This window comes from Sus scrofa, chromosome 3 (assembly GCF_054392235.1).
Source record: "Sus scrofa isolate SSC_HxYL_T2T_F1_AM1 chromosome 3, Sscrofa_HxYL_maternal_Yorkshire_Landrace_v2.0, whole genome shotgun sequence".
Taxonomy (NCBI): Eukaryota; Metazoa; Chordata; class Mammalia; order Artiodactyla; family Suidae; genus Sus; species Sus scrofa.
Genome location: NC_139385.1, coordinates 79996471 through 80259833, shown reverse-complemented (window position 1 = coordinate 80259833; position 263363 = coordinate 79996471). Strand labels below are relative to the sequence as shown.

At 40.5% G+C, this 263363-nt stretch overlaps 1 protein-coding gene across 1 annotated transcript; it reads right to left on the bottom strand.

The window, feature by feature from the left end:
- Positions 1-68808: 68808 nt before the first annotated feature.
- TACR1 (tachykinin receptor 1) lies at positions 68809-250072 on the bottom strand. The gene is made up of 5 exons (XM_021087317.2): positions 249053-250072; positions 150648-150842; positions 90990-91140; positions 73543-73739; positions 68809-72022 (listed from the first exon to the last, which is right to left on the bottom strand). Exons 1-5 carry the CDS (start codon positions 249439-249441, stop codon positions 71731-71733), a joined length of 1224 nt encoding a protein of 407 aa, XP_020942976.2. The 5' UTR covers positions 249442-250072; the 3' UTR covers positions 68809-71730.
- Between the last annotated feature and the right edge of the window lie 13291 nt (positions 250073-263363).

The following is a 263363-nucleotide window of genomic DNA, read 5'->3' as shown; positions in this document are numbered from 1 at the left end:
TTGAATCATGAGCCGCTGCAGCTGCCAACTCACAACACCCACTGAGCGGAGCTCAGGGTTGAAATCAGCAGTGAGGCACTTGGTGCTCTAGGAAAACTGGAAGACTCGGCATTCAGATAGTTAAATATTTTTAGGAGAAGATTTATGTGTGCAATTCTTCCATCTCCTCATACCTAGAAAAACACTGAAAATCTTCATGGTGATGGATGTCTGCTCCTCATGACTAGTAGTAACCTTCACAAGATCAGCAGCAAACTTCTGTAAAAGCCGTGCACGGCTGCCTGCACCTCCTCCCTCACCTTTATCATATGCACTGATATTATTTCGCACTGCTTCTTTGGAGCAGTATTTCAGAGCTATCTGATCTGAGGTACCGCTGCCCTGGCAATTTTTTTTTTTAAACAAAGGATGTCACAGTCATCAGCGAGTGCAGCCACCTCCAAGGGTGAGCTAGTGAGCTCTGAGGGAACTCAGGAGGGAAACAAAGAATACCTGTCATCTGGCAGCCATCAGACGGCAGCCACTCCTAATAGCAAGCCCTGAGGAAACTCAGGCTGTGAAAACCCAGGATACTGGCCCCAGATAACTGCGATGCATATCAAAGGAATGATTTCAGAGAGCCTAGACCTGAACATCTTCCCATAGAGAAGCTCTAAATCCCTTAACTTGAGATGTCTGGTTTTCTGTTATTAGCAGTCATCTTTTGTCCCTAAGACCTGCCTTTTGTTGCAAAACTCCTATATATCCTGACTACCCCCTCGCCTCCTTGGAGCTGTCTTCTCAGGGTTACTTGATAGTCTGCCTCCCAGGTTTAAGTCCTAATTTTAACTCTCTTTAGGTTGTGCAATTTTTTTTTAAGTCAAGCTATCTTTCGATATAGATATCTACACGTCCATATACTATTTGTGTAAAAATGAATATGTGTGAGTGTGCATATGCGTTTGTGTAGTTAACATTCTATGTGGTAAGCGATAGAAATGAGCCGTGGTTGATTGGAAACAGAAAAGGAAGTTAGTGTCAAGTAGCTTGTAGCATCGAAACAGCGGGCTTGGAAAGTGGGCAGAGGAATGAGAAGGTGGACAACTAGCAGCACAGCCAGATGCCCTCACAGCGCAGGGCTGGTGAGGACACCTCTGCTGTCCTCTGGGCAGGGACTTCTCTGCTTCCCCTCCCTCAACCTCTGTCAGTCCTGCTTGCTGCCGCCGCCACCACTATCTCACCAGCAAAAGCTGCTGCTGCGCTGCCACCAGCCCCACCCCTCCCCTCTTTGCACCATTAATTCTCAGTATAAAGGCTCAGTCAAAGCATCAACCAGAGCTAGTTAGAGGACCGTCTGATGGCTGCTAGATGGCAGGTATTCTTTGTTTCCTTCCTGAGTTCCCTCAGGGCTCACTGGCTCACCCTTGGAGGTGGCTGCACTCGCTGATGACGGTGACACTGATGACTGTGCCATCGGTTAAAAACAAACAAACAAAAAAACCAGCCAGGGTGGTGGTATTTCAGAGCTCGGAAATGCCACTCCAAAGAGGCAGGAGGAAATAATATCAGTGTATATGATAAAGGTGAAGGGGGAGGTGCATGCAGCCAGGCACACCTTTTATTTATTTCATTTTATTTTTTATTTTTTTTATTTTTATTTTTATTTTTTGTCTTTTGGCATTTTTTTGGGCCACTCCTGTGGCATATGGAGGTTCCCAGGCTAGGGGTCCAATTGGAGCTGTAGCCGCCAGCCTACACCAGAGCCACAGCAGCGAGGGATCTGAGCCTCGTCTGCAACCTACACCACAGCTCACGGCAACGCCGGACCCTTAACCCACTGAGCAAGGGCAGGGATCGCACCCACAGCCTCCTGGTTCCTAGCCAGATTCGTTAACCACTGAGCCACGACGGGAACTCCCAGGCACACCTTTTACAAAAGTTTGGGGCTGGTCTCCTGAAAGTTACTATAGTCATGAGGAATAGATGTCAGTCACCATGAAGGATTTTACTGTTTTTTTGGATACAAGGAGATGCAAGGATTGGGCACATAAAATCTTCTCCTACAAATACCTAACTGTCAGAAGAATTGTTCTGGCAGTTTTCCCAGGGCACAGAGTGCCTCACTCTTGATCTCCACCCTGAGCCCTGAAGAGGCTCATGATTTAATCCATGCAGAGCCAGATGGCAAGTGATAGCAAGTGCCAAACGCCAGTGCACACCAGCCAGATGAAGAGATGCATAGGGTGAGCTGTGGGAGGGACCTTAGCCCAGGAGCTTCTGTGCTCACCACTCTGGAAGCTCTCTGAACCTCCTACTGTTGGGATTTTATGGAGGCATCCTTGTATCAGCATGGTCAATTATTTAACTTCGTTTCCAGCTCCTCTCCCCTCCCCAGAGAATAGAGGGCTGGAACCAAAAATACCAAGCATCTAATCATCTAATTATCTTTCTTGTGACCAACCCCTCTCCAGGAGCCAACCAGGAGGCAACTTATTAGAACAAATTTCCTGTCACCCAGGAAATTTCAAGGGATTCAGGAACGCTGTTTCAGAAACTGGGTTCAGGAGTTCCTGTTGTGGCAGAGCGGAAACTAATCTGACTAGGAACCATGAGGTTTCGGGTTTGATCCCTGGCCTCGCTCAGTGGGTTAAGGATCTGGCGTTACCATGAGCTGTGGTGTGGGTCGCAGATGCGGCTTGCATCTGGCATTGCTGTGGCTCTGGCATAGGCCGGCGGCTACAGCTCCGATTCGATCCCTAGCCTGGGAACCTCCATATGCCGAGGGTATGGCCCTAAAAGGAGAAAAAGCCAAAAAAAAAAAAAGAAAAAAAAGAAACTGGGTTCAAAGGCCAAATAATTGGAACAAAATGCCGCTGGTGCTCTTCTAAGGGTCTTAGCAAATTCTGAGGGTTATAGGAGCTCTGTGTCAGGAAGGAGGTGAAGACCAAATATATATTTCATATTATAAATCACAGTAACACAGGCACTTACTTTTTCAGGGCAGTATGTTCTCTGATTCATTACATGTCTGAAAATGTCTTTATTCTAGTCTCACGTTGACTTGATAGTTCGGTTGGGTATAGGCTAGATGCTAGGTTGAAAGTCTTCTACTTTTTGGGGTTCCCATTGTGGCTTGGTGGTAACAAACCCGACTAGTATCCATGAGGATGCAGGTTCAATCCCTGGCCATGAGGTTCAGTGGGTTCAGGATCTGGTGTTGCTGTGAGCTGTGCTATAGGTCACAGACGTGGCTCAGAGCTTGCGTTGCTGTGGCTGTGGCTGTGGCTGTGGCTGTGTCTGTGGCTGTGGCCAGCAGCTGCAGCTTCAATTCGACCCCTAGCCTGCACGTGCGGTTCAATTTGACCCTATGCTGCAACTGTGACTCCAAAAAAACAAAATAAACAACCACAAAAAATTATTCTACTTTTTGTCTTCTGTTTTCCCAGAAAAGAAATCAAAAGTATATCTGGTGGAGAGGGGGGGAAATAATTGACCTTGGCAGGCTAGGGGAAGGAGTGCAGGGGATTTGAATCTCCCTATAAACAGACTTTCAACCAATCTATGTTTTTAGCCCCTTCCCTCATTCCTGCCTCCCTCAGAGCTTTGTTCCTCCGTGTCCTGAGGCTTTTCCAGTTTCTGTAGGAACAAACTCTTCTCATCCTTCTCTCCCTTCATTCAATACAGCACCAGTTCATGGCTTCCTCTGTCTCTGTTCCTCCTATTCTCTCTCTCTTTTCTTTTTTCTTTCTTTTCCTTTTCCTTTTCCTTTTCTTTCTTTCTTTCTTTTTTTTTTTTTTTTGGACTTTTTAGGGCTGCACCTGCAGCATATGGAGGTTCCCAGGCTAGGGGTCGAATCAGAGCTACAGCTGCCGGCCTATACCACAGCCACAGCAACTTGGGATCTGAGCTGCATCTGTGACTGCACCACAGCTCATGGCAATGCTGTCGTTAACCTGCTGAGAGAGGCCAGGGATCAAACCTGTGTCCTCACCAATGCTAGTTAATTTTCACTGAGCCACGATGGGAACTCTCTTCCATTCTCTTTAAATTGTTAGTTTACACTTTTATTACTTCACTGTCTTTTTGGTGGTGTGTCAGTGATTGTGTTTGCTCAGAAGTCTTCCAAGTAAGTGGCTTTAATTTCCGGAACAATACAAAATGTTCTGCTGTCTAGTTGGCCTAAAAGAGTTTTCCTGGTCCATCTTTCATTTTTATTAATTTTTTGTATGAATTTTATAATCAGCCTGCCTAGTCTCACCCCTATTTTATTTATTTTTTTTGCTTTTTAGGGCCGCACCATGGCATTTAGAGGTTCCCAGGCTAGGGGTCTAATCGGAACTACAGCTGCCGGCCTACACCACAGCCACAGCAATGCAGGATCTGAGCTGAGTCTATGACCTACACCACAGCTCATGGCAATGCCGGATCCTTAACCCACTGAGCCAGGCTGGGGATCAAACCCAAAACCTCATAGTTCCTAGTCAGATTCGTTTCAACTGTGCCATGACAGGAACTCCAATTCTATTGTTTAATATAGGGAGAATTGACATCTTTAAAACTGTTGAGTCTTGGAGTTCCCGTTGTGGCTCAGTGGTTAACGAATCTGACTAGGAACCATGAGATTGCGGGTTCGATCCCTGGCCTTGCTCAGCGGGTTAAGGATCCGGCGTTGCCATGAGCTGTGGTGTAGGTTGTAGACTCGGCTCGGATCCTGCATTGCTGTGGCTGTGGCGTAGGCCAGCGGCTCCAGCTCCGATTAGACCCCTAGCCTGGGAACCTCCACATGCCTCAAAAGTGGCCCAAGAAATGGCAAAAAGACAAAAAAAAAAAAAAAAAAAAGTTGAGTCTTTCAAAAACAGAGTGTATTTTTCCATTTGTTCAATTATTCTCTTGTATTCCTCAGTAGAATTTTAAAGTTGACTTGTGCGGATTTTGCCTTCATCTTATATTTTATCTCTTTGGTTGCTTTTTGTAAATGAGATCATTTCTTCTAACATATTTGGTAGCTGTTTGGTGTTTCACTTACCATTGTATCAATGAAGTCTTCTTTGGAATCTTGGGTATACAAATGTCCCTCATATTTTATTTTATTTTTAAATTTAAAAAAATTTTTAGGGGGGACTGCAGGTGCAGAATATGGAAGTTCCCAGGCTAGGGGTAGAATCAGAGCTGCGGCTGCCAGCCTACGCTACAGCCACTGGAGCTCAGGAACCGAGCCATGTCTGCAACCTGCACCATAGCTCACCACAATGCTGAATCCTTAATCCACTGAGCTGGGCCAGGGATCAAACCCACATCCTCATGGATACTGGTCGGGTTCATTTCCACTGAGCCATGACAGGAATTCCCTCCCTCATATTAAAATGTATTAACTAGATTTTTGTTTAATTTTAAAAGTAATATGTGACATTATAAAAATAACTAAAAATTTTGACAGGTATATAATGAAAAGTAAATTTTCTTTTCATCCTGGTCCCCCAGTTAACCCTTGGAGTTTATTATTGTGAATAATTTTTTTTTTTTTTGTCTTTTTGCCTTTTGTAGTGCCGCTGCCGTGGCATATGGAGATTCCCAGGCTAGGGGTCTAGTCGGAGCTGTAGCCACCGGCCCACGCCAGAGCCACAGCAACTCGGGATCTGAGCCACATCTGCAGCCTACACCACAGCTCACAGCAACGCTGGCTCCTTAACCTGCTGAGCAAGGCCAGGGATCGAACCTGCAACCTCATGGTTCCTAGTCAGATTCGATAACCACTGAGCCACGACGGGAACTCCGTGAATGATTTCTTGTTTAATCCTTCTATAACTTTTTTTTTTTTTTTGCTTCTACCTGGATATATATATGTATATGCAATAAGATGTTGAAGTGGTGCCCTTTCTTCCTTTTGAGTGAGGCCCAAAGGCCTGCAAAAGTACTGCAGATGCCTTATACTTACACAGGCTCAACTGCCTTTGTAGCTTGCCCTGAGAGATTGTGAGAGAAGATTGGCTGGAGAAGCAGCCCCCTCCTGGCCAATGAGAGCAGTGAGTGCGGAGGCTGAGAGATTTCTTTGGAGAGTGTTGTCAGTGTGCTTTGTCAAGTGAGTTGCCTGCAAGGCCATCTCCTAGAGAGCTAGACCTTGTTGCATCTGTTTTTAATCTGAAGAAGGTGAAAAGGCTGTTTTGGAATTTTTCACCTGGGGCTTGAGCCAAGAGGTGGCTACCTTAGAACTGAGCTGCATTTTTAGTAGTTGTGGAGCAAAAAGGCATTTTTTGAGGGGGCCAGATGTCAGATCTCTTGGGCTTTGGGTGTAGCCTAGGGTTGCTTGGGGTTCCACTCAGGAGGATTTCCTGATGGGACCACGTGATCCCAACAGAGGGAATGTGTGGGCCTGAGGAAGAGGTTGCCCACAGCCAGACAAGACGCAGCTCCTGGGGAAAGGGAGCCACAGCTATCGGTCCCCATTGGGAGAAGCTCCAAAAGGGGAGGGAAAAAAAGAAAAATCAAATCTTTTTTTTTTTTTTTTAATGAATACAGTTTCATTTTTTGATTTTTTAAATGATTTTTATTTTTTCCATTATAGCTGGTTTACAGTGTTCTGTCAATTTTCTACTGTACAGCAAAGTGACCCAGTCACACATACATACCTTATCCACACAATCAAATCTTATGACAGCTCTCTATAAAACATCTGGCAACTCCACATGTGTTCCATGCAGAGAACCAGGCTCTGTTTTCTCTGCATGGGTCACAGAGGACCACCCTCTCCCTACTGGCCCTCTTCCTCTGCACTCTAGGGTGGGTGGATGGATCAGAAATTTCAGGCAGCAAGAGACTGGGGAAGCTGAGTGGGGAAGAGAACAGCCAGCCTCACTCCACCCCAGCCCCACCCCTGACAGCCCCTGACAGCCCCAAGCTGCAGACAGCAGCTCGACTGACAGAGAGGGAGAGGTGTGACATTGGATGAGTCTGGAGTTTTAGCTCCTACACGGGTTGGACTGTTGCATTACTAAAATGAGGTTGTTCTTATAACTGAATGTGACTGGGGGCTTTTACATTATTTAGGGGTGGCTGAAAAACTATAGGACCTACCAGCTCTTTCATCCAGAGGGGGGAAAACGAACACATCTACAAGCTGAGTTGAAGTTGAATTGGTGAAAGAAGAATGAACTTACTTTTCTCATGGATACTATCCCACCTGATTATGGCTCCATCCAAAAAAACCGAAAAGCAACAAACAAAAAACCCCACCTGTCCCCCAAACCCAATCCTCCAAATAGGGCCATACTCTACCTATGATTCTGTACCTTGCTTTTTACCTAATGACCGATCTTAGAAATGTTTCCTTACCAGCACACTTGTGATCTATTTTTTAAGTCTGTTACGTAGTATTACATTGTATATAAAAACAATGGGTTTTTTTTTTTTTAGCCATTCCTCTATTCATAAACAATGAGGATTTTTCCAATTCTAATCCAAAATCTTTGCTTTTACATACCAAGTGGCAATGAACACCCTTTGTTCAGTTTTTTGCTTGCATGTGGGAGGGTATTTATAAAATACATTTTCGGAAGGAAGAGCGCTGAATTAACCAGTATGTAAATCTTAAATTTATGATCCTCCAAAGAAATTTCCTCAACTTATATTGCTACCAACAGTTTCTTCATAACTGCAGATAATTGCGTATCATCAAATATTTTGATCTTTGCCAGTATCAGAGGTTTAACAAAATAGAACCTTGCCAATTCATAAATTATGAGATTGAGCATTTTTCATGTTTGTAAGTCAATTGTAGTTCTTTGTCTATAAATTGCCTGCTTGTGTCTTTATGGGTTGATGTTAACAGTTGTGTTGTTAGTGCTGTTTTTTGTTTGTTTGTTTGTTTACTTTTTAGGGCCTCACTCTCAGCTTATGGAGGTTCCCAGGCTAGGGGCCAAATCAGAGCTGCGGCTGCCGGCCTACGCCACAGCCACAGCCACAGCAACACCAGATTTGAGCCACATCTGTGACCTACACCACAGTTCATGGCATCACCGGATCCTTAACCCACTGAGTAGGGCCAGAGATCGAACCTGCGTCCTCATGTATACTAGTCAGATTCGCTTCCGCCGAGCCATGATGGGAACTCCCTGCAATGATGAAAAATTTATGACTGCCACCCAAAAAAAAAAAATTTATGACTGCCACCTAATATACCCTAATTTGGGTTGGAGACCACAAATGGGTATTGACTGGTGTAGCTTCACCCATTTTCCAGTAAACCCCATGTATCTTAGAATCTTCTGGCTAGATCTTGACAGCCCAAGCATCCCCTGTGCAGCTGGCTGTGAGGCTGGTTGGTCTTCACGTGTTGGCCTCACAGCGCACATGTGGGACCACTGTAGCCGACTTCTTCCCCAGTCAATTATCTTCCTCATTTTCTACTTGTGTTCCATCTTGAACTCATTTGGACGGACCTTGGGAAAATTGTAGTTTGTAATGTGTAAAACAGAAGCATCAAACAGGAGACTCTTTTAAGGACAAAAGTCATTTGCTCTGATGTCGACGAGGTTATTTGCCAGATTCCTCCAGACCCTACCTTGGTCTCTGTTAAACAGAAATAATAATTAGGATAACAACGATAATATGAATGGAAACAATCCTTACTGCTATCCTGCTAGAAGAATACAAAGAGATAATATATGTAAAATTTTACTTTGAAAAGTTAGAAATGTCGAAGTTAGAAAATTTGGAAAATGTTAAAGTTAGAAAAGTTCAAGGTTTATAGCTATTAAATCCTTGTTTCCCCTTTGGGTAGACCACCAATATGTGCTGCTCATTCTATCCATACCTTTTTGCTTTTTATTTTCTCTTGCTTGTTTCTACTGAACCAAACAGAATGTAGCAGATTAAAAAGTACCTTGGGGAGTTCCCGTCATGGCTTAGTGGTTAACGAATCTGACTAGGAACCACAAGGTTGCAGGTTCGATCCCTGGCCTTGCTCAGCAGGTTAAGGAGCCAGCGTTGCTGTGAGCTGTGGTGTAGGTTGCAGACGTGGTTCGGATCCCGAGTTGCTGTGGATCTGACGTGGGCTGGTGGCTACAGCTCTGATTCGACCCCTAGCCTGGGAACCTCTATATGCTGTGGGAGTGGCCCTAAAAAGCAAAAAAAAAAAAAAAAGTGCCGTGGATTGAATGAGCTTCTGCCTCATGCCATCAAAGTGACTTCCTGTTGTCTTCTTTTGTCTGAGTCACATCAGTATTTCTGGCTTTCTAGCTGATTTGATGAAACCACTTTCAAATTACCCGATAGAATAAACATAAAAAACAAAAAACAGACCCCCAAACCCCACAGTGCCTCATGCATCCTGTTGACCATTTCCTTAAATTACATAAGGGAGGGTATGAATCTGATGACAAGCGTGGCGGTAGTGAACGCATCCACCAAATGTGGACAAGTGACAGAAGATGAGGGTGATTTTAAAGGTTATGGGGGGCTCCAGTGAACTCGTTTTGGAGGAGAGCTTTTTATAGAGATTTTTTTATACAGAATGTCACCAGAATTGCACTTTAAAAGATAAACAGAACATTTTTTAAAAGATATTTTATAGCACAGAGCAAGAATGATTTTAGGTGAGCAGACACTGAGATGCAGAGCAGAAAGAAAGACAATTCTCCATAACATTTATCTTGCTGGACTCTAAGTTCAGTGACAGTTACAAATGACAGCCCTCCTAGGTATTCAATTTTCTGTGGTAATTAAATGAGAAAATATACTTTTGGGAATATTTACACAATAATAATAAAGTAGTGTTCAACTGCAGATGACAAAAACCAGGGCTGATTAAAATATTTTATAAATATAAATTGAATTTGTAAGTTTCATATAAATATTTAAATATTTTCTGTTTATTATTTATCATCGTTTGCTTTTTGGGAACCACAGCATATGGAAGTTCCCAGGCTAGGGGATGAAACAGAGCTACAGCTGCTGGCCTACACCACAGCCACAGCAACGCTAGATCCCAGCCGTGTTTGCAACCCACACCACAGCTCACGGCAACACCAGATCCTTAACCCACTGAGCGAGGCCAGGGATCAAACCTGCAACCTCGGCGTGGGTCCTAGTTGGGTTTGTTAACCGCTGAGCCACGAAGGGAACTCCCAATTTTCTGTTCATTATTGACATTAAAGAGGACCGAAGTGAAGCCGAGAGAGAACAAGGCCATTTAGGTGCTGAAGTTAGGGCCCCAGATGTTTCAGTCCATCATTCTCTCGACTGGGTCTTTGCTTTTTGTTCCAGGAGTTCAGACAGTCTCAGAAACACCAGATCCAAAGGAGACTTATGCATCTGGGCAGCCCATACCCTGTAAGAGTGACGGCCTTGAAGACTGAACCTGCAGAGGGCTGTGGACAGGATGAATGGCAGGTGCAGCCTGTTGCACTGCTGTAGTCCTCGGTCTACCTTTCCTTCATCTACCTGTGGCTTCCTCTGGCTGAGGTCCCTGGCTGGGCCATTTGAAGAGCCCATCTCTTTTACTTCATCTCAAACTTCTTCTTCTTCTTCTTTTTTTTTTTGGTCTTTTTGTCTTTTCTAGAGCCGCTCCCGCGGCATATGGAGATTCCCAGGCTAGGGGTCTAATCGGAGCTGTAGCCCCCAGCCTATGCCAGAGCCACAGCAATGCAGGATCCAAGCCATGTCTGTGACCTATACCACAGCTCACAGCAATGCTGGATCCTTAAACCACTGAGCAAGGCCAGGGATCGAACCCGCAACCTCATGGTTCCCAGTTGGATTTGTTAACCACTGCACCACTATGGGAACTCCTATCTCAAATTTCTGTAGGCAGTGTTGCTTAGCTTCCCCATCAGAATCTACCCTCTGCACCCTATGCCAAGACTTCCAGATAAACACACAGCCTAGGGGAAGATGTTTCCATATATGGAGAAAAAGAAGTGACCCCTGGTATGTTTAGCACTGTGAAATTGATCTGGGGCTCCCCTCTGAGCTTGAGGCCAAGGTTATTGGCAAATCACCTGTACCTGCTCATGGGGTGTTCATCAGGCTTGCCCCCTCTCCTAGTCAAGATGCTGCCAAGGTGCGGGGGTTTCCTGGTTAGTTGAAGGCATTCACTAATTCCTGGATGGGCTTCATGAAAACCATGTTTGGTTTTGTTTTTTTGCCTTTTTGCCGTTTCTTGGGCCGCTCCCACGGCATATGGAGGTTCCCAGGCTAGGGTTGAATCGGAGCTGTAGCTGCTGGCCCACACCAGATCCACTGCAACACGGGATCCAAGCCATGTCTGCGACCTACACCACAGCTCATGGCAACACCGGATCCTTAACCCACTGAGTGAGGCCAGGGATCGAAGCCGCAACCTCATGGTTCCCAGTCGGATTCCTCAACCACTGAGCCACGACGGGAATTTCAAAACTATGGTGTTTCATTCCTTACATTTCACCCAGTCTTCTCTTGTGACCAAGATCCTCAAGAAAGAAAAGGAGGGGTTTGGGTGGTGTTCCGAAGATGCAGAATTCCAGTGGCCCAGCCAGCTGAAAACATAGAGATCTTTACTAATTGGTCAAGGCCAATGCCCATGGCCCAGCATTGGGAGCCATATTACCAAGGGAAAACTTAGGTCTGGCAATCTCTGTCCTGTCACTTCTTCTCTTGGGAGCTGGTCCTGGTAGAGGTGAACCGTCTGGTTTGGGGTGAGAGTTGCTCACTATCTCACTTGCTTCCATCTTTCAGAGTCTACTCTGAGGAGGCCAAAACAGCATAAGCTGGGAGAGCCATGCTGGGTCTCAGGCCAGTCATATGGGCCACAGGTTTTAGTTTCTTGAGTTCAGTCTTTATTATTTATCTGTCTGTATAATATATAGCATATACATATATATTTATTTTTGGATAGTGAGGCTGTGCAAGAGGAGTGGGGAATGCAGGTAGATACGATTATATGTCTTCTGAAGCCAAGGATATCTAACTTAATTTTTTTCCATTTATTTATTTATTTATTTTTAGGGCCGCACCCATAGCATATGGAGGGTCCCAGGCTAGGGGTCGAATCGGAGCTGTAGCCACCGGCCTTTGCCAGAGCCACAGCAACTTGGGATCCGAGCTGCATCTGCAACCTAACCACAGGTCACAGCAACACCGGATCCTTAACCCACTGAGTGAGGCCAGGGATCAAACCCACATCCTCATGGATACTAGTCAGGTTTGTTAAGACTGAGCCGTGACAGGGACTCCCCAATTTTTTTTTTTTTTTTTTTTTTTTGACATGTGGAAGTTCCCGGGCCAGGGACCAGACTTGCCCCACTGCAGAGACCTGAGCCACAGCAGTGACAAGGCTGGATCCCCAACCTGCTGAGCAACCAGGGGCTTCTGGCAGAACATTGTTAATGACTTCTATTTATATGACAGTTCCCTACTAACTGAGTCGTCTCACACCTTTTGCTGTATTTAATTAGAACAATAACTTTGCAAGGTCATGTAAGTGGATAATATTACTATTTTTTCAAGGCCAATTTTTGGCTTAGAGAACTTCAGTCACTTGCCTAAGAGGACCCATTATTTAGTTGGGGGGGGGGGCTGAGTATAGACGTGGTGCTGTGAGAGCTCTTACCCCCACCCATTCCTGCTTTTAACGGGAGTGCCAGGAGTTTACCGTCTGTTGGTCATGCATAGCCTTACTAACTAGCCTCAGCAACGGTTGCTGGTTCTCAAAGTGTGGTCCCCAGCCAGCAGCATCCGCATCACCTGGGAACTTGTTAGAAATACATTCTCAGATTTTGTTCCATACCTGCTGAATTAGATATGCCAGCAGTGTGTTTTAACATGCCTCCAGGTGATTCTAATGCAAGTTTAAGTGTGAGAACCACTGTCACAGGTGATCTAAAAACTACAATTTGAGGAGTTCTTGTCATGCTCAGCGGTAACGAACCTGATTAATACGAGGGGTTTGCAGGTTTGATCCCTGGCTTTGCTCAAGGGGTCAAGGATCTGGCGTTGCTGTGGTCAAGGATCTGGCGTTGCTGTGAGCTGTGTTGTAGGTCACAGACACGGCTCATATCCTGAGTTGCTGTGGCTGTGGTGTAGGCCAGCAGCTACAGCTCAGATTTGACCTGTCGCCTGGGAACTTCCATATGCCCTGAGTGTGGCCCTAAAAAGACAAAAAAAAACAACAACAACAACAACAAAAAAAAACCTACAATTTGAGGATTCTTTTAAATTAAAATAGATGATATGAAACCATAAAAGCTGACTCTAGGGGGAAAAAACATTACTCCTACAGTGTCTAGAAATTAAAGTGTGTTCTTTACTTTTTGAGGATTTTTATTGGGCAGAGTGATGTGGCATAGGGCCGGGATCATTTTGGTATTAAAACTGCGTTTACTTCTTTCTCACTGAGAAAACAGAGATACATTCTAAGCCACAGGGCACATGGGACTCAATTTGCAAAAGTCAAAGTCTCCCAGAGCTGAGGTACACAAAGGGAGAGATTTCTGACAAGGGTTACCGGCAAACAGAGAGGGCCCAATCCTGAGAACTCATGAATCTGCTCTTGAGAACATGCAGTTTCCAAAGAAATTCAGCTGAAAAATGGGAGAGATGCTGGTGTCATGGCATTTCATTCTTTTGAATAGTGTATATATATATGAGAGAGTATATATATACACACACACACGAGAGATGAAGTTATTCTTGTTACCATGACAACCTGGAGAGGCCCAGGCTGGCTAATGATACAATGGAGTTGACAAAGCCTGGCATCCTGATTCTAGATGAAAAAAATGGGGCCGTGGAGGCCTGTGGGTTATGTAGAATGAATATCTATTCTTCCCTTACATTTCTGCCACACCGCCTGATTTTAAAAAATAACCCATTAAATTAAACAGCACACAGAATGACTGTGACTGATGAACATCTATTCGTGCGTTTCCCTGGAAGGCACTTCTCCCGTTTGTCTTGTTTCTATCTATCCTTTGCTGTGTAGCTCCAGACACTTCCTCAGGGAGGGGGTCCTCAGCCACCAGCCCTCAGTGAACCGCTGCACTGAAAAACTCTGTCACGCATTTAGTCCCATTTTTGCAATGGTGTTTTTTTTTTTTTTTTTTTTTTTTTTGTCTTTTTGCCATTTCTTGGACAGCTCCCGCGGCATATGGAGGTTCCCAGGCTAGGGGTCGAATCGGAGCTATAGCCACCAGCCTACGCCAGAGCCACAGCAGCGCGGGATCCGAGCAGCGTCTGCAACCTACAACCTACACCACAGCTCGCGGCAACACCGGATCCTTAACCCACTGAGCAAGGCCAGGGATCGAACCCGCAACCTCATTGTTCCTAGTCGGATTCGTTAACCACTGAGCCATGACAGGAACTCCTGCAATGTTTTTTGTTCGTTTGTTTTTTAAACAACAAACCCTCTCCTTTAGGGGAGGGAAAGACAATAAATGTTACTTTCTTATGCCCGAGAGGTCTAAAAATAGCAAAGCTGTCTATAACAATGTTTCCTCTTTCTTTTACAATAAAAGCAGCTAGCAGTAGGAGTTACAGAAGACGTGGCTCAGTGGTTAATGAATCCAGCTAGGAACCATGAGGTTGCAGGTCTGATCCCTGGCCTTGCTCAGTGGGTTAAGGATCCAGCATTGCAGTGAGCTGTGGTGTAGGTCAAAGACGAGGCTCGGATCCCGAGTCGCTGTGGCTGTGGCTGTGGCTGGCAGCTACAGCTCCGATTCAACCCCTAGCCTGGGAACCTCCATATGCCGAGGGAGCAGCCCTAAAAAAGGCAAAAATACAAAAAAAAAAAAAAAAAAAAAAAAGCTGCTAGCAGTTATTGAATGCTGATTGACTACTACCCCAGAACTAGAGTGTGGTTGAAGACCAGCAGCATCAGCATCACCTGGGAAACTAAAACAATAGAAATTTGAAGGCTGTACCCCAAACCTGGTCAATCAGAAACTCTAGAGAGTGGGGTCCAGGAATCTCTTTATTTATCTTTTATTTATTTATTTTTTATTTATTTTTGAAAATACATTTTATTTTATTTTTTGCTTTTGAGGGCCGCACCCGCCGCATGTGGAAGTTCCTGGGCTGAGGGTTGAATCAGAGCTACAGCTGCCAGCCTTCGCCACAGCCACAGCAATGCCAGATTCGAGCTGCATCTGAGACCTACACCACAGCTCATGGCAGCCCTGGATCCTTAACCCACCAAGTGAGGCCAGGGATAGAACCTGCATCCTCATGGATCCTAGTCAGGTTCGTTAACCACTGAGCCATGAAGGGAACTCCAGGAATCTCTTTTTAATAAGTACCCCCAGGTGACTCTTATACACGCCAAGTTTGAGGAGCACTGTACTAGATGCATCTAAGTGCATCATATTTTCTCTCAATTTTCACAACCACCTAGGAATTAGCATCCTCTGCCTATACATGTGGAGGAACCAAGGCACAGAAAGTATGAGTAAATTGCTCAAGGTCCCTGTGGTGTATTGTTTCCAAAGATGGTGATAACAATCCATTACACTTTTTCAATCTGACTTTGTTGCTTCCATGAAAAGGTGGCACAGAAAGTATGAGTAAATTGCTCAAGGTCCCTGTGGTGTATTGTTTCCAAAGATGGTGATAACAATTCATTACACTTTTTCAATCTGACTTTGTTGCTTCCATGAAAAGGTGGAGTCTCTTTCTCTTTTCCTTAAATTAGACTGGCCTGTGACTTGCTTTGACCAACAGAATACAATGAAAGTGATATGGTGCAACTTCCGATGAAGGCATTAAGAGGCCTTGCGAAGTCTGTTTTCGTTCTCCTAGTACCTTGAGGCCAAAGTCAAGTCCAGACTATTCTGCTGGGGACAGAGGCCACGGGAGATAGAAGCCAGGTAGAGGAGAACCACAGTGTACTAGCTGACAGCCCCACCTAAGCCTCATCCTGTGGGTGAGGCCATCCTGTTAGCCTGGCCTAGTCACTAGCTGAATGCAGCCACCTGCAGGAGCTTTGCTAATGCCACATGGAGCAGAGGCTTGCTTGTTGAGCTTTGTCTGAATTCCCAATATGCAAAATTGTGTGCAATAAAAGAGTGGTATTTTTAAGCCACTGAGGGTTGGGATAGTTTGTTATGGAGCAAGAGGTAATTGCAACAGTCATATAGCTTGTCAACCATAGATCCTGGAGTCCACCCCATGTAGCTTTAGCATTAGGGCTCTCAACTATTGCTCTTTGCTTTGTTTCATGTGCAAAAAAATTAGAATTGCTATTTTGTTAATATGGAACTTTTTTTTTAAAATTTTTTTGTCTTTTCTGTCTTTTTAGGGCCACACCCACGGCATATGGAGGTTCCCAGGCTAGGGGTCTAACTGGAGCTACAGCTGCCAGCCTACGCCATAGTCACAGCAATGCCAGATCCCATCTGCGTCTGTGACCTACACCACAGCTCACAGCAACACTGAATCTTTAACCTACAGAGTGAGGCCAGGGATCAAATGTGAATCCTAGTTGGATTCATTTCTGCCTCTCCACGACAGAAGCTCCAATATATGGGACTTTAAACCCACATTCTGATGCAGAGAATCTGGTAAGTTTCTTTCAGCAAACCAGGTAGCATATATAGCACTCAGTCCCCACTCCCTCCCAAGCTAGGTAATAAGGATAATAATAATAATAATAACTAACACTTACATGGTATTTATCCTGTACCTGTCTAATCATGCTTTGGATATGTTTTAATTTGTTATTTTTTATCTAACTTTTGAAATACCTCCTTAGGTAATCAATTTTTAGCCTTTAATGCAAGTATTTATTTATTTACTTATTCATTTTTATTGAAATATAGTTGATTTATAATGTGTTAGTTTCAGGAGTACAGGAAAGTGATTCAGTTTTATATATATATATAATGTGTATTTATTTATATTATTTTTCAGATTCTTTTCCCTTATAGGTTATGACAAAATATTGAGTATAGTTAATTCCCTGTGCTATAAAGTAGGTCCTTGTTGCTTATCTGTTTCATATATTGTAGTGTGTAAATGTTAATCCCATCCTTCTAATTTATCTCTCCACCCTTTTTCCCTTTTGGTAACCATAAATTTGCTTTCTATGTCTGTGGGTCTATTTCTGTTTTGTAAATAAGTTCATTAGTGTATTTTTTAGATTCCACATATTAGTGATCTCATGTGATATTTTTCTTTCTCTGTCTGGCTTCCTTCACTTAATAGGATAATCTCTAGGCCCATCCATGTTGCTGCATTATCCTATTCTTTTTCATGGCTGAGTGATATTCCATTGCATATATGTACCATATCTTTATCCATTCCTCTGCTGATGGACATTTAGGTTGCTTCCATGTCTTGGCTATTGCCGATAGTGCTGAAATGAACATTGGGGTGCATGTATCTTTTCAAATTATTGTTTTCTCAGAGTTCTCTTTGTGGCTCAGCAGTTAACGAACCTAAGATCCGTGAGGATGTGGGTTCGATCCCTGGACTCACTCAGTGGGTAAGGATCTGGCATTGCCATGATGTGTCATATAAGTCACAGACATGGCTCGGATCTTGCATTACTGTGGTTGTGGCATAGGCTGGCAGCTGTAGCTCCTATTATATCCTGGCAGCTGTAGCTCCTATTATATCCTAGCCTGCGAACTTCCATATGCTATGGGTGTGGCCTTAGAAAAAAAAATCAAATTGTGGTTTTCTCTAGATATATACTCAGGAGTAGGATTGCAGAATCATATGGTGAATCTATTTTTAGTTTTTTAAGGAACCTCCATACTGTACTGCATAGTGGCTGCACCAATTTACATTCCTACCATTTTCTCCATACCCTCTCCAGCATTTATTATTTGTAGACTTTTTGATAATGACTATTCTGACCAGAGTGAGGTATGGTTTTTTTGTTTTTGTTTTTTGTTTTGTTTTGTTTTTTTTTTTTGCCTTGCCCATGGCATGCAGAAATTCCCTGACCAGGGATTGAACCTGTGCCACAGTAGTGACCCCAGCCACAGCAGTGACAATGCTGGATCCTTAACCCCCGTGACACAAGGGGATTCCTCATTGTAGTTTTCATTTGCATTTCTCTAGTAATTAGTGATGTTGAGCATCTTTTCATGTGCTTTTTGACCATCTGTACGTCTTCTTTGAAAATAATACTGTTTAGATCTTTTGCCCATTTTTTATTGGGTTGTTTGTTTCTTTATTGAGCCCAATGAATTTGTATATTTTGGAGATTAATCCCTTATCAGTTGATTTATTTGCAAATATTTTCTCCCATTCTATGGGTTGTCTTTTTGTTTTGTTTATGATTTCCTTTGCTATTCAAAAGATTTTATGTTATTTAGATCCTATTTGTTTATTTTCATTTTTATTTTCATTTCTCCAGGAAGTGGATCCAAATAGATATTGCTGTGATTTATATCAAAGAGTGTTCTACTTATGTTTTCCTCTAGGAGTGTTATAATATCTAGCCTTACATTTAGGTCTTTAATCCATTTTGAGTTTATTTTTGTGTGTAGTGTTAGAAAATGTTCTAATTTCATTCTTTCACATGTAGCCATCTAGTTTTCCCAGCATCACTTACTCAAGAGACTGTCATTTCTCCATTGTATATTGTTGCCTCCCTTGTCATAGATTGATTGACCATAGGTGTGTTGGTTCTTTCTGAGTTTCCCACCCTGTTCCATAGATCTCTATTTTTGTACCAGTGCCATGCTGTTTTGATGACTGTAGCTTTATAGTAGAGTCTGAAGTCAGGCAACATGATTCCTTCAGCTCTGTTTTTCTTTCTCAAGATTGCTTTGGCTATTTGGGGTCTTTTATGTTTCCATACAAATTTAAACATTTTTGTTCCAGTTCTGTGAAAAATGTTATTGGTAATTTGATAGGGATTGCACTGAATCTGTAGATTGCCTTAGGTAGTATTGTCATTTTGAAAATGTTGATTCTTCCAATCCAAGAGCATGGTATATCTTTCCATCTGTTTGTGTCATCTTTAATTTCCTTCATCAGCATCTTACAGTTTTCAGATTACAGGTATTTTGCCTCCTTAGGTAGGTTAGTCCTAGGTATTTTATTCTTTTTGATATAATGATACTAATGCAAGTATTTAAAGCTCTATGTTTTCTTCTATATACTACTTTAGCTGAGGCCTAACTTTTTTTTTTTTGTATTTTCTAGGGCTGCACCCTAGAAAGGTTTCAGGCTAGGGGTCTAATTGGAGCTGTAGCTGCTGGCCTTTGCCAGAGCCACAGCAACATGGGATCCAAGCCATGTCTGAAACCTACACCATAGCTCATGGCAACACCAGATCCTTAACCCACTGAGCAAGACCAGGGATCAAACCTGCAACCTCATGGTTCCTAGTCGGATTTGTTAACCACTGAGCCATGATGAGAACTCCAGCCTAACATTTTTGATATGTTATATTTTAACTATCATTTCACTTAATTAAAATTAAAAAAAATTTTTATAGTCACATGTGTGGAATTTGGAAGTCCTTAGGCTAGAGGCAGAATCAGAGCTGCAGCTGCAGGCCTACACCACAGCCATGGCAACATTGGAGCCACATCTGTGAACTATGCCACAGCTTGCAGCAATGCCAGATCCTTAACCTACTGAGAAAGGCTAGGGATCGAATCTGCATGCTCATGGAGACTACACTGGGTTCTTAACCTGCTGTGCCACAATGGGAACTCATTTTTTGTTGTTGTTTTTGGCTGTCCTGTGACCCATGCTGAAGCTGTGGCAATGCCAGATCCTTAACCCACTGTACTGGGGCTGGGGATTGAACCTGTGTCCCAGTGCTCCAGAGAAGCTGCCAGTCTTGTTACATCACAGTGGGAATGCCTAAAATATTTAATTTTTTTCACAGTTAGAATAATTTCTAATTTACACTGTGGGGTTGTTGTTTTATTTTTGGTTTTTTGCCTAGGAGGTTTATTTTAGAAATGTATTGCTTAATTTAGGATTTTTCTAATTATCTTTAAAAAATTTCTTTATGGTTAGAAGATATATTCTATACGATTTCAAACATTAAAATTGACTTGGACTTATGGCCTAGTAAATTTTCAGTTTTGGCATAATGCTCCATGTATACTTGAAAAAAAATGTACATTCTGCAGTTGTTAGCTGACATCCAAAACTTTGCATGTTGTAGTTGTGGATGGTTATTCCTTTTTTTTTTTTTTTTTTTTGTCTTTTTGCTATTTCTTCGGCCACTCCTGCGGCATATGGAGGTTCCCAGGCTAGGGGTTGAATCGGAGTTGTAGCCACCGGCCTACGCCAGAGCCACAGCAATGCGGGATCTGAGCCGCGTCTACAACCTACACCACAGCTCATGGCAATGCCAGATCCTTAACCCACTGAGTAAGGGCAGGGACCGAACCTGCAACCTCATGGTTCCTAGTCGGATTCGTTAACCACTGTGCCACTACGGGAACTCCCTGGATGGTTATTCCTTAAAGGAATATTTTGGTAAATAGTTCCCTTTATGGGCCACTTAAAACAGAGAAGGATCTGGAGTTCCCATCATGGCTCAGTGGTGAACAAATCCGACTAACATCCATGAGGACATGGGTTCGATCCCTGTGCTTGCTCAGTGGGTTAAGGATGCAGTGTCGCTGTGGGCTGTGGTGTGGGTTGCAGACATGGCTTCAGAACTTTCATAACACGGTGCGCAGCTATAAAGAGAAAAAAGTGAAAAGAATGAGTTGGAGTTCACTAGGTGGATTTAGGGTGGGATGGGAGAAGGGGCATTCCAGGCAGAGGAAGGGCATGTGTGAATATATGAAGTCTTGAGGTAGCCTGGCAGGCTCAAGGCAGCTCAATGTGATTGACTTGCAGGCTGAAGGGTGGGAACAGTGTGAATGAGAGATGGGGCAGTTCCCACAGAGATAGATGTGCCATATATATATAAAAAAACACTTTTAACCAGGTGTCTGGTGCTGGAAGTCAGCAAATTATTTTCAGTAGAGAAGTGACTTGATAAGATCTATGTTTTAAAAATCCATCTTGGCACAATGTGGGAAATGGACTGGAAAGGGATGAGGCAGAAAGATGAGTGATAATGCTGTTTCATCATTGAGGCAAGAGATGTCTAGTGAGCATGCCGAGGCAGTGGCACAGGGCTGGGCAGGAAGGGATGGAGGAGAGATAAAGGCTTTTTTGCTTGCTATGTAAATTCCATGACATGCTCTTTCAGACCCAGAGAGTGTTTGTTTGTTCATTGGGTTTGTTTGTTTGTTTGTTTTTTAGTTCTTTATATTAGCAGTTTTTACATTTTTATTTTATTAAAAATTTTTTTTTTGTTTTGTTTTTTTTTGTCTTTTCCAGGGCCACACCCGTGGCATATGGAGGTTCCCAGGCTAGGGGTCTAATTGGAGCTGTAGCCGCCAGCCTACGCCAGAGCCACAGCAACGCAGGATCCAAACCATGTCTGCAACCTACACCACAGCTCACTGCAATGCCAGATCCTTAACCCACTGAGCAAGGCCAGGGATCGAACCTGCAACCTCATGGTTCCTAGTTGGATCCATTAACCACTAAGCCACTATGGGAACGCCTACATTTTTATTTAGATATTCCCTTTTTCTTATTCTACCATCTTTAAAGGCCTGTGTTCTGATAACTGTTTCTCTCGCAAATGATGTTGGCTGTCTTTTCTCATTGGATTTTCTTCCCGAGTTCTACAAAGACCTCCTCAGCACCCACCTCTTGATCTTTGATCATGACAGTTCTCAAGGGAAGGCTCAAAATTTACTTACACTCGGAGTTCCCGTCGTGGCGCAGTGGTTAACGAATCCGACTAGGAACCATGAGGTTGCAGGTTCGGTCCCTGCCCTTGCTCAGTGGGTTAAGGATCCGGTGTTGCCGTGAGCTGTGGTGTAGGTTGCAGACGCGGCTCCGATCCAGCGTTGCTGTGGCTCTGGCGTAGGCTGGTGGCTGCAGCTCCAATTCGGCCCCTAGCCTGGGAACCTCCATATGCCGCGGGAGTGGCCCAAGAAATAGCAAAAAAAAAAAAAGAAAAAAAAAATTTACTTACACTCGTGATTCATAGGATCCTGCGGGTCAGAATCCTCCTCCAGAGACAGATTATGTCCAGCACCAGCATCAGATCCAGGGAATTGCTGGAAAAATACTGTTAGCTGTTTTCATGTTTCTCTAAGAGGAAATCTATGATCATAAATCAAGTTCTCTATTATGTAGAGTTGATGACGAGCCCTTGGGAAGTTTAGCTTAGAGAGAAAAGTATAACTCCTGAAGTCGTATTCCAGAAAATACTTGGAAAGTTATAAGCCTCACTTTTTGTCTCTTTAGAGAGAGGAAGAGAAAGGATTAATTAAAATATTACAGAAAAGCCTTTTATGCTGTCTACACCTGGATGAAAGCTGTTCAGAATGATTAACAGTGACCTCCTTCCTCTAAGCACCTGGGTGATGCGCTCTCTCTGGCCTTCATCTGTTAACTATTTGTAGGTACACTCAGATGTGAAGAGTTTGAACTGGGACTAATTTGTTCTATGAGTTTCCTACTGCTGCTATAACAAACTACTGCAAAGTTATTAAACTTAAAATAGCACCAACTTATTATCTTACAGTTCTGGAGGTCGGAAGTCTGAAATGAATCCTTAAGGGGCTAAAATCAAAGTATCAGCAGGACAGTGGTCCTTCTGGAGGTCCCCAGACTGTAGCCTTTTCTTTTTCTTTTTTCTTTTTCTTTTTTTTTTTTTGTCTTTTTGCCTGCTCTAGGGCCGCTCCTGAGGCACATGGAGGTTCCCAGGCTAGAGGTCCAATCAGAGCTGTAGCCACCGGCCCACGCCAGAACCACAGCAGTGCGGGATCTGAGCCTCGTCTGCAACCCACACCACAGCTCACAGCCACTCCAGATCCTTAACCCACTGAGCAAGGCCAGGGATTGAACCTGCAACCCCTAGTTGGATTCATCAACCACTTAGCCACGACGGGAACTCCTGCAGCCTTTTCTAACTTCTAGAGGTTGCCCACTTTCTTCAGATCCTAGCCAAACCATTCTGCCCTCTGCTTTTAGCATCCTATCTCCTTCTCTGCTTTTGACCCTCTGGCCTTCCTCTTCTAAGGACCTTTATAATTATATCAGATCCATCTGGATAATGTCAGATAATCTCCCCATCTCAAGATCCTTGACTTCATCATGTCTGCAAAGTCCTTTTTGTCAACTAAAATAACACTTCATAGGCTCTAAGGACCAGACAGCTTGGACACCTTTAGTAGGGGGTGTTATTCTGCCTACCACACTGGATGCAAACCAGAGGACCTGGTCTGAAACAGGTGGCTTGGGAATCCACCTACAGATGCACATACAATGAAAGACATAATGGACAATGGGAATTATCTTACCTTCTAATGTCACTGAGGTTTGTCTCAAAAAAGCCCAGTTTTCGTTCATAGCAATTAATAAAATTTGAGGTTGTATAAGTAATGGCTGTTTCCTGTCTGTCTTCGTTGTCTTCATCACTTAACTCTAAAGGCAGAAATGTGTCTATCGTGTTTATCCCTGTGTTGCTCATGCCTGGATGTGGCATACAGCATGGGTAGTCTACCACCAGTTGCTTCACTTCTTCCTTAGTGATTCAATTTCAGTTTTGTTTCCAGAGTACTCTGCTGCCCCCAAGGGACAAATCATGGCTGTCCAAGCCAATGAGGTAATCCCATTTTTTTCCTTTGCCGGTGATTGGTCTGCAGATGACCATGTGACCTAGTTCTGATCTTCTGGGAAGATCTCCTCACTTAGTGAATACAACAATCCCATGAGGGGCAAAATGTTGCTTGCCTCTGATCCTTTCCTTCCTCCTTAGTGTGTTATCATATGTCTTACTCTGCTCAGGCTACCACAACAAATATGCCGTAACTGGGTGACTTCAACAACAAATATTTACTTCTTATAGTTCTGAAGGCTGGGAGGTCCAAGATCTAGTGCTGGCCAGTTTAGTTCTTCCTGATTTGTAGATGGGAGGGAGAGAAAGATCATTTCTCTGATGTCATTTCTTATTAGGCACTAATCCCATTCATGATCTAATTACTTCCCCACCTCCAAACACCATCATATTGGGGATTCAGCTTCAACATGTGAATTTTGGATCAACACAAATACTCAGTCCATAGCATCTCATACATCGTATAGCATCATATACAAGTCTATGATACTCGGAGCTGTGGAAACCATCTTGAAACCATGAGGGGTGATATAGCTGACTCCCTGAGGGTAGCAGAGGAAAGAGATGGGAAGAGCCTGCACTTTTGCTGGTGTAGTGAGCCTCTGCACCAGTCCTGGCACTGTCTGTGTCCAGACTTCTGGTCCTGTGAAATAATTACATGTCTTTATCATTTAAGCCCCCATCAGCCAGGGATTTTGTTACTTGCAGCTAAATGTGCTTGAACTGATATACTTGCACAGAGTCTGGGACCCGGTCGGAATGTTTAATGAATAAATACTTCACTTGACAAACATGCCCTCACCATAACCCCAGAATTCCCCCCCCAAAGAGGATTTACTCTACAAACAGCCACTCTAAGCCTCTGCCTTCCAGAAAGAAGTCTCCCGAGGACTAGAGATAACCGAGAAAATCTCTGTTGTTTTGACTTTCACCACAAGGAAGAGAATGATTCCATTATGGTGACTTGGATCCTTTAAAGCAAATTATCCTATTTAAATGCCAATCGCTCCATCCCAATTGATTAATTTTCTCTTCCCAGTCCTACTGGAGTGTTCACCAGCTGGGAGCTGTGTGCCATCTGCAGACTTAACCAACAGGCAGAGTTGCTCTAACCTAGAAAGAGACGGGGAGGCAACTTGTATGGGAAATGCCTCAAACCTTCCTCTTGCAACTATAGAATTGAGGAGACTGGAGGACACCTATGCATCACAGAAACAAGAGAGGAGGTTCTGGGTCTCCCATGGGACTTCAGAAGGGACAGAGTGCTTGTAAGGCTTGTCTGAGGCAGGGATGGGTGGCTCAGAGTGCTGGCCGGCAAGATTCATACCTATAATTACCTCTGTTGACCTGGGTCCCAACAAAAGTGTCACCCCTCCTTGGGCCATTGCATGTAGTGCTTTTCCTTTGGCGCACTCAGGAAATTACTTGCTTCTGACCTATGCCCCCAAGTTAAGGCCAGGACCAGACTACCCAAGGTAGTCTAACTATAAGGTTAATGTGTGGGATGGTTCATCTATATGGAAGATAAAAACTTCCAGGAAGATTACCATAAAATGAATAATAATATTAGCTAAATTTATTAGGCACTCTGGTTTAAGAAATCTTCTAAGCATTTCACATGCATTAACTCATTTAACCTCTACCACTTTTATGACATAGGTCCTACTATTTCATCCTCATTATATGGGTGAAGACATTAAGCAGAGAGTGGTGCGGTAGCCCGTCTAGTCACAGAGCCAGTCACTGAGGTGGTGCTTGAGCTGCATACTGGCTGGTAGAGCCCATACTCCTAAGCACTGTTCTGTACCGGGGTGTGGGGAAAGTTATGAGCCAAAGGCCAAAGAAGGGATGTAGGCAGAGATGAGAAGAAAGAACCAGGCTAATCAGCCAGATTAGCAGATGTGAGAAGATCACCTCATTGCCTCTCACCCAAAGGAAGATGCTGTAAGTGTTACAGGATGCAGGGGTTTTGTATGAAGATGGTGAAAAAATGGTGTGGACTCAAGAATAGGGCACTAGGCCAATATTCATCCACCTTCAGGCTGCATCTATCTGGGAGGGTAGTAAGACGGCAGAAGCAGTAGGTACAGACTGGGAAGGGTGACTTGAGGACCCACTGCTGCAGGTAGAACTGGATTTTCCTCAGGGGGGACCTGAGTCTCCAGATGTCTCCAGCTCCAAGGAAGAGATGCTCATAAATTTCTTCTTGGTCGTAGCAGTCCGGGTCAAATCAGGTAATATAAACTATACAGTAGGTTAAATAGAAGGAGTTTAATATAAGAATTACCAACTATGATAAAAGGGTCACTATAAGGAAATTATATGGTAACTTAAGGCTGAGGGAGAGTTCAGGAAAAAGGATAACTTGGAAGGACTTCAGACCTCATTGAAGAAGGTGTGATTCAACCTAACTGATGGTATAAAGGTTTGCTGATTTGTCTTAGTCTGAAGCTGGTCTGGAGTTGTCAGGTGAGCAATAGAATACCTCTCAAATGCAGTGGTAGGAGCAGGCAATCAGCAGGTAATGGCAAGGGAAAGCAGTGGGAGTCTGGACACTGATGAGTAGGAAGTTTGCAGAGCATGTGGGCTGCATGGGATTTGCAAAAGGAGTGGCAGCGGTTTGTGGATATAGATGCATCCTAATTACAACATCAACGAATTTAATTTAGTCAGAAATTTAGAGGCAGCTTAACCAGATGATTTTGGCTTAGGATCTCTCATACATTTGCAGTCAGGATTTTGGTGGGGTTGCAGTCTTCTGAAGGCTTGGCTGGAGCTGGAGGATTGGCCTTCAAGATGGCTCACTCACATAGCTGTTGGCAAAAGGCCTCAGCTCCTCTCTGGCTGTTGGTATGGGGATTCAGTTCTTTGCCATATGAGCTTCCCCATGGGCTGCTTGAGTGTCCTCACAATATGGCAACTATATTCCCCCAGAAGGAGCAACCCAAGAGATTGACCAGATGAAAGCCACAGTATCTTTTATGACCTAATCTCAGAAATGACATATCCCTTCTGTTTAATTCTATTAGTTCGAAGTGAGTCACTAAGTCAATTTCATGTTCAAGGGGAGCAGAATTAGGTTCTGCTTTATCAAGGGAGTACCAAAGGTTTATGAACATATTTTGAAATCACCATAGGAAAGGTTTGTGAGTATTCCATTGGTCAACTCAACCTCACCAACATTACCTAGCCTTGCATTATTTAGAAAGTACTGTACCCAAGATACTGCTCACACAGGTGTTTCAGTAGTAAGATGCCATGGTATATACCACTGTGGCAGCAGGAAAGAAGAGATCAAGTGGAGCCAGACCTCCCTCACCAGGGTACCAAGTGGTGATTGTCCTTCTGGGCTCTCTGGAGAACCTGCACACATGCACCCATTGTTGGCACTGACAATGAACCATCTGCTGCTCAAAAGCCTTATATGGCCATAGTTAGCCAGAGAAATAGTAAGAGCCAACAGGCAGAGAAGTCCAACCACTGCCAAGACACAGTTAAAAAACGGAAACGGGCATGACTGAAGGAAATAATGGGAAAAGAGTGGTTCCTTAAGAAAATTAGTTACAAAATATTTGTAGATGTGGCTACATGCATGTTTACGAATGAATTGCAAGCCAAATGAAATTAAAAACGCATTTACAGAGTTCCCATCGTGGCTCAGTGGTTAACGAATCTGACTAGGAACCATGAGGTTGTGGGCTCGATCCCTGGCCTTGCTCAGTGGGTTAACGATCCGGTGTTGCTGTGAGCTGTGGTGTAGGTCACAGACACGGCTCAGATCCCGAGTTGCTGTGGCTCTGGCATAGGCCGGTGGCTGCAGCTCCGATTCAACCCCTAGCCTGGGAACCTCCATATGCCACGGGAGCGGCCCTAGAAAAGGCAAAAAGAAAAAAAGACAAAAAAAAAAAAAAAAAAGCACTTACAACAAATGTTAGGAAACAAGTTAGCTTTTATTATATCTTAATTTCTTCGGAAGGAAAAGATAATTATCCCCAATATAAAATGGGCAAAAGACATGTTTGGGAAGGACTTAAAATGGGGGTACTTAGATGTGATTGAGGTGACTTGTAATCACTCAGACAATTTCCCTTGGCCAAGATTCTCCTGCTTCTTCTGGATAGTACTTTAGCCGTTCTTAACACCTTACCTTTCCGTATTTACGGAGAAAATAGGGCCTGTGACTTAGAATGCTTGTAAGAATAGAATTTTATTTTCCCCCTATGAAATATTTGGCATTTATGGAATGTACTCCTCAGCTGTAATATTTTACGACAAATGGGTAAGAGCGGCGAATCTTGTGCTGTTTATAAATGAGGTGAATGTCACAGGGGGTCAACAGGACCCCAAGGAGAGAAGCTTTGACCATGAAAGGGGATTCCTGGGATCAACAGCTCTGAAGTAGGAGGGGGCATGGCAATTGTATTTTGGCATGCCTCCTTTAGGCTCTTTTGATGGTGTTCCTTCCATGTGTTATGCAGTTGTTAAGTGACAGAAAGAGGGGAGACCTGGAGTTTCCATCTTGGCTCAGGGGTTAAAGACCCATTGAGGTTAAAGACCCATGGTTGTCTCTGTGAGGATGCAGGTTTGATCCCTTGGCCTTGCTCAGTGGGTTAAGGATCTGGGGTGGGTGTGGTGTGGGTCACAGAGGCTGCTTGGATCCCAGGTCGCTATGGCCGTGGGTAGGCCCTAGCTACAGCTCCAATTTGACCGCTGTCCTGGGAACTTCCGCAAGCCACAGGTACTGCCAATAAAAATAAAAAGAAGGGAGGAAGAAAGGAAGGAAGAAAAAGTAAGAAAGACAGAAACAAGTTAGACTTGGAGGGGGCTGTGAACTGAGGCGCAAACTTGTACATATACATCAAAGTAAACACAATTCTGAGTCCGCATACTGCTGGATGAGAAGGAAATTGAATCTCATCAATATTGGGGCTTTTTCCTTTACTTTTTCTTTGCCCCGGAATGCTATAAAGGTTCCAGGGGCTTTGTGCAAAATCAACTATTTAAGGAGGACTCCAGGTCTTTGGTGGCTATGGACTGCTGCCTTCTCTCCCTCCCTCTTTCCTTCTTTGTCTCTCTTCCTTTTAATGAGAAGGATAAATGGGTAAGAAAAGGCAAAACTAATAAGAAACATTTATTAGGAAAACACTGTAACACACATGTTTTGAGGGTTTCTCATAGTCTACATTTCCTAGAGAGCAGGAGCCCTGAAGGAAAAGCTTATGGCCTGATACTTTGTTCCAAACCAGTGCTGTCTTAGAACTAGCTTGTGCTATTTCGCAAGAGCTCAGTGTTTAATTTTCAGGGATTTTTGCAAAATGCTGCTATCATTAAAACTTAAATTATGTAAATTTCCAATGAAAGAAATTATATGAAAAGCAAAAGTAATGAATAACCCAACCATTGCGTCTTGATTATTTGTTTATATTTTCCTATTTTCTATGCTCTGGAGGTTATTTGTGCTTTGAATGTGGCAGAAATACCAAATCATGGTGTGTTACTGCACAGCTCTTTCCAACTCCACTTCCAGTAACATTATGTTAGCAGCTTGGAAGCAGCCCTGGTGGGAGTATTTACATCATGGAAATAGAAATATCATCAGGGCTTGACTTGTCTTTCTGATATGTCTTTGTAGTTTCACCTTCATATTATTCATTATAAATGAAACCATCAGCCGATATTTATCTTGGGACTACCCTAGGAGAGCCAGTTGTTGAATATTCACCTGCCCACCACTGGTCAAGCCCAGGGAACTGGGAGTGAGGGCAAGAGGGGAGGGAAGGGAAGGAGGCAGCTCAACTACAAGGACATGGGGGTGTGTACCCCAAGAATCGCAACAGGGTTTTGAACAGCTATCTGCAAGCCCATGTTCACTGCAGCCCATGTTCACTGCAGCACTATTCACAATATCCAAGAGGTGGAAGCAAATGTCCAGATGAATGAATAAAGAAACTGGGATATATACATACAATGAAATATTATTCAGCCTTAAAAAGAAGAAAATCCTGTCTTATGCTACAACATGGATGAATCATAAGGACATTATGCTGAGTAAATAAGCCTGGCACTGTGAAAAGAAAATAAAAATGGATTCAGTATGGCTAAGAGGGTTTTCTAAAATAAAGCCAGGAGGCCAATGAGGAAGTGGGACCCATGCAAGTCTCAGGATAGAATCTAACCTTTAGACCAATTATTATCTTATTGCAGGCAGGCATCCAGAACATCTGCCAGGAACACAAGACACCTACCAAACTCTTACCCTGAAATAACTCTCGATTCCTTAAGAACTAATATTTCCTAACTTGCCTCAGAGTCAATCATGGCTCTCTTCAGAGAAGTGTTAACAACCTTGTGTCTTTTATCTATATAAGCCCCTGATTCTTTTTTTTTTTTTTTTTTTTTTTTTGTCTTGTTAGGGCTGCACCCATGGCATGTAGAGATTCCCAGGCTAGGGGATAAATCAGAGCTGCAGCTGCCAGTGTATGCCACAGCCACAGCAATGCCAGATTTGAGCCGCCTCTGCAACCTACACCACAGCTCATGGCAACGCCGGATCCTTAACCCACTGAGCGAGGTCAGGGATTGACATGCATACTAGTCATGTTCTTTACTGCTGAGCTGCAATGGGAACTCCTAAGCCCCTGATTCTTTGTCTTCCCCAGAGCACTAGGTTTTCACCAAATCTGTGTCTCTCAAATTGCAGTTCCTGAGAATGCCAAATAAAGCTCTTGTTCTTTGCAGCATTGATACTGAGCATTGCTGGACATCACAAACAGGCAAATACTGCATGATTCCACTTATATGAGCTATCGAAAGTAGTCACTGCTAGAAATGATAAATGGAATAGTGGTGGCCGGGGACTGGGGAGAGTGGAAAAGGGTGGAGTGTCAATGTTGCAAGTTGGAAAAATTCTGTAGCTCTGTTGCACAACGTACTGTACTGTACAATTAAATATAGTGGCTATGGTAAATTTTATGGTATGTATTTTTTTTTTTTTGGTCTTTTTGCCCTTTGAGGGTCTCTCCCACATCACATGGAGGTTCCCAGTCTAGGGGTCTAATCGGAGCTGTAGCCACCGGCCTACGCCAGAGCCACAGCAACTTGGGATCCGAGCTGCGTTTGTGACCTACACTACAGCTCACAGCAACGCCGGATCCTTAACTCACTGAGCAAGGCCAGGGATCGAACCTGCAACCTCATGGTTCCTAGTCGGATTCGTTAACCACTGAGCTACGACAGGAACTCCTATGTATTTTTTTTTTTTAACCACTCTTCTTAAAAGAGAAAAAAATGTTACGTAGCTGGTTTCAGAGTCAGCTAATTGCTTGGTTTCACAGGATATCTTCAGAGTTTCCAAAAATTTCATCTGAGAGGAAAAGAGAAAATTAATTCTCTCCCAGCTACAACCTCCAGTTTGTTTCCCAGGGATCAGTTACACCCAGGGCACTATACTTCTAGCTTCTGCTACCTGGCCTCTGCAGGCAGCTGGCTGGTTTGCTGGGGCAGAATCTCTTTTTATTTGTTCTGTGTGGGGAGATTTCATAATCTGTGGCATTGGTGGCAGCAGCAGTGACCTGGCTCCACAATCACAAGCTGACTCTAGGGCCAGAAAACAAGGCATGTGAACAGATATGAATAGTGCAAAAACTGAGCCTGCACCGTGTTCCTGTGCCCTCTAAATTCAAGCTGAAATCAGGAGTTCCTTTGTGGTTCAGCAGGTTAAGAATCTGGCGTTGTCTCTTCTGTGGCTTTGGTTACAGCCGTGGCTTGATCCCTGTCCCAAGAACTTCGGCATGCCGCAGGTGCAGCCAAAAATAAATAAATAAATAAATAAATACAAGGTGAAATCAGGAAGGAGTTATATGGGGACACAGTTGTTTGTCACCAGAAATGAGGAGGAAGACATAGAATTGCAAATTGATATGTGAAGGTTTTGGTTGAGAAAGCCACTCATCAAAAAAGCAGACAGGGAGTTCCCGTCGTGGAGCAGTGGTTAACGAATCCGACTAGGAACCATGAGGTTGCAGGTTCGGTCCCTGCCCTTGCTCAGTGGGTTAACGATCCGGCGTTGCCGTGAGCTGTGGTGTAGGTTGCAGACGCGGCTCGGATCCCGAGTTGCTGTGGCTCTGGCGTAGGCTGGTGGCTACAGCTCCGATTGGACCCCTAGCCTGGGAACCTCCCTATGCCGCAGAAGCGGCCCAAAGAAATAGCAAAAAGACAAAAAAAAAAAAAAAAAAAAAAAAAAAAAGCAGACAGGTGACAAGGACCTAGGTAAAATATTTTCTGCAGAGGAAAAGTATCTTGCTGCTATCTCCTTGGAGGTCTACACAGCAAAATATGTAAAGGCCAGTACTATCCGTGACTATTCTACTGTGGCTGTAGAAAGCAGCTTATAAAACTCAACTAATGAATGGAAGAGAACTACATTTATTCAAAGGGCATGGTTATTGAGGGGAACACATTTCAATTTTCAAAATAACACTTTGGAAAGTAAATTCATCAGAGTAAAAGCTAGCTGGAAGCTAGATTTTACTATTCTCCACTCATGGGAAATTGGCAATGAAAAATAGGGTCGAATCCCTTTTATTTATATTGCATTTGCATCGTGCTTTGGAGAACGGATTGCCACACTAATTAAGCTGAGCAAATTCTTGCGAGAACAACTTGCTTTTATTAGCAAACACTTACTAATCAAAAGGCTTTCCCTACATTTCATCAGTTGTTACAACTACTCCCTGGGTGTAGCAGTTTTTATTTCCCTCCCTATTTAGAAGTGAGGAAATTGACTTAAGGTCATCTAGGTGAGCTAGAGCTAGGAGAAATGATGGGTTTTTTTAATTTAATTTTATTAGAGTATAGTTGATTTACATTGTTGTGTCAATTTCTACTGTACAGCATGGTGACCCAGTCATGTGTGTGTCTGTGTGTGTATATATGTATAGTGTGTGTATATATGTATATACAGATATATGTATACACACACATATTCTTTCTCTCATACTATTTTCCATCATGTTCTATCCCAAGAGATTGGATAGTTACCTGTGCTATACAGTAGACCCTTATTGCTTATCCATTCTAAATATAATAGTTTGCATCTACCAATCCCAAACTCCTTATCCATCCCATTTCCTCCCCCTCCCCCTTGGCAACCAAAAGCCTATTCTCTATGTCTGTGAGTATGTCTCTACTTTGTAGATAGGTTCATCTGTGGCATATTTTAGATTCCATATATAAGTGATATAATATGGTATTTGTCTTTCTCTTTCTGACTTACTTCACTTAGTATGAGAATCTCTAATCACATCAATGTTGCTGGATGCAAATGGCATTATTTCATTCTTTTTTATGGCTGAGTAGTATTCCATTGTATATATATAAACACAATATCTTCTTAATCCATTCATCTTTCGATGGGCATTTATGTATGATTTTTTTTCTTAACAGTGGCTTAGGGTCTTGAAACAGTAGGAGTCCCTAGAAGAGTGAAGCAATTATTAAGATGACAAAATTGTCATGAAGGTACAATTTGTCTCCTTTGCCTTTCTTACTCCTCTGTCCCCCTTAACCCCCTGAAACAACAACCTCAAAGAAATCTCTGTTGTGCCCTAACTGAAGAGGGCACCTCCTCATCCCTGGCTTCCAAGCAGCTTTTCCCCTTCTGGGCAGCATCCATGGGCTCAGGCTTCTCTCTTTCTTGGTTGCATTTGAGAGGGTGGTTCTCTCGTGACGAGACTATAGTAGGTCATAGTCTCGTCTAGACTAGAAAGAAATCCCCTTTAAAGTTTTATGTGTCCCAGAAAACAAATTAGTCCATAAGTAACTCAAGACACTGGTATCAAGCCTGGGTGAGACGTTTATGGCTGGTGGAAGGGAAGGAAATCCACTGCCCCTGTGGCAGCTGTAAGGATACTCCTCATGCCCTCGCTGTCACCCTCATCATATCCCATCACACTTACCACTTGTTGGTCTGACTTGTGACTGCCAGGATCCACATAACCTCTTCTGTGGGCTTTTCTTGTGCCAGCTGCAGGTCAGTAGTAGCCTGGATGTTTAGCAGCCTTCCATCAACTAATGGGAGCTACTGTATGTATAAAGACTGAAGCTCCTCACCTCTGACATGCATGCTCTACCCTGAACTCCAGGGTTCCATAGCAGAATCAAGCTCCAGTGGACCATCGTGGGAACTTGCTTGATGATGCTCCTTTCATTGGCTTCCTTCCTTCCTTGGCTCATTTCCCATCCCCATAGTGCTGTTTCTTGGGATTGCTTCCTAAACAAACTACTTGCCTGGGGATTCTTGCCTCAGGGCTGGCTTCTGAAATACCCCAAATGAAGACAGCCTCTAAAATCATAAGACAAATTTGGACTGAATATAGGGCCAATTTTTATTTCCAGAAGAGATCTTGAAGATGGTATATTCATTTCACCTGAGCTCTTTTTTGCCTATTTTATGATTTTGATTTGCCATTAGCTGAAAGGAATCTACATGTTTGGGTTCTTCATACCTCATTATTTTTCTTTCTTTCTTTCTTTCTTTTTTTGTTTTTGTTTTTGTTTTTGTCTTTTCTAGGGTTGCACCCACGGCATATGGAGGCTCCCAGGCTAGGGGTCTAATTGGATCTGGACCACAGCAACGCCGGATCTGAGCCACATCTGCGACCTACACCACAGCTCACTGCAACACCAGATCCTTAAGCCACTGAGCGAAGCCAGGGATCAAACCCGCAACCTCATGGTTCCTAGTTGGATTCATTTCCGATGCACCATGATAGGAACTCCTTTATTATTATTATTATTATTTTGAACACCTCATTATTTTTCAAAGTTGTTTCCAAAGCTGAAAATTCTTTATTTCCATCGACATTACCTTTTCTGATATTAAATTTAATTAATGAATTTCATTCTATAAGAGAAGCAATCAGCCTGAAATTTAATAGGTTAATCTTTTCCCTCTATCCTTTCTCTAACAATGGGAACATTTTAGCATTTGACTAAAACCCATACATTTTGATATGTAGATGAAAATAAATGAAGTAAGGACCTAAATTATGAAATTAGAAAAGATAACGGCAAAGTATATTCAAGGAAAGCAAGAGGAAAACAGAGTAAAGATAAAAGCAGAAGTTAATGAACTAAAGCCTACAGAAAGTACAGAACTGATAAATCAGAGAAGATCCTTAATAGAAAATCAAACATAGGAGTTCCTGTTGTGGTTCAGCGATAACGAACCAACTAGTATCCAGGGCCCCCGTTCAGTGGGTTAGGGATCTGGCATTGCCATGAGCTGCAGGTGCAGCTTGGATCCTGCGTTGCTATGGCCGAGGCTTAGGCCAGCAGCTGGAGCTCCAATTTGACCCCTAGCCTCAGAACTTCCAAATGCTGGGGGTGTGGCCCTAAAAAGAGCGAAAAAACCAAAAACCAAAAACTAAACAAAAACAATTATATGAACTTCTGGGAGGTCTATTCAAGGAAAAAGAAAACACAGAGAGTTAAGTATTATGTTACATCATATAATAGTTCTAAGATGCTTTTTTAATCACAGCCATTTTTCAACATTGTTTAGAATCTGTTGTCCAGAATCACCCTAACTTCAATCTATGAATTCAGGTTTTAGAAGCAATGATGACTGTAGAATTTCTACGTAGGAAAGGCTATGAGAACATACCCATGTGGGATGGGGATATTGGAGACTGGGACTGCCATTTTCCTGATGTATATCAATGGATGTTTTCTGGGTACTAGATATATTAGCAATGCAAGGTTAAATACGTTTAACTAAGTTTCTTAACCATATGTCATTTCACATCCCTCAACACCAAAGTGTAAGTTGGGAACCTATGAGAAGAAAACAAAGTGTCCCATTTTCCAAGTTATGGGACACTAGAGGTCTGTGGACCATGGGTTGAACAACACTGTTGTAGGGGATGCAACGAGGCAAGAACTAAAAAAAAAGACCAAAAAGAAGAGCTATGCATTTATTTACAAAATAAGTCATTCTTTTTATTTATTTATTTTTAAATTGTGAAAAATTTTTTTTTTAGCTGTACCCACGTCATGTGGAAGTTCCCAGGTCTGGGATGGAACCTGCGGGATAGCAGCAACCCAAGCCACAGTTGTGACAATGGCAGATCCTTGACCTACTGAACCACAAGAAAACTCCTAAATCATCAATTTTAGATGATATGATTGTTTCTCTAGAAAATTTAAGAAAATCAATTGAAAAACTGTATGACCAACTATAACATATCAGCAAAACTGGTTAAAAATAGAATAGGAACAGTACCATATTTAAGTACCATAAAATATAAAAGTAGAAATGAAATTAATAATGAATGTACTGGATCTCTATGAAGAAAACCAAAAAATGTTCTAGAGGAACATAAAAGAGCAAATGAGGATCATTTTCAAGGTGGTGAAGAGGCAATTTTTCAAATTAACCTATGGGTATAATATATACCTAATTAGCATACTGGTAGGAAATTAAAAGGAATTCAACACAATAATTACAAAAGTTACCTGAAAAACTCCTATTTCAGATTGTATTTTGTACTAAAAATACATATATTACTATTCTAGTTTCATATTCCATTTTTAGTTCAAAAATCCATACATTACTTTTACAATGAGAAAAAAATACAGCTGTAAAAATTAAATAAATAAATACAGAGAAATATTTAGAAAGGAAGTTATATGGGAAGGACTTACCTTACCGAAGGTGAATATAATATATAAAGACTATAAAAAGATGACAAAATTTCATGGTACTGATTCAAGACATAAATAGACAGCCATATTCTAGAACACAGAATAGCATAAATATAGTAAATGAAGCATCAAAATTAGTAAGAAAGAGATGAATTATTTAGTACCCAAAGTTGAGAAGATTGGTTATTTTCTTTTTTCTGTTTGTCTTTTTAGGGCCACACCTACACCATACGGAAGTTCCCAAGTCCCAGGCTAAGGGTCAAATTGGAGCTATTGCTGCTGGCCTACGCCACAGCCAGAGCAAGACCGTATCCAAGCCAAGGGAGGGGGGAAGGGAGTGGGATGGACTGAGAGTTTGGGGTTAGTAGATGCAAACTATTGAATTAGGAGTGGATAAGCAATGAGATCCTGATGTATAGCACAAGGAACTATATTCAATCACTTGTGATGGAATGTGATAGAAGATAATATGGGAAAAGAATGCACATCTATATATGTATAACTGGTTCACTTTGCTGTACAGCAGAAATTGACAGAACACTGTAAATAAACTAAAATAAAAATTTTTTTAAAGAAGTTACATGTACTTTTAAGTGAGTTTCTATGTTTATTGCTTTTGAAAATAACCAGTCTTCAGCGTTCCTGTCGTGTCTCAGCAGCAACGAATCCAAGTAGTATCCATGAGGACGCAGGTTCAATTCCTGGCCTCGATCAATGGGTTAAAGATTCGGTGTTGCCATGAGCTGTGGGGAAGGTCACAGACATGGCTTGGATACCACCTTGCTATGGTGTGGCCCTAAAAAGACAAAAAGAAAAAAAAATAACCAATCTTCTCAACTTTGGGTACTAAATAATTCATCTCTTTCTTATTAATTTTGATGCTACATTTACTATATTTATGCTATTCTGTGTTCTAGAATATGGCTGTCTATTTATGTCTCGAATCAGTACCATGAAATTTTGTCATCTTTTTATAGTCTCTATATATTAACCATTTAAAAAATCGAGGAATGTCACCAGGGTGTATTGCTAAATGTTGGGCTTATGGATGCTTTAATTTTTTTTCTTAATGTATTTATGTGCTTTTAATTTTCTATCATAAACATGTATTTTTATTTTAAAAAGTAAAATTAGGAGTTCCTGTTGTGGCGCAGGGGGTTAAGAACCCTCTTTCAGTGGGTTAAGGATCTGGCATTGCTGTAAGCTGGGTGTAGTTTGCAGATGAGGCTCAGATCTGGTGTTGCTCTGGCTGTGGTGTAGGCCTGAAGCTGCAGCTCTGATTCAACCCATAGCCCAGGAATTTCCATATGCCGTGGGTAAGACCCTAAAAAAGAAAAAAAAAGGAAAATTATTTTTAAAATAAAAAATATGGATTAGAAAATTATTTGATAATTTTATTGTAATTCTTTTAAATTCTTGTAGATTCCTTCTGATACTATTATCTATATATAAGTGGTATAAGCCTTTAAAAAGAAGAATTCTGTTCCTTAAAATAGTAATTTCATCCTTTTGGATTTGACAAACCTTACCCCTCCCACCCCTACAAATAATCTAAGAACTGATCCATGGGTCAGCATTTTATTTTCTTAAAGTAGACCGTTTAAAAAACAAACAAAACAAAAAACCCTAAACTTCTACCACCCTGAAGTAATTTTATTTAAAAATTAATAGAAAAGGACTCAGTCTCCAAATAAGGACAGCTAAAAATTCAATAAATATAACTTTAGGACAAACAACTGCTTTTAAAAATCTATTTTTCAGGAGTTCCCATTGTGGCTCAGCAGAAATGAATCTGACTATTATCCATGAGGATATGGGTTTGATCCCTGGCCCTACTCAGTGGGTTAAACATCCGTTATCGCCATGAGCTTTGGTGTAAGTCACAGACACAGTTAGGATTGTGTATTGCTGTAGCTGTGGTGTAGGCCTGCAGCTGAAGCTCTGATTTGACCCCTAGCATGGTAACTTCCATATGCCATGGGTGTAGCCCTAAAAAAAAAAAAGCTAAACAATTATTTTTTATTTTTATTTTTATTTTTTTGTCTTTTTGCCGTTTCTTGGGCCACTCCGGCGGCATATGGAGGTTCCCAGGCTAGGGGTCCAATCAATGCTGTAGCTGCCGGCCCACACCAGAGCCACAGCAACGCGGGATCTGAGCCATGTCTGCAACCTACAGCACAGTTCACGGCAATGCTGGATCCTTAACCCACTGAGCAAGGCCAGGGATCGAACCCACAACCTCATGGTTCCTAGTCTGATTCGTTAACCACTGAGCCACGACGGGAACTCCATAAACAATTATTTTTCATTTCTGCTCCTTGCTCAGGAATAATTATGGCATTTGGGAACGGTGACTCTGAGAGACAGCTGTAGGCAGAAGGGGGAGGAACGAAGGGAGCCAAGCTTTTGGCAGCCAGAGAAGGGGCATGCCAAGTTACCACACACTTAGGGAAACGTGGCACCTCTGCAAAAAGACATTTCTTGTTTGCTCTCTTTTCACCAATTATTTTTCTCTCTTAAAAATACTTTCCTCTACCTTTCTTCTTTCTCTTTGCTCATCCTACCTTGTTTATGTAACACATATTTGCATACCTGCAACTACACAATAGCCACACTTCTTACTTAGCATTCTCTCTGTGAAAAAATATATTCATAAAAATTATGACCACTTGGGGGCATCTTTACTGAACTGAATGCCTTAGCATGTGGGGATTTTTCTCTGAAGAGTCATATTGGATATTTATTCTCCAGAGCTTCAGTTTCTGCAGGGTGATTGGTCTCAGGCAATGACACAATGACACCATTTGAAAAAAGGGGAGTTCCCATTATGGCTCAGAGGGTTAAGAATCTGTCATAGTCTCTGTAGGGATGCAGGTTCAAGCCCTGGCCTTGTTCAGTGGGTTAAGCATCTGGTGTTGCTGCAAGTTGAAGCATAGGTCACAGATGTGCCTTGGACCTGGTGTCACTGTGGCTGTGGCATAGGCTGTAGCTGCAGCTCCGATCTGACCCCTGGGAACTTCTCTATGCTGTAGGTTCAGCTATAAAAAGAAAAAAAATTATATTAATATTGTTATTATGTAATCAATTTTACTATCTGTATCCCAGGCAGGATGCCCCTGACACAAGACATATGTGCGTCTTAGAGACAGTAGAGGCCATCCACTTGGTTCTCTTCACCTTGTACAGATGTATCTCTCTTCCTCTCAGACTTTTGGTATTTTGTGATCCCAAAGACAAGAGACTCAGCAGTTATAGGATTCAAGATTTTTTAAGATGCTCATCTTCTTTCAGAAAGCATCCCTTGACCTCCAGAAACTGGCACTATTACTCTTGGTGTTGCTAATAGGTGGCTGGGGAACTCATGGCTGGGCCATGTTAACCTGTTAGACATAATCTATAGAACACCAACATCAGACAAGGCCACTCTGTAATTAGGGTGATATGAAACAAAACAAGTCAATTTCATAATTTTATGTAAACTCAGACAAAAACGAGGTCAATGGGACTATCTAGAAGAAATGGACAAATTCTTAGAAAGATACACTCTCCCAAGACTGATCCAGGAAGAAATAGAAAACATGAACAGACCAGTTATCTGTACTGAAGTTAAATCTGTGATTAAAAATCTCCCAACAAACGAAAGTCCACTACCAAGTGGTTTCATAGGTAAATTCTATGTAACATCTAGAGAAGAGTTAACATCTATTCTTCTGAAATAACTCCAAAAATTGCAGAGGGAGGAACAGTTCTGAACTCATTCTATGAGGCCACCATAACCCTGATACCAAAACCAGACAAGGGTACCACTAAAAAAAAAGAAAATTGCTGGCCAATATCACCGATAAACATAACTGCAAAAATCCTCAGCAAAATACTAGCAAACTGGATCCAATACAGTAAAAGGATCATACACCATGAGCAAATGGGATTTATCCCAAGGATGAAAGGGTTTTTCCAATCTCTGCAAATCAATCAATGAAATATACCATATTAACAAATCAAAGAACAAGGTCATCTCAATAGATGCAGAAAAAGCTTTTGATAAAATTCAACATCCATTTATGATTAAAAAAAACTCTCCAGAAAGTGGGCATAGAGGAAAAATACCTCAACATAATAAAAGCCATATATGACACACCCACAGCTAACATCATGCTCAAAGGTAAAAAGCTGAAAGTATTTCCTCAAGATTAGGAACAAGACAAGGATTCCCACTCTTGCCACTGATTCACATAGTTTTGGAAGTCCTAGACACAGCAATCAGAGATGAAAAATAAATAAATAAAAGGAATCCAAATTGGAAAACAAGTAGTAAAACTGTCACTGTTTGTAGATGACATGATACTATATATAGTAAATTCTAAAGATGCCAGCAAAAAACTACTAGACCTCTTCAGTGAATTTGGTCAAGTTGCAGGATTCAAAATTAATACACAGAAATCCCTTGCATTTCTCTACACTAACAATAAAATATCAGAAAGAGAAATTATCCCATATGCCATCATATCAAAAAGAATAAAATGCCTAGGATTAAACCTACCCAAGGAGGCAAAAGACTATACTCTGAAAACTATTGACACTGATGAAGGAAATCGAAGATGACACAAACAGATGGAAAGATACATTATGTTTTTCCATTGAAAGAATCAGTATTTTTAAAATGATTGTACTACCCAAGGCAATCTACAGATTCAATGCAATCCTTCTCAAATTACCAATGGCATTTTTCACAGAACTCAAACAAAACTTCTTAAAATTTGTACGAAAACAAACAAAAAAACCTGATTAGCCAAAGCAATCTTGAGAAATAAAAAGGCTCCCTGAGTTCAGACTTTACTACAAAGCTACCATCATCAAAATAGTGTGGTACTGGCACAAAAACAGAAATATGGATCATGGAACAGAATAGACAGCCCAGAAATAAACCCATGCTCCTATGGTCAATCAGTCTACAACAAAGGAAGCAAGAATATATGATAGAGAATAGACAGTTTCTTCAATAAGTGAGGCTGGGAAAATGGACAGCTACATGTAAAAGAATGAACATCCTCTAACACCAAATACAAAATAAACTCAAAATGGATTAAAAATCCAAATGTAAGACCAGATACTATAAAACTCCTAGAGGAAAACATAGGCAGAATATTCTTTGAAAATGTAAATTGTAGAAATATCTTTTTGGATCCATCTCCTATAGTAATGGAAATAAAAACAAATTTAAGAAATTGGACCTAACTAAATTTAAAAGCTGTTGCACGGCAAAGGAAACCATAAACAAAGTGAAATGAGAATCCTCAGGAAGGGAGAAAATATTTGAAAATGATGTAACCAGCAAGGGACTAATCTCCAAAATATATAAACATCTCAATATTAAAAAAAAAAACCCAAACAAACCCAAACAACCAAAGTCCAAAAATGTGCAGAAGACCTAAATAGATATTTTGCCAAAGAAGACATACAGATGGCCAACAAGTACATGAAAAAATGTTCAACATCACTAATTATTAGAGAAATGCAAATCAAAACCACAATGAGGTATCAGCATCAGACCAGTCAGAATTGCACTCAACAAAAAGTCTATAAATAATGCACACAGAGGTATATGGAATGATTAGCCAATGGGCACCTGCTGTATAGCACGGAGAACTCTACCCAATATTCTGTGATAATCTATGTGAGAGGAAAAGAATCTGAAAGAGAATGGATGTGTGCACATGTATAAATGAATCACTTTGTTGTAGAGCAGAAATTATTACAAACTTGTAAATCAACTATAATTCAATAAACCTTTAAAAAATAAAAAAGTCTACAAATGATAAATGCTAGAGAGGGTGTGCAGACAAGGGAACCCTCCTACATACACTATTGGTGGGATTGTAAATTTGTACAGTGACCATGGAGAACAGTATGGAGTTTCCTTAAAAAAACTAAAAATAGAGCTACAATATGATCCTGCTGTTCCACTCCTGGGCATCTATCCAGAGAAAACCATAATTTGACATGATACATGCACCCCAGTATTCATTGCAGCATTATTGACAATAGGCAAGACATGGATGGACATCAACAGAGGAATGGATAGAGAAGATGTGGTATATAGATACAATTGAATGTGATCCATAAAAAGAATGAAATAATGCCATTTGCAGCAACATGGATGGACCTGGAGATTATCACACTAAATGAAGGAAGCCTGATAGAGAAAGACACATTTCATATGATATCACTTGTATGTGGAATCTAAAAAAATAACAAGGAACTTGTTTATAAAACAGAAATAGATCCACAGACATAGAAAACAAACTTATGTTACCAAAGGGGAAAGGGGGGTTGAGGGGAGAGATAAATTAGGAGGATGGAATTAACCTACATACACTACTGTATATAAAATAGAGAAACAAGGAACTTCTGTATAGCACAGGGAACTATACTCAATATTTTGTAGTAATTTATAAGGGAAAAGAATCTGAGAAAAAATATATATATTTGAATATATATATTTGTCATAGCACTACATTGAAAATCAAGTATATTTCAGTTTAAAAAAGAAGATGAGGAGGACTCTTCCACTGCAGTTCTTTTTATTGCAAATGTTTCCTTTTTCATGATGACAGACTCTAGGTTCTTGAATCATGTTGAAATATGAATTATTTAGTGTGTCATAAGCTGAGGTGTATGATACACTCAACGATACATTTGTGGTCTGAAAATTAATGTCAAAGAATCATGAGTCAGAAAAAAAATTAAACCAGGCCAAGTCACCCACATAATTCCAAAAATCCCCTTCCACATTAACATGAGTGACTACTGCTTCTTTCCCAATCATGGGCTGTCTCCAAGCTGTCTGATTGGATCATTGAGACCTCATTGTAAGAGGATTTCAAGCAATTTGAAGAGAAAAATGTCACAGATAACAATGAAACTTCACGGATGATGGCTGCATCTATGTTGGTACTTCTGCGTCTAGCTACCCTATTAATGAAGCCTGTCTACTACTGAGTTGTGATACTTGAAACAACTAGCCCAGCGGCTGGCAGCTCCTGTCACTGATCTGTCTGGTTGCAGGTGAAGAGCTCCAATTAATTCTCCTGAACAAACCTCATTAGCTAGCTGAGTTCATACAGCAGTGAGTGCATGGTTCTCCAGAGAAAACAGAACCACGAGGGTGTGTGTGTGTGCATGCACATGTATATGTACATATATATTTGACCTTTGAACTCTGCTTGGGTCCAGTTATATGTGGAGTTTTTCAATAGCAGATACTACAGTTGTATACAATACACGGTTGATTGAGGATATGTGATCTCGTATGTGGTACAAAGGAACCACATATAGGAAGAGCCGATTATAAGATATACTTGGATTTTCAGGAGTTCCCATCATGGCTTAGAGGTACGAACCTGACTAGTATCCATGAGGACGCAAGATCAATCCCTGGCCTTATTCAGTGGGTTAAGGATCTGGCGTCAGCTGTAGGGGGTGGGTCACAGACACGGCTCTGATCCTGTGTTGCTGTGGCTATGGTGTAGGCCAGAGCTGCAGCTCTGATTAGACTCCTAGCCTGGGAACTTCTATATGCCATGGGTGTGGCCCTAAAACTACGCACACACACACAAAAGATATATTTGGATTTTCCATTGCATGGAGGGTACATGTCCCTAACCCCCTCATCGCCCAAGGGTTAACTATATAAAGAGATTTATTTCACGGCATTGATTTATGCTGTTGTGGGGGCTGTCAAGTCTGCAATCTGTGGGGCTGGCCAGCAGGCTGGAAGTTCCCAGGCAAGAGCAGATGCTGCAGTCTTCAGGTGGAAGATTGTTCTTCCCCAGGGAACCCCAGTTTTGTGCTTGAGGGCTTTCACCTGACTGGAGGAGGCCCACACACGTTATCCTCAGAATGACCAACTTTACTTAAGTCAGCTAATTGTGGATGTTAACCACAATTTCAAAGAATCTTCACAACAACACCTAGATAAGCGTGTCATTGAATAACTAGGCCCTGTGGCTTAGGCAAGTACAACTGATCATCCTGACCCTGGTTTTCTCCTGAGGAGTCAGGCGTCACCTACCTGAACAGGTGAGGAGAGGGGAGGCATAGGTGTGAGGAGACAGGGACTCAGCTTAAAGCACAGGATGGTAGCTTATAACCAAGGGTTGAGAAGAAAGATTGGAAGAAGCGTTTGCTTATTTTCCTTCAGACATCCATGGGGTAGCTCCTTGGCTTCCTCCAGCAGGACAGCCTGCGCCTGCTCAGCTTCCTGGTCAGGCAGGAGACTTGGGTGACTATAGGTCAAAGTTCATAGGAGTATTGTGAACTCCTATGTGCCAGAATCTATCTAAAGCACTTAGTTTAAAAAACATTAGCTACTTTATTATTAATAAAATCGTTTTCACCTATTGCCTTTTCCATGTGCAAGAGGAAGAAACTCGTCCCCCCCATGGCCACAACTGTGGGATTCTTGTAAATTTGCTCTGGATCAGAGGGGAGGAGGTTCTCTTTGATCCTCTTTTACTTACAGAGATGTTGGTGGTGAGATTCCTCCTGAGAGTGCAAATTGGTAGCAGAGGGAGGAAAATACCCTTAGTGCCCTGTAATTTCTTTCTTTCTTCTTTTTTTCTTTCTTTCTTTTTTTTTTTTTAGGGCCACACCCACTGCATATGTAAGTTCCCAGGCTAGGGGTGGAATAGGAACTACAGCTGCTGGCCTACAGCACAGCCACAGCAATGCAACGCGGGATCCAACCTGCATCTGTGACCTATACCACACAGCTCATGACAACGCTAGATCCCCAACCTGCTGAGCTAGGCCGGGAATTGAACCAGCATCCTCATGGATACTAGTCGGATTCGTTTCCGCTGCTCCACAACGGGACCTCCCAATGCCTATAATTTGTTTTGTTTTCTTTTGTTTTGTTTTGTCTTTTTAGGGCCGTGCCTGTACCTGTGGCACATGGAGGTTCCCAGGCCAGGGATCAAATCAGAGTTGTAGCCTTTGGCCTACGTCACAGCCACAGCAATGCCAGATCCAAGCCCCACCTGTGACCCACACCACAGCTCATGGCAATGCTGGATCCTTAACCCACAGAGCGAGGCCAGTGATTGAACCTGCATCCTCATGGATACTAGTCAGATTTGTTTCTGCTGAGCCAAGATGGGAACTTCCCAGTGCCCTATAATTTCTAAGCTCCTGCTGTTTGGGTTTTTTTCCCCCCCAGACCTGTGGCATGTGGAAGCTCCTGGCCAGGGATTGAACCCATGCTCCAGCAGCGACCCAAGATGCTGCAGTGACAATGCCAGATCCCCAACCCTCTTGCTACACTGCAAGGGAATTCCTCCTGCTGGGTTTTTTTTTTTGTGTGTGTGTGTGTGTGTGTGTGTGTGTGTGTGTGTGTGTGTGTGTTTGTTTTGAGTAGATAAGGATGATGTGGTTAATGGGGTTAAAAAAACCCCACACTTAAAAAGGGCCTGAGTTAGTAGGGAGGGGCCCCTGCCCCACAGATGAGTAAATGAGAAATATTTGGTTGATACATTTTACATTTTGCATTGCTCTGCATAATATAGCAGCGGGAGTGTTCAGTGCTCTCTGTTGGGTAGAGGAAACAGAGCCAGGCTTCGGAGAGCCCTAGATGGGGAGAAGAGATGGAGGAGAAGAGATAGCCAAGGGAGGTGGAGGGCCTGGGCCCTGAGGATCTGCATGACTGGTAGAAACTCCTCCCTGGAAGTGGTGTGGGAGTTTAGGACCATGCTGGCTGACATTCAGCTTTGAGTGGCCACTGGTTCTGTGCTATGCGGTTACCCCCATCATTTCCCCTAACTCTTAGAGGAAGCAACTCTATGCTGCAGCCTTGTGTTGATGTTTTAAGGGTGGAAATATATGTGGGGGATGAACATGGGGTGTGGGGTGGTGGCTGTGTATTCTGGGCTTTGATCAGAACCAAAGTCCTCTTAACAGAGAGAAAATCAAATTCTAGTTTTGCACTGATCTTGGAGAGGCAGCAGTAAGTCATAGCTTGGAGTGAGATCATAATTTTCTGCTCAGGAATTGAACCTGGAAAGCCTGTTTGAAAACCAGGAATCCTAGCCACTAGACTAACTAGAGGCTAAGAACAGATTTGCCCTGATTCTTTCTTTCTTTCTTTCTTTCTTTTTTTTTTTTTTTGTCTTTTTGGGGCCACACCTGTGGCATATGGAGGTTCCCCGCCTAGGGGTCCAATCGGAGCTGTAGCTGCTGGCCTATACCACAGCCACAGCAATGCTGGATCCTCAACCCACTGAGCAAGGCCAGGTATCAAATCGCAACCTCATGGTTCCTAGTTGGATTCATTTCCACTGCTCCATGATGGGAACTCCCTCTTATTTACTTTATAAAACATTTTGTATCTCTTAGTTCCATAACCCTATTTTGCCCCTCCCCCTTCTCTCTCGCTACTGGTATCTGCTAGTTTTTTCTCTATATCTTTGTGTCTGTATCTATTTTGTTTTATATGTGTATATACACATATATGTATATATTTGTTTTATTTTTTATTTTTATTTTTAATTTAAAAAAGTATTATTGAAGTATAGTTGATTTATAACGTTTGTTTTATTTTTTTGATTCCACATATAAGTGATAACATAGAGTGTTTGTCTTTCTCTGACTTATTTCACTAAGCTTAATACCCTCTGGTCTATCCACTGTATTGCGAATGGCAGAATTTTATTCTTTTTATGGCTGAGTGTTATTTCATTGTATATGGCTATACTGCTTCGTTATTCATTCATATGTTGATGGACACTTAGATTGCTTCCATATCTTTTTTTTTTTTTTTTTTAAGAATCCTTTTTTTGGCCATGCCATGGCATGCAGAAGTTTCCAGGCCAGGGATCGAACCTGCACCATAGCAGTGACCCAAGCCTTAGTGGTGATGGTGCCAGATCCTTAACCTGTTGAGCCACTAGGGAACTCCTTCCATATCTTGACTATGGTAAATAATGCTGCTATGGAACCACATTTTCTCACAGGCTGATTTCTTTCCTCAATGGCAGATAAGACTGTGTCCCGTAAACCCAAACATCTTTAGTTTTTTCCCAACAGGAAGACAAAAGTAGATAAAGTTAGACTTGCTTAGTAATTAATTTTTCAATATTTGATCTTATTTGGAAATGACTTGGATATTCAATAAACTTCCATCATTTAACTTACTCTAAAGTTTTAAATTATCAAAAAGATTTGGAGAAACTCTTAAGCAATCATGTTATAAAGTCAGTACAAAGACAAAGAGGTGGGAACTAGTATGGTAATGATAAGATGGCACCAGCCTGTATATGAGACCCAAATTCATGCACATTTCCTGGAATCCAGAGATAAAAGGCAAGTGATAAACATTACATTACTCATGATCAGAAAGGAGGACGTATGCCAGTTTCCCAATAGAATCAAAATTTTCCTGGTAGTAAACTCCGAAAGAAATTCTGATGCAGATTAAGGAGTACGGTATGACATTGTGGAAAAGTGGGTTAATAATAATACCTTCCTCTTCAGGGATATGCAAAAGTTAGATGAAGCAAAACACGCTGAGCCCTTAGAATCGTGAGTGGCACATATTAAACTCAAACTTTAACTATAATCCTTGTATAAAGTTACATATAAAATACATAATGATAAATATTGATGATATTTTCAGTGACTTTTACAGCATAAGCCGAAGTTGTTTCTTTAAACTCTAGCCAAGAGCATGATGTTAACACAACTCGTTGAAGGTGGCCAACAAAAGTCACAACTAACATTGTCCAACTAGGGGACTGCCTGCTTGTCCTCACTGGCAGAACAGAGGGATATATAGAAATGGACAGATCACACACCTCCTGCACCAGTAATTCTCAAATATGGTTCTTGGTTATCCAGTAAGCCATAAGTGTCCATCAGATGAGCAGGGAATTAATTTAAAAATCCAAGTTCTTATAAGCAAAAGGCTAGAAAATAAGTGTACATTATATGACAAAACCAACATGGGCTCCTCATAGGATTTACAGTCTAATAGGGATTATAAACTTAAAAAAATCATGCGAATAATTTATACTCGCAAGTTAGGATAGTGCCACGAAGAAGGCAGAGAGAGAATAACCTTGAGAATCTATTAATGTTGGTGGAGGGCAGAAATACTTACGAGGATTTGATCAAAGATTCAAAGGAGAAATGGGTGTTAGCCAAGCTAAGAGTGAAGGGAGGGTCATTAGGAAACTGGCTTAAAATCAAGTAAGATATTTTGTGGAGTTCACTGATCTATCTTCAGTTTTCAAACTGATGAATAGAAATGACCTATATGTCAAGCTGTATTATCTTGGCATAGTTACAATTCTTTTTTAAAACTTGTGCCATCATTTTTCATCTAAAATTAAGCTGGATGAAGTTGTCTAATCCATTTTGCTTGAAATTTATAAATATTATATTCATTTTTTAGATTATTTCTGTGCATACTCATGTATTGTTACCTTTTGATGACAGCCATATATTGGCATTCTCATAGATAAGTTAGATAATGATTAATGTTGTGACTCATGGTAATTTTGGGAACAGAAGGGTTAAGTGTGTGGGGCATTGTTCTAGGGACAAAAATACAATCCTCCTTATCAGGATGTTGAGGAGGAAGAAATTCTTCTCTCCCCTTCTAGATTCTGCTGGTTGGTCTAAGAATTAAATTGACTTGAGGCAGATTAATAGGAGAAAGTCAAACAAAAGTTTAATAATATACATGGGAGAGAGCCAGGAAAACTGAGAACCTCACCAAAGTGGCTCAAACCCTAGCTTTAAGTATCATCTTCAGCTAAAGACAAAAGAAGATAGTGGGGAGTTCCCATCGTGGCTCAGTGGTTAATGAATCCGACTAGGATCCATGAGGTTGCAGGTTCGATCCCTGGCCTCGCTCACTGGATTAAGGATCTGGCGTTGCCATGAGCTGTGGTGTAGATCGCAGATGTGGCTAGGATCCCATGTTGCCGTGGCTGTGGCGTAGGCCGGCGGCTGCAGCTCCAATTCAACCCCTAGCCTGGGAACCTCCATATGCAGTGGGAGTGACCCTAAAAGAGAAAAAGACCAAAAAAACAGAAAAGAAAGAAAGAGGATATTGGGAGTAGAGGTTTGGGACTTCTAAGAGGAGAAAGACAATTAACATGGAGTTGGAAAAGCAAATTTTGGTAAATAAATGTTTGCTGAGCCATGCAAAGACAATGGGACACAGAGAGGACTTTTAACAAACAGACATTGCCAGCTTCCTCCTGAAGCTATAGCAGAAACTACTCTACCTTGAGCAGCACATATTTAAAAATTTACATGCATTTTTCTTTCCTCCTTACCCCTGGCATGTCTTAGAGCTATTTAGATAATGAGCGGCTGGCCAGGAGAGAATTAATCTTGCTTGCTTAAGAATTCCAGGGACTGACCTCAAGGAGATGGGAGCAGACTCGCTGTGGAGTAGAAGATGAATTGTCCATAAAACCATCAAGATGATGCTGACCAGACCATTGTATAACCAGTTTCAAGATGGTTACTGGAGCTAACTGTGCTGTTATACACATAGCCTGCCACTTGAATACCCTTGGGACTCCCCTTTAAAATCTTTGCCCTCCAACAAGCAACTCAGAGGTGGGATTAAGACATTGGTCCACCATCTTCCCACGTTGCTGGCCCCCTGAATCAAGCAGCTTTTCCTTTTCCACTAACTAGTGGAACCTTGTCTCTCAGGTATTGGCCTTTAGAGTGGTGAGCATCCAAACTTGGGTTTGGTACTGGCCTCACCTCGTTCACTCCTTTGCCTAGTTCATGCTGTAGTTGTCTATAGTAATAAGTCCCTTCCCAAAACAGGTCCTCTATAACATTCTTTAGGCAGTTAAGGGGAAGATCAAATTTTTTTGAGAGTCTTTTAGGCTTCGATTGTCTTCAGCTCAAAATAATGTCACAGACATTTTGGGGTGGCAAGTTGGGGGATTCTCGCTCCTCTACCAAGGCCAAGTTCAGAACGAGAGACTAGTTCAAATTAATGTTGAGCTTCCTCATAACTGAATTAAAACTTATTAAACTTCACATAAGATCAAGAACGGCTCCAGAGCCCTCTTGGTCAAAAAACCTTCCTGGGGGAATGAGGCCATGTGAGAAGATAGACTCACATAGATCATCCTGTACACCAGTATAATCTTCTTGGAAACATTTATTTATTCCATTCTTTTTCATCTTTTTGCCTTTTCTAGGGCTGCTCCCACGGCATATGGAGGTTCCCAGGCTAGGGATTGAATCGGAGCTGTAGCCACCGGCCTACGCCAGAGCCACAGCAACGCAGGATCCGAGCCACGTCTGCAACTTACACCACAGCTCACGGCAACGCCAGATCCTTAACCCACTGAGCAAGGCCAGGGATTGAACCCACAACCTCATGGTTCCTAGTCGGATTCGTTAACCACTGCACCAGTCCTATTTCTTCCATTCTTGATGGTCAGTTTAAGATGGGGACGTGAAGGGGTACATGTTCCAAAATCTTGGCCAGTGTTCTCAAAGCCTGATCTCTGAACCACCTGCATCAAAATCAGCTGTGCTCTTTGTTAAAAGTGTAGATCTGGAGACATAGCCCCAGAATTACTCAATCATAGTTTCTGGGGAATCAGCAATGATTATTTGAAATCTTCTATACGCTCCCCTATCATTAGCTTATAGCCCTGTTCCACACTCCCCTGCTCCATTACCAATGGATGATCCTGCTTCTATCAGCTGGAAGAATTTTTCGGATACTCTGTTTTCAAATCTCCTAACCTCATTTCATACTTTGTCTTCATTTTCCATCTGTGGTCTGCATGCCATCCTCCTGCTTTCACAGAAATTGTTTGCTCTCAATTCTCCCTTCTCTCTCCTATATATTTAACTGATCTTTTCAAAAGGATCGTTCCCATAGGTATTGAAGTATGCTCCCATTTCCTCTATTAACCAACAAATACAAATTAAAAATATCTTCCTTGGTCCCACCTCCCCTCTAGCTACCACCTTCTCTTGCTCTTCTTCTAACCTAGACTTTTAGGAGGAGTTCTGTAAGTTGGGGTCTCTATTTCATCCTCAGACATTACTTCCACAGCTCACTGTAACCTGCCTTTGCCTCAAGACTCTGCTCGTTATTCTTGCTAAGCCGCCACTGATATTTTCATCACTGAACCTACTGGGCATTTTCCATTTCCCCTCTTTCACTACTTTTTCCAGCATTCAACATTGCAGAATCCTCTCCTTGAAACAATCTCTTTCATTAGCTTCCAAGACACCACGTTCTCCTGTTTTTTTCCTGTTTCTGTAGGCACATTCCGACGCTTCTACAGATCTATTAAATGTTGCAGTGGATTTCCCAATACTGTCACCCTTGGCAAGTTTATTCATGCCTGTGGCATCTGCCATCTATAATTGACTTGCAAATTGATGTTCTCAGATCAGAAAACCTCCTGAGCTCCAGATCTGCATATCCAACTTCTTACTTGACACCTCCTTTGATGTCGCAAAGTTATCTCACATTCAACGTGTTTAAGATCATACTTAATACTTCTGCCTCTCCTCTTCCCCAAACACTGCATTCCAATATTTCCTATTTCGGTAAGTGGTGTCATCATTCAACTAGCTACACAAGTAAGAAACATCAAATCCACCCTCTCTTTCCCCTACCACCAGTGCAGTACATCGCCAAGTAAATATTTACCTTATAGTTTATAAAAACTTTTCAAATCCATCCACTTGTGTACATACCACATCTCCTCTAAATTGAACCATAGCAAATTGCCTCTTCATTGGTCTCTCTGTGGCTGGAGTGATCTTTCCCAAAAGCAGATTTATCCTATCACCTCATGAATCTTATGGCGACTTGTGTTGTTCTAGACTAAAGACCAGAATTCTTAATCAAGGCCTTGAAGGGTGTCCACAATTCTCTGTCTCTTTTCCAGCCTTGACTTCCACTACTCTTTCCTTCTTTTTCCATCCAGGCACATTGGTCTTCTGTTTTCAGTACCTTAGAAATGCCATATCCCCTCTTGTCTGCACACGATTCTCCATGCTTGAAAGGCTCTTTCCTTTATTTTGTTTGGTTAACTCTTGTCCCTCCCCATGGCCCTCTCTTTCTCATGGAAGACTTCCTTGGCCCCCAGTGCTCGATCTGGTTCTTTTTATAACAGGCTGTCATAAAAAGCCCTTTCCTTTCATTGTCCTTGTCCCAGTTTTTAAATATACCCTCTTTTGTGGGATTTTTTTTTTTTTTTACACAGCTATCGTGTCTTTTCATTAATATGAAAGCTGCTTGCAACTGGGAACCATGTCTAATTTTACTCTTGTTGCACCCCTTATGACCAGCACAGGGCTGATTTTGTATTGTAGGAGACCAAAGAGTTAATGAAAGAAGACCTAGACAATCTCAGACCTGAAGGAAGCTTCGTATTTCTTGTCACAAGGATCATTGGAGAGTATTTCTAGAGTACCAAGGCACCAACATGGCTTCTATGGAAGTTACTCATCATTGGTGAGGGAACATATCTAGGGATTCAGTAAATGTTTGTTGAAAGAGTGTGTCTCGGAGTTCCCGTCGTGGCTCAGACGTTAGCGAATCCGACTAGGAACCATGAGGTTGCGGGTTCGATCCCTGGCCTTGCTCAGTGGGTTAAGCATCTGGCATTGCTGTGAGCTGTGGTGTAGGTTGCAGACGCAGCTCCGATCCAGCGTTGCTGTGGCTCTGGCGTAGGCTGGTGGCTACAGCTCTGATTCGACCCCTAGCCTGGGAACCTCCACATGCCCCAGAAGTGGCCCAAGAAAAGGCAAAAGGACAAAAAAAAAAAAAAGAAAGAAAGAAAGAAAGAAAGAAAGAAAGAAAGAAAGAAAGAAAGAAAGAAAGAAAGAAAGAAAGAAAGAAAGAGTGTGTCTCAGGGAATCTTACAATTTTCCCTGCTCTGATTATGTTGCCAAGGAAGGGCATCCAGGGATCCTCTCCCTAGCTCTCAACCACATTCCAGGTGCTGCCTTTGCTGTCATAATGTCTAATGGAACTTGCAAGGGGGTTAAATGGAGACAAGTCTCTTACTGTAAAAGGAAAATATATCCAACTTCTGCTGCTTTTGTCTTTTCTTTCTTTCTTCCTTCCTTCCTTCCTTCCTTCCTTCCTTCCTTCCTTCCTTCCTTCCTTCCTTCCTTCCTTTCTTTCTTTCTTTCTTTCTTTCTTTCTTTCTTTCTTTCTTTCTTTCTTTCTTTCTTTCTCTTTCTCTCTTCCTTCCTTCCTTTCTTCCTTCCTTCCTTCTTTTTAGGGGTGCATGTGTGGCAAGTTCCCAGGCTAGGGGTCAAATTGGAGCTGCGGGCCTACACCAAAGCCACAGCAACCCAGCATCCATGCCACGCCTGCGATCTATACCACAGCTTGTGGCAAGGCCAGATCCTTAACCCACTGAGTGAGGCCAGGGATGGAACCCACATCCTCATGGGTACTATTTGTGTTTCTTACCATCGAGCCACAACAGGAATTCCTGTCTTAGTTATAGTTGAACCTTGTCTCCGCTTCCTCTCTCAGTGCGCATTCACAACACCATTGCTCTGGCATTGCTGGTGCCTCCTAGAAGTTGGCACCTTTGGCTTATACCTGGAAATCTGGGGAGTGGAAATTTTGTACTTCAATTCTGGTTGTGCACACTTGCTTGAAGGAATACTTAAACGGGGGAGGGGATAGGAAGGGTATAGTAAGCTTCTTTATGTTTGAGTGATAGTTCTGGAATGTTGAAAGGCAAAAATAGGAATGGGGGCTCAGACAGGGCAAAGTTGAGAAGTGGGTTGAGTCATTACCCCTTCTTACATTTCCTCCCATTGTTCCTCTTCTTTCTTGTGACTCTGACCCTGAGAGCTCCCAACCAGCTTCTTAAGTCCAGGTCCTGGAGAATATATTTTCACTAAATGGGGAAAGCCTGAGCATTAGGAACCCCCTCCTTTCACTTGCTTAGAATTAATTCCTCTCCTCAGGGACTTTTTAACCCATCGTCTACTGAAAAGAAAAAACACAACCTGAAAGTTGAGAATTATGTTTTATTTGGGGCATTACTGGGGATGTAAGCCCAGGATACAGCCTCTCAGACAGCTCTGAGGGACTGTTTCAAAGAGATGAGGGAGGAGTTCTTTCAAAAACAAACAAACACACACCCCTGGTGGTCAGAACATCCAAGATTACTGTTAATTAAAGAAAAAGTAGACACCTCAATTTAATGATTTTAACACTCTTCTCCATATGGGAAAATGCAAGGGTCTGAGGTCATTGAAATCATTTCTTTGATAAACACTTTAACTCTCTAGGGCTAGTATCCTGTTTTCCTCCATCTTGAACCTCCATTGTTCACGAGTTTTATAATTTCTTACCCAGTTCAGTGGTATGTTCTAAAAGTTATCAGAAACTTGCATTTGTCAAAAAAGTTTTTTTTATTAATATTCTTGAAGAAAGTTCTTGAAAATTATAAAAGCATGAGTAAAACAATGATTGTCTATAAAACAACAAAAGACTTAAAAAAGACCTAATTATAGTGAAGTTGATAATAAATGGATATTTCTGTGATATACAACTTTTTTTTTAATTTCTAAAGGAGAAAACTTTTATTTTTTTTTTATCACATCTGTAGTTGTATAGTGATCATAACAATCTGATTTCACAGGATTTCCATCCCACAGCCCAAGTACATCCCCCCACCCCTCAAACTGTCTCCTCCAGAGACCATAAGGTTTTTAATGTCTGTGAGTCAGTATCTGTTCTGCAAAAGAGTTAAGTCTGTCCTTTTTTCAGATTCCACATGTCAGTGAAAGCATTTGATGTTGGTGTCTCATTGTATGGCTGATTTCACTTAGCATGATAGTTTCTAGGTCCATCCATGTTGCTAAAAATGCCAATATTTCGTTCTTTTTAATGGCTGAGTAATATTCCATTGTGTATATGTAACACATCTTCTTGATCCACTCCTCTGTCGAAGGACATTTAGGTTGTTTCCATGTCTTGGCTATTGAAAAGAGTGCTGCAGTGAACTTTGGAGTACATGTGTCTTTGTGAGTCATGGTTTTCTCTGGGTAGATGCCCAGGAGTGGGATTGCTGGATCAAATGGTAGTTCTATGTTTAGTTTTCTGAGGAATCTCCATACTGTTTTCCACAGTGGTTGCACCCATTTACAATCCCACCAACAGTGTACTAGTGTTCCTTTTTCTCCACACCCTCTCCAGCACTTACTGTTTGTAGACTTTTGAATGATGGCCATTCTGGCCAGTGTAAGGTGGTACCTCATCGTGGTTTTGATTTGCATTTCTCTAATAATGAGTGATGTTGAACATCTTTTCATGTGTTTCTCGGCCATCTGTATGTGACATACAACATTTTAAGATAATAACTAGCATTATAACTGATAACATATCAGGACATATCAGATTTTTAGGCATTCCATATAAATTCTGGAACATCTATATTAATGACATTTACCCATATAATATAACTTAAGGTTTATCTCCCATCACTTGACAATGCTTGTCATGTAATTTAACATACCTTCTCTTGCATAGCCTGATTAGTTTATCGTTTCTCTCTGAGATGCCTCAGACTTTTTTGAAGCATCATAGAGTTATCTGGAAATCAAAAAAACCTTGGAATTTGTTATTTGGGAAGTCCGTAAACATACAAAAAAGGCTTCAAAACACGTGGTCAAGTAAAGTAATAGGTTATTGTTAATATTTATCCACTTAACCAAAGTTATGAAAGATTTCAAAGGCAAATATAGATCACTTAAAGGCAAAGGAACTTATACAACCTGTTGTCAAAGCAGTATTCTGAGAAAACTTAGTTCTCTTAACAGAGAGAGGAACAAAATCCAGTTCTGAACCAGCCCATTTTTAATAAACAAATCCATTTACCCAATTAAATTTAATCTAAGCCAGGCTACCACGTACAAAACTCTTTTCTCAAGGCTTTCTTTCTGCAAACCTTCCACAAGGTATCTACATTAGTTTGTCTCTTATTTATTTATTTTTTTTCATCCAGATATAACCATCTCCAGGACAAAATTGTTCTTTCCCTTTGTGGATGAAGAATGTCACCTGTCATATCAGTAAACAAAGCATGTTGCATCAATCAAGCCATCGGCCACTGCAGCTGCCTCAGACTGTGTACCCCGAGAGGATTCAGGATGGAGAAAAACAGGATAATGATCCTGTAGAGTTAAGGTACAAATCAAAGGAATGATTTCAATGAGCCTGCAGACTCTTACATTTTCCCATAGGTAGAAAAGTGCTAAATTCGTTAACTTGAGATGTTTGTTTTTTCTTCTATTATCAGTAATCTTTTGATGTTCTGACTACTTTTTTTTTTTTTTTTTTGGCAAGAACTCTTATGTATATTGGCTCCTCCCTTTACCTCTTTGAAACAGACCCTTAGAGCTACCTGAAATGCTGTTACCCAGGCTTAAGTCCTTCGTATGTCCACTGAATAAAATATTAATTCTCAACTTTTAGATTGTACATTTTTTTTTTCAGTCCACACCATTAAGAGAGTGCACTGCCATTCCTCACAGCCTCTTTTGCTGAAAACTCACATCCTACTTTTCTTGCATAATGAAATGTTTCCTTTAGTATTTCTAGTAACTTCAGTTACATATTACAATTTTAATCCTTAAAAACATTAATTTCTGGTGGAACCCAACAGGCAGCAAGTAATTGTAAAACGTACAGTTTCTCATGGCATAATTTCTTTCCTCAGTGTGTTGCAGGACGGGAGTCTAATAAACCTCAAACATCGTTTGTTTTCCTCTCATAAGAAGAAAAAATAGGTAAATTTAGACCTGTTGAGAAATGAATGTTCCAATATTTTATTTTATTTGAAATAACCTGGATATTTAATGAATTCCTATCATTTACCTTAATTTAGTAAAATCTAAAGTTTCAAGTAATCAAAAACCTGGAGAAAGTATTTTAGATAAAAATACTTCAAACAATTATTTTTAAGGAGTTCACCTGGAAATTCTTATCTAATTTACCTTTATTTTAAAACTTGTGAAAAATCATACCAGGTTTTTTCTTTCTTTTCTTTTTTTTTTTTTTTTTTGTCTTTTTGCCTTTTCTAGAGCCACACCTGCGGCATATGGAGATTCCCAGGCTAGGGGTCCAATCGGAGCTGTAGCCACCAGCCTAGGCCACAGCCACAGCCACGCCAGATCTGAGCTGCGTCTGCAACCTACACCACAACTCACGGCAACGCTGGATCCTTAACCCACTGAGCAAGGCCAGGGATCAAACCCTCAACCTTATGGTTCCTAGTCAGATTTATTAACCTCTGAGCCACGACGGGAACTCCTCCATACCAAGTTTTTTCTTGCTGACAAACAGTGTAATAGAAATAACATGAACATACTGACCTTCAGTATACCTGTTGTCCCTCTGCATTATTTCTCTCTATTCCTGCTCCCACATGGCAAGGATTAGGAGGTGTGAGCAGTCTGGCAGGCGGCTGTTCTGGCTGGGAAGTGCTGCAGTGGCACTGGAATAGAGCCAGTGGTCTCTTGGCTGTGGCGTAGGAATGGAGGCAGGCAGGCTCTCTAGACAGGAGCATTTAGGAGCATTAGGATGGGAGCAGCTCTGGGTGGAAGGGAATTCCCCTCAAACCAACAGCACCTTAGATCAAAAGTTATAGCTCTTGTTAGGGTGCTTTTAATGAGCTGTTGAGGTCTGTCTTCCCAAGTGAAAAATGCTCCTGAAGGTTGCCTGGGAGATTGCAATCAACTTCAAGTCAAGTTCATAGCAGTGTAGACAAATTTTATTTTGCCCTGAGAGAGAGAGTAGGCTATCCTGGAGTAGGGACTGGCCCTGTTTACAACTGGGTCTTTCCTCGTATCCGGATACAGCCGTGTTTGGGGACCTGAATTCTCCCATCCCAGGCCCACTAATTTTTCCTGTCCCAGCACACCAGCACCACGCATAAGGACTGAGTGTTATTTGATCTCTGTATGGGGGCATCCTCCAATGGGTCTCAGGCAGAATGCCTTATCTGCATGGGGAATAGTTACAGGGAAGTTCTCTATGAAGGGCGTGCCTCATTTGTACAGGGCAGTGCTCTGAAGAGCATGCCTCTGGTATTTTCGTGTGTCCTTATTGTTTGGTCGAAGGCCTCCTATTGTTGGTAATGATAAATGGCCTGTTTTGAATCACCCAGGTCCAATTCCCTATCCTATCCTACTCAATGTACTTAGGTATATAATAAAAATAAGATGCATATATTGATTAAACCAGTAAGATCAAGCCAGCTTTCATACCAGATATCAATTTAATATCAAGTATTTCCTAGATCACATCAACCTGAAATTAATTCTGGTCTATTTGGTTTGTAAGCGCTTACTTTGAAGTCAATTAAATAGAGCTCTATAAATTAAATTTTGATAATATTTTCCAGAGGTAGAGACATCTCATATGTATAATGTACATACAGACACATATACAGATAAAACTAGAGGTCTCATAGCTTCACTTAGTTATGAATCAGGTATTGCAACAAAACTTGCTGATTTATAAATAATAATTAGAATAAGTTAAGTTTTTTTTACCTAAGTGACTAAGGCTTTGCTATTTGTGGAAAAGAATTTTATGATTTGTATTTGTTCTCAATAAACCATTAAGGAGGCCGAGAATTACATTTTGAGAGAGGGGGACTTTCCAGCAGTCTGAATTTTTTTTTTAAATAACTCAAAGATATTTTATCTTATTTTTAGTCTTTTTGCCATTTCTGGGGCCGCTCCCTAGGCATATGGAGATTCCTAGGCTAGAGGTCTAATCAGAGCTGTAGCCACCGGCCTACACCACAGCCACAGCAACATGGGATCCGAGCCACGTTTGTAACCTACACCACAGCTCACGGCAACACCAGATCCTCAACCCACTGAACAAGGCCAGGTATCGAACTGCAACCTCATGGTTCCTAGTCAGATTCGTTAACCACTGAGCCATAAGGGGAACTCCCAGCAGTTTGAATTTTAAAAGGCTTTTTTCCCCCTTGATTTCAGGTTCTACCTGGTTGAGCTAATTAGGCTCAGTTTCAGGTCTTTGTTTGCTGTATTTAAATTATTGATTTGTAAAAATTTGCAAGACAAAGACAGTTACTTTAATTCTCCAAAGGACTGGTCTGCTACCCAACAGATCTTAAGAGATTGATTTGTCCAACTCTATATTTTTAATTTTTTTGTATATATGTGAGAAGATTTCCAACTAAACAAAAAATTAAGAGTTTTATGTTTTAGAACAATAGGGTTCAATTTATCATGTCTTCAAAGGCTTGCATAAGGCATTCAACGAAGCTCTTTCTGGAGTACAGGTTAGATCCAGAGCAAAATCTTCGTTATTTTTTTTTAGCCCCTGAATATTAGCTCCTAGTTTTAGTTCACATTGTGTGGGTTCAGGTAACTCCATTGATTACCTTTAGTATGTTTAATTAATATTATCTGAGGGGCAGATTTACATGCCCTGTCTTGTAATATTATGTTCCCCAGTGAAACATAATATCTATCCCACAATGTAATTAGGCAAAAGAGATGTAACCATATTATAGAAAACCCATTGAAATACACCAATTTTTATAAACTTTTATCCTGAGTCTATCAACTTTTATACCTTTAACTTTAGTTTCTATTAGGACCCCATCGACAAACCTGAGTCTTGTAAGGAGTTGAGAAGCCTTTCCTTTTATTCCCACAATTTTATCTAAAAGGCTTTGGGATCTCCAGTAAGGGGTTGAGCCAAGGGACTCAGCTCCCCTCTTTTTTTTTTTTACTTTTTAAATTTAATTGGTCCAAGCAGCTGTTGGTCAGATATCTCAGTGCAATTTTTTTCAGCCCTGTGGGTGTGTATATATATTATACATATATATATATATATATATATAATATATATATATTACTAAATTGGGGTAAATAGAGCAGACTTGTTTTGGACTCCTTCATATCGGACCAAGAGGGGTTCCCCATCCAATCTTAGGTGGTGTTGTATCAAAAATTTTCATTTTAATCCCATGAATGGCCATTTTATTCACAATAACCCTTTAAATATTTTTTATCTATTTGCGATGAGGCCTTCTTAAAATTTCTACCTAGTTGCGAAAAAGTCTCTAGACTTTCTTTTTAGCTTTTTCCTTACTTCTCTGTTAATCAACCTAATTAACATTAATTATCCTAATGTTTTTATTAGCATTCATTAAACCTGTTTAGGGGAAGTGGAGACCACAAATAAGGCTTCTCAATCTGTTTTTGTTTTGTTTCATTTTTTTAATTAAGGGAGTTGTTAGGTTGGCCGTTATATATATATCTTTTTCCATCTTCTAATTTGTTTTTTTTCCCCCCATAAGTACCAATAAAACAGTTATAATGAGAGCTTTCTAAAAATTTACCAGTCTAGACATTTCTCCAATTTGAAGGATCCATCATTTGGCCATTAGTGAGATATAGCTTAGTGGTGACTCAGACCAATGAGACAAGAAGCGCCCTCACAAGGGAGTATAAACGATGCTGCCTAAATAAGATCTAGGAAGTTTACTCCCAAAACAGTCCAAGAAAGTAAAGGGCCTTCATTGTACAGGTGGATGCAATGAAGGTTAAGGTGAGAAAGGCCCCTGAGAGTTGGCACAACCAGACAAAAGACTGCTTGGAATCCCAGTCTATTGACTGGCTGCTATAAACACCGTATGTATACCTTCTGGATGGCAGAGACCAAGCTCTCAACACACACACACACACACACACACACAGTACCAAAGATGATCAGGCAGGACATTTACATCTTAAAAACATGGGAAGAGAAATGCAAGTTCCCCCTAGAAAGGCTTTTGTTTCTTTAAGGTCAGAATTCTGAAAGATGTTTTATCAAGCCAGCTTTCTCTAAGTTGACTGTGTATGCAGTAAAAGAGCCCCACATTGGCCATTTTCAGGGTGAAATTTCCTTTTAATTCCAAATTACATTTTTTTTTTTTTTTTTTTTTTTTTTTTGCTTTTTAGGGCCACACTTGCAGCATATGGAAGTTCCCAGGCTAGGGATCGAATTGCTTCCTAGCTAAATTGGAGATACAGCTGCCGACCTACACCGCAGTCACAGCAACGTGGAATCCAAGCAGAATCTTTGACCTACACCACAGCTCATGGCAATGCCAGATCCTTAACCTACTGAGCGAGGCCAGGGATTGAACCCGAATCCTCATGGATCCTAGTCAGGTTCATTAACCACTGAACCACGAAAGGAACTCCGCATAAGTATAAGTTTTGTACATGCATAAATCTGGCTAGAGTGTTATCTGGAGGCAAATGTCTTAGGCCAGCCTCTCAGCTGGTGCACACAGCAGCTGCATTGGCTGATGGATGGCTGCAGCATCCTTTGTTTACTGATAGGACAAGCAATGATCTTTGTCCACACTCTTTTCTATTTTGGTTTTGACTAGTCCGGTGGTTCCATGGGCCATCTGCATCATAGTTACCGTCATGCTTGGTAAAATCCAGATCTACTGAAGCCAGGATCTCTGGAGATGAGGCTTAATATCTAGATTTTGGAGTTCCCATTGTGGCTCAGTGGGTTAAGAACATAACACAGTGTCCAATGCAGGTTTGATCCCTGGCCTCACTCAGTGGGTTAAGGATCTGGCATTGCCAAACCTGTGGCGTAGGTCACAACAGATGTGGCTCAGATCCCATGTTGCCATGGCTCATCAAATATTATCTTTCTCAATGACTTAACATATTTATCTTTCTAAAAGAATACTTTATCCCCCAGCAAGAGGCATATTTGGGGAATTCTATGCATGCAAGTCTCAATGTGCCAAGATTAATAACAGCTGGAAATCTTTTTTTAATTAAAAAAATTTTTTTGTTACTCAATGAATTTATTACAGCTGGAAATCTTTGATGAGCACTCTTCAGATCATAGTTATAATCAGGTCACATATCTTACCTAATTGTAGGGATGACTATGGAGACTCTGAGGATAATTTAGTCTTTGAAACATTTTTCTGATGATTTAATGGGGTTGTGGAAACACTACTTATTGCATTAACATTTTGGCAACACATTTGGGATGGTCGTCTTTAAGAAAAGGACAGAATATGAGCCTTGTTTAATACCTGTGCTTTGGAACTGGGCAATTCTGAGATTCATTTCTGGAAGTGAGATCTCAGACAAGTTACTCTCTATGCATGATTATTCTCAAATTAAGGACAACAATAACATTGATTCCATGGCATGTAAAGATTAAACATGATAATGTCCATAAAATGCTTGATGCAAGAGATTTAGAGTGTAATATTTATCATTATTAACACGGTGAATAACATCATTAGTAGTATTACTTCCTTCTAAGCAATTCTTCTATTCTTCTGTTTTTTGTTTTTTTTTTTTTTTTGCCATTTTTGGGGCCGCTCCCTCGGCATATGGAGATTCTCAGGCTAGGGGTTGAATCGGAGCTGTAGCCACCAGCCTACGCCAGAGCCACAGCAACGCAGGATCCGAGCCACGTCTGCGACCCACACCACAGCTCACGGCAACGCCGGATCGTTAACCCATTGAGCAAGGCCAGGAATCAAATCCGCAACCTCATGGCTCCTAGTCGGATTCGTTAACCACTGCACCACGACGGGAACTCCCTATTCTTCCTTTTTTTTTTTTTTTTTTTTTTTGGTTTTTTCTTTCTTTTTATAACTGCACCTGCAGCATACGGAAGTTTCTGGGCTCGGTGTTGAATCGTAGCTGCAGCTCCCAGCTATGGTCACAACAACACAGATCCAAGCTGCATCTGGGACCTATACCGCAGCTTGTAGTAACACTAGATCTTTAACCCATTGAGCAAAGCCAGGGATTGAACCTGTGTCCTCACGGACACGGTGTGGGGTTTCTAACCTGCTGAGCCACAATAGGAACTCCCTGTTCTTCCACTGTTCAAGGCTTCAAACTTTTCTGGATCACAAGGACCTTAGGGCTATCTTACTCTGTGTGCCTTCTCCCACCCTCTTTTGTGTACATATGCAATATGAATACCCAGGGCCAAAGAGAGCTCAAGTTCTTGGGGAACAAATGGGAATGGGTATGGGCCATCCACATATCTTGCCTTGATAATAGTTGGGAAATGGGTTTTGAGTTCACTGCATGATGGTCTATAACCTCAATGTTATCTTCTTTTTGAAAAACTAGCTGACAGAATTACGTATTATTCAGCCCTGGGACCCCTGATCCCAGTGCAGTAAGAGAGGCCTCCCAGAACACAGATCCAGGGTTTGGGTCGCTCTCTTTCACCTACTCTAGTCATCCTTTGAAGCATTTATACTCTGTGTCCTATGAGACATAGGGATAGAATTCTGCACTGGCAATCTACAGAATATCCATGACAATCATCTAGTAAGGTTAAGAAGCTGGTGAGGCTTGATAGTTCTGAGGCATGGCATCTAGTTCCAAATCCAAGGCCAGAATAGCTTGGAGCCCTGCTAAACCTAAGGCATCCAACACAAAATAAGTAAGTTTCTCCCTCTTCACAGGTGTTGTGATGGGCAACTGAGCCTGCCCTGCCACAGCTTGATATCAGCAGCAGAGAAACTTGTTCTTTATTTATTTTTCTACTTTTGTCTTTTTAGGGACGCACCTGCAGCATGGAAGTTCCCAGGCTAGGGGTTGAATTGGAGCTACAGCTGCCAGCCTATGCCACAGCCACAACAAGGAGGGATCCGAGCTGTGTCTGCAACCTACACCACAGCTCTCTGCAATGCTGGATCTTTAACCCACTGAACGAGGCCAGGGATCAAAGCCGAGTCCTCATGGATACTAGTCTGGTTTGTTACTGCTGCGTCACCACGATGGGAACTCCATATTTTTAAAAGAGAGGGCCTTGCATGGTGTCTCTGAGGCAGTTGCTGGGATATTGTGCTCCCTACTCTGCTTATCCCCGGGTAGTGGGCGTAGCTCTCTGCTGCTCTTTATTCCACCATTATGACAATGCCCACTGAAACATTAGGGTCAACACAGGGGCATTTGGGAGTTGGCAGAATGCTCACCATGCTTAGGAATGGGGGATCTTCAGATCAGAGAGGAGAGAAGGATAATCACATGAGGAGTCCATGGTAGAGCCCCACGATCTGCTGCTATAATCAAACTGGGACTTCTGGTGGGAAAAGAAGCAGAAGTGATTACATGCATGACAAGCACAATTGAATGGCATCCATTTCCAGTTCACATATTCTAACGTGTGTACTCTTTATTCAAAGATATAATCCAAAAAACACCCAGGTACAGGAAAATCATGCTTATGAAGCACTGGCTCCTGGGACACATCAAAGTGACATCCCCACCTGCTGTTGGAAAAATACTTCATTCCTGAGTCCCTAACCTGTGCATTTTTATAGAGTCCTCTAGAGGGCAGCAGAGAGCACTCAGCGTTCCTGTGGCCCTAAGGTGGAACATTCAGAGAGACAGGGATGGAGGTGGTGGTGGTCAAATTCTATAGGACTTATGAAGGACTGGCTTTTGATTTGGGAGAATTTAAAATCAACAGTAAACTCAACTGAAAAATCAACTATTGAAAGAGGGATAAAGAATTTGGAACTTCACCACCTAAAAAAGCAAGGGTGTCCATCAGGTATGAGAAAACTTGGGAGACTTTGGAAGTAAGTTAATGAGACAGGAAAACATTTTCTGTGAGTGACTGTGTACACTGCCATTGAGGAAAACATTAGGCTTAAAATTTTTGTAGTCTTGGCGTTCCCATTGTGGCTCAGTGGGTTAAGGACCCAATAGAGTCTCTGTGAGATCACAAGTTTGATCCCTGGTCTTGCTCAGTGAGTTAAGGATCTGGCGTTGCTGCAAGCTGGTTCATGGGTTGCAGATGCAGCTTAGATCCGGTGTTGCTGTGGCTGTGGTGTAGGCTGGCAGCTGCAGCTCTGATCCAACCCCTAGTCCAGAATCTTCCATATGCTGCAGGTGCAGCTGTGAAAAGAAAAAAAAAATTTTGTTGTCTGTCTACAACATTTGGTGAAGTTCTGGACTATGGTGTATATCTGTCTACTCTTCTGGACTGTGAGGGACAGGCAGGACAGGGACCAGGTGCTCTTGAAATTTATATTTCCAAACTTGCCACCTGCTACATCATAGCAAATCTTCGGTGGATGAAGTTGAATTATCAGCTACCAAATCCTTAAGGCATAAAATAAGCAGAAAATTTTGCATCCCTTTTTGAGGTAGTGTTTGGCTAGTCCCCGCATTTCTGAGGTCAACACAGAATCCTGTTCATAATCATCCCTAACAGCATCTCTTTTTGACTATCTGGACCAGCCCAGGTGGCTGCCATCTTTGGGGAATAGCTATTGTTCCACAGGACACTTGTGCCAAAACAGGTACTCCTCTAAGTTGTGGTTATAGAATAAGAGGGCAATGAGTATGGGAGTCAAGGAATCAGAAAAGGGCAGAAGAGCGACCAAATCCAAAATGAGCTTCGTGGGCAGTGCACATGCACTGCCTCACCCAACTCCCTCTGCTTTGTCCCTTGGCCTCTCCATGCACTAACATTATTCTTTAAATTCCTATATTGGCATGGTTAGGACATGGCAGCGCTGGAATCTGGCATCCCTCTGGGGTTTGCTGGTCCCCCAGCTCAGCCTAGTGGCTGGATCTCTTGCTTCAGCTGATTTTTATAAATGGTGGTGTTAACTCAGGAGTCTTGCTCTGCAAGACCTCTTAATTTCAGAAAATGGGTGAGTGGGAGGTGGGGATTAGGGGATGAAAGAAAAGAGTGGGTGAGCTGGTACCTGGGGTGGGCAACAGGGGACTTGAGGAGATGGGAACAGGGAATTTGTTCAGGATGGTGGGTTCTCACCATTATACCACACGCTTTCTGTATTATGTACTAGGAAGGCATCCAGAGTCGTGGGATTAAAACCTAGAGATTTCAGCAGGGAGTGTGTTAGCAGGAGAGGATTTCTAGGGATGACAACAATGTTGGGTTAAAGAGTGGAGAGCAAAAAGAAACCAGACATATAAAGAGGAAAGGAGTTCCCGTCATGGCTCAGTGATTAATGAACCCGACTAGTATTCATGAGGTTGCGGGTTCGATCCCTGGCCACGCTCAGTGGGGTAGAGATCTGTGTAGGTCACAGATGTGTCTCGGATCCGGAGTTGCTGTGGCTGTGGCAATTATGATTTTGTTCCAAAAATTGGCAGCTATAGCTCTGATTCGACCCTTAGCCTGGGAACTTCCATAATGCTGCAGGTGTGGCCCTAAAAAGACAAAAGACAAGGAAAAAAAAAAAAAAAAGAAGACGAAGAAGAGGAAAGAGACAAGGATCTGGGTTTGCATCTGTGTGAAAATCTCTGAAGGTGGTAGAACAGAGGCTGCTAACAGGCCATGAAAGAGCAATGGGGCAGAGCAGCCCCCGTGGGGCTCACGGCATTCCTGAGACCCTTTGCCACTTCTTTCTAACTAGCAGCACTTTCTTCTTGCTTGTGCACTGCTTGGAAAAGAAGCCAGAACCGAAGATCACAGCCACTTTATGCTGTGAATTTGCTGTTCACGAGATATGCCCGCCCATGGCCTCATCCCCCTTCCTCTCCGTTTTCCTGACTGGGCAGAGAGAGAAACGAGGGCATTTATCTGAGAACACTGCCTGTGGGGTCCCAGAAAGCACCTTCCACAGTCAGATGCTCCTTCATCTTTGAAGATGGAAAGGAACACTCTCGGTGTGTCCCCGCCTCGCCTGCCTCTGTTTGAGGCCTTGACCGAACCCCCTCTTGGGTTCCAGAGCTGAGGAGATCCATTTACTCATGAAAGGGAGCTGAGGCAGCTCTGAGGGAGGACCACCAAAGCCAGAACAGCCCCGAAGGCGGAGAGACCTCGTGTTTATGAGGCCACACATGCCTACACGGGACTAAATGAAAAAGTCCCGTATTTCCACAGGAATGTCCACACTCTGCAGCTGATATTCTTTGCTGACCCGTAACGTGGGATAGGCTTTCTTGAGCTTACAAATTTTCATCCTGCCATGGAAGAGTCAGCACACCCCTTAATCATGAATTTGGTGTTTTTACTGTCATAAACATCTTTAAGGACATTCAGCAGCTCTAATTCGTCTGGGCTTCTGAGGTGAATTATGATTTTGTTCCAAAGATGTTTCCAGTTTCCTGGCAGTCCCTCTGTTTCTCCTGGGGTTCACCTACTTCTCACTGTGCTCTCAAGGCTTCAAGCCTCCTTGAAGCCTATAAACAATTTATTTTCTCCTATTAACAATTTATTTTCTCTCATTCTCTGGAGAGCAGAGGGAAAATGATTTCTTCTGAGAAGATTCAGGTTTTGCACCCTTTATTACACACACACACACACACACACACACACACATACACACACGTTTTATGTATGAACATATGATTTGTGGGGACCTTGAAGAGAATTTGTGGATTCCTTGAAACTTATCCAGGCACCTTAATTTAAGATGCCTTAGTTTAACCAAAACGTCTATTATTTGTTTCTGATACTACCCGTGTTGCGTAGCTATCTAGATTTTCCTCAAAACTCCCTCTTTCAAAGCCCTTTCCAGTCTTTGTCATTGCAAGTCTGCTAACAGCTGCTCATCATACTTTCGAGGGCACGTGCCTGAGGGGTGAGGTGGTACAGGCTGGACCTTATGTCCTGGGCTTCCTTCCAGGTTACCAGAGAGCCCAGAGATTAACCACTGAAGTTTCTAACATTGCCAACGGTGTCCTGACATGTGTTTTTAAACACTGGGGGGCTGGGCCAATGCTCTGGTGGCAGCTGTGGAAATCACGGCACAGATCTTCCTCTAGGAGAGAACTGGCTGTGGGCATGCAGTCAGCTGCCTGTCACCAGCTGCAGTGCCTTCAGGACCTGCCACTGCGTTCAAGTGCAGAGCACTCTCCCCCAAAGAGCCCCCAGTCAGTGACTCAGCATGCTGGGGTTTCCAGGCTGGCCATTTCCACGAGGGTGGGGCTCCTCTCTGGGCACCCTCTCCTTGCAGGGCCAGCTGAGACTGTCTCAGGTCTGTCGCACAGATGGAGGCTCCTCCTGCTCTATCTTCCCCTCCCTCCGTTTTATAGATGTTGGATCTGCACAGGGGTCTCAAGCCCACCCCTTCCTACCTTCCTCACCCCTCACCTTTCTCTTGCACTTCGAACTCTGTCTTGGTATCTGCTTCTGGGAGGACCTGAACGGACACAGCTCTACTCATAGGTGACACTGTTGGTCACTTCACACAATAACTTCCCAGATCCCTGCACAGAAATAGCTCCCATGTCTTGCCAACCCATTTTGCCACAGAATTAGGTTGGGTTCCATACATCCATTTATGCAATGTATTGGGGTTCATACATCCATTTATGCAATGTATTGGGGTTCACACATCCATTTATGCAATGTATTGGGGTCCATTCAGGTGCGTGTAGGTGCATAGGTTCCCAGAGGATGAGAAAGAGGCATGAGGTAGTCAAAAACATACTTTATTTCTGTATGGAGATTCTTTCTAGGATCCTGGGCTGGAACATATAGAAACTTCAGGAATTACCCCTCTCCACTTATACAATTCTTCCTGAAAATCAGGTCAGTAAGGTCAACTCCCAAGTCCCCTTTTCCCAGGGTTCCATGGAGTCCTTCCAGGAGCAAGGGCATTCCAGGGCATCTTAGCATTCAAGTGGGAGGCGGAAGACAAGGACTCCTGTCCTTTAATTCTTCCCATACAGGTCTCCCTCCCCAGCCCTCAATTGCTATGGTCCTACTGTGAGTCCATGATATACATCAGCTTCTCTCCAAAAAAAAAAAAAAAAAAGAGGAATTGGCACAATACAAATAGCACATTGACAGCAACTGGATCCCATGTTTTGGAAGTAATCTAACAAACATGACCCCACGATGTCTTATATTCTATTACTACTAAACAGTACATTAAGGAAAAACACTTAGGAGATCAGCACAGGGTGACACATTACGATAAGAATGATGTCCATGCATAGTGAAAGTCATGATAATTCCTTACCCATAGGAGGTTACAACAATTCTGTAAGTTAAATGGGTGGTGGAGAGTGGGCCAGAGGAAGGCTTGCTGGGCTCTCACAGAGGAAATGCTCTGCTACATTTGAAACTGCCTGCTCCCTCTTCTTGGGTGCAGTGATGATGCTGTCCAACCACATCCCTTAGGTCCCATGGTCTGGCTGGTATCTCCCTTTGGATTTAGCTGGGAGAGCTCTCATTGCAAAAAAGCTGTCTTAAAGTTCCCTGCCTTTGCCTTGAGTTCCTATGTTGAGTGTGAGTCTTTAGAATCCCATGGAGAATCTGCTTCTCAGTTGGTGGCATGCCTGCTGGGCAGCCTAGATCCACTAATACTGGGGAGTTAGCAATGTCCTATGGGTAGGCTCCTCAAGAACAGAAGGAGCTGTGTGTCCCCAGCTCAGGGTCAAATCCAGAACAGGTACTCGACCATCCTTGTTGAATTCAACTCTAACCTCTTTCATAAAGAGGATGTCCCCTACTCCTTAACACCTTCTTCTTAGATACTTCTTCATAATCATGCTGGTTCTTTGCACCCCTTGGAAGCCCATGCATGGCATGATTCTTTATCAGAAGTATGACTAATGCTTTGGGCACTGACTTTTGTTGTCCCTAAATTATGTGTTCCATTCATATTTTTGCACTGAGGTGGCTTTACTTGGTTTATTTAGTCCTTCTCATAATGCTTTGGAGAATATGGCTGTCAGGTCTTGCTGGCTTATACTATTGCTATACAACTTCTTCCTGGCCTGGTGATGCCCTGGTAGGGTTGGAGCATGGCTGGTAAAGCTGTAAACCCCAGGTGCAGCATTGTTCTCCCTCAACATGATGGATGCAGCACATGTGCTTGCTTTCTTCACACCACAAGGAAGGCATTCCTGGTAGTTACATGGGGTTTCTCCTTTCAGCCATGTCCAGCCAAAGCACAGATCTGAGAGACAGAAAGAAACTGCATGCTCACTTGTCAGAAACTCCCAAACTTAAAGTTTCCAAGCTTTAAGTTCATGACTTTCAGCCCACTGGCTGTTCTGTAGGGTTGATCGGTCATCCCACCTCTTATAGACAGGAGGCCAGCACAGCCAGGGGGCAGGAAGGGGAGACTCAAGCGTCTAAAGGGAAGAGGCAAGATGGCATCTTCCCACAAATGCTATTGCAGGGGTCCCTTCTCAGTGACTGGGCATCTGAGCACATGCCTGATGCTAGACAAAGCTTAAACTCGGGACTAGTGCCCCTGCCTTGGAATACCCAGAAGGCCGAGCAGGGAGCTCACATGTTTGTCTTCCCTGATGGTATTCTCCAGCTGCGAGACTCGGCCTGCAAAAGCCTGATGGAGAGAGTAAGATTTGACACCAAGTCCTCTGCTCTGGCAAAGGCCAAGTCTTCCAGAAGAAGGAAAGTGCTCAAGAGTTTGGGATAAATCAGAGTATGTTGTATGTGGATATTGATACATGGTCTTAGCAGTTCCTACATCTCTAGGAGCTGGATGTTAAGTCGCTAGACTTGCTGCTCCTATTCTTTCTGAGACTACAAATTTTTGGTGAAACAAACCAAAAATTCATAGGATCATTGAAACTTCGAATGTCAAAATTTGAAGGGACACCTAGATGACATACTCAGCCTCATAGCTTTACAAATAAGAGAGGATCAGATAAAGTATGGCACTGTTCTCCTGAGTCTTGGTCCAAAACAGACATTAGTTGGTATCAGTGGACATGTTCCACCTGCACTGATTGCTCAGGAGAGTTACTGGGGACACAGTGTAGTTGAACTTGAGGCTCTCAATCCCATGATGCACTGAGATACTGAAATGCCAAAAGGGGGCAGAAGTATGCCTTCTTTTCATGGATGCTTAGAAGACAGGGTGAAATCTTTCATTCAGATTTTCTGTGGTTCCTCCTTTTGTTCATCTTATCAAGCAAAGGCTGATGCAGTGTGAGCCACTAGCTAAAGGGAAATAATCTAAGCAAGACTGAGATCAGCTTTATTGAAGTAAGAGGGAGGCTCCGGGTAGGCAGATCCATTGGATCTGCACTGCAGGAGTCACCCTGAAATGAGCACCTACATGCGATTAAAGTTAATTCCAGGATCATGGAATGAATTGCAGAGAAAATCAAGTCTAACCTTCCCATTTTACAGGCTCAGAGAAGCTGGATGATTTGCTTTAGGTCATACAGCGTATGGGGGTCAAAGACATGGAAGAATTCAGGTTTTTTACTCAAGGATGGAATATTTTCCCTAAATGATTCTGATCCTTTCACAAGTCTCAAGGATGTTGCTTATGGTTTCTATATAGCGTACTTATCCATGCATGAAATGAAACAAGATAAAGCATGGTGGCCGTGTCTACCAAAGGCCCTGTGGTTTAGGAGAGCATGTTGGAGTAGAAGCTGAAGCTCTCTGTCATAGTCTTGGAGTCGCTGCGAGAAGAGCCGTTGGAGGTCCGGTCCCGGGATAAGGGCATGGCTTTTGGGCCTTCCTCCAGCTCTTCCTCATGGGCCCCCACCACGGTGGAGACAGTGGTCTCCAGGCGGCTGACTTTATACACACTGCCCTGGGTCTGGAGGTACCGAGTGGATTTCATTTCGAGCCCCTCATAATCACCAGCACTGATGAAAGGACAACACCGAAAGGCATGCTTGAAGCCCAGACGAAACCTGGAGAGAGAGTGGATGGAGAGGTAACCCTTGGTAACCCTTGGCTATAGCCTCTTTCCCACCATTGCGTTAGCCCCTTAATACTGGACGTATCCAAATGTGACCCTGTGTTGTTATTATTTTTGTTATTATAATTGACAGCTGGAGATGCTAAGGACAAAAACCCTTAAAGGTCAATCATCAAGGTCAACTCTGGGACTAGAACTTAGGTTCACATGAAGTGCATGTCCATACTGAGAGCAGCTGTTGAAATATGCTACCTCCACTGGTTTAAGGTCAGGTGATTTTGGATAAACAAAAACATTCACTAAGTAGTTACCATATGCACAATACTGAGTCAAGACTCAGTCCTCTCCTTCAAATAGCCCACTGACTTTCTGTCAATCATGTCCCTTCAGAGTGCCTGTTTCCATGTTTTTTAAATAGGAAGAATCAGCTTTTACTTAAAAACATGCTGGGAGATTTAACCTAGAAATGTTTAGGCAGGTTGTGAGGCTCTCAGAAGAAAGACTAATCTGTGAATTAGACTTTCAAAGATCATTTGGAAAAGTCCCAGAGAATATCTCTCCCCAGATTTATAGCACCTGAGTGTCTCACTCACAGAGGGTACCTTATAGGCTGGTAACTGCTGGCTATAAATGTGACAAGTATTTTATCCCTCCCCCTCTCTCTCTTGCCTCCTTTTCCACACAGAGGCTGGGGTGGGGGGTGTGCTCTGGATGACTGAGCTGCCACCGGGGTATCCCAGTCCCTCTTGGGGTCTCTGCACACTATGGGGAATTCTTTCCTGTGGACCACCACTCCTGATGGACTCTCCCTTCTCTTACTTGTCTGAGATTGTCATCTACACCAAAGTCTCTCTTGACCCTTGTGGCCAAGAAAAGGCAGAACAGGCCTTTAAGGCCATGACTTCTTTTTGCTTACCCTGTCCTGCTGGAAGTGGTAGAAGAAACCGGGAAAAGTGGTCCAGATTGTATTATGGGATGGGAAGAGGAAAATGAGAGATCAGAGAAGGAAAAAGATGCCCTATGGTGGGTAATATTAGTGGCATCCCCTTCTCTCTCTCTCTCAGTCTAGGATTCTCACTCCTCATTCACTCGCTGACTCTCTGTCTGTATGCACAAACCCTGTGTGCATGGGATCCATAGCGTAGACTGAAAAAATTCATGACCTTGATCAGTCTTGCAACATGCTTTATATGCATCAATGACAAATGTTTTCAATCTGCCCCTGCCCCTCCACCCTCCAAAACTGACTTTGTAACCAGTGTTTAAAAGTCAGAAGATTTCACACAAAATATGAATTTATGGTTCCTCTGGAAAAAGGAAAAAATAGCTCCTTGGGGCTCATGTTCTTGCATGGTGTTAATCGGCAGAGATTGAACAGCATGATCATTAGTTTTCTGTAGTCCCTACCACTCCCATTTACCTTTACAGCTGGCTTTGCTCCTTTGGGTTGGCTGCTTGATCATAGGTAAATGATCTTGTCCCCAGAGAGAGTATGGGGGATGGGGTCCTTACCTGTCATTGAGGCAGCAGTAGATGATGGGGTTGTACATGGTAGAGCTCATGGCCAGCCACATGATAGCCAGGTAGACCTGCTGAATAAACTTCTCCAGGTAGAGATCAGGGTTGATGTAAGGCAGGAGGAAGAAGATGTGGAAGGGCAGCCAGCAGATGGCAAAAGTGCATACAACGACAATCATCATCTTAACCACCTGGCAAGAGGTTGAGACAGGTGAGACCATCAGCACATCCTCCTTTTTTTCATGGTTATTTTCTCTCTTCTCCTGCCTCCTTATTCTGCACAGTGTGATATGTGGTGGGAAGTAATTATAATAACACCTTTCAAGGTGGAGAAAGGACAGTTTATATACAGTGCCAAAGGACTTTGGTTACATCAGAGGGTGGCCATATGACTAACAATGTAACTATCACTTGAGAACTTAGAAATGCAAGTTCTTGGACCCCTTCCCAGACTTACTGAATCAGAAGCTGAGTATGGGTTCCAGAATTCAATGTTTGACAAGGCCTTCTGATGAGTCAAATGTACACTCAAGTTTGAGAACAACTGTGTTATATCATTCTGGGCAATGACTGGAGAAGCCAAGGGAGACCAGATTAATGAGCAAAGGGGGATGGGTGTTCAGGAGGAGACGATCCAGGAAGCAGCAGAGGGAAATGCGTAATGAGCCAGAGTAGGCTGCTCGGCTTAAAGATTCAGGGGAAGGGAAAGAGAAATGATAGGATTTGGACAGCTGCAGTAAGAGTGTCAGATGTTTAAAGGGGATATTAACAAAAAAGTCTTATGAACGCTGGGCAATGTAATCCATTCCTTTTTATCCCCAAGAAATCTTCAGAGAAAAACTACCTAGAAGAGGTGTGGCCAAGATAGTGGAGTAGGAGGACCCTGAGCTCACATCACCAAAATTACAACTATTTCAGAGCAACTGTCTATGAAAATGACCTGTAGACTAGCAGAAAAGATTTTCCTTAGCTAAAGATGTAAAGAAGGAGGAGTTCCCATCATGGCTCAGTGGTAAACGAATCCGACTAGGAACCATGAGGTTGTGGGTTTGATCCCTGGCCTTGCTCAGTGGGTTCAGGATCTGGCGTTGCCTTGAGCTGTAGTCTAGGTCGCAGACGTGGCTCGGATCTGGCGTTGCTGTGGCTCTGGTGTAGGCTGGTGGCAACAGCTCCAATTCTACCCCTAGCCTGGGAACCTCCATATGCCTTGGGAGCGGCCCTAGAAAAGACAAAAAAAAAAAAAAAAAAAAAAAAAGATATAAAGAAGGAATCACAATGAGATGGGTAGGAGAGGCAGAGATGCAGTACAGTCAAGGAGGTGACTGATAATAATTATAGAGGTCCTCCCCCAGGGGCAGGAGGTCTGAGCCCCACATCAGGTTCCCCAGTCAGGGGGACTGCACTGGTAAGACAAGCCCCCAGAATCTCTGGTTTTAAAGGCCTTCAGGGCTTGCATACAGCAGAGCCAGAGGGCTGTAGAGACAGATTCTGCTCTTAAGGAGTGTACAAAAAAATCTCACATGCTCTGAGTTCCAACAGAGAGGCAATGACTTAAAAGAAGCATGGGAGTTCCCATCGTGGCGTAGTGGTTAACAAATCCGACTAGGAACCATGAGGTTGCAGGTTCGATCCCTGCCCTTGCTCAGTGGGTTAACGATCCGGCGTTGCCGTGAGCTGTGGTGTAGGTCGCAGACGCAGCTCGGATCTGGCATTGCTGTGGCTCTGGTGTAGGCTGGCAGCTACAGCTCCGATTCGACCCCTAGCCTGGGAACCTCCATATGCTGCGAGAGCAGCCCAAGAAATAGCAAAAAGACAAAAAAACAAAACAAAACAAAAAAACCAGAAGCATGGATCGGACCCACTTGCTGACCTTGAGGAGCCTCCCAGAGAGACTGGAGGCAACAGGGACCACCCTGGGGGACAGAGATGCTGGTGGCAGCAATTTTGGGGAGCTTATTCTACCATGAGGATGCTGGTTTTGGCAAATGCCCTTTTTGACTCTTCCTTCTAGCCTGTTAGCTCTGGGAGCTTACCTATCCATCATGGGCCAGAATCACCACCAGGCCCCCCACAGATCTGCAGCCATCTACCCTAGGACCTGGCCTGTGTACCAGTGGGCCAACACCAGACTCAGGGCCTTCCAGCTTTGCAGCTAGCTCCACCCACCAATGGGCCAACAGCCACCACACAAGGCAGGACCTGGCAGTGAACTGAGTTGGGGGGCCAGCCTCACCTATAAGCATGCCCACAGTAGTCACCCCACCACAATAGAACAGCCCACACAGCACACTTAGGTGGCACTCCTAGAGCATATAGCTCTGCTGATCAGAGACGAGTGTGCTACTGGCTCCATAGGAACACTCCAACATAAGGCCACATCTCCAAGATCAGAACATGTAACCAACTTACCTAAAACATAGACATAAGCACACACAATTTGAGGAGACAGAACAATATGTTTTAAACAAAGGAACAAGACAGAACCTCAGAAAAAGAACTAAATGGAGCAGAGATAAGCAATCTATTTGAAAGAGTTTAAGGTAATGATCATAAAGATCATACTAACTCAACTAATTCAAGAGAAAAATGGATGAATACAATGAGGATTTAAACAGAATTAGAAAATATGAAGAAGAATCAAACAAAGCTTAAGAATATATTCTTTATATTTATTTATACCTATTATTATAAAATTAAAAAATTTCACTGTAAACTAGAAGGCATGAACAGTGGATTAGATGATTCAGGTGAATGGATCAACAGACTGGAAGACATCCAAGCTGAACAAAAAGAGAAAAAGAAAATAATTAACAAAAAATGAAGATAGTTCACTTTGGGACAACCAAAGCATATTTGCATCATAAGAGTTCTGGAAGGATAAGAGAGAAATAAACAGACAAAGAACTTATATGAAGGATAATAGCTGAAAAGTTTCCTAACCCAAGAAAGGACACAGATAGGTCCAAGAATCATAAGGAGCCCCAAACAAGAGGAACCCAGAGCAGTCCATACCAAAACACTTTATCTTAAAATGGCATAGGTTGAAGATAAAAACCGAATGTTAAGAGCAGCAAGATCAAAGCAAACAGTTACATACATGGGAACTCCCATAAGACTGTCCACTGACTTTTCAGCAGAAACTGCAGGCCAGAGGGAGTGGCACCATATATTTAAAGTGATGAAAGTATAAAACATACAACCAAGCATACTCTATCTGGCAAGACTATCATTATATTTGAAGGAGAGAGAAAAATTTTAAGACAAACAACAGCTAAAAGAATTCAGTGCCAGTTTGGAGGTACTGGATTCCTTTAGCTGTTAAAAAAAAACTTCTCTGAGTGGAAAAGAAAATATAAAAAATTATGAAAGGAGACAGTCTCATTGGTTAAAGCAAACATAGTAACAGTATTAGATCAATCACTTATAAAGCTAGTAGGAAGATTAAAAGACAAACATAGTAAAATCATCTATATCCAGAATAAGTAGTTAAGGAATATACTAAAGACATACAGTATGTTGAAAATATTGAACATGGGGAACTGTCATCAAAAATCTACAAACAATAAATACTAGAAAGGCTATGAAGAAAAGGGAACCATACACTGTTGGTGGGAATGTGAATTGGTACAACCACTATGGAAAACAGTATGTATGTTCCCTAAAAAAACTAAAAATGGAACTACCATATGATCCTGCAATCCTACTCCTGGGAATATATCTGGAGAAAACCATAATTTGAAAAGATACATGCACCCTAGTATTCACTGCAGCACTATTTACAATAACCAACATGGAAGCAACCTAAATGTCCATTGACAGAAGAATGACTATAACAGATGTTGCACTTATATACAATGAAATATTACTTAGCCATAAAAAATGAAATAATGCCATTTTCAGCAACATGGATGGATTTGGGTTTATTATACTAAGTGAAGTAAGTTAGACAAAGACAAATATCATACGATATCTTTATCACTTACATGTGGAATCAAAAAATGATACAAATGAACTTATTTACAAAACAAAAACAGACCCACAAACTTTGAAAACAAGCTTATGGTTACCAAAAGGAAAAGGTGGGGATTTGGGATTAACATATACACACTACTGTATATAGAGACAGGATTAAGATGGCGGAATAGAAGGACTGGAGCTCAACTTCTCTCCTAAAAACAACAAAATTCACAACTAAAGACTGAGCACTCTTCACCCAAATAGACTGGAAACCTTAAAAAAGATGTCCTATTCCAGAAGAAAAAGAGGAGGACACATCAAGAGGTAGGAGTGGCGATTTCATGATATAAACAACCCCATACCTCCTGGGTGGGAAGCTCCACAGACTGGAAACTAACTGGTTCACAGAGACTCACCTACAGGAGTGAGAGTTCTGAGCCCTACATCAAACTCTCTTGTGTGGGGATCTGGCACAGGAGAAAGAGCCCTGGAGCATCTGGCATTGAAGGCCAGTGGGGCTTGTGCGCAGGAGCTCCATGGGACTAGGGGAAACGGAGACCCCATTCTTAAAAGGCACACACAGATTTTCACATGCACTGGGTCCCAGGGAAGAGTGAGGTCTCCATAGGAATCTGGGTCAAACCTGACTGCAGTTCTTGGAGGACATCCTGGGAAAACAGAGGTGAATGTGGCTTGCTGTGAGGGAAGGACATTGAAAGCAAATCTCTCAGGAATATTCAGCAGCTGCCTTTCTTTGGAGGGGGCCATTTTGGGAAAATCTGTCCCCACCCGTCAGTCAGTGCTGAGAAGCCCCAGGGCAAGCAACAATCCAGGTGGGATCACAGCCCCACCCCTCAGTAAACTGGCTACCTAAAGACCCCTCAGGCACACAGCTGCCTCTAATCCCATCCAGAGACTAAGTCCCACTCACCAGAGGGATTAGAATCAGCTCCACCTACCAGTGGGCAGGCATCAGCCCCTCCCATCAGGAAGCCTACAGCAAGCCCCCCATACCGACTTCAGCCACAGGGGGCAGACATTGAAGTAAGAGAGGCTACAACTCTATTATCTGTAAAAAGGTCACCACACCAAAAACCTATAAAAATGAAAAGACAGAGAACTATAACTCAGATGAGGGAGAAAAGAAAAACCCCAGAAAATCAGCTAAGTGAGGAGGAGATTCTTAGCCTCCAGGAAAAAGACTTTAGACTATTGACGCTGAAGATGATGCAAGACATTGGAAATAAGCTGGAGGCAAAGATGGATAACTTACAGGAAACACTGACCAAAAAGATACAAGATATAAACTTTAAACAAGAAGAGATGCAAAATACAATAACTGAAATAAAAAATTCGCTAGAAGCAGCCAACAGCAGAATACAGGAGGCAGGAGTTCCTGTGGTGGTGCAGTGGTTAACGAATCTGACTAGGAACCATGAGGTTGTGGGTTCAATCCCTGGCCTTGCTCAGTGGGTTAAGGATCCTGCATTGCCATGAGCTGTGGTGTAGGTTGCAGAAACGGCTCAGATCCCGCATTGCTGTGGCTCTGGTGTAGGCCGATGGCTACAGCTCCGATTAAACCCCTAGCCTGGGAACCTCCATATGCTGCAGGAGCAGCCCTAGAAAAGGCAAAAAGACAAAAAAAAAAAAAAAAAAAAAGGAATACAGGAGGCAGAAGAATGAATAAGTGAGGTGGAGGACAGATTAGTGGAAATTATGGATGTGGAGCAGAAAAGAGAAAAAAGACTGAAAAGAAATGAAGAGAGTCTCAGAGAACTCTGGGACAATGTTAAACACACCAACATCTGTATTATAGGGGTGCCAGAAGAAGGAGAGAGAGAGAAGGAGACAGAAAATATATTCCAAGAGGTAATAGCCGAGAACTTCCCTAACATGGGCAAGGAATCACTCACTCAAATCCAGGAAGCACAACGAGTACCATATAAAATAAAGCCCAGGAGGAACACCCTGAGACACGTACAAACTGACCAAAATTAAAACCTAATCAAACTGACCAAAATTGAAGACAAAGAGAAAATCTTGAAAGCAGCTAGGGAAAAGAAACAAGTAACATACAAGGGAACCCCAATAAGGTTATCAGCAGATTTTTCAGCAGCAACTCTGCAGGCCAGAAGGGAGTGGCATGATATACTTAACACGATGCAAGGAAAAAACCTCCAACCAAGATTACTCTACCCAGCAAGGCTCTCATTCAGATTTGAAGGAGAAATCAAAACCTTCACAGATAAGCAAAAGGTGAGAGAATTCAGCAACACTAAAACAGCCTTACAACAAATACTAAAGGAACGTCTATAGGCAGAAAAGAACAAGAGAAGAAGGAAAGAAAAAAGAGCAACAAAAGCAAACCCAAGGCAATTAATAAAATGACAATAAGAACATACATATCAATAATTACCTTAATTGTTAATGGACTAAACGCCCCAACCAAAAGACATAGACTGGCTGAATGGATACAACAACCAGACCCATATATATGCTGTCTTCAAGAGACCCACTTCACTTCTAGGGACACAAACAAATTGAAGGGAGAGGATGGAGGAAAATATTTCATGCAAACGGGGATCAAAAGAAAGCTGGAGTAGCAATACTCATATCAGACAAAATAGACTTTAAAATGAAGAACATTTAAAGGGACAAAGAAGGACATTACATAATGATCAAAGGATCAATCCAAGAAGGTGATATAACAATTTTAAATATCTACGCACCCAGCACAGGTTCACCACAATATATAAGGCAACTGCCTACAACCTTAAAAGGACAAACCGACAATAACACAATCATAGTGGGGGACTTTAACACCCCACTTACAGCAATGGACAGATCAACCAGAGAGAAAATCAATAAGGAAACACAGGCCCTGAATGAAGCATTGAACCAGATGGACTTAATAGATATTTATGAGACATTTCATCCAAAAGCAACAGAATACACATTTTTCTCAAGTGCACATGGAACATTCTCTAAGATTGATCATATCTTGGGCTACAAATCCAACCTCGGTAACTTTAAGAAAATTAAAATCATATCAAGCATCTTTTCCAACCACAATGCTATACTACCGGAAATCAACAACAAGGAAAAACACTGCAAAAAACACAAACACGTGGAGACTCAACAACATGCTACTAAACAACCAATGGATCACTGAAGAAATCAAAGAGGAAATTAAAAAATACCTAGCAGCAAATGACAACAAAGATACGACACTCCAAAACCTATGGGATGGAGCAAAAGCCATTCTAAGAGGAAAGTTTATAGCAATACAAGCCCACCTCAGGAAACAAGAAGAAGCTCAAATAAACAAGCTAATTTTACATCTAAAGCAGCTCGAGAGAGAAGAACAGACAAGACCTAAAGTTAGTCGAAGGAAAGAAATCATAAAGATCAGAGCAGAAATCAATGAAATAGAAGCAAAGAAAACCATAGAAAACATCAATGAAACAAAAAGCTGGTTTTTTGAAAAGATCAACAAAATTGATAAACCCCTCGCCAGACTTATCAAGCAAAAAAGAGAGAGGACTCAAATCAATAAAATTAGAAATGAAAAAGGAGGAGTAACAACAGACACCACAGAAATACAAAGGATCATAAGAGACTACTATATGCAACTATATGCCAATAAAATGGAAAACTAGAAGAAATGGACAAATTCTTAGAAAAGTACAATCTCCCAAGACTAAACCAAGATGAAATAGAAAAGATGAATGGACCCATCACAAGAACTGAAATGGAAACTGGGATTAAAAAACTTCCAATAAACAAAAGTCCAGGACCAGATGGCTTCACAGGTGAATTCTATCAAACATTTAGAGAAGAGCTAGCACCTATCCTTCTGAAACTATTTCAAAAAATTGCAGGGGAAGGGATACTCCTAAACTCATTCTATGAGGCCACCATCACCCTGATACCAAAACCAGACAAAGACACCACAAAAAAAGAAAACTATAGGCCAATTTCACTGATGAACATCGATGCAAAAATTCTCAACAAAATACTAGCAAACTGCATCCAACAATACATTAAAAGGATTGTACATCATGATCAAGTGGGATTTATCCGAGGGATGCAAGGGTTCTTCAATATCCACAAATCCATCAGTGTGATACACCACATTAACAAACTGAAGAATAAAAACCATAAGGTCCTCTCATATGGAAAAAGCCTTTGACAAAATCCAACACCCATTTCTGATAAAAACCTCCAGAAAGTGGGCATAACAGGAACCTACCTCAACATAATAAAGACCATATATGACAAACCCACAGCAAACATCATTCTCAATGGTGAAAAGCTGAAAGAATTCCCGCTGTGATCAGGAACAAGACAAGGATGTCCACTCTTGCCACTACTCTTCAACATAGTTTTGGAAGTCCTAGCCATGGCAATCAGAGAAGTAAAAGAAATAAAAGGAATCCAAATTGGAAAGGAAGAAGTAAAACTATCCCTATTTGCAGATGACATGATACTATACCTAGAGAATCCTAAAGACTCTACCAGAAAACTGTTAGAGCTCATCCACGAATTTGGCAAAGTCGCAGGATACAAAATTAATACACAGAAATCTATGGCATTTCTATACACTAACAATGAAAGAGCAGAAAAAGAAATTAGGGAAGCAATCCTGTTAACCATCACATCCAAAAGAATGAAATACCTAGGAGTAAACCTACCTAAAGAGACAAAAGACCTGTACTCTGAAAACTACAAGCCACTGATGAAGGAAATCAAAGATGACACAAATAGATGGAAAGATATACCATGCTCGTGGATTGGAAGAGTTAATATTATCAAAATGACTATACTACCTAAGGCAATCTACAGATTCAGTGCAGTCCCTATCAAATTACCAAGGACATTTTTCACAGAACTCGAACAAAATATTTTAAAGTTTGTTTGGAAGCACAAAAGACTCAGAATAGCCAAAGACATCCTGAAAAAGAAAAATGGAGCTGGAGGAATCAGGCTCCCTGACTTCAGACTATACTACAAAGCAACAGTCATCAAAACCATATGGTACTGGCACCAAGACAGACATATAGATCAGTGGAATAGGATAGAAAGCACAGAATTAAACCCATGCAACTATAGCCAACTAATATATGACAAAGGAGGCAAGGGTATACAATGGAGAAAGGACAGCTTGTTCAATAAGTGGTGCTGGGAAAACTGGACAGCCATGTGTAAAAGAATGAAATTAGAACACTCCCTAACACCCTCCACAAAAATAAACTCTAAATGGATTAAAGAACCTAGGTATGAGACCAGACACCATAAAACTCTTAGAGGAAAACATAGGCCAAACACTCTCTGACATAAATGACAGCAACATCTTCTCAGATCCACCTCTTAGAATAATGACAGTAAAAACAAAAATAAACAAATGGGACCTAATCAAACTGCAAAATTTCTGCACAGCAAAGGAAACCCTAAACAACACAAAAAGACAACCCACAGAATGGGAGAAAATCTTTGCAAGTGAATAGACTGACAAGGGATTAATCTCCAAAATTTATAAACAACTTCTGTAGCTCCATACCAAAAAAACAAACAACCCCATCAAAAAATGGGCAGAAGATGTAAACAGACAGTTCTCCAAAGAAGACATACAGATGGCTGAGAAACACATGAAAAGATGTTCAACATCACTCATTATTACAGAAATGCAAATCAAAACCACGATGAGGTACCACCTTACACTGGCCAGAATGGCCATCATTCAAAAGTCTACAAACAGTAAGTGCTGGAGAGGGTGTGGAGAAAAAGGAACACTAGTACACTGTTGGTGGGATTGTAAATGGGTGCAACCACTGTGGAAAACAGTATGGAGAGGCCTCAGAAAACTAAACATAGAACTACCATTTGATCCAGTAATCCCACTCCTGGGCATCTACCCAGAGAAAACCATGACTCGAAAAGACACATGTACTCCAAAGTTCACTGCAGCACTCTTTTCAATAGCTAAGACATGGAAACAACCTAAATGTCCTTTGACAGAGGAGTGGATCAAGAAGATGTGTTACATATAGACAATGGAATATTACTCAGCCATTAAAAAGAACGAAATACTGGCATTTTTAGCAACATGGATGGACCTAGAAACTATCATGCTAAGTGAAGTCAGCCATACAATGAGATACCAACGTCAAATGGCTTTCACTGACATGTGGAATCTGAAAAAAGGACAGACTTAACTCTTTTGCAGAACAGATACTGACTCACAGACATTAAAAACCTTATGGTCTCCGGAGGAGACAGTTTGGGGCGTGGGGGGATGTGCTTGGGCTGTAGGATGGGAACCCTGTGAAATCAGATTGTTATGATCATTATACAACCACACATGTGATAAATTCATTTGAGTAATTAAAAAAAACATACACACTACTGTATATAAAGTAAATAATCAAGAAGGACACACTGTGTAGCACAAGGAACTCTACTCAATATTATGTAATAACCTATATGGGAAAATAATCTGAAGAAGAATGTATGTATGCATATTTATAACCAAACCCACTCTTCTCTACACCTGAAACTAACACAACTTTGTAAATCGACTATGCTCCAATATTAAATTAAACTAAATTAGAAAACATTAACTATGAGGGGGAGGGGAGTAAAAATAAAGGGTGGTTAGACTTAAGTGGTCACCAAGTTAAAATACTCACATATGTATATTTATATATAGGCTGCTATATATAAACCTCGTGATAACCACAAATCAAAAATCTATAATAGATACGCACGAAAAAAGAGAAAGGAATCCAAACATAACATTAAAGGCAGATGTTAAATCACAGGGAAGAGAGAAAATAAGAAGGATGAAAAAGAACTACCAAACAACCAAAAATATTTAACTAAATCTCAATAAGTACATGGCTATCAATAATAATTACAAATATAAATAAAGTTCTCCAATAAATAGATGTAAAGTGGCAGAATGCATAAAAAAAAGACCTACATATATGATGCCTACAAGAGACTTATTTTTATTTTTATTTATTTATTTTTTGTCTTCTTGTCTTTTCTAGGGCCGTTCCCGCGGCATATGGAGGTTCCCAGGCTAGGGGTCTAATCGGAGCTGTAGCCCACGGCCTACGCCAGAGCCATAGCAACGTGGGATCCGAGCCGCGTCTGCAACCTACACCACAGCTCACGGCAACGCCGGATCGTTAACCCACTGAGCAAGGCCAGGGATCGAACCTGCACCTCATGGTTTCCAGTCGGATCCGTTAGCAACTGAGCCACAACAGGAACCCCCAAGAGTCTTTTTTTAGATCTAATGATACACAGACTGAAAGCAAAGAGATGGAACAACTTATTCCATGCAAAAGGAAGTGAAAAAAAAAAAAAGCTAAGATAGCAATAGTTACATCAGACAAAGACTCTTAACAAGGGACAAAGAAAGACATTACATAATGATCAAGGAATCCAGCCAAGAAGAAGATATAATGATTGCAAATATATAAGCATTCAACATTGGAGAACCCATATATAAAGAAAATTTTAAAAAAACATAAAGGGAGAAAGCAACACTAACACAGGAAACTTAACCTAGTTAAATCAACAGACAAACCATCCAGACCAAAAAATCAGTAAGGAAAATTGACCTTAAATGACACATTAGATAAGAGGGATATATATCTTTTAAAAATTTTTTATTAAAGTATAACTGATTGATAATGTCCCTTCAATTTCTTCTCTACAGCAAAGTGACCCAGCTACCTGTACACACCTGCTTTTTTTTTTTTTTTTTTTTTTTTTTTTTTTTTTTTTTTTTTTAATTTTCCATCAGGTTCTTACCCAAGAGACTGGATACAGTTCCCTGTGCTGTACAGGAGGACTCTATCACTCATTTGTTCTAAATGTAATAGTCTTCATCTACCAATCCCAGATTCTCCATCAATCCCCCTCTCTCCACACCCCTCTGGCAAACACAAGTCTGCCCTCCATGTCTATGATCTGTTTCTGTTTTGTAGATAGACCATTTATGCCATATTTTATACTCCACATATGTGATATCATATGGGGTTGGTCTTTCTCTTTCTGAGTTACTTCATTTAGTATGAGAGTCTCTAGTTCCATCCATGTTGCTGCAAATTGCGTTACTTTGTTCTTTTTAATGGCCAAATAGTATTCCATTGTCTATATACATATATTGTATATGTGTGTGTGTATATCTATATATACATATATATGTGTATATCTATATCTATCTATCTATCTATCTATCTATCTATCTATCTATATATATATATATATATATATATAGAGAGAGAGAGAGAGAGAGAGAGAATACATCTCTAAATCTTTTGATCTCTCCACAAATCTGAATGAGAATTTTGATGGGTAGAGTATTCTTGGTTCCATGTTCCTCTGCTTCATCACCTCAAATATATCTTGCCTCTCCCTCTGGCTTGTAGAGTGTCTGCTAAAAAAATCAGCTCATATCCTTATGGGATTCCCTTTTATGTGATTGATTGCTTTTTCCTTGTGGCTTTAAATATTTTTTCTTTGTATTTAATTTTTGTCAGTTTGATTAGTCTGTGTCTCACTGTGTTTCTTCTTGGGCTTATTTTGTATGGAATTCTATGTGCTTCCTCAACTTGAGTGAGTGTTTCCTTTCCCATATTAGGGAAAATTTCAGCTATAATCTCTTCAAATATTTTCTCTGGCCCCTTTTCTTTCTCTTCTCCTTCTGGAACCCCTATGATGCAAATGTTTGTATGTTTAAAGTTGTCCCAGAGGTCTTAGACCCTCTTCAGTTCTTTTCATTCTTTTTTTTGGGGGGGGGGGTCTGCACCCACAGCATATGGAAGTTCCCAGGCTAGGGTTTGAGTGGGAGCTACACCTGCTGGCCTACACCACAACCACGGCAACGCAGGATCCAAGCCACATCTGTGAACTATACCACAGCTCACAGCAATGCCGGATCCTTAACCCACTGAGTGAGGCCAGGGATCAAACCCACAACCTCATGTTTCCTACTTGGATTTGTTTCCACTGCACCATGATGGGAACTCCCCATTCTTTTTTTCCTTATTCCCTTTTATGGCAGTGATTTCCACCACTATCTCCCACCTCACTTATTTGTTCTTCTGGCTCCATTAACCTGTGATTGGTTCCTTCTAGAGTATTTTTCATTTCAGATATTGTGCTATTCATCTTTCTCTTTAAATCCTCTATCTCTTTGTTAAACATTTCTTTTAAGTACTCGAGCTGTGTCTCCATTCTTTTTCCAGGATCTTGGATTATCTTTACTATCATCACTCTGAATTCTTTTTCAGGTAGATTGCCTATCTCTTCATCATGTAATGGTTTTTGTATGTTTTTTCTTGTTCCTTTGTCTGAAAGCTACCTCTTTGTTGTCTCATAAATGTCTACCTTTCTGTTTATTATCACCTTGACAGCAGGTACATAGATTCAGCAGCAGGTGCCCACTCCTGGAGTTCTCAGCAGTGGTGTCTGTTCCAGAGCACATGTTGGGAGCAGTGGTATCACGCTCCCTCTCCTGGAGCTGGGTAGATGCTAGGTATGGGGTATGTGAGGCAGGTGGCAATGATTCACAGTTCAAAGGATTGCTTTTGTAACATGTGGGGGTAGCAGTGTCTCCTGCAACCCCTTCTGCTACTAGGTAGCTTTCAGGACATTTTCCTACAGCTTGAAATGTCAGCAGTTGCTCCTGACACCCCTCCCTTTGTCGGGAAGGCTCTAGGGACTGCTCTGTAGCTGTAGGGGCAGGTGCCGCCATTCTGCTATCACTCCCCTTGCTTGGCCACTATAGGGATATCTCTCTAAAGCCCCAAGGGGGAGTTCTTGTCATGGCGCAGTGGTTAATGAATCCAACTAGGAACCATGAGGTTGGGGGTTTGATCCCTGGCCTCGCTCAGTGGGTTAGGGATCTGGTGTTCCCATGAGCTGTGGTGTAGGTCACAGACTCGGCTCGGATCCCGAGTTGCTGTGGCTGTGGTGTAGGCCAGCGGCTACAGCTCCGATTCGACCCCCAGCCTGGGAACCTCCATGTGTCATGGGAAGAGGCCCTAGAATAAGGCAAAAAAAAATAAAAAAATAAAGCCCCAAGGGCAGGGGGCTTTTCCCTAACTGTTGCTAACAGGCTTTCTCTGTAGCTGGAGGAAGTGTGCTTCTGGTGGTCACTCCCCCTGCCAGGCTGCTGGTAGGAGTGCTCTCTGTAGCCACTGTGGATAGGAATGTGGATTAATGGGCTTCCCTTGTCTCCCTTGGTATGGAACGGGTGCCATTAATGCAGGCCTTTGCAGGGCCACTGGGAGGTGCTCTGCAGCTTGTGTTTTTCTCCAGCCAGGCAGCCCACAGCTCCAGCAGGACAATATTCTCTGTATACATCTATCTTGTCCTAAGAGCTCTCTTGGCTCTTTTTGGTACAGATTGGGTGCTGCTAGTGATACAAACCTGCCTCAGGAAACCAGATTCAATGCAATCTATCAAAATACCAAAGGCAATTTCACAGAACTAGAACAAATAATTCTAATTTATGTGGAAACACAAAAGACCCCAAATAACAATAGCAATCTTGAGAAAGAAGAACAATGTTGGGGGTATTATGTTCCCTGATTTCAAAAACTATACTAAAAGCCACAGTAATCAAAACTGTATTGTACTGGTACAAAAACAGACACAGAACTCAATAGAACAGAACATAGATCCCAGAAATAAACCCACACTCTTATGATCAATTAATCTCTAACAAAGGAGGCAAGAACATACGAGGGGGAAAAGACAGCCTCTTCATCAGCGATGTTGGGAAAAGTGGACTGCCATATGCAAAACAATCAAACTGGATTACATTCTTACATTCTATATAAAACTAAACTCAAACTGGATTAAAAACTTAAATGAAAGACTGAAAACATAAAAACTCCAGAAGAAAACTTGAAAAGCACCCTTTTGACATTGGTCTTAGAATTTTTTTTTTTTTTTTGCTTTTTTTTTTTTGCTTTGTCTCCTCATGGAAGGGAAACCAAAGCAAAAAATGAACAAAAACAAATGGAACTACAGCAAAATGTAAAGGTTTTGCATGGTGAAGGAAGCTATAAACAAAACGAAAAGGCAACCTATTGAATGGGAGAAGATATTTGCAAACTATATAACTGATAGGGGGTTAATATCCAAACTATACAAAGAACTTACACAACTCAGCATCAAAAAACCAAACGACTGCTTTAAAAAGTGGGCAGGGACCTGAATAGTTTCCCAAAGAAGACCTACAGATGGCCAAAAGGCACATGTCAAGATACTCAACATCAACGAAGAACTGCAAATCAAAATCACAGTGAGATATCACCTCACATCTGTCAAAATGGCTATATCAGAGAGACAACAAATAATGAGGGTTGGTGAGGATGTGGAGAAAAGGGTACCCTTGTGAAGTATTGGTGGGAACATAAAACAGTATAGAGATTCCTCAACAAATTGAAAATAGAACTACCGTATGATCTAGCAACTCCACTCGTAGGTATTTATCCTAAGAAAACAAAATCACTAATTTGAAAAGATATATGCAACCCAATGTTTATATCAGCATTATTTATAATAGCCAAGATATAGAAGCAACCTAACTGTCCACTGATAGAAGAATGGGTATAGAATATGTATTATATATGTACAAGGGAATACTACCTGGCCATAAAAATGAAATCTTGTCATTTGGGACAAGATAGATGTATACAGAGGGTATTGTCCTAAGCTAAAGTCAAATAACACATGGTTTAACTTATATTTGGAATCTTAAAAAAACAGAACAAACACAAAACAGAAGCAAATTCATAGAGAATAAATGGGTCATTGCCAGAATGGAGAGGAATGGGTATGGGTGAAATGGGTGAAGGGGATTAATAGGTACAAATCTCCAGTTATGTAATAAATGTCATAGGGATGTAATAGGTAGCACTGGGAATATGGCCAGTAATATTTTAACTTTGTATGGGGACAGATGGTTACTAGGTTTATTGTGCTCATAATTTCACAGTGTATGCAAATGTTAAGTCATTATGTAATATACCTGAAACTAATGTAATACTGTAAGTCAATAATACTTCAATAAAAAAATAAAAACTATCTAGCATCCACACAACGAAATACTAGGCAAAGAGTTACCAAAAGAGGAAAAAAAAAAAGAATGAGAAAGCTCTTTCTATATTTGATTTTGTGGATACTCTTAAGTATAAAAATGTGGGGAAGAAGAGTTGTATTTACTGTTTGTATTAAAAAGAAAAGAACATATATTTATACAGTTTATAAATACATTACAATATCTGGAAGGACTAATAACAATCAACAGTGATTACCATAGTGTGTGTTGGTGTGTGTGTGTGTGTCTACGTATGTGTATGCATTCACATTTGGTAACTAGGTAGAGGGAGGACCTAGAAAGGAGGGGACCTTTCATGGTAAGAGTCAATGTATTTTTTTGACTTAGAAATTTTTTAAATTAAAGTGTAGTTGATTGACAATGTTCTGTCAATTTCTGCTGTACAGCAAAGTGACCCAGTCATACACATATATACATTTTTGTCTCATACTATCTTCTACCATGTTCTATAAGAAATGATTGGATATAGTCCCCTGTGCAGTACAGCAGGACCTCATTGCTTATGCATTCTAAATGTAGCACCAAACTCCCAGTCCATCCCAGTCCCTCTCCCTCCCCTTTGGCAACCACAATTATTTGCTTTTGATTGGCAAATAATTTAAGACTCCCAGGAAGTTGCAAAAATAGTACAGAGTTCCCAGGAACTCATCACACAGCTTCTCCCAACAATATCATCTTATGTAACTATGCCACATAATCAAACTCAGGAAACCAATGACAGCACAGTACTATCAACTAACCTATAGATTGCACTTGTATTTTGCCAGTTTTTACATGCAATTTTCTATAAAATTTTATCGTATGCAGAGATAAGTTAAAAAAAAATCACAATCAGGATACAAAATTGCTCCATAATCACATAGAAACTCACTCATACCATCCTTTTATAGGCAAATTCTTCCCCTAGTACTAGCCCTGGCAACTCCTGGTCTGTTTTCCATCACCATAATTTGGTTTCTTTTAGTCTCTCTTTGATGTTTGAACCAAGTGATGTATTATTTTGTCAAACTTTAATAATAAAACAGTACTGAGTAACTGTTCAATGCTTTTGTAGTTAAGTATGTGTGTTTGTGTTTTAAAGACGTGACAGTTTTCACTTAGTCCGAAGGCGGGAGTGAGATAGTTCCTGCCTGTACAGGTAGGCGTGGGTTACAAATACCTTGAGGAAAGATCTCTTCCTTCCTGTCCTCTTTCCTCCCTTCCCTTCTACTGTTCCTGGACCCAGGGATGTTCTGTGCCTGCTGACTCTGGACCTCCTGAAGTTCTGGGGGCTCATAAGATTGCCAGTCTGTCACCTGTGCCAGGGTGGGTTAAGTGTTGCCTGCCTTTTGCTCACCTTGCGCTTGGCAGAGACTTGCTCGTGGTAACGGTCAGAGGAGTCCCCAGGGATCTCGCTGGCCCACAGTGTGATTCCCACTACGGTGTATGCATAACCTATCACCAGCAGGGGCAGGAAGTAGATCAGCACAGTCACACAGATGTGGTACCTGCAACAAGGTGAATGGGAGGGGTCAGTTCAAGACATAACGGGGTTGGTCAAGACTTGACAGCTACCTTTCTCAGCATTTGCCATTAATAAGCTTGGATGATGAGGCTAGCCACCTGCATTGGATGGGTGGGTGATATATTAATGGATAAAGTAGAGAAAGCAAATCTCTTCAACCTATGTTTCTCTTCTGGACTTTTTCCACAATGGAGATTCCTGTTCAGAATGAAAAGAGAAGAATAAACATTGATGAGAGGGAACTGAATTCATTGTTTACCTATGTCAGTGTTAGTTAATGTTAAGTCCAATTTTACTTTCCTCTCCCTCCAAGAAAAATGCAAAGTTAGGCTGCATTAACGGAAGTATATTCTCTAGAATAAAGGAGGTGATTGGACCACTCACTCCATAATTGTCAGATTTACATTTATAACAAGTTCCCAAGTGATACTTGCTGCTATTAATTCTGGTTGATTCCGAGAAAACACTGCCTTGGACCAGTGGTTCTCAAGCTCAGAGTCATATGCAAATCATTTAGGGAGCTTTTAAAATGATCAGTGTCAGATGTTCATGTAACTGGCCATGAGTATGAGAGCAGGAAATTAGAGTTTAAAAAATTCTCAAGTTATTCTGAAATACAGCTACCATTGAGAACCATCTTTTCAAATCCAAGGCCTGCAAGCCTGTTGGAATTCCGTTGTTCTTTGAAATTTAATGACTTCACCTCAGTGGGTATTAGCCACATGTTCTAGTTTTTGCATCTGATGCTTTGACATATCAGGTCTTCCTGATAATCTAGGAGGGACTGCCTGCCCAGGGATGGCAAATTCTTAGGGTTGACTCCTGCTAGAGGGCCTTTATATGCAAACCAAACAACCCAGGGCCCCTACCCTCCATCTGTCTGCTTTCTTGGGGCTCTTAACACCAAGGGACACATCCCCTTGCCCTAAGCACCCCAGGGCCACCTCAGACAGCTAGGGGGCAGCCCCTACATGGATACTCACTGGAATGATTCAAATTAGACAATCCTAAGCCTGCTTTCCCTGCCTCACCAATTCCTTCCCTCAAAAACACAATAAAATAATTTCCTCCAGCTTCCCCATGCTTTCTGCCTGTGACCCTGTATGGGGTGTTGTGCTCCTCCCTCTTGGGAACTATGAGTTATCAACCATCTTTTCAATGGAAATCATGTCCTTATCTTTTGGCCTGAGTAAAAAAAAGAATAAAATTGATACTCTAAAACAGAGTGCTGAGTCAGTAAACATAATTTATCAACTTTTTTTTTTTTTTTTTTTTTTTTTTTGCTTTTTAGGGCCTCACCTGTGGCATATGGAGGTTCCCAGGCTAGGGGTCGAATGGGAGCTACAGCTGCCAGCCTACACCACAGCCACAGAAACACTGGATCTCAGTCAGCAGATCAGCTCACAGCAATGCCGGATCCTTAACCCTTAACCCACTGAGCGAGGCCATGGATTGAACCCTCAAAACCTCATGGCTCCTAAGTGGATTTGTTTCCACTGCACCATGACGGGAACTCCTCAACCTCTCTTTTGAAAGAAGGAAAAATAAGTTTGTTATTCATTTGAGAGTAATAAAAAGTATGGATTTAATTTCAATTAAAATATGTTAGAGATAGATAGAGCATTAGCTTGTCCATCCTCTGATAGGGATAATTAAAAATAACATAGGAATATCAGAGTTCCTGTCGTGGCTCAGCAGGAATGAATCTGACTAGTACCCATGAGGTTGCAGGTTCGATCCCTGGCCTTGCTCAGTGGGTTGAGGATCCAGCATTGCCGTGAGCTGTGGTGTAGGTCACAGAGTTGGCACGGATCTGGCATTGCTGTGGCTCTGGCATAGGCCAGTGGCTACAGCTCCGATTGGACCCCTAACCTGGGAACTTCCACATGCCATGGGTGTGGCCCTAAAGAAAAAAGAAAAGAAAAAGAAATTGAATAAATAAATATAACATAGGAATATGGCTTAGCAATTCTACCTCTAGACATACACCCAGCATTGAAAGTGGGAACTCAAACAAACACAGATGCATCAATGTTCACAGCAACAATATTCACAGCAGCCAAGAGGTGGAAACAACTCAAATACCCCTCAGTAGAAGAATGGATACACAAAAAGTGGTGTATATGTAAAATGGAATATTACTTAGCCTTAAAAAATGAAATTCTGGTATGTACTATAAACTGGATGAACTCTGCAAACATGATGTGAAATGAATAAGCCAAATACAAAGGGACAAATATTGCATGACTCCACTTATTTGAAATACCTAGAATAGGCAAATTCATAGAGACAGAAAATAGAACAGTGTTTACCAGGGGCTGAGGGATGGGGATGGGAGTTATTGTTTAATAGGTACAAATCCGGGGTGCTAAAAAAGTTCTTCAAATGGATAGCGGTAACGCTTGCACAGCATTGTAAATGTAAAATGATAAATTTTACATTATATATATTTTATCACATATGTAAATGCCATACTGATAGGCTCCCAGAAGAATGGAAGATATCCCCTCCCTGGGAATGTGGCCATTAGAGTTGGATAGCAAGGGACAACGGTCTAGAGGGAAACAGCTACCTGCAAAGATTAACCACCTATAAAGATTACCAGCAACCAGTTTGTCAATTCCTGTTGTTGCACTTACCTCGTCATGAGACTCAGACCCAAACTGTCTTCTCTCATTGTTCTCATTTTTCCCTTCCCCTATAATTGGCTCTGCCACAATCACTCAGTCATGGGATTCAGCCCCCCACCCCTTCCCAAGCTGTGGAACCTTCCTTTCCTTGCCACAAGTTCTCACCGTAGACCCTCGCCGCAGAGTCCCATCATGTCCTTTATGAGACTAAATTCTCTTCACAGTCAGGGCTGATGCTATCTTGAGCTCAGCCCAACTGATTCTTTTTGTTCTTTACTTTTGTCTTTTTAGGGCCGCACCCACAGCATATGGAGATTCCCAGGCTAGGGGTCCAATCAGAGCGGTAGCTGCTGGCCTATACCACAGTCACTGCAACGTCAGGTCCCAGTTGTGTCTGTGACCTACACCACAGCTCACAGCAATGCCACATCCTTAACCCACTGAGTGAGGCCAAGGATCGAACCCAAGTCCTCGTGGATATTAGTCGGGTGTGTTAACTGCTAAGCCGTGACAGGAACACCTATTTTTTGTTTTTCGAGAGACTGCAATTCTGTTTCCCATAGTAGCTGGACCAATTTACAGCCTCATCAACAGTGTACAAGGGTTCCCTTTTCTACGCATCCTTGCCAATATTCGTTATTTGTAGACTTTTTTTTTTTTTTTTTTTTTTTTGGTCTTTCTTTAGGGCCTCACCCACAGCACAAGGAGTTTCCCAGGCTACGGGTCAAATTGGAGCTGTAGCCGCCAGCCTACGCCACAGCCACCGCAAAGCCAGATCCCCAGTCATGTTTGTGACCTAAGCCACAGCTCACGGCAACACCGGATCCTTGACCCACTGAACGAGGCCAGAGGTCGAACCCGCAACCACATGGTCCCTAGTCGGATTTGTTTCCTCTGCGCCACAATGGGAACTCCTGTAGACTTTTTGATCATAGCCATTCTGATATGTGCGAGGTGTTATCTCACTGTAGTTTTATTTGAATTTCTCTGAGCATGAGTATATTTTCATGTGCCTGTTAGCCATCTGTACGTTTTCTTTGGAAATATGTCTATTCAGGCTTTCTGCCCATTTTTTAATAGATTTTTTGGTATGTGTGTGTATTTAGATGAATGACCTGTTTATACATTTTGGATATTAAACCCTTACCAGTTATATCATTTGCAAATATTTTCTCCCATTCAGTAGATTGTCTTTCATTTTGCCTATGGTTTCCTTTTCTGTAGGAGAGCTTTTAAGTTTAATTAGGTCCCATTTGTTTATTTTTACTTTTATTTCTTTTGCATTAGGAGACAGATCCAGAAAAAAATATTTTTATAATTTATGTCAAAGAGTGTTTGGCCCACATTTTCTTCTATGAGTTTTATGGTTTCTAGTCTTATATTTAGGTATTTCCCCCTGATTTCATTTTCTTATGTGTAGCAGTCCAGTTTTCCTGGCACTACTTACTGAAGAAATTGTCTTTTCCCAGTGGTATATTCTTGCCTCCTGTGTCATAGACTAATTGACCTATGTGCATGGGTTTATTTCTGGGCTCTTAATTGGTTTCATTGTTCTATCTGTTTTTGTGCCAGTACCATACCGTTTTAGTGTGGAGTTTTTGCCACCCACAGGTGAATGTAGCCAGTAGCTTTGTAACACAGGCTGAAGTGAGGAAGCATTATTTCTCCAGTTTTGTTCTTCTTGATCACAAATGTTTTTGCTAGTCAGGGTCCTTTGCGATTCCGTACACATTTTGTTTTATTGTATTTTTCTAGGTTTTATTGAAGTATAGTTAATTTGCAAGACTGTTAGAATTTCTGCTGTACAACAAAGTGACCTAATCATACATATACATATATCCATTCTCTTGGATTCTTTTCCCACATAGATTATCACAGAATAGTGGGTAGAGTTCTCTGTGCTCTATAGAAAGTCCCCTTTGGCCAATCATTCCATATACCTCAGTGTGCATATGCCAGTCCTAAACCCCGACTCTTCTCATTTTGCTTATCTTTCTCTGACTCTTTGAAATTAAGTGAAAGAGTTACCTATTACAGTGTTCAAGGTTTGTCCTTGTGTGGCAGTGTTCCTATATAGTCTGCCTCTCCCAGTGGCTTTGGTCAGAGAGTTAAATTTGATGTGAATACAAGTCATGTCTTCCTTAGGGTGTGCTGGCAGCTATCACCTTGGTAAGAGGTGGGGCTGGAGATGGAGAGGCTTTGGCCAGAGCCAGATGAGGCAAGGCTTCCCCTAGGCTCAGTGGCTATCACTGCCCCATCAGTTGTAGGGTCAGGCTCTAAGTTGCTGGAGCAGAAGTCCTGAAGGCTGAGTCCAATCTGACTCTGTTCCTTTTAAGTGCATGCTCTTTCCTCTCCTAGCTCCTATACCATTGCCCCCAAGGGCCTCAGTGCTTGGGGTGTGGGTTGTGATGGTCTGGCTGCCCTCAGAGAGATCCAGATTGCTTCTGAGGTACCAAAATAAATAAAATAAAATAAAATTTACATGAAGAACTTTCTTATATTTTTTCTCTTACAAAAAGAAAAAAGAAACCCTTCAAAAGTTTCTATAATCCTATCACATAGAAATGAAATTAATAAAATTGATTAATATCTTCTCTACACACATGCTCATATTTCTATATACATAAGTGCCTTTTAAAAAAGAACACCAAGTCACCTTTTTATGTCAGTAAATACATTTCTATAACAAAACTTCTCATGGCTGTAATAATATTCCATTTTATGGAGGAGCAACATGTTTACTTAGCTAGGCTTCTAATTTGAACCTCTGAGTTATTTATAGTGTTTTGGTATTTAAATAATATCAAAATATCAAAACACTTGATATTTAAGTTAATTACAATTAACACCCTCAACTATATACCTTTGCTCTATTTCTTATTTCCCAAGGATTAGTCAATCAGAATTAAGTTAAAGTACTTTTAAAGGTTTGGTATATATTTTCACTTTTCAGAAAATATATGCCAGTTTATACCACCAGCAGTGGTTTGGGAGGTTTTTTTGTTTTGTTTTTGGTTTTGTTTTTGCATGGCTGTACTGGGCATATTGTCTTTGACAATAGGATAGTTTCTACATGGTCCTCTATTTTATATTTAATATTCTCAAGTGATTGTAAATTGAAAGTTTATAATTATGCTATTTACTCATCGCCATTTCTTCCTTTTTGAATTGACCACTTGTAAAATTTACTCAATTCTGCTTTAGGGAGTTCATGTTGTCCTTATTAATTTCTAAGAACTTTTTATGGCTTCTATTATATTATACTTAAAATGTGTTTTTCATACCAAAGTCATGAGAACATTCACCTATCCTTTCTCCTAGGTTATTTATTTATTTGCATTCAACTATTCGGTCTATCAGGGATCTACTTTGGTGAGAATTATGAGAAAAATCTCCAAATGTTCTTTTTCCAACATTTGTTTAGTTTTCCAAGTACCACGATTGGATACACCATCCTTTCCCTGTTGATTTGAAATTGCACTTCTAGCTTATACACTCACAGGGCTCTGTTTCTGAGCTTTTGCTCCGTTTCCTGACTCTATCCCTTTTTTCCGGTATCTGCTCCCCTCCATCTCAATTTCCATGGTTTTGTAGTACATTTTTAATCTTATGGCAGTACAAATCTATTATTACTTTACTTAGTTTCAAAAAATAAATGATCTCCATTCCTGTACACATCTTAAGAAGAAGGTTGGGAGATGGTTTCAGTTGTTTGCAATCAGACTTGCAACTTCCCAGAAGATATCAGATGGTTAATTCACTGGTCCACCCCAGCATGGGCTCTCATGGTGAAGTTTAGTGGTGGATGCTATTGATCGGCCCAGGGACTTATGTCCTTGTTTCGGATACTTTCTTGGTCAACGCTCTCAGGGAAAGAGAAAGGTCTTATAGAAGATGTGTTGCAGGAATGGCTTCAGAGTTTGGAAATGCTCTAATAAGAAATATTTAAACACTGGACTCCTGCATAAAGAAAGCTCCCTCACCTGCATCCCTCCTCCTTCTAGTCTGCTTAGGGGTAGGATGAAGGCATGGATTTAGGCAAGTGGATAGTAATCATGCCTTAAATTTTTATCTGGTGGATATGTTAAAGAAAAAAAAAAACATGAAATACAATGCTTCTGCCGGCTTAATATATCTGAGAGAGAAGGACAAATTAGATGATGGTTGCTTTGGCTGAGGATCTTATTGTATATGGCGATAAGAAAAGATAGGCCAGAAGCTCAATTTAGGGTAGGGTGAAAAATGCCAAATTGGTGTCTGTGAGGAATAAAAATATCAAGACTGCAGGTAACAAGAAGGAACGGCAAAAATGAGAAATTAAGCAAGAGAAAGAGAGGGAGAGGGAAGAGAGAGAGATTGCGAGATTGCAAACTTTTGTTTGCTAGCAAGGACTTGTAAAAGGACACAGCTAGCAAGAAATTTTCCTATGGTTTGGATTGCTTAATGTACTACAAGGAACAATAGTATTAAGAGTAAATTCAAGAAAGTAGGAAAAATAAAATTGAAAAAGGAGTTCCTGTCATGGCTCAGTGGTTAACGAATCCGACTAGGAACCATGAGGTTGTGGGTTTGATCCCTGGCTTTGCTCAGTGGGTTAAGGATCCAGCATTGCCATGAGCTGTGGTGTAGGTTGCAGATGTGGCTCGGATCCCGTGTTGCTGTGACTCTGGTGTAGGCCGGCAGCTACAGCTCCAATTGGACCCCTAGCCTGGGAACCTCCATATGCCACGGGAGCGGCCCTAGAAAAGACAAAAGAAAGAAAGAAAGAAAGAAAGAAAGAAAGAAAGAAAGAAAGAAAGAAAGAAAGGGAGAAAGGAAGGAAGGAAGGAAGGAAGGAAGGAAAGAAAAGAAAGAAAGAAAGAAAGAAAGAAAGAAAGAAAGAAAGAAAGAAAGAAAGAAAGAAAGAAAAATCCTGTCCTATTCTGTAATTCTCTGATTTCTCTACTCATTCTGCAAAATATGCCTCACCCAAAACCCTATGTCAGTGAGGTTTTGAGGAAATGAATGAGGAGGACTGGCTTCCAGACTGCAGCCAAGCGGGCTGGCCAGAGGTAGTGGTGGCCTCAAAGTTCCATTAAGAGATGTGGTGAAGAGGAAGTCTCTGTCCCAGGAAGCAGGGAGTCAGAGACAGAGTCCTCTGAGCAGTACTGTGCTCCCTAGTCAATCTTTTCAGTCTGGCAGATGACATTAAATCTACATCCAATTGTGTGGATATTCCTGGAATCTCCAAGGTACTTCTGGAAATCCCAGTCACAAGGGATTGCTGTCTGAACAGACAGTGCCACTAGGTGGCGCCAAACTGCATCTGGCCCCTGAATCATTTAGTGCTCATGTAGGTGAGTGGTAGAGTAACCCATCAATAAAACTGCATGCATTTTATGTGCTTGAATGAATTGTATACTGGACACCCTACCTCCCAACCCCATACAATATCATGGTGTCATTTTCCAGTATGTACCTTTGCCCAGTCTTCATCAACATGGCTTTGCAAACCTGCATTTTATCTGTGATTTGTTTTCTTTGAGTTTCAATGGACATTGATGAGTGTATGTATCTCTAGAGAGCCTTAACTCTATGTGTTATATTCACTTTGAGGTTGGCTTAGCTGACTGTCACTGAGTGGAATACTCCTTGCTGTATAAGTAACGAGGAACAGATCTAGGATGAATTTCTGCCTTGGCTGCTGCAGCCTGTGATGAAAACGGAGCCAAGGAGGACTTGGACACCTGCAGCAGAACTGAAGCTTGTACTTTACCATTCTGTTGAGCATCTAAAATACTGCTATTTTTGGTGGGATATTGTTTAAAACTGCATTGAATGGTGCTAATTGGTATCAGTGAACATTTTCTGACATAAGTTGCCTATAAAAGTGGGTGTTTTTATACTCTGATCCCTGGCATCTGAAAAACACTTAAAATAATCAAAATAATCCTAGTCATAATAGTCTGTGACTAATGACCATTCATGTCTCCAGGTCTGGATTAAATGCACAGACTCACAGCCCTCAGGCTGGGTGCCCACTTTTCCTGCTATGCCCCAAGGTATTGCCTCTTCACAAGACAATTCTTGGCATGACAACCACTAACAAATGGTCAGATACAGTGGCCATTTTTCTTGTCTTCTGACATAGTCTTCTATGACACCTAGTTTCTCAAGTTTGGTACAACATAAAGAGCCATTGGCTTGTAGAAGATGTAGAAATTTCATATTTTCTATGTGCAGTAGTTTCCTTGTAAAGGCGTTTCTGGAAAGTAGATATGACTTCATGTCATTACTTCTGGGGCTTGGGGTAAGACACGATTATTGCTAACCCCATCTTAAACTGAAAAATTAAGGTACAGGGAAGGTAATTTCTTTGTTAAAGTCATCAGGGTTGAAATGGGAATAGAAGACAGATCTGTTATTTTCTCATTTCAGCCTTTTCATTTCCATTTTTTCTGTTTAGATGAGCTTGAAAGAAGAATAGATAAATGTCACTTGGAGCAGGGAAAACACAATTTTCAAGAGTGAGCACATACATTAAGCACAAAAATTATTCACAGCATTTAATAATGCAGATAATTTATTGGGAAAAGAGTATAGCTTAAAATACCAGAGCGAGAATTCAATTTGTCTACATGGGTGACTTGGAATGTGGATAAATGTTGGATTCCAGTTTACATCTTGATTCATTTTTGTATTTCCACAGTTTTTTTTCTGTCTTAAACCCCGAGCCTCCAAACTCTCAGTTGGCTGAACTACGTGGGAAATACAAACACTTTACTTTCTGTTCTTTAGCCAAAGTTTCTCACTATAGACAATAGACTATTATACTCTGAGCCACACAGGCCGTCCATCTATAGTTTCCATGAACAAACTGAGCAATGAAATTTGTGTCTCACAGAAATTATCAGGAAGATTGCATTAGTCAATTTGAAGTTTGCTGTGCGTCATATGTGAGAGGAGAAACATTTTTAATGAGGGAATGATGACAGATTTTTGTACCTTCCCAAGTTGGCCAAAGAGAATCTAATAATTTATGGACCATCTTTCAGGCAATCTTCTCCTCTTACAGAAAAAGAGGTCTTTATTACTGGAAGAAAAAGCTAAGCTGATCTATAAGAAAAAGACTGGAAAGTTCACGTGAAAGGAGGTTTCAGTCAAAGAAGGTTAGTATAAGGGGAGTAGGCATGGGATATGACAGGAGGGGTAAGCAAAGATGGAGAATTTTTTGGTAGTTATCACAGTGGACAATTATTTGGGGTACTTTTTAATGGAATCGCTGTATCATTACTTTTGCTTAGTTTTGCCTTGCGTTCCTGACCTTGACTCCATTTAGATGTTGAATCATGTAGGTTTTGGCTTTATAAAAGTTGCATGTATATCACATGCAAAGGGACATGTTCAGGTTGGAGACCAGCCCTGTATTGAGGTAGCACCTTTGGTTATGGGTGAGCAACAAGTGAAAGAAAGAGCCATGTGGTTGCTGCTGGGCCTCATTCATTCACCCACTCAATTGCTAATGAACCCCTACTTTATGCTATGATCTGGGGACACAGTGGTGAAGTAAAAAGACATGGTCTCTGCCATTGAGAAGCTTCAAGCACAGAGGGGATGATAGAGTACAAACAAATACACTAACGAATAAATATAAAATCATAAATGCATCATGTTCTTAAAGGAACCAAATGGAGGTGATACAGAAAAGAGAGGGGCTCACACTCAAAGGACTATCTGAGGAGGTGACCTGAAGGGCAAGGCAGCCACGTAAAGGATGCAAGGTGAACGGCCCATGCGGAGACAAGTGTAAGCATAAGACCTGGAGGGCCAAATGGTCTGGGCACCCTAGAGGAGCCAAGAAAAGGCTTTCGTAGCTGGGCTGGAAGGATTGAAGGGTATGAGATGTGGGCAGGGGCCTCAGCCTTTGGGGTGCTGCAGGCCATGCTCTCGGGAGCTTGACCTTCACTTGAAGTGCAAAGGTAAGTCACTGAAGGGGTTAAGCCAGACTGGATGATCCAGGTCCCCCAATTCCATGGACATCACACTCTTGCTCTCCACCGCAGGGACCAAACTACTATCCACAGGTCCAATCAGTTCACCACCTGTTTTCATATGGTTTCCGAGTTAAGAATGGTTTTTACATCTTTAAAAGGTTGAAAAAAGAAGAATATTATTTCATGACATGGGAAGATGAGGTGAAATTCCAATTTCAGTGTCTATAAATAAGATTTTCTTGGAACACAACCGTGCGCATTCATTTAAGTATTGTTAAGTACTTTCATGCTTCTGTAGCTGAGGAGAGTAGTTGTGGCAGAGAGCATCAAGCCTGTAAAACCTAAAATATTTACTACCTGGCCTCTTAAAATTTGCTCACCTCTGTTCCATTGTACTGCAAAGAGCAGAGGCTGAATTACAACTACTACACAGGAAGGTAGTGAGACCAACACTATGTCTTCTCTGTTCTTACCACGCTCTTGTGATGCTCTCCTTTCTTCTGGAACCAACCCAAATCCTACCCTTCTTGATGCTGGGGGCTTCTCTGGATCAGTCTGGTCTTCATAATCCTTCCTGTTGCTTTGATCTCCCAGACCACTTAACATTGACTTATTTGCACATTAGTTTTGTCTTCCAAATTATCTGTAAGCACTTTGAAAGCAAGGACCATGGGTATCTTTCTTCTCCCTACATTATCAACCACAGATTAAGTTTTATATTACTCAGCTCCAATTATTGATACAAATGACCTTCCTATTTAGGCTTCTAATTGCCCTCCAGATTAAGCGTGACTTCCTTAGCATGACATTTAAAGCTCTCTATAATTTAATCTTCAACCCTCATTCTTAGTTAACTAGTTTAACTAGTGCTCAGATTAGTGCTTAGAACATAGTGTCAGCTAGGAAATGGTCTTTCCTGTCCTCTGTTTCTTTGCTTATGTTCTTACAACATTGGAAGAGATCTGAAAACAGTTCTGGATTTGACAATGATGAGGTCAGTCATGAGCAATTTCAGTGTCAAGATGGGGACAACAGCCAGAAAGCAGGAACAAAGGAATACGTCAATGAAAAAAGATAACTGTAGTTATTATGGTTACATAGTGTGGATGGTTGTGCTGAGGAGGAGGGGGTAGTGAGGCAGCCAGGAGGCCAATGTTTAGTCTGGGGGGAAGCACTGCCTGTATTTGTTGGTGAACAATGGCAATATGTGTGTGTGTGTGGGGAGTAGCTAGGAATAGCTCAGAAAGAGCAGAAAGAGGGCTCCAATGCAGAGGCAGAGAGAAAAGAGTAGGAATATCTGTTTCTGCCTTCTCAGTGTGGTTGATGTGAGCCATCGACTGAGTCAAGTCTGCAGGGCAGGCTTAGAGATCTGAGGAGACTGGCTGCAGGAAGGCAGCTGATAGCAGTGAGAAAAGTGCTAAAAGATTGCTGAATAACATGAATTAACATGGCCACGATTAGCCTGGTTTCCTGCCTTTGCTAGCATTCCTGGGAGATCCAGGCACGAGAGGGGGGAAATATCAGCAGAGAGTAGGGAGAGCTGAGGTTGAGGATGGCCATAGAGACATGGAAAACCTTGGGAACAATGCCTGGGTGAACACATTGACTGAGCTGCCTTTAGTTTGGTACCTTGCTAATCAATTTCTTAACATAAGATTAGGTTTCATCACCTCGCTTTTGTAATTTAATTTGAGGTTCAAAGATCTTCCTTGACTGATGTGGTTTGAACTGGAATTTTAATCCAGACCTTTATTTCTTTTTCCACTCTATCTATCATACTGTAAAAATGATGTTCCCCAAAGGCTCCAGGATACCACGTATTAGGGGTAAGTGATGCCTTGAAGGATTAAGAGACTTTTAAGCACCCTCATTTTTTATCAAATCACATATCCTTCCTCATTGTGACACCATTCCCATAACCCTTCCTGGTCTACCCAATCACACGAGGGGTATTTGTTCTTGGCTGAGTTTGCATAAAGCAGAGTCCTGAGGGAGCCAATGTCCACCTGGGGGGACCATGGACAGATGGGTGGAGGAAGCAGGTCACTCCTGGCTTTCCTCTCTCTCTAGTACAAGAAAATCAGGAGTGGGAAGGGGACCAGCCAGGGTCCAACCTCAAGTGGATGCCTTTGTTTCTCACCATCACTCTCCAAGTAAAGAACTCTGTTATAGACTGAATCTTTGTGTTCCCCAAGTCGACCTGTTGAAACTCTAAACCCTGATGGGATGGTATTAGGAGGCAGAGGTCTTTGGGAGGTAATTAGGTCATGAGGGTGGAGCCCTCAGGATGAGAGCAATGCTCTTACAAGAAGAGAGAAATGATCCCTCTTTCTCTTCCATCAAGAATACAGCAGAAAGATGTATCCCCACAAACTAGGAAGAGGGTTCTCACTGGGAATGGGATAGTCTAGCTTCTCCGTCATGGACTGACTAGATTTCAAGACTGTGGGAAATGTTGGTTGTTTAAGCCACCTAGCTGCTAGTACTTTGTTATAGCAGCCCAAATCAAGACAACCCCAGTTTATTGCAGACTCCATCCTCTGGTGAAAACCTGTTTTGGTGCCACCTTGATAATAACAACAAAATGTGTTTTTAAAGATAAGGAGGCAGTTTCCTAAGTCTAGAAGCAGAAAAACAAGAGATTTTTTTCCCCATCATATTTAAACCAATTTTTTCTATCTTCGTGACAATTATTCTCACACGGAATGTTTCAAAAAACAATCACTGTGCAGCCACTTATAAAATACTGATTCCTGGATCCTACCCCTGAGATGCTGAGGGAAGGCCTGGGGACATGAATTTTAACAGGTGCTTCAGTGATTTTGGGTCAGGAAGCTCCCCCTACATGTGAAAAAACAGTGCTCTGAGAGGTAACCCTAATTCCCCAGCTTAACACAGTTGAATCCCTTGTATCTCGTTTAGGGACATCATCCAAATTCCTCCTTAGAGACAGATTCACTAGTGAATTCTGCCGCCGTTTGAAAGATGTGTATTTGTGGTGCATAAACGTGTCTCCCAGGGGATGGCTGGTCAGGCACCAAGAGACAACCTCCCAAGGGCATTTTCTTTAATACGTGTTCTCCAGTGCAGGGGCTGGCCCCAGGCTTGGAACCGCAGAGCCCTCATTTGTCAGCATGCATAGTCTCACAGGCCCGGGCATGTTAACCACATTCTCAGGGATCTGATGTGTAAACATTTTTAAGGGAGAAATACAATGCTAAGTAAACTGGATGTTGGTGCTGGTCAACTCAATAGGCTGTAAATCATGTAACCAGACTCATCACCAGGAGGGTTGGCTGGCTGGATCAGGGCTTCCCTGGAATCAGATTCTGAGAGCCTGAAAGGTAGGTGCGCCGCCTTCCATGGTGAGGATCCGTTTCTTGGGGGATGGACATTGGCACCTTGCAGCACGCTGTGGCCCTCACCCCCATCCCAGGCAGCTCTACAAGTAGAGAAGCTTATAAATTTCTTTGTCAGCTGAAATGCTAAGAGAGTGAAAACACAGCCAAGTCCATCCAGCGTCTGGGAGCTACACATCTGGTTTGTCTCTTGAAGTTAATTAGAGTGAGGAATGCAGGCCAAGCCAGCTCCACTGGGAGGCTGGCACTGACACAGGACAAATGCCCCTGGAAACCAGGAAGGGGCATCTATGAAAGCTGGGAGTACAGCCTCCCTCAGGGGCAATTCCAAGTGCAACATAAAGGGACTAACTGGGCAGTACTGCTGTGTAACAGAGTCCTCTTTTGGCGCCTTGACTGGTGCAACACTGGGCTGGCTGCTGCTTATCTCTGCACCTTTCTCATCTCTAAAGTGATAAGATTAGGTTCCAACCTAAGGCCTTCCCAGCCCTGGTAGAGATGGAAAACTCTAAGTCCTGGCAAGATAACTCTTTCGTTAATTGATTTTTTTCACTCAGTGGGAAGAGGTTCCTATGAGATTCAAGATGCTTTACACAAGTAATTTCATATAATTTTCACCACATACCTATTATTGTTTTAATTTTACTGATGAGATCTGAGGCTCAGAGAGGAAATTCTTTGGAAAATAATATTGACAGGATTCCAACCCAGGTCTTTTGACCCTAGGGATTGTGCTTTTTCTATTACAGTCAACCTAGAGTGGCTAGTACAACTTCACTAAAAGATCAGATGATTCTGCTGTGAATTTTTCTTCTTATAAGGTAAGAACCCTTCCAGAAGAGGCTAGAAGGAAGGAGAGGTTTTTGGTAAATTGCTGACACAGGACTACAAAAATCCACAGATATCTGATGATTGACATGGGAGCAACAGATACACAAACATCCTGGCTAGGGATGCTTACGAGGTCATACTGAGGCAGAGCCTTGTAGTCAATAGGTCAGCACACACATTCATCGATTCCTGCATCCATTTATCAAATACCTTCCGAGCATTTGCTGAGGGACAGGTCTGGGATGCTGAGGGTATAGAAATGAGAAACACAGATCCTATCCCTGCTCTCTTTAGTTCTGCTAAATTCTCAGTAGCTGAGGTCTACTGAGAGTTCAGAGTCAGTGGACAATGTATTGCAATATGGGGGCAGGGGCCTGGTGCCTGGCCCCCAGACAAGAGGTTCAGGGAAAGCTCCCAGGAACATAATCCATTAATGATCTTCTCCTCTTCCCTTTCTCTTTCAATTAGCCTATTTTTCTTGGCTTCAACTCTGTGCTCACTCTCCTTCCTCCAATAGTCAAACTCAAATCAATTAACTCATGTTGGAAAGCTCATCCACATCTATTGCTTTGCTCCAGAAAGGAGAATATGCCTTATAACCTGGGACTCCTGATATCAAACCTACCACTTCTGTACTGGTGTGACTGCTCTTATTAGAGCAGGGCAATGTTCCAGATTGGGAGTGAGAAGGGCTTCCTAGATCACCCAGGGTGCCTATGACAATCAATATGGAGGAAGGAATAGGGATTACTGATTTAAAGTGCTTAGCGTAGTGTTGGCTCATATAAGAGCTTGACAAAAACTTAATATCATTCAAAATAATAAGAACTACATCTCTTTTAGTTCTCTTGGCCTCCATTTTATTGTTTCTCCTTTCTACTAAGACCCTCCTCTTCTAGGCAAAACGTCGAATGGCATATTGGTTTGCTTTTTCATGTTCCACTGCAATAGGCTTCAATTACAGCATCTATGCCCCTTCCACGCCATGGAGGTAGCACAGAGCTGCCATCAGGGCCTTGGTCAGGATGTATTCAGGGGAAATAAGGATCCTCTCTTGCCTTAAAAAAAAAGGTAACTCCAAGTGGTGTTCAAACCAGAAATAGTCTTGGCTTCATTTGTTTCTTTTCTGATAATCACACTGTGTGAAAAATGTTTAGCACCATGACTCACCTCCTGTAGGTTCTTCGTAAATTAGAAGTAAATGAGAGGGTTTGTTTTGGGTTGGGGAGGGAGTAATTCTTCCACTACCCATCATCGTTTAAAAAAAAATCTATTTAGTAACAAATCCTGAAGATTCTTAGAATTGTAAAGTGGAAAACACGACAAAAGAATCCTAAAGTTCATGTAAAGTGAATACAGACTTTGAATCATGTACCCACAAGCTCTCTGATACAGGTGTGAAAGCATCAAAATCCTGTCCGTGCTTGAGGCTCCACCAATGTCAGGGAGCTCACACTTCACAAGGCAGACTATACCATTCCTTCTCAGAAATAATTATTCCCAAAGTTGTCTTTACATGGATGCCACATGACATGCCTTCCTGTCACTTCCATTCATTGGTTCTAATTTTCCTCTCTGGAGCAACTAAAATTAGATCCACACCTTTTCCACGTGACAGCTTTTACCTCTATTTCTCATGTACATTCCATTCTGTCTCAACACCTGGTTGCTGCTGTAGAGTTGTCCATCACCATGGAAGGGGCTGTTATAATGTCTACTTGGCATATCTGTGTGTGTCTAGTCTCTCTTCCAACTTTCCTTCCCCACTCTTGCCAGCGTTCTCTCCCACAAACTGGGTTACCTTCTACTGGTTAAAATGCAAATGTTAAAATTTGGTTCTTGACCTGCCCTCCATTGCGGGTTCTAAACTGTCCACCTTGTCTGTCCTGCCTCATGGCTCACTGCAATTTTACACCAGTGGTACCGATAGTATTTCTGGTTACTGTGGACAACTTGCTGCCAAGAATACTGCGTGATTTTCTGCCTCCTTGTTTTCATTTGTTCCACACTTAACTTTTTTTCTCTGCAATGTTCCCTCGCCTCATCCTCCGTGTGCACATGAGATTTCTTTACATTTCAGGAGTCCAAACTGCGCTTCTAGACTTAGTACATTTTTTGTGTCGTTATGGAGTAAGTCATTTATTTCCATCCTCTGAGAGATTATTCTTCAGGAGGATGTCCCCATCATAGCAGCCTTCTGGAAGACTGATCCCTTGGTCATCTTTGGAGTTATCTGGAGGCAAGAGGAATGAAAGTGGACTAACCACTACATTTCCTTTTCAAAAATTAAAATAGCTTATTTTTATTGGTTTATAACATCATATACGTTTCACATGTAAAATAATATTGTATTTCGACTTCTGTGTACACTAGGCATGCTCGCCACCAAAAGTTTAGTCTCCATTCATCACCATACTGTTGACCTCCTTTATCCTTTGTGCCCTGGCCCCACTCCCTTCTCTTCTGGTAACCACTACTCTCTATCGATAGGTTTGCTTTTGCTTGGTTTGGCTTATTTATTTATCTATTTATTTATTTATATTTTCTACATATATGTGAAGTCACAAGGTATTTTTCTTTCTCTGCCCGACTTACTTCACTTGGCATAATGCTTCAAGGTTCATCCATGTTGTCACAAATGGCAGGATTTCATCTTTTTTATGGCTGAGTAGTTCTCCTTTGTATATGTATACCCCACATCTTTATCCATTCATCTCTTGATGGACACCTAGGTTGTTTTCATATCTTGGCTATAGTAAATAATGGTATGATGAACATAGGGCTGTGTGTATATATTTGTAAAGAAACTAGACCACCTTCTCACACCACACACAAAAATCACCTCAGAATGGATCAAAACTTGAATGTAAGTCCTGAAACCATGAGACTCCTAGAAGAAAACATAGGCAGTATGCTCTCTGACGTAAATCTTAGCAGTGTTTTTTTGGTTATGTCTCCTCAGACAAGCGAAATAAGAACAAAGATAAACAAAAGGGACTATATCAAATTAAAAAGCTTCTGGAAACCATCAACAAAAGAAAATGATAACCTACCAAACGGGAGAAAATGTTTGCAAATCATATATCTGATAAGGGATTAATATCCAAAATATATTAAGGACTCATACAACTCAATATCAAAAAACGTGTGATTAAAAAAATGGGCAGAGGACATGAAGAGACATTTTTCCAAAGAGGATATACAGATAGCCAATAGGCACAGGAAGAGATGCTCAACATCAATAATAATCAGGGAAATGCAAATCAAAAACCACAATGAAATCTCACCTAATGTTCATTAGAATAGTTGTTACCAAAAAGATAAGAACCAACAAGTGTTGGAGAGGATGTAGAGAAAAACTCTTGTGCACTTCTGGTGGGAATGTAAACTGATGCAGTCATTATGGAAAACATTTCATTGCACAGTTTCCTCAAAAAAAACAACAACAACCAAAAAAAAACAAGAATAGAAGTACTATATGACCCAGCAATTCCACTGTTGGGTGTATATCCAAAGAATACGAAAACAGCTACATTTCCTAACCAGTCGTATCACCTGGGGGAGATTATTGCATCACAAGGTGCAGAGCAGGTTATTGGAAATTTATTTATTTATTTAAGTATTGTTGATTTACAATATTATATTAGTTTCATATTCAGTACTTTTGGAGTATTTTGTACTCTAAGTTGTTATAAGATAGTGGCCGTAATTCCTCATACTATACAATATATCCTTGTTGCTTATGTACTCTATACATAATCATTTGTATCTGTTAATCCCATACTCCTATTTTGCTCCTTCCTCTTTCCTCTTTCTTCCTTCCTCTTTTCCTTTTTTTTGGCCATGCCTGCAGCATGTGAAAATTCCTGGGCCAGGGATAGAACCCACGGCACAGCAGCAACCTGTGCTGCAGCAGTGACAACACTGGATCCTTAACCCACTGCATCACAAGGGAACTCATAGTTTGTTTTCTGTATTTGTGACAGAAGTCGGTTTTGAAGTAGTTGAGCTAATCTGTCCACAGATCACAGCATGAGAGGAAGTAGTTACTCTTCAGTCTTGCAAAAGATGGTTACATGTATATTACTTACATTTCAGGATATTAAGATTGGGATAAAGCTAACTCTTATTGAAATTAGAAATCAAAGTGTGATTAGAGCTTTCTAATTAAGTTGTTATAAATATTTATAGATGTATAATACACATTAAAATGGCTGGAACACTGAGTGTCTTTTTGATATCCTGAGAAAGGAAAATGCTGTGCTCAGTCCCTCCATCCTGGGAAGAAGGTTAAATTCCCCCAAGCACACACAGAGCACATGCACAAAAACACACTCTTCCACATATACACACACAACCATCATCTCTTCCCTAGAGCACATATAGTTATTGGTATGCTCAGAAATAGCTATTCATTTGGATTTTCAACATTTGCATAATCACAATCCCTGGTCCATTGGGCTAGTTATAGCTACATTTTATAGTATTTCTAACTCAGAACTTTGGAATTGAATCACTCACCATCCAAGAGCATTATTAGCTGGCTCAGGAAGCTGATGCACTATCTGGAGTCATCCCTTGATTTAGGGAGGAAAATACTTAACTCTAGAGGACAGAGCCCAGTGAGTCAATTCTAGCTTTTTTAGTCACTAATCCTGTGCATTTGAGTACGTATTTCATTGTTTCATCCTTCCAGATAATGCTAATAGAAGTATTCCCTACCTCTTAGGACTACTGTAAAGATATACGGAGCTAACCAATGGGAAAGTCGAAAAGAATGAGGCACCCAAGTGTTATTGTTGTTGTAATTATTACTTAACTCTATTAGCTGGTATGTTAGCACCCACAGAAGAAATCCTTCCAAAACTGTGGTGCCTGAATGGAGAAAGTTGGGAGGAGGTAGGCCATAGGCAGGGACTGGATGAGAATATAGGGGAGATGGCATGAGAATAAATGAATTAGGAGTCGTCAAGGAAGGAACATATCCACAAAGCCAACTGGTAAATTGCCATAATTCCAGGCCACATGGCAAATTGCCTGAGAGAAAATGACGTGTCAATCAGTGCTTCAGTCCCTCACTCCATCACTGCACATGTGCTAGGAGAAAAACAAAAGAAGAGCTGAGCCAGTCCTGAGGGAAATTACAATCGAGTAGATAAACATGATCTAAACTCAGGAAACAGAATAAAACTGTATAATAAATGATGCAAAACTGTATAAAGAAAGGAGTTCCTACTGTGGCTCAGCAGGTTATAAACCCAACTAGTATCCATGAGGATTGGATTCAATCCCTGGCCTTGCTCAGTGGATAAAGGATCTGGCATTGCTGTGAGCTGTGGTGTAGGCTGGCAGCTGCAGCTCCAATTCCATCCCTAGCCTGGGAACTTCTAGATGTAGGTGTGGCCCCTAAGTAAAGCGAAAGAAAAGAAAAGAAAAGAAAAACAAAAAAATTGTAGAAAGAAAAAGCACTTTAGTGCTCCCAGCCCCACTTTATACTTAGACAAGAACTTGGATGCAGAGCTTGTGGTGTCACATTTGTGAGACCCCCATCTGGGTAGGAAGCAGAGGCAGTGGTGAGAAGGAAAGTGGACCAGGCAGGGAGTTAGCGGCTGGGTTGTCCTGGAAAACCACGTTCCCATAAAGAACTCCAGAGAGTAAAAGTTCAAACCTGGCCTTTGGGGCAATGTTAAGGTGTAGTTCTTTCAAGATAAGAGGATGAAGACTTTAATGAATTATTTATTAGCTTGATTCATAACTTTTTAATATTTAGATGTGATATGCAGGATGCACAGTTGCAAGCATCTGGTATTTGGCTGGCCTGAGTGGTACAGCAGTTTGGAGAAGGTAGCTTATCACCTCTGACAGGCTGCTGCAACACAAGATGCAGCGAAGGTTGATGGAAACTTGTTTGAAGTAATTCAGTGGATCCGTCCACAGTTCACAGCACCAGAGGAAGCAGTTACTCACCGATTTCGCAAATGGTGGTTACACATTTATTACGTGTGTTTCAGGATATTAAGATTGTGAAGAACGTTAATTCTTTTTATTTTTATGTTTTGTCTTTTGGGGACCACACTTGCGGCATATGGAGGTTCCCAGGCTAGGGGTCAAATCGGAGCTGTAGCTGCAGGCCTGCATCACAGCCACAGCAACTCAGGATCTGAGCCGTGTCTACAGTGTACACCACAACTTACGGCAACACCGGATCCTTAACCCACTGAGCAAGGCCAGGGATTGAACCTGCATCCTCATGGATACTAGTCGGGTTCATTAACCACTGAGCCATGACAGGATCGCCCAGGTACGTTAATTCTTACTGAAGTTAACTGCAAGCATCAAGAAGGACTTCTCTTTGGGGATAAGATTTGAATTTTGCCTTGACGTATTTGTCAACGTTGGGACAGAATTCCGAGGCACATGAATAATTGAGCAAAGTCCTGGAGGTAATGCCGGTGGGTTCGATTCAGTCAGTTCTGATTTCCTCCAGCCCCAACCACTCTTTATATTCTGCCGTGTGGCTAAATTCCTGACTCTTTCTTCACATTTTACCCAAGCCCCTCTTCCTCTAGGGAAGCTTCTTGGATTTCTTCATTTCACAGCCATCTCTCTTTTCTGCTTCTGTTGGAACACTTTATCTGCACCATCAGTAGGCACAAGCATTTTTTAGAAAGCCTACTGTCCATGGGCATGACTAACTGGCATTATCTGGTTTAGAATTTAATTGCAAACTAATCCTTTTGGGAGTGTTAGTTTTGGCTCCCTAAAACTGGAATTCCTGGGAACCAAAAGCTCTTCCGTTATACACAGAGTGACTATAAACCTGGTCTGTGGCAAGTGTCATTCTGACAGTTTTACATTGTTTGGGTTGAGGAGAGAGAAATGAAGGCGGGGAGGGGAGCAACTGTTGGTCTTCTCAGACGTTTGGATCAAAGTTGCTTCTTGCAGCAGAGGAACTGGGGACATGTATCCTCTGGGGAATCTGAGGGCACAGCCTTAAAGCTGTGCATGTCAAGCTTAGACATTTATGTGTTTATGTGGTCTCTTGTTTTGTCTTAGGACTTCATGCAGATTTTATATTATATGCCATGATACTTTTTGTATCTGTTGAAATAGAGGTTTTGTTTTGTTTTATTTTGTTTTCTTTGCTATTTTAGGGCCGCACCTGCAGCATATGGAAGTTCCCAGGCTAGGGACAGAATCAGAGCTGCAGCTGCCAGCCACAGCCTCAGCCATAGCAATGCTAGATCCCAGCTGTGTCTTCGAGCTACACTGCAGCTCACCACCACGCTGGAACTTTAACCAAGAGAGGCCAGGGATGGAACCCGTATCCTCATGGATACTAGTCAGGTTTGTAACCCACTGAACCCCAATGGGAACTCCCTAAAATAGTTTTTAAAATATTTATTACCAAGTAAATCCATCTGTCCTGAAATGTTGATCAGGCCAGTTTTATAACATATGAATTATTCTCAGGGCCAAACACAGCACTGGACACATAGTGAACACTTGATAAATATTTTCTGAACGTATGAATGAACCACACTGGGGAGTCTCATACATTCCATCCATTACACTATATTCCCAGGAGAAAGCATGACTAAGTCTGAGTAGGTGGGGATTAGATCAGTATTTCAATGATCCACATGTCAGGTGTGAACAAAGAATGTCACTTGCCACTCAGTAAACAAAGGATCTTGTGGCCATCAAGCTGCAGCCACCATAGCCACCCCCAATGGTGCATAGTCGGGGGGATTCAGGATGGAGAATAGATTCTGGCCCTCGGTGGTTAAGGTGCAGATCAACAGAATAATTTCATTAAGCCCAGGCTCTTGCATCTTCCCATATATAGAAGAATGCTAAATTAATTAACTTGAGATGTCTGGTTTTTCTTTTCTTTTCTTTTTTTTTGCCCCCCCCCTTTTTTTTTTTTTGGCTTTTTAGGGCTGCACTTGCAGCACATGGAAGTTCTCAGGCCAGGGGTCAAATCAGAGCTACAGATGCCAGCCTACACCACAAGCCACAGCAATGCTGGATCTGAACTGTGTCTGTGACCTACATCACAGCTCATGAAAACACCGGATCCTTAACCCACTGAGAGAGGCCAGGGATGGACCCTGAATCCTCATGGGTACTAGTCAGGTTCCTTAACTGCTGAGCCACCAAGGGAACGCCCAGGTCTGGTTTTTCCTTAATCAGCAGTAATCTTTTGATTTTCAACTACTTGGTTTTATTTGTTTTAGCAAAATTCCTAAATATCCTGGCTCCCCCCTTGCCTCTCTGGACTAGTCCCTCAGAGCTATCTGAGAGGCTGTATGCCAGTCTTAAGGCTTCAGTAATGCCCCAAATAAAACATAATTCTCGGAGTTCCCGTCGTGGCTCAGTGGTTAACGAATCTGACTAGGAACCATGAGGTTGCGGGTTCAATCCCTGGCCTTGTTCAGTGGGTTAAGTATCCGATGTTGCCATGAGCTGTGGTATAGGTCGCAGACGCAGCTCGGATCTGGCGTTGTTGTGGCTGTGGCCTAGGTTGGTGGCTACAGCTCCGATTGGACCCCTAGCCTGGGAACCTCCATATGCCGCAGGAGCGGCCCTAGAAAAGGCAAAAAGACAAAAAAATAAAAATTAAAAAGAAAAATAAAAAAAATCCAAAAAACCATAATTCTCATCCTTTAGTTTGTGCATTTTTTTCAGTTGACAGTTCTAGCAACCAGCAAAGGGACCCAAAGCAGACTTCCCTCCTTCATCTGAATTCTACAAGGAACTGGAGCCTTGGTATCAGCAGAGGCCTCTTGTGCTCGTCTGCCTCCTTGGAGAGTCCAGAAGAATTTAGGTGGGTCTTTCTGGTTCTTGAATTTTATAGTTATTGGATGGTGATCTTGAATTTTATTTGGTGCTGTATAACAAATACGTGGCTCCCTGTTAAACAGATATGAAGAAATACCCCGCCCCAGTTGAAAGACACTGGGAAAAAGTACCCCTCAGTTGAAAGATACTAGGGAAGTCTAGTTGAATGATTCTTGAACTTGCTCAGTTGAGAGACACTGAGCAGCCTGGGCTGGGCAATTTGGTGAGAGACTACCCTAATATCTTTCCTAAAGGAGGGGCCTCAGAAAGACCCTCCAACTAACACTCCAGTCAGGTCTATGCATGTACAAAACTTAAAAATACTTACTTAGTTGTGAATTAAAGGAAATCTAGCCCATAAAATGGCCAGTATGGGGCTTATTGTGTACCCAGGTAAGTCAGAGAATGCCTGCTTGATAAAACATCTTTTCAGAATTCCAACCTTAAAGAAACAAAAGCCCTTCTGGGGGAACTTGTATTTCTCACCATTACTAGATGGTTGCAAAGAATAATTTCCTTCACTCTACGCATTTGACAGGGTTTACTGTTGAGAAAAGCTGTATAAGTGTAAATTCAAATGGAAACTAATTAATGCCCTTGCCTAAAGAAGCCCCATTGGTCCCAAAGAACTTCAAGCATAGATATGCGATTAAAGTTCTTGTGTGCTAGTCAGTCCTTCTCCAGCTGTTTCTCCAGGTGGTCACTGACTTCCCCACCCTTTGCCATTTTAAACAAGTTATTGGACTTCTATTTACCTCCTTGCCATTCCTAACTACTTCTCCGCTGAGACCTGGTCCTTTACTCTACTTAGTCTTTTCATCTGGTGGAACTGAAGCATTTTTGATACTGTTACTTAAACATTGACCACAGTGCTGATAGGGTTAGGATTCTAATCGCCTAGTTTCTAATTGTAGCATTTTCATGAAGTGAAGTGCTACATGCAGTTACATAGAGAACTACTCATGGATAAGGAACTTGAACTCTTAGAGGCAGGCATTGAGGTATTGTTTTGGAATCCTTCCAAAGGAGGGTCTCCTCTGTGATAGAAGGAATTTCCCTCATCTGCAGTCCTTTCTTCTCTAACTGACCTGGCCTCGTGGTTTGGACCTGTAGCATGAAGTTCCACCTATCCCTTTTGGTGACGAATAAAGACCCAAACCTTCAACTGGTTAGCAATGCTTTGTCTGACCTGCCCCTGCCTCTTTCTGCAGGCATGTCTCAGGCCATTCTTTCCTGAACCTTGCTCTGGCCCTCCCTGGCTGGACTTGGTTCTTGCCCTTGATCACGTCCACTGCTGTCAGCCTCAGGACCATTCCGTACAGCCTCTCTGCAAGAAATGCATAAACTCCTCAAAGCTTAGCCCCTCTGGGCATCTTCCTTCAAACCTCCAGCCTTTTAATTTGCTCTCAAGGTGGCCTGGGCCTGTCTTTCAAAAAGCTTATCCCAGCTGATGATATGTGGTTTATAGCATTTGATGTCTGTCTTTGCCACTGGATTTTAAGCACATGGAGGGTAGGGATAATCTTTGTTTGTTCACTGTTGTATCTCCAGGAGGAGCAATTTAACAAATGTTTGCTGAACAAATTAATAAAAAAATGTGTTTGTTTTGTGGCATGCTCATTGGACAGTTCTGTGTTGTTTGCACTGAGGAGAGAGAAGATGGAGAGGGAGCAATTGTTGGTCTTCTCAGACTTTTTGATCAAAGTTGCTTCTTGCAGTAGAGGAATTGGGCATGTGTATCCTCTGGGGGATCTGAGGGCATAGCCCTAAGCCGTGCATGTCAAGCTTAGACATTTATGTGAAGCCCCTTGTTTTGTCTTAAAACTGATTGCTGGAACTATGCTGGTGGGAGTGTTAAAATATGCACACGTGTGTGTGTGTGTTTCCTCTCTCCTTCTTCTTTCACCAGGTGGAGATCCCTATGCTTTAGACAACAGTTACCATGTGTAGGGCAATGGTGAGTTAGGTGGGTCATTTACAAGTCAGGCACATGGAAAGTGACTTATTGTATCCTCCCAGCCCACAAACTTCAAGTCATTCTTCCCTTCTTAATTCCCTTAATCTGAGCTACTTATCCTCACTCCCTGGGATTTCCTTCTCTCTGGACTTCGCATCTTCTCCTTCTTCCCCCTAGCTCTTCTGCTTCAGCTGCTCACAGCTCCTTCCCTCCCTGTCCATGTGCTGCTCCATCTTCCTGCTAGTCTGATACCCTTAGAGAATAGCAAGCTCTCAGGGAATGTGGAGGCACTGTTCCCTCTAATTATAGTGGTTTCTAGTTTTCACACACCCATGTAAGACAGCCCAGGCACAATTAAATAGCATGGATGCTTATCACATGCTCCTCTTTGGCAGGAACACAGCACTAGGGGACCAGGTACAGAGTTTCACATGAAGCCACTGGTTAGAGAGTTCTTCATGTCTCATAGATCACATCTGCTAAGATTTTATGTAGGAAGTCCACCATGACTCATCTTTTGTGTAAATTCAAGATTTTTCATCAACAAAATCTTACTAGCTCATCTTCCAAAGATATTTCAAGAATCAGACTACTTCTCTCATCACCTCCACTGGCAGTGCATTGGCCTGAGCCACGGCTATCATTCCCCAGAATTATTGCCATGGCCTCCCTGCTTCTGCCTTTAAGTCCCTATTTCAACGTTGCATTCTGGGTGATCTTATTGAAATGAAAATCAATAATATCCCCCAATGGAAGGAAATCCTGCCATTTGAAACAACATGGGTGGACCTTGAACACATTATACTGAATGAAATAAATCAGACAAAGAAAGACAAACATTGCATGATTTCCCTTATATGTGTAATCTGAAAAAAAAAAAAAAAACCCTCACAGAAACAGAGGATAGATTGGTGGTTTCCAGAGGTAGGGCTAGAGAGTGAAGGACGTGGACGAAGCTGGCCAAGAGGTACTTCCAGTTGTAAGAGACATAAATCCTGGAGATGTAATACACAGCATGGGGACTATAGTTAACAATAGTGTACTGTATTTGAAAGTTGCTTAAATGTTCTCATTACCAGAAAAAAAAAAAAAGGTAACTGAATAAAGTGATGAGATGAATGTTAACTTATTTTGGTAACTATTTCACAATATATACACACATCAAATCACTATGCTGTACACTTAAATTCTCTAAGATTCATTTCAGAGAAATGAAATGTATGACTACGTGAATATGTTGCTAAGGGCAGAGATTGTCCGTGTCTTAGCTGACAGATTGGGAAAAGGTTGTCCAAAGGTTAAATTCTTAAGGTAGAAGCTGGAAGCGGTTCAGGGAGTCTGTGTATAGAGGCCTTGGCTTTGTCACCACCATTCCTCCTTGTCCAATCTTCCCCCAACCAGAGTGTATTACAAGAGTTTTATGAATACTAAAAGGAATAAATTTCAGGAAAGCACAGCATACTGCTTGACTTAAAATGAATGCACCAAGTATATCATCCCCATTCATCTGTCTATATTGCATCATTTTGTCCATAAGTACAAGTGAGGAGTTGTCACAAGCATTCGTTAAAACAAACATTCTCCTTGTCTCTTCAGATCTGCTCAAAGGTCACTTCTCAATGACATGACCATCCTACTGCAAGGTGCAGCCCACTCCTTTCCCATCCCTTGAATGCCTGTCTCCACTCTGATTTTAATTTTTTTTCCATAGAGTTTTCCACTGTTTAACATGGTATACAACTTGTTTATTTATTGTTTACCTATTGCTTATTTCCCCCCCCCCCAACTAAGACGTAAACTCAGCTGGGTATCCACTCTGCCCATTAGCGTTCTAATTTCCCTTCAAGTTCCAGTCAAATCTCAGCCTTCTTTCCTGGCTCTGGTTTGCACTGATTCTGCCTCCTCCCAGTTGCTCATGGAGTAAATTGTTTTATCGCACACATTTCAGTGCTTGGTAGAATTCCTTTTTGTAATCTTCTATTTCTTATGTGTATGGAGGTGAAGATAATTTCCCACTGGGCTTTTACTCCTAACTTGGTATAACTCAATGGTGACCTTAAAAATTTACTCAGTCACTCTGGACCTCATTCTCTCCATTTTATCATAAGGGGCTCAATTAGGTGATATTTAAGTCCTCCCCAGATTTTACATTTTAAGAGTTGATAAGCAGTTTGACAGCAGGGTCCAAGTCCAACAGTAATAGTGACAACTCCCATTTACAAGTGCCCACTGGACCCTTCAACTGTATCTTTTCCAATCCTCTTTACTATTATACCTATTTTACAGACTATGAGACTAAGAACTGTTAAAAAAAAAAACCTTAGGTGACTGTTAGTGAGACAGGGCTGGAATTCTATCTTAAGTCTCACTTAAAATCCGGTGTCCATTTCCTACTTCTAAACTGCTTCTTACCTTAGATTTCTTTTATATTACTGTTGACCGTGGATGACCGACATGGGTACAGTAAATGATCTGAGGTGAACTTTGAATTGTCTTTCAAAACTCAAGAAGAGGAATCTGTTTGCATTTTCTTGCATGGCTCTGACTCCTGCCTGCTGTGTGGGCTGGGCCATCCCCACAGGGGGCTCCTTGATGCTGGCAGTTGGCAGAAGGCAGCCTCACCTGGTGCTTTTCCACTCACTGATGTATGACTGTAGACAGATTACACAAGTTCTATATGCCTCAGTGAATTATTTTAATTTTTCATTCATTAAATAAGGACAATAACACCTACCTCCTAGGATTGTTAGGAGAAACTTAAATGAGGAATGATGGCAACATCAGCGTGTGGGCTTTAAAGATTTTTTAAAAATTGTGGTAAAATGCATATAACATAATATTTACCATCTTAACCATTTTAAGTGTACAGTTCAGTGGTATTAAATACATTCATTTTGTCACACAACCACTATCACTATCCATCTTCAAAACTCTTTTCATCTTACAAAACTGAAACCCTATAAATGGTGTTTTTATCCAACTCAACCTGGGTGCAGTTCCAATTCTCTCAAAAGAATACAAATGCCACCCCCCCCCACCCACACCCATGCTCGCATTAGTGAGCAGCAGAAACCTCCCTGATGACCTGACAGGCTGATAGGAGAGAGGGTTTGCATCACACGCACTGTAGCAAACAATTCCATATCCACACGCACTGAGTTGCCTCTCCCCATATGATACCAGTCCTCTTGGTTTTCATCCCTCTCATCCTTTCCCCAACTTCAATTATCTCCTCCCATGGTTATGCATAATGCAATACTACCAGCTTGGATCTCCAAATTCATGTTTCCAACTTATGATGGTGCTCAGAAAACAAAGTCCCTGACAGTTAACAGGATTCACTCTCTGTGGGCAATTGTTGGGGTTCTAAATAATAAAGATTATTTTCCTCATTCACGATCATCAGCACCTCCATCATCAAAAACTCCTGCTGTAACTTAGATGAATAATGCAGAAATAGACAGGTGCTAGAAAATGAGAGGTAGGGACATTTTAATCCAATTTCAAAAGAGTTATGACAGATCAAAAGAATCCAGTGCTGGATGAAGTACCTCTGGAATTCTGCCTCCTATTCTCTGAAAAATTAGACCAACTACATCCAGAAACAGATGTTCATTTATCACTCCACACTGGAGACCCATAGTCCCACTCAATTCCCATGCCTAACCATTGACCACAGCTTCTGGTTGGGAGATGAAGGGGTCAACAAAGACCACTTAGAACTACCTGACTTAGAGAATCAGAACCCTACTCCCTGGTATGACATGTGGGGTCCTACATAATCTGGTTCATGATATCAACCTCAGAGATCAACACTCCCTATCACAGACTGTCTGCCTGAACCTATCATGTCAGGGTGGTTACATTTGTCTAGAGGGTTCCTTCCAGGGATTAACTGGAAGTCAAATTATCCAGAAGGAGTAAAATGAAAACAATCTGGAGTTGCTGAAGAAAGGAGAAATGGAATTAACTATCAAAATAAGAAAATGCCTGATCAAGAGTCCTTAACTACAGCATGTGTGGATATGGAATTGTGTGCTACAGATGGGTGTGATGCAAAGTTATTTTATGTGTGGTAAACTAAGTTTGTTTCTAATACCTTAGTAGCAGTAAATCATACCACCAATTCGAGGTATGCAATAGATGGCATAGACTATGTATCTGGGCTTGAGGCATGTTAAGAGTTCAAAAGAGGAGGGGGAGTTCCCAAAATGGCAGAGCAGTAAGACCTTGAGCTCACCTACTCTCATGGGCACACCAAGGTTACAACTTACACAATAACTATTGATGAAAACACCGAGAACCTACCAGAAAAGATCTTCTACAACTAAAGATATAAAGAAAGAATTACAATAAGACTAGTAGGAGGGGCAGAGTCACAATACCACCAAGACACATACCCCTGGGGTGGTGACCCACTAATGGAGGATAATTCTAATTGCAGGGGCTTTCCCCTAGGAACAAGCGGTCCCCACATCAGGCTCCCTGACTAGAGAGTCCTGCACTGGCAAGATGAGCCCCCAGAACATTTGGCTTTGAAGGCCAGTGGGACTTCCCATTAGGAGTCCTAAAGGACTGGGGGAAACAGAGACTTCACTCTTGAAGGGCACATGCAAAATCTCACAAGTTCTGGGACCCAAGGCAGAAACAATAATTTTAAAAGAGGCTGGGTCACACCTACCAGCTGATCTTAGAGAGTCTTCTGGAGAGGCAGGAGGCAACTGGATCTCCTCCTGGGGACACAGACACTGGCAACAGCCATTTTGGGGGAGCCTACTCTACCACGTGAACACTGGTGCTGGCGGGTGCCATTTTGGAATCCTCCCTCTAGCTTAATTAGCTTTAGGACCCACCCCTGCCCCTGCCCTCCTGCCTATAGGAGGCAGGCAGGAGAACAGCCAAGCAACTAAGCAGGCAGGAGAACAGCCCCACCCACCAACAGAAAGGCTGCTTTAAGGCTTCTTGAACCCACAGCCACCCTTGGACATAGCCCTGCCACTAGAAGGCCCAGAACACAGCCACACATAGCAGTGTGTAGACACTAGACCTAGGAACCCCAGGGCCCTACAGCCAGAATCCTCAAGACCCAGCTCCATGCACTAATGGATGGGCATCAGCTCCAGAATCCCTTGGACCCTCACCATGCCCACCAGCAAGCCTACTCTAGCCTTGGAACCAGGCTCACTCACCAGTGGGTGAATACCAGCTCCAGGACAGTCCCATTTACCATAACATCAAAAAAACAAACAAACAAACAAACAAACAAAAACAAAACAAAAAAACCTAGGAATAAACCTACCTAAGAAGTCAAAAAACCTGTACTTGGAAAACTATAAGACTGATGAAAGAAATTGAGGATGACACAAACAGATAGACAGATATACTCTGTTCTTGGATTGGAAGGATTATGCTGTTAAAATGACTGTAATATCCAACACAATTTACAGATTCAATACAATCCATATCAAAGTACTAAATGCTTTTTTTTCAGAACTAGAACAAATTTTTTTTTTAATTTGTGTGGAAACACAAAGGACCCCAAATTTCCAAAATAATCTTGAGAAAGAAAAACAGGGCTGAAAGTAGCATTACTCCCTGACTTCAGACTGTATTACAAAGCTACAGTAAACAAAACAGTATTATAGTGGCACAAAAAAAGACAAATTAATGAAACAGAATTGAGAATCCAGAAATAAACTCACACACTTATGGTCAATTAATCACAGAAAGCAAAAACATAGAATGAGGAAAATATAGTCCAATAAGTGGTGCTGGGAAAACTGGACAGCTACTAGTAAAAGAGCAAAATTTGAACATTACTCACACCATCTATTAAAAAAACTCACAATGTATTAAAGACCTAACTGTAAAACTGGAAGCCCCCAAACTAGAAGAGAACCTAGACAGAATACTCTTTGACATAAATTATAGCAAAATATGTTTTTGAAATGTCTGCTAAGGCAAAGGCAGCAAAAGCAAAAATAAACAAATGGGACTATATCAAACTAAAAAGCTTTGCACATCAAAGGAAACCATTGAAAAAATGATAAGCAATGTACCAAATGAGAGAAAATATTTGGAAAAGATATGAACAATCAGGGTCAATATCCAGAATATGTGGAAAATCCATACAATTCTAAAAAAAAGCAAACCCAAGCAATCTGATGAAAAAAATGGGCATAAGACCTGAATAGACTTTTTTCCAAAGACATTCAGATGGCAAATAGGCACATGAAAAGATGATCAATATCACTAATGATCAGAGAAATGTACATCAAAACCACAATGACCTATCACCTTACACCTGTCATACTGGCTACCGTCTAAAAGATGACAAATAATAAATGTTGGTGAGGAGATGGAGAAAAGTGAACTCTTGTAAACTGTTGCTGGGAATGAAATTTGTGCAGCCATTGTGGAAAATAGTAGGAGGTTCCTCAAAAAATTTAAAATAGTTCTCTATACACCCAGTAATTCCACTCCTGGGTATATATCCAAAGAAAATGAAAACATTAATTTGAAAATATATATGCCTCCCAATGTTCATAGTAGCATTATTTGCAAAAACCAAGAAATGGAAGCAACCTCAGTTTCCATCAACAGAGGATTGGATAAAGAATATGTGACACACACACACACACACACACACACACACACACCAGAATACTATTCAGCCATTAAAAAGAATGAAATTTTGCCATTCGCAACAACATGGATGGACCTGGAGGGTATTATGCTTAATAAGTCAGACAGAGAATGACAGATACTGTAAGTTATCACTTTTATGTAGAATCTAAAAAATAAATCAAATAAATAAATGTCACGAGACATGTTTCTACAATATTTTCTTAGCCTCTTTGCTGAAAACTCCATCTTGTCCTGCTTTGCTTTCCCCCATCTTCCTGCTTGGAAAAGTCTCAGTGCTGGTAAATGACTTAAGCTTAAGCACAAAGACCTAAAGGCATAAATTATTCATTGGGTCAGCTGAATGAGGACATTATGCGTTGGTCTAGGCACACCGGACCTGTGAACATTGGCACAGCTGTTTGCACAGCATGATAGGTCCTCTTAAGAATAAAAGAGGGAGTTCCCGTCGTGGCTCAGTGGTTAACGAATCTGACTAGGAACCATGAGGTTGCGGGTTCGATCCCTGGCCTTGCTCAGTGGGTTAACGATCCGGCGTTGCCGTGAGCTGTGGTGTAGGCTGCAGACGCGGCTCGGATCACGCGTTGCTGTGGCTCTGGCATAGGCTGGTGGCTACAGCTCTGATTCGACCCCTAGCCTGGGAACCTCCATATGCCGCAGGAGCGGCCCAAGAATTCGCAAAAAACCAAAATAAAATAAAATAATTAAAAAAAAAAAAGTGAAACTACTTAAAACAGAAATTAAAATTAAAAAAAAAAAAAAAAAAAAAAAAGAATAAAAGAAAGAGGAGTTCCCTAGGTGCAAACCTAGGCATGCCGGGTTGCTGCAGATAGGCATTCTGTCTGCAGAAGCACAATGGTGATTCTCTAGATGCTATGCATAGATAGCTGAGGCCAAGCTTCCTCAAATGCTAATGATTGTTAAATGCCTAAAGGTCAGAATAAAAGCTTAATCAGCAACCGGCTATGAGACTTTTAAAATAACTTAAAAAAACCTATATCCTGCACCTACAACCTCCTTCTCACTTGACGTAATCCTAAAGAACACAATAAAAGCAGTGTGGTTTCTTGAGGGAGTGCTCTTGGTCCCTGAGACCTTGAATCCCCCGGTTCCCATCTTAAGATAAATGTCTCTGTGTCTTGTTTTTTTTTGGTTTTTTTTTTTTTTTTTTTTTTTTTTTTTTGTCTTTTTGCCATTTCTTGGGCTGCTCCCGCGGCATATGGAGGTTCCCAGGCTAAAGGTCCAGTCGGAGCTGCAGCCACCAGCCCACGCCAGAGCCACAGCAATACGGGATCCGAGCCGCGTCTGCAAACTATACGACAGCTCATGGCAACTCCGGATCCTTAACCCACTGAGCAAGGCCAGGTTTCAAACCCACAACCCCATGGTTCCTAGCCGGATTCCTTAACCACTGCGCCACGACGGGAACTCCTGTGTCTTGTTTTACGTTAACTTTTTTCCTTAAGTTTCACAGCACCCATTCTTCAGCCCCATCCTGCTGAGCTGGTCTTGGCAAATAGCAACGAAACCAGGCTCACAGGGCATCATTGGTGGCATAGTGGTGAGCATAGCTGCCTTCCAAAAACCAGACTCACAGATACACAGAACAAGCTAGTGATTTCCAGCGGGGAGAAGGAAGGTGGTAAGGGGAACATGTGGGTAAGGGCTTAAAAGATACAATCCACTATGTATAAAATAAATAAGAATCACTATGTTGTTGACCTACAACTAACATAATATTGTAAAGCAACCATACTTCAATTGAAAAAAAAAAGAATATAAAGGAGGAGTAAACAGGAGAAAGTGCAAAGATGCATCATTTTTACAATTTACAACCATCTAGGGAGGTTTAATCTTGATTTTTTTCTTTTTCACAAATTAATCTTCCATTTCCTCATGCATAAGTTTCCACAGAGCCAAGTTTTACCTAAATACTGAGAATTTTAATTTGCCATCTTTGCACAGTATCTATGCAGGAAAAATTTCACGGATCTCAGGAGTTAGAGGTTGGGCAATGAAAGGGACTAGAAGATTTGTCAGTGACAGCTGTAAGTTTTGCTTTCTGCTAGATTTTCTCCACCATGAAACTTGGAGCAGAATGAATCTCATCTCTTGTTAATCCCCCTGTGAAATTCTCGATAAAATGAAGATTGCTGGTAGAGGGACTGAAAACGGTGATGGGGTGGGCAGTGGGAACCAAAGGCCTCAATACCTGTGAAGTGTAGATAGGAGTCTGGGGCCATCTAGTCTGTTCATTTGTAGCATCTGCAGAATCTGTCTCTGCCTTGTATTTGGTAGGATGATTCTAAGTCTTTGTGGAATTGTGATTGACACTTTCTATTTGATTTGTAACACCTCAGCAATCTACCATATGGGCTGTTTTGCAGATAGTAATTTATAAACGAGAGTTTAAAAAAATCAATGTTGTTTGGCATTTTAACTGGAGAACATTCATGACTGTTCCCTTTGATAATTAGATTTACCTGTGGAATAGCAAGATGTGGGCTAAGAATTTTGCCTTAGAATCTTAGGACATTAGCAACGATCTAGTTCAAAGCTCTCTCTGTAGGTAAGGAACAAGCCCACAGAAAGGCAGACCTTACTCAGGTTATACAGTATATTATTCTTAGAAATCTCTGCTGTAGAAAATCCTGCCTATCCTTGAAAGTGGAATGAAAATAGCAATTCTTCATTCCTTTGACTTTCATGGCCACCACTACTTTCACTACCATTCATCAAACCTTCCTCCATACTCTGCCTCCATCACTACCATCACTGTGTTGAGCATCTTTTCATATGCCTATGGGCCATCTGTATTTCTTCTTCAGAGAAATGTCTATTTAGGTCTTCTGCCCATTTTTTGATTTTTTTTTTTTTGAGTTTATGAGCTGTTTGTTTATTTCGGAAAGTAAGCCCTTGTGGTTGCATAGTTTGCAAATATATTCTCCTATTCTGCAGGTTGTCTTTTTATAACATTACTTACTGAATATTTTCAGCTCATTGCTCAGACACACTGCTCTGGAAAAAAAAAAAAAAGATTTCTTTCAAGATATTTGTATTCATTGGCAATGCACCTGATCACCCAAGAGCTCTGATAGAGCTCTACAGTGAGATCAATGATGTTTTTCATGTCTGCCAACACAACATCCGTGCTGCAGTCCATGGATCAAGGTGTGATTTCTAATTTCAAGTACTATTATTTAAGAATACATTTTGTAAGGCTATATTTGCCATAGATAGTGATCCCTTTGATAGATCTGGGCAAAGTCAATTGGAAGCCTTCTGGGAAGGACTGACCATTCTCAATGCCGTTAGGAACATTCATGATTCATGAGAAGAGGTCAAAATATCAACACTAACAGGAGTTTGGAAGAAGTTGATCCTTTCTCTCATGAATAATTTTGAGGGGTTCAAAGCTTTAGTGGAGGAAGTAATTTTAGATGTGATAGAAACAACAAGAAAACCAGAATTAGATGCGGAGCATAAAGGTGTGATTGAATTGCTGTGATCTCATAATAAACCTTTAATGGGTAAGGAGTTGCTTATTATGAATGAACAAATAAAGTGATTTCTTGAGATGGAAACTACTCCTGGTGAAGATGCTGAGAAAATTGTTGAAATGACAAAGGATTTAGAATATTACACACACTTAGCTGATAAAATAGCATCAGAGTTTGGGAGAATTGTCTCCAACTTTGAAAAAAATGTCTACTGTCGGTATAATGCTATCAAACATGCTATAGAGATATTTTTTTGTGAAAGGAAGAGTCAATCTATGTGGCAGATTTCATTGTTGTCTTATTTTGATAAATTATCTCACCCACCCCAACCTTTAGCAACCACCACCCTGATCAGTCAGCAGTCATCAACATCAAGGTAAATCTCCACCAGCAAAGAGATTATAACTCACTTTAAGCTCAGATGATGGCTAGCTTTTTTTTTTTTTTTTTTTTTTTTTTTTTTTTAGCAATAAAGCATTTCTAAGTTACGCTATGTACATTGTTTTTGACAATGATGCACACTTAATAGTATAGTGCAAACATTAATATGCACTGAGAAACAAAAACATTTGTGACTTGGCTTTGTTGCAGTATATGCTTTATTATGAAGGTCTGGAACCTAAACCACAATATTGCCAAGGTATGCCTGTATTTGGAGACTTGAGCTAAACATTCTGTCACCGAATAAATAGTACATTCAGGATTAGGGTCAACCTGGATTTTTTTTTTTTTTTTTCCTGTACCCATGGCACATGGAAGTTCCTAGATCAGGGATTGAATTCAAGACACAGTTTTGACCTACACCTCAGCTACAGCAATACCGGACCCTTAACCCACTGTAATGGGCTGGGGATCAAACTCAGGCCACTACAGAAACAATGCTGGATCCTTAACCCATTGCATCACAGTGGGAACTCCTGGATCTTTTAAACTGAATGGCAAACACTGTAGAACTCAACATGTGAAAAGCAATGACAATGACATATCATCGCAAGGAAGGCCAGAGTCAAGACTTGTTTGGGGCTAAGTCAGTTTTAGGTACTCTTCTCACCCCTAGTTTGGGATGAGGAGCTGGCCACTGTCCCTGCCTGGGGTTGGGGGGCACTCAAAATGAAGGCAGCTATTATTTACTTACTCTCTGTGTCCAAGAGACAGATTTTGTTTCTTCCTATTGCTCAGCTGAGACATGAACCAGTTATTTCTTTTATCTCTAGGAATCTGTGTCAGGGTAAAGACCAATGCATTAGTCCTATTTTTAGTTTTTTGAGGAAACTCCATACTGTTCTGCATAGTGGCCACACCAATTTACATTCCCACCAATAATGTAAGAAGGTTCCCTTTTCTCCACACCCTCCCCAGCATTTATTGTTTGTAGATTTTGTTTTTACTATGTGAAATATTTATTTTTATGCTATACATATATTTATTTTTTAATTTAAAATTTTTCATAGTTGATTTTAAATTGAAAGTATCATTGATTTACAATGTTTCTTCAATTTCTGCTGTACAGCAGAGTGACCCAGCTATCCCCCCTACATACATATACATTCTTTTTTTGTTCATACTACCTTCCATCATGTTCTAACCCAAGAGACTGGACACAGTTCCCTGTGCTGTAGAGTAGGACCCCATTACTAATGCATTCTAGATGTAATAGTCGGCATCTACCAACCCCAAATTTCCCATGTTTATAGACTTTTTAATGATGGCCATTCTAGCTGGTGTAAGGTGGTACCTCATATTAGTTTTAATTTGCATTTCTCTAATAATTAATGGTGTTGAGTATCTTTTCATGTGTTTTTTGGCCACCTGTATGTCTTCTTTGGAGAAATATCTATTTATATCTTCTGCCCATTTTTTATTGAGTTTTTTGTTTTTTTGATATTGAGCTCCAGAAGGTGTTTGTACCATAAGATCTAGCAATCCCACTCCTGGGCATCTATCTGGAAAAAAACCCCATAATTTGAAAAGATACACACACCCCAGTGTTCACTGAAGCACTATTTACAGTAGCCAAGACATGTACACAACCTAAATGTCCATCGACAGAGGAATAGATAAAGATGTGGTATATATATATATACACAATTGAATATTACTCAGCCATAAAAAGAATGAAATAATGCCATTTGCAGCAACATGGATGCAGCTAGAAATTATCATACTAAGTGAAGTTAGAGAATGAAATTTAAACATCATATGATATCATTTATATGTAGAATATTAAAAAGGGGGATTAAAATGAACTTACTTACTTCCAGTACAGAAATAGACTCACAGACTTTGAAAAACTTCTGGTTACCAAAGGGACCTGTTGGGGGGTGGGGTGTGGACTGGGGGTTTGGGATTGGCATACGCACACTAAGGTATATGGAATGATTGGCCAGTGCGGACCTGCTGTATAGCGCAGAGTACTCTACCCAAAATTCTGTGATAATCTATGTGGGGAAAGAATCTGAAAGAGAATGGCTATGTGTATATATGTATGACTGAATCACTTTGTTGTACAGGAGAAATTATCACAACCTTATAAATCACTATACTTCAATAAAACTTAAAAAAAGACAAATGGGGAATTTAGTCTCTTAAATCTTTGCCTGATCATAGGTTTACCCAAAATTTCTTCATGGGCTCTTGGTGGTGGTACACAGGTAGCACCTGGCTCTCTGAAAAGAAAAATCTCTAATTGGTAGCACTCTGTGGTGTAAATATTTTTTTCATGGCCAATTTCAAGCGACAACGTGGTGGATATGACAGCACACAGATGAATATGCAGCACATTCTGTTAACAAAGTAGTACACATGCCATAAAAAATTGGAAAAATCACAGAAAGATTGAGGGAAGAATGAAGAGAGGAAAAAATACTAGAAATTTCAACATCCAAAAAAAGTCTTTGATAAATTCCATTTTCAAAAAAGAAAGAAAACTCTATGTATAGTTTACTTTAGTGTTTAATTTTTATATAACTGTCATCATTGTCATCATCATACTGCAGTTCTGTTTCTTTGCTGTGCCCTAACATAAGCATTTTTCTACATACTTACAAATGTGTCATAAATATTTTAGCAGCTGCATAATATTCTAATACATGAGCCAACCAGTCCTCTTTATAGTACACTGAGGTTTTCTGATTTTTGATAAAAAAAAAATCTTGTTTACTTTAACAAACATTCCCAAATCTCCCAGAAATACTTTTGTGGATGCAAAGGGAACAATAAGCCATCCCATGAGAGAAAGAAAAGGAAACCTCTGGGAATGGCTGCATTAATATTGGCCAAACCTTGGGAACAAGGAGCCTGAACTGAGTGACTCATCCGCTAGGAGACTTCCAGGGACTTGTGTCCCTGAAACCTACATCCTTGCCAACTTTGTCACCGCTGCATCCAGCTCATTCTACCAGTCGATTCTCATCCCACTAGTTAACCTAGTCTCTCCCACTTTCCTCTCAAACGCTCATGTTCTGCCTGTGATTTGCTTTGTGGCATGTAAATTTCCATTTGCCCCCAAAGTTTTAGGAGTCTTCCTTCTACTTCTAGCCTCACTAGACCCCTGGCTGACCCCTGAGAACGAGTGTTCCCTTTGCAAATGAAGGTGACTTTTTCTTCTTGCTTTCTGCTTTCCTTGGAAGGAGGAGGTAGGGTGAGAGTTGTCCAGCCCCTCATTAAGCAAAACCTCTTGCAGACCATTTCCCCTTCTGTCCTGCCAAATACCATCCCTTTAAGGAGCATGTGTCTGGTCACATACCTCTCTCTCTCCTTGCTGTAACCCTTCAGGCTCCTGGTCATTCCTCCCTAATCACTGAGGACTTGGGCTCTGGCTGGAAGCCTTTCTCTCACCTACGCTCTGTCGCATCCCAGTGACTTCTTCCTGAGCAAGATCACCCAGAACCTGGCACCCTAGCATCTCATTTCTTAGACTCCTCATCTCCAGTGACCTTACTCTCTTCTTCACCTCAGGTATGTGCTCCCTGGTCACACCTGGACTGCGTACCACTTTGGAGATGTGGATTTCAAAGATGCCTTCAATGAATACCATGTCCATCCTCCTGGCTCATGTACCCAAGTACCTCCATTGTCACAATGCTCTGTCTCAGTGGGAACTCAAGTCAGCTGAGCCTGCCACTCTCTTCCTATCCCTCAGCCTCTTCAGGTTTTTCTTCCCTCCTTGTCCACCAATAGAGTCACTCCTAGGCAGCTGCCTCCAATTCCCTTACCCTTTCCACACGCTCTATGATATTCTAATAACATCTCAGCCCAAGGTGCACCCAACTGCTCACACCCTTGTCTGCAGTTGTCCTAGATGCTGAACCCTGGGAGAGGTCTGAAGAGCCAGAGTGACTTGACTTTCAACTCCTGGGTCCTTTTCCTTCCATGCTGTGACTACACACCCTAAGCTGCTGGCCAAAGACTCATACTCACAGTTCTCTTGGCTGAGTCTTCCTATTCTACTGACTTCCTTGTGGCTTTGTCCAAACCTTCTTCTCTGATTAGCTCTCCCTAGGTGACTTGACTGTCCCCAAGGGTGTAAACCCATCTATGAGCTCATGACTCACATTTTTATGTCTCTGCCTCAGATCTTACTTGTGACCTGGACTTTTACCTCCACTGGGATGCATCTCACAGGTGTCTCATGACCATCTTCTTGCTTCAGACTTTCCTGTTCCAACATTTACTCCCCCACTGTTGTCAGCATAGAGTCCAAACCCAATGGGCCTGCAGAGCTCTTCATGATCTCTGGGTTTGTATTTCTTCACTTATTTCCATCCTGACCCACCCATCCATCACACCACACCACACACACCACACCCTCACACACATATGACACACACTACATGCACACACACCCCACACCATACCTAAAAGCACCACACACACACCACACAAAAATGCCACAGACACGCCCCACACCATGCACACACCCCACCCTATACCACACACCACACACACATATCACATACCAACACACAGACACACACACACACATACTACATACTACACCATATATGCCCATACCACACATGTACATATGCCACACACGCCACACCACACACCAGCACAATGACATACCACGTGCCACACATTTCACACCACACCACACACACACCACCACACACACACACATACCATACACACTGCAATGAGACAGGCTGAGACCTGGGACCCCTTTCCACAGTGCTTGCACCTGGACAAACCTCTCCTTGAGCAATAAAATACAAAGAAATTATAAGGAACTAAAAATAATTGTGCATGCTGGTTGGGGTAAATTATGGAAAAAATATACAAAAAGACCGAAACAATCCAACTGCCACTTCTGAAGAGCCAGGAGCAAAAGCAGGTTGTTGGGAGAAAAGCAGATACTGTGCATGTATCCTGCCCACAGCACCGCCAAGGGCGGGGCGGACCTCCTAAGCCATGCCTCTGGCCTAAACCCTGGGCTCACCTCTACCCTCACCCCATATAAGAAACCAGCTCATCCCCCGCCTTGGGAAGCAAGCAAGGGAAACTGCTACTTGTTTTCTCTACAGCCTGCTGTAGCAGAGGCCCCTGAATAAAGCTTGCCTGATTTTCTTGTCTGGCCTCTTAACAATTTCTATTGATTAAGGAAGGCCAAGAGCCCTGGTTGGTAACAATACCACACACACCACAAACACACCACACACACATATAGCACATACACCACACAGCCACACACAGACACTCACAGACACTCACACACTCCACTCAACCACACTGAATTTCCCTAGAGGGGCAGGATGGTGCAGTGGCTAATGAATGAGCTCCAAAGCCAGGCTCCAAAGCCAGACTCCTTTGGTTCACATTCTGGTTGTGCCACTTACTAGCCAGAGACCCTTAGACATTTACCTATGCTGAGCTGCTGTGAGAATGAAATGAGACGAGGCATATAAAGTATTGGCAGAGTTCCTGAAACACCAAAGGCACTTAATGAATGTTAAGTATTATTGTTTTTATTTTTATTTATTTATTTTTTAAAAAAGAATTAGATCAACCATAATCTTTTTGTACACTACCATGCCAACTGTACACACATTTACAGTTTCTGTTGATTTGCATTGTTTGTGCATCTGTGTGTGTGTGTGTGTATGTGTGTATGTGTGTGTGTGTGTGTTTGTGTGAGGTCTTGGCTTAGAAACAGTTAAGTAGAGACCAAAAAGGAAGACCAGTGCACTTGGGAGTTTTACTAAGGGAGGTGGGAAAAGGGCAGGTGGCTCAGCATTTGGCCCTGTAGCCTCTTAATTATTATTGCTTTTAAATTCAGTTTCTTAAGCATAATGTATGACCTCCCTTTCAGAGCAAATTGTTGCCTTGACCTGGAATTCTTTCTTCCACTGAATTCTGCTTACTGCTTTGCTCCCCCCATCCACATGCTATCTGACTAACCCAGATTTAACCTCTAGGACTCAACTGATTACTTACTTGGTCTGCTGAATATTTTGTGATCCCAGGTTAAGAACCCCCTTCCTGTTCCTTCCTGGCACTGTGGACTTTTTATCCTTAGAGTACCCACCACTGCAGGTACATGCTCCTTTACCTTTCTGACTGGCCAGTAGACTTTAAGGGCCTTGAGAGTGGGAAGGGCATCTCAGCCACTGATATATTTTCAGCATAGTCCCTGACATAAGGTGAGTGTTCATAAATACTTGCCAAGTGAATGAATGAAATGATAAATCACACTGAGTAAACAGAGTTCTCCCCCTTTAAGAAGAATAAATGAAAAAAGAAAGTTCATGGGAACTACAAGGTAATTTTGTGAATTGGAAGAATGCAACCCCCAATTCACTAAGCATCCTTGGTGATTTTGCTAGCAGTGGTGCTGCAAGATCTCCCATATTTGTAGTAATAATTAAACAAAGCAACTTAAGAACTAGTGGCTATCAGCATTTATTGGATAATTACTATGTACCAGACAGTATGCTAAGTGCTTAGCATGTGCTCTTTCATCTAATCGCTATAATGACTCATGATCTAGGTATTACTCTTATCCCTAATTTTAAGATGAGAAAACTGAGGCTCAGAAGATTAATGGAGTATCTTTCTCAAAGTCACATAGCTGACTTCACGGTGAAATCAATAACCAAAACCTACTTGCTGGTAAAGTTCTAGAGGCATTCGCAGAAGAGTAAGAAAGTTAACCAAGTCATTATTATTCAATTCTGTAAAAGTTTTGGTCATTACAGTACAACATGAAGCAGAAATAAGAGGTATAATCCCTAGAAAGATGAAGGCAAGAATTATTATTTGCAGATGATATGATCTAGAAAAAGAATCCGCTTACGGAGTTCCCGTCGTGGCTCAGTGGTTAACGAATCTGACTAGGAACCATGAGGTTGCGGGTTCAGTCCCTGGCCTTGCTCAGTGGGTTAAGGTTCCTTGCTCAGTGGGTTAAGGATCCTTGCTCAGTGGGTTAAGGATCCAGCGTTGCCGGTGTAGGTTGCAAACACGGCTCGGATCCCGAGTTGCTGTGGCTCTGGTGTAGGCCGGTCGCTACAGCTCCGATTGGACCCCTAGCCTGGGAACCTCCATATGCCGCGAGAGCGGCCCAAGAAATGGCAAAAAGACAAAAAAAAAAAAACAACAAAAAAAAAAACGAAAAACAAACAAACAAAAAACCAAAGAATCTGCTTAAACACTATTAGAATAAACAAAGTGGTTAGTTAAAAGATAAGCTCACAAAAGCAAATTACTTTGCTACACTACTAATTGAAAAATAGAAAAGAAATCATTTCAAAACTTGGATGTAATACTTAGTTTAAGCCCTGTATATTTAATTCCTTCTCCCTCTGGAGTAGTCCCTGAAATTGTTAAAGAAATGTAAAAATCCATTTCAGCTCTGGAAGTAGGTACAAAATGTCCCCTGGAGGCCAGAGCAAATTTCTTCAGGTTAATGAGCAGCTGAGACCTGATGGAGGGACTGTCCAGCCTACTAAAGGAAAAACAATGCACTAGAGGAAAAAAGGTGCAAGGAAGCTGCCCCAGTGCGAAACCTGCAGAGTGATGCCCAGGAAGGGCTTGTGGGAATGGGTGCCCTTCCTCGAGTCTGCTTCTAGTTTTGGAATGTGTAGCAGACATCAGGGTAAGAAACTGTTACCTCAGGAGCTTGAACAGCTCGGGGCATGAACCCTAATGACTAGAGAAGGGCTCTGAATGGGCTATGCCACCTGCCCCACCCCTCAAAAAAGAAAAAAGAGAAATTACCAAGTTTAGTAAAATAGTTAGTTTTAAGGGACATGGAAAACAGACTTGAGGGAGACAATTTCATATAGCATTAACTCTGAGAAGGAATGCTGAACAGAGGGAGAACAATTAAAAGAAAAAAATATTTATTTATTATTATTATTATTATTATTTTGTCTTTTTGTCTTTTTAGGAACGCACCTGTGGCATATGGAGGTTCCCAGGCTAGGGGTCTAATCGGAGCTGTTGCCATCAGCCTATTCCACAGTCACAGCAATGCCAGATCTGGGCCGTGTCTGTGACCTACACCACAGCTCACGGCAACGCCGGATCATTAACCCACTGAGCAAGGGCAGGGACCGAACCCGCAACCTCATGGTTCCTAGTTGGATTCATTTCTGCTGCGCCACGACGGGAACTCCAAAAAAAAAACATTTAAAAGAGCAATTTCCGGAACTAGCGATCTGCCTTAAGATCAGAAGGTCTTCGAAATGATAGAAAAATAAAATATAAACCTCTAAATATACATATATTCTGTTTTTTTAATATAAAGAATAGAGAAAAATCTTAAATGCATGCAGGCAGATATCACAAATTATCTAAGATGGAAAAAATCAGATGGCATCAGATTTCTTCACAAGGCTAAATGCCAGCAGACTGCAGAACAATGTCTGAAGAGTTTAGTGTGAAAATGACTCTGGTCTCATAAACATAAAGTTAACCAAGCTATTTTTCAGGTGCTGAAATATTCATTTTTACTTCATCTTTTTAGTCCCTAGTGGTAATATTTTTATTCTGGAAGTGGAAGCCTTAAAATTTTCTCATTATTAAATTTTTAAACACAGTGCAGGTAATAATTTATTTTCAGTTTGAAGAAACTTAAATTGCAGATAAGCAAAAATAAAAAATTTAAATGATCCGTAGTCCCATTTCCAAGATAAAAATATTGAGTATTAAAGTTCGCTGCATATCTTTACGGACTTTTCACCTGTAATTTCTAAGTACATGTGAACACTTCAAAAGCACACAAATGGAACTATAATATACTATAAACATTACTTTAAAGCCCGTTTCACTTACCTATCAGAATATCATGAATATATTTTCATTTTAATTAACATGCTTGTGTAATGTTATTATTATTATTATTATTTTGTTGTTGTTTGTCTTTTCTAGGGCTGTACCCACGGCATATGGAGATTCCCAGGGTAGGGGTCTAATTGGAGCTCTAGCCACTGACCTACACCACAGCCATGGCAACGCCGGATCCTTAACCCAATGAGCGAGGTCAGGGATTGAACCCAAAACCTCATGGTTCCTAGTCAGATTAACCACTGAGCCACGACGGGAACTCCTAATGTTGTTTTTAATGACTGCATGGTTTTCCATTGTATGGATGATCCACTATTGAGTTAATCAATCCTCTAAGACTGGGCCTTTGTTTCTAATTTGACAACCTTATAAACCATGCTGTTATCAATAGCTTGCATACACATTCTTGCCCTATGACATTCTGAGTATAATTACCAATCCAAATCAAGGGTATATTTAAAAATCTTGATAGCTATGGGCAAAGCATCCCCCTGATGCTTTATCTTCTCCACACCCATGGCAGTGAGTTAAATTGTTAGTGGAAAAAATAAGAATAGGGTATATTATATGTTATATTTTGTTTTAAGAAAGGAGGCGATTAGAAAATATACACAAACTTGTTAATACAAGCATAAAGGAATTTTGGAAAGCTCACGAGAAACTAAGAACCATAGATAGAGGGAGAAATCTTTTTCTGACTATTTTTTTAAACTTTGGTTTTTAAGCCATGTGAATACATTACCTATAAAAATAAATTTTATAAATTTTAAATGGAAAGCCTCTTAGAGGCTTCAGTATGCTAATGTTTAGTTAAGTTGGAGGTAATGGGGATCTATGTGGTTAATTTATGGAATAATTCTTACAGAATTGATATGCTATCTGTAGCATACAATATGCAAAATTTTATATTCTTGGGTTTGTGTGTTTGTGTGTGTATATACGTATGTGTGTGTGGGGGGAGTGTAATTTATAATTTGTTTTTTATCGACCAAGTCTATCCCTAGTACTGCATATTTTAATATTTGGAGGAATAAGTTACTTCTTTTTTGTTATTTTGCTGATATCCAAATTAATTCTTCTTGTTCGACTTTTTCTTGAACTACTTTATCCATTTATGTTTTGAAACGATTTGCTTTATCAACCACCTAAATGTACTTTGTTGGACTATTTTGAGAGGAACTGATAGATTTATGAAATTTTATAAATATAGAAGGGCGTTTCCAACTTTCAGCTATTGTGAATAATGCTACTATGAACATTGGTATAACAAGAGAAGAGGATGTAGGGAGACTGTTTCCTATATACCCTTGCACACTTTCCAGGTTTGGGGTCAGGTGGAATATTTCTCAAATATTCTCTTAAGCCTTCAGTAAAGAGAAGAACAGCATGATGTTTTCAATTTTTTCATATAATTCTTGTTTCCTAATTATTTGGTGGAGTTTTTTTTTTTTTCTCATTTCTGTTGTAAAGGAAATCTGTTACTCACTTTATTTTCTCAAGGATTATGGCTGACATAAGCTATTTTTATTTAATAGATATTACATTTAAGAAATTTCTTTTTAACATCTACTGAGACAAATACATGATACTTCCCTTTGACCAATTAATTTGCTAAAATATAATAATGATGTCCTGATGACTTACTAAGATTGTTTGCTGGAAAAAGTCACGCTCAAAAAATAAAACATTTTATTTTTATTTTATAAAAATAAGAAGTAATTTTAATGTAATTTTGAATTTTTTGGTGAATGTGGTGTCTACACAGAAATGGAATTTGCCTGAAGGTTTTTGGAGCTTACTTTGCCAACTTTTTACATTTGGGTCATACCAAATATGTATAATAAACCAGCAAGTTCTCCATTTGGTTCTGACTCTTTAAGCGCTTAGAAAGTATTTGGGAGAAATTCTCTGCACGAATTTTGATCCCAGTAACTTTTATAGATGTAATTCATTTTTTTCACTTTTGAGGGCTGCACCTGTGGCATATGAAAATTCCCAGGCTAGGGGCTGAGTTGGAACTGCAGCTGCTGGCCTATGCCACAGCCACAACACCACCAGATCCGAGCTGCATCTGTGACCTACGTTGCACCTTGCAGCAATGCCGCATCCTTAACCCACTGAGCGAGGCCAGGGATCAAACCCGAATCCTCATGGATACTAGCCGGGTTCTTAACCTGCTAAGCCACAAAGGGAACTTCTAGATGTAATTCTTGAACAGTGTTTTTATTCCTCCCCTTTCAAGCTGCATCTACAAAATGGTACATAATCAAAAATTATTATGTACCAAAATGATTATGTACCAAAATGATTGTGCATGGTTTTGTAGAAAATTGTCCATATTGTCTTACATTCATTTACACTCTCAGGCTTGGTTGTGCTTTCTCTTTCTCAGACAGGTCAGCTACTTCTGGAAATTGATCATGGCTCCATCTTTTTCAGGTTTACATTTTCACCTCCTAATTAAGGACTGCAGTATGTATTGCCCATGACTACCCTTGGTGGCTGCTGCCTCCTCTTTGTCCCTGTCTGACCACATCTACCAGAAATGCGGTGAAATTTCTGGCATTTTTATGGCAGGCTTCTCAGTTTCTGCATTAATGTAGACTGGCTCTTTCCTTTTCCTTCTCCTCCTATTTCTTTGTTTTCTTTTGGAAATTTCCCATTGTGGCTCAGCAATAACAAACCCGACCAGTATCCGTGAGGATGTGGATTTGATCCCTTGCCTTGTTTAGTGGGTTGAGGATCTGGCTTTGCCATGAGCTGTGGTGTAGTTCACAGATTAAGCTGGAATCCCAAATTGCTGTAGCTCTGGCGTAGGTTGGCAGCTACAGCTCTGATTCAGCCTGGAAACTTCCGTATGCCACAGGTGTGGCCCTTAAAAAAATAAATAAATAAAAAAGAAAAACAAAAGCAAAATTTATTCACTCTAATTTTTTTCTGGGATTCATGGTTAAAGTCTTGTTTCTAATGCAAACTTTTCCCCCTGAAATGTCAATGCACTTTTCATTACTGATATAACAGTTTCCATCAACTGTGGTGATGATACTAGGAGTGCTAGGCTATATCAGTGCAGTGGGTGTCAGGGAGGAGATTAATCACAGCGATGAGCATAACAATCCTGGAAACACAAATATGCTGACACCCTTTTGGCCAAGGCCTGGAACATCTTGGCAAAGGATCCACACTTTGTTTCGCTTGTGAAATAATCAGTAATGTGGAAAGATTTGGGAGTAACACCAGGGGTATTTTTTCTAATGTACTTTGTTCCTTCTTCCTCTCTGCCTATTAGTTAATTTTTAATTTTCATTATTAGCAAAGTAAAGAATATATATAAATATAACAATTTCAGCTGAGATGATGGGTCATGGCATACAAAAACCAAAATGCTGTAAATAAAGACAAAGATATATATTTATAGTCTCCGGTTGCAATTGGTACTAAAAAGAGAATTATGTCAGAGTTAATATATCCACATTCTCACACACTTCCACAAAGTCTCTAGGTAATTAGAATCATGAGTGGTGCTGTTTTCTGACAGAGCTTTCTTTCCCAGGACTATTGGTATTACCTGGAATTCAGAAATGCTCTATCTTACTTCATGCTAAAACTTTACCACAGAGTTATGTACAAAGATGTTTAATTAATAGAAGATGACATATGACCAATATTAATACATGATTCAGGGAAACTGAAATTCCCTAGGTTGCCTAAATCTCATTCTGTGGGATATATTTCCCTTTTTTGACTTTTTCTTGGCTCTGTTGGTGAGCCCTCTGATGAAGAAATGTGGGCTCATTCATCTTCCTTGTCCTCAGGGGGTTGCCCTATAACCTTGCAGGACCACCACAACTTGACAGCCCGTACAACATCCTTAAGAGTGGGCGTGGGTCCAAATACCTTTGAAAGCTACCGAATTTGCCTTTTGCAAAGCTAAATATTTTTTCTTTTACATCTTTCTTTCTTTCTTTGTTTTTGTTTTTTTTTGTTTTTTTTTTTTTTTTGACTTTTGTCTTTTCAGGGCCGCACTGGTGGCGTGTGGATATTCCCAGGCTAAGGGTCTAATTGGAGCTACAGCTGCCAGCCTACGCCAGAGCCACAGCAACACCAGATCCGAGCCACATCTCCGATCTACATCACAGCTCACGGCAACACTGGATCCTTAACCCACTGAGTGTGGCCAGGGATCAAACCCGCAACCTCATGGTTCCTAGTCAGATTCGTTTCTGCTGCGCCATGATGGGAACTCCTTTTCACATTTTTCTTTTGCTGTGCTTTTTTTTCCTCCACTGGGAAGAGTCACTTTTGGTTACCCATGAAATTTTTCTTCCTCACCAGTCAATCACTCCACTGTTATAGGATTTCCTGGGTAGTGTCACAGTTTCACTATAGCAGCCTCAGCTGCTGAGTTGTTAAAATTATGGCAGGACTCAATAACAAATTATGACAACATTGCACTAATAACAAGCCCAAACCTTCACTTTTATGAATGTTATAACATGAGAATCACATTTTATAACTGCAAATTGTAGACACAGAGGCGATGGCAGTGGACACTGACCCAGTCTCTGTAGGGATCTAGGGATGTAGCTAGAAGCTACAGTTTCGAAGGTGCCTTTAATCTTACTAGTCTGCTAAGGGAAACCACTGGAGTAATCAATTGTCAAAGAAGGGGATTAGTTAACGAAACTATTGTTTAGCGCGCACACACATTCACATCAAATCGTAGGAACATCATTAATGATAGGAAATTGTTTATGATATAGTAAATACATTAAGTAGACTATAAGATACACACACACACACACACACACACAAATGACTCAAATTATTAAAAAAATTCAACCCCACTCCTAATAAGAGAAATGCATTTTTAACTTTAGTGGAAAAAAAAATCTAAAATCTTGACAATATAGTCTGTTGGTGAGGCTGTAGATAAACAGGAACTTTCACACATTTATGGTGGGAATGTAAATTAGTACAAACCCACATGGAGGCCAACTATAAAAACCTGACTCTGCAATTCCATTTCTGGGATTTTTAGCTTATACATAGCCTTGCACAATTATTGTTAAGGTTATTCATGGCAGTATTCCAATAGCAAAAGGCTGGAGACAATTCAAAGTCCATCAAAAGTAATTGCTTAAATAATATGGTGCATCTATAACATGGAGTACTGTGTAGCTAAAAAAAAAAAAAAAAAACGAGTAGAGAAAATATTTATGAACTGATATGGAGACATCTCTAAGATGTATTAAGTTAAAGAAAAAACAAGGTATAGAATGATATGCATAATAAGCTACATAGTATGTTACAAAGAGAGAAGCAGTCTACACTTGTATATACCTTATAGTATCCAAGACACTTCAAAAGAAATTAGGAACAACATTTCCCTGGATGGAAATTCATCAAAATGTTAAAGCCTCTGTAAATGATGGGAATACAGGTGATTTAAAAAGTTATAAGAATTGGAGATCTTGTCTGACCAGCATCCAGGAGGATATCTCTGGCCTTGCTCTGTGGATTAAGGATCCACTGTTGCTATGAGCTGTGGTGTAGACTGCAGACACAGCTTGGGTCTGACATAGCTGTGGCTGTGGCATACGCCAGTGGCTATAGCTCCAATTTGACCCTCAGCCTGGGAACATCCGTATGCCACGTGTGCTGCCCTGAAAAAAGAAAAAAAGACAAAAAATTTATTAAAATTTTCACTATACTCCATAATTTATTCATATTTTCAAATGCAAAAATTTTTTTTGTTTGTTTTTGTTTTTTTTTTAATTTTTATTTATTTATTTTTTCCCGCTGTACAGCATGGGGATCAAGTTACTCTTACATGTATACATTTTTTTCCCCACCCTTTGTTCTGTTGCAATATGAGTGTCTAGACATAGTTCTCAATGCTATTCAGCAGGATCTCCTTGTAAATCTATTCTAAGTTGTGTCTGATAAGCCCAAGCTCCTGATCCCTCCCACTCCCTCCCTCTCCCGTCTGGCAGCCACAAGTCTCTTCTCCAAGTCCATGATTTTCTTCTCTGTGGATATGTTCATTTGTGCTGGATATTAGATTCCTGTTATAAGTGATATCATATGGTATTTGTCTTTGTCTTTCTGACCCATTTCACTCAGTATGAGAGTCTTTAGTTCTATCCATGCTGCTGCAAATGGCATTATGTCATTTTTTATGGCTGAGTAGTATTCCATTGTGTATATATACCACATCCTCCTAATCCAATCATCTGTTGATGGACATTTGGGTTGTTTCCATGTCCTGGCTATTGTGAATAGTGCTACAAATGCAAAAGTTTTAAATGATTTTTATCATTTAAACAAAAACCATTGAATAATGTTTTAAATAATTTTCCAAGAAGATGAACTAAGTCTGTCTATAGCATTTTGCAGCCCAGAGGACATGCTTATAATAATAGCAGCAAGGGATGAGTGCTTGTGGAGATTTTTTGAGCTTGTTTTCTGGTTAGCATTTGTCAGTTCTCTGCAGGGAAAAAATCTGTCCTAATCCTCTTAGACCAGTTGGGAAAATTCCAAATGGGCTGAAATAGGAATTTTGGGCAAAATTCATTTTTGGCATTTGGCAAAGAAGAATGCCAGAGGTCAAGTAAAAATGAAAATGAAGCAGGGGCCCAGCCACACTTGAGCTTATTCAGAGATAAGTACTTCCTCCCCTCTCCCTGCTCTCCCCTTTTTATTGGCTGCCCTAAGGGGTATGGAGTTCTGGGGCTAGGGATCAGATTGGAGCCTCAGTTACAACCTACCATGCTGGATCCTTAGCCCACCTGTGCCAAGCCCGGGGTCCAACCCGTGTCCCAGCTCTCCAGAGACACCAGCGATCCGGTTGTGCCACAGTGGGAACTCCAGGGATAAGTACTTAGGAAGGTCACCCCAGGCACAGCTCCACACCTCAGAAGATAATTTCTTATGGAGGAAATTTGGGGGTTATCGCCATGAAAGCAGTTTCTTGAGAGCTTGTAAAAGGAAAACCTTTGAATATCACTTAATAAAAATGAAACCTACATTCCCAAAAAGGTGCATAAATCAAACTACCTAGTATTATAAATAAATTTTAAGCAAACGCTCATGTTTCTACCGCTGAGCCGAAGAAACGTAATGCCATCCCTGCAGAAGCACCTGCTAGTGCCCCTTCATGATCGCCCCCTTTCCCTCCCCTGAGAGAGAATCATGGTCTTCACTTTCATGGTGACTTCTTTGATTGCAGTGTTACCACCTACTTATATACACTTAGAGGTGTACTTTCACTTTGCTTGCTTTAAAGCCTTGTTTACAAGAGCTGTTTATACTGCTCAGGGCTACATTTTGTTCATTCTGTCAACCACATTGTATGGGTATAGCACGATTTTTTTTTAATCTATCCTACGCATGAAGGCAACTTGGAATATCTCTGGTTTGGAGGATTAGGAGCAATGCTGATATGAACAATACCTAGATGTATTTGAGTATTTTCATGCACGAATTTTTAAAAATGTTCTGATTGAACTTACCCACATGCATACAGAAAAGTAAAAAAATCCTAAGTATTCAGCTTCATGTTTTTTTTTTTTTTTACGAAGTTAACACCCTGTATTATCAAGACCCTGATGAAGAAATAATATTTATCTTCCTCCATATGTAATGTTCATACTTGAATATGGCTTGTACTTGGACTTCATATAAATTGAATCATATACTATGTACTCTTATGTGACTGACTTTGTTTTTTCTTTTTAAGGCCACACCTGTGGCATATGGAAGGTCCCAGGCTAGGGGTAGAATTGAAGCTGCAGCCGCCAGCCTACGCCACACCCAGAGCAACGGAGGCTCCGAGCCATGTCTGCAACCTACACCACAGCTCACCGCAATGCTGGTTCTTTAACCCACTGAACAAGGCCAGAGCTTGAACCTGCATCTTCATGGATACTAGTCGGGTTCATTACCCTGAGCCACAATGGGAATTTCTGTGACTGACTTCTTTTGCTCAATATACTGCTTATGAGACTCATCCATGTAATGCAGTTAGTAGATTTGTTGACCTCTGTGGCTCTAGTATTCCATTTTAAGAACATGCCCAATTTGTTTAAGCATTTCTCTGTTGATAGACATTGAACCAGAAAGCAGCCCTCATCTCCAGACAGCAAATGGGCCAGCACCTTGGTTTTGGACTTCTCAGGCCTCCAAAACGGAGAGAAATAAATGTTTACTGTTTGTAAGTCACCTAGTTTATGATAATTTGTTATAGCAACCCAAAGAGACTAAGACATTTTGGATGTTTCCATTTTGGCTGTTTCCATTTTGGCGCTATTACGAGCAGTGTTGCTGTGAACATTCATACACATGTTTCCTGGTGCACTTTTGAATGTATTTCTGTTTGGAATATAACTATGAGTGGAATCTCTGTGTCATTCAGTGTGCACATGCTAAGTTTTGTCAGATACTGCCAGACCATTTTTCAAAGTGTTTGTACCAATTTACTCATCCTCTAATTGCTCCATATCCTAGCTAACTCTTTTTTTTCTTCCAGTTTTATTGTGATTTAATTGACATACAGCAGTGTATATGTTTAAGGTATGTAGCATAATAATTTGACTTACATACATCATGAAATGATAGTTACAGTAAGGTTAGTGGACATCCATCATCTTACATAGATTAAAGATAAACAGAAAAAAAAATTTCTGGGAGTTCCCATCGTGGCTCAGTGGTTAACAAACCCGACTAGTATCCATGAGGATGTGGGTTAGATCCCTGGCCTTGCTCAGTGGCTTAAGGATCTGGTGCTACCGTAAGCTGTGGTGTAGGTCGCAGATACACCTTGTATTGGATCCTGTATTGCTGTGGCTGTGGGGTAGGCTGGCAGCTGGCCTGGACACTGCCATGTTTCTCTGGTGCAGCCCTAAAAAGACAAAAGACAAAAAAAAAAAAAAAAAAAGAGAGAGAGAGAAGAAAAAAAATTTCCTTGTGGTGATAACTCTTAGGATTTACTCTCTTAACAACTTTCATATGCAGCCTAGAGCTGTGTTAATTATATTCGTTGTGTTGTACATTGTATCCCTAGTACTTATTTATCTAATGACTGGAAGTTTGTACTGTTGACTACCTTCATGCAATTTCCCTTTCCTCAACCCTCTTCCTCCAGTAATTACAAATCTGATCTCTTTTTCTAGGAGTCTGTTTGTTTGTTTTTGAAGCATAACTGACCTACAACACTATGTTAATTCTTGCTGCACAATAGTGATTAATATTTCTACACACTTTAAAATGATCACCATGATATCTAGTCACCATCTGTCTCCATGTAAAGATGTTACACAATTATGGACTATATTCCCCACACTGTACATTTCGTATCGATAAACTCATTTATTTTGTAACTGGAAGTTTGTTCCTCTTAAGCTCCCGTACCTGTTTCTGCCCTCCCTTAAACACCCTGCTCACTGCCATCCACCTATTTTTTTATGCATCTATGACTCTATTTGAATTTTATGTTTGTTCATTTGTTTTTTTTTATCAGATTCCATAAAAATCATACAGTATTTCTTCATCTGACTTTTTTTTTTTTTTTTTTTTTTTTTTTTTTTTTTTTTTTTGCTTTTTAGGGCCACACTTGTAGCAAATGGAGGTTCTCAGGCTAGGGGTTGAATTGGAGCTACAGCTGTCAGCCTACACCACAGCCACAGCAATATCGGATCCAATACAAGTCGTGTCTGCAACCTACACCACAGCTCACGGCAATGCTGTATCCTTAACCCACTGAGTGAGGCCAGGGATCGAACTTTCAACCTCATGGTTCCTAGTCAGATTTGTTTCCGCTGTGCCACGAGGGGAACTCCTCTGATTTATTTCTTTTTGTATAATACCCCCTAAGTCCATCCATGATGCTTCAAGTGGCAAGATTTCATTCTTCTTATGGCTAAGTAATATCACATTCTTTATCCATTCATCTGTTGATGGGCAATTAGGCTGTTTCCATACCTTAACTATTGTAAATAATGATGCAATGGACATACGAGTGCATATATCTTTTCAAACTAGTGTTTTTGTTTTCTTTGGTTAAATATACAGGAGTGCAATTGATGAATCATATGGTAGTACTCAATTTTTTGAGGACCCTCCATACTGTTTTCCACAGTGTCTGCGCCAATTTATATTCCCACCAACATTGTTCCCTTTTCTCCACATCCTCACTAATATTTGTTATTTAAATAGTCTTTGTGGTAACAGCCATTCTGACAGTTGTGCGGTGGTATCTCAATGTGGTTTTGATTTTCATTTCCCTGATAATTATCATCTTTTCCCTTCAGTAATCTGCCTTTTCATTTCATTGATAGTTTTGTCCACTGTGCAAAACGTTTTAGTTTGATATAGTCCCATTTGCTTATTTTCGGTTTTGTTCTCCTTGCCCGGGGAGAAAGATCCAAAGGCGTATTGCTAAGATTGATGTCAAAGAGCATACCGCCCACGTGTTCTTCTAAGAGTTTTGTGGTTTCAGGTCTTATATTTAGATATTCATCCATTTGAGTTTATTTTTGGATGTAGTGTGAAAGAGTAGTCCATTTTGATTCTTTTGCATGGAGCTGTCCAGTTTTCCCAACACCATTTATTACAGAGACTTTTCCCCATTCTATATTCTGGCTTCTTTTGTCATAGATTAATTGACCATATACGTGTGGGTTCATATCTAGGCTCTTTATTGGTTCTGTTTTTGTGCCAGTAATATAGTGTTTTGATTACTGCAGCTTTGTATCATCAAGCTCTACCCTAAACATTCTATTAACTGTATAGTATTCCATGACGTGCTTGTACCACATTTTTAAAATCCATCTTATTGATGATAGTCATTTGAAATATCTCCAGTTTGGGGCTTTAAGAACATGCTGATATGAACAACATCTAGATGTATTTGTTTCAGAGGTAATACAAATTACCCCTGAGTGAAATTGCAGGGTTATGGGATTTCTCCTTTTCTAGATACTACAAATGTTACCAATGTGGTTTTATCAATGTATACTTCTAGCACTCTACAAAGGTTCTCATTGTTCCATGTCTTCACCAAAACTTCTAAATGCTTAGTTAGACTTAACATTTACTAGTCTAATGGTCTAATGGGTGGGCAGTAAGATCTCATGTTTTTTGTTTTTTTTGTTTGTTTTTTTTTGGTCTTGTCTTTTGTCTTTTTTTAGGGCCACACCCACGGCATATGGAAGTTCCCAGGCTAGGGGTCGAATTGGAGCTGCAGCAGCTGGACTACACCACAGCCACAGCAATGAAGGATCCCAACCGCGTCTCTGACCTACACCACAGCTCACGGCAATGCTGCATCCTTAACCCAGTGAGTGAGGCCAGGGGTTGAACCTACGTCCTCATGGATGTTAGTCTGGTTTGTTAACCCCTGAGCCATGATGGGAACTCCTCATTATGGTTTTAATTTGCATTTCACTGGTGGTGAAAGAAGTTGTATGCCTCCTTATATACTAATTGCTCATTTGGATATTTCCTTTTGTGAGGTTCATGTTCAAAACTTTTGCTTGTTCATTTATTGGTTTGCCTTTCTTTAAAAGTGCTTCATTTAATCCATGTAACAATAAAAAATTGGAATGGTAAGTAATCAGGGTTAGAGGTTAACCATGCAGCCAGAAGGCAAATGCAGCAAACTAAGATTTTCACAAAACCTTTTTATGTAATTACATGGCATAAATTATTCATCAGACAAATTGGGCCTAAGCATCTGCTCACCACACTGCTGCCAATCATCTGCCTATGTACCCAGATCAATGAATGATGCTGATGAGAGGCAATAACATTCACAGACTCTTTCCAAGGTGCATGGCACTGAGCTAAGCACGTATCTTGTTTATTTCTCTCAATATCTCTATATGGAATGTGCTATTAGGCTTAGAAAGCTTAAATAACTTGACCATTATGACTTAACTAGGGAGTGATGTAGCTGAGAGTGATCCCTCATTTAACTCTAGAGCCCATGATCTTATCCTAATTATTACACTGCCTCAAAACAAAGTTTCCTTCTGGTTTCAAATGTGGAATTACTGTGTACTGTGGAAATGGCAATCATGCGTTCTAATAGAAGAGAATATAATTAAATGAATAGATTAGAATTGGTAAAATTTAAAATCTCTAAAAATATATCACAGTACCTTATGACAGATGCTGACAAAAAGAAAACAGGTTTGTTTAAAGCTTACCCTTGGCTTTTGTTTGTATCACAGCATATGGACTCTTTCAATTTACTTCTGCATCTGTAAACATTTTATTCATCTTGAATAGATAAAATCAGGAGCTCTTAATCCAGACTCATTTTTTTTAGGTTAGAATCATGAAATAAATGATAATGTCAGATCTAACTATGCATCCAGTAGCATCGAGCCCAAATTCTCAAAAGGAAATGACAGTCTAAAACGTTGCGTCTCAGAGGGATTTTCTGATCATTAATAAGCATAAAACAGCAAAGTGTTTACAAGTAAAACCCTAAACACTACTCTTTCTTGGAAGAGATCCCAGAGATCTATTTGGAGTTTGTTTGGAAGATAAAAGAACCGTGCTTATTTGAAACAAAAAATTACAGAAAGGTAATCAGATTTTGAAAAGCTCATGAGAACTAAGAACTGAGCTAACAGTCCATGAAGCTGATGACCATTTCGGGAGCGGTGTACTTAACGAGCTTTAATTCGGAGAGTTTTTTTCCCACTTTGAGGAAACTTTCTGGCTTGAATATCTCCATGAGTCTGATACAGCTTGTAAAGCTATGTTCTTTCTCCCACTGCAACCCTGCTCAGGCTTGCAGTTTCATTCGAAAGAAAGATATTCAATGTCTCCTAGGCTGGGCATTAATTCTCAGACTGCTTGATCAATTAAATCCCACTGTCTGTGTCTGGAAGGCAAAGTCTGAGCTTTATGTATAGCTTTCTGGCAAGCCACATTTCTGTGCTCCATGGAACAGGTGCAGCAGTATAACTCTGTGTGCAACAGGCTTTTGGACCCTCAAATCTTGGGGACCAACAGGTACAGTGTCTCATTTTTACCATTTAGTAAGTTCATGATTTTGGTTCAATAACATCTTCTCTTTCATATGGCATTTTATAGCTTACAAGGTGAGAATACATTATCTTTTTTGCTCTTCAAGACAGTTGTTTATGGGAGGAAGTCCTTTTTCATCTTCCATTTTATCGATGAGGAGAGACTGTGATGTTGCCTAGCATCACATAGCTAGTAACTGGCAATCTTATAATTAAACCAGGGATTCTAACACCAGTGTTCTTTTACCATTCACTTAATAAATCCAAGATTGGAAAATTACAGAGGACTTTCAAAAGGACCCATATTATCAATATGCTTCTAGTCCAGAAAACTGATGGTAATATACATGTCCCATTGCTGCTTACTGGAACAAAACAAAACAAAGAATAAGCCATCTTATTGTTGCCTCTAGGTTAAGACGTCTTTGAAGAAATGGCCAGGATAGCTTTTTTTTTTTTTTCTTCTGCTTTTTAGGGCTGCACCCATGGCTAGGGGTCAAATTGGAGCTACAGCCACAGTAACTCGGGATCTGGGCCACATCTGCGACCTACACCATAGGTCACTGCAACACCAGATCCCCAACCCACTGAGCGAGACCAGGGATCGAACCTGCATCCTCCTAGTCGGTTTCATTAACCGCTTAGCCATGAAGGGAACTCCCAGGATAGCTTTGAAAAACCCTAAATGTGGTCAGTCAGGCCCCTGGAAGAGAAGTAGGCTTGCCCTGTAGGGAACTTGTAGCTTATACAGTCTCAATGTATTAGCCTTGTGGTCATATGCATTTTATTCGTATAGGTCTTATTTCCCCAGCTGTAAAATCCTGGAAGGTAGGTGTTTTGGTTTAGTTTTCCCCTGAGTCAGATCCTGAGATAAAAGATTCAAGTGCAAATGACTTATTTGGAAAGGGAAAGAAACACCAGGAGGGAGTGTGGCTAACAAAGGGTACATCCTTTGCCAGGGTAACTGGAGGTTAATTCCAAGAAGAAACCCTCAACACAGTCAAACACACCTGAGACATCCCACCTGAAGGGTGAGGGATCTGGTGTGTTCATATGCCAACTCCCATCTGTCATTTTTGAAAGTTGCAGGCAGTTGGGGTGGGGTAGTTCCCTCACCCTCTGGCATGCTGTACAAAAGGGCAAAGTGGGATTCCCAGGCAAAGAAATGCAGACACAGGCAGGGCAAAGTCACTGGTAAAAGGCAGGAGGAATATGGGCGCACGCTCAGATGGTATGCTATTTTTAATAGGATCCAGGTCTTAAAATCCAGAATAGTATGGTTGCATCAACCTGATATTAGAGTGGTAGTGAGAAATGGCTACAGATACACATTAAATTGTAACCAATAAAGGACATGGAAAGAAAAAAGAAACAGCAACAACAAAAAAAAGGGCAAAGAAGGCCCTGGGGAGTCATCTCTACTCACACTTTCTCGTAAATCTTGCTGGGATGCTCTGGCCATTCAATCATGCACACCACTCTGTTGGGCATGGTCTCTGTGGTTGAGTAGTAGCCTTGGGGAAAGGCCAGCAGGAGAGCCAGGAGCCAGATGACGCCGATGACCACCTTGGTGGCTGTGGCTGACAGCCGGGGCTGGAGGGGGTGGATGATGGCCATGTACCTGGAACAGAGAAGAAAGGACACAAATCTAATTTGGTCACAAAAATCTACATTAGTGATTATGTGTTGCTCCTGCCCAATGAAAAACTCCCCGGAAACCCTTTGAGCCCTGCTGATTTTTACAACTGTTTTCTTTTTCATGTTCTATTCTTAAGCTTTATGACTTTTATGACTTAAGTGCTAAAATCCATAAGATAAGTCAGCCTTTTTTTTTTTTTTTTTTTTTTTTTTTAGTATATTAGAACCCACCTGGCAACATTCCAGGAAAGAAATGCTCATTGTTGGAGCACTCACACTTTAGGACATGATGCCCAAGTGTAAGTTAGTGGCTTACAGTGAAATCAGAGAAATAAGAATAATGTTGTACATTTATTCAATATGAAGCCTATCTTTATATTTTTTAGATTAAGGAAAGATAATAGAAACAGTAGTTTTTAAAGCCCTGGTGTGGCAATTTAAAAGGCTAGCAATCCTGTACAAGCCCATATAACCTGAAGGGAAGCGGAAAAGTGTACCCTGCTTCACTGTTGATGGGAACATAAATTGGTAAAAACTACTATGGAAAACAATATGCAGGTACTTAGAAAACTAAATATAGAACTTCCATATTATCTAGCAATCCCACTCCTGGGCATATATCCAGACAAAACTTTCATTCAAAAAGATACATTCACTCTTATGTTCATTGTAGCACTATTCACAATAGCCAAGACATGGAAACACCCTAAATGGCCATCGACAGATGAATGGATTAAGAAGATGTCGTACATATATACAATGGAATACTACTCAGCCATAAAAAGGACAAAATAATGCCATTTGCAGCAACATGGTTGGAACTAGAGATTCTCATACTAAGTGAAGTAAGTCAGAGAGAGAAAGACAAATACCATATGATGTCACATATCTGGAGTCTAAAATATGGCACAGCTGATTATATCTACAAAACAGAAACAGATTATGGGCATAAGGAGCAGACTCAAGGTTGCCAGGGGGAGGGAGTTGGATGGATGGAGAGTTTGGAGTTGGTGGATGCAAACTGTTACATTTGGAGTGGATGGGCAATGGAGCCCTACTGTACAGCAGAGAAAATTGTTTGTGATTGGGTCACTTTGCTATACAGCATAGATTAAAGAAACATTGTAAATCAACTATACTTTAATAAAATTTTTTTGGAAGAGAAGTGAATGGGTATGAATGAGAATACAGTGGCCTAAAGCTAGCAGAAAACAATAGCTCCTGGAAATATCCTAATTCTTTGAACACCTAGAATTCAGTGTATGGCTAACAACACATGCTTCATGAAAAGTAAGAAACTCTCCACCTCCTGAGACAGACACACTTGGACATATCAAAGGCCAGGGTGGAAGAACCTCTTTGTGGAAAAAGGAAGCAAAGTGAATGATGTCTTCAGACCTGGAGCCATTTCTCCATCTCTTACTTGGGATCGAACACTGAGTGGTGTCATCTGAATGAGTATCCACATCTGAATTTGTGGATTTTGCCTTTGAGATTCAGCAGAGATTTTAGAATTAATAAATATTCCAATCAGCATTCCATCAGTTATAATTACATCAATTCTGCCTCCTGCATTTTAAAAGTCATCTACTTTTTAAAGGGATAGATTTAGGCCAGTCCCCAGCACCCTTGCCCTGAGCAGTTGAGGTGTGTGGTGGGCAGGAACCAAGCAGCTTGGGGCGGGACATAGCCCATGCCCCTTCTGGGGTGCTGCTCCCTTTCCCCATCTTGAGAGGAGCCCTTCTGCATGGTACCTTGTTCTTCAGAGAGTGCAGAGCTCAAAGCTGCCACAGTCATATACTCTCACCTCATTTGCTTGGTTAAAGTGTTCTCACCTGGGGGAGGGGAGTTGTGTTCCACCCCCTTTCCTATCCCTTTGAATTTGTTGTTATTTTGCACTCAACACCTGCGATTGAAGACTGCATACATAAACATTTTTATTTTCTTGCAAAGTTCATGAATCCATGCCTTAAAATATGCATTTTTTTCAGAGCAGGAATGTCTTATATCGCCTCTGCAGATGAAATATTATCTGGCTACACCTCAGAATCATGCATTTGATTCTCTGACATACAGGTACTTCTGGCTTCCATGGGACTTCAATGGAGACTTCAGAAATGAGCAGACAAACAGCACAGCTGTCAGCTGGCTCCACATAATTCTTTTTACAGTCTTTGGACTCCAGCATCACTAGGCTAAAACAGGCCATGGTTGCAAGTAAAGCAATTTCATTCAGTATGTGGACTACAAATTGACACTGGGCACCTGCCACACGCAGAATATCATGTTTCCTACTGGAATCCGAGCTTCTAATTTCTCCAAGGAGAAAAGGCATGTAAAGAAGCAGCCGTAAAACATGACAGTTGGATATGTGACCTCAAATGGTAATTTTATAAATACCTTAGAGCTTTCGGGAGGCAGCAGAAGTAATCAAGCTTTGCAATGGCAGGTGGACTATCAGAGAGGCTTGAAAGGATGTGCTTACTGGATTTGGGGTGAGCCTATGGAGCATTCTCCTTTGAAGGACAGGAAGCATTCAGAGCCTTTTTCCCTTTTCCATGTTATGGTTAGACAGATCTTCCCTGTCTGAGAAGTTTGGTGGTTCAGTTTTCACGAAGATGTCCCTGATCATCTTTTTATCATCCTAAACTTTAGAATAACTTTCTCTATATTTTCTTCCTAGGGACCTAGGCTTTCCTTCTCTCATCTCTAAGACTGATGCCAATGAAGGTATGCGGTGTATGAAGGCTAGCTATTAGGATGCCTCAGGTCAGCCTTTACATATATGATCAGAACTGAGGATAAGAGGGAAACCCCCAGGATCTTTTCCTTCTCTTTCTTTTGGAAAGTGAGTAGGTAGTCTTGAAATCAGGAGAGAGAGACTTGCAACAGATATTGTGGTGGAGGTGAGTAGTAATCTATAAATCTCTGGGTAAGTTTCCCTAGTTGAGTTGGTAGCTATTTAACCCTGTCCCTCAACTGCCATCTACAGAACATCAAAACAGCAAAGACAACTGTCAACATGCAGTGAATCAAGCTTTGTCTGGCTACTTCCAAGGGAGATCCAGTACAATGCAGACTTGATGACCTTCCATCCTTGGGGAAGTACCCTGAAAAGAATCCTGAGAAGTCTAGATTTTCCTCCTGATTCTGTCTCTTTCCTGACAGCAATGAAACCTTGGTTTCCCCTTGGCTGTGGATGGGGAATCCAAGAATCAGAGCCAATGGAGGTGGATTTGCACAGCCACTATTGTCTTCTTACCAATTTGCTGAAGGGTTGGCCCTTGATGGTCATGGCTGGAATCTGCATTAAAATTGTAGAATTATGGAATCATTTCCCAGAGAAATGATTTCCCCTGCAAAACTGGACATGTAGCCATGAAGATGCCTGTCTCATCTTCAGCACCTCCCTGCATTCTGTGTCTATGCATTCTCAGGCTTCATAGGAGCTTGGAGAGGATGCACAAGGGAGAATATAGCAATTACACTGTCCCTTTTGGGTATTCTCTCAAATGCAAAATTTTAATTTACTTTTAACTCAGGATAAATGTTCAGTCTTAAATAAATGTAACCCAACACCCATTCTCATGCCCAAAGTGGTGATACACCACTCAGAGTCTAATGTAACTGGGGCTTGAGGGGGATTGCATCAGCAGCATATTGGCATTGTAGCTGCAAATGGGTGGCAGAAAGCCATTTTCTATTTTTATTACAAAAATTGTCATTTGGGAACCCATTCCGGTTAACCATTTCTTGCTTATAGGAGCTGTTTTGGTGACAGATGAAACTATTGTACACATACAGAGAGAATAAAAAGACTGGCTTTTAAAAATGTATATATTTTCATTTGTATGAAATAAAGCCATTTATAAATCTCCTTCCCCTCCTTTCTTCTTTTTTTTCCTTTCTTCCTTCTCTTCCATTTCTCACTTCTGGAGCTTGTATAACATATTTCTTTCTTATTTGCCCCAAATCTAGTAGCACTTGGAATACTTGTCCGCATGCATGCATATTTTCTTTTTTACTGCCATTCTTAGCTTGGATTCCATTAACATACACTTATATATTTATTCTTAACCACTCTGAATAATTCTTGCTTATTTGGTTGTAAGTTATCACAGAGTAAGTGCTGCAAGCCCCGGGAAATTACATTCAATAAATATTTATTGACTGCATTGTGCTCATGGGACTAGAAGTCAGTCAATGAAATGTCTTTCTAGTTTATGCATTAATCATTAGGCTGCTGGAGACAGGGGTCTGGAGGCGTGGGATGTAAATTATATTCTCTACTTCAGGTTGTTTCAGTCCCACTGAGGGCCATCAGCTTTCATTTGAATTGTATGTGTCCTCCCCAATGAAAATTTGAGGTGCTGTATTCCTTGTGCATGGTTATGCTTTATAAAAAGAATTCTCCATATAGTCCCTTAAATCTGGCAAAATATAAACCTGCACATTTTTTAAAAAACAGAGCGAAACAATCTTATTGTGAGAAAGAACTCCAACCTTCTGACAAGCTGCAGCATCCTCATAACTTCCTCCTATACAAGCCCTAGGTCATTTGGCAAAGAGAATGTCTTTTCTCTACTAGAAGATCTGTCTTACCAGGTCCTTCTTCCACGCTTCCCCCTCCAATTCCAGTTCCTGCCCTCCATTATCCCTGCAAGTATAAAAGCAGCCATATACAAGGCATGAGTGTGTGCCTATAAAATTTTATTTACAAGACTGGTGGTGACTGGACTTGGCCTCTAGGCCATAGCTTGCTGACTGTTGGTCTTGTTTATGGGAAGTGTGGAGCAAGAGGAATTAGACCCATAGGAGAACAAGGTATGCTCTTCAGAAACACTCTTTACCTTTGACAAACTGAGGATTCTAGGGCTCCTCACTGGAGTAGATAAATCTTACAGCAGTAAGGTGATCAGTCACACATCATGACCCAGAACCCCAAAGCAGCGGTCACTCAGCCTGGCATACGTTTCCTTCTCCATCTCCTTCTGGTTGACTCCAACTTATGTTCATGGCTGACTTAGGTATCCTGCCTTTACTACTATGAAGATCTCTAACTTTGTGCCAGTGACACTTCCCTTTATTTATTTGCATATCTATCTCTCTCTACCATAGATTCTTTGAAGATGGTAGTTGCTATGACTTATTCATATTAGTGTCCTTGTCTTCCTCAGTGCCTAGCAAATACTCAATGAAAGCTTAATTGAATAGGTGAATACGCAAATTTCTTGGCACATACCTGGGGCTCCATAAATGGTTATTGAATAAAAATACATGCAGCAGGAGAAATATAGGCATATTATACCTTTGTTTCTCGCAGTCTGAACATATGTGAGAATAATTATTGCTCAGTGTTTTCTGTCACATAGACAACCAGGATCATCCAGCAAGAGTGACCTTATTGGACATGGGTCTTCAGAATTTCCTAGCACTTGACATTAAACACTTAAATAAATTCTCAACAAGTATTTATCAACTAACTCCTGCATTGACCAGTATGTTGGAAACTATATAAAACTCAGTCTTTCTACATGGTATTACCTATTGTCTCTTCTTCGGATAAGAGGTCATTTCATCCTTTCTTATTTATTTATTTATTTTTGTCTTTCATCTTTTTGAGGCTACACCCACAGCATATGGAGGTTCCCAGGGTAGGAGGTGAATTGGAGCTGTAGCTGCCAGCCCACGCCACAGCCATAGAACACCAGATCTGAGTTGAGTCTGCGACCTACACCACAGCTCATCGCAATGCCGATCCTTAACCCACTGAGCAAGGCCAGGGATTGAACCCACATCTTCATGGATACTAGTCAGGTTCATTAACTACTGAGTCATGATGGGAACTCCTCATCCTTTCTTATACCCCCCCCCCATCTCTTCCATTATAAAGATCTTGTTGTCTTTTAACCTGATGTCACAAACATTTTGTCAGTTGGAGTTTTCTTCCCAGGACTTTTCTATAACCATCAAAATTCAGGGATTTCATTTAGCCATATTACTTGAGCAACAACTTTGTCTATTCAGTTAAGACCAAGCTCACAAACTATAACCAAAAAGGTCTTTGAGCAGCCAATAGAGATGACCCAAAGTTCACACACCACTAGAGCACTGTGGTAAAATGGCAGAGCCCCTCACATTCTCACTTCTATGTTATGCACAACTCTAAAATGCATGTGGGTTGGTTTGGTTTTGGTTTTGTTTTGTTTTGTTTTTTGCCTCTGAGCCAAGTAGATTCATAACACTGTCAGTGGAATCATTTCAAAAAGTACCAGATGACAGCAGAGGGCAATGAACAAGACCATAAGAAATGGATGCAAAAACACTTGGAACCAAGAGCCTGTGACAATTTAAAGTGAATTGAAGGGGAGTTTCCTTCATGGTTCAGTGGTTAACAAATCTGACTAGGAACCATGAGGTTGTGGGTTCGATCCCTGGCCTTGCTCAGTGGGTTAAGGATCCGGCATTGCTGTGGCTCTGGTGTAGGCCTGTGGCTGCAGCTCCCATTAGACCCCTGGCTTGGGAACCTCCATATGCCATGGAAGCAGCCCCAGAAAAGGCAAAAAAAAAAAAAAAAGTGAATTGAAGGAGAGGATGTGGCTGACTGTTGTCCAAGCTGTTTTGTTCAGGTGTGATCTGAGGACTCTTGTGGTTCAAAGATGGTTCAGATACAGAGTCTTTAGTCAGAAATATCACAAAAGTACAAATGACTAGCGTTTCCTGGTGGCTCAGTGGATAAAAGATTTTGCATTCTCACTGCTGTGGCTCAGGTCACAGCTGTGGCACAGGTTTTTGTTGTTGTTGTTGTTGTTGTTGTTGTTTTGGGCCTCACCCGAGACATGGAATTTCCCAAACTGGGGGTCAAATCAGAGCTATGGCTGCCAGCCTACACCACAGCCACAGCCACAGCAATGCAGATTCCGAGATGCATCTGCAACTACATCACAGATCACAGCAATGCTGGATCCTTAACCCACTGAGCAGGGCCAGGGATCAAACCTGCATTTTCATGGATCCTAGTCAGGTTTGTTACCACTGAGCCACAATGGGAACTTCTGTGGTACATGTTTGATCCCTGGCCCATGAACTTCTACATTCCACAGGCTCAGCCAAAAAGAAAAAGAAAAAAAAAAAAAAAAGAAAATACACATGACTAAGGCCTGAAATGAACTATGGGGGAAATGCACTAAAGGTCTAAACCAAATATAATATACTGAGGTTTGGTTTTTTTTTTTTTTCCCCATTGTGTGGCTGGACCCTGCAGCATATGGAAGTTCCTGGACCAAAGACTGAATCAGGCCACAGCTGCAACCTGTGCTGGATCCTTTAAACCACTATGCCAGGCCAGGGATCAAACCCATACCTCCACAGCAATCTGAACTGCTGCCCTCGTTTTCTTAACCCACTGTACCATGGTGGGAACTCCTATCCTGAGTGTTTTGAAGAGCAACCAAGATGACATAGTAGGAAGACTCTGAGCGCAACTCCTCCCATGGGCACATCAAAATTACAACTATTTACAGAGCAACTATCTGTATGAATGACATTAAGATGATCTAAGAAGATTTTCCACAACTTAAGATATAAGAAATAACCATAAGAAGATAGATAGGAGGGGAAAAGACATGGTGTGGTTAAGATCCACACCCCTGGGGAGGTGACTCACAAACAGAAGGATACTCACAATTGCAGAGGTTCTTTCCAAGGAGTGAGCGATCCAAGCTCCACATAGGGTTCCCTAGCCTAGAGATCCTTCACTGGGAAGGGGAGCCCCTAGAACATCTGGCTTTAAAGGCTAGGCAAGTTTGCATACAGGAGAGCTGGAGGGCCTCAGGAAATAGATTCTGCTCTTAAAGGATACATGCAAAATTTCATACTCTGAGACCCAGTGCAGAAGTGGTAGTTTGAAAGAAATCTAGGTCAGACCCACTTGCTGATCTTGAAGAGCCCCCCCAGACAGGCAGGAGGCAACCAGGATTCCCACTGAAGACATAAAAAATAGAGGCAGCCTTCTTTGAGAGCTTACTCTACCACAAGGACACTGGTGCTGGCAAGCACCATTTTGGCCTCTTCCCTCTAGCTTATTAACACCAGGATCAAGCCCCATGCACTAGTAGTCCAGGGCCAGCCCTGGGACCCCATGTACTATGCAGTCAACTATGTCAGGACCATAGTAGAATGTCCACCAGTAGAATGGGACCATCCCAGGGACTTCCTATGCTGTGTAATCAATCATGCCTGGACATGAACCACCCACCAGTGGACCAGGAACAGCTCCATGACATCCTGGGCCACACAGCCATACTTGAATCAAGAACTGCCCACCTGCAGGTCTGCACCAGCTCCAGGACACCCAAGACCCTGGCACTGCCCAATAGTGAGCTGGAACCATGACTGGGGCTACCCAGCACATGCACTAAACCACCCCAGGACCAGTACTCACCTACCAGTGACTGGAAGCCAACACACAAGGCAGGACTGGCAGCCAGCTGGGCTGGGAAACAGCCCTGCCTATCAGCACACTCATAGTAGTTGCCCCCACCATAACAGATGGGCCTATTCAGCCCATAGAGCTGTGGGGTCCAGAGGGGAGCATGCTGCTGGGCACCATCGAACATCTGCCTCATAAGGTCCCTTCTCCAAGACTGGGAAATGTAACCTATCTAACTAATATATACAAGTAAAATACAGAAACTTAGGCAAAATTGGACCACAAAGAAAAATATTTCAAATGAAAGAAAAAGATAAAACCCCAGAAAAAGGACTAAGCAAAGTGGAAAAGAGCAATGCACTGAATAATGATTTCACAGTAGTAATCATAAAGATGCTCAATGACCTCAGGAGAAGAATGGATGTACACAATGAGAATTTTAAGAGAGTTAGAAAACAAAAAGAAGAACCAAACAGAGCTGAAGAATACAATAATTGGAATAAAAAACACACTAGAAGGAATCAAAAATAGATTAGATTACACAGAGGAATGGATCAGTGATCTGGAAGACGGAGTAGTGAAAAATCACTCAACCCAAATGGAAAAAAAAGAGAACCATAAAAAATGAGGATAGTTTAAGAGACCTCTGAGACAACATCGAGTGTACTAACATTTACATGATAGGAGTCCCAGAAGGATAAGAGAAAAAGAAAGAGACATCGAATTTATTTGAAATTATAAAGGCTGAAAACTCCTCTGACCTGGAAAATTAAACAGATCCGGGAAACAGAGAGAGTCCCAAATAAGAAGAACCCAAAGAAATTCACAGCAAGAAACTTTATAATTACAATGTCAAAAATTAAAGCTAGAGAGAGAATTAAAGCAGTAAGGGAAAAGCAACTAATTATGTAAAGGAATACTCTCATAAGAGCCAACTTTTAAGTAGAAACATTGCAGTCCAGAAAGGAGTGTCGTGATACCTTTAAAGTGTTTAAAGGGGAAAAAAACAACTTACAAACAAATTACAGTACTTGGCATTGCTATCTTTTGGATTTGAAGAAGAGATAAAGTTTTATAGACAAACAAAGGCTAAAAGAAATGTCAAAGGTAATTCTCTAAGTGGAGGCAAACATGCAGTAAAGATCACTTACAAAGCTAGTAGGAAGAGTAAAAGACAGAAGTAGTAAAATCATCTATATCCACATAAGTGTTAAGGGATATACAAAACAAAAAGATGTAAAATGTGGTGTAAAAACATCAAACGTGGGGTTGGGAGTAAAAAAGGGTGATTAGAATGTGTTCGAACTTAAGAGATCACCAGTGTAATCATCTGTCTGTCTGTCTATCTATCTATCTATCTATCTATCTATCTATCTATCTATCTATCTATCGAAATCTTATGGTAACTACAAACCAAAAATCTCCAATGGATACATACACAAAAAGAGAAAGGAATCCAAACATAACAGTAAAGATAATCATCAAATCACAAAGGAAGAAAGCAGAAGAAGAAAGGAATAAAAACTAAAAAACAACAGCTAAAGAATTAACAAAATGACAGTAAGTATCTACCTATCAATAACTACTTTATTTATTTATTTATTTGCTTTTTAGGGCCACACCTGTGGCATATGTTAGTCCCAGGCTAGGAGTCAAATCAGAGCTGCAGCTGTTGGCCTACATCACCACCACAGCAATGCAGGATCCAAGCTGCACCTGCAACCTATATCACAGCTCACAGCAACACCAGATCCTTAACCCACTGAGCAAGGCTAGGGATCAAACCCATGTCATTATAGATACTAGTTAGGTTCATCGCCACTGAGCCACAACAGGAACTCCATCAATAACTACTTTAAATAAAAATGGACTATATGCTCCAATCAAAGGACAGAGTGGTGGGTGGATACAAAAATAAGACCCATATACGCTGACTGCAAGAAACTCAGTCAGATCTAAATACACATACAGACAGAATGAGAGGGACTAGAAAAAGGAATTCCATACAAAGGGAAACAAAGATAAAGTTGGAATAGCAATAGTTATATCAGACAAAATAGAGTTTAAACCAAAGGCTGTAACAAGAGACAAAGTAAGGGACATTATATAATGATAAAGGGATTGACCCAGCAAGAAGATATAACAACCAAAAATTTATAAGAACTCAAAATAGGAGCACCTAAATATATAAAGCAACTATTAACAAACAAAGAAAAAACTGACAATAATACAATAAGAGCAGGGAACTTTAACACTCCACTTACATCAATGGACAGATCTTCCAGACAGAAATCAACAAGAAAACACCGGCAACAACACATTAGATAAACCACCATTAGAACAGATGATCTTAATAGATATATAAAGAAATTCTGTACAAAAGCAGCAGAATACACATTCTTTTCAAGGGTACATGGAACATTCTTCAAAAATAAATCACATGTTAAGCCACAAAACAGGTTTCAATAAAATTTAAAGGATTGAAATCATATCAAGCATCTGTTCCTGATACAAACATATGGAGGCTAAATAATATGCTACAAAAAAGCCAACTGGTCACTGACAAAATCAAAGATGAAATTAATAAAATACCTAGAGACAAATTTAAAACAGAAATACAGCAATCCAAAAATCTATGGGATGCAGCACAAGAATTTATAAGAAGGAAGTTTATATAAGCCTACCTCAGGAAACAAGAAACATCTCTTTACACCTAAAGAAACTAGGAAAAAAACCCAAAATCCAGCTAGTGGAAGGAAAGAAATGAAAAAAAATATCAGAGCAAAAACAAATGAAATAGAGACTGAAGAAGCAATAGGAAAGATCAATGAAACTAAGAAGTTTTTTTTTAAAAAAAATAAGCAAAATTGATAAACATTTAGTCAGACTCATCAAGAGAAAAAGATAGAGGACCTAAACAAATAAAATGAGAAATGCAAAAGGAGATGTTATAAAGCAATACTACCAAAATACAAAGGATAATAAGAGATTACTATGAAAAATTATATACCAATAAAATGAACAACTTAGAGGACATGGATAAATCCTTAGAAATATGCAATCTCCTAAGACTGAATCAGGAAGAAATACAACATATAAATGTACAAATTAACAGTAAGGAAGTTGAATCAGTAATTTAAAAAACCTCCAAACTAACAAAAATGGCTTCACAGGTGAACTCTACAAAACATTTAAAGAAGAGTTAATCCCAATTCTTCTCAAAATTTTCCCAGAAAATTGAAGAGGAAAGAGCATTTCCAAATTTATTCTGTGAGGCCATATTACTCTGATACCCCAAATCAAGTAATGATACACAAAATGGAAATTATAGACCAATATTGCTGTGAAATAGATGAAAAAATTATTAATAAAATATTATCAAAGGGAATTAGATAATACATTAACAGTATCATTCCCTATGATCAAGGGAGATACATCACAGGAATCAAGGATGGTTCACTATCAGTAAATCAGTCAATGTCATACCCTCATTAACAAATTGAAGAATAAAAATTATATGATCATTTCAATAGATGAAGAAAAATATTTTGACAAAATTTTACACCAATTTATGATAAAAACTCCCGACAAGTGAGCATAGATGGAATGTACCTCAAAATAATAAAGGCCATACATGACAAGCCCACAGCTGACTTCATGGTCAATGGTGAAATGCTAAAAACATTCCTTCTAAGATCAGGAATAAGACAAGAACATTCTTTCTCCCTTTGTTCAACACAGTATTGGAAGCCCTAGACAGAGCAAGAAAAATAAATAAAAGGAATCAGAATTGGAAAGGAACAAATAAAGTTGTCACTGTTTGCTGATGAAAAAATATTGTATATAGAAAATCCTTAAGACACCACAAATTAGAATAAATGAATTCAATAAAGGTGCAGGCTTCAAATTAATATACAGAAATCTTTTGTTTCTAAGCACTAACAATGAATTTTCAGAATAAGAAATTAAGAAAACAATCCCATTCAAAATCACATCAAAAAGAACAAAATACCTAAGAATAAATCTAACCAATGTTGTTTAAAACTATAAAACTCTAGTGAAGTAAATTGAAGATAACACAGATGGAAAAAAGTATCATATTCATAAATTTGAAAAATCAATACTGTTAAAATCATCATACTACCCAAAGCAATCTACAGATTCAATACAATCCCTGTCAAAATATCAATGCCATTTTTTTCACAGAACTAGAACAAACGATTCTCATATTTTTGTGGAAACAAAAGATTCCAAACAATGCAATCGATCTTCAGAAAAAAGAACAAAGCTAAAGGTATCACACATCCTGATTTTAAACTACTGCAAAAATATGATAATCTGGAGTTCCCGTCATGGCTCAGTGGTTAATGAACCTGACTAGGATCCATGAGGATGCAGGTTCAATCCCTGGCCTCACTCAGTGGGTTGGGTTAAGGATCTGGCGTTGCCGTGAGCTGTGGGGTAGGTTCCAGACACGCTCAGATACAGCATTGCAGTGGCTGTGGCGTAGCCCAGAGCTGTAACTCGGATTCAACCTCTAGCCTGGGAATCTCCATATGGCACATGTGTGGCCCTAAAAAGCAAAAAAAAAAAAAAAAAAAAGTATGGTAATCAAAACAGATAATACTGACATAAAAACAAATGTATAGATCAATAGAGCAGAATGGAGATTCCAGAGTTAAACTCACAGTTATATTGTTGATTAATCTATGACCATGGGGCAAAGTTATACAATAAGGAAAAGACAGCCTCATCAATAAATGATAGCAAAACTGGACAGCTACATGCAAAAGAATCAGACTTGAGGAGTTCCCGTCGTGGCGAAGTGGTTAACGAATCTGACTAGGAACCATGAGGTTGAGGGTTCGATCCCTGGCCTTGCTCAGTGGGTTAAGGATCTGGTGTTGCCGTGAGCTCTGGTGTAGGTTGCAGACGCAGCTCGGATCCTGAGTTGCTGTGGCTCTGGTGTACAGCTCCGATTAGACCCCTAGCCTGGGAACCTCCGTATGCCGCAGGGAGAGGCCCAAGAAATGGCAAAAAGACAAAAAAAAAAAAAAAAAAAAAAAAGAATCAGACTTGATTATTTTCTCATACTATATACAAAAATGAAGTAAAAAATGGAGAAAAGACTTAAATATAAGAAACCACTCAACTCCTAGAAGAAAGCATAGACTTTATGAGCATTGGTCTAGGCAATATTTTTTTGAAATATCTCCTTAGGCAAGGGAAACAAAAGTAAAAGCATACAAAGGGGACTACAGCAAACTAAAAATCTTTTGTTTAGTGAAATAAACTATCAACAAAACAAAAAAGCCTACTAAATGGGAGAAGACCGTTGCAAACGACATAGCTGAAGAGGGGTTAATATCCAAAATACACACAAAAAAACTTTATATAACTCACCATCAAAAAAATCCCAAGAAAGCTGAATTAAAAATGGGCAGAGAACCTGAATAGATATTTTTCCAAAGAAGACATACAGATAGCTAACAGGCACATGAAATGATGTTCAACGTTACTAATCATCAGGGAAATAAAAATCCAAATCTTAATGAGATATCACCTCACACCTGTCAGAATGGCTATTATCACATAGACAAAAAATAACAAGCATTAGTGAAGATGTGGAGAAAAGAGAACCCTTATTCCCTGTTGGTGGGAATGTAAATTGGTGCAGCCACTATGGAAAACAGCATGGAAGTTCTTTTCAAAATTAAGAGTGGAACTACTATATGATTCATCAATTCCACTTCTGAGTATTTTAATATATAGCATAACGCTCTCTGGTCAACTAGGTATGAAAATGTAGCCCGGCATAATCTAAAAGGTCATAATTTGAAGGATTGCATTTTTTTTCTGATTGTTAGGGCTGCACCTGTAGCCCGGCATAATCTAAAAGGTCATAATTTGAAGGATTGCATTTTTTTCCTGATTGTTAGGGCTGCACCTGCAACCAGGGTAGGGGTCGAATAGGAGTGGAAGCTATAGGCCTATGCCACAGCCACAGCAACGCAGGATCCAAGCTGCATCCTCAACCTACGCCACAGCACTCAGCAACGCCAGATCCTTAACCCGCTGAGCAGGGCCAGAGATCAAACCCATGTCCTCATGGATACCAGTCAGGTTCGTTTCCCCTGAGCCTCATTGGAAACTACTGAAGGACTGAATTTTCAGACATCTTAGGCAGTATGGCCTTGACAGTAAGTTAATTAATGATTTATTCTGACCAATTTTGAAGTTAGTGTGAGCAATATCAAAGATGTTTTTCTCCCGAGGCTAGCCTATGTAGACAGTCATAGTTACACAAATATGTGTTTAGGGTTTCCATGATTCTTTGCCATTGCTTTCCCCAGTGGGACAAACATGTTTTTGGACAACCACAAGCTTGTCCTTTAAATTTGGTAGCAGAAAAGTTAAAGCAGGGGCACCTGAGACATAAGGGTGTAGTGGGAGGGCTTTTGGAGCATGGCATGTTCTTACCTTCTCCTAATTCAGGACAACCCTTCTTTTTTTCCTACATTTCTCTTTTATTCACTCCATAAAAGAAGGATCTGTGGCCTGGAATTAGGGTAAAGTGAATGAGGCGCTCACTTTTAGGTTTGTCCAAGTAGAATATTTGTCTTTACTGAAAATTTTGACCTTTTACTTGACATTGAGTTTTTGCATTAATTTTGATATTTTAAAATTCTGTCTTAAAATATTTGTCTTTATTGCTGAATTTTTTGTGCCTCCTTAAATTTTGCATCCCCAGCTCTGATGATCTCTTCCACTCAAGTATATTAGGCAGGGGAATCACTGATAAAATGAAGTCTACTACAACTAAGGTAGTTGTGGGACAGTTGTTTGGTGCTGCTGGCCCTATCAGCCATCTGATTACCAGTTAGTTATGCTGCGTCCTCTATCTGCAGCCTTTTAATGCCCGAGGTCACCAGAGCATGGCTCTGTGGGGTTGTGGTTTGTGGGAAACTTGGGAAATTATCAGTAATGTGTATAGGATGGATACTGAGCAAGCCTGCTGTAGACAGTATAGGGTGATTTGATCACTTCTTATTACAGTGATTTTGCCTTTTATGATATAGTAAAATTCATAACTAATTAATTGATTAATAGTATCTTATTTGTTAAAAAGTCTTTTGACTGCATTAAGTTAGAAATAAACAAAAGTGTATGTTAAATGAAAAATTAAGGACCAAATTTCTCCTTTTCATGAAAGTTGATGGTGAATCTGTAACCTGCACAAAGGGATTTTAGACACATTCTATGGGGCCAAAGTGTTATCACTGAACATATGAAAGCCAGAAAACACAAATCCACTGAAGAATCAGCATCATCTATGCCAAAAAGTTAGTAGCTACTTGAAGACAATTGTGCCCAAAGATAATGTAACAAATGCAGTGAAAATGATTAATTTGCTCATGATTCTGTGAAGCTTGACTTTTCATTTAGATTAAATGACTGTTCTAAATTAATTTCATTCATTTTCAGTTCCAATTTTTCTTGTGCATGTACAAAATTTCAAATGATAACTGAATATGATGGCTCAGCAGCAGAAGAACTTGGCAAGTAGCTAAATAGCTATAATTTTCTATATGTTATCAGATTTTTCAATTAGGAAATCAGTTAATCCCAATAATGGTTTCAGTTGTTTTTTAATTCAATTCATGGGTTCAAAGTTTTTGGAAGCTGAAACAACTGACATTATTTTAATTGTTAACGCAAATTCATTTCTAGCTCCAACAGTGTAGATAAATTGTTGTGTCTTGTTTTGGTATCGATATGAATACAATCTGTTAAAAATAATGTTTTAACAAAATTAAGAAACCTATGGAACAGAAATGTACTTGGAATAGGTTGTGATATACATAATTTACAACTGTGCCCAAACAAGGTATGATATTTTACCAATTCAAATATAAGCTGAGTTGTTGAAATTTATAAATTTTTTTTAGGTCTACAGTAACTAATGTTTTTTGATGATAAAGTTAATGAATACATATGAATAGGATTTTAGAAATATTTGAGCATTGGCAAATTGTAAATTAACATATTTTTAAATTAACCAAATTATTGAACTTTTTGTAATTGAGTATTCTAAGTTTTGGTTGATTTTGTTTAAAATTCATTGAAAATCTTCATGAAAATGTTTTTATTGGAGTATCCCAAAATTTTAGCTTTTGAAACTTTTAAAAAATTTTTGATTTTTGAATACAAATATGGCAAACAAAAAGTCACTGAAATTTATTCCTGTAAAATCAGGAGAGGTATGATGGAAAGTAAGGAATGACATTTCTATGATGTACATAATTTAATTTTGGAATTTTTGAATTGCTCTTAGGAATATTTTATCTTATTGGAAGAATATATTAATGGATCTCCTATTTTTTAGTAAATACTTTATATATTCCATATTTGAATGGACTGGTACGAACCTGGGTAGGACTACAATTATGTAGTATCTAAATTTGGTAACATATTTAAAAAAAGAAACATAGAGACAACTTAATTATCAACTTAGACAATGTAGCTTTGTCTTTTAAATCCATATTTTTGTGTCTCTGTACCTTATTTTGGTTAAATTTTTTTGGATCAAACTTCCAGTTCACTGATTTTCTCTTTAGCATTTCTAACTATGAGACTTGACCACTTATTTATGTTTTAACTCTTATTATCTTTTATTTTTTATCATTTTTACTTGCTTATTTTTTAGCATGCTTTGTCATTTTTTATGTTTTCAGTTGCTGCTCATATTTTCGACATCTTGTTTAATTCCTTTATACATAGTAAACATAACTCCATAGTAATTCCAATAGCTTAAGTCTTTGTGGGTCTGCTTTTTTAGGTCACAATAATTTTTTTCATTATTTGTTTCATCTTGACTGCATCTTGTTTATTTTCCTTGGAATTTTATCTGTAAGAATTCACTGATGCTTGAGTTGAAGGTGGGTTCAGAGAAGATTTGCAATAGCTTTTGCCAAGAACCTGGGAGAACTTCCAGACTGAGGTGACTGTAAACTAGATTTCAGTGTAAGGATTTTTAGACCAACCAACTGATATGAATTTGTCCTGCATAACCATGGGAGAACTTCTTCCGCTGCAAATTTTCAGGAAAGATTTTTTTTTCTGTTGACTGAGCATCAAGGTTGATGATGGGCAAATTTCTTTGCAGTCCCTGGCAGGGTAGGTGCTTCTAGCTCTTTTTAACCCTGAGGATGTACTTCTTTACTTCTCAACTTTAAGAGCAGGTACCCTATTAGACAACCCACCTTGGGCAGATCCTAGGGTTTCTGTCTGGTCTTCGTATCTTGTAATTCAAAATCAAGGTGAAATTCTCCAAAGACAAAAGCTAATTTCACTGCTCTGTCCAGTACTTAGAAATCTTGTCTTTACTTAAACTGTCAAAATTTAATTTAATGGATATTACTCATTTTCTTGCCAGATAATTAATGCATTTAATAAAAGGTTTCTTTTCTTTTCTTCTCTTTTCTTTTCTTTTCTTTTCTTTTCTTTTCTTTTCTTTTCTTTTCTTTCCTTTTCTTTTCAGGGCTGCGCACATGGCATATGGAAGTTCCCAGGCTAGCAGTTGAATCTGAGCTGCAGCTGCTGCCACCACAGCCACAGCCACAACAACCCAGATCCAAGCTGTGTCTAGGAACTACACCACAGCTCATGGCAATGCCAGATCCTTAACCCACTGAGTGGGGCCAGGGATCAAACCTGCATCCTCATGGATACTAGTTGGGTTCATTTCGCTGAGCCACAACAGGAACTCCAATAAGAGGGTTTTTTGATGATGGTGGTATCTCATCCTGATTTTTTAGTTAATTTTTTTTTTTTGGTCTTTTTTTTTGCCATTTCTTGGGCCACTCCCGCGGCATATGGAGGTTCCCAGGCTCGGGGGCCAATCGGAGCTGTAGCCACCGGCCTACACCATAGCCACAGCAACGCGGGGGTCCGAGCTGAATCTGTGACCTACACCACAGCTCACAACAACGCCGGATCCTTAACCCACTGAGCAAGGCCAGGGATTGAACCCTCGACCTCGTGGTTCCTAGTCGGATTCGTTGTTAACCACTGAGCCACGATGGGAATTCCAGATTTTTTACTTAATTTCAAGAGCATAAATCAGATTACCTAGAGTGCCATTTTGCTAGAAACAGAAGTTCTGCTGTCTTATTTTTCTCTTTGTGGTCTAAATATTGGAGTGAAAATTCAAATAATACCAGAATACAAAAAGGGAAAGCCTCTCTCTCATCTCCATATCCTAACAGAAACACCTAACTAACATACTTAGCACTTGGGAGTACCAAGTTTTATTTTATGTGTATATCTTTCACCAACACTTTGAAACAGGCTTCTGTTATGACTCCCATTTTCCACATGAGGAAACTGAGTCTCAGAGAATTTAAATGATTCACCCACTAAGTAATGGGGCTGTGTGGCTTCAAAGGCTTTGCATTCCTTTCCCCCCACCCATTTTGCTTTTTTTAAAAAAATCATAGGACTCTCACATTCACTGTCAACAATAGGTGAAACCTTCCTTTCTCTGCACATACAAACCTATACATTCATACTTTTTCCCAATTTCTTTTTTTAATCATTTATTCAGTAAGCATTGCTTTATGCCCTTCTGTGTGGCAGGTCAGAGCTCAGTATATTCATGTTTTGAAGGAGTGATCTGTCTTGCAGGAGAGGCACAAACTTACATGACAATGAAGATACAACAGTGCCATGTGCTTCAGGAGAGTTACAAAGCATCCGAAGCATAGAGCAGACAGAAGCCTATTTCAGCCTCAGTATGAAAGCCAGGGAAGTTTCTTAGTGGAGGTGGTATTTGAATTTGACCTTGAAGGAAGAGTTGGTGTGTACATCTATGGAGAGCTTTGTGCAGCATAATTTCTAGGAGGAAGCAACAATATTTACAAAGATCTGGCGACCTGAAAAGAAATGCCTCATATATAATAACTTCTAACATTTTGTTACATGCTTATTGGGCATAAACAAGTACTGCTTCTTTTGTATCCCCATGGTATCTGGCCAGGTAGAGCACAGCCCCTTAGTGACTACTATGTAATTTGTTTAACAGCTCTCTCTATTAAGCATGCAGATGTTGTTTGGAAAACAAGGATAGAGGATTGAATAAGGAAGGACATCATCTTGCGGGTCTCTGCTGGTGAAAGTGTCCAGAGAGAAAGCCAGCCTCCCAGGGAATATAGGCAGTGTGCTAGGACCAGGGCTGCCAAACAGAGTAAGAGCCCAAGAGAGGAAAACATACTTTCCAGAAAGTAAACATTCCCCAGGCTTGTGTTTACAGACCACCCTGTGGCCCATCCCACTGGTGATCTAGGGCTTCCTCAGTCTGCATTCCCAGGCACTGGAGCCCCTATTTATGACTCTCGTCATCCCATGGCGCTCCCAGACCATAACATACCTCTTTCTCTCTCCCCCTTGCTCTGATTTATTGATTTTACAGCTACTCAATCTCTCCTTTTCTTAAAATTTTATATTATAGTCTATTTACAATGTTCTATCAATTTCTGCTGTACAGCAAAGTGACCCAGTTATACATAATATACTTTTTCTCAAATTATTGTCCATCATGTTCCTTCACAAGTAATTGGATAGAGTTTCCTGTCCTATGTAGCAGAACCTCATTGCTTATCCCCTTCAAATGCAATAGTTTGCGTCTACTAACCCCAAACTCCAGTCCATCCCACTCCCTTCCCTCCCCCTTAGCAACCAGAAATCTATTCTCTATGTCTATGAGTTTGTTTCTGTTGTGTAGATAGGTTCATCTGTGCCATATTTTAGATTCCACATGTACATGGTATCATATAGTATTTGTTTTATTCTGACTTACTTCACTTAGTATGAGAATCTCTAGTTCCATTCATGTCTCTGTAAAAGGCTTATTTTGTTGTTTTTTATGCCTGAGTAGTATTACATTGTGTATATATACCACATCTTCCTAATCCATTCATTTGTCATTGGACATTTAGATTGTTTCCATGTCTTGGCTATTGTGAATAATGCTGCAGTGAACATAGGGGTGCATATATCTATTTGAATGAAAGTTTTGTCAGGATATACTCCCAGGAGAAGGATTACTGGGTCATATGGTAGTTCTATATTTAGTTTTCTGAGGGACCTCCATACTGTTTTCCATAGTGGTTGTACCAATTTACATTCCCATCACCAGTGTAGGAGGGTCCCTTTTTTTCCACACTCTCTCCAGCATTTGTTATTTGTTGAGTTATTAATGATAGCCATCCTGGTTGGTGTGAGGTAGTACCTCACTATAGTTTTGATTTGCATTTCTCTAATAATTAGTGATGTTGAGCATTTTTTTTTCATGTGCCTGTTGGCCATCCATATGTCTTTGGAGAAATGTCTATTTAGGTCTTCTGCCCATTTTTCAATTGGGTTGTTTGTTTTTTTCCTGTTGAGTTGTATGAGTTGTTTGTACATTTTGGAGATTAAGCCCTTGTCAATTGCATCATTTGCAACTATTTTCTCCCATTCTGTAAGCTGTTTTGGGGGGGGTTTTGTTTGTTTGTTTCCTTTGCTGTGCAAAAGCTTGTAAGTTTGACTAGGTCCCATTAGTTTATTTTTGTTTTTATTTCTATTGCTTTGGAAGACTGATCTAAAAAAACACTTGTATATGATTGATGTCAGAGAATGTTTTGCCTGTGTTCTCTTCTAGGAGGTTTGTGATGTCTTATGTTTAAGTCTTTAAGCCATTTTGAGTATATTTTTGTGCATGGTGTGAGGGTATGTTCTAGTTTCACTGATGTGCATGAGGCTGTCAATCTCTCTTGAAGTGGTTTCTCAGGCTACACACTATTTACTGGGTAGTGGTGGTTGACTGAGATAACATGTGAGAAGGGAAAGGACAGAGCCTACATATGCACAGTAGGCACATGACACAGGTTTACTCTTACCTGGCATCTTTGTAAGGCACATAACCAGAGGCAGCACAATGTCTTCTCAGCGGCTCAACACCTAGCTTAAACCTGGGTACTCAGGACACTCGAAGCTTTAACTGTTTGAACCATGTATAACCGGCTGAGCCCAGGTCCAAGCACCCAAAGGATGCTCAAACTGTAAAAGGACAATGAGGCAGTGGCGTCTGCTTAATACCTGTTGTCGGAGTTCCTGTCCTGGCTCAGCAGAAATGAATCTAATTAACATCCATGAGGATGCAGGTTCGATCCCCAGCCTCCCTCAGTGGGTTAAGGATCCGGCATGACTGTAAGCTGTGGTGCAGGCCAGCAGCTACAGCTCCAGTTCAACCCCTAGCCTGGGAACCTCCATATGCCACAGGAGCAGCCATAAAAAAAAAAAAAAAAAAAAAAAAAAAGGTACTTGTTGTCAAGGATGGAAGTACTTGATTTACAGCTTAAATAGTATTTCCTGGTTAAAAAAAAAAAAAAATTGGAGCAGCATTTTTCATCTTGACAGTCCCCATGTGTAAATTCCATGGATATATTTCAGCATGACAATTGCCAAAATGTAGTGTCACAGGCTGGTAGAGGGGCACTAAAATATAGACAGCTACACATCAATCCTCCTCTGGGATTTTCTGGAATGAATTGCCCCCACATCCCACAGGGGAACCCTGAGACAAGACCAGGCTTCCCTGGGGAGGAAGAGCCTAATTCACCTTCTCTTGTCTCCCCTGGCTATCTAATCCTCCTTTATTGAGCATCCTGTTTCACTGCCTTTTTATAAATCTCATTTCTGAGAATGTTTGTTACAGGCTCACCAGAGGGCTATTGTGACACTGGGAAATAGTGGGGTGTTGTCAGAGGACGAAGCAAACAGATCATGAATGGGGAGACTGCCCAGGAGGAGAAAAGCACATTCCGAAGCAAGAAGGAAGTGTACAGAGAGGGCAGGGGTTGGCAGGACATGGGCTCTATGGAGAGAGGCCCAGGCATGACATCCGATAAGGCACAGCCCAGCCTCGTGCTTCCAGAGTCCTCTGTACAGCCATCTCTCTGGCCGTGCTTCCTGTCCTGTGCAGGGGTTGTTTCCTTGGGAGATGTAGGTCCAAGCTCCAAGGGGTTTGACACTCACCTCTTCATTCCCCCCCCTTTTTTTTTTCCTTTTAGGGCCACACCTGCGACATATGGAGGTTCCTGGGTTAGGGGTCGAATCAGAGCTGTAGCCGCTGGCCTACACCACAGCCACAGCAACGTGGGATCCGAGCCGCATCTGCAACCTACACCACGACTCATGGCAATGCTGGCTCCTTAACCCACCGAGTGAGGCCAGGGCTAGAACCCACGTCCTCCTGCATACTAGTCAGATTCATTTCTACTGAGCCACAACGGATACTCTGACTTCTTCATTCCTGTAGAGCCCGTAGCAGAAGACGTGGAATTGGCACTTACTGGCATAGTGCAACAACAAAAACAAAAACAAAATCCCCTCTGACAACAAGTCAGAAAGAACTGAACTCTAGTCTTTTCTTCTTCTGCCACTGTCTAGGGAGAGCTTTTGGCAAATCATCTCTAGAGACTTGGTTTCCTTATTGGTGAACAATTTCCATGAATGTTCTATAAAGTCCACATTCTAGTTTTGCTGTGTGTCTTGGCCCTGAAGGGAGGATTGGGCTTCTTTTCCCAGCTGCTGTGAGATCTGTTCCTTTCCTCATCTCTGTCACAATTTATAGGCCTTCTCAGCCAGCGTCTCTCAAAGTCCTCACACTCCAATCAGAAATGGCCAAATTCCTAGCAGGGACTATAACTTTTCCATCTCATGTAAATATTGTGAGGACCAAATAAGATAAACATTACAGACTTGTGGTTGTCATGTGCCGAGACCAGCTCAGCAGGTGGGGGCTGAAGAATGGGTGCTATGAAACTAAAGGAAAAAAGTTAACATAAAACAAGACACAGGACATTTATCTTAATTAAAGGTGGGAACTGGGGGACTCAAGGTTTCAGGGACCAAGAGCGCCACCTGAAGAAACCATGCTGCTTTTATTGTGCTCTTTAGGATTATGTCAAGTGAGGAGGGGGCTATAGGTGCAGGATATAGTTTTTTTATTATTATTATTTTAAAAGTTATTTTATTATTTTAAAAGTCACATAGCTGGTAGATGGTTAAGCTTTTACTCTGACCTTTAGGCATTTAACGATCATTAGCATTTGAAGAAGCTTGGCTTTAACTATCTTTGCATAGCATTTAGAGAATCATCACTGTGCTTCCACAAATGGCAGGCCTATCTGCGGCAAACTGGTGTGCCTAGGTCTGCACCTTGGTTCCCTTTGCTAATGCATATTCTGCTAATGACCGCTCATAAACCACTTGGGGCCATGAGGTTCCCCTTTCTCCTATTCTTAAGAGGACATATCATGCTGCAAAAAAATGACGTGCCAATCTGCACAGGTCCGGGGTGCCTAGACCAACGCATTATGTCCTCATTCACCTGACCATATCAATAACATGCCTTTCGGTCTTTGTTCTTAAGCTTAAGTCAGTTACCAGCACTGCGACTGTTTTTCAAGCAGGAATATGGGGTAAAGTAAAGCAGGGCAAGATGGAGTTTTTAGCAAAGAGGCTAAGAAAATATTATAGAAACATGTCTCACGACATTCATGTGAAGCACTGTTAGGGATACTCACCAAACAGATATTCAGCCCAGGAAAGACAGGAAGAAAATGTTATGCCACCTTCAGGGCTTTCAAAAGATCAGACATCTGGGGTTGGATGATAGCAGAGAAAAATCTCAACAGATAAGGAAGGCTTGACTGTCAATTTATAAAGGCCCCTTAGCCTGGACTGCAAGGAGAGATTGTTAGGTCAATGGTAACTCACTATCCTACAAGCAGCTTGAGCCAGGAATCAGGGTACATGTGCCTGTATTCCTTGCAGGCTGATGACACACAGGACCTCCTTTACCCTCCACTACCCCTACTTCTCTCAGGCTCCGTCTTTAAGGGAGGGTTGGTAATGTGGGGATGAGAGATGGGAGGGGGTCCAGGAAGGGGTGAAGAAGTCTATTAAATAGTTATAATTCAATTTCTACTAGTATTAACATGCTATCAAGTCTCTTCCATTTGCTGTTGTTAGCTCTCAGGTATTCAATGGGTTAACAACCATCCCCTCCTTCTCTGGGAAAACAGTGCCCCCCCAGAGCCTATGAGCATGATGCTTTTATATCAGACATCCAAGTTGCCATCCTCTGGGATATAATGCCTAATCAGTGTCTAGAGTACAGCCAGCTGGTGGGCCTACTCAAACCTCTGTTGTCCCCTTCTTCCTCAGTTATAAAACCCTAATTGGAGTCAGGCAAGTTTTGGCTAAAGAGATGTAGGTGGAAGGTTCCATAAGAATTCCATGAGAGAGCACCTTCTCCCTTCTCCCTTTATCCTTTATGCTGCTTAGAATGTGGATGCAATGTCTAGATTCTCAGCAATCACTTTGGACCAAGAGGTGACTTGAGAATGGAAACCCACATGTGGGGGAGCAGAAAAATAAAAGGTGCCCAGGTGTCTGGTGGCTTCATAGAGCCACTATACCTGTCCTTCAGGGGCCACTAGCTTTAGGTAAGGCCAGCATTTGCGTATCTCTGGCATCCTTAGAATGTTGACCTGCCTCCTTCTGGGGTTGTTTTAAATCCTTGTGTGTTTAAGACGCACAAGAGTCAGCTCTCAGTTACTCTCAGCTGATCTGAATCCTAACTTGGTTGAAATTTTTTTTGGAATCTAAAAAATAAAACAAATGAGTGTATATATTAAAATAGAAACAGACACACAGATATAGGAAACAAACTAGCAGTTACCAAGGGTAGAGGAAATTGGGGGAGGGACAAGATAGGGGTATGGGATTAAGAGAGACAAGCTACTATGTAAAAAAATAGAAAAGCAGCAAGGATATATTGTACAGTACAGGGAATTATAGCCATCATTTTGTAATAAATTTTAATGGAGTATAGTCTATAAAAATACCGAATACTAAGCTATACACCTGGAACTAATATAATATTGTAAATCAACTACAGTTCAATTTAAAAAGACCACATGGCCCATGAAAGCAAAGAACATTTTCTATTTATCCTTTCAAAGAAAACATCTGCCCATATCTGGGTTAGCAGAAGACTGAGTTTAGAGAAACAGATTCAAATTCTCACTCCAGTATTAAGTGTGAGGTATTAAAGAGGCGGAAAATTTACTAAGCCAATGTTTCCTCGTCTGTCAAGTGAGAATAACATTACCAGCCTCAAAGGGTAATGCCCTGCCGTGGAGCCACACTGCAGGGCAGACGGCCTTGTGTGGACTCTAGGCCGTTATCAGGGTGTGAAGGGCAATAGAAGAGCCACTGTCAGAGTTCTGAGTTGTTTCTGACATGCTGCTTGAGTAAGCACCGATAATAGCTGCCACCCCACCTAGGATCCATCCTGGGACCTGATCACCTCTGAGTCCCGAGGCTGAGTTTTCTTCTTGGTTGTGCCAGCCTCGATCCTATGCCAAGTGGTAACGTGGAGTGAATGGGGCTGCAGTGTTCACTTGGCTTGGGCTGAGACAACTAGAGCAGTCTTCTAGCTCCTCTCTCTACTCTGCCTTAGGGGCAAGCCAGCATGCATACACTCTTCATGAGTGGAGTTCAGCCTTCCTACAGCCCTCTCCTTAGTCCCAGTAGACGTCCAACCAACCGGCGGGGGCGGGGGGGACCTCATCTCTCCTATATAGGACTCCAATCTCTCTCACTCTCATCGCTCACCCCCAGAGTGGATCTCTAGCCATGTATTTTCCCTTTCCCTCTGAGTTCCCTTCAGGGGCACAGGTCCCAGCCTTACCACTTTTCTTCTCTTGATTACATGTGGATTTTTCTTACTGCCTTGGCTGTACAGGAGTCTTTCTTCCAGTTTCCACATGTAGATGTGTGTGGGTTTTTTTTTTTTTTTTTTTTGTCTTTTTGTCTTTTTGCCATTTCTTGGACCGCTCCCGCGGCATATGGAGGTTCCCAGGCTAGGGGTCGAATCGGAGCTGTAGCCACCGGCCTACGCCACAGCCACAGCAACGCGGGATCTGAGCCACATCTGTGACCTACACCACAGTCATGGCAACGCCAGATCCTAAACCCATTGAGCAAGGCCAGGGATCAAACCCCCAACCTCATGGTTCCTAGTCAGGTTTCTTAACCACTGCTCCACGACGGGAACTTCTAGATTTATTTTTGATGTGTTTGTCGGGGGAGGTGAATCCCAGGTCTTCCTACTCCACCATCTTGATCCAACTCCGTCATATGGTCTTTATTGCAACTGCTCAGCACTGCCATCTCCCACTCAACTGCTGTAGAGTGTCAGCAGCCACAGGCAACATACAAATGCACATGTGTGGCTGTGTCCCAGTGAAACTCCATTTATAAAAAGTGGTAGCTGGGATGCCACAGTGTGCCCAGTTCTGCACTTAACAGTCAAATTATTAATTTAGCCTTCTAAAGGAAAGGAAATTGAAATGAGTGTAATTAGTGTAAATATTTAATATGGGATGCTTAACAAATAGGGGTGTCCAGGCATCCTTCTGGATTCTTCATGGTTTTTATTTCCTATAAAATGCTCTGTTACTCAAGTATCATCACATATAATTTGCTCAGAAGGAAACTGAGTCACAAAGCCATTACATTATTTGCCGAGATTCCCATTGCTAGTGAGGAAAGTTGGGGAGAGGAAGTGTCTGAACAGGCCTATTAGACTGGAATTAGGGATCTGGCAAGATTTGAGTTTGGGCTCTCCGGCTTTAGGGGGAGAGTGGCAAAGGAGACCCTGTGCTTCTGGCTTCCCTGCTGTGGTTACAAAGGTATAACAATGGGAATGGTTATCTCTGTCTGATCTACAGGCTCCGTGTTCTTTCTTCCTTGCTTGGTGAAGCTATGCTAAGCAGCATCTTTCCATGCACTTCAGCCACACTGGGTCCCTCGCATAGAGAACCAGGAATTATTGTATGTGTAATCAAATATTTCAGATCTTTCTTTAGGCCATCTATAAACAAGTAAATCATCAGCACTCAATATTCTAGTAACAAAGTTGCCTTCCTATTGAGCTAAAGATAAGGGGTTTGAGAGGCTTCACTGGGGAAGGAATAAAAACCTGAATTGTAAGTTCAGTTAAGACCTAGCCAAGATACTAACATCTCATTCAAGAGGGGGAAAAGGTGAAGGAGAAAGACAAGCTTCAGACATCAGGTAACACAGTAGGGCAATGCTCCCCAGCAGAATGGGAATAAAAATGTGGCACATACATATCCATGTTTTTAATGGGGAGTGAAGACATGTAATTCAGAAATCTGCTTTTGTTCCTTTTAAATCAACATGTTTCCATTAAAATGGAAATTGAAGTCCCATCAGATGAAGCAGTCATTTTTTGGATACTAGAAGATTACCTCTGCCTTTCCTGGCCACAGTGAAAATGGAAATACTCAATTTTACCAATTGTCTTTTGGAAGTTACAACTTTGAATTTCTCCAAGTAGCCCACTCTACTGTGTGTAAATGCTCTACATACTTTACTAGGAGCAGAGGGCTGAGTGGATGGTAGGTTCGTGCATTTCTCCAACTCAAATTAATTTGGAAGGACCAAGAGAAAATGAAAGTGAGGATAGGATGTATAAGTGGCAGAAACAATTTCATTTTGTTTTATTCTTTAATTTTTTTATTTTAGAAAAAAGAGCAAAGTTGGGTAAATGTTCATCAGGAGAAATGGCTTTAAAAAGTCATTATAGGGGAAACGGAAGCCAAATTTACCCGCAGAGTTAATGGTGGATTGTATGAGGCATGTGCTTAAAATGAGCATGGGCAGAGCTGTTTTTTCCTTCTTGGGTTCTTTATGACTGGTCTGATTTAGATTCTGATAGGGAGCTCTTCAAAAACCTCTTCCCATGTTCAACCAATCCCAATCCTGTCATCTTCCTTTTAAGACTCAATGCAGGGTGACCCCCTCAAAAAAAACCCTGCTCCAGGCCCTTCTGTAAACATCTCTACTACTCTCTACTGAAAGTAACATGTAGCCTGAAAGCACATTGTCCAATAGTTTTATATCTTGTCTCCTTGAGGACAATGACCTCATTTGCATGCTAATTATGCTTTCCTTGTGGTGCCCAGAAGGATGCCAGGTTCAGCGGATGCAGGCATCATTGGAGATATCACTGCCTTGCCCTTCAGTAGTCCAGGTTAATTTGGCTTGAACTCTCAGTTTTGTAATTTTGGTAAAGTCCAAATCCCCATTCATGACATGTGGGGATTCACATGGTTTTTCTTTTCATGGTCCCCATGGTGCACAGACTATTTTTTCTTCTCATTCATCTGTATGCAAAGCTCACTTTTTATTGGTGTCCATACAGGTTGGTGATCTGGTAAGAACTGGGTATTTATAAATCACAGGAAGGTCTCATTAAGTAACTCACATAATCTTGCTGGCTCTCTTCTCCTCTTGGATTGCCTCAGAAGTCCCAAGTCACTCTCCCTTCAAAGTAGAACCCTCCAGTTCTTTCAGTTTGCAGATCCAAATCCATAGGTCTCAGCAGAACAAAGCCAACTCATAATGGGACTCACTCTTTTCAGAAAACAGTTGGAGCTTTAAGTGATAACTTTTCCCTGCAACATTAAACAGGACTTGATGCTCTCCAACAAGAAACTCTCCTCAATAAAGTGATACTCATAACTTTATCTGAGAGAAGAAAGCTCTATGTCATCATGTGGAAGCTGTGTGGATCCTGGGCACTTTGGAGAATAGCACAGGAGACAGAAGTCTGTCTGGAATGGTTTAAGTGTGTCCAGGTGTGGAGGCAAAAGCATGGATCAAATGACATGTATGAAAACTATTTATTCACATTACATATCATCTTGGGGACTGAGGAGCTAGGAAAAAACAAGGGCGAGATGATGTCAAGCTACACTTTTGTCCTCCCACTATTCAATTTGTAGGTATTTATTGGTCCTCTGTCAGGTACTCAATTAGACACTAGAACTACGCAGATGAATGGGGTATGGACCTTTCCCGCAAGAGCACCCATGTGTGCCAGAGATGTCTTACACCTTCTCCTCTTACAGCAACCCTATGAAGACTCTTGGATATCCTGAGAAGACGGCTTTCTTGGTGTATCTCAGTGGTCTGTTTTTCATACCTTCTGGAATTATGGTCTACTTGCTAGACTGAGCGCTCCAGTTTCCTGTAGCTGCATAGCCCACTCTCTCCCCTATCCCACTATGAAAGTCCAAGTCTAATTTCTGGCTGCTCTCTACTATTCTGCTGCAATTTGCTACACTGATGTCCAAGATATGACAGAAAGGAGAGAGAAAGCATTTTTTAGACCAGATGCTTTCACATATACAATTTCATTTTATTCTCATAACAACCCTGTGATAATCTGTTTTCTTCTCTCTTTTTTGAATGAAAACACTGAGGTTCAGAGTAACACATCCAGTAGAGGCTAGCGGAGGAGAGATTAGCTCAGTCCTAGAGTCCCCAGCCTTGCTCCTATGTCCTGTCTAACACACCATTAAGCCCATTTTAGATGCTGGCGCATGGTCTCAGGGTATTCAGACTTTTTTTTTTTTTAAATTATTCCTCATGCCAATCTTTGTGCCAAGGCAGAAAATGCCAAATATTTAAGTCTCAGGAGAAGGTTGCTACACAATAGTCCCTCTGATTCTCTTGCTTCCTTTCTCAGGAACACAAAGGATTCACAGTAAGTTCGGCAAACAAGTCCGGCATATGTTACCAAAGTGGAAACAATGGTTCCTGCCTCACTTATAAGCTCCTCGATTAAGTTCCTGAAATTCAAATGAAAGTGGGCAGAAACAATGTACAAGAAAAGACAGAAACATCTGGGAAACTGGAGGCTGGAACCTTTAGGGGAAAGGCAATTCAGTTATTCATCCGTTCATGCAGCACATTTTGAAGTATCGGATCTGGGTAAGGTGGTGGGTAAGACAGACAGGACATGGGGTCTGTTTAAAAGGAATTAATGACCTATTAGAGTATGGCAAGCTAACCAGAGAGGAGGACATGCTAACCAGAGGGAGTGCAGATTAACCAGAAAGGATGGCCTAACTAGAGAGGAGCTTTGTTAACCAGAAAAGGATGTTAACTCGAGACGATGTGCTACTAACCAAAACTTGACTGGTGCTCAGAATCACTTTGGTTGTTTCATAAATTATGTGGATACCTAGACTCCATCCCTAACCTAATGAATTGGAGTCTTCCAGAGCAGTTTATGTGTATTTTTTAATAAGCTTCCTACTTGATTCCAGCAATCTTTGCATTTGAGAATAAAGCCTCACAGGCACGTTATAGAGAAACATGCAGTGGGTGCAGTGTGGATACAAAGAAGGGTTTGCTGGTACAATTCTGGGCTTCACAGAGTAGATGATATCTGAAGTGAGCCTCAAAATTTACAATAGAGCAAATAAGGTTCAGAGCAGTGCTGAGAAGATGGTGGGAGGAGGGCTCCCAGGAGGAAGGCTCCATATGAGCAGAGATCCCACAGTGCGGGCTACTATAATGAGCCAGGAGGTTTGGTTGGGCCGGAGCCTGGGGTATGAGAGAGGGCTAGGTTAGAAAAAAGGCCGGAAGGTGAGCTAGACTCCAGGTGGCCTTGTTGATACCACCAATGAGTTTGAATTGTACTGGGTCTGAATGGATGACCACCTTTTAAAGGTTTAAATCAGGGATTGAAATGATCAGCTTTCATTTCAGAAAAATTACTTTAAAATTTCTGGAACAAGATGGACACTGGAGCCTACACATTTAGCTGTCTCTTTCTCAGATTTCTATGAAAATATCTGAAGAAATATAAAAAAGAGACTAGGAAAGAATGCCTTCCTTGAGCCAGAAGTTGTGACACGTTTTGCATTAGTTAACATGGACTGAGCATTACTTGTGTAGGTCTTGTCTGAAATGCTTCGCATCATGAAATTCCATGATAGGGAAGTACTGTCATTATCCCACTAATGGGTTATTATCATCCCTCTTTGACAGAAGAAGGGACCACAGCACAGGGAAGCTAAGTCCATCAGTCCCACACCTAGTCAAAGAACAATTATTTGGACCCAAGGAGTCTGGCTCCAGAGACCGAGCCCTTATAGCATAATACTGCTTAATATATTGTAAAAATGTGGTGCTAGCAGTCTTCATTAATGGTGGACCGATGCCCCAATTCTGTCTAGATGAAGGAGAAGTTGATCCAGGCCGTGAGTGGATGGGGTACATCATGCAGTCCCCCTAACCTCAAGCTCAGAGGGTCTTCAAAGAGGGGAGGCCGTGGGCAGAGTGTAGAGGGAGTAGTCAGTACCTATGACAACAAAGGAAGAGGACTGACTCCCCATTTGCTCATCAGCGAGTCTCTCTGCCACGAGACTGCCTTTGGTTGTAATTACTTTCCTAGTTTCCACAGTCAGGAGAATTCTAACTCGCTGCAAATGTTCCTAACTTTGAGCAGCAGGCCCAGGTTCCAAGGGGCACGATTAGGACAAAAGACATGGTTTGTTTGAGGAATGCAGTGGGAGCTGGGAGCTGGAGCCCTTCAGCCTTGAGAAGTGTGATAATTAAAGTGTGGGGTTCTGAGGTACCCGTGGACTTGCCATGGCCTGGAAAAATCATTTAGCATAACATGAGGTTCTCTTTTGTGCAGATATTTCCAGCTGTAGCCTTGTTCCAATCTTTACAAACTGTGGACTCCAATCTTTACACTCCTACAAACTGTGGACTTCTCCTTTTCTCTTTATTTCTTAAACTTAAGGTTAGAATACGCATCCCCATGATCTCTGATGGGAAACCATTGTAACTCACAACCACGAACAGGACTTTCTCAGGAAAGTTAGATAAGCACAGTAAAAATCACCAGGCATATGAAATGATTCAGCTATTTGAATAAAGGAAATACATCTGAAGAATCAGAGCAAATGTTCTCTAAGGAGGTTTACTCCAAAAAGTAAGATAGGACAAGAAAAAAAATAAAATTGATTCATGTTCTTAATAAAACTTGGGATTTAAGCACCTACCCCATCTAAAAGCAACAATCTGATGTCAGGAAATATTGCTCTTTGACATTTAAATTTCATTTTTAAAAAATTTTTAAAAATGGACATTTATCTTATAAATCTGTAAATTCAAGTTTTAAATTTCAAATTCTATTTGCCAGTGATAGTATGAATAACAGATTAGAGAGTATAGCAAATCATTTAAGTGACTCAAAATTTTCCCAAAACCCAGAAACTAAAGATGAAACAAATATAATACATTAAAATTTAAGAGATATGAAGGTGATGTTTAGGAGGCAAAATGTAGTATAATAGGAATTCTAGAAGAAGAAATATTTAATAAATAGAGAATGTAGACCCATGAGCTAAATAAAATTTTAAGTTCTTAAATTAAATGGGGCCCTTCCTAGAAAAAAAAAATGTTGCAAAGACAATTCAATATCAGAAACTTTACTAACATCATCTATCATATGACTAGATCAAAGGAGAAAACTATCATTTCTTTGGATAATTAAAAGACATTTAATAAAATTAGCATAATTTACTAATAATAAGTAGAAATAGAGTATCTATTATACTATTATTAGTATCAATAAAATAAAGTATCTATGAATATTCAGTTTAGTGGTGAAAGGATATTAAGCTTTATGATGAAAAATTGCAGCAGTCTAAAGACCAATATAGGTAGTGGTAATATTATTCTAGGCATGCTAGACAATGCTAGACAACGAAGATGAGACAAAGGAGTAAGAGGCAAAAATAGTGTAAAGTAAAATAAAATTATCATTATATGCAGACAATAGCCTATGCACAAAACCAAAAAGAATCAACTGAAAACAGATGAAACTCACTAGAGATTTCAGAAGATAGTTTCAAAACAAAAGTGTGAAAATGAATAGCCTAGCCATTTTTAAAACATAATGGAAACAAGATCATATCATAATAGGTACGAAAATATTATAGTAGTTAGAAATAAACACTTACTGGATTATGTAAAATATATATGAAGCAAACTACTAACTATTCCTATACTGAAAGAAGTAACAGAAACTTGAATAAGTGAAGAACCATTATACCCTGCTGAATGGGCATACTTACCAATATAATGTGAGAACAACTAGTGTGTAGAATTTGAAGCTCTTGTTGCACATCTAGGTGGAGAGCTGCAGAAAGCAGGTGGTATACATAACATGAATTCATATAAGAGATCTGGCAACAGAGATTTGGGAATTACCACTGTGAAGTTAATGGCTGTAGCCAAGAACATAGATGAAATTTCCTAGGAGAGCGTGGCTGAAGACCAAATCTTGGAGAACACAAACATTCATAATGTGTACAGGGACAGAGGTGCCAGTAAATGAGATCGAGATGGTGTGTTTTAAGATAAAAGAGGAAAACGAGGAGGAACAGAATCATAGAAGCCAACGAAGACTGTCTTAAGAAGCAGAAAGGAGTCTACATGGTCATTCGTTACAAAAGGATAGGCAAGATAAAAAATGGAAGAGTCTATGATATTTGGCTTCTAGGAGGTTGCTGGTCACAATGGCAAGGGTAGTTTCAGTGGAACTGGAGAGTGCCAAAGATGAGATGAGGATTGTTGAATTTCTCATGGTCCTAATAATCACGAAGGCGATCGTACACATGGAATCTCACGGTTACCATGTGTAGTCAACAAACACTGAGTCTCAGTTTCCTCTTCTATAAAGTGGAATTACAGCTGCCAAAAAAAGTGTGATGACAACGGCGAAATGTTTTATAAACTCTAAACCATTATACAAACGGACGGTGTTATTTTTAGTTCTGGTCAACTTCCAGGCAATGTGTTAACATGAAATGTGTTAAAGATGATGGCCCTGAGATAATGGCTTTGAAATTTTTTTCCCATCACTTCCTCTGTAGTCCCAGTGTTTTAACCCACGGCAGGTTCTGCAGGCTTGTTAACACAGAAATATAATCTGCTCTGTGCTTCTGCACTGACGCAAACTGAGCTGTCAGGAAAACCAACTGATCTGAAATGTTCTGCAATGCCTGCATTGTTTCAGCCATCAAATGGAGATAAGAATTCCAGTTCTAACCAAGTGAGGTGGCAGAGTGTTTTCCTGTTTGTGTAAGTAGATGCCAGCCCTTAAATAAATACTTTTTTCCTTCCCAGAACTTAGCTGGAAAACACCCCCACCAAACATAACCACAGGATGCTTGGCACATGGCCCAAATCAGCTAACATTTCAATTGTCCTTCCCCTCTATTGCGGGGATCTCAGATGGTCACAGTGCTGACATTTCTCAAAACCCTTAGTGAGAACATTTCAGTGACAGGTGTCAAGTGGTAATAACATAATGGGATTAGCCCCACATTCATTCCTAATTTCATCCGTCCGTACAAACTCTATTCATTAAGCATCTATGGAACAGCAGGCACTTTGCCAGGGATGAGATTCACAGAGATGAGTTACATGGAGTTGCTTGGAGTTCAGTAAAACAAAGAAATATGGTGGCAGTAAATTACAATACTGTAAGATAAGAATGTTAATAGATGCATGTTCAAAGGGGTATGGGAACCCCAAAAATGGGCAGCTAGGCTCTCAGTTCAGCCAAAAGGCCAAGAATCAAAGTGTCAGAGGTCTGATTCCTCCTAACTCTGAAAACAGCAAGCTTAGCAGTTGGTACACAATAGGTGTTCAGTTAATGATTAATATTTGATGAATACCACTCACCATGGCTTTTGATCATGGCTTTCCTAATCACTCAAACTCTTTTCCCATTGGGGTAATGCATTTCTAAGGGATAGCGACATGCTACACAGCACCCTCTGCCATACTCAGTGAATGGGCCAATGAGTCTTAGGTCCCAGAGAAAGATGGGGGGGCCCAGACAGAAAGGGTTCTTTTAGGCCAGCAGACTGGGAATGACACAATGGTCACAATCACCTTGATTGAATCTAATGAGACACCATAGCATGGCGAATTCCATAGCATAGGAATCTTCTGACGTCACCGACACTTCAGTGGGACATCATGAAAGAGTGCTGATAGGGAAGACAGTCCTGACGTTGAAATGAAGTAACTCCCTCGGGACAAGTTACTCCCTTCTGAGCCTCACTGACCCCATTTGTCAAACACCAATGTTGTCTGGCTGTGCTCTGAGTCTCTTCCAGATCTAAGGACCTATAGTTCATTTTTAGAATCAGAACAAAACTATTAAAAACACGAGTTCCCGTCGTGGCACAGTGGTTAACGAATCTGACTAGGAACCATGAGGTGGTGGGTTCGATCCCTGGCCGTGTTCAGTGGGTTAAGGATCCAGCGTTGTAGTGAGCTGAGGTGCAGGTCACAGATGCGGCTTGGATCCCAAGTTGCTGTGGCTCTGGCGTAGGCTGGTGGCTACAGCTCCGATTGGACCCCTAGCCTGAGAACCTCCAGCGGCCCTAGAAAAGGCAAAAAGACAAAAAATAATAATAAAAAAAACTATTAAAAACAAATCCCTTAATTCTTAGAGTAGGTATATACAACTTGGGGAGAAGCAACAGCAAGTTTCCTGAACTTCACCCAACACATTCCCCTTTTCCTTCCACATGGCTGCTAACCTCTTTAATTTATCAGGGCAGAAGATCCAGGCAGGACAACTCAAAGGGTGCAAACCAGAGGAGACAGTTTTAACTCCTATGTGCAAGAATTTGATGCCATGCATGTTCTCTCTTCTCCTCACTTAATAATAGGTCATTAGAATCATGTAAATACTCTAAGCAGACTCACCAAACTTATTACTGAGGCTGCTGACTGAGCACAGCACTATTCAGCTTTATTTGGGGTGTTGCACAAAGAAAACAACTTGGGGGTCCTTGCATATAAGGACCTCATCAGCTTTGGTAAAGGACTAGCCTGGCTTTAGGATTTTAATCAAGGCTGAGCTTGCAGGCTAATTGAAGAACAGGGGTTAAGTGAAAGAAGGGGCTTGGGCTGGCCATATAGAACATGAGCTCTCTCTTGGGTGCCTTTCCTAGTGCCCAGAGTAGTGCTTGGCCCATAGGAAGGCTGGCCTGATGCTGCCCCATTCTCAGGCTCCTGGATTCCCTTTGGATCCCAAAAACCAGGGTCACATTCTTGCTGCTGAGGATGAACATCTTGTTCTTGAAAATCTCCCACAACCACAACAACAGTAAGGAGCCCCCGGGAGAGTCGTTAGACCCTCCAGACTGAGCATGTCATGAGGGAGAACTGTGTTGCTGAAGCTGCTTCTGCTTGGGGAGATTTCTAACTAGAAGTCTGGCCCCAGGGAGATAATCAGCCAAGCAAAGAAAAACCACTGGGGATTCAGGACCAAACGCAGCACAGCTTGAGTGAAAAATGCCATTCTGTAGGCCACCCAGCCATGGTCCCTCTCTGAAAATGGTTTCCCATCTTTCTTCTCCCTTTTATCACATGGGGGGCAGGCCCTCATGCATCCTGCCTAGACTGAGGCCAAAGGCCACTATAGGGAAGCAAAACGTTCCCCCCCAACTTTGGCATGCAGATTTTTTTGAGCTGCAAACATTCAAGTCCCCACGGAATTAGCATGAAACTTTGACTTTTCCCCTAACTGCCTACAAGAATGTAGATAGAGGATGGTTCTAGGAAGGGAGCTAGCATCACAGATCACTATAGTAGTAACTAGCTGTGTAGACAGAGAGCAACCAGCAGAGTCTTTTGTTAAAATTCTTCTCTGTGTTCCCTTATCTTGGCCTGGCCCAGCCAACCTCAGTTTATCAAATCTTTTCATCTCCATGTGAATTACCTTCTTCCCCTTTGAAGTCCCAAACCCCTACCCCCAACATCCTCTTCTCTCTTTAGCCCAAGATGGTATTTAAGGTGAGGTTTTCCACCACCTTGGTGAGTTGCTGTTTTCCTACATTTCCTTCATGTATACATGTTATTAAACTTTTGTTCGATTCCCTTCTGCTACTCTGTCTCATGTCAATTTCATCCTTAGACCAGCTGGGAGAACCTAGAAGAGAAGAAGAAAATTTCTTCCTCCCCCACATTCCTAATGGTCCTGTGTTCTCATGTCTTCTTGCCTCAGTCTCTCCCTGTCCATCCACCTTGCATCCCTGTGCAGTCAGAGGTATCCCCTAAAGCACTGCTCAACTCCTGCTATCACCCCATCACCCACTCCTAACCACTTCCCACCTTAGTTACAGCAGCCTGAGGAAGCTCCCCTTCTCCCTGGAAATCTATGCTCTTCCCCTTTGCTCACAGAAATTCATACCAAGCTCGGTCCTCCTGGTCCTCATCTCTCTATACCAAAGGAAAGGGCTGCTAAATACAACTTAATTTGCTTATTTTGGAAGATTGTTACATCTTGTCTTCCACTAAAAAAAAAACCCAAACAATCAGGAATTCTCCTTAAGACCCAGGGTCCTGGAATTCCCGTTGTGGCGCAGAGGAAAGGAATCCGACTAGGAGCCATGAGTTTGCGGGTTCGATCCCTGGCCTTGCTCAGTAGGTTAAGGATCCGGCATTGCTGTGAGCTGTGGTGTAAGTCGCAGATGCGGCTCGGATCCTGCGTTGCTATGGCTGTGGCATAGACCGGAGGCTACAACTCCAGTTAGACCCCTAGCCTGGGAAACTCCATATGCCACAGGTGCAGCCTTCAAAAGGCAAAAAAAAAAAAAGACCCAGGGTCCTTGTCTATCTTGTCCTTGGCCTTCATGGATGCTCTCTCCATTCTTGAGATTTCCACTTCAAACACATCTTAATTCTCCTTGGCTCTAAGATATCTCTAATTGCCCACTCCCCTGGTGTGGTCTAATAAGCCTCAAGCTCTCTTAGCATCATCTGGGTTTAACTTCCTCTTCTGCCATAAGCAACCTCATTCATCTTTCTGCCCTTCTCTTCTTCTTTTTCCCATGTCCTCTTCTTTTTTCTTAAAGGCCCTTTGTTCCCCTTTCTCTCCTCTCTGTCTCTCTCTCGCTAATGTCATTCATCTCCCACCCCCACCAGTGCATCCGGCCCAGCTCCTTTGTGTAAGGTTCTATTCCTTCCATAGAGGTCACCACATCCTGTTCTTTGGGGTCACATCACTCAGGTACCCACGAACAAGGTCCAGACCATCACCTGCCTGCCTTAGAAATTCACCATATTACCCTTCCTTATCATATTTATTGTGAAGCCACAATTCATTTTATTATATCCACATGGCTGGAGGAAGAGTTTTGAAGAGGAGAACAGTCACAAGGTATTTCAAAAGACACTGCCCGAAACCTTTAGAATAATGAAGACAGAGAAAAGATAGTTGGTCTTATTGGAAGGTTATTGGAAACCTCCAAAAGGAAGTCAAGGTGATTTAAAACATCTTCTATAATTCCAACTCAGGATCAGCACATTACAGCCTATTGGTCAAATCCTACCTGATACCTACTATTTATATGGCCAATGGGCTAAGAACAGTTTTTATTTATTTATTTATTTTTTTTTGGCTTTTTAGGGCTGCACCCGTGGCATATGGAGGTTCCCAGGCTAGGGGGTCGAATCAGAGCTATAGCTGCTGGCCTATGCCACAGCCACAGCAATGCAGGATCCAAACCATGTCTGCAACCTACACCCAGCTCACAGCAATGCCGGACCCACTGAGTGAGGCCAGAGACTGAACCTGTGTCCTCATGGATACTAATTGGGTTTGTTACCATGGAGGCATGACAGGAACTCCTCCCATTTGTATTTTTACGTTGCATTTTGTTATGTTCATCCGAGTTTATTTTCCTCCTAAAGGAGGTAAGGAGATAATGCAATGTAAGGATACATTGCATTTCTATTAAGATGAATAAGAAAATAAGAAAGCCTTTGCATGTCCATAGGGTGAAGGGGACACCTCTCTCTCATGGTGGCAGTTGGGGTGGGGGCTGGGTGTTCCATCCATTGCTCCAAAGGATTCGTCTCTCCAGTGCCTCCCAGCACTGCCCTGGATCAATGGTGAATGGGAACAGAGGCTGGAATAGTTGACTCTCAGCTTTTATTCAGTTGGTGGTGGCTGTGGACCGGGGGAGTATTGAGAAGGAAGGATAAGGAGAAAAGCCTTCTAGTTTGGAACAAACTGGTAGCTGAGACATGGGGGAAGCATAGACTCCACCAAATCTGAAGAAATAATCTTTCCTTCCACTTTCCTCTATATCGCCTGCCCACTGTAGTTTCCTCATTCATCCATGGAAGCAAGGGCCACCTGGCTACTTGATAAGGTGCCCATACATGTCTTTCTTACACTCCCCAAAGAGAGGGTGCAGGCAAGGTAAGGGCTTACTAAGACAAGGATTTGAAGAGAAGGTACTAGTAAAAGCTGAAAAAGAAAGGTGGCAACTACCCATTCTCCACATGTTCATGTATAACATGTCACTAAAGAGGTGGGTAAATGGTAGGACTTTGACAAGTGGCATCAGTGGGAACCCCACCCCACCCCAGTGCAGAGACCAGGCACAGGGATGCTCTGCCCCCACACCTAGGTGGGCCTGTCTCTCAAAAAAAGGAAAGATATATAAATGTATTTATTTTATTCAGGAAGAGGTAGGTAATTTGACAGGTGAACAATTAAAATACTTCATTCTGTTCTTTTGGTTCTGGCTACTGGCCTTTATAAGGAAGATATGGGAAGGAACCCGAATGAAACTCTTCTCATTATTGAGAAAGAATTCACAACACTGAAGAAATCTGTGGTGTTCCATCCTGGAGACAGGGAAATAAGAGCCTCCTGAGCCCAAGTTCCCATGGAAATGAGTTTTGGTTCAGAGCTGGTGTCTCAAAGAACTTGTGCAGGCTCATATGGATTGATGCAACTCTCATTATAACCTCATGGGTTCTGTTTAAACCTTATTTTATGCATAAGAAAATAGAGGCCAGCTATGTTGAGAGATTATCTAAGATCATAGAGGTAGTTGAGGTCCGAGAAAAATGAGGCCCTAACTATCACCCAAGTTGGTTCTCCAACACTCCTCACTGTTTTGGGGTCCAATTCACTTCAGGTTAATGTCTCTGAGATCTTTAGATACATGAAGGCCTGAACCTTTATAGGAAAAGCATTATTCTAGGTTAATTGTCTAATCATTGTAATTTCGAATACACAAAATGGACATGGAGAGATTTCCAAGGCTTCCTAAGTCTCTTTTACTCTCTCCCTTTTCCTGGGCACATCATATATATTGTGTATTCCCAGGGTCTGACTTGATAAAAGGCATAAGGGGCAGCAGCAGCACAGCTCTTTTCCAAGATAAAACGAATACTTAATTAGATAAATAGCGAAAATGGAAATGGTCTTAAGAGGTTGTCTCTAACCCAAGCTTCAGGCAAAGCTCTAACCTTAGAATCTGTTACTTTTTAACAGCAGGAGCAAAAGTTGTTTTTGTCAGCTTAGAGTGGTTGTCATATATTTTCATCAATTAATTTTTGTTGAAATGCCTGCTGAGTATGTGCTGTAGCACAGGGAGACAGCTGATTGTTTGCAACACAATCTAATTTGGCAGCTGAGCCCTGAAAGCTGAGTATTCCTCAAATTAACATGCCAGCAGACAGCAGACGGTAGCAGAACTGAAGAGAGGAATCTGTGGTCTATGAGATACTTGCTGGTTACTTAGTGCCAGTGGAGCCTCCACTCTGAATTCAGATGGTCCCATGTCCCAGCCCTGGCTCTGCCTCTGACCAGTCTTGTGGCTTCCAAAGAATGATGTCAGTCTCTGAGCATCCGTTTCCTCATTTGTAAAACAGAGATAGCAATTGCACCTGTTGTATTAAGTGCTTTAGGCATATTATCTCGTCTAATTCTTAAAACAATTTTTGTTTGTTTGTTTAGGAATAAATAAAGCAGCTAATTTGACCAGAAAGGCCAAAGGATAGGAGACCTGACTTCTAGTCCAACTTGACTATTAAGTAATTCCAGACCTGTAAGGGTTTAGAAAGCAGACCCCAGGCAATATGCCTTCCCCAGTTGCATCATTTAAAGTATTAAGTATGTGGACCAGCTGAGACACAAATCAAAGTAAAAATTAAAATAGGGAATGTGTGTTATAAAGGGTCAACTAGTAAGTACTGAACCCAGTTAAATCTAAATAATTTTTGATTGTTGTCTTTTTACTAAAAAAACAAAACAAAACAAAACCAAAAAAACTTCTTTATCTTCTCCTACTTCAACTCCAAGAAACTGGTTTCAAAAAAACTGGAAACTCTGAGCACTCCTCAATGATGTGCCAAGAAAAGAACAGAATTTCTATTAGACAAAGTTCTGAGGAAAATTACAGCAGGAGGAAGAAAAAGGTGGTAGGATGGTCTATAAAGCTATGCCTGCTACAAATCCTTCCCTTAGAAGCACAGCATCTTCCTACTGGAGAAAAAAAAAAGTTAGCCTAGATCTGCCTTCTAGAATGACTAGAGCCACTTTGCTACATCTTCCTGACATTAATGACTATTTTCTTGCATCAATTCTGGGATTTTAATTACCCACAAGGCTATGTGACCGGGAGTGCTCATATCTGGAAAGGTCAGGTTGGTGGCTGGAAGGAGCTGAATCTGATAGAATTGTGGAACATTCTGGGAGTTCTGTTGAATACAGGAAACATCTACTGAGCATTTAGTATGTGACAAGCCTACCCATTCACTGGGTCAGGTTAGTAAAGAGCTAGAAAGAATATCTGACTATGTAGGAATCATTGCCACTGATGACAAGATAAATAGACAGGAGAGCTAGATGTCTCTTCCTGGCAATACATTCATACTAAATAAAAGACTTCAAGAGTAAAAAATGATCTAGAAAGTATAAATATAAAATAAAAAACCTTGATCTGAAGATTGGAAATGAGAATCTCAACAGCAATTATGTGGACAGTGAAGGAAACCAAGTTAAAACATGACATTTACTGTAAAATTTAGCCTGAGAAGAACTTTCCACATTAAAAGATGAATAAATAGAAAAATTTGAACATAGAGCCAATGAATTATGAGTTTGTATTATTAAAGAAGGATAACATACTCAAAAGGCAGAGGAAGAACACAATATCTTTGGGAAAAAAGACTATGGTTTCCAGGAATAAATTTTATAGTACAGTTGCTTTGGGCTTTAAAAACTATTCAGGATAACATGAACTTTATGAAACATATCAAAGATGAGAGCAAAGGAACAAAAGCTGAAATTCAAAACAAAAAAATTTAGCCATAAAAAAGAGGCAGCAATGAAAAAGAGTTGACTGAGATGAGAAACAATTTTGAACGCATTAAAAATACAGCTACAGAAGCAAATTCAGCATTAGGGTAAGTAAATTGCAGAAAAGCAAATTAGAAATGAATGAACCATCTTTAGAAGTTGTTCCAGAATGAAAAAGAAAAGGACAGCAAAATAAAAATAATGAGGAAAATGGGGTTCTTGAATAGGAGAACTGTACTATTTGAACAGAAGTAAAGATTTCAGACATAGAGGAAAAATGTTCCTGAAGCAAATAAATATCTAAGGCTGCTTATACTAAGCAAAATCAATGTATGTAGGAAAGTGAATATACACTTAGAGATACTCCTTTTTTTTTTCTTATTTCAAGAGTTAAGAAAGAATTCTACCAGCCATCCAAGAAGATACACATTTTGCCTACAGGGAACAAAAATTCGACTGGTCCCATAATTCTTTCCTACTATAATTCCAGGAAATGAAAAAGCTACGCTTATAAAATTATGGGAGGAGAAATAGTCTGAGGACTGTTTACCTAAGTTATTATTGATATATAGATATTTTTTTCTTTTTTGCCATTTCTTAGGCCACTCCTGCATATGGAGGTTCCCAGGCTAGGGGCCGAATAGGAACTGTAGCTGCCCAGCCTACGCCAGAGCCACAGCAACGTGGGATCCAAGCCACGTCTGCAACCTACATCACAGCTCACGGCAACGCCGGATCCTTAACTCACTGAGCAAGGCCAGGGATTGAACCCGCAACCTCATGGTTCCTAGTTGGATTCGTTAACCACTGAGCCACGATGGGAACTCCGTTATTGACATGTTAAGGCAAAAGAAAGAACTTCGCAGAAACATAAGAGCTCAGAAAATATACCAACCAAAAACTAGCAACAAGAGCAACACTACTCAAAGACATTATTCAGTTGGAGAGAAATAGCTCAGAAGAGTTCAAGAAAAGGAAATTTGCTCACTAAAAAGATTATGGCTAACATTGCAATAGTTTAAATAAAAGTTGACTTAATAATAGTTTAATATTATTATAAAGCTTAATATAAATGTTAAAAATAGCTCTTAAAATAGAAAACAGTCCCCATAAAAATATGAGTTAATACCCTTTAAATAGCTTTCTGTGACTGTGAGGCTGGCGAGATCCCAGCCTGGCTGAGAACTTCCAATCTCATTGACCCCTTGGCTCACTGAATCCCCCATCTAACAAACCAATATAATGGTAATAACCTAGAAAAAATCCATATATAAATTTTTAAAACTGGGAGAGTAAGAAAAGGAAAGAAGAATTTAAAACGTATGCTAAAATGCTAATCTTTCATAGAGATAGCCAACAAATACAGTTTTATTCTTGGCACTGGCAGTGATAAGAATAGTTTCAACTCAGTGAAATCAGCAACAGAGTACATAATTTTCCAATCATTGGAGGAAACTGTCAAAGAAAGCATAGTCTGTGTATAAAAGGGGTATAAATGATAATGACAACAAATAATGTAAAGCAGAAGCAGATCAGGCATATTCATTATGACAGGAATGTTAATGGATAAAAAACTAAAAGAAAATGACCCAAAATTTCAGCCGCATATGAACAACAATATAGGCTTCTTAAAAAACTCTTTCTTAGGAAACCTTGCAAATAAAAGGATGGACACCTTATGTGCAAATTTGGCTTGTGGAATTGAGCCATATCTTCTCATTAGTAGCAGAGAAAAACATAGGCAGTGTTGGGTCAAGAGTAAATGGGTGAATCAAGTAATCACTAACCTAGAGTGGATACTGGATAAATTTTAGTCGAAACTGAATTAGAGAAACCCAACCAAAACTCTAGTAACTACAGATTATTAAAAAAAAAAAAAGGAAAATTTGGAAATCTTCCCAATAATGTTACTCAGAAGCACAATGGAAACTTATCTGCACATCATGAGCCAAAGAAATTCTGAAAGTGCATTTTAGAATTTCATAAAATGTTATTCTTTCATGACACCTATAAATTCAGAAGACAACTGTGCAATAAAAATTCATGAAATCAGATTTATGAAGGTCAAAGGCATCCCAAAGTATTGCATGTTTCATGACCCAACCTAAAAATTTCTTTAAGAAAAATGATGGATTTTTTTTTAATGTGCTAGAGGCACATAGAGTGGCATATCTTAACTAATTCAAGTTACTAGCCAACAGTCCTGGATATCCAAATAATAACAGAAGAAAGCCAGTGCCTGCACATGAAGGTCTATGATATACAGTTCATTTATTTTAGGAAAGAAAATTTTGGGACCAGACAAATAAAGCAAGCCAGTGGAAATTGAGAAATTTTAGCTAGAAGTTTAAAAAATATATCAAAGGAAATAGGCTTATTTGAGCTTTGTTTTAGATCAGATGTATTTAAGCATATTTCATGACTTTCTTGGTTGGGGATAGAGGTCCCTGTAATTGAAAGTCAATATAATTATATTTTTAGCATTTTTTTTTTTTTTTTGGGAACCATTTATGCCTGGTGACATTCAAGATGCTGACCTTTTTTACTTATAATCTTTTTGGTGTGTTAATCTTATGTAACCATTTTTTAAAAAGAGTTTTGGAGGCCAGGGTAGACAGCCCCAAGGCATGCCTCAATGACATATTGATTATTTTGATTTAAAGTTACTTAAGAAGCAGCCAATGCAGGAGTTCCCATGTGGCTCAGCAGGTTAAGAACCCGACTAGCATCCCTGAGGATGCAGGTTCAATCCCTGGCCTTGCTCAGTGCGTTAAGGATCTGGCATTGCTTCAAGCTCTGGTGTAGGTCTCAGATGCAGCTCGGATCCTGCATTGCTGTGGCTGTGCATAGGCCAGCAGCTGCAGCTTTGATTTGACCTCTAGTCTGGGAACCTCCATATGCCATGGGTGTGGCTAAACACACACATACACACACACCCCCAAAAAGTGGCAAAGCAAAAGGGACAAACTGATTATCCTGTCTCCCCCAAAGCAGGAAATAAATCCCTCATGTGAATGGTGTACTCCCTGCCAAAGAAATGGAATTGGGGCCAAAACCTATGTAAACAGACCTTGTTACTTCTTTAATTTAATATCCCATTTGGGGACCCAAATCCTGTTTCTTTGTTCTGTCAATTTCTCATGAATTTATTGTTTCTCTGTCTAAAAAATGTAAAAGCTGCCTGCTTTGGCCACTTCTTAGGTCCTGTTTCTGTGTGACTTCCATATACATGAATTAAGATATGCTTCTTGTCCTGTTAATTTCTCTTATGTCAGTTTTATTATTAGTCCAGCTAATAGAATTCAGAGGGGGAAATTTCCCCCTCTCAGACAGGCAGATGACTCAGGGAAATTTTGTTGCTGTTTCAAGGTTGTTAAAACTCTGTGGTGGGATTCCATTTATAATCTGCTATACTGAGTATAAAGCACTATGTATTTGTCACTTATGGAAGAGAATATTGGTGCTCTTCCATATCTAGTTATTTTTCCTGTCTTGGTCCTCTGAGAGATTACAATTCCCAGTCCCATCACACCTAGGCAAGGTCGTGTGACTAAGTCTAACCAACAAAATGTGAGTGGAAGTGATGGGTGTCACTTCTAGGTTAGGATAGTTAAGAGCTGAAATGCTACCTCCACACTCCCACCACGCCACAATGGGAACTCCACTTAGTAGGATTTTATTATTTATTTTGAAGAAGATAGTCTATCCAATATAAAAATGTAAATGTCTTTAATGGTAGGGGAGGGGAGACACACAGACGGAAATACTGATTTTTATCCTAGTATTGCAGTGTTACTCTTCATGACCTTATTCATTCTATTCAATGAAATTTAAAATAACTCATTTAAGTTTCTCCATGTAGGTTAGTTTACATTTTGTACAAAATTACTATTCTTCTGTTTCTTTGGAATGTTTCATGAAACAGTATAAACATTGTGACCCTAGTGTTGAAATGAACATACCTGCCCTTAAAAAAATAAACAAATGGGTGTATAATGACAAATTAGGTAAATAAATACAAACTAAAAAAGCAAGAATGACCATATATACATTGTACAGAATAAAAATAATAAAAAATAATTATGACTAAATGAATTATTTTGTAAGAATCAAAGACATTATCAAAAATTTAACAATCATGAAAATTGAATGCAGCTAATGAAATAGATAATTTTATGGGAAATAAAAATTGCCTAAACCAATTAAGGCATAAACTGGCAAACTAAAAAGAACAATAATTTTGGGGAAAAAAAAGAAAAAAATTGTCTGCTGAAAGACTTTGTGCCCAGGCAGTTTAACAGGCAAACTTTTAACAAAACAAAACAAAACCAAAAAACAAAAAACAGATCCTAAAATTCCTATGGCATATAAACTGATCCAGCACAAAGAAAAAGAAAGTTTTCAAATTTGTTTCATGAAGCACAATATTGATGAGTCATTAGTCTGTCTTTATCAGTCTTCTCTCAACTCACAAAAAGCTATATTTTCAATACAAACTCATAAGTACAATGAAAAACAACTTCTTATACACTAAACAGAATTATCTATGACTGTAGTTCATCTGCCTCCTAGGATTGCAAGAAGACCCTTTCTGCTGGGCTCCAGGTCCACCATACCCTCTAACACTGGTCCATTTCGAGCCTTGACTTAGTTTTTGCAGAGGCTCTTGATAATGCCTGTCCATGCTCCATTAACACTTTAAGAAAATTCATTAGTTATATGATGCTGTGGGTAAAGCCAGAGCATGAAGTTGAATCCATGACAACCTGAAACTCTACCAGCACTATTCTCCTCAGGGATTCCATAGCTTTTCCTGCTGGGTAGGTGTACTGAGTGAGTTGTGGGGGGCAAGAACTGGACTCAGTGCTAGCAAGAACATTGGATGAATTACATGAGCATCAATTACAGTCTTACTACTATCCCAAAGGGACTTGTCAGAAACTAAATTATGGCTCTAATTAGATCTTTTTTCAAAAAAATTTTATTATAGTTGATTTACAATGTTTCATCAATTTATGCTATACAGAAGAGTGACCCAGATATAGATATATAGACTTTTTTTTCCCAAATTATCCTCCATCATGTTTCATCACAAGTGACTGGATATAGTTCTCTGTGATACACAGCAGGATCTCATTGCTTATCCATTCCAAATGCAATAATTTGCATCTACTAACCCCAAACTCCCCGTCCATCCCACTCGCTTCCCCTCCCTCTTGGCAAACACAAATCTGTTCTCTATGTCCATGAGTCAGTTTCTTTTTTGTAGATAGGTTCATTTGTGTTATACACTAGATTACAGATACAGGTAATATCATATGGTATTTGTCTTTCTCTTTCTGACTTCACTTAGCATGAGTGTCTCTAGTTGCTGAAAATGGCATTATTTTGTTCTTTTTATGGCTGAGTAGTATTCCATTGTGTGTATGTACCACATCTTCTTAATCCATTCATCTGCTGATGGACATTTAGGTTGTGTCCATATCTTGGCTATTGTGAATAGTGCTGCAATGAATGTAGGGGTGCATGTATGTTTTTCAATGAAAGTTTGTCTGGATGTATTCCCAGGAGTGGGATTGCTGGGTCATATGGTATTTCTATATTTAGTTTTCTGAGGGACCTCCGTACCATTTTCCATAGTGGTTGTACCAATTTACATTCACACCAACAGTGTAAGAGGGTTCCCTTTCTCCACACCCTCTCTGGCATTTGTTATTTATAGACTTACTAATGATGGTCATTCTGACTGGGATGAGGTTGTACCTCACTGTAGTTTTGATTTGCATTTCTCTAATAATTAGTGATGTTGAGCATTTTTTTCATGTACCTGTTGGCCATCTATATGTCTTCTTTGGAGAAATGTCTATTTAGGTCTTCAGCCCATTTTTCAATTGGGTTGTTTGTTTTTTTGCTGTTGAGTTGTATGAGTTGTTTGTATATTTTGGAGACTAAGCCCTTGTCAATTGCATCATTTGCAACTATTTCCTCCCATTCCATAGGTTGTCTTTTTTGTTTTTTCAATGGTCTCCTTTGCTGTGCAAAATCTTGTGAGTTTGATTAGGTCCCATTGGTTTATTTTTGTTTTTATTTCTATTGCTTTGGGAGACTAACCTAAAAATGTTTGTATGGTTGATGTTGGAAAATGTTTTGCCTATGCTCTTTTCTAGGAGTTTTATGGTGTCTTGTCTTATGTTTGAGTCTTTAAGCCATTTTGAATTTATTTTTGTGCATGGTGTGAAGGTGTGTTCCAGTTTCACTGATTTACATGCAGCTGTCCAGTTTCCCCAGCATCACTTGTTGAAGAGACTGTCTTTTTCCCATTTGATATTTTTGCCTCCTTTGTTGAAGATTAATTGACCATAGTTGTCTGGGTTTATTTCTGAGTTCTCTATTCCATATGTCTGTTTGGGTACCAGGACCACAATGTCTTGATTACTGTAGTTTTGTATTTCTGTCTGAAGTCTGAGAGAGTTATGCCTCCTGCTTTTTGTTCCTCAGGATTGCTTTGACAATCTTGGCTCTTTTATGGTTCCATATAAATTTTGGGGTTGTTTGTTCTATTTCTGTGAAAAACGTCATTGGTAATTTGATAGGGATCACACTGAATCTGTAGATTATTTTGAGTGGTAACACAGTTTTAATGATATTAATTCTTCCTATCCAGGAGCATGAAATATCTTTCTATTTCTTTGAATCCTCTTTAATTTCTTTGATTAATGTTTATAATTACCAACATATAAGTCTTTTGCCTCCTTGGTAAGGTTTTTTTTCTAAGTATTTAATTTTTTTGGTTGTAGACCTTTTAAAATTGCACTGTAATTAGATTCTCATAAAGAAAACCACTAAGATTAAATATCTCAGCATAAACTGGCCACAATTTCCATTTCTGGCTTATTTATTTATTTTTATTTATTTATTTTTTGCTTTTAGGGCTGCATCTGCAGCATATGGAAATTCTTAGGCTAGGAGTTGGTGATTCTGACCTACTGCTTCTGGCCTATGCCACAGCCACAGCAACGTGGGATTGAAGCCTCATCTGTGACCTACACCACAGCTCATGGCAACACCAGATTCTTAACCCACTGATCAAGGCTAGGGAGTAAACCCATATTCTCATGGATACTAGTTGGGTTTGTTATTGTTGAGTCACAATGGGAATTCTCTATTTCTGGCCCTTTTAGAGTAAAGGATCCTGAAATACTAAGAGGAAGTAGGGTATATCTGCTTGCTACAAACTTTTTATGTTTAATCAAGGGATATGGGATGAAGCAAAAGCAGTTCTAAGAGAGAAGAGGTATGCAATACAAGCTTACCTCAGGATACAGGAAAAATCTCAAATAAACATCCTAACCTTACAGCCAAATCAAATAGACAAAGAAGAACAAACAAAACCCAAAATTAGTAGAAGGAAGGAAATCATGATGATCAAAACTGAAATAAATGGAATAGAGAGGAAGAAAACAATATAAAAAATCAATACAACTGAAAGCCATTTCATTGAAAAGATAAATAAAATTAATAAACTTCAGGAAGACTCATCAAGAATAAAAAGAAGGCCTGAATCAGTAAAATTAAATGGAGAAAAATGCTAAACTAGATACCACAGAAATACAAAAGACCGTATGAGATTACTAAAGCAATTATATGACCAAAAAAATGGACAACCTAGTAGAAATGGACAAATTATTACAACAGCACAGTCTTCCAAGACTGAACCAGGAAGAAATAGAAGCTAAGAACAGACCAATTACAAGTACCAAAATTGAATTTGTGATTAAATACTCCCAACAGGAGTTCCTATCATGGCTCAGTGGAAACAAATCTGATTAGCATCCATGAGAATTCAGGTTCGATCCCTGGCCTCTCTCAGGGGGTTAAGGATCCAGCATTGCAGTGAGCTGTGGTATAGGTTGCAGACATGTCTTGGATCTGGCATTGCTATGGCTGTGGTATAGGCCAGCCAGCTACAGCTCCAATTTGACCCCTAGCCTGGGAGCCTCCATATGCTTTGAGTGTGACCCTAAAAAGCAAAGCAAAACAAAACAAACCAATACAAAAAAACCCTTCCCAACAAACAAAAGTTCAGGACCAGATAATTTCAAAGGTGAATTCTACCAAACATGGAGAGAATTTACACCTATCGTTCTAAACCTCTTCTCCAAAATTGTAGAGGAAGGAACACTTCCAAACTCATTATCTGAGGCATATATCATCCTAATACCAAAACCAAAGATACTACCAAAAAGGGGAAATTACAGGCCAATATCACTGATGAACTACAATACATTAAAAGTATCATATACCATTATCAGGTGAGATTTATTCCAGGGATGCAAGGAATTTTCAATATATGCAAATCAATCAATATAATATTCCACATTAACAAATTGAAGAACAAAAACCATATGATTATCTTAATAGATGCAGAAAATCTTATGATAGAACTCAACATCCATTTATGATAAAAACCTTCCAGAAAGTGGGCACAGAGGGAACATATACACCCACTTAATAAAGGCCATATAATGTAATAAAGGCCATAAAAAACAAACCCACAGCTAACACACTCAATAGTGAAAAGCTGAAAGTGTTTCCTCTAAGATCAGGAATAAGACAAGGCTATTCACTCTCACCACTTTTATTCAGCATAGTTCTGGAAGTCCTAGCCACAGCAATAAGGGAAGAAAAAGAAGCAAAAGGAATCCAAATTAGAAAGAAGTAAAACTGTCACTGTTTGTTGATGACGTAATACCACATTTAGAAAATTCTAAAGACACTACCAGAAAAATTCTAGAGTTCATCAAAGAATTTGATAAATTTGCAGGACATAAAATTAATACAGAGAAATCTTTCATATTCCTATACACTAAAAATGAAAAATCAGAAAGAGAGATTAAGGAAACAACCCCATTTATCATATCGTTAAAGATAATAAAATATATAGGAATAAAACTATCTAAGGTGGCAAAATCTTATAATCTGAAAACCATAAGATGTTGAAGAAAGAAATCAAAGATGACACAAACAGATGGAAGAGATATACCATGTTCTTATATTGAAAGAATCCATATTGCCAAAATCATTATAACTGCTCAAGGCAATCTGTAGATTCAATGCTATCAAATTACCAACTGTATTTTTCACAGAATTAAAGCAGAACAATTTTGAATTTCTATGGAAACACAAAATAGTCAAAGTGATCTTGAGAAAAAAATGGAGAGCAAGAGGAATCAGACTCCCTGGCTTCAAGCTGTACTACAAAGCTATGGTCATCAAAACAGTGTGGTACTGACACAAAACCAGAAATATGGCTCAACGGAATGGATAGAAAGCCCAGAAATAAATCCACACGCCTTTGGTCAATTAGTCTATGACAAAGGAGGAAAGAATATACAACGAAGAAAAGATAGTCTCTTCAAGAAATGGCACTGGGAAAACTGGGCAGCTGCATGTAAAAGAATAAAATTAGAACATACAAAAAAGTTAAACTCAAAAGGAATTTAGGATTAAGACCGAAATATAATACCAGATAGTATAAAACTCCTAGAGGAAAACATGTGTAGCACATGCTTTAACGTAAACGACAGAAATATCTTTTTGGAGCCACCTCCCAGAGTACTAGAAATAAAACCAAGAAAAAGCAAGTGGAACCTAAATAAACATAAAAATTTTTGCACAGCAAAAACCATTAAACAAAACAAAAAGGCACTTTACAGAATGGGAGAAAATGTTTGTGAATGATATGACAGACAAGGGATTAATTTCCAAAATATAAAAACAACTCACACAGCTCAATATATAAACAAACAAACAAAAACTTGGACAACTACATGTAAAAGAATGTAAGAGCTACATATAAAAAAAACAACCCAATCAAAAAATAGGCAGAATGTCTAAATATACTTTCTCCAAAGAAGACATACAGATGGTCAAAAGACACATGAAAAGATGTACCACATCACTTATTATCACAGAAATACAAGTCAAAAACCCCCGTGAGGTATCACCCCACACCAGTCAGAATGGCTATCATTGAAAAGTCTACAAATAATAAAGAGAGTGTGGGGAAAAAAGAACTCTCCTACACTGTTGGTGGGACTGCAAACTGGTATAGCCACTATGGAGAACAGTATGGTATTTCCTTTAAAAAATTAAAAATAGCACTATTGCATTATTCAGCAATCCCACTCCTAGGCATCTATCCAGAAAAAAAACCAAACCATAATTGAAAAAGATACACTCATCCTGATGTGCATCACAGCACAGCACTATTACAGTAGTCGAGACATAGCAACCTGAGTGTCCATGGACTGATCAATGGATAGAGAAGATGTGGTATATTTAAACAACGGAATAATACTCAGCCATAAAAAAGAATGAAATAGTTCCATTTGCAGCAACATGGATGGACCTAGAGATTATCATAGTAAGTGAATAAGCCAGATAGAGAAATGCAAATATCATCTAATATCATTTATATGTGGGATCTAATATACATAGAAAACAATCTTATGGTTTCCAAAGAAAAAGAGAGATGGGTTAAGTGATACATTAGGAGTTTGTGGTTAACATATGCATACCATTATATATAAAATAGATAACTGACAAGGTCTGACAGTATAGCACAGCAGCGAACTATACTCAGTTTGTAAGCAGCTTTTTATAGGAAACAACCCTTAGCAGGATGCGCCTTTTACTGTCATGTTAGCAAAGCTACATTGTCACTATCTCTTAAAACAGGTGTTCCGGTGTTCTACTCATCTTCAGCCCAAGCACACCTTTCAAATCTTTTAATCCCACAATAGATCAAAAAAGTAGAAAGGAAGAATAAGTAATTAGCAGGTGATCAGATCTCTTCCTTATCTTCCCCTCTGTAATCTAGCAAACAACCTGTGTGACCAAAGAGTGTGAACAAGTCAGCATCTAGAGGAAGATCACAAAGTGGTTGACAAGCCTGAACACAAGCCTGCACACAGTGGGGGATGGTGATGACTCTGGCTCCCCATCTCAATGATTAACTCAGTTTACTTCTCTGTTTCTCTTTAAAGAGTTTCTTTGGAGGTGGTTTTTAGGACATACTGAGTCTATCGTTCCCCCAGATTGCCAGCATTCTGACTAAAGGCACATTTCTCATCTCCCATTGATGGGTATGTAATTGATTTTGTTAAGTGGCAAGCACCAGGACCCAATTTATTCAGTCACAAATACTTTGTAATAACCTATAAAGGAAAATAATCTGAAAAAATATATGTTTACATATATATACACATATATATGTGTGTTTGTGTATGAATAACTTCACACTATACCTGAAACTACCACAAAATTGTAAACTAACTATATTTGAATTAAAAAAGAAAAAATACATTCAATAAAATTCAACATTTATTCTTGATTTGATCTTAGAAACTAGGGCAGATCTTTACACGATAAAAAGGATCACAAATCAACAGGCAAGTGTAGAGTGATGACTTTATAAAAGCATTCCCATTGTGTTAAGATGTTGTTTTGTGCCGGTCTTAACCCATTGATAGTATTGCCATTGACTACAAATGCCTGGGGACACTCACCTTGGCCCTGGTGAACTTCCCATAGACATCTCCCCTTCTGAAACTAGTGTTATGACTGGACCGACCCTTGCGGTTCTTACTAGATTACAAGATGCCCTTTAGCAACAACCACTAGGAAACCTTGAAGAAAAAGGTTACTAATCACAGGCCCTGGAGTGTACAAAGCATGTCAGGAAGCACACAGCAAGATTAAAGGGAGAGAGGGAAAAAAAGAAAGAGAGAGTGCCTGGGTTCTACTTCTATTTGTGTCAAGGGTAGGGGAATAGGGTTTTAAGCAATTCAATACAATAGCATGATTATCTAATCTGAAAATTTGAGAGGATTGTAATGGACAGTTGCCTGTGGACGAGCCATCAACACCTCCTTTCCTCCCACACACTCCTACAGACACTGTTATTGGCCTTAACCTTTGGCCCTTGGGCCATCACTAACTTTTCCAGAGGTAAATACCACAGTTAATCTGCCCAAGCCACTTCTTAAGCCATTTTGGAAGAGAAAGAGCAAGAATGAAGGAAGAGCAGCACAACTGAGTTGTAAAGAGATTGTGGGTGGCTGGAGTTGCAAAATGTAAAGCTGGAATGCCACCAAGGTTACATCCTATTTTCTTTGGTTCAAATTATCTGAGGTAGGCTAATTTTGGAGAGAGTGAATAAAAGGGGGAGCAGATTTCTAGAGCGCTCCAGAGCCAAGAGCTAGGCAAGCCCTGTTCTAGTTCATTCTGAGACACTGCTGTGGTCCTGCTTTCGGGTTATATGAGATGCCTTAGTGTTATACAAAATGTACTTTTGGCTTATGGTAGTTTGAACTGAGCTAATTCAAGGACATGACTAGCGTGGGCAAAAAAAAAAAAAAAAAAAAAAAAAATTGCTGCCTACCTTTTCAGTAAAAAAAGGCAATTACCCACCATCAAGCCGTCAGCTGCTGAAACTACTCTGGAAATGCACCTGAGGGGAATTTAAGATGGAGAATAATACTGGCCCTGGACAGTCAAGATTCATATAAAAAAAATAATAATAATCAGGAGTTCCCGTCGTGGCGCAGTGGTTAACGAATCCGACTAGGAACCATGAGGTTGTGGGTTTGATCCCTGGCCTTGCTCAGTGGGTTAAGGATCCGGTGTTGTTGTGAGCTGTGGTATAGGTTGCAGACACGGCTCAGATCCTGCATTGATGTGGCTCTGGGATAGGCCAGAATGGAGCTACAGCTCCAATTGGACCCCTAGCCTGGGAACCTCCATACGCCACTGGAGCGGCCCTAGAAAAGACAAAAAAAAAAAAAAGACAAAAAAAATATCCAGACTCTTCCCATACACAGAGAGGCACTAAATCATTAACTCGAGCTATTTTTTGTGATTAGCAGTAAACTTTTGATGTTTGACTACATTTAAAAAAAATAAAAATTCCTATGTATCCTGGCTCCTTCCTTACCTCTTTGGAACAGCTCTTCAGAGCTTTCTGAGAGACTGTATACTGGGCTGTAGTCTTCATTAGGGTCACTGAATACAACATAATCTCAACTTTTAGGTTGTGCATTTTTTTCAGTTGAAAGCTTTGGCAACCACTGAAGGGAACCAGAGAAGACTTAACTCCTTTGCCTGAACTCTACGAGGAACCCCAGCCTTGGTACTAGCAGAGGTATCTCGTGTCTACTTCCTTAAAGAGTCCAGATGTATTTGTGCGTGTGTCTCCTATGCTTATATCTTCTGTTATTAGCAGATAATCTTAAGCTTTATTTGATGGTGTTAAACTCCTCTCTGGAGAAGGTTTTCCTTCAAACAGTTTCAAGATCTACCTGGGTTATTTTCCATTGAAAGATACTGGGAAGATATTATTCTATATGTACAAAATTTATACTTAGAAGTACATGCGTAATTGGGAATTAAAAGAAATCTTGTCCTAAAGATAGCCCAATTGGCATTCTTTTGACATACCAAAATCACTGTCATTAGGTTTTTTGTTTGTTTGTTTGTTTTTTGCCTGCACACTTAAAAAAAACCAAAAAAAACAAAACCCTGGCTTGATAAACTTTCAGAATTATGATTTTAAAGGAACAAAAGCCTCTTAGGAGGTACTTGCATTTCTTTCCCTGTGTCCTTGATATGTAAATGTCCTATCTGATCTTCATAGGTTTTTTTTCCCCTGGTGTTTTCAGAGTTTGGTCTCTGCCACACATAAAGTACTTATCTAGTGTAAGTAGCAGCCAGTCAAATAGACTGGGGTGCTGAGCAGTCTTTTGGTTGTGCCACCTCTCAGGGGCCTTTGTCATCTTAACCTTCATTGTGTCCACTTGCACAGTGAAGGCCTCTTGGTTTCTTAGCTTGTTTTGAGGAGTAAACTTGAGATTTTGTGAAGGCTTCATCCTTTGTACTCATTTGTGGGACTCCTCTTGCCTCTTATTTGTTTGAGTTGTTATTAAAATATATCTCATCAATGGCCATGGAAGGAATACTTTAAACTGGAGAAACTTCTAAATTGGTAAATTTTTAGACAGTGCTCATTATAAAGAGCTGTTTTATTGGAACTTATGAAGAAGCCAAATTAGAAGTTGGAGTGCCTCAACCCCTCATTGGGCACTCCAGAGCCTTTCATACAAAAATAGATTAAATGGTTAAGGGACAGAAAAGACAGATTTCTGGACTCCTTGTAAAATCAAGTTTATTGATGGAGTCTGAATAGAAACAAATTTAAAGGTGTAAAAATTGACAGAATTAAGATGAAAGTGTATATAAATTATTATATTTAAATAGGCTTTATAAAAAAGATCTCTTTTGCCTAATTACATTGTGGAATAGATATGTCTCGCTGGGGAATGCTTCCTCTGCTTAGTGTTATAAAATGGGGCATATAAATCTGCCTCACAAACAATATTAATTAAACATATAAAGGAAACCAATAGAGTTACTTGAGCCCATAATATATGAAATTAAAACTGAGAGCTAATGGGAGTTCCCTGGTAGCCTAGTAGTTAAGGATTCAGTGTTGTCACTGCTGTGGCTCAGGTTCATTCCCTGGCCCAGGAACTTCTGTATGTCAGGGGCATGGCCCGCCATCAAAAACAACAACAACAACAACAACAAAACCCTGAGAGCTAATGTTTAGGGGCTAATAAAGATAATAGAGATTTTTGCTCTGGGTTTAACCTGTGCACTTAGAAAGAGGGCCTTTGTTGAATGTCTTGTGCAATTCTTGAAGGCATGATAAATTGAACCCTAGCATTCTAGAACTCTTTGATTTTCAGTTTAGTTGGAAATATTCTCACTGACATAAAAAAAAGTAAATATATTGGAGTTCCCGTCGTGGCGCAGTGGTTAACGAACCCGACTAGGAACCATGAGGTTGCGGGTTCGGTCCCTGCCCTTGCTCAGTGGGTTAACAATCCGGCGTTGCCGTGAGCTGTGGTGTAGGTTGCAGACGCGGCTCGGATCCTGCGTTGCTGTGGCTCTGGCGTAGGCTGGTGGCTACAGCTCCGATTCGACCCCTAGCCTGGGAACCTCCATATGCCGCAAGAGCGGCCCAAGAAAATGGCAAAAAGACAAAAAAAAAAAAAAAAAAAAAGTAAATATAGTTGGACAAATCAATCTTTTAATATCATTTAGGTAGACCAGTTCTTTGGGAATTAAAAGCAACTTTTTTTTTTCTTGAAAATCTTTACAAATCAGAAACGTACATACAGCCCACAGCAACATAAGGCTGAACCTAATTAGCTCAGTCAGAAAAAAAAACCTGAAGCTGTAGTTCCCGTCGTGGTGCAGTGGTTAACAAACCCGACTAGGAACCATGAGGTTGCAGGTCCAATCCCTGGCCTCACTCAGTGGGTTAGGGACCTGGGTGTTGCAGTGAGCTGTGGTATAGGTTGCAGATGTGGCTTGGATCCTGCACTGCTGTGGGCTTGGTGTAGGCCAGCAGCTACAACTCCAATTAGACCCCTAGCCTGGGAACTTCCATATGCCAAGGGTGTGGCCCTAGGGAAAAAAAAAAAAAAAAATCAAACAAACCTGAAACTAAAGGGAAAAAAATGGCCTTTTAAAACTCAACCCTCTGGAAAGGTTTACAAAGGTTATGGAATGTTCCTAAATTTCCCAATTGGGAAATGCTGGTATGACAAACAGTTCACAATTACTTGCGTCTTGGTTTTTGCTAGAGATTACAGGTTTTAAGAGTTGACAATTCTAATAAAAATATGTAACGAAGGCTGCTAAAAATAATGAGGGAAACATTTCAGCATGCAAGGAAAGTAGGATATGTGTCTTCAGCAAAAGACAGGATGAGGAAGAAAAATGCATTTTGTTAAAGTGAAAGAAACTGGTTTTGTCCTACAGCTGGTTATTTCTAAATGGGGAAGAAAATAAGGGCTAAACTAATATTGATACAAAGAGTTGTAGAAGATTTATAGAAAGGGAGCCCTGAAAAAAGAGTTTTGTGCATGCTCAGGCTGGGATTGGGTTGAATTTACTTAGATAAATGAATTTTGTTATTGACAGGTACAGGTACAGGGCTGGAGTTTGTTATTTTTGTCTATTAAGACACCAAAGTTTTCTTAAAATTTTGAGCTGCATTTGATAACAGACTGTGAATTTCTTTAAGTTCTCTACTAGAACCCTAAAAACATTATTGTAACTTTGGTTAAATAAGTATTTTCTCATAGTGATCTATAATCCTATATGACCTGGTATTTTAAAGCTTTTAAATTTATTTTTGATAAATTTCCCAAATATCAAATTCTAATTAAGATTCTTTTGAGGAGTTCCCATCGTGGTGCAGTGGTTAACAAATCCGACTAGGAACCATGAGGTTACAGATTCGATCCCTGGCCTTGCTCAGTGGGTTAAGGATCCGGCGTTGCCGTGAGCCATGGTGTAGCTTGCAGACGGGTGGCTCGGATCCCGCATTACTGTGGCTGTGGTGTAGGCCGGTGGCTACAGCTCCAATTAGACCCCTAGCCCAGGAACCTCCATATGCTGCAGGAGTGGCCTTAGTAAAGGCAAAAAGACAAAAAAAAAAAAAAAAAAAGATTCTTTTGACCTCCAGCCAACTTTGGGATGCTTCAAAGAGCCTCTGAAACATCCCAAAGGGAGATGTTAAACTAATTAGGTTTATTTTTCTATGTTAAATTACATGGGGAACATTGTCAAGTAAATGGTGATAAAAACTTCTTAGGATACATCGTTTGTATAAACGTCAAATATAGATGTTTCAACATTTATTTGGAATTCCTAAAATTCTGATATGTCAGGGTGAAATAGTATTAGTCGTAAATCTATTATTATCTTAAAATGTAGTATATCAGAGAAATAACCAAGTTTCTCATCAATTATATTGTAATCAGCTCTTTACCCACATCATTTTAAGTCTTTTGTCATTTATAGATAATTCAACTTCATAGTTTTGCTCTGATGCTTTTATAAAATAAAGATCTTCGAGAAAATTGGGGGTTTCCATTGTGTCTCAGAAGTAATGAACCCAATTAAGATCCAAGAGGATGCAGGTTTGATCCCTGGCCTCGCTCAGTGGGTTAAGGGTCTGGCATTGCAGTGAGCTGTGGTGTAGGTCACAGATGCGGCTTAGATCCTGCATTGCTATGACTGTGGTGTAGGCTGGCAGCTGTTGCTTGGATTGAACCCCTAGCCTGGGAACTTCCACACACTGCAAGTGTGGCCCTAAGAAGCAAAAAAAGAAAAAGATCTTCAAGAAAATTTATAAAAAGGATTTTTTAAAATAAATTTTATTGGAGTGTAGTTGTCTCACAAGGTTGTGCAAATTTCAGTTGCACAGCAAAGTAAATCAGTTACACATATACAAATATCCATTACTTTTCAGATTCTTTTCCAATGCAGGTTATCATACATTATTGAGTAGGTTACCCTGTGCTATACAGTAGGTCATTGTTCTATATTATATATAGTAGTGTGCATATATCAATCCCAGTCCTCTAATTTATCCCTCCCCCCATGTTTCCCCTTTGGTAACCATACATTTGGTTTCAAAATCTTTGAGTCTGTTTCAGTTTTGTAAGTTCCTTTGTGTCATTTTATTTGATTACACATATTAGTGATTGCATATATTTGTCTTTCTCTGTCTGACTTACTTAGAATAATAGTTTTCTAGGTCCATCCATGTTGCTGCAAATAGCATTATTTCATTTTTTATGGTCGAGTAATATTCCATTGTATCCAATCCTCTGTTGATAGACATTTAGTTTGTTTCCATGTCTTTGCTATTGTAAATAATGATGTAATGAACACTGGGGTGCATGCATCTTTTTGAAGTGTGGGATAAAAACGTTTCTTGTAACTTCTCCATCTGTATCTCCAATCTTTTTTTTTTTTTTTTCTGCTTTTTTATGGCCATGCCTACAGCATATAGAGGTTCCCAGGCTAGGGGTCAAATAGGAGCTGCAGCTGCCAGCCTACACCACAGCCACAGCAATGCCAGATCCTAAACCTACTGAATGAAGCCAGGAATCGAACCTGCATCCTCATGGATACTAGTCAGATTTATTTCTGCTGAGCCACAACAGGAACTCCCTGTACCTCCATTCTTTTTCCAAGATCATAAATCATTTTTACTATCATCACTCTGAATTCTTTTCCAGGTAGATTGTCTATCTCCTCTTCATGTAGTTGTTCTTACATGTTTTTATCTTGTTCTTCTTTCCATAGGGTGCAGGATTTTAGTTCCTCTTGTTTCTAGTGTCTGCCATCTGGTGGGGTAAGTTTGGCCCAGAGGTTTGTGCAGGCTTCCTGGTTGGAGGGACTAGTGCCTTCCCACTATTTGGTGGAGCTGGGTCTTGTCCCTCTGCTTGCCAGGGCCATGTCAAGGGGTGTGTTTAGAGGTAGCTCTTGGTTCAATATGACTTTTGGCAGCCTGTCACCTCTCCTCAGAGTACTCTGGCTTTTATCCTCTTGGTAGAAGGTGTGTTTGATGATGTGATGACTCGAGCCTGTGCTGGATATTGAATGGGGCTTCCTGTTTGCTCTCTGGTTGTCACTGCTCTATAAGAGGCCAGGTCTGCTCCCTAGTTGTTGGAATAGGAGCCCCCATATCTGCTTCTGAGATATGGTTCTGATCTTTAGGACAAGGTAGGTGGTTTTGTCCCACTGGGAAAGAAGCCACTGAGTATACCTCCACTGGAGATGTTCACCTGTGTGTGGGCTCTGTTGTGTCACCTTTTCCTTGTTGTGTGGGCTCACAGGGTACACTGTTGTTGGTGCTGCTCTTGGCCCATGTTAACCATGGGTCTGTCTGCAATTGGCCCTGGTGTCTCTCAGGCATTTTTTTTTTTTTTTTTCACTAGGTCACCAGTGTAGATCCATTGAAGGCAGGACTCAGGATTATAGTATTCATACTCCTGGGCCTGCTATGGGATTGATGGAGGCAGCTCAGACTCTGACCTGGTGCAAAATCCACATGTACTTGCCCACAAAGCCCACATCTGCTCCAGCTAGACTCATCTCAGGTACAGGAGCACTCCTTGTCTGTTCAGATGTTCCACCAGTGCTGAATTTATAAGGCTGTCAGCGGAGGTGGAAAACTACAGTTCATACCATGGGGAGGAGATATTTCAGCTCTTCCTTCTTAATTACAGGGGTGTTTTTAGTATGGGTGCCTAGCCTCTCTTTCCTCAGTGTGTGCTGGTCTTTATCTCCTTGGTAGTAGGTGTGCAGATGCAACAGTCGGTGCCTGGTCCCGAAGTTCTCAGTATGATAGCAGCACAAGTGCATAGCCAGAGTTGGGCAGGGGTGAGGGATGTAGTCCATGAGGGAGGTGGCGGTGGCAGTGGCTTACACAACACCCCCCCTCCCAGAGCTCGGGTGCAGCCAGTGGTCGGCACCCCACCACAGGTCCTTTGGTGGTGACTATGGATCATACACACACTTCTGCAGAAGCAAGGGCAGAGGTCAGCTCCTGGTCACAGGATGCTCACTGACAGCAGCGTTGGCAGTGGGCCACCTGAGTGCTCCCAGAGATGTGGAGGCAGAGGTCGGCATGCTGGTGTGGAATCCTCAGTGGTAGCAGAGGGCCATGCAAGCTCCCAGGGAGTCAAGGACAGTGGTCAGTGCTTGGTTGCAGGCCCCTTGGGAGCAAAGGCAGCGACCTGTGCATAACCCCAGAAAGGGGGCAGGGAGGGGTTGGTGCCTGGCTGCAGGTGTGGGCCCTCTGGAGATAGCGGCAGCTATAGACACACATGTTCCCTGAAAGGAAGAGGCAGTGACTATCACCTGCTCGTGAGACCCTCAGTGGAGGCAGTGGTCTGCTCCCACCTCTGGGGTCCAAGATGACCGTGGTGGCTAGCACCTGCCCCTGGATCTCATGCAAGAGATGCCCTGTGGCCTGAGAGCCCACGTATGGAGAAAAAACCACCTCTGATGATCCCGTCCCTCTCCTCTTATGCTCTCCAACCCTGGTGTTCTGCGTTTCTGGTGGGCCAAGACCTCTTCCTCCAGTATCCCAAAAGTATGGTGCACCACACCCTAGCTCCTTCAGATTGTCCTCTCACAGTCAAACTCAGTCCTCTCCATATCTGACCTCCAAAGCCTAACCCTCGGCTCCCAGCCCGGGCTCACCTTACCAGAAGTCCAGTGTCTCTGGCTGGGGTGTGCTGGGCTAGATACCAACCATGCCGGTCTTTCTCCTGCCTGCCTTCTACAAACCCATTGCTGCAATCTCCTCCGATGCCCCAAAGCTCCGTCTCTGTCCCACCTGGTCTCTCTGCCAGTGATGGGCCTTCCCAGTGTGCAGAAGCCTTTCCTTTTTCCCAGTTCCCTCCCAGGGGCACTGGTCCCATCCCAGTTCTTTTCTCTCTCTCTTTTTCCTTCTTTTGTCCTACCTAGTTACATGAAGATTTTCTTCCCCTTTTGGATGTCTGAGATCTTCTGAAAGCATTCAGTAGATGTTCTGTTAGAAGAATGTCACATGCAGATGTATTTTTGATGTATTTGTCAGGAAAAGTGTGCTCCACATCCTACGCCTCTGCTATTTTTCCACGCCCACCCCCAACAGGACTTTTTGACAAATACGTGTCTGATGACTTTCTGATAATACCACGGAACTTGGTAAGAAATTTTAAAACTCTTAATGGAAAACTTGATGACTTCATTCAGATCAACAGGAATTAATTACATGGGACTGAATGAACTGGTAAATATGACATAATTTTATGACATTTTCTCTGAACTATTCCGGCTTTTAATCATTGTTTTTCAGAAAACTTTCCCTCTAACTATGAACTAAAATCTGGTAAAGTATGTCTTTGTAAATGAAGATGAAACATGTGTCTTTTTCTTATTACCTGATCCTTCCAGAATTTGGCTTCTCTAGCTGGCTCCCCTGTGAACTTGATGATTTATTGCAGCCAGATTACAACTAGTTATGCTAATTATTGTTTTAATTTGTTCTCTATTGTTGTTTTCAAATTATGCTTTGTGCCTCTCTCTGCTGTACCATGACTTTATTAATGTTTTTAGCTATATTACTTATATCCTTTCTATTTTATAAGATTGTTGTCATTACTGGATGTGTAACCAGGCCTCTGGCAAAATTAATAATGGCTAAACATTTTGAGGCAGTTGATCATATATATATAATTCTACATAAAATAATTTTAATAGTGCAACTCTGGATATGGGAAGAAGCTAAAGGTAAAACATTTCCTGGATCATAATAAACTAGTAAGACAGGAGAGCCAGAGAATTTTAGATTATCAACAAGGGCCTAATCCAAAAGAGAGCATATTGAGCGGCATATCAACAAAATTTTCCTTTGACCTAGGAAGGAACAAAACTTCCTAGAACTGTGGGACAAATTAGTCATGAAATGCATCTCAAACCTTAGTTAAATTCATGACCAAGAGGAGGTGCTTACATCCCCAAAATCGTTGCCTGCCATTACGTGAACAAAGGTGATGCCCAGCATCAAGTCATCAGCCACTGCAGCCACCCCAAAGGTGAGCCCTGAGGGGATTTCAGGATTGGGGAAAACAGGATACTGCCCTAGGTCATTTCAATGGATAATTTCAAGGGATAATTTCAATGAGCCTAGACTCTTGCATCTTCACACATGGAAAAGCACTGAAATCATTAACTTAAGATGCCTGTGATTAGTGTAATATTTTGATGTTTGATTACATGCCTTTTTTTGCTTTTTAGGGATATACCTGCAGCTTATGGAACTTCCCAAGCTAAGGGTTGAATCTGAGCTGTAGCTGCTGGCCTACGACACAGCCACAGTAGCTTGGGATCTGAGCTGCATCTGTGACCTACACCACAGCTCATGGCAATGCGGGATCCCCGACCCACTGATCAAGGTCAGGGACTGAACCCACATCCTCATGGATACTAGTCGGATTCATTTCCACCATACCACAATGGGAACTCCTTTTTTTTCCTTTTTTTCTTTAACAAAAACAGCTATATATCCTGGCCCCTCCCTTACCTCTTTGGAATAGTTAGTTTCTGGGAGCTATCTGAGAATCTGTATCCTGGGTTATAGTCCTCAGTAAGGCCACTGAATAAAACATAATTCTCACCTTTGAGGTTACACATTTTTTTCAGTCGATACTATTTACAAAATAGATATGGAATAATAGATTTTAAAAGTACTTGTAATAATAAGAATATGTATAAGAAAAGTATTTTTTTCCACAATAGCAACAAGAAGATAAAATACAGAACAATCTAATTTAAGTGTGCAGGGCATTTGTATAATGAATACATTTAATGCTTATCAGAGATAAAAGAAAAAACTTAAAAAAGGAGATCTTATAATGGTGAAAGAACTATTGCCCAGTCGTTTTATATTTTAATGCAAGTCTAACAAAAATTACAGCAAGATTTTTCTTGAACCATGACTTAGTGATTTGAAAATTCTTCTAGGGGAATAAACTGGCCAGGGTCCAGCAAGTCAGAAACAGCAGTGAGAAGCAAGGCATGTACATAGGGTGGTGTTGGAGGCATCTTCCTGCCCAATCAGAGAGTAAAATAAAGTTTGTATCCACATAAGGATAAGAAGATAGATCAAAAAACTGTAATAAAGTGCCTAGAAACAGACTCTACCACATATAAGAATTTAGTGTAAAATATCTGTGACATTATAAATTTATGACAAAAGGGAAAATTATCAGGAAATCCTGGTAGGACAATAGGTAAACTATCTGGAGATGTATTTTCTCACCTCACCTCATACAAAAACTGAAAAGAAATATAGGTAAATATTTAATCTTGGGGTGACAAAGAACTTTCTAAACCAGGCCAGGGATTGAATCCACAACCTCAGGGTTACTAGTCGGATTCGTTAACCACAGAGCCACGACGGGAACTCCAAGTTACAGATTTTGAGATGAGGAATTTATCCTGATTATTCAGAGGGTCCTGAATGTAATCACATATCTTTCTAAGAAGGAGAGAAAGGGAGATTTGACACACACGGAGAAGAAAGGCCACGTGAAGATGGTACTAAAACTGCGTTTTGGAGTTCTCATTGTGGCTCAGTGGTTAACGAATCTGACGAGGAACCATGAGTTTGCGGGTTCGATCCCTGGCCTTTCTCAGTGGGTTAAGGATACGGTGTTGCCGTGAGTGGTGGTGTAGGTCACGGCTTCGGCTCGGATCTGGTGTTGCTGTGGCTGTGGCTGTGGCCGGCAGACAGCTCTGATTCAACCCCTAGGCTGGGAACCTCCATATGCTAGGAAAGACAAAAGACAAAAAGCCAAAAAAAAAAAAAGAAAAGAAAACGGAAAAATTTACAGAGCAAGTAAACAAAATGTATTTGTACCTTATAGAGTTCACGTTGTTAACACAGCACACTTACAAAGAAATTTAAGAAATAAGCAAATAAACCCCAGTATAAAAATGGGCAAAGGAGTTAAGCTATTTGTAAAGAAATAGTAAACAGAAATATGAAAAAAAATGATTTGGCTCATTAGGAAGCTAAGAAATGCAGTTAGTATAATAATGTCATACCATTTGCCACTCATCAATTTGTCAAATACTAACAACAACAACAAAAAAGATACATAATCCCCAGCTGCCAAGGTGCAAAGTCAGGTATTTCCATTCACCACCGGAAAGAGATGAGTTTAGACGTTTCAGGAAGTAAATTCAACAACATGTCAAGATATTTGGCATTTTCAAAAATAACCTTTGACTTGGAATTCCAATTTTAGAAATTTGCCCTATGGAAATAGTTGGTACAGACTTACATAGAAGAATATTTGTTATTATTTTAAAAATTTTGAAACAGATTTCCAAAGAAGGGAAGTTGGTTAAATGAATTGTGGTCATAAATAGTATGGTAGGCAGAATAATCACATTAGTCCTTAAATGGGATAAAGAATCTTTCTTAGCTCTGGTCCCCAGGAGGCATGAAAATAGAACTGTCAGATTCAGCGTTGCTGGCTTTGTAGATGGAGGAAGGGGGCAATGAGCCGGGGATTGATTGCAGTTGGCCTCTAGAAGCAGGAAAAGTTAAGGAAACAACACACTCCTACCAATATCTTGAGTTTGGCCCATGTCAGACTTCTAACCTACAGAACTGCAAGATAATGCATTTGTGCTGTTTCAAGCCATGGTTTGTGGTAATTTGTTATAGCAACAATAAAAAACTAATACAAATGTGATATTTTGATGTTAATAATTAAAAATCATATAGTTAACAATTTATGTAAAGTAAAAAGCAGATTACAAAATTGTACGTATAGCAGCCATTCCAATGATGAAATGAGAATGGATTAACAATAATTTTTTCTGAGGTCTGTAATTAGACCTTTTTCTTACTTGATTTTCTATTTTTCAAATTTGCTAAAATATCTCTCCTTGTAACTAGAAATAAATATAAATAAATATTAGGTAAAATACACTTTAACTTATAGTTCTCTAATAATTAAATCAATAGTAATAATCTAATTTGTGATGGCTTTACTTTTTTTTTAAATGATGAGCACCTACTTCCATGTTCCCAGCCCACCCTAAAGCTTATTCTTACCTTCTGTTATGAAAATCATTATTGTATTATTGTTTTTAATAAAATCTAAATCTTTCAAGATTAATCTTTTGAATTATTTTTTGCTTCCAATTTCATTGCTATATAGCAATTGGGTGGAAATCATATTTGATAGAGCTATTTTCATCATCACTTCTTTTGTACCAATTCTTCCTCCTTGAGTCTTCAATTTTGATTCATTTCTTTACCAGGTTGTAACATATCCTTCTATCGATTGAATTTTTATTCAGAAAAAGGATGTGACTATTCTACTTTCAAAGTCCTTGCACATATGAAAATATCTTTCGTACGTGAATAAAAATGTAAGTATATAATTTGTTACAACATTTTTCGTAAGAATTTTATATAAGCATTGTTCAGTTGCTGTCTGATTTTTATTGCCATCTACCAGAAGACTGAAGTCATAGTAATTTTAGTTTCATTTTATGTCTTTTATTTTTCCTGTTGGGATACATAAAAGGATTTAAATTTTTAACTTAGAAATTAAAAAATTACCAGAAAGTGAAAAGAATATTAACGAGTATGTTTTTTTCCCATTCATATTACTTTGAATATGTGAACCTAGTCTATGTATATTCTGGAGAGTAGATTCTGCTCAGGAAAGTTTTATTCTAAGCTGGCTTCTTTTGCAAGAACACTTGGCATATGAAGCTGGATTTCTGGCTTGTTCTTTTTTTGGGTACTTTTTTTTTTAATAACTGGTAACGTCTCTCTATTTTATTTTTCTTCTCTTTTCTTCTTTGTTCTAGAATAATTTGTGTTTTTCTTTTGGGTGACCGATTTGGATTTTCTGTGTCATTCCGCTTTTTACTATCTTCAATGTAATTTTAATTCTGAAATTGCATGTTTAGTCTCTTTGTGGTTTTCTCTTCTCTCAGTCAGATCCTTTTTTATTCTCACACTTGATTTTCTTCTTACTTGATTTCTCCATTTTAGAGACCTTCTTTGGATAGTAAGAAACTCATATCCAAGTTTTGAACCTAGCAAGTATTGATCTTATGGAATTTTACAGAACTTGTTCCAGATGCCCATTTCTCTGTGAGCACAAAATCCTTTGATTGGAGAAAGAATAGGAAAATCAATAGGTCCTTGAACACTCTTTGTTTTTCCTAAGGAGCCTGAACACACATATCAGATACCAATACCTGTCCCTACCCTGTCTTCTACCTTTCCTGCATCTTGGGAGTCGTAGCCTCCCAGGACAAGAGGCTCTCTAGTACAAAAACTGGGATGAATATGTTCTTTTGGTCACCTTAGAAAATAACGACTTGCTCTGGAGGTTGCAACACCTGGTTCTTCATGTTAGCAGCAGAAAGTGCTTGAATTCATTTGCTGGGGCTGTCATACCAAAGCGCCACAAACTGGACGGCTTAGGCAGCTGAACCTTATTGTCTCACAGTAGCTGGTAAACTTCTTGCAGTCCAGTGAAAACTGGCCCCCTCCCATATACAGGTATACTTGTTCAGTTGCTAACCTTAGTACCCACCCAATGCTATTGCAGGTTCCCATAATCTTGTCTACTTTGCTGAGTTTTGCATTGCCAGTGAAAATCCTGAAAAGGCTTTGTCAAGGGTTATTAACTGATTGCCAGGTAAACTGTGACATTCTAGTGATCAAAGATTTGTGATAAGTGAGGGATTCTGGGATGTGTTCGGTTATACTCCTACTATACTTTATTGTTGTGAATTGTTTTAATGCCCCTTTTAAGTCATGAATCATAATTAGGGGTCATTTTCCACTTAAGAAATTGGCTTCTGATCAATGGGACATGTAAATCTGGTTAAACTAAAGGAAGAAGATGAAAAAAGAAGGTGGGATGGGAATAATTTAGGAACTCAGCAGCTGACTGCTCCATAACAAATGAGGCAGAAAAGGAGGAAAACCCCCACTCCTTTTCTGGTCTTCATGCTGGAGTGAATGGGAGCAACCTGCACGATGAAGTTCTGTCTGATTGTACAAGACTCATCTATTCTTTTAACTCAAAAGAAGATTCATCACATTTTTCCCTCGCCAGAAAGAACATCCTCTGACTTGGTAATGATCAAACTACATTCTTCAGTAGAGAGAAAGGCAGAAGTTAGACCTTTCTATTCTTATGCAGAGAAGAGTTCTGTAATCAGCTGTCTTCATTCCTTTGAGCCACACGGTCCCCACCACCCCCACCCCAGGACAAATGCCTGACGTTCTAAACAATATACTGGTGCCTAGTCTCCCTGGTGAGTGCTAATTACAGCACTGCGGCTCAGGAATGAAGCAATCATTCTTTTGCCTTGACTCCTCGCCCACTCCAGTGCTGCACCAGGAACTGCTGGTGTTGGCTCGAAATCTCTATATGACCCTTTCTGAAATCTGTGGTCCTTTCTCTCCATGGTATTATGCCAAGAATCCTCCATCGGACCCTCAAATGATGTCAATGTTGTTATATTCTCGGTAACACAGCAATCTGTCATGTATTGTTTTCAAACATTTCTTTTCTGGAAGCAGTTGCTAAATAGGCGCCACCTTTTGCTGATAATAACAAATGGCTGCTGAGGGAGGAAGAGGTTATTATATAAAAGAAGATTTATCCATAGTAATGGAGACTGAAACGAGAATGCTTTTTTTTTCTTTTTGTTTGGCTATGCCCTCGGCATATGGAAATTCCTGGGCCAGAGATTGAATCTGCACCGCATCAATGACCCAAGCCACTGCAGTGACAATGCCAGATCCTTAACCCGCGACACCTCAGGAGAATCCTGAGGATGACTTTTTTTTCCCATTTTAATTACATTAATTCTCCCCACTTTTGAATTTTTATAAGGGTTGGGGATTTCTTTAAAGATGCCTCTTTGGGAAATAAGAAGGCTATGGATTGTGATGGCTTCTGTTGTCAAATGAAGATTCAGAGTTCCCATTGTGGCGCATGGGAAATGAATCTGACTAGGAACCATGAGGTTACGGGTTTGATTCCTGGCCTCGCGCAGTGGGTTAAGGATCCAGCATTGCCGTGAGCTATTGTGTAGGTGGCAGGCACAGCTTGGATTCTGCATTGCTGTGGCTGTGGCATAGATCCGCAGCTGTAGCTCTGATTTGACCCCTAGCCTGGGAACCTCCATATACTGCAGGTTCAGCCCTAAAAAGCAAAAAAGAAAAAAAAGAAAAAAAAAAATCTGTTCTCCCTCTCAATTCAGGGGCAGCGAATGAGAAAGAGCTGAACACAGGCTTTTAAGGAATCAATCAGGAGTCTTTATTGATTGATAGGAAATTCCGACAGCGTTTTGATTTTCCAGTGTCTGCTTTGAGGCTACTGAGTGCCAATTAACTAAAGGTCCATCTTTTAAACTGGGTTTCTAGTTAAACAAGTCCTTGGATAAAAATGTCCTCATTCTTACTGCTTCTGGATGATGGATGCTTTCTTTTGCAAACTGACTGCTTGTAGAGGTGTGCTTTGGTTGCCACAATGACTGACATTCAGATCTGGGAGCCAGGAAGGCTGGATGTCCTTCAATGAGTGGTACAGTACTGCCCAAAGAAATATTGTCCCACACTCCAAATAATTTTTGAATGTCCCTCCAGATATGTGGGTGAAAAAACTGCTTATAATTACCCAAGTCCAGAACCTAGCTTTCATTTTTATATAAAAAGTAAAGTAATTTCCTATTACTCAAAACAACACAGATTTATTTTAGAGTTCCAGAGGTCAGAAGTCTGAAATGGGTTTTGCTGTGCTAAAATCAAGGTGTTAGCAGTGTTTCATTCTTTCTAGCGACTCAAGGGAAGAATCCATTCCCTTGCCTTTTCCAGCTTCAAGAGGTTGCCTGTATTACTTGGCTCATAGCCTTTTCCTCTATTTTTAAAGCCAACAGCATAGCATCTTCAGCTCTCTATCTGATTTTGACCCTTCTGCCTCCCACTTCCACTTATAAGAAAACTTGTAATTGCATTGGGCGCACCCAGATAGCCCAGCAAAATCTCTCCATTGCAAGATCTTAATCACATCTACCTTATGCTATGGAAGATAACATATTCACAGGTTCTGGGGATCAGGATGTGGGCACCTTTGGGAGACCATTATTCTTCATACAACTTAAAACAGTGTTTTTGAAATTATTTTTAATATCTTGAATTTTCTAGGGACCTAACTGCCATATAAATAAGGAAATACTGTATTTTGTTTTGCTCGTTACCAAGAATTGATCCCCATTTCAGAACATCATGTCACTGATATTAGCATGACTCACAGTATTTGAGTAACACCCCCCAATAAAAGAAAAAAGATCCCCTTACTGAACCTGCCTGAATCCGTTGCTGTCACATTCCCTTTATTCTAAATAGAAGTACAAGCCTAGAACATTGTATGCCTGAGAATTTCCATGTTGAAATAACATATTATTTTAGTATAAATTACTTTTTCTTTTTCTTTCCTTTTTATAGTACTAATCTTTTTTTAATTTTTATTATTATTATTATTATTATTTTTTTTTTTTTTTTTGTCTTTTTGCTATTTCTTTGGGCCGCTCCCGCGGCATATGGAAATTCCCAGGCTAGGGGTCTAATCGGAGCTGTAGCCCCTGGCCTGTGCCAGAGCCACAGCAACGTGGGATCCAAGCCGTGTCTGCAACCTACACCACGGCTCACGGCAACGCTGGATCGTTAACCCACTGAGCAAGGCAAGGGATCAAACCCGCAACCTCATGGTTCCTAGTCGGATTCGTTAACCACTGTGGCACGACGGGAACTCCTGTTTTTTTTATTTTTTTACTTTTTTGTCTTTTTTGGGCTGCACTTGTGGCATATGGAGGTTCCAGGCTAGGGGTCAAATCAGAGCTGTAGCTGCCAGCCTACACCACAGCCATAGCAACGCAGGATCCCAGCCATGTCTACGACCTACACCACAGCTCATGGCAATGCCAGATCCTTAACCCACTGAGTGAGGCCAGGGATCAAATCCACAACCTCATGGTTGCTAGTTGGATTCATTTCTGCTACACTACAACAGAAACTCCAATAGTAATTTTTTAAATTAAAAAAAAAAAACTTATACTATTTTTCCCTTGAAAATGTGTATATAAGTTAGCTTATAATACCTATGAATTATATTAAGGGGACATTTTTAAATATTTGATATAAAAGATAGGGCATTGATAGGAGTTCCTGTAAGGGGCCATAGGTGAGGCCCTAAAAAGTTAAAAAAAAAAAATTAGGGCATTGAATCTGATGTATGAATCTCAGATTCCTGCTGCCCCTCTCAAATGATGAAATCTCTTCTCCAACACTATCACTTATGCCCTGGATTTCATGTTCTTCAATCTCCTTCATAATTCTACTGAAATTATTCTTTCTAAGAGCCTCAAATAATGCCTCCATGACATATTCTATAGTTCTGATAAATATTCTATTCCCAAGATCATAAACTTTCCAGGAGGATCTCTGGAGGAGACCTCTAGACATCCAAGAGCCTATGGCCAAACTGTTCTTGCTACAGCAGGATTTCAGGGAAACCTATGGAGCCCAGGTGTTCCTGATAAGACCTCTACCCTGTTACTACTTTGCTACTACAAGATATCAGTATCTAGTATCAAGGAGGAAGCTCTAATTAAGAACATTATGGGCCTTTCTTATAATGACTGCCAGGAACAATCTTGTTGCTTCTGACTTCTCTGTGTATCTGACCACCACTAAAGCTCTAAGCTTCTCCCGTTAACAACAACTACCTTGGCTTTTATCTCTAGTATGGCTCCATGCACTTTCTAGTCTTGACACACCATTCCAGCCTCCAGTTCTCATAGAACACATTGTTGGTATCATCAAAATCTTCACCATTTTCTACAGATGCTCCCTTAACCATTTTGCTATCTGAAACTTGGCTGTGTAAGGATATCAATTCCACAGCTGTAGTCATCTCAAGTGGCTGGCTGTTCTTCCTCCACAATCTACCCATCAGAGGGTCTGGACCAGGGGCACATGTACTTATAGCTCCTCATCTGTACTTCTAGACCATTATTCCTTCTTTCTCTTCTTTCTCTATTAAACCCCTGCCCCTTTGAAGCACATGACATAAGTCTATGCCACTTGCTCCTCTTACTGCAGCCATTCTCTGATTCATCTAGTGTTCATTCCTTTCATTCATCAGAAAGCTTAGCCTCAGACACTGTTTTCCTCCCCACTGTTCTTGTTCAGTGACTATAATATCCACATATATGACTCACTTCCTTAACTTTCTCACTTCTGTTTATGCTTTTCTCCACTTCTCTCTAGCTTTCCACCCTCACACCTGAATCATTACCTGGACTTTGTCATCACCAATAACTACATGATTTCCCCAAATTCCTCTTACTCTGTGACTGTGAATTCTTTTTCAGTTCATGCCCTCTGGTACTATAAATTCAACAATTCTTAATAGTCATCCAGATCTCCAGTCTATCACTCTTACCACTTTCATTATGTTCTTGCTTCACTATTCATTGAACTTAAAGTTCATGGTACATCCCTATATTAATCATTCCTTGTATATGCCATTGACTCCACTTACTTCCCTGTCTCTATTTCACTCATTTGACAAAACCCCAATACTAAAACAGAATTTTCTACCCTCCCTAAGCTTACGTTATAGAAAAACATACGTTATGTTGACCTCTAAATTCTTCTGTCATTTCACAAAATTCAAGAGGCCCTTCCATATTGCTTAACAATCAGAGTATTTTCATCTTACTCTTCAAATCCACAACATAACTATTTTACAACTTTCCCTTTCTTCTCCACGTATAAGTTTCAAATGATGGTCTTACTCTTTATTTCATTGGGAACATAGAAGCAATAAAAATTTGCTGTGTAATTTTATCATAAACCTTCCTGTCTGCCTTCACCTCTATCCATTGTCCATTTTCCCTCCAGCAATAGTATATTCATTGTCTCACTTCATTTTGAAGGCCAACCCTGGACCCAATCCCATTTGCACATTCAAATGCTTTAAGCTCTTACATTCTCCCCTCATCAGCATCATGAATTTCTCTCTCAGTTGGCCTATTCTTATCACCATCCAAACACGCTGTAGCTTTAAAAAATTATTCCTTACACTAACGCCCCTTCTGCCTACTATGCTTATCCTCTTCTCCCAATTATAACCCCACAACTCCCCTCACAGTATTCTGTTAGTCTATCCCATTCACTCCCCACCACTCTATTGAAGACACATTTGTCACTGGTAGTACTTTTTTTTTTTTGTCTTCTGTCCTTTTTAGGGCCACACCCATGGCATATGGAGGTTCCCAGGCTAGGGGTCTAATCGGAGCTGTTGCTGCTGGCCTATGCCACAGCCACAGCAGTGCCAGATCTGAGCATCGCCTGCGACCTACACCACAGCTCATAGCAACACTGGATCCTTAACCCACTGAGTGAGGCCATGGATCAAGCCCACAACTTCATGGTTCCTAGTTGGATTGGTTTCTGCTGCGCCACGATGGGAACTCCCTGTCACTGGTAGTACTTATCCCATCTTGTCAAATTCAATGGCCTGGATTTGGTTTTCATCTTACTTAACCTCTCAGCAGCTTATGACACACTAGGTACTTCCTCCTTCATCATAAAATGTGGAGAGGGAAAGTAAGAAAATCTAGACTCTTTTTTTTAGAATGGGTTTGAGTCTACATGGCTATCAGGCTAAAGAAAGCAAATATAGGAAGGGGTTAACATACTTGAAAAATGGGGCACCCCCAATCAAACCAAACAATGCATTCACAAAAACTAAAAAGAAGAGGACATAAGCATAAAATAAAAGGAAATTATCCAACCACAAAAAGAAAGGAACAAAGGAGAAACATAGAATCAACTGGAAAACAAGGTATAAAATGGCAATAATCACATATTTATAAATAATTACCTTAAATGTCAATGGGCTGAGTACTCCAATCAAAAGACATAGAGTGGAAGATTGGATAAAAAAGACAAGAGCCTACAATATGCTGCCCACAAGAGACTTACCTTAGGGCAAAGTAGACATAAATCGAAAGTGAGGTGATAGGAAAAGATATTTCATGCCAATAGACAAGATAGGTAAGCAGAAGTTGCAATACTCATATCAGACAAAATATACTTTAAAATGAAGGTCATAAAGAGAGACAAAGAAAGACACTATTTAATGATAAAAGAATCCATTCAAGAAGAGGATATTATAATTGTCAATATACATGCCTCTAATATAGGAGCACCCAGATACATACAACAAATACTAACAGACATAAAAGGAGAAATTTATGAAAATACAATAATAGTAGGAGATTATAACACCCCACTCACATCAATGGACAGAGCCTCTAGACAGAAAATCAATAAGGCAACAACAGCAATCTTAAGTGATGGAATAGAAAAGTTAGACTTCATTGACATTTTCAGGACATTACATCCAAAAAAAAAAAAAAAAGTCAGAATATACATTCTTCTCAAGTGCACATGAAACATTCTTGAGGATTTACCACATACTGGGGCACAAAACTAACCTCAACAAATTTAAGTGTTTAGAAATTATTTCAAGTATCTTCTCTAACCATAGTGACATGAAATGAGAAATCAACCACAGGAAAAGAAATGAAAAAAAAAAAAAACTGACTACATGGAGATAGACAACATGCTATTAAAAAACCAATGGGTCAATGAGGAAATCAAAAAGGAAATTAAAAAATACCTTAAGACAAATGATGATAAAGACACAACCATTCATTATCTATGGGATGCTGCAAAAGCCGTGCTTAGAGGGAAATTCATAGCGATATAGGCCTTCCTCAAAAAAGAAGAAAAATCTCAAATTGACAACTTAACCCACCACCTAAATGAATTAAAAAAAGAACAAACAAAAACTAAAATCAGTAGAAGGAAGGAAATCATAAAGATCAGAGAGGAAATCAGTAAAATAGAGATTCAAAAAACAATAGAAAAAAAATCAATTAAACCAAGGGCTGGTTTTTTGAAAGGGTAAACAAAATTGAAAAATCTCTGGCCGGACTCACCAAGAAGCGGAGAGAAAAAAACCCCAAATAAACAAAATAAGAAATGAAAAAGGAGAAATCTCAACAGATACTGCAGAAATACAAAAAAACCATAAGAGAATATTATGAACAGTTATTTACCAACAAATTTGACAACCTAGAAGAAATGGACAACTTTCTAGAGACTTACAGCCCACCAAAACTGAATCAATAAGAAATAGATCAACAGAACAGACTGATCACTAGAAAGGAAGTTGAATATGTAATAAAAAAACACCCCCTATGAACAAAAGCCTAGGACCAGATGGCTTTACAGGCAAATTCTACCAAACATATGAAAAGGAACTTATACTCACCCTTCTTAAACTTTTACAAAAAGTTGAAGAAGAAGGAACACTTCCAAAGATGTTCTATGAAGCCACCATCACCCTAATACCAAAACCAAATATACTCCCCAAAAAGAAAACTATATGCCAATATCTTTGATGAACATAGACACAAAAATTCTCAATAAAATTTTAACCAACTGAATCCAACAACATATAAAAAAGATCATACATCACAACCAAGTGGGATTCATCCCAGGTTCACAAGGATGGTCCATCATATACCACATTAACAAAAGAAAAGTCAAAAACTCTATGATCACCTCAATATATACAGAAAAAGCATTTGACAAAGTCCAAAATCCATTCATGATAAAAACTCTGACCAAAGTGTGTATAGAAGGAATTTACATAATAAAAGCCATTTATGACAAACCCACAGTAAATACAATACTCAATGGAGAAAACCTGAAAGTGCTAAATCTGGAACAAGACAAGGATGCCCATTCTCACCACTTTTTTTTAACATGGTATTGGAAGTCCTAGCTACAGCAATCAGACAAACAAAAGAAATAAAATGTATCCAAATTGGAAGAGAAGAGGTAAAACAGTCACTCTATGCAGATGACATGATACTATATAAAGAAATCCCTAAGGATTCCACACAACAACTACTTGAACTGATGAATGAATTCAGCAAAGTAGTGGATACAAGATTAACATTCAGAAATCAGTTGCATTTCTGTATACTAACAATGAAATATTAGAAAAAGAATACAAAAATACAACACCTTTTAAAATCACACCCCAGCAATGAGATCCTGCTGTACAGCACTGGGACCTATATCTAGTTACTTATGATGGAGCATGATAATGTGAGAAAAAAGAATGTATATATGTATGTGTGACTAGGTTGCCTTGCCGTAAAGTAGAAAATTGACAGAACACTGTAAACCAGCTATAACGGAAAGAATAAAAATCATTATTAATAAAACAAAATAAAATTATACCCCCAAAAATTAAATACCTAGAAGTAAACCTGAACAAGGAGGTGAAAAAATTCTATGCTGAAAACTATAAAACATTAATCAAGGAAATGAAAGAGGATTCAAAGAAATGGAAAGATAGTCCATGCTCCTGGATTGAAAGAATTATATCTAAAAATGGTCATACTACCCAAAGCAATCTACAGGATTAACGCAATCCCTATCAAATTCCAATGACATTTTTCACAGAACTACAAAAAACAATCCAAAAATTTATATGGGACCATAAAAGACCTAAAATTGCCAAAGCAATCCTGAGGAACAAAAACCAAGTAGGAGGCATAACTCTTTCAGACTTCAGACAATATTACAAAGCTACAGTAATCAAGACAGTGTGGCCCTGGCACAAAAACAGAACTACAGACCAATGGAACAGAATAGAGAACCCAGAAATAAACCCAGACAACCATGGTCAATTAATCTTTGACAAAGGAGGCAAGAATATCAAATGGGAAAAAGACTGTCTCTTCAGCAAGTGGTGCTGGGAAAACTGAACAGTTGCATGGAAATCAATGAAACCAGAATGCACCCTCATGCCATGCACAAAAATAAACTCAAAATGGCTTAAAGACTTAAGACAAGATAGCATAAAACTCCTAGAAGAGAACATAGGTAAAACATTCTCTGACATCAACCATACAAATGTTTTCTTAGGTCAGTCTCCCAAAGCAATAGAAATAAAAAATAAACCAATGGGACCTAAGTGAACTGACAAGACTGCACAGCAAAGGAAAACATAAAAAAAACAAAGACAATGTACAAAATAGGAGAAAATAATTGCAAATGATGCAACCAACAAGGGCTTAATCTCCAAAATTCACAAACAACACATACAACTCAACATCAAAAACAAATAACCCAATTGAAAAATGGGGAGAGGAGTTCCTGCCATGGTGCAGCAGAAACAAATCCAACTAGAAACCATGGGGTTGAGGGTTCCATCTCTGGCTTCACTCAGTGGGTTAAGGATCCGGCATTGCCGTGAGCTGTGGTGTAGGTCACAGATTCAGCTTAGATCCCGCATTGCTGTGGCTGTGGCAGTGGCAGTGGCATAGGCCAGTGGCTGCAGCTCTGATTAGACCCTAGCCTGGGAACCTCCATGTGCCAGGAGTGTGGCCCTGAAAAGACAAAAAAGACAAAAAGAAAAATGGGCAGACTGCCTAAATAGACATTTCTCCAAAGAAGACATATGGATGTCTTCATGCACATGAAAAAATGCTCAACATCTCTAATTATTAGAGAAATGAAAATCAAAACTCAATGAGTAACACTTCATACTGGTCACAATGGCCATCATTAGTAGGTCTACAAATAACAAATGCTAGAGAGGGTGTAGAGAAAAGGGAACCCTCCTACACTCTTTGTGGGAATGTAAATTGGTACAACCACTCTGGAAAACAGTATGGAGGTACTTCAGAAAACTAGTGATAGAACTACTGTATGATCCAGCAATCCCACTCCTGGGCATATATCTGGGAAAAACTTGCATTCAAAAAGATATATGCATCCCTATGTTCATTGCAGCACTATTCACAATAGCCAAGACATGGAAACAATGTGAATGTCCATCAACAAATGAATAGATTAAGAAGATGTGGTATATATACTCATCCATAAAAAAAACAAAATAATGCCATTTGCAGCAACATGGTTGCAACTAGAGACTCTCATACTAAGTGAAGTAAGTCAAAAAGAGAAAGACAAATACCACATGACACCGCTTATATGTGGAATCTAAAATATGGCACATATGAACCTATCTACAGAAAAGAAACAAACTCATAGACATAGAGAACAGACTTGTGGTTGTCAATGGGGAGGATGAGGGAGTGGGATGCACTGGGAGTTTGGGGTTAGTAGATGCAAACTACTGCATTTGGAGTCAATAAGCAATGAGATCCTGCTATATAGCACAAGGAACCCTATTTAATCACTTGTGACCTAATATGATGGAAGACAAAGAAAAAGCATGCATATCTACATATGGCTGATCACTTTGCTGCACAGCAGGAATTGTCAGAATATTGTAAATCAACTATCTTAAAAAATTAAAAAAATAAAAACCAACTGAAGACATACAGGTGGACAACAGGTGCATGAAAACGTGCTCTACATCATTAATCACCAAGGAAATGCAAACCAAAACCACAGTGTGCTTTCATCTCACACCTGCTGGAAAGGCTATTACCAAAAAAATAATAATAACAAATGTACTGAGAATATAGAGAAAACAGAACACTTGTTCACACTTGTTGGGAATGTAAATTTATGCAGTCTATATTGAAAGTAGGATGGAGTTTCCTCAAAAAATTAAAATAGAACTACCATGTGATCCAGCATTTCCACTTCTGGGTATTTATCCAAAGGTGGGGGGGGGGAACACTGACTTGAAAAAAATACATATATATATATATATATGTACCACCATATTCATTACAGCCTCCATTTACAGTAGCCAAAATATGGAATTAATCTCAGTTTCCATCAATGAATGAATGGAGAAAGGTGCAGTATACACACAGTAGAATACTATTCAGCCATAAAAAGTAATTAAATCTTGCCATTTGCAACAATGTGGATGGGCCTTGGGGGCATTATGCTAAGTGAAACAAATCATACAGAAAAAACAAATACTGCAAGATCTCACATAAATGGAATTTAAACAAAAAACAACTTCATAGTTACAGAGAACAGATTGGTGGTTGCCAGAGGTGGGCATGGTTGGGGGAAGCGATGAAATGGGTAAAGGGGATCAAAAGGTACAACCTCCCAGTTATAAAATAAGTCATGGGGATGTAATATACAGCATGATGACTTTTGTTAAAATAGTATTGCATATTTCAAAGTTGTTAAGAGAGTAGATATTGAGTCCTCATGACAAGAAAAAAATTTTGTAATTATGTGTGGTGACAGATGTTAACTAGACTTATTGTCATGATCATTTAACAATATCTATAAATGTTGAATCTTTATATTATACACCTGAAACTAATATGTTTTATGTCAACTATTCCTCAATAAAAAAATAAATTGAAGTATTAATAATCAAATGTTGGTCTATTCAATATGTCCATATGTCCATCTGCTACCTATCTTAAACTTTTCAGAACCAAAAGCACTCCTAATTTCCGCTCCTAAACTTATTTATTCTCCAATTTTACCCATCTTAGTAAATAAAATCGGCATTCTTCCAGCTGCTTAGCTTCAAACATAGGAGTGATTTTTTTTTTGACTGATCTTTTTCTCTTCTATCTAATACATATTCCATCATCAAATCATTTGCTTTACTTTAAAAAGCAGATCCAAAATCTGAATAGTTACTACATTTACCATTATACCCTTGTTTAAGCCACAGTGATCTCTCTGCTGGGGTCACCATAGAAGGAATCCTAACTGGTCACTTTGCTTCCTTTTGTCTCCCCACTGTCTATTCTCCACACAAGAGCCAGCCAGATACTTTTTTAAAAGTATAGGTAAGACCACGTCCCCACTCTGCTCATTCTATTCTAATGACTTATCATACATAGAAAGAAAACTAAGTTTGTCTTGCTGTGGCAGTGAACTTCTATTACTGAGACTTCATTAATAGTTGGGATGGTAATAAATTACCATAACACTTATAATTTGTTTTTGCTTTTTTTTTGCTTTTTTTGGTTTTTTTTTTAGGGCTACACCCATGGCATATGGAATTTCCCAGGCTAGGGGTCAAATTGGAGCAGTAGCCACCAGCCTATGCCACAGCCACAGCAACAAAGGATCCAAGCCACATCTGCAACCTACACCACAGCTCATGGCAACACCAGACCCCTTAACCCACTGAGCGAAGCTGGGAACCAAACTTGTGTCCTTAGGGGTACCATTTGGGTTTGTCACCACTGATCCACAACAGGAACTCCTATAGTTTGTGATTATGTGTCTCCCATTTTCTTTTAATTTTATCCATGGATAACTTTTAATGTGAAAAATAGAAAGTATAAATGAAAAGTATTGATTCCTCCAGTGCATCATACTTTCTCCTGCCTAGGGTTTTCACAAATGAAATTAACTTGTCTGAAACTCTTTCCTCTTACACACAACCTCACTCCTAATTAGTTGGGATCATGTCTGGTTGCAAAAAACAGAAAGTATGTTTACCAAGGCCTTAAAGAAATAGAAGTTTCTTTGTTTTCTATAATAAGAACAATGCAAGGTAGTATAATGTTAGTATGTGGGCCAATGATGCACTCAGGGTTCCAAGGCTCTTACTCTCTGATCCACAATCCTTAGTGGGTAGTTATTTTCATAGATAATATGTTCTTCTTCTAGAGAAGAAGAAGGGGGAAAAAACAAAGAGTAAAAAAAGTATTTATCCTCAGAGACATTATGTTATTATTCAGGAAGATAAACTGGTCCTGGGACTTCCTCCTGTACTCCACTGGCCAAAATTTTGTCATATGGCCAACTCTCCCTTCAAGGGAGAATGGGATATTGACAGTGTCTCTAGTAGAAGATGGAAAAAAGAAAGAGACTATAAATTGCTTTTATGTAGCCAGTCCACAGCATCTGCCCACACTGCTCATGCTGATTTCTACTCAGAATTTAGATCTCAGCCTAAAACCATTCAAAGTGAATTTTTACATATTCTCAAAACATTAATATTCTTTAATAGCTCTTAAGACAGTTTATTAATTATACATTAATTTGAATAATCTTTGGATTAATCCCTTATTATATCTGCTTGAGGGCATAAAGTAGGCTTGATTCTTGCTAGCTTTCATATCTCTGGAGCCAAGGGAGGTATAAGCCTCTCTATTAAATACTTAGATCCATATCTAAACAGCACAGAGGAGTTTGGTGTCAGCAGAACAAATTACAATTATCACTTTAAAAGCAAATTATCACTTTAAAAGCAAAGTGATGATTAAAACAAAACATGCCAAACTAAATTTGTATTAATAATAACATGTTAGAAGCCAAACCCTGTATATATGATTTTTTTATACTATGGTGAGGTTTATTTTTATTTATTTTTCAATAGTATCTACTTGCTTGCCTTATTCATATTGTTTTTGAAAGGAAGAGTCTAGAAAAAGTAAATCTCAAGTGTTTTAAAAGTGGGGAGTTGCCCTTTTAGCTCTGATTCAACCCCTAGCCTGGGAACTTCCATATGCCGCAGCTGTGGCCCTAAAAAGCAAAAAAAAAAAAAAAAAAAAAAAAAAGTTTTAAAAGTGAAGTTTAGGAGTTTTCACTGTGGCACAGTGGAAACAAATCTAAGCTGGAACCATGAGGTTGTGGGTTCCATTCCTGGCCTCACTCAGTGGGTTAAGGATCTGGCTTTGTCATGAGCTATGGTGTTGTTTGCAGACATGGCTCGGATCCTGCATTGCTGTGGTTGCCCTGTAGGCCCGCAGCTACAGCTCCAATTTAAACCCTACCCTCGGAACCCCTATACACTGTGGGTGCAGCCCTAAAAAGACACACACACACAAAAGTGAAGTTTAATTTTTAAAAATTGCAATGTTTATTTTTCCTTCTAAAATGCTCATTATTGAGGTACTTAAATAAGCAATTATATTAACCACAGGCTTGTTAAAAGTCTTACAAAATGCATACCCAGGCTGAAAAAGTCTGTGCTATTATAGTTTGTTTATTTTTACATTTTTCCAGATGTTTTTCAAAATCTATGTCTTCTCATGAGGTGTCTCTTCTGGGACACTGCATATTGTGGCAGAAAAAAAGACAGAGCATTGAGATTCAGCTTCTCTTTCTAGCTAAGGAGCTAAGCAGTTCACTGAGAACTACTGCTGGGCTCTTCCCGGCTCTGCCTGGGGCTGGCTTTTCCATTGATCATCATCACAAGGAGTGTGTGGCGTGGGTAAGAATTGTGTTTTTATCCTTGGCTTTTAAATTGAGAAGGTGATACATGAAAACTACTGTGTAGACCTGACTTCCACTGGTTATGTGAATCAATTTTCTTTCTTTCTTTCTTTCTTTCTTTTTCTTTCTTTCTTTCTTTCTTTCTTTCTTTCTTTCTTTCTTTCTTTCTTTCTTTCTTTCTTTCTTTCTTTCTTTCTTTCTCTTTCTTTCTTCCTTCCTTCCTTCCTTCCTTCCTTCCTTCCTTTCTTTCTTTCTTTCCTTCTGTTTCCCCCCGCCCCCTTTTTTTTTCTCCATCTGAAGGGCCTGGGAAATGCCCCTTACTACTGTGTGATGACTAAACAGAAAAAAAAGTGGGAAGGAATATCTTCCAGAAAATTGATTGGAAGAAAAACTCCTCATTGAAATTCATTTATTTCAGCCAGCAGAATAAATTTTAGAAAATATCTATTTCACTTATAGCCCTGAAACAAAAATTTGAAAGGAAAGCATCAAAATAAAATAAAATAAAATGGCAATTTGTCTTTACGGCAGAGATACAAAAATGTAAATAAAACAGGAGCAAGCAAATCTAGAACAAAGCATAAGACCATATGCTCCCCAGAGCTGGAAAGTCAGGGATTAGAAAAGATTCTTACTATTACCAGCCTTAACTAATATTGTTCTGAAGGATCTAGTTTTTTGCTAGAGGAGGACAGACACTGGATAAAAAATAAAAATACAAAATATAATGATTTATAGGCTATACATTATGGGGAAAAAACAGAAAAATAACAGGAAAAACAAAACTTCAGCTGCACAAGTTTCTTTAAGAGACGATTTAAAATGATTTAAAAAAATATCAATAGTGGAATTGTCTTATGGCACAGTGGATTAAGGATCCTGTGTTGTCGCTGCAGCAACTTGGATCACTGCTATGGCATGATTTAATCCCTGGCCTGAGAATTTCCATAAGCCTCAGTGTGGCAAAAAAAAAAAAAAAAAAAAAAAAAAAAAGGCAAAAATAGCTTTCTAGTACACCAACTATAATGCATTAGAAAAAACATGAGTAGGAGTTCCCATCATGGCTCAGTGGTTAACGAATGCGACTAGGAACCATGAGGTTTGGGGTTCGATCCCTGGCCTTGCTCAGTGGGTTAAGGATCCGGCGTTGCCGTGGGCTATGATGTGGATTGGATCCCACCTGGCTGTGGCTGTGGTGTAGGCTGGTGGCTACAGCTCCGATTAGACCCCTAGCCTGGGAACCTCCATATGCCGTGGGTGCAGCCCTAGAAAAAGGCAAAAAAGAAAAAGAAAAAAAAAGAAAGAAAAAATATGAGTATATAATTGCATTTTCTTTAGCAAAAATGTTACATTCTTTAAATGTTTAAAGAAACATGAGGGATTATATGGAGAAAAATACAAAAGAGTATATAAGAAAATATATGGGCTTGAATACATAGAAAATATAACTTGTTCATATATATATAAAAAAAGCTTTATGTGCTTACATGATATGCTTACAATTACTCCTAAAGTTAATTTCTAAATTTAACACATCACACTTTTCCCAACAAAAATTCAAATAAAACATTTCAATAGAGGGATTCTAAATAATGAATGCAGAATTTATCAGGATGGATAAATCCATGCCATTACTATTAAAGAAATAGTCAGGTAGCAAAATAGATAAATCAAAAACAGCCCAAGTATTCATGAAATTCAGTGTATAACAAAGGAAATGCTTCAGATCAGTAGAGAAATAGTTGTTCAATAAATAGTGTTTGGACAACAGGATAAAGATATATGGCATTTAAAAATTAAATGTAATCTAAATTAAATTACTGATGGATTAAAGATTTAAGAAAAATCTCTAAACTGTAAAACAAATGAAATTGTTTCTGTACATTTATTTACTTTTGATTTGAGGAAGTCCTAAGTATACAACCAAAGGAGAAATCATAAAAGAAAAGGTAGATGGCTGTATCTATAAAAAAATAATTTAACTTAAGATAATCACTGAAAAGGAAATTGAAATTTTAACCAGAAACATGGAAAAATATTTGCAGCATATAATAGTCAAAAGGCTATATTTTTAATAAACAGTTGCTGCAGTTCAGTATGTAACTTGAAGATTTAAATTTAAAAATCTAGGGCTATGAATAGATAATGCACAAAAATGAACTATAAAGGAATAATAAATATACAAACATATTCAACCTTACGAGTAAGAAAGGCAAACATAATTAACCAGTTTTAATCTTTTAAACTGGAAAATATCTTTGTGAAATTATTAGGCATATGAGGAAAGGAACACTCCTATGCAACAGATTTATTTATTCTGATTCATCCTGTCAACTTGTTAAAGCTTTCTGAATACTGATTTAGCAGAATGAAGCTAAAGCCTTAAAATGTGCAACACTCTAAACAGACTTTTCTTCAAAGAATCTTAATTAGTATCCTAATAATCGTGCATGTGTGCAAGTTTAGCTAAAACACATTGATCACAACTCACATATTGTAGCAAGAGCCAGAAACTCCTACAAGTTCTTAGGAGGAGGGATTATTCCAATTATAATACTTTGCGACCATTAAACATGATCTGACAGAAGAACATTTAATGAGGTTTTCTTTAGTTTAAACATTTTCAAACTCAGATAAATTCTCTTATGAAACATCAATTACTCCAGAGGAAATTTCCCCACTGTAAAATGAAATTAATTAATTAATTATACAAGGTGCCAATTAAGCTTCTGCTCCTAATCTCTCCACATGCCACTATATGTACAAATAAGGCTTTTAAAATTTAGTGTCTCCATTATATTCCTTGATAAAGTAGAGGATAGAGAGGTAGCTGCTATGACTGTTCAGCATCCTCCCTGCATGAGCTGAGGCAGCTCTGTGATTTGTGAGAATGGCCTCTCATCAGTCCCTATATGGCTTAAGAGAACTGGATTGAGCTATAAGAACAGAGCATCACTTAATATTTTTTTTCTATCTGAAATCTATGAAACAGAGAATAAAGGTAAGGTAAAGGAACTAAGCACTCACTGAGCTATGAAAAAGCCATGAGACTCTGTCTTCATAGTGTAACCAAGTTGATCTGAAAAAAGAACATCTCAGCCAACTGGAGGAGTCAAGGCTTCCAGGCTTCAAGAATAAAGGCCTTGATGGAGTTCCCATTGTGGCTCAGAGGAAAGGAACCTGAGTAGTATCCATGAGGATGTGGGTTTGATCCTTGGCCTCACTCAGTAGATTAAGGATCTGGCTTTGCAGTGGCTGTGGCAGTGGCCAGCAGCTACAGCTCCAACTCAAGCCCTAGCCTGGGAACTTCCATATACCGTGGGTGCAACCCTAAAAAAGAGAGAGAGAGAGAGAATAAAGCCCTTGCCACTGAAGTCTTCAAGCCAAGAGGAATGAAAGCTGCTGTGTAGGCCTTCTACATAGGAGGTACACAATGTCTTCACACACAGATTTGAAACATTCTGAGAGTCTGGGTTTGTAACCCCTCCATTTTTAATGATTCATATGAAGAAACAGGATTCTGACCCATATTTTTCATGGCATCAAAGTCTCAGAAAAGAAACTGAAGGACCCAGGACAGATGGTGATTTTGTTTGTTTGTTTTTGTCAGTTTATCCACAACAATGAGCAAGTCTGAAATAGAGGTTTATGTAAAGATAAAATAGAAAAGGGATACAGGATGCAGCCAGTTCTACTCAGGTAATAAAGCAGTTGGATGCAAACTAGGACTCTGTGTGATTCTGTATAGGTATAAATGTTAAGATGTAAATTGGTAAGGGGTAAAACTTCAGGGAAGCCATGGAAATACAGAGCACATGGGGATGACAAAACTCAATTCCAGTAGCAAGGTGTGGGTGGGGCTGTGGACACTGGGCGGGCAGAGCTCCACTGTGAAAAGGGCACATGATACTGGGCTGCAGCTCTGACTGAGACCCCTGAAAGGCACACCCAGAGTCAGGTCTCTGACTCAATTCTTCTTCCAGAACCTCCATGGTCCTTCAGGGAGAAGGTGATTCTGCCACTTCTGCTTGTGTAACTTTGTAATCCTGGGGAGAGACTTTTTAAAAAGTAAATAGACAATGAAGAAATAGTAAGAATTATGTGTACTGCAGTAAGTTTTATGACAAGTATATGTAACTTTGTGTGTGATTTGTTTTTAATATGTTGAAAATGAGAATCTGAAATATTAGAGAATTTGACCTGACTGTACTTATAATTTTAATTGAAATACCTAGGAAGATTTAACTAATTAATATCATAGTCACTGTCTAGATGCTCACAAGAACCTCATTTATTGATGTTATAAGTATAATTCTTAGGAAGTTGACATATTTTAAGAGAATTTGATAAGCTAAATTTAGAAGTTTTAGTTTATTAGATTTATTGGAACCAAGTACGTCCTGAGAGAGATTTTGTTTCTCCCAGGGATTTGAAGTTTTAAGAAAACCAGATGTGTTAAATTTGTGAATATAGTTTGAAGTATTTAGAAGAATTTAGTTAGTCAAGTTTACAAGAGATGTTTACATTTTTAAGATTGTTTGATTTGTTAAACATAAACTTAATCTTCGTTTACAAAATTTTGTGATTAATTGGAATATGTACGATCATTTGATTGATTAAGCTAGAAAATGTTGTTAAATGTTTAAGGGGAAGGATTCCATCTCATATTTAATAGCTAATTGAACATTCGTCACAGGACAAGGGAAAGTGAATGTTTAACACTTTAACACATGCAATCTAGATTCAGAAGAAATCTTCCAAGATTTCGACATGTTCAAAGGCAAAAAAACCCAAAAAAACAAAACACCATTTAAACAAATTGAATATCAACTAAAACATATGCAGTGGTAAGAGTTTTTGCTATGACCAAATTCTCCCTCAGACATTAAACATGCAAGTGATTTGAGGATGGTGACTTCGGGACCTACGGAATATGGGAAGTGAATATGTACTTTTGGAGGTGTATAAAAGAAAATGATTTGGTTTTTCTACCCTTAACAATGCAGGGGTTAGGGGCGCCACCCTCAGAAACCCCCAGTATAATTTATAGTCTGCCCTCTGTTCCTCCATATCTATGGATTCACCCAACCACTGATTGTATAGAACCACATCATTCGTTACGGAAAAAAATCCAGTATAAGTGGACCTATGCAGTTCAATCTCCTGTTGTTCAAGAGTCAAGTGTATACAATATCGAAATGTTGGCTTCCAGTAGAGGGTGTGTACATCACAGGTGGGAAGGATCCTGGATGGCATTTAGCAACAGTTTTGATGAGCCAATTAGGAGTATTTTAAACTATGTTTTGGATATACAGATATAAATGTTTCACCCTGATGCTATTATGCCTGAGGCAGAGGGAATTCAAGAGGTGACTGAAAGAAACGGGTGTTTATAATGGATATAATGATGTGTCAGGGTTTATTAGAGATCAAAGTAGCATCACTAGTAACTGACTGCTTACTGGATGTCAGACAATGAAACAGGAACTTTTCATACCGTTCCATTCCTTCCCCTTTCCCTCTCTCCTTGCAACAATATTCTGAAAGGCAACTTTTATTAAGACCCATTTTATCAGATGGGGAAATTGAGGCCACAGAGGTTACATATCTTGCCCATATTCATACAGCAAGTAAGTAGAACCACAGTTGGAACCCACAGCCTGTGCTCCTTCCTAAACTAAGTTCAATTATTGAAGGTCAGAGTGTAATGTTATTAAAAGACATTCTTATACAAAGGACATGAAAGACACTCCACAGAGAGTCCCAAGCATTTTCTTAATTAACCTTTTTTTTTTTTTTTCTTTTTTTAAATGGCTGCACATGCAGCATATGGAAGTTCCCAGGCTAGGGGTCGAATCGTAGTTGCAGCTGAGATCTACGCCACAACAACAGCAGCACCAGATCCTTAATCCTCTAAGTGAGGACAGGGATACAACCTGCATCCTCACAGACACTATGTCGGGTTCCTAACCGCTGAGCCACAATGGGAAGTCCCCAAGTATTAAATGTAGTGATAAAACTGAATTGGAAAGTAGATTAAGCAGAGAATTATAAAAGAGTAGAGAAAGGCCTCAGGCTCCTGGCTGCTTGAACAAAGCTCCTAGATTGGTTCATGTACTGCACTGTTACTCATGCTGAGATTTATGTCACATGGGCATCATTAACGAATCTTTTCATCCCTGGGATTCTTCATCCATAGAGCCTCATACTTCCCCTTTAAATAAATTGGAACCACAGCTTTTAAAGCTGGCAAGAGAGGAGGTCTGGGCAATGCAAGTCGATTTCCCAGTCTGTCTTCCACACCTCTGTCTTTCTCAGGACACTCTGCTGGAATGTTTCTATGTCTGTGATACTTTAATGTGACATAATCTAAGTGCTCAGACATCTACAGTGGTTTTAGGACTTGGAAGGCTGGATGGAGGATCGGCTTCTGCTGTTCTTGCCTCAGGAAGGGCAAGTAAAGCAGAAAGTTCACTTTCTGTTTCTAGCAGAAGTGCTGGAGAAGAAGCCAGAGGGGTTGGCAATAGTTGGGCTACAGAAGGGCTCATGAAATATCTTAGAGTTTCCAATATGCCTTGATGGACTGAAGGTAAGATAGAAATGATAAACACCTATCTCAACTAAAGGTATTCTCCTGCAGTGCAATAACTGTTGGGGACAGTGTGTGGATCAGGAATCCACTGGGGCCCAGTCAAGTGCTATGTGGAAAGACAAGGTAAGTTAGAACATGTAGTTATTCTAGAATAGGGGGTTCTAAACCTTAAGTGTTCCATGTTGTACCAAAACTCCATGATAGGCATAAATTAGCTTATTTTTCTTTTAGTTGGTCTGATGCATTGGATCTGGTTTTCAGATTTTGATTGATGTGTGCAAGAGAAAGGCACAGTCATGTCAACTACCATACGCACACTTTAATGAGTACCTACTCTGTGCCAGGCAACTGGGTAGCTGCTGAAAACAGGAAATCAGATAAAGCATTCCTGTTTTCATGGTGTTTGCAATTTAGAGGGTGGGGAGGTGTGGGAGAGACCAACAAGTTACAAAGAGTTGGATAAATGACACAGGAATGTGTAAGCAGGACACTTAATCTACACTTACAGGTTAAAGTCAGCTTCTTAGTGGGGGTGGCACCTGAACTAAGTCTAAGAAGACAAACCAATAGGTACAATGCAGCCCTACAGCAGGTGTATCTGGCTAAGTAATGGTAATAGAGTAATGCTCAGTTTTGGGCATTAGTTAACCTCTCAGCTTAGGACCATTAGCAAATGGGAATAGTAAGTAGAGAGGAAAAGTAGGATGGAAAAAAGGAACAATGGATAATTAATCAGGGATGTTCCTTTCTTCCTCCTCTTCCCTCCTACTCTTCCTTTTTTTTATTTTACTAGTAAGTCTCTAATATTCTCAAGGGTAGTTCTTTGCTTTGTCTCCAAGCTTCCTCTGCATGCTACTAATTATATTGTGTTATAATGGTGTTCATGACTCTGTCAAAGCTGAAGACTGAGACCACTAGGGCAAAGGCAATGTTTTATTGCTTTTGCATCTGCACATAGTAGGTGCTCAGTAATGATTTTATAGATGGATGGATGAGTGAGAAAGAGGGCAATTCTCTCATTGCCATCTAATTTTATCCATTCTTATCATACTCTGTTGACACTGTCTCTCACAGCTCACCAATGTTCTCTAATTGCCAAAATCAATGTCCTTATCATCCTCGGATTCTAATGACACTAATTAACATGACCAACCACAGTTTGCCTCTCTTAATTTTTGTCATTCTGCATATCCTGATTTTTCCACTAGCTTTCTGTTTCTTCTTTTTTCCCTCCTACTACCTGATAAGACATTTCCATGAATCTTTGGCCTCTTCTCTTGAATTATATATATGTGTGTGTGTGTGTGTGAGTGTGTGTATGTGTGTGTCATGAGACATGTTTCTACAATATTTTCTTAGCCTCTTTGCTGAAAACTCCATCTTGTCCTTCTTTACTTTATCCCATCTTCCTGCTTTACTTTATCCAATTTTCCTGCTTGAAAAACAGTCACAGTGCTGGTTAAATGACTTAAGCTTAAGAACAAAGACTGTTATGTGCCTAAAGGTCAGAGTAAAGGCTTAACCTTTTACCAGCTAAGTGGCTTTTAAAATAGTAAAAGAACTTATAAAATGGTAAACAAACCCTATATCCTCCACCCATAGCCCCTCCTCACTTGATCTTATCTAAAGAGCACAATAAAATCGTGTGGTTTCTTGAGGCAGTGCTCTTGGTCCCTGAGACCTTGAGTCCACCGGTTCCCACTTTTACTGTCTCTGTGTTTTGTTTTATGTTAACTTTTTTCCTTAAGTTCCACAGCACCCATTCTTCAGCCCTATCCTGCTTGAGCTGGTCTCGGCATATATTCCTGTTTTCATGGAATTTATATATATGTGAGAGAGATTTTCTACTTTCAAACCTCAAATAAGCCATCTGTTTGGAAAATTCTTTTTTTTTTTTTTTTTGTCTTTTTTTTTTTTTGCCTTTTCTAGGGCCGCTCCAGTGGCATATGGAGGTTCCCAGGCTAGGGGTCCAATTGGAGCTGTAGCCATTGGCCTATCCCAGAGCCACAGCAATGCAGGATCCAAGCCGCGTCTGCAACCTATACCACAGCTCACAACAACGCCGGATCCTTAACCCACTGAGCAAGGCCAGGGATCGAACCCGCAACCTCATGGTTCCTAGTCGGATTCGTTAACCACTGCGCCACGACGGGAACTCCTGGAAAATTCTTAAAATACACTTTGGTCCCTGAATTCTTACTCTCTAGCTCCACCTCTCAAGTTGCTCGTTGGGTATTTCCAACTTAATCATTATATATTTTCACATCAGATCTAAAAAAAGTGTACTCGTTTTCTTCCCACCAACTGCTCCATTCATTCCTTGATTCACCTGTGAATTCACTTCAACTAAGTTAGTCCATAATTCTCCCCAAACGCTTTGCAATTTTGACCTCCATACTTTTGTCATACAGTTTCTATTACCTAGATTATCAACTTTATCATCTTCTCTAAAAATCTTACATGATCTTCAAGGCTCAAATCAGCTGCTGCCTTGTGAGTGATCTTCCTCGATCATCACTGCTCGATAACACCTCTTCCTCTTGTTTCCTATAGAATTTCCCTGTGCAATGTTTGTGAAGACTATCCCATAATATGTTATATGTATCTCTAAATCAGCCTTATTTGCATTATTATGTAGCATAAGCTCTTTAAGGGAAGACACAAGCCTCTGATTCAGGAAATATCACCTTAGCTGATGGCATCACCCCTTGACGGACTGAAGGTCTCTGACCAAGTTTAACATGAATGCTTCTCCCTCATGATTCTTATTGTACTATTTGCTAATTCAACAGCAGTAATAGTAACAAAGTCTTGTGCTCCTACTATGTGCTTTTACATTGATAATTAACCTGTCTATGCTTCTGACAGCTAAACATACCCCCTCCCAAAACAAGGACCTTTATCATTCAGGACACTGGGGGCTCACACAGGTAGCAAGTGCAGTGGGGCAGCTCTAGAAAGTGGGTGGGCAATAACCCTCTCTAGGAAAGGTCCTGCAGCCAAAGTAACATATTCAAGATGGAACAGACTCAAAGTGATCTACATCAACCCTGATACTCAAGGTTCCTGATTTTAAAAAACAGACATTTACAGTGGATGAGCTTCTAATAAATGGCTATTCTCAGCATCACTTGGAAGCTTAGTCATGGGTTATAAGATCTATCTAAATTAGTGCAAAGGATCCTGAGATCTAAGATCTGCCTCTGGGTGTGATGGGGAAGGACTGCCTTGAGATAAACAGTGGCATCCAAGTCTGTCAGCAAGGTGCAGTTTGAGGACTTGAGAAAAAGGCTGTTTAAACTTGTAACTGAGTATAACTGGGACAGAGTGGGAAGGATACCAGGGAATCAGTAAGCGAAGTTTTTGGTTTTTTTATGCATGTCTTCTGCTCTTGGTTCCTCTTTCAATCTCTAAGAGAGTTCATTCCCTCTTTTGCCTTCAACCATTACCCCTATCTGGACAACTCTAGTTTTCGTGCTGACCTATCGTTCATACTGTCTAGAGACCATCATCATTTGGATGTTTCCTTTCACTCAAACACAGCATATTCAGAACAAGTCTGAGTAGTGAGCAACCTTCACCTTTCATCTCACTGAAATTATAATTGCCCCTACCAAATAGAGAAGCGGTCTTATCAGACCAGTGCTTTTCTGAGCCTCCTGTTGCTGTGTACTTGGTTCCAAGTCAGGTTAACCTTTGCTTCTGTAACCCCTCTTGTGGGGCTTAGGGACAGGTCCCCCTCTTCTCCCTTCTTAGATGCTGCTCCACAAAATGAGAACCAGTCATCATCACTGGCTCCTGAAAAATGATGGTGTTACCTCTCAGTATCCTCCAGCTGCTAATTTTGTTTCTGTTATACATATTTATTGGCCTTAGAACATATTTCCAAATCCATTGCTGCAATTTCCCATTTTTTATTATTTAGAATTTCTGAATGTATAATACTCTAATTGTCATACTTAGTTTTGTAAAAAAAAAAAAGCTTAATTGAAATATTTCACTCCTAGAATTATAATCGTTTATTATTAAAAGTGCTTTTATATCTGTATTCACCTTCTAATTTAATGAAACATCGCACACATCTTTTAGCTTTTATAATAGGAATGAATTTTAAAATTTTATTTTAAGTGGAAGAAATTACAGAATTTTAAAAAGCAAAAGCCTTGGTATTTGTTGGAGTTTAATTAGAGATAGATCTGCTATTATTTAGCCTATTTGTCTCTGGAACTTTTAAAAATTCTAGGTAACCATTGCATTGCCTTCAGTAAATAAGTATTCTTCCTGAAGAGAATCTCATTCCTTCCTCCCTACCCCTCCCCATTCTATGTAAAGATTACAGGAAAGATTCAGATTAGTTCTACAATCTGAAGGGCTTTTTTCCCTTTGCTTACATTTTGGTTTTAGAAGGAAATTTAGCAAAGTATACCAAGACAGTTTGACATAGTAATTCAACTTCAAGGAGTTTATTCTAAGAAAAGAACAAGGAAGGCTCTCAAAGATTTAGGTCAATGATATCAATTTCAAAATTACCTGTAATCATTAAAAAAGAAATGCTATACATCTAAAAATAGAGGGATGGTTAAATAAATGATTATAACCATGCAATATAATTTATCCATTAAAAAACCTAGTTTGAAAACTATTTCATGCCCTGGAAAATGGCCATGATATGACGGTAAGGAACAAAGCAAAACACACGAAAAACCCAGCTATTGAAAGTGTTATTATGATTCCAAATTTATCCTAAAAGGTGTGAGTGACTGTATGTGGCATAAATAACACAGAAAAAGTATAGGCTAGCATTCCAGATTCTTAACTGGCTGTCAATACTGAAAAATCTACAAAAAATTGTAGATTTTTACATTTTGTTTAATGGAGGACTTGGAGACACAGCCTCATCCCTAACTCTGTCTTGAACTCTAACCTACTGAGCATGCTACTGACAGCCTTCTTCTAAATGTTCTTCTAGGAACATATATTGTTTTATTTTTTCATTCATTTAATCAATAAACATGTAGTGACTATTAAGTACCAAGCACTCTGCTTTGCTCTGAGGAGATAAAGTAAACAAGCAAGAATAGACATGTTTCTTGCCCTGCTCAGAATTTATAATCCTTTAAAATTAGGAAGAAATACTTTCTTTTTTAAATTTTCATTTCATTTGACCCAGTAATTCTACTTCTGGGAATCTACCTTAAGGAAAATAATCAAGAAAGCGGAACAAAATTACCATACAGAAATGTTTATTAGTGCATTAATCATAATGGCAAAAAGTTTAGAAATCACCTAAATTCCCAACAGCAGAGGGATTAAAGTAATAATGGCACATTCATGTAATGGAATAACAGGAAGCCACTATGATTATGTTACTGGATATTATTATTTTTATTTATTAATTTATTTTTAAAAATTATTTATTTATTTATTTTTAGGGCTACAGGTGTGGCATATGGAAGTTTCCAAATTAGGGGTTGTGTTAGAGCTAAAGCTGCCACCACACACAGCCACAGCAGCACAGGATCCAAGCTGAGTCGGCAACCTACACCATAGCTCACAGCAATGCTGGATCCTTAGCCCATTGCGCAGGGCCAGGGGATTGAACCCACATCCTCACAGGTACTAGTTGGGTTTGTTTCTGTTTAGTTACAATGGAAACTCCCTGAAGACTTTTGAATAACATGGGAAATTGTTATTAATATTTTACATTAGTATCAATGGAAAATGGTAAGCTACAAAATTATACAGGCTGTGACCTCAATGATGCAGTGTAAGAGTCATAAAAGAGAAGTTCAAATATTAACAGGTGTTATTTTTGCATGATGAAGTAATGATTGATTTGATTTTTTGTGTCTATATTCTTCATGAACAAGGTTTAATTTTATAATCAGGAAAACCACATTGCTTTAATTTTTTAAGAATTAAGATTATCTGTTAAAAATTCAAGGAACATGCAAAAGTATAATTTAACATTGCCTCAAAGTCTGTATTACCACAGTGCAGAAAGGAGAGAGCATTCATACGGAGAGAGCTGAAGGCACTCTTTCTAAAACATTCTTGGGAGAGAATGGATACACCGACATGCATTGGAGCTAGATTCATCAGAGGGCCTGAAGGGATTAATTTACTGTGCTCATAAGGCTAAACAAGAAAAAGCAGAAGGAGCACTTGGATGATTTAGAGACTCAGTCTTGAGGCCCTATCCCTAACTCTGCCTAAACTCTAACCCTGAGTATGCCATTGATAATCTGTACATTAGGCACACAGTGATATTTCTTCCCGCTGTCACTTCCCCCAGAGATTCTGGCACCAGAGATTCTCTGACTTCACTGAGCACCTGTCACAAAGGGTCAGAGTCCTGTCTATGGTTTGCCTACAGAGAAACAGTGAAGCCTGAGATTCTAGACTCAAGACAGCCGAATTCTGGCACCCTGCCCAATCATTATGAAGACTTTGACTCTAAATCTTGCCCCTAACCTTCTAAATTCAAAGGGAAAGAGAAAGGCTGTGGATCATGTCATTTCTGTGTAAGCCAAAGCAAGAGAGCTGTCTGCTGGTGCACTGAATGTTTGGGCTCACAGGGTCACGTCTCCCCAGAGCTCACCCATACAAATCCCCAATGCAGTAAAAATACAACTTCCCCTCTAATTTAGGCTCATCAAGCCAGTGTTTGTAAGGCTGAAATGGCACCAGGTTTCACTGTATGTATATTCAGTTATACAACATGCTGTGGATTTTCTAAGTTTAAGGGGGTGCTGTGAAGTTAAAGGAGCAAGCCAGTGCTGACAGATTTACAAGTGTCTCCCATTTTTGCAAACTAAATATCTAAAAACCAAGTAGCATAAAAGATACATTTACAAAAGAATTCATTCCACTGCCACTTTGAGTAATTGTTTTCCCTTCTGCATTTAAAATATAAATTGATTCACCATAACTTGTTTACACACAACATATTAAGCACATGAGAACTGCATAAAGGGAATTTAAAAATCAGCATTTGGACATCACTGCAAAGGAAATATCGTTTTCTCTGATTTTAAAAGTGTTCATTGACTACAAAAGCTGCAAGACACTTCAAATCAATTGCAAGTCATACATAACCTTTATGCAAAACAGTTCGGTAATTTAGGAAACATTTTTTTTTGTAAGTTCTTCTCGTAGCTCTTTCTTTGGCCTTTTCATATTCATTTATCTCAGCATGGCCATCAAAGGGACCGATTTCAAAAGCACAGTGGCAGGTGCTTTAAACATATCTCCACATCCCAGATAAACACCGAACACTTCTGCACACATAGATATACACCTTGGAAACCTAAGACACCCACAGAAAAGTCAATAAAACAGAGCTGTGCTGTAATAATCAACTTGCCATCATGCCACCTAAGGACCCATTCATTCCACAATGCTAGCTAGCCCCAGTGTTTGCAAATGCCAACATTTTCACTTTTAATCAACTTCTGAAACCCTAGCCTGTTGGTTGCAGGAATGAAAGAGCTCTCAATTGCCTTTAATTCCCTTTGCTAAGCATGTTTCTCTGTGAATACCGACAGGGTGAAAACATTGACCTTGCATGGCAGAAGAAATTTAGAAAAACTCTTGGATCCCTATCTGTAGAGTTCCTTAAGAAAGCACCGCTGCCTCTCACTCTTGAATGAGAACTCCTAGCAGCCTAGAGAGAGATGAATTAGATTCCTGAGTATTTTATGAGTCTAATGAAATGCTCTTCACATCCAAGGAAGATTGGAGAGTTGTGGTGGGAGCAGAAAGTCCCCAAATCTTCAGGAAAAAGTGAAAAATGAGAAATTTTGCCTGGGTGTACCTAAAACTGGAAAACATCAAGAAGCTGCAGAGTCGAATAGAAGGCCTGCAAGGATTCACAAAGCCCAGGCCCTTGGCCACGCCCTGGGTATCCCCTTCAGGCTTTAAGGGTAAAGGAGAGAAAGAATGCATGGAAAGAAGCAAAGAAGAAGTTGAAAGAAAAAATGTCAGGGAGATGAGTGAAGAAGGGATAAAAAAAGAGAGTTAAAGAAAAAAGGGAGATCTATACATAAAGGAAGGGGCATTGGTGATGGGTGAAGAGGGGGAGAAGAGGAAATAGAAAGAAAATGATGAGATAAAATACAAATCTCCCATCAACAACTGACTAGCTGGCTGTCAATACACATCCAGGGGAACAGGTGGCCCGTTTCCACCTTGAACCAGGCACTATCCAACCCTGAAGCTCCAGAGCAATGTCATCCTCCTTTAAGAATACTTTCTCCGTTTTCCACAAGGGGCAAGCTCACCTATCGAAGGCCACGGCCGTCATGGAGTAAATGCTGGCAAAGACAGCAGCAATGGGGAAGAAGTTGTGGAATTTGCAGTAGAACAGGCCGTAGTACCACTCGTTGTGGACAGCGTAGGTGAAGTTCACCACTGTATTGAATGCGGCCATGGAGGCCTCCGCGAAGGCCAAGTTCACCAGGAAATAGTTGGTAACTGTCCTCATTCTCTTGTGGGCCAAAATGATCCACATCACCACCACGTTGCCCACCACGGAAGTCACCACGATGACTGTGTAGGCAGCCGCCCAAAGAACAATTTGCCAGGCTGGCTGCACAAACTGGTTGGGCTCCGAGGTGTTGGTGGAAATGTTTGGGAAGAGGTCTGAGTCCACCGGGAGGACGTTATCCATTCTTCTGCTGAGAGGTTAAACCTTCCTCTCTGTACACGCACGCAGACCCTGTACCGGAGGGTTTTGAGCCAGTGCCTGGGGTCAGAGTTCTGTTTAAGCAAGACGGGAGGACTGCTGGCTCTTTCTGGACAGGGCTCTTTCCTTGCAAGCAGAAGTCTTGGCACTAAGATAAAAGCTGTTAGATGTGCTGTATGCCCTTGGTGGCTCTGAATTCCTCCACTTCCAAGCTTCAGGAAACACTTAAGTTCTCAAATCCTGAGACGTCGTCTCTCCTGCGTTGGGCTGGAGAAGAAAGAAATTCAACGGGTCACGGTTCCAGGAAGCAGGAAACTCCCCAGCCTTCTGCACCTGCTTGCTGCTTGCAACTGCTATTCCTCCTGCCTGCATCGGGAAAGGCAAAGCCCTGTGCTGCGTGAGGACTTGGGGGCGAAGGTGGAAGTGGTGGCGGGTATTAGTTACAGCACGACCTGTAAAAGTTCGCAGTCTATGGCTGGCATTCTGGGGCTCCGCGTCCAGATGGAAATTTTTTTCCCTTTGCTCTCGCTGCCGCCGCCGCCGCCGCCACCGCCACGGTCTGCAGCTTTGCAGGCGCCTGTTGGCTCGCGTCCTGCTCGGCTAGGGAGTTAGCAGAACCTTGGCAGGCTCCGCGCGAGGTTTTTATAACCCGCTGCAGAAACGTCACTGGGAAGGGGCAGTACCTGGGTTGCGTACTCGCCGGTCCCCTTGCGCAGAGCGGCAGCTGCACCATCTGTTGACATAGGTCTCACTGCACCTTCGCAGATCCCAAGCCGTTTGCCGCTACCTGCTATGGGAGTCAGCAACCAGGGCTCCCCACACACTCCTCGAGGGGGCGCTAGCTAGGTCGCTTCGGAGTAACTGCTCCAGATGGGGTCCGCAGCTGGAATCACAGATGAACCTAGGGGAAAGGAAGGATTTGCGAAGAGCTGTAGTGATGGACACTCAACTTCAAGAGATGGAAGGAATTCTGCCATAGTTCTGCAGAGACTCCTGCCTTTGGCGGTCAAAACTGGGCAATTGTGGGAGCGACGTGCCAGCTCAGCGCCTCGCTCCAGCCTGAAACACTCCCAAAATACCTAGTTCCTTTCCCTAGCAGACCAGTTGCACCCTGGGAAGCAGGGATATGTTCTAAGCTTTGGGGACACCTTCCCCAGCCACCTTGGTGGCTTGGCTCTTCGCTCCTTTGAAAAGCTCCTGCTGAACTCTCCAGATGAGGCCGCTGTGCAGGCAGTGGGAACTGGGCTGAGCTCTCTACGGAACAGTGTGTCTCCCAGACTGGCATCTCTGGGCTCTCTGCCAGCACCCACTGCAGCCTTCCGTTCGCCTCCCGGCGACCAGCAGCCTCCGCCACGCATCTCCCAGGCCTGCCGGACAGAGCCTGTCCTGGGTTGACATAGGGGGCTAGTTCGCCTCTCCCCAACCCGCTGCCAGGTTTACTTAAGTATCAGAGGGCAGGCAGGTCGGCCTGCCTTCCCTCCTCACTCCATGCCAGCCCCTGGCGGGCTTCGAGGCCTCTTCTCCGAGTTCAGAGTCATTTCAAAATGATCCAGCGGGCGCAGGGCACCGGGGAGAGGCAGACAAGGCTCTCCAGGACGTGCTAACCGTTTCGCAGAAACCGAAATGAACTGAGCCCTGGAGCGCCTTCCAGCCAAACTACTTGGAAGATGAGGGTCCACGGGCGCTCGAATCTTCTGGGTCTTTCTGGGGGCCAGATCCCCTGCCTTTCACCGCGGGGACTCGGAACTGTGGGGCGGAGCTGGGCTGCGCATCAGGGGGCGCAGAAGCGAGGGTGCGCTCAAGCCCACTCTCTCCGGGGAGCAGCGTTTTACGTCCTAGTCCCGCCAGGTCGCGCGCCTCTGCAGCAAGCGGGCAAAGTATCTCACTGGAAACGCTTCTCAGAAACGTATTTGTATGGGTTTATGCCGAGCTAAAATCAAACGCTTTTGGGGAACCTGCGAGTTCCCTCTGGTTTTGTCGAATCCTGGAATTTCAGGGTTACATGAACCGCATCTTGGGCTGCCGGTCCTCCAGGCACCCTTAAACCCTGAGAGGAAACTCCAGCGATAAATCTTGAAGAGAAGAGTGCCCCTTTATTTCGAGCTTTCTTGTGGAAGGGAACACCTTCTCTTCCACTGTGGATGTCTCATTGCTGCTTCCACCACCTCGCAGAGCTGGCAGAGTGTGAGTGTTCACGTGGGTGTCACCTTTAATTTCTCCTCCGGAGCTAGCTGTCTTTTTTTTTTTTTTTTTTTTTTTTTTTTTTTAGGGCCACCTATGATAGGGGGCCACAGCCACAGCGGATCCAAGCCGCGTCTTCAACCTATACCACAGTTCTTGCCAACGTGGGATCCTTAACCCACTGAGTGAGGCCAGGGATGGAACCCTTAACCTCCTGGTTACCAGTCAGATTCGGTTTTCGCTCTGCCACAATGCGAAGTCCCTGAGCTAGCTGTCTTAAAGCTGTCTTTACCCTCTCTCTCCCTGTCCAGTGGAGGCAGGCTGACTTTTTCTAAAGGAAACGCACTAAATGCTTAGGGGTGGGGTGGGGAGAAAGATAATCCTAATTATGTAATAAAAGTTAAGTATATTTATAAATTTAAAATAAATCTAAAAATAAGGGTTTATCTATTTATCCTCTATTAGCGGAGTAAGTTGATACCTTAAACCAGGTACTACTGTGCTGTGGGTAGAGCCCGGCAAACATTTACACAAAGCAGACAGTATTATGATGAGCAAAGGTATTAGGCCTGATGGGAGAAAGGGAGGCATCTAATCTAGGCAACAAAGAGAATTAAGGAAGAGGGTGGAAAACAGTCTGTGAAGTCTGAAGAAAATTAAGGATTGGAAGAGGCTGAAAGGCAGGTTAATATTCCATATATGTTTCATATGTCAAGTCATGTCACTCTGCTTAAAGTTCCACAAGACCCAGCTCACTTAGAAGAACACCTGCGTTTCTTACTCTGGGCTTCAAGGGTCTGCATTTCCTGCCATGAAGTGTGGGTGAGGTTGGCATGGGTAGCTCCTTCCAGTTCCTGGTTTCTCATGGCAGGTCGCCGTGTCCTAGGTATGCATGACTTGCTAACGTTAATTTTTCCCACAAAAAAATCATTTTTGTGATAGTTTGACATTACGAAATGCCTCAGCTTTACAGTAGCAAAAAGTGTCAATTCACACATACACATTCTAACACACACACACACACACACACATCCTCTAAGTAGGGACCTTCTCTGGCATTGCCTCCTCCCCACATAGGAAATAACTTTGCAAAAATGTATCAATAAGATCCTATATATGCTTTTTTTTCTCCAAGAGTTGATATGTTTTTTTTTCCTTATCCTTTTTTCCCTTGGCTCCCTTTTCTACTGAACTTCCTCCTTGACACGCAGCACAGACTCACCAGGCTCAAAGTAAATTCTGTTGACAACCTAGTATAAATTCTTCCTTATTTGTCCAGGCCCTTTAATACTATATAGACAGAAATACAAACATACACAATAGCCATATATATACAAATATAATATTTTTGCTATTATCTGAATTTTGTTTTTCTCACTCAAAACATTGTTTGGATGCTTCAGAGTCAACAAGTAGATTTAACTGCTTTTCAATGGCTAAGTATTATTATATGGATGCATCATAATTTATACATTCTTTTCCCTATTTATATGAAAATTTACTGTTTCCAGTTTTTGCTACTAAAGACTTTTTTACATTCCTCTCCACGGTGGAGATTCCAAGTGGAACAGCTAAAGTTAATGGATTATATTTATATTCATATGCATATATATATGTGTGTGTGTTGTATGTTTCTATTTCTATTTTATGTTGCCAGATTGTATCTAAAAGGGTGTTAAACACTAACATTTCCCTAGTGATTAAATTGCCCTTTTCCCACATCACCTATAGTAATAAATATTAAGGGTCTTTTTAGTTTTTGCAGTCTAAAAATATGTAAAATATGATAATGTTCTTAATATATAGTGTTTATTTTCCTGACTACGAGAGAATTTAAACTTCTTTCAAGATTTTTTGACTCTGTGGATTTTCCCTTCTATAAGTTGTCCATTCACATTCCTTGTCCCTTTCTATGTTTGGATTGCTCTCTGGTCATTTTTTTCCTACGTGCTCTTTGTATATTATAGGTATAAACACTTTGCCTGTCATGAATATTTCAAATATGTTTTCTAATGTTATTATTTATCTCTTGAATTTATGTGTAAACTTAAACAATTTCATTTAATCTGTATTTGCTTTTGGGGTTTTAAATTTTGGTTTAGAAGAGCTTCCCCAAATCCTGACTTTTTTCATCGGGTCTCCTAGATTTTTTTTGGCATGTCTTTAATTTTTTCTTTTTTTTAATGTTTAGTTCTTTTATTCATCTATAGTTTGTTACTCTATATTATGTCAAACAACTTTTTCATAAAGTTTGCTCGTTTGAACAGCTCTATCCACTTTCTTAGTGAATTAAATCATTCTCTTTGTCATAAAATAAATTTTCAAATATATATAATTCAATGTTTATTTTCTGCAGTCCTTCCCACTGATCTATTTACCTAGTCCTATAGCAACATTTACATATAATTCATATGATCTCCTCCTGCTCTCCTAGCTCCCTTGCAATTAGGCAGAGCCTTGTGACTAGTAGATTGTTAGTGGAAATGATATGTGTCACTTCCAGGTTTAAGCATAGAAATGTGTATGTGTGTGTGTGTGTGAGAGAGAGAGAGAGAGAGAGAGAGAGAGAAAGAGAGCGAGAGAGAGAGGGAGAGAGTTCTCTAAGTATTGTCTCCTGCCAAGTCCCAGCTAATGCAGCTATAAGAAGACTGGTCTTGATCACCTCAAATTACTGAGTGTATAGCACAAGCCCCTGCCAAATCATTTAAGACATATAGCATGAGCAAGAAGTTAATTCTTGTGTTAAAGCACTAGTGTTTTGTATTAATTTGCTGCTACCACGATATAGTAACTTACTTTGACTAATACAGAAATACTGGTAAGGCAAATTCAGATGAGTGCTCATTTCTTGCTTTTCTTATCTAATTTGGGACATCACATTTACAATAAAAATTTTTAATTCAATTTTAAGAGTTCCAAAGAAAACAAACTATAACTATATTAATACTCTAATTGGAACTACCTGAAATTTGTTTGATTTTGATGAAATTGACATTTTTTGCTACTTTTTTTCATCCAAGAACATGGTATGTCTTTTCATTTCTTGAAGTGTTGTTTCATGCCTTTCAAAAGTATTTTAGAATTTTGGTTAAAAGAGAGCCAGTCTCTTGACTAAATGTATTTTCATGTGTTTTGTTTCTTTTGTAGTGAAATATTTTCCCTTTTTACACTTTATCAAAGAAAACCTATTGACTTCTGTGCATATATATTTGTTTGTACGTATCCCTCTCTGTGTGTATATATACCCTAGCCATTTTATTAAATTTCTTATTCATTCTAGTGTTTTTCACTTGTTTCTTTAGTTTTCAATCACACCATTAGCATTTTCTTGTCCCATTGAATTTCCTTTATCTTCTAAGATAAAGTTGAATTCAAAAGAGTGATAGCAGATATTCCCATATGGTTCTTGAAGTTAATTGGGATGGCTTTGGTTTTTTACCATTTAGGATAATGTTCATTGTTAAATTTGCTAAACAGGTTTTTTGTTTTTGTTTTTGTTTTTTGTTCTTGCCTGAAGAATGCAGATTTTCTGGGCCAGGGATCAAACCCATGCCACAGCAGCAACTTGAGCCACAGCAATGACAGTACTGGATCCTTAACCCACTAGGCCACCAGGGAACTCCCTAAACAGTCTTTTTTTGTTTAAATCACTTCCTTCTACTTCATTTTGCTTTGAAGTTGCCATTGGACTGTCTTGTAATTTCTTTTTTTTAATGCCTTTTTTAGGATTTGTTGATATGAATATGTATTTTTTTCAATAATTTTTGACATAATGGATTAAATGGCTAGACTTCCCAACAATGACCCAAACACTGACCTACCCTAACATTCCTGGCATGAATTCTGCTTGGCCTGCTGTGTCATCCCTTTGATATATTGCTGGATTCATCCTGCTCATGTTTTATTTAACATTTTTGCATCGATTTGCCTAAGTGAGATTGATGTCCGGATTTTTTTCCTCTTTTCCTTTTCTAGCTTGATAAGGTTTTGATATCAGTGTTATGCATCAAAAAAATGAACTGTGAAGCATCTTATCATTAACTATGGCCAAAAAAATTATTCGCGGTTCCTTAAACAGCAGCACTGGCATCACCCAGAAACTACTTGAGAATGTTAAGTTCTTGAGCCAAAGCAGAACTGCTAAACCAGGATCTGCATTTTAATAAGACTGTAGGTGATTTGTATGTACATTAAATTTAGGGAACTTAAAATAAGTCTAAGTGTTTTCCAAATTTTTCAGATAATAAGAATCTCTTGAATTTCTTGTTAAATAAACATATTATCGTTTTCCTCTGAAAATTTTGCTTTAGTAGGTCTGGGTTGGGGCTCAGTGATCTGTGTTTTGATCAAGTACTTTGGGTCTGTCTTCTCTTCAATCAAGTTTTAGAAATAAATGAGTCTGTTATTTAAAATCCAACTTGAAACTAGATGATTGCTGTCTTCATCTCAAGAAAATTGTCTTCTAGTATTTTTTGAAGTTATTACCTCTCTTCATCAGTCCTTTTTTTATTCTTTTGGGACTCTTATTTTTGGCATACTATGCCTCTTGTATCCATTCTGTAATGTTTTAGAAACTATGCCTCACCCCTTGGTGGTGACTAGTATTTTAAAAAATGAAATAACAGTATAGAAAATGTCAGAATGCACACATTGAGTAAGGGTACATAAGGTTTTGTGAAATTTTCATTTCCGTTACAGCCTGGCATGGACCTTGGTGAAAAAAAAAAAAAAAAAGTTTGAAAGCAATTCTGTAAGTTTCTTTAAAATTTCTTTGTGGTTTTCTTTTTCCTTTCTTTCTTTCTTTTTTTTTTTTTTTTTTGCTTTTTTTTTTTTTTTGCTTTTTAGGGATGCACTCGTGGTATATGGAGGTTCCCAGGCTAGAGGTCTACACCACAGCCACAGCAATGCCAGATCTGAGCTGCATCTGCAACCTACACCACAGTTCATGGCAGCACCAAATCTTTAACCCACTGAGCGAGGCCAGGGATCGAACCCACAACCTCATGGTTCCCAATCGGATTTGTTTTCTCTGCACCACGATGGGAACTCCAAAAATTGATGGCAGGGGGCACCCAGGTTTGAACCAGGGACCTCTTGATCTGCAGTCAAATGCTCTAATACAGAGCTATACCCCTCTCATCTTTTTTATATTTATGCTTTGTGTTCCAATATATTTCTTGCACTTGATTTTCTAAGCCATTCCTTTGGGTATTTAATGCACTTGCTGAATATTTTAGCCAAAATGTTTTTTGCTTTATTTCTTAAATTTCCTTAAGGATACTTACTGTTATTGTAATGTTTTATTCAGATGTTCATGTAACTCTTTCAGCAGCTGTCTTACCTGAGCCTATTTTCTGATCGTCCAGCTTCATCTTTTCTGGCTGCTAGGCATCTTTGAATAGATTGCTGTTTTCTTTATTGGGTTACTCGGGCTCAGACTGAAGTGTTCTAAACAGGAGGCATTTAGTGATTTCCCAGGTGATGAAAGAAGCTGTGGGATTAGGGTTGGCATTAGCCATTCCCTCACCCACATACAGGCTGTCACAGTTCTGCTGTGACACCTCCAGGGAGCCTCCCTGCCTTCCCGTCTTCCTGCCCATTCCTGCCTCAGGGGCAGGGAGACCTACCTCATCCTTTCTATTTTTTTCAGGACTTTTGAGTCTCTGGGAGACCCCCTGGTATACTAACCCAGAGCAGAGATCTGCCCCCATTTTCAGAGGTGAGTACCCAGGTTCCCCCCAAGTTCCCAAGCTGATCTCCCAACAAAGCCCAGTTTGGTAGAGAAAGCTCTGCCCAATTCTATTGTTCTTTTAGCTCAACCCCCAACAGAGCCCCAGAATCCATTTTATGTCCAGCTGCCCTTAAGGCCTGAAGCTACTTGGATGATGAGAGAGGACATTGGATTTGGCTGAGAAAGGGAAAGCAGCTATATCTAGGTCCCCATAAATTGTGTCCTGTGGAACCGCTGGTATGGAAGCATCCCCTTTCCCCCTTCAAGTGTCAATGAGTTACTATTAGTCGCTGACTTCCTTCCTCAGCTTTGTCCTTTCACAGGACAATCTGTCAGGTGTGCATTATACCTCTTTTAAATTAGATTGTTCTTGAAGGCAGGAAAAATGTTATTTAGCTGTTTATGTGTTAGCCCTCCCTTCCATACAGTTTTTTGCCCAGATGATGATGAATAAATTTGCACAAAAATGGTTGAATTTAGAAAGGTGGTGTGGCAGGAAGGCCGTAACAAATCAGAAATCATAAAACTGTAAATCTTCCCAACACTAAACAACAATAAGCAATAATAATAATAACAGCAAGTATGGAGAGGAGGAGGAGGATCACTTAACAGTGTTTGCTATGTGCCAGGCACTCTTCTACGTGTTTTATATATAATCACTTTATTTGATCCTGTGTTAACACTTCGAACATAACAACACAAGTGCTATGATTATAACTGTATGTGGATGTTACTCTCCTTCTACTTCTCCAGGCACAGGAAACATTTATCTCTCCCTCTTTTTTTTTTTTTTTTTTTTTTTTTCTTAGGGCCACACCTGTGGCATATGGAAGTTCTCAGGCTAGGGATCACCTTGGAGCTGCAGCTGCCAGTGTACGCCACAGCCACAGCAACACAGGATCTGAGCCACATCTGCAAACTACACTACAGCTTGAGGCAACGCTGGATCCTTGACCCACTGAGCAAAAACAGGGATCAAATCCACGTCCTCATGGATAATAGTTATGTTCTTCACCCACTGAGCCACAACAGGAACTCCTTTTTTTTTTTAAACGTGGTGTTTATTAACAAATTATAACTTTTTCCCTCTTTTTTTGGCCATTCCACGGCATATGGAGTTCCCAGGCCACAGGTTGGGAATCAAACCTGCATCCCAGCGCCCCAGAGATGCTGCCCATTGAGCCACAGTGGAACACCCATTTAACTCAATATAACCATTTTCCACACAAACCTTTGTTCCTCGTGGGGTTCTGAGCTGTGAGATGCCTCTGAACTGAACTGAAGGTGGTGGGGATGGACACTGTTATCTGCTTAGCCAGAGGGGGGACAAATACTGTGGTCTGTCTGAAGCGCTCCAACACAAAGACCTTGCTTCTTAAAGGGAGGTAGACACATTCTGAGCCTAAACCTTAAGATGCCTTGTGAACTCCTTCCTTCTTCCTTCGTCTCCCACTCTCTCTCTCCTCACACAGAACTCTACTCACCACGTTAAAACAAGCCCACGCTAGCCTGCTGATAGGTATGAGGTCATGTATAGGAGAGACTCAAACATGGGAGAGTACCCAGCTAAGATCAGCAGAGCCACTAGACTAATCTCTGCAGACACATGAGTGAGCCCAGCCAAGACCACATGAAGCTTCCAGCAGACCTGGAGCCTCATGAACAACAATCAGTCTTCTATTTTAAGCCACTGAGTCTCAGGCTATTGTTACAGAAAGAGCTACCTAATACAGGAAGAACCGCAATATGTAAGTGAACAAGTATATAAAGGAGGGTGAGCAGTTCAGATAGGGACAACTGCCTTGAAGGAAATAGGACAAGGTCACGTGATGGAAAGGGACTTGCCCAAGCTACTTTATATAAGAACCTGGGTGAAGATCTTTCTGAGGAGAAGACAAGTAAGCCAAGATCTGAATGACTAGAGGACGCTGATGTGGGGGAAGTTGAGACAAGAATTTTCATAGAGCAAAGAACAGCATGTGTGAATGTCCCATGACAGGGTTGGGGGAATAATGACATTTGAAGGGAATGGTGGGGGAAGAGGTCTGGGAAGAGGCAAAAGCCAGCCTCTGGAGCCTTGGAGTCCTCTATAAGGAGTTTGGATTTTGCTACACTTGCTAGGAGAGGCCAAGGGAGTGACACTATATTTTTTTTCACTCTCTGGCAGCTGTGGGGTGGCTCCAGGAAAGCAGCTGATAGGCAACTACAGAGGTCAAATGAAGGTGCTGGTGACTTGGACGAGGATGGCCCTAAGTGAGCCGATGCCCTCCACACCTGCCATAGCCCTCACCCCATTCTTCCTTGTTCAGATCCTGCTGTTTACCCAGTAGTGCTCCTACCAGGTGGTGGTGGGCTCCCTGAAGGAGTCACCTGTCTCCTTTGTTCTCCTCTTCTTTGGTGCCACACAGAGGAGGGCCTTAGCAAATGCTTGCCTTGGGAAAGCTCTTCTGTGAATTTTTGTTTCCTAACTCATGCAGTAAAATCCTGTCCAATCTCTTCCCTTTCCTTTTACTCCTCTGGCTTGGGAAGGGTGCTCTTCCTCTTTCACAAGACCATGGAGGCCCCCAAAACTTCTCCAGAACATGGTCTTTGTGGTTACAAAGTATCTGTTAATGACCTGGCCACCTCCCAATGGCTTCTCTCCAAAGCCTGGAGTGCATGTCTGAGCTGTGTCTGGGGTTCAGCCTAACTTATCAGGGGACCATGGAAAAGTCTTTAGGCTTTTTGGTGCCTCTTTCTCCTGCTATAAAATTCCTCTGGTTTGTACTTCCTACCAACCCCATCTTGAAGGCCCTAGACTGCTACAATCCAGTGTTTATGAAGTACCCATAGTGATGGAGACAACCACTGGGAGCAGATTTTGCATTTGGGACCCTGCCCTGATGATCTAACATTCCCCAAATGCTTGGGAATCACAAATAAAGAACTCTATGAAGATATAACCGTATTATTTTTTTAAAAAGGGAGGCCAACAACAGCATGCCTGTAGAGAGGTAATGTCCTAGGGGTTGTCTGAAGTAGTTTTAGATGAAGGAGTTGATCGCAAAAAGCCTTGAGACAATTTATTTCATTTTAGATGAACTGGATGAGAGTTGTCATTTAGATAACAATTTCAAGAAAAAGGCTGTTTTGGGAGAGAGAGCAAGATAGAACAAGAGTACACATTGGATCTGCTGACATCCATGGGAACAGGTTATACTTATGAATTCCCAAGATGGAAGCCAATATCAGCATGGGAAGGAGCTGATGGTATTTTAGTGCATCTATCTGGGAAATTTTTTAAGGAGAGTTGCTATGAACAACTGAAGTAGATGCAAAGTGATTATGAGAGTCTGAATGTTTCTTTGTAAAGTGGAAGGCAAAGGAGGAATAAAATAAAATACAGGAATTCCTCTCTAAAGATTAAAATTCTAGCTAGTTATACAGGGTAGATGAAAAATTAAAAAATACATCAATTATGGTTCTGCTTTCACTTCTATTAGACAGGATTTATGCCTTCTGTGTGGTATTGTCTCTAGATAAGAGCTGTGACTGTATAAAAATATGTCATTTGTGTTTCACTGATATTACAATTGACAGAGAAAGCTCAGGCTTGATCAACATTTTCATCTTCTGTCACCTGTTTTTAAAGTATAGGGTATTAGAGGAAGAAGCCAAGATGGTAGAGTAAGAAGACCCTGACCTCATCTCTTCCATGGGCATACCAAAATTACAAGGAATTAAAGAGTAATATGAGAACAACCCAAAGAGCAGCAGAAAAGATATTCTCAACTGAAGATATAAAGGAGGAACCACAAGGAGATGGGTAGGAAATATGGATACATAGGATAACCAAGACCCAAGAAGCTGACACACAAATGGGAGGATAATTGCAACTGCAGAAGTCCTCCCCAAGGAGTGAGGGATCCAAGCCCCACATTGGGCTCCCCAGCCAGGGAGCCCTGAGCCAGAAAGATGAGCCCTCAGAATATTTGACTTCGGAGGCCAGTGGGACTTGCATACAGGAGAGCTTGAGGGCTATATGAAACAGAGCATCCATTCTTAAATGATACATGCAAAATCTCACATGCTCCAAGTCCCAGTGCAGAGGCATTAATTTAAAAGGAGCCTGGGTCAGACCTACTTCTCCATCTTGGAGAGTCTCCCAGAGATGCAGGAGTCAACTGGGACTTTGCTAGAAACAGAGATGTTGGTGGCAGCCATTTGGGGAGGCCCCTTATGAGGAGCTATTCATTGGCTCTGTTTTGCAATCCTCCCTCTAGTATACTGGTACCAGGGGCCCACCCCTGCCTATTAGCAGGCCAGCACCAACTCCAAGCCCTCTGGGTCACATAGCCAACTGCTTGGGAAGACAACACCCCCAACCTAATGTGCTCACAGCCAATGCAAGAAGCACAACCTCTCAGACAACCAGGAGGGGCGTCAACTCCACCTATCAGCTCACATATAACAGTTGGCCCCACTGCAATAGAAAAGGGCACACAACCAACATAGGGACACCCCAGAGCACATAGCTCTGCCTGACCAGAGAGCAGCATACTTCTGGGCTCCCTTAGCATGTCTCCTACATAAGGTCACGTCTCCAAAAGAAGAAAATGTTACCAGCTACCCAACACAGACATAAACACAGAGAATTAAGCAAAATGAGGAAAGAGAGGAATATGTTTCAACCAAATGAACAACACATAAACTCAGAAAAAGAACTAAAATGAGGTAGAGAGAAGCAGTTTACCCATAAGGAGTAAATTCAAGGTATGATCACAAAGATGTCCAACAACAAAAAAATGCTCTTAGTATTGCTTTCTGCAAGGGCAGTTTGAGAACTAAAGGAGATAATGTTTATATCTTCAGCATTGCACTGATTAAATAAATGATAGTAATAGCAATGTAACATGCTTACCTAAACATTTCACTTTTAGCATCTACACTCCCAACATACTACATACTGTGTCTTTTTTTAATTGAAGTACAGTTTATATACAAAATTACATTCGTTTCAGACATACAACATAGCAATTCAATATTTTTACTGACTATATTCCATTTAAAGTTATTATAATATGTTGGCTATATTCCCTGTGCTGTACAGCATATCCTTGTAGCTTATTTATTTTATACATGGTAGTTGGTGCCTCTTAATCCTCACTGCTAATTTCCCCTTCCCCCCTTCTCTCTCCTTGCAGGTAACCATGACTCTTCTCTATACGTGTGATTCTGTTTCTTTATTGTTAGTATGTTTATTTGTTTCATTTTTTTAGATTCTACATATAGGTATATATCATATAAATGATAACAGAGTTATCTTTGACTAGTTTCATTAAACATAATAAACTCTAGGTCCATCCATGGTGTTAAAAAAAGGTAAAATTTTGTTTTTAAGACTAATATTCCATTATATATATTATATATATATATATATATATATATATATATATATATATGCACCAAATCCTCATTATCAATTTGTTTGATAGACATTTGGGTTGCTTCCATATCTTGGCTCTTGCAAATAATGCTGCCGTGAATAATGGAGTTCACATATCTTTTTGAGAGGCTTTATCTCCCCCTCTCCCTGAAGAAAATCTCTCCACCAAAGCTAGAGATGGGGACAGGGGCCCACTTTACTTGAGGTGACACCCTGCTTTATGAGTAGGGCACTGGGTAGGGACCTTAGACTATGGTCTTTTTGTCTTGCTTTTTTGGGTGTGAAACATTCACTCTGTCAGCTAGCTATGGTAGAGGTGACTGGGTCCAATATTACCTTCCTGCTGCACTGAGAGTTCCCTATGAGTGGAGACTAAGTGGAAGAAAGGAGCCCCAGACTGCTCAGCTGCTCTTGCCTGGAACAGAGCTTCTACAGAAGAAATCCTGGGCACAGAAGTAGGGATGAGAAGTGCTGGTGGCCTCCTCCTCTGGGGCTGGAACTGTGGCCCTGGAATGGGAGCTGGGAAGAGGTAGCACCGGGTCCCGGCCTCACTTTCCCGTAGTAGATTTT

What these genes read in the sequence shown, in the direction of transcription:
- TACR1 (XM_021087317.2), bottom strand. Translation starts at nt 249,441, where the DNA reads ATGGATAACGTCCTCCCGGTGGACTCAGACCTCTTCCCAAACATTTCC. An exon ending in AGCAAGATTTACGAGAAAGT is followed by an intron (nt 91,141 to 150,647) that starts GTGAGTAGAGAT and finishes ACCTTGTTGCAG; the next exon opens with GTACCACATCTGTGTGACTG. An exon ending in TACTGCTGCCTCAATGACAG is followed by an intron (nt 72,023 to 73,542) that starts GTAAGGACCCCA and finishes CTCTCTCTCCAG; the next exon opens with GTTTCGTCTGGGCTTCAAGC.